We start from the raw sequence: 274,675 nt of genomic DNA on the forward strand, positions 1-274,675 counted from the left end.
TCCTACTTCCTTTTTTTTTTTTTTAATGTTTATTTATTTTTGAGAGAGAGACAGAGTACAAGCAGGGGAGGGGCAGAGAGAGAGGGAGACACAGAATCTGAAGCAGGCTCCAGGCTCTGAGCTGTCAGCACAGCACCTGATGAGGGGCTCGAACCCACAAACAATGAGATCATGACCTGAGCCGAAGTCCGACGCTTAACCGACTGAGCCACCCAGGCACCCTATTCCTACTTCCTCTTCTAGCAAATCAATCATCTCATATTCTAATACATGGCAAAAATACATGGGATCTCTCTCCATATTCCTAATCCCCAATCCATCTCCTTATCAACTTATTAGTATCAGTGTCCATCCTTGACTCTTCCCTTTCAGTCAGATAGCCATACATTTTACAGATAGTTGAGTGCCCAGTACATGCCAGGCACTGTACTCTGCTTGGCCCTGGAAAGTGTATGTGTGTTGGTAGTGACAGGTGACTGAGACTTAAAAGACAGAGGCAACAACCTGAGAAAAGGCAACATGACACTGAAGATCTGAAAGATAGTAGGCGTGGCTGGTACACCACTGCTGGGTTTTGTGGGCCAACTAAAGATTTAGTCTTTATCATAAGAATACATGGATGGATTCTAGGTAGATGACATGATCAAACGCACATTTTGAAAGATCACTCCTCTTATTAAAGCTGTACTTACCTATGTTAGTTTGTTCTCTGTCCTTCCCAGTAGCTAAAAAGATTCCAAATAGATTCCCAGGCCCTAACACAGACCTAGAGTCAGAATCTTTGGGGGCAGTCTGGAAGTCTGTCTGTTTACAAAGCTCCCAGGAGATGCTGAAGAACAGCTAAGTCTGAGATCCACTGTCTTAGAACATTAAAAAAATGAAACTTAGCATACAAATTTATTTTTCTGCTTGTATCTTGCATCTAGTCTGGGCCTATAAAAATGGGTCTTGGAAAAGACTATAAACTACCCGTCTACCATAAAACATTCTTTTTATCCTCCTTCTTTCTATTATGGGTTACCATGAATACCACTTCCTGGTCAAAATGCCAAAGGACCGAAGATATTTTTCTTAACAAATTCTTTCCCATTTACATAGGAAATAATGTTCTCTCCTCCTAAATGATTATACATCTTAACACATAAGCTAGTGTTTAAAGAGCTAGTTAAGCTCTATGGGGTGAACCCACAATTACAATTAAGCTCTACAGGGTGAACCACAATTATTCAAGTAACTGAAGATCTATAGTGCTGTGTGATTCCTAAAGTTGTTCTATTAGGGTTTTGCTTGTTTTGTTTTGTTTTGTTTTTTAGAGAGCATGAGCAGGGAAGATGGTCAGGGTTGGAGGAGAGAGAGAAAATCTCAAGCAGGCTCCATGTTGGGGCTCAATCCCATGATGCTGGGATCATGACCTGAGCCAAAATCAAGAGTCAGACACTCCACCCACTAAGCCACCCAGTAGCCCTGTGCTATTAGGTTTTTTAATGTGCATTTTTCTTTTAAAGATGTGCCCTTCCCAATTATGTTCAAACTAATCTTAGAATAAATATGCAATAAAAAAAAACATATTAGTCACATGCTACACGAGAAAAAACAGATTTGTCACAGAAAATCCACATACAGGCTGTATAGATCACTTATGCTGAGTTAAGATCATGATCAGTTCAGTTTGCATTATTTATGATTAAAAGACAAGAATAGTACAAAAAATGAAGGACAGTCCTCCAATCTGTTTGCCAAGAGTCCTCATCTTTTCCCTTTGCTCTACTTCTCTATAAAGCAGACAAAAATGCCAGAAAGTCAGATGATGCCATAACTGCTTTAACTTGGCAAAATGCCAAAGAAGGCTACAGACAGACCAAGAGGAAGAGGCAAAAAAAAAAATCAGATAAACTACCTCCTCCAAATCAACTACCGCAGACATTTTGAAGGACACAAAAAGGCATCTGTAATGCAGTTCTTCCCCAGCCTTGTAACCAAACACTTACGACAAATGTATTTCTTCTTGCTCCATCTCTTCATGCCTACTAATGATCCTTTACGGGTGTAAAATGGGGAAATGCCAACTATTTCATATGTTGGGAAGATTAAAGGACATTTATTTCACGAACGCTTATATGCTACTTACTCTGTGCCAGGCTCTTCTATTTTACAGATATTAACACATCTAATCCTCCCAACAGCCCTATAAGGTAGGTACTACTATCCTTATTTTACAAATGGAGGAACTGAGGCACACATATATAACTAAACTTGCTGGAGTTTATCAGCAAATACCTGGCAGAACCTGGATTCCAATCTAAGCGGAGTAGTCTTGAGCTCATTTTTCCTTAGCTCCCCCTTTGCTACAGGAGATAATTTAGCCCCTCGATTGAGCAGTAAGGGCTTGCTGGACGCCTCCAGGGATAGTTGCTAATATCCCCCCCTTCATCATCATTGTGGTTTCTGTTACACAAGCCATAGAAGAGTAGTACTCTTCGGAGCAGCTTTCCCCAACCAACAAACACCACTTACTACTGCCGGTGAAGTTCATTTAGGCCTCACCCTCCCGACCTCTTAGGGGCTTTCTACTCTGATCCTATGTCTGCACGCCCACGTAGCCCCAGCCTCCAGCACCAATGGCGAGGCCACGACATTTACTGACTCGGGGCCTGACTGGGTTGGTTCCTTCCCAGCATGGGGGGTGGGGAGGGTGCTCTGATAACGGTGTGGGGAATGAGATGTCCAATGCTGGCAGAGGTGTCACAGACTGAAGGGCTGGAGGGCTCAGCCCTCCAATTCCTGGCGGACCCGTGAGGTCCCGATGGGGTGCCGGATGCATACGCGTCCGCTGTATGGAGATACTTCACCTCAGGAGAAACTGAGGCAGGAGACCAGGCTTAATTCCAAATCTTAACCTATACTTCAACTACCAGCTCATTTCAAAAAAAAAAAAAAAAAAAAAAAAAAGGAGGAGGAAGAGGAAGAAGAAGGTGAAAGAGAAGGAACAGAAGAAGAAAAGAAAAACTTTGAAGGTACCGTTCCAAGACACACAGCAACTCAGTAGCCTCTGCTCTCTACCAAATCACAAGAGTAAGAGAAGGAGACCGCACCCCTCTCTCCCGGCAATGCTTCCCACTGTGCCTTCCATCCAGCCGGCAGCGGCTTCAGCCTTCCCCGCGGTTCGGCGTTCTCCCACCGGCGGATCAAGGGAAGTATCCCAGCCCACACTAAGCGGGGAACTCACGGCTAAGCAAGGGAGATATCCTGGCAGGGGCGGGGGGGGGGGTGTCGCACGGTTTTAGGGTCAGGGGAGGGGTCTGTAAATTGCTCATTGCCTTTTAGGTCCGGAACAAGAAGGGCGCCAAAAGATCTTGAATCACCAACCGCTGCCACCTGCCGGAAGCCACTGCTTGGGCGTGTTTCTCCAGCTGGAGAGAGGCATATCCCGTGAGCCCGCGAGCGCATCCCGTGAGCCCGCGGGCGTTCGAGGACTACGACTCCCGGCATGCTCCGAGGCCTCTGGGGTTAACCCTTCGGGACCCGCGGCCTCCCAGCGCCCCGCCTCCGCCCTTACCTGGATCCCGCAGGGTGAGTTTTTGGCAGCTGGGGAGGGATTCTTTCCTTTCATCTTTCCTTTCATTTAAGCTTTATTGAAGGTGTGCGTGTGTGTGTGTGTGTGTGTGTGTGTGTGTGTGTGATTGTGATGTATTCTGGAAGGGTGGAATGATTCTGATTTTTCTAAAATGGGACAATGTTCAGTAATGAGATTCAGACGCATTTTTGCAAGTGGAAGACCGGGCGCCAACTCTCTGAACCCCAGGATCTACGTGGAATCACTATCTTCCTCAGAATGCTGCCTAAATCCTTTTCTTCCTTACCCCTAGAACAAAAGTAGCTAGCAACACCTCCTGTATACCTATGGCCTCTGACTTAGACCCTACTCTAGTGTCCCCAGCAAGGTTTGGAAGCTAGCCCCAGAGTCAGGGTTTTTATTGTCCCTTTGGTTGGGAGATGAGTACCCGTGGAGCCCATAGGACCTCCCACATCCTTTCAGATTAAAGATTTTAGAATTTAGGCCCTTTGGGTCTCAGGGCCTACCCTTCCCTTCAGGTGCACCACAGAGTCCCTGTAGGTTCAGCAGGCACCCTGCCTTTGTCTGACTTGCATAACCATGAGCTTGTGGAAAAAGGTATGGGTGGTGGGCGTTAAGCCAGATCCTGGCCCCCACCCTCATCCTTAAGACAATCCTAGGAACAGGAGACAATGGGGGTGTCACACTCCTCTTTCTATTACTATTCTTTATCTATATTGTGCACAATTACAGTTCTGGGCTGGGAGGGAGGGGGACAGGGACTGTAGGTATTGGGGATTAATAGACTGTGGGGTCAACTACCCCTACTCCTCATCAGTGGTAAGAGAGGCTTTTTTCCCACCTTTTACTGCTCTTGGACCCCCCCCCCTTTTAAAGATTTTATTTTTAAGTAGTCTCTACACCTAATGTGGGACTCAAACTCACAAGCCCCAGATCAAGAGTCACATGCTCTATGGACTGAGCCAACCAGGTGCCCATCACAGACCCCACTTTAACAATTCCAGTTCATAAGGCCTCCCTCCCTGCCTCAGCCTTGAAGAGTCTAAAGCTACTAGAAAAAAGGGCTACTCTGTGCCAGGGGGTTGAGGCCTGGAATGCCTGGATTCCCTTTTTTGCTTCACCCCTGTATCAATGTCTGTCACTGGCAAGCATCCTATCCTTATCCCAGAGGTTAACTCCCCCATTCTGGGCAGTTTCTGGCTTCTGTCCCCTGCCCCCAAAGGGGCCATTGTTCTGGCCAGCATTTGGGGCTGAGTGAACAGAAAAGAGAAGACCTTGGGGCAGGAGTCCTGAACCATAGGAGTCCAGGACAGGCCAGCATATCTCTCCTCTATCTCACCCTCCCCACCGCCAACTGGCTCCCTGCCCCTGCCCCCGCCCCTTGACATCCCAGACTCCCTGGCTATTTAAACAGAGATGGGTGCCCCCATCGGCACACTGTCCTTTGGCCACCGGACATCATGCCTCCCAAGAAGGATGTTCCTATGAAGAAACCAGCAGGACCCTCTATTTCCAAGCCTGCTGCCAAACCAGCAGCAGGGGCTCCTCCAGCCAAGACCAAGGCTGAGCCAGCACCAGCACCAGCTGTCCCTCCAGCCCCTCAGAAAACCCAGGAGCCCCCCATCGATCTCTCCAAAGTGGTGGTGAGTTCCAGGAAAGTGAGGAAGGAATTTGGAAGGGGTGGTACAGGGTGGGAAACAGCCTAGGGGATTGGGGTATCTGGAAGATAGGGAGTCAGCAGCATTGGAATGATATTGAAGATTCCTCTCAGTCTCCCATTTGGAAGCATCAGGCTTATGACTCTGATGTTGTCTTTGTTGTTCTCTCCCTATAAACTATAATGTGTGTGGGTACATGCACACATGCATACACACACACTCTCTCTCTCTCTCACTGACCCCCTTGCTGGAGGCAGGGATTGTGACATGGGGAACATCTGGGTTCTGAGGACAATTTCAAGGTGAAGGGAGGGAGCTGCTGCCTGTGCCTGACTGACTGTTCAATTCTAAAAGCCACAGCTCTGAACCCCAGGAGGGAAGGCTGAAAAGGACAGACTTGTTAGACAATCACAGCTGGGGGCCAGGGGTAAATTTAGCCTTTGTTCAGCCCCCAGTTATGTGAGGGATGCAGGGCTCAGGGCACTGGAGGGAGGGGAACAGGTGGCATGGGATTAACCCTGTTCCCAGGAAACCCTCCCCCCATAATTCCTCCTCTTGGGATTCTCCCAAGGTCCAGAGCTGGGAATGGGACTGAGGTGGCTGGGCTCCCAGCCTGGTCTCTTTGGGCCCCTCCCCAGAAGTGGCTGCCAGTTGGTTGGGAGGAGTGCTGGAAACAGATTGAATGAGCCCTGTCATCCCTCCTCACCTGCTCTTTTCTTCCACAGATCGAGTTTAACAAGGACCAGCTGGAGGGTGAGGAGAAGCTGGTCCCTTAAGCCCTACTGTCTAGTCCCAAGCCCATGGTCAGATCCTTTTTCTGTTCCCCTAACTCCGGTCCCAACCTTAAAACTTTCCATGCTAGTCGTCTTTGTGTCTCCTCTTCTGCCCAGCTTTAGCACATAGTTTCTGAACCTACTTTCTGTTGGGGGGTGGGGGTGGGGGGTGGATGGGAACCTCTGGTCAACACTGACCCGCTCCTTATACTTCAGAGTTCAAGGAGGCCTTTGAGCTGTTTGATCGAGTGGGGGATGGCAAGATCCTGTATGGCCAGTGTGGGGACGTGATGAGGGCCCTGGGCCAGAACCCCACCAACGCCGAGGTGCTCAAGGTCCTGGGGAATCCCAAGAGTGATGGTGAGGGGGATGCCTGGAACAGTGCGAGTTTTCAATGTGGTGGTGGAACTGAGGAATGTTGGCAAGGTCGCAAAGGATGCTGGGGTGGGTCTCTGGACTTAAAAAACTGTCAAACACAAGATAGAAAAACATCCTGGATGTTGAACAGAATGAAAGCCTTGGTGGTGGGAATGGGAGCTGGGTCCAAGGTGACTCTACAGTGACCTCTCCCTCCCCTTTCTAACTTCCAGAGCTGAAGTCCCGGCGTGTGGACTTCGAAACTTTCTTGCCCATGCTCCAGGCGGTAGCCAAAAACCGGGGCCAAGGCACATATGAGGACTACCTGGAGGGCCTTCGGGTGTTTGACAAAGAGGGGAACGGCAAAGTCATGGGAGCAGAGCTCAGACATGTCCTCACTACCCTGGGTGAGGCAAGGACCAGAACTCCTGTGGGTTGGAGAGAAGGGGGTGGACCAAGAAGGTTAGCCAAATAGGCAGAGCCAGGGAAGAATAATGGTCCTGTAGGTCATGGGCAGAAGACTGGGAAGGTCAGAGGGGGCAGAATCTAAAGGGCTTCTTCCTGCAGAAGGTAAAGTGAGGGTAGATGCGGATGCCTCCCAAAGGACAGAGGAAAGGGGATGAGCTGATTTTCTGCTGTGAAAGAGATGCTTGTGCTCTGTGATTTGGTAGCCCCTTAACCCTCTGGAATTCAGTTTCCCTCTGTCAGGGCTCATGCAGGTGAAATGGAAAGCAAGATGGAGGAACACATTCAAGGTGTTAGCATTACAAGGAGAGGATTCCTTCGGGGTTCTGTTGCTATGAACCAAGTATTCAAGGGTGGGAGAAGAGAAGCTATCATCCAGAAGAGAGTGGCCGGGTTTGGGAGGGAGGGCAGGCACTAAAATGCTGTGTCTGTGGCTCAGGAGAGAGGATGACCGAAGAGGAGGTGGAGACTGTTCTGGCAGGACATGAGGACAGCAATGGCTGCATCAACTACGAAGGTGAGGGGACAGGGGAGAGGAGGCAGAAGGCTCGCGGTATGTGGATGGGGGGACCAAGGGCCTGGATTCTCTAAAATCAGATGGATTATCCAAGGGCCTGCTTCTGAACCCCTCTTGCTTCCTCTCTGCAGCCTTCCTGAAGCACATCCTAAGCGTCTGAGCTCTACTGGTACGGCCCTCCCACTCCGACTGGGGAGGCAAGTTTCCTATTCTTCCCTCAGTCTGGGTAGAAAAGTAGGGAAGTGCGTTTTCATGTCCTGGGGCGCGAGCGCGACAGGCCTTGGCAACTTTCATCTTTTTCCACAGATGCAGTGGGGCCAGACACTGCCCCTCCCCCCCTTCCCCGGCAGGCGGAAGCACGTTCCTGCCACTGGGAGGCCACCTATTGTTTCAAAATAAAGACACAGTTCAACCCTCCCTTGGCGTCCGACTCTTGCTTTCTTCAGAGGTGGGGAGGGAAGGGAGGGTTCTCCTCTCCCCAATCCGATATCCTCTGATCTTCCTGCTGCAAGGAGGAGCAGATTCCTTGTGCCCTACCCGATCCACTTCTGCAGTTTCTTCCCCTCAGGTAGGGCTATTCTAGAGGAAGGAGAAGCAGCGGGCCCCGCCCACCTCATTACTAATGTAGCAATATTATCTGCATAAGGCCAGACCAGGATTCTTATTGGCCGGATCAGCTGAGGGTGACGTCATTGGAACGTACGAAGACTAGGGTTGGGCCGGGAGCCGGAGCCATTACTGCAGGAAAAGGTCCCGCAGAGCAGAGCAGTCAAGATGGTGGGGCCCGGGGCCTGGAAGGATGAGCGGGATGTGGGGCAAGAGGCGGGAAGTCGGGGGTAGGGGCTTGCAAAGGGAACCTGAGGGCTTGGAAGGTCGGAGGTGGGGTTGGAAAGTTTGGGGGCCTGTCCTGCCGGGAAGTGAGTGAGTCCCCAGCATGGAACAGGAGTTAGTGGTTCAGTTTGTGGGACTGGGATAGAAGCTTGGGGGTTTGGAGTTCAGATGCTGACCGCTCCCCTCTTCTCTGAGCAGTGTGACTTCACCGAGGATCAAACTGCAGGTAGGTAATCTCTGACCCCTACTGAGGTCATGCTTAGGGATTGGGACCCCCGCCTCTAGCACCTATCCCACAACCCCACCTGTCATCTCTTCAGTACCCGTAGGGAAGTACTTCCTGGATTCCCTTCTCTTTCTGAATCCTCCATTTTCTTTTCTCACTCTTTCTTCCTCCCTCCCCTTGCACTCTAGATTCGAGCCCCAAGCCCCGGGTGAGTTTTAGGTGGTGTGGGTGTGTGAAACAACTTGGTCACCTAATGCCTGCTGTGTGTGGAGTTTGGGGAGGGTGTATTAAGTTGCCTGCACTCCTCTGTCCCTTAATCAGCTTCTGCCTCTTTTCTCCTCCTGTGATAACTCCCCTCCCCCAGCTTGGATTTGTGAAGATTGTAAAAAGCAGTGACCTGGAATTTTGTGAAACTGGGGTCGGGGAATTTGCCGAGGATACTTCATAGTTGTATCCTCCGAATGTCTCTTTCTGTACGGTAGGGGTGGGAAGTGGCAGGCTGGGATGACCCCTGTCCCAGGCTGCTGCTCCCACTTCCTTATAAGGACAGGACCCAGACAGGGCGGTGGCAAATTCCTGCCCTGAGTAGAGTTGTGAGGAGGCTGGGCAGGCTTGCTGTAGGCAGAGGGGGCGTGTAAATGGATGTTACCACTCTGCCAAGGCGGGGGAAGAAGGCTGTGTCATTATGTGGGACACCTGAGTTGGGAGACAGGGACATTAGATCCCTCTTAGCGGACTTCAGTGTACAGTGGTATAAATATCTGGTTTCCTCAGCATGATCAATGTTCACTGGGCAGAAGGGATGTCAGGGAGGTTTTGGGTTAACCCCCACATGCCCAGTGCTGATGTGTATCTGAATCTTCAGAGTTCAAGGAAGCCTTCCAGTTGTTTGACCGAACAGGGGATGGCAAGATCCTGTACAGCCAATGCGGGGACGTAATGAGGGCCCTGGGCCAGAACCCCACCAACGCCGAGGTGCTCAAGGTCCTGGGGAATCCCAAGAGTGATGGTGAGGGTCTTCAAGAACAATTTCTCAGTGTGGTAATGGGCCTACAGTTCTTCAGCTGAGAGCTTCCCTTTATCTTCGTAGGCCCAGAACTCAAGCAGGTTTGTCTCAACTAGCAAATCCCACTGATCTCTCCTGCCTTGTGTGGGAGCTGCCTGCTCACTTGTGATCCCTGTAGTCTCCTCAGTTCTGAGAACCTGTGTGACTTTCCTTCCACCTTCTTTATGGCAGAGATGAATGTGAAGGTGCTGGACTTTGAACACTTCCTGCCCATGCTGCAGACTGTGGCCAAGAACAAGGACCAGGGCACCTACGAGGACTATGTCGAAGGCCTTCGGGTGTTTGACAAGGAAGGGAATGGCACCGTCATGGGTGCTGAAATCCGGCATGTCCTTGTCACGCTGGGTAAGGCTCTGCCCTTGCTCTTTGAGCAGTGCTGCCTGATAACACACCTGCTACCCAGTTCCCAAAATGTTTTCCTTTCCCTCTGCAGGTGAGAAGATGACAGAGGAAGAAGTAGAGATGCTGGTGGCAGGACATGAGGACAGCAATGGTTGTATCAACTATGAAGGTGAGGGATGAATTGGGGCTCTTGTGGAGAAAGCAGTTGTATAAGCAGGTCACGCCCAGTATTTGGGGCTTTCTCTGTCCCTGGGCTCCAAAAAGAACGAGGCAAGGGGCAGGGCCCAGCCCAGCCCAGGAGTGGGAGGCCACAGGGGTATGACAAGAAAGGAAGGGGTAATGTGTGAAGGGTGGGGAAAGAATGGGAAGTAAAATAAAGGGAATGTCTGTTCCCCCACCACCTGACCCCTTCACCCCATGTCTGTGTCTTGTCTTCACCATTAATGTCTCTTCCTTCCTGCAGCATTTGTGAGGCATATCCTGTCGGGGTGACGGGCCCATGGGGCGGGTACGGCTCCTCCCAGCCTCCCCTTCTCTAGTTGTCCTCCCTGGTGTTTTTCTTCCCAACCTTTGCTCTCTAGCCCCTGCCCTTCCCCTACTACCATCTGACTTCCTCCTAGCATGTTTCTGCATGGAGCTGACTGGGGAGGGGAGGGGTTCCTCAAAGAGGAAGACAGCCTGGGGGTGTGGTACCTCCTTTTCTCTTAAAATGGGCTCTGAGGTTTTGCTCATAGGGCCCAGGGTGCTGGTGTCTGGGAACTCACACCAGCCTGTCTCCGTCTTGCTTCAGGGTGATCCTTTGGCCCTGGTGCACAGGTGGTTGGCATAGGGGGGTTGGTTGCCTGCCCCATTGTGCTGCTATAGCTCAATAGTCTTTTCTTTTTCCTTCTGCTGGGCAGCTTGGAGGTACCCTAACCCATACCTCTGTCTTCTCCTGCCAATGGCTGACAGTAGCTGTAGGTGTAGTTGAGAACTTTCCTGCCTCTGCTGTGTTCTTGCTGCTCGGGGAGAGGGTGGGGAAGCTAACAGCTGGTGGGAGGGAAGCTGGGGGCTGAGAGAACTGGGAAGACCCAAGGTGGCCTCTACAAACCCAAGGTTGGGTTCTGTGGGCACGTTCTTATGCTACCTTTGTGGTCTTGTGGTCTGCTGGCCCCTGGTGGACCCCTCCCCTTGCCCTACTCCCTGCCTCACCCCTCTCTTCTATCCACAGAGCTCGTCCGCATGGTGCTGAATGGCTGAGGATGTTCCTGATGTGCCCAAGCCCCATACCTTCCCCTGTGTTGATACTGTGCATGTAGCTCTAAAGGCCTCCTAGGTCCTCTTGTCACAAGCACTTTTGCTAGCTTGTCTCTCTTGGATGTTATTTGCGTTCAGCATTCACCAAATAAACTTGCTCTGTGCCCCTAAGTGCGGTTCTGCTTTCCTTCCCAAGCAGGGTGGAGGGGGAGAGAGGGTCAATAGACCAGGGGTTGGGAAAGCTGGGAAAGGGCTTGAAGGATCCATCTTTGTCATTGAAGAAATGCTGGCCCCATTCATTTATGCTACAAAGGCTACCCCTTGGGGGATTAAAGAAGCCATAAATCCCTGTAGGACCAAGACTGGCCACCCTCGTTCTATCCTATCCAGCTGAGTCCTCTCCTAGCCCTCCAGCTGGCTAAACCCAGCCTTTACCCTCCCAAGCACTGAAGTCCTTTTGTGGAGAAAGCCCAGGGAGTGTCTGAATGGAGCTAAAGCCAGGCCATATTAGCACAGCCTGAGCCTGTCCGTCACCTTGGCAGGGCTAGGGGCCAATGATAACAAGTCTGTGAGATGCCTGCCTTCTTCCCGCCTAATAAGGGAAGGAATGGAGCCATTACTTCTGAAAGGATAAGTATACAAAATCTCCAGGTTGTGAGGATGTCCTTCCAAGTCTCAAACAGCTATTTTTAGGGCAGGTGAGAGCCTCTGCCCAGCTCCCATACCAATGCACAGACCTGACCGCTGTGCTGCTTTTAGCCTGTTGTGGAGAGAGGCCCAGTATCTGTGCCTGGCTTGCTCAGTGCCTCTCCAGCCCAGGTGCGAGCCCCTGGGAAGGACTCCTGGAAGACTCCCCCCAGCCCAATCCCACTGCCTGACAGCCACAGGTAAGAACACAGAAGGCATTCACAAGATGGAACTGAAAGCAAATTAATTTATAAAAAAAAAAAAAAAAAAAAAGAAAGAAAGAAAAAAGAAAAAGAAAACAAAAGAAAAGAAAAGAAAAAAATTTACAGAAAACTTTTGAACAGAAGAAAGGTGCGAAGACGCAGAGGAAGAGAAACACGGGACGTGAGGAACAAAGCTTGGTGGGAGGGACCGGGAAGGAACTGGTGGCGAGCCTGGAGTCCCATCTGCCTTCACATCAAGGATGTGGAAGGGAGAGACGGTAGGGGAGGCAGTGGAATCCAGGGAGCAGAGCCTAGCTGCAAGCTGGCAGTAGGCACTACCCTAGGTCGGGCACCCCTCCACTGTCCCTAAATCCCAGGGAACCCCTAGCTACCAGTCAAGGTTCTGATGGTACTGGGGGAAGAGGGAAGAGGTTAGAGGGGTGACCCACCAAGTCATAAGGAGGTGCTTAAGTGCTTTTTGAAAAATTCAGGTTAACAACTCCCCATCCTCTCTAGCTCCCTTCTCCATGTCTTCTAGGAGCCCAGTGACAGGGCCCAGGGAGGAGGAAGAACAGTGCCCTTTCTTCCTCTATTACCTACCACAGGAATCCCCAAAATATGTTTCCCCACCAAATACACATACGCTGACATCAACTACGCAGGTGACTTTTAAAAACACAAAACTGACATTCAGAGGGAAAGGGGTCATTGGCTGAGCTGGGGTGGCCTAGAACAGCAACACTGAGGAAGCAGCAGGAGAGATTAGTAGGAATAAACTGGGGATGGGGCGGCTGAGGGGGGTGGGGAATTGATTCGGTCACTAACGGGGGGGGCTGGAAGAGACAGATTCGGCACCCTATTCTATCCCCAGAGCTCTCCCAGAACCTTAAATCCCCCTTTCCTGTCACCTCCCTCCTCCAAAAAATGTAAAAGTTGGGTGGGGTGGGTTTTTTTGTTTTGTTTTGTTTTGTTTTGAATGGGTGGAGGAAGCTGCAATGTGGCTTTTTTATCTCTCTACTTCCTTTAAAGGGCTTAATTTTGTTTTATCCATAAAAAATGCAGTAGCTTTGAGGGGGGTGCACCCTTAGAAGTGGTTAATTAGAACCTTGTAGAAACACTTTTCCCCAGCCCTTTCTTCAAGGGCAGCATCCCCATCCTATCCTCTCTCCCAGAAATTAGAAACATCTTTTAAACAGAAGTCCTTGAATAATCCAATATAAAAATGCATGCCCCTGACAGGCATGGCGGGGGCTTTGGAGGGGCAGGAGGAGCTTTCCTTACGTAGTGATGAACTCTCCAGGCTGGGGAAGGGTCCCAGTGGTGGGGAGAGGGCTGTTCCTGGAACCTTGATCTCCATAGGGGGTGAGGGAGAGAGATGTCTGGCTGGCTCCTCACTGTGGAGGTGGCACAGGGGTGACTGTGCCTGGGCTTGGGGCCGTGGGGTCTGGAGGCAGGGGGGTACCTGGGTCTGTGGAAAAAAGGAAGACGAATCAGCTAGGGTGAGCAGGAGAGGGATCCAGACCCAGGCCACCACAGACAAACAGAACTGGGCATGGCATGCAATGGGTGGGTAGGTGACTGAGGTACCCACAATGTACAACTTCATTTCCCAACACCCTCTCCCACCTCATAGTGGGAAAACTGAAATACCCCAAATCTTCCTGCCCCCAAGGAAACTCTCTAAATGGGGCATTCGAACGTGATGGGAACAAGCAAAGGGGATGCCAATCATCATGCAAACAGGTAGCTGTTTTTCAAGTTTACAACTGAGATGCTGTGCCTTAGGACTCCTCCGTGACCCACCAGTGAAAGGCCCCAACGTCATCCCAGAGGTGGCAGCTGCCAGGGTGGGGACTGGTGGAGGACAGCCAGAGAGGCCCTTCCCCCTGTATTCTAATTTACCAGAGCGTTCAAAAAGGATTGTGGAGTTCTCGTGCCTAAGCCCTTCCCCCTACCTGCCCCCCATCCCTCCATGTAACCCCTCTCCCTCACCCTTCTCCCCTCCAGGACCCTTCTCACCTGGCAGTGGGCTGGCACTGGGCAGGAGGTTGCCCTGAACAGCTGCCACAATGGCAGGGCTCTGGGCTGCGGCGGATCCGAGCCCCGGCCCGAGAGGCAAGGAAGATGGCATGGTGGTGGTCGCCGGCAGGTTAGGATGTAGAGGGTTCGCCATGGACACAGGCAGGTTAGGTGGGGGAAGAGTGCCCGGGGCAAACGGGAGATGGTGGTGATGCCCATGCAGGTTAGGAGGAGGGGGCAGGTTAATACTGATGGAGTCAGCTAGACTACCAAATGGGATGATGGATGGAGCGGGAGGAGGAGGAGGAGGCGGCATGCCAAAAGGCAAACCCAAAGGAGCATTACCCGCCACGCCTGGGTGCCCGCTGCCTGGCACTGCCCCTGGCATCATTGAGGGAGGAGTTTGTTGGTTGGGGAACGGTGAGGGGCCTGGAAACACAGAGGAGAGACCAAGGAGGTTAGAGGCATAAAACCTCCCTTACCAACTCACTGTCCCAGCAAGGATAACCTAGCCACTCCTCAGCACCACTTTTCCTGATACGAGAATAAGTGATAAATCCCTGGAATAAAATTCCAAAGCTCTGGGTCTGGGGCAGGATTGCTGTTGTCTCAAGGATATAACAGAGGTGAGAGAGAACCCATCTGCAGAAATTTCCAGTCCTGTCACAGATCCCTTTTGAGGTAGCCCTCTAGTCAGCAAGGGTTCCAGAACCCAGAACTTACCATGGGGTCCAGGGGGGGGTACCCCTGGCGGAACCGCCCCAGGCTGGGGGGCTCCAGCTGGCTGCTGCTGCTGCGGCCCTGCCGTTGACCCTGCGGGCCCAATCTGTTCAGAGGGGCCCATGCCTCCAGGAGGGGCCCCGCTGCCAGCAGGAGCAGGGGCCACAGAGGCCGGAGCCATGGCCAAGCTGTGAACTGCGGGTGGCCCAGCAGTGCCCGCAGGTGGGATAGGCTGGGAGCCTGGGGGCAGGGCTGGTGGTGGCTGCTGCTGCTGTTGGTGCATTTGTTGGAAGTGCTGCTGCCGGGCCCTCATCTCTGCGTACTTCAGCTGCTCCATGTGGAAGGCTTGTCTGTCGGCCAGGAGCTGCTGCCTCTGATACTCCAGCTGCCAGTGCCAATTGAGTACCGTTACCCACGTTCACAAGATCACAAAGGCAAACACCTTGCCCCCTGCTTTGTCTTCTGACAAATCCAGCCTCTCATTCTGGCAGTTCCCCACATCACATGTAAATCTTGTGCTTGGGCTTGCCCTGCCCTCCCCTGTCCTCCCCTTAAGAATTCCCATGACCATGTCTTCTGGCTGCCCACATGGCTTCTCACTGCAGTGGAGTTAATCTAGTGGGGACCCTTACTCATTTCAGCTTCAAAGCTTTGAATCTGACGTTATGTTCATTTGGAAAATGCTTCCAATTCCTCTTGTCAACTTGTGTTTTCTTCCCCCCAAATTGGCTAAAACACTCACCATTTTTAGGAAGCCATCCCAGATCAACTCATTAGCCTCTGAGCTTTGCCTTTATTTTGTTGTATCTCAGGACTTATATACGTGATTTAGAATCTTTTAATTTGAATTTGTCAGATACTTTAAGCATTCACTTTTTGATGCCTCTGTATTGAATATTGGATATCTCCAATTAAACTGCAGGTTCTCTGAGGTTAGGATCCCTGTTTTCTATTTCTTTTTATATGGTCTCAAAAACAAAATGGTTTGGGGTGCCTGACTGGCACAGTTGGTTAAGCGTCCGACTCTTGATCTCAGCTCAGGTGATGATCTCACATTTGTGAGTTCAAACCCCACATCAGGCTCTGCGCTGATGGTGCAGAGCCTGCTTGGGATTCTGTCTCTGCTTCTCTCTACCCTTCCCCTGTCTGTATGCGCTCTCTCTCTCTCTCTCTCTCTCAAAATAAATAAATTTTTTTAAAAAATGGTTTAATATATTGTCCATCCCATCCCCCTTCCAAGTTTACCTCCTGGATCTGAAGCCCCCTCCCTCTCATCATCCCTTAAACCTGCTCACTCACTCAACGATACTCACACTCTACAATGGGTAAAACACTGGTTGAGGACCTAGAAATGAGGCAATCAAAAAAATAACTAGGGGGGCGCCTGGGTGGCGCAGTCGGTTAAGCGTCCGACTTCAGCCAGGTCACGATCTCGCGGTCCGTGAGTTCAAGCCCCGCGTCAGGCTCTGGGCTGATGGCTCAGAGCCTGGAGCCTGTTTCCCATTCTGTGTCTCCCTCTCTCTCTGCCCCTCCCCTGTTCATGCTCTGTCTCTCTGTCCCAGAAAAAAAAAAAAAAAAAAAAAACGTTGAAAAAAAAAATAACTAGATGGTTAAGCATCCAACTCTTGATTTTGGCTCAGGTCATGAGCTCTGCAATGGGGTTAGAGCTGGGCATGGAGCCTGCTTAAAATTCTCTCTCCCTTTCCCTCTGTCCCTTCCCTGCTTGTGTCTTGCTCTCTCTTTCTTGCTCCCAATAAATAAATAACTAAATTTAAAAAACAAAAAAACCAGGGGGTGCCTGGGCTGGGCAGCTCAGTTGGCTGAGTGTCCCACTCTTGATTTCAGCTCAGGTCATGATCCCAGTGCCCAGGGAACAAGCCCCGAGTCAGGCTCCACGCTTAAGCCTGCTTAAGACACTCACTCTCTCTCTCTCTCTCTTTCTCTCTCTCTCTGCCCCTCTCCCTTGTTCATGCTCTCTAAAATTAAAAAAATTAAAAAACAAAAACAACTAAGATCTCTGCCCCATGATGCTAACATTCTATGGGACCTCAGGCTCCAAGCTTCACCTGTGGGTCACTTGTCCTTAACTGCCTGGAGTTAACTCCTCCTGCTCCTCTGCTGTGAAGCCCTGTTACTCTCAGGCTTTCTGCACTGTTGCTCACCCCCATCCTAAACCAAGGTATAGCTCAGAGGCAAGGTGTGGCCCCAGGTTCCACTGGCCAGCAGGGGATGCTACTCACTGCCTCTCGCTCCCGGTCCATGATCGTCTCCAACTCTTCAAAGTGCCGGAGTTTGATCTCCAACTTTTTCATCTGGGTCTCCACCAGCAGGGCCACCAGCGATTTGATCTTCCTCTCCTCCACGGCGGCCAGGTGCTAGGGAAGGCAGGGAGGGCAGCACATGAGTGGGAGGGCCCCGCAGGAGACATGCCAGGGAGAGCGTGGCAAGGTGGAGGCTGGCAGGTTTTAAGAAAGAACTTGCTGTGGTTACAACCCACAGAGTAGCAAAGCATTCATATTCTTAAAAGAATATGAAAGAAAAAAAAAAGAGTGAGTAGCAAAGGATAAGACAAAATCAAATAATTAGAGGGTAAAAACAGGCCTAATGCTAAAAAGCTTCAAGAAGCTTAGAAAAGAGATGACCAACTCTCCCTCTCAGGATCAAAATGAGAAGAAAACAGACCAGGATCATGGAAGTGAGGAGCACAGAAAGATTTCCTCCAGATGAAGGGAGATCAGAGAAGGGGGCAGCTCCGTCCCTGGGGGTCTTCTGGGTCTCTGGCCCTCACCTTGGCCTTCACAGCGGCGGCAGCCAGGGCAGCAGCAGCGGCGGTGGAGAGATTGCCCTCGCCGATGTCCCGCTCCACTTTCGTCTTCCTCTCCCCCTCTGACTCCACCACTTCCTTCAGCACCTCCTCCTGCCCCTCCTTTGGTTCCTTCTCCTTGTCGGGGTCGACTGCGTCAGAAAAAAGGTGGGGTCAGCCCTACAGCCCCACTTTTCCTTCCTGGACCCCCAACCACCATGCTGGGAAGCTCACCTATTGGGTCCCCATCGCTCTTCTCTGACTCCTTCTCGCTGTCACCTTGTTTCCCTTTCTCTTCATCCTTCTTGGGAACCTCGCTGGTTTTCTCTTTCGCTTCTTCCTCGACAGCCCCAACTCCTTCTCGGGGCTCCTGAAGTCCCAGTGAAAGAAAAGTAGACAATATCAGGGTAGCTGCTACTCACACAAAGGGTCCAGACTGGGAACTGAATTTTCACCCCGCACTTTGGAGGTACCTGGACTCCAGACAACAGCCCCACCTAAGCCCAGCACCCCCTTCCCCACCGTGCCACCCCAGCACCTCCACCCTCCCAGCCCAGCTCATTGACACTATACCTTGGGCTCCTTCTTCTCCTCTGTGGCCTGGCCCTCTGCCCGTGCCTCATCAGTCCCGCTCTCCTCTAGGCCCGTGGGAAGAGGAAATGGGAAATGTCTGATACAGAGACCGTCTCTGGGACACTTTTCCAAAAGCCCCCTCTCCTACCCAAAATCTTAGTGACAGGACTGGCAGGGAGCCACAGTCCCTAAGATGGAGTCCTGGGGAAAATAAAAACCCTGCCAATTGTCCCCATTTGACAACCTGAAGCAGGGACAGCACAAGGATATGAGGTGGCTCTGGGTCTTCGTGACAGGGGAGAACTCTGGGAACTTTCCAGGTCTTACCGATCCGCTCAGGCTCATCAGAGGTGGTTCCGGCGATACCACTGCTTTCCAGACCGAAGGCTGGGTCCGCCTTGCCTGTCACTTTGGCGGCTTCCTCCACTTTCCGAACGTGGGCCTCCACCAAGGCTGTGGGTACTTCTTCCTTCATTTTGGAGAACTCTTCTGCAAGATCCAGAGAGGACAAGGCTGGGGCAGGGGCAGGCAGGCAGTTCTAACTGTCCCTATGAAAGCGGCCTCACAAACCCATCTCTTCATCTAGACCAGCACGGAGCTAGACAGGTGCCTGAGCTGACGCCAGCAGCAGACAACGCCAGCAAGGCAGCCAAACTGGAGGGGCTTTCAAGGTCTGAGTAACCAGCCCTTCAAACCAAAGAGGCCAGGACCCCTCCACATTACCTAGGGCCGACTTCGCAGCAGCAGAGGCGACTCGAGGATCGACGACAGAGGCCAGGAAGGCAACAGTGCTCATAACAGGGTTGCCTGACTGACTGAAGGGGATAGGCTGGTAGGCCAGGGGGCCCAGGGAGGCCTCTGAGTCCTCCAGGTACGGGTCTTCAATGGGAAGACGAAGAAAATGCAAGATGCACTCATCCTGCGTGCGGCTTCCCACGTGTTCTGACACTTTGTTCCAGTCATCTTTGTACATTTCCAGTGCCTGGTGGTAGTGGTGGAGACACAACTTCCTTACTTAGCCACTTTCCTTGAAGGTCAACTCCCCCCATCCTACTAAGGGTAGCGGGCTTCAAAGATCTCTGTGTTGTGGTGTTTGTGGAGTCTGCTGGGTCCCAGGGGAATCTCCAAGTAGCACTAAGAAAGGATATGGAGTTAATGAAATGGCCCAAATGCCTGGCCTGGAGCTGTTCCCTGGGGCAGGTGCAGCAGGCAGCGGGGAGGAGACACACTGGGGACAAGATCACGCTCTCTGCACTCACAGGTGCAGCTGGCACCCTGGCCACTTCTGTTTTCATAGAACTCTCCTTTCCTTGCCCAAATTACCTCTAAGAGTAGCAGGGTCTCCTGTTCCGTCCACTCTCGAGTGGCACTGGCTGCAGCTTTACTCTGCAGGAGAAACACGCAGGTCAGAGAGAGGAGGCCATGACTTCCAGAGAGTGAAGGTGCTCCACCCCTGAAGTCGGCCCACACCCCCGTACCTTGGAGGGGACGTTCTTCTTTGTGTACATGTCTGTGCGCAGCCCGAAGTTCTGCATGTCTGTTGGTTTCTCTTTGCCTTTGTCAGGGAAGTTGAGCATTTGCTGGGAAGCAGAGGTCTGCTATTTGTGGAGGGAAAAGAAAGAGGTGAGTACAAGTGACCGCAGGAGCTAGGGGCAGACAGAGAGAGAAAACAGACAGAAGGAGTTTCCTTCCCAAAGCCAGGGACACCCCTGAGTGGGACTTCCTCCCTCACTGCTGTAGCTCCTCTGCTCTCATGTCTCTTCTTCCCCGAGCAGGGGCCCCCCAATAAAGGGGCAAATAAGAAGCCCAGCGGGGTCTACACCCCACCTACCAGCTCTGGCTTGCCCTTAGCCGTCTCTGGCACCAGGTCATCCAGCTCTTTGCCCTTTCGCCCAGCCTTGGTATCAGCATCAACCTGGCGGCCCTGGGAGACAGAGCTTGGCGTCATGGAAGCTGGGCAGGAAATGACCAGGCCAAGGCCCTGGAGGCCTCAAGACCAAATGCTGGGCGGCCCGCAAGCTCTGGGGGCACTCATGCCACTGTTCCATGTTCCCTTAATGATTAATTAGATCTGTAGTTGGCATGATACCCATTTATATTCACAAATATCTTTACAGGTTCCCTTAGGAGCTGGACAATTTAGGTTCTAATCCTAGATTTGGTACTCTGTGATCTTGGGCAAGCCACATATTCTGTCTTCTCTTAATTTTTGTAATGTATGAAATGGAAGTGGAAAAAAATGGAAGTGATCATAATTATGAGGCAAAAACGGAAAAAAAAATGTTGGAAACATGACAAAGTTAAAAAATTTCATGCAACTTCATTTTCAGCCATCTTTCTCTATCTCTTCCGTGCCCTACCCTGGCCTGTCTGCTCCTCAAGAACAAGGAGCATCTCTTCTCCCTCAGCAAGTCCTCACAGTCTTAGGTACAGAGGCTGAGAGAGGGTGCTAAACACACGGGCTGATTCCTGTGGCCCTTTGCATCCCATGGAAAAGGAAGAAGCCTCAAAACACTCCTGAACCATTACCCTATAAAACCAGAAAAAGAAAAGTCCAAAGAAGCCCAGTTTTTCCCAACCCGACCCTGCCCCACAGCCCCTCACCCTACCTGCGGTGTCTTGGGCTGCAGAGGCACCAGCCCTGACGGCGTGTCTGCTAAGACATGGAAGTGAGAGGTGGGCGGAGGCCCCATCGGGGTTGGTCGACTCTCAGCATCCACCTGGTAGTTAATAAGACCCCACTGTTCTAGGAAGGCATGGACCCTGGGAGGAGAGAGGCAGAGACAGGGTCACATGGGACAGCCAGAAAGGGGCAGAAGTGGGGCATAACACTCCCTCTCCTCAGCCCTCTTCTCTGCTCATTCTGCTCCCTGGGAGATCCCATCTCCTCCCACACCCTAAATGCCAGTGACCCCCAGGTCTACCTACATATCCAGTGGGGACCTCTCTCCATAACCACTCACCTACTAGACCTCTTCTCCTGGATAGCCAGTAAAATCGAAGCAGGATCCTTCAACTACAGACGTACTCCTTCTCCTTTTTCCCACATGCCAGAGAATGCCACTGCCATTCCCTCAAGTCACGTGTGCCCTGAATATGAACTCTGCCTTTCTCTAGAGGTGTTTTTTTTTTTTCCTTCTTATTTCCCTACGCTCCTTGCTGGCAGCCCCCCTTCTGCCAAGAGACATCTGTGGGCAGACATCCTTATGTACCCCCTTCCCCTCAGCTGCAGACCCACCTCATGATGGCACAGACGTCACCCGCCAGGTTCCTGCGGCAGGCAGTGGAGGTAAGATACTCTTGGGGGTTCAGCCGGTAAGTGTCAATCATGAAATTTCGATAAGCCAGGTAGCTTCGGAGAGAGACAGAAAGATGAACAAGAGGAAGAAAAAATAAGTCCATTGAGGACTGAAGGGTAGGAAAAGTGATAAAAGGGCTGACGATCCCTCCTGTGCGACAAAGAGGAAAGAGCAGATCATTCGCCTCGGCAAACACTGAGGGTTTACTAGATGCGAGGGCTTCAAACACTGCTACGTTTTCCTTGATGGGGGGTTTTTAGCGAAATGAATTATCTCCTTGGCTGTAGTTAGGGGAGTTTTATCCAGGCTTTAAACAAGTAATAAAAACAGAAGAAAGGTGCCTTTATTTCCAAAGACAGGTGTTAAGGGGAGGTCTATCCATGCCTCCAACTAGTCAACATGATGTGGTATAAAGAATATATGTTTTTGTTTTTTTAATTAAGCTCTACACTCAATTGAACTCACAATCCAGGGATCAAGAGTCACAGGCTCTATCTGGCTGTTGATAGAGCCTGTGACTCTTGATCTTGGGGTCATGAGCTCAAGCCCCACATTGGGTGTAGAGCTCACTAAAAAAATAAAATAAAATAAAATAATAAAAAATAATATATGTTTTGAAGGTGGAAAGATCTAAGTTCAAATCCCAGTTCTACCTGGCCTTGGGCAAGTTACTTAAGTTTTTTGAACCTCAGTCTCCTAATCTGTAAAGTGGAGTATCTGCTGAAGAATAGAAACGTCTACAGACATCTAGTACAGTGCCTGGCACATTTCAGGAGTTCAGTAAATGGTAGCTATTATGTGGTGTGCCATAAAGTTTGAGAACATGAGCCAGTATAAAGGATTCAGATCCTGGTTTTTCTACTTACTGGCTGTGTGATCTTAATCAAGTGACTTAACCTCTTTGTACCTCAGTTTCCTAATCAGTTAACTGGAGAGGATAATAGGACCTACCTCTAAAGGTAATGTGAAGATTAGTCAATGCATGTAAGACACATAGGATAGTGTCTGGGAGATAAACTTTCAATAGATACAGGTAATTATCACTATTTACTATCTTACATCAAGACCGCAAAGTGTAGAACAGTTCTAAATCCAACCCTGCCTACAGACTATGTTGAACTCATGTGACTGGGTCACCACTGCCTTTTCCTTTGGAGAAAGCAAGGCTTCGTCCTATACTGCTTTCCCCGGGAAGAGGAGAGAACCACAGGCTACAGGGAAAGAAACACAGTGGGAAGGCAAGATGGCCCCAAAGAGGGGAAGCTAAGGAACATCTGAGAAGCAGGCTCGTTCAGTTCTTAGGGGGATCAAAGCTTTCTCACCCTTCTCATCGTGGTATTTCTCCTGGAGCACCTCTAACCATAGAAGATTGTCAAGACTCATCCAAAACCAAACAGGTTTAGCCTGAGGCAACACCTTGAAGAAGATAGAGACTTCCAAGCCCCAAGCCTGCACTTTACATAACACTCTCCAGAGAGCCCTCTCCATCCCTTAATTCAAAGGCTTGGAACTTCAGAGCTCTTCCTCTTGTTTCTCTATTAAAACCTACTCTTCGAGACCAGCCTGGTAATAGTCACTTACATTTTAGTCAAAGCTATTATTTATGCTATTTGCATTTTATTATTTATTTATTTATTTATTTATTTATTTATTTAATTTTATTGAAATGTTTTATTTATTTTTGAGAGAGAGAGAAACAGACTATGAGCTGGGCAGGGGCAGAGAGAGAGGGAGGCAGAATCCACAAAGCAGACTCCAGACTCTGAGCCATCAGCACAGAGCCTGATGTGGGGCCTAAACCCGTGAACCACGAGATCATGACCTGAGCCGAAGTCAGACGCCCAACCGACTGAGCCACCCAGGCGCCCCAGTATTTGCATTTTAGACATCTTAGTAACTATGGATTGGAAGGCTCTGTATTCTGTTGAAAGAAATGGAGGCATCAGAGCAGGTACCCATTTTGTACAGAAAACCAGGCAAATCCCAGAGAGCATGCTACTGAGGCCACAGTGCTGGGCTAGGGCTTCCTGTGGGCAGAGATCGTGTCTTTGTAAGAGTACCATAGTGCCTGGCTCATAGAAGAAGCTCAAGAAATATTTGCCAAACTGGATGGTGCTAGATCAGGAAAGCTGATCAGGGACAGGAGGGAGAAAGAGAATCATGAGCTGAGATGCCCTTACATTTCTGGAGTCTTGGACTTGTTCTTGCCGTTAAAGAACTCAGGGAGAGCCCTCCGCTCAATGGCATGAACACTGTAAGAGAAAACAGAATCGATTAAGAAGACACTGGTGGAGATGAGAGCCCCAAAGAGAGGTAAAAGCTAGAAGGGAGGGAGGGAGAACACAGTTCTTCGTTCCTTGAGGAGAACTTCCCACAGGGCTATAAGACTCAAAGAGACCAGGAGCTCCCCTAAAACTGAAATATACCCCAGTCTGTCTGGCTAGTGAAGAAATAACTTATTTGGAGACAGGAAGAGAAGGCAAGGAAATAGGGAGGCATGAGAAGATGGAGAAAAGATACCTATTATAGTCAAACCAGGCAGCATAGCTGGGAATAATGATGTGGTGGGTCTGTTCAGTCACATTGTCCTCATGCAGGTCCGGGTTCTTCGTCTGCTCTCCCTTGTTCCCCGTACTGTTTTCATCCTCATCCTACAAGTATAGAGGCTGCTGGCCACACAGCATTCCCATTTTGCCCCTGGCGACCCTCTGCTTCTCCCACACCCCAGGAACGTGGGCACTGAGGATGGGTATGCAAATGAAGAATATAGGCCCAGAACTTGGAAAGGGTCAGAGTTTTGAGTTTTGAACAATAGCTAGAACTAGTCTAAGGTGGGAAAACTTGGGGTGATGGAAAGTTCTGAGTATCAGGAACTTTATAAGCACAAATCAGAATCCCATAGAGAGGTAGAGAAGGCTTCTCTAAACTGGCTGCACCTTGCCCGTGGTCTCCATGCTTTCATCCTCCTGTTCATCTGAAAGAGAGAGGCAGTAAAATAGAAGGTTGGTGTCTCCTGTGGGGCAGGAGAATCCTACTTTCTGAAAAGCCGCGGCAGGCTAGGGGAAGGTGACAGCTGCGCCCCCTCTCCTTCTTACCCAGGTCAGTCATGGTGCCTCCTTTGACTGGGGCTGACTCGGAATCCTTCTTAGTGTTTACTGCCAGGAAAGAAAGTCATTTTACCAGACAGGTTCTGCCCAAATCAAGCCCTTACCTCTCCACCTTTAACAAGTCTTAGAGATCTCGCTTTCTCCAAATACTTCTGTCCATCTAATCCCAAAAAGCAGTAACTGCCTCCAGGCACAGTCATTGTAGGGCTTGAATCTCACCCGCCACTTTCCCTCCTTCCCCCACCCAAAATTCACTTAACTGTTTACCTATAAGGAAGCATCTTTTACTCTATGGACGTGCATAAATCATTTCTGTCTTTGACAGGTCTCCTTATCTCCATCTATGTGTCTGTAAATTCTTAATGGACAGAGTCTGACCAAATCACTCTGTAGAGGAATGGTAGGATCTTCAACATTTTTTAAAGCAGAGGACTTGCCTTAACTGAATCCATACCAAATAGCTCAGGAAAAAACATGAATACAGAAGAGAGCTGCTGTGATTGATGAGGGGGTGGAAGCCAGAACTCCTCTCTCTCAGTACCCCACCCCCACCCCCACCCCCACCCCTGAAATACACTCCTGGATATTATTTGAGCTTGTCTATGGAATACAGATCATATTCCACATTTACAACTGTACAACTCTTTAGCACCACAGAGCAATGATCTCCAAGGTGGGGTTCTCACACAGGATACAAAACATGGTCCACTGGAATACAGGCAAAGAATAGTAGAACATCTCTTTACATTTGTTTTTTAATCTTATCTTTAACATTTTCCCATTTTTAGGTAACGTTTGCATGTTTTTAATAGTGTTTCTAAAGTAATGGAATAACAGTAGATATGTACAATTTATACTTGAATACTTAACTGGTGGGGGTACATGATCAAAAACAGTTTGGAGACAACTACTGTCAGGCGTAAAGCACAGTCCACAACTCAGATATGGATATGATGTCAGAGGACTGTCGGTGGTGATGAAAATAATTTTAATAACAGCTAAACTGAAGGGAGAGTTCCTTAAGACCTGGAGCTGGGCCTGGGAAATCAGCCCTCTCCAAAGGTGGGTCCCAGGGGTTTGTTGTGGCCCATACCTGTTTTAGGCAATGTCACCTCCTCTACATTGGGGACTGGTGAAGGCTCATCCATGTCCTTTGTTAGGTCTTCTTGCTCCTCCTCTCTGTGGCCACGCTTTGACTTGGTGTAAGGTGTTGAGGGACTGGGAAGGGAAGGGAGTGAAAGAGAATCCAGTCATCTTTGGACAAAGAGTCCCTGGAGGTTGAGGTTCAAGGGGAGCAAAGCAAGAGAGAATCCCAAAGATGGAACTGAGCATACCCAGAAACCCATCACTATAGAGTACTGGGAAGTACAAAGGCTTTGCACTTGAAGATTTAGCTCTCTTTGAGTCTACTAGTGGCTGCAACCAGAATAACAACCAGGCAGCTAAAGAAGACCTCATTGTCCCTCTCAGGACACGGACAGGAATATGGCCTACCCAGGTCAGGGCCAGGTGGTTATGGGAAGGAATCTGTCCTCCCTTCTTTCAACATGGTGTGGAGAGAATGGTGAAGGTGGGGGCAGGGTAGGGGATGGCATACCCTTTCTTAGCATTTTTCTTCTTAGCTTCTGGGGTTGGTGAAGGAGAGGGAGAGCGCTTCCTCTTCTTATAGTTCCCCCCTTTCTTGTCCCGTCGGTCTGAATCTGGGCTGTTCACCTGCAGGTTGCAGAATTGGAGCAAATGTCAGCCAACAAGCCCCACTGAAGACTTATTCCAAGATTAAGGGATCAAGGAAAAAAGAAGAGGAATTTTAACCTCATCTGTCAGTGTCTTGGCTGAAATCTTCTTTCGGCGGGAGACAGGGCTTTTGTCATCATTCACCTCGTAGTCTTCCTCATTCATCCATTCATTGAAAGTGTCTGTGTCCAGAATCCACTTTGCATGAACCTGAAGTACAAAGACAGACAGTGCTGGAAAGAAGCCTGAAAGCCACAGCTCTGTCTGGGGACCCCGAACAGAAAAGCTGAAAAGTACAGGAGCCTGTGCTTCATCTCCAAATGGTGGTCTGGTCCTGGTATGAACCACTTTTTTTTTTTTTTTTTAAGAATTTATTTTTGGGGCGCCTGGGTGGCTCAGTCGGTTGAGCGTCCGACTTCGCTCAGGTCACGATCTCACGGTCCGTGAGTTCGAGCCCCACATCAGGCTCTGTGCCGACAGCTCAGAGCCTGGAGCCTGCTTCAGATTCTGTGTCTCCCTCTCTCTCTGGCCCTCCCCCCATTCATGCTCTGTCTCTGTCTCAAAAATAAATAAATGTTAAAAAAAAATTTTTTTTTTAAAAAGAATTTATTTTTAAGTAGTCTCTACACCTAACATGGGGCTTGAACTTAGAATCCCGAGATCAAGAGTCACACAGTCTACCAACTGAGCCAGCCAAGCACTCTCTGGGATACTTTTTGGGGTACTTTAGGGGACAAGAAATGCTCACCTTCCTAGGTTTCTCAGGAGTTGGAGCATCTTCCACAGATGCTTCAATTTCACTGGCTGGGATCCAAGTGTCGTAACTGCCATAGGAAATTGGTGAAGTCAGATCAATGGGATGGAGTTGTGGAAAAGTAAAGTGCAAATCTTTTACCTTTCTCATTTGCAAAATAAGTATTGGGTTGTTAGGTTATTTTTTGGTATGATTATTTTTCCAATTGATATTGGGATTCTTTTCATTATAAAATAATAAAAACAATTTCAGAAATAAAAAATGAAAGAAAAGAGTCCCTTCAACACAACTGTTCAGTATATATTTTTCCCAGTAAATTTTTTCTGTACCATTTTGTTTTTACGTAACTGCAATGTCACTAGTGTTATTTTACAATCCTACTTTTTAGCATTTAATATTTATCTACAAATTATCCATGTTATTTCTATCAGTTCAATGGCTGCATAATAGTCCACTGAGTAGATAAACAAATTGCTGAAACATTTTCCCATTGTTAGACATTTAGATTGTTTCTAACATTTACTTATCATAAATTATACTGGAAGAGCCGTTTCACACATAAAGCCCCAATCTTTTTAGCCTAAGCCTCATTTAATAAATCCAAACCTCTCCCAAGACAAAATTCTCATAATAGATAGAAGAACAAATTAACAGACCTAAAAATAACCCCAAAAGAGAGCCTGCTTGCTTTGCTAGATGTTCTAGGGCTTCTCAGTCTGGCTCTCATACTTAAACCTGCCCTAAGACCCTGTCCTCACCTGTCAGGATAGTAGCCCCAGTGCAGAAGAACCTGCTTATCCCTCTTCATGACTGGTCGTACCCATTCCTCTGGGGGTAAAAACAGAACGAGGAGAGATGTAAGCTAAAGGGGTATACAGAAAATAACAGTACACAATTTGTGTTGCAGCCAGGGACCTGGAAATAGGGATATAAGGCAGTAGGAGGGCTCAGAGTTGAAAGGAAAGAGGAGGTGCCAAGGCACTGTGCGGGGGCTGAGCAGTGCCCCCACTGCTAGTCTAAGCCATTCACTGCAGTGGCCAAGAAAACCCAGGTCTCACCTTCTTCCAGGTTCCCTGGGACGGGATACACAACATGGGAGGCATTGCTCTTATCCTCAGTGACTGTTCCCTGCATGGCACAAGGAAAAGTAGGTAAATATGGTGCCCTCCGAATTACTCATGGGTATAAATAAACCAAAACAAGATTTAACCACAGACCTGCCTTCCTAATCATATTCTGCTCAAAATGGTATTAAAGTTGGCTTGCCTTTTTTAAGCACACAACAGCTGAGAGGCAGAGGGAAATGGCTGGGATTGTGCTAATAACGAAGAAAAGCAAAGAACTAAAAGTTGCTGCAGATAATCCTCTGAATAGATAATCTACACATGGGAAATGTAAAGTTGACTGTATGTCCCCAGCAGTGATATCTGCTTGTTATTATAGAGTTCCAGAGTAAAGGTTTCATTCCTCTGAAATCAGGCAATCTCTGGCTTTCCGTACCCCCAGGCCAATGCAGCCGCTAGGAACAGTGATCTAAACCTGTCAAGGCTGGGAGGTGAGAGAAGCAAACAGAGAAAAAGCAGCTCAAGGCTTTAAGCCTAGTCTTTTCCCAAGTAGGCAGAGGCACCTCTGCAGTAGAAAACATGTCACCTGAGGGCTGCTTATTGTATTGAAACAATCAGGAAGACAGTCATGGAGTTTCCAAAGCTCGCCTGACCCACCCACTCACCTGGTGCCTCTTGATAATGTCCTTTAATTTCCCTAGCAGTTTGGGTTCAATTTCTGGGCACAGAAAAATGTTAGGTCGAGACAGGCAGTTATTCTGTGGGGAGAAGAAAGAGATGGGATGGGATCATGGGAAAGGCGTGATTTGGATTTTCACTGAGGGAAAGGAGATGGACAAGGGAGGTTCTTGACTATTACCTGCACCAAGGATTTCTCAATGGTCATGAACATTTCCACGTTGCGGTCCATGCGTGATGGATTCTGGAAATCGTAACGCCGCCTTGAGAAGAGGCAATAACTTAGAGTGAGTGTTATAGATCAGGTCTGAGGATGAGGTTAGGGTATATGACTTTTCAGCATGGGAAATCAGAAAGCAGTTTTGCTCACAACAGTTGCCAAAATGGCCCGGGATCTGGGGTTCACTAAGCTCGACTCCATGAATCATTTGTACTTAGTCCAAAAGGACAAAGAAAAGCTTGAGATGCCAACCTAAGAATCCCCTTTCCTCTACAACACACACATTGATGCACACACACATACATACTCACTTGCTCTTAGACACTATTTTGGCTCTGATTCTCAGCCATTTTTCTGACCTAGCAAGTCACACCTACTGACCTAGCAAAGTAAGAGACTCGCAAGAAGGTCTACCTACGTTCTCCCATCCCAGAAAGACCCCAGGAAATCATAAAGGGGGAGTCCCTCTAAATGTAAGAAGCACAGAGAAGAAGGCATCTCACCATCCCTGGTCACTCTTGAATTTGTAGGCAGCTGCAAGTATGTGGCACAGGGAGCCTCCTGCTTTGAAATCTAGGAAACATTTGATCTACAAAATTGAAATAGGAAAAAAGTATGTGAGAGTTACATCCTAGATTCTCTTATTAACAATCCTTTCACAAAATCCCATGCAAAACTAATCTCTCTCTCCAAGCTGGACTTCTTTAACCCTTATGCCACCATATCTTGTGGCCTGGAAGAAGGGGGAGAAAGAAACCAGTATTCACAAAGCCCCACCTTGTGCCACGTACTTACTGGTTACCTCATCACCCATTACAGAACCCCTACAAGGTAGAGATATTAATCCCATCTAGAGATGAAGGGCTAGATACTCAAAAGGTTTAAATGACTTGCCCAAGATCACAGAGCACCAAGTGGCAGAGCCAGGATTTGAACACAAGCCTGTGCAAATCCAAATCTCATCCAAATCCCTTTTAACCATGCCATAAGAGGGGGCACCTGGGTGGCTCAGTCGGTTAAGCATCCGACATCAGCTCAGGTCAGGATCTCACAGTTTGTGAGTTTCAGCCCCGACGTCGGGCTCTGTGCTGACAGCTCGGAGCCTGGAGCCTGCTTCGGATTCTGTGTCTCCCTCTCTCTCTCTCTCTCTCTCTCTCTCTCTCTCTCTCTGCCCCTCCTCAGCTTGCGCTCTCTCTCTCAAAAATAAGTCAACATTAACCACGCCACGAGAGTTTCACGTATGAGCTCAGACACGCTGAGATAACCTACTGCACAAAGTATTTGTTTTTTAAGATTTTATTTTTAGGGGTGCCTATGTGGCTCAGTCGGTGAAGTGTCTGACTCCTGATCTCAGCTCAGGTCTTGATCTCAGGGTCATGAGTTCAACCCCTGTATTGGGCTCCATGCTAGCCGTGGAGCCTACATACATACATACATAAATATCAAGACTTTATTTTTAAGTAATCTCTACACCCAACGTGGGGCTTAAAGTTACAACCCCCACACGCTCCAATGACTGAGCCACCCAGGCGTGCCTTGTTGCACAAAGTATCACTAAGACAAAGAGAGCGGTAAACTGGGGACTAGGGCAAGCCAGTAATGCCCTGACCAGGGATAGGGATGATAGGAAATTACTCAAATCTCAAAAAGTATAAAACTTACAAAACCCCCACAACTCCCTCTCCAGTTTGGAGGATTCCCCATGCATTCGCACTCACCGGCAGTTTAGTGAGTGGTGCATTGCTGACATGTTTGCCAAAAACTTCTTCCTGAAACTGTAGCAGCTGTACAACCAGGCTAGACAAGGACTTGTTGGTGGGTGGTTCAGCTTGTATATACTAAGAAGACAGAGGGAAAGGTAAGAAAAGGAGACTCCAGATGAATTGTCCATTATCTCCCTTATTTCTTCCCAGGGAGCTCTAGAAACATCTGGGGTAGAAAAAATAGGCTCTTCTTCCTCCACATGTCTAGTTTCTATAAAGAAAATGGCAGAAGGGAAGCCTTCTAAGCCCCTCACCAGAAGTTGACATTCTGCTGCCCCCAGCCCAACCTGCCAGCACTGGAGGCCACGGAGACTTTCTATTCTTTCTCAGCTACACCCTGAAATTGGAGTTGAAGGACCCTGATTTCTAGATAACAACACTGAAGGTGGTAAAATTCTGAAGGTTCCTTAAGATCAGGCAATGGAAGCAACACCTTTGAGGCTCTAAGCAAGACAACAGTGTATTTCTTGGGGTAACTCTGTGGAAGGCCAAGACTCCCCCCTAGAACGCAGCTTAATACGAAAGGTGCAAGGAAGTGAGGCCAGGCAAACAGACTGAGAGCTGAGTTTGTGCATTCTGCTTCTACTAGGAACTGGGCACAAAAGTCTTCGTAGGCTCTCCTAGATGGCAAGGACCAGCTACTAAGACCCAGCCTGGTGAGAAAGAGCAAGAAAACATCTATCCTTTCGGGGGAAACTGTATCCGAGACAAGCAACCCTGGGCCTTCTTACACATTTCCATATTATGCTACCTAGTATCCTAGCCTTCTGTTCTAATTTAAATCTGAGCCAACAGGCTAACTTTCTCTTTACCTTCTGACCCCTGTTTCCTCAACCCTAATCACAGAGAAAAGTGCTCTTCTCAGTGGGAGATGTAAAGAGAGCCTTGAAGGAAAAGGTAACTGACAAAGAGCTAAGAACTTGAAAGCTGAATTTGAAAGCTCACAGGCTGTCAATCCCCCCAGGGCCAGAGACTAAGCCCCTAGACTGCTCTCCCTTCCAAAAAGGTCAAAGGAAGAGGCTGGGGAACCAGAGCCTCATGCTGGGGTACAGGCAAAAGCCACAGACCCAGCAGCTGTTTGTCAGGATTCTGACACTCAGAGAGACCTCTGAGATAGGGCCATAAGCAGGATCAGAGGGGCGTTCTCCTAAACAACCCATCACACTTCTGACAGGCTGCAAAGCTGGGCAGGAAGAACTGAGGAGCTGAAGGAAAACCAGAAACACAACCTCTAACTGGGAATAGTGAAAAGGAAGAGGCAGACTATCTCCACAGAAAAACCCTATGTATAGATGTTCCTTTAAACGAGGCCTAAAGACAAAGACACCACCAGGAAGAGGTTTGACAGAAAAGTCAGGTAAGGCTTTTTGAACCCTTTGTTCACTACCTTATTATCTCCACTTCCGAGCCGGGGGGCCAGAGATATAAAGCTGTCCTAGCCTCTGAACCCCAAACCAAAGGCAGTGCAAGGCCAGGTGGCCCGGTGACTTCATTGTGAAGCTGAGGAATGGTTTAAGAGGTCGCTGCCCAGGAACTGCTATACCCCTGCCTCCCAAGAGGTTTCCTTGCCCCTTGGATGAAAGTGGGGGACAAGCGGTAGAGACAGGTGGGCGGGGGGTGCTTCTTACGGCTGATGAGCAGCCAAGGGCCTACTCTGTGGCTGTTTACCGTCCTGCTTTCATCATCTCTCCGAACATACACAAAGCACTAGGGAGGCCTCAGCCTACCGGTACCTGGCTCCGTGGGGAGCTCTGGCGGGCACCGTGGCGGGCACGCTGGGGCGTGTGTGTGTGTGTGTAGGAGGGGGGGGGACATCAGACACCCCGTCCACCCTCGGCTGCCTCTCCCGGAAAAGCCGGGAAGGCTCTGGCCCAGGAGAGGGTGGGCGGCTGGCACCGGGACCCGCCGGGGCAGTGGAGAAAAACAAGGGGCAGAGGGCGCAGCAGGGAGGGCGGGGGCTGGAATCCCAGGCTGCGGGGGGGGGGGGGGGGGCGGCAAAAGAGGCTGGGGGGGGAGGGGCGCGGGGCGCGGGCGGGCGCGCTGGGGCTGCTCCGGAGGCCGCGGGGGAGGGGCCGCGGGCCGCCCGAGGGTGGGCAGGATCCGGGGGGAGCTGCGGGGCCTCGGTCCCTTTGTCCCGCCCCCGGCCCCCGCGCGGCCCTGCCCGCGTACCTTCTTGTAGTTCTTGCCGAGCCAGAGCCGCACGTTGTCGAACTGGGTCACGGTGTCCGCGGCCTCGTAGTACTTCACGTTGGGCCCGCCGTCCTTCTTCCGCACCGCCATCTTCTCGGGCTCGGGCCCCGCCGCCGCCGCCCGCCCCGCTCAGCTCAGCTCCCGCCTCCTCCGCCTCCTCCTCCGCCCGCCTCCCGCCGCCTCCCGCCGCCGCGGCCGCCGCCTCCCGCCGCCTGGGCCGGCCCCGGCCGGCGCAGCGCCCCCTGCCGGCCGGTCGGGCACGGCGACGGCCAAGCGCCGGGCGCGGGACCCACCCTGGCGGTCTCCCCGGCGGCGGCGGCGGCGGCGGCGGAGGCGACGGGAGCGTTGGGGAGGCAGCCGCTTCCTGGAGGGGGCGCCCACTCCCCTGAGATCGTTCTGTACCCGACGCGAAGCCTTTCCTGCCCCTTTGCCTCTCAGCCCAGGGAATGGGGAACCTTTCTATTCCTACCCCAAGGGGACGCCCCCAGCTCACAGCACATTCCCAACCCCTCATGGAGTCCTTAATTCCAAGGAACCCCAGACCCCTTTTCCCAAGAACTTCCTCTCTTTCATCCATCCCCAGGAGTTCCCCTTTTCAACTCTTCCTGAGTCTCCCTCAGCACCCCTCTCACTCCTTAACCCGAGGAGTCCTCTAGCCGCTACCCTGGGTCCCAGTCCCTTCCCTCCAACTGCTTCCTTCACAGGCCTCGCCATCGCTTTCTAAATAGCATACGCTCTTTAAGACCCCTCTTCCCTCCCTGAGTCACCCGGTCCACCCGACTGTTCCTTTGAGTGGCATAGAAGCGAGGTAAGGGGCGAAGGGCGGGGGTCCCAGGATACACATCCTGTATGTGGTCGGAGTCGGCTTCCCATTGCCACACTCCCTCCCTGGTCGCAGTGCGGACCCCTTCTGTAAGCGCGCGGCAAAACACAGTTTTGGAAGTCACGGTGGCCGAGTGGTTAAGGCGTTGGACTCGAAATCCAATGGGGTTTCCCCGCACAGGTTCGAATCCTGTTCGTGACGGCCGCTTTTTTCCCTCTCCTTCAGGATACGCAGGATTCGCACGTGTCTTTCCAGCATTTACCTTTCTGTGTCATAAATAGCTCAGAGGTCTCACCCCTGGATTGGGACGGATGGAGGTGATCATGGGGAGCTTAATTTGCACAACTGTATCGGCTGCTAGGATACTGGACACCTTCGCAGTTCTGTAACTTCAGGTTTGTTAGAGCTTTGACACACGTTTCATTCTTGGGGAAGGGAATAGCAAAGGATTTGGCTGAAGAAGGGTTAGGTTTTTGGAAATCTGAATGCCTCCTGTGCTGTAATAGTTAAAATTAGAATTTCCAGGAAGAGAGGGCATCTCTGGGTTTCATGACCAGAAGTCTGATTATAACTGAGACCCAGGAAAAAGCATACTCTCATTTGGATTTTTTTTGAGGAGGCGCATCTCAGAAATCACTGGGCTAGGAGGGAGTAGCCTGTCAAACATAACAGCTTATGTTATGAAACATAATGGCTGGAGCTGGAGTGTGGGGAGATAACACTTCTTACTGAATGCTCATTATGTGCTAAGTACTGTTCTAAATTTTCTGTGTATTAACCGGGTTAGGGAATTAATTCCTTCTCTGACCTCTAACCCTCCTGTACTCACCTTACCGGGTTCTTCCTCCCCCCACACCCCCACCCCCACCAATTTCTGATCATAGGAAATATCTGGGATACTTGTTGAGGATGTTCTTTTTGTATTTCATTTCTTGCACAGCAGCATCTTCTCCAAGATGAATCTCCCCAAGTGCAGGGAGTTCAGTAGTAATTCATAGAGCTTTCCCCACACTTACACTTTGCAGTTTCCTGCCTTCATACCCTTTTTCATGCTCTTCTCTCCGAGATCACCCTCACCACTGTACCCTTCCCTCCTTCATACCCCATCATTTATCCCTTCCCATCCTGCACATCCTTTCATCTTTCCTCCTTGAAGCTCTTGATTCCTCCAGCTGGAACCCATCATTCTACCACCACCATCCACCTGGTTGCATGCAAGGAATCTCCTTTGACACACTTCTGTAAGAATTAAAAGTTCTATTTATTCTGCTTCCTAAATGTGTCTTAAGTCTTTCCATTTTTTTCAGGGTGAGGGCAGGCTAGACCCACTACTTGCTGGGGCCTTCATGAGGAAAGTAGGGTTATGAGGACCACATGAGTTAATATATGGAAAGCTACACTAAAGCATCCAGTCGTAGCCAGAGACCTTAAACCCTTTCATGGCTGCTTTTTGGGTTTCCTGACCTGGTCCCTTTTCACTAACCATTCTTTCACATTCACTACATTCTATCCGCTGGCATTCCTGGTATAGTATTTGTCTGTGTTAATGCTGTTCTCCGCCTGAAATAATCTTGCTCATCCTCACCTTGTACTCAACCTCTACTTCAATGTCAGTTGTCCTGAGAAGTCTTCTCTAGTTACTTGTCACCTACAATACCCCAATCTTCCCCAGTAGGACGTAAATTCCTGGCACATATAAGCCACTCAATTAAAAAAAAAAAAAATCTTTGTTGAGTAAATGGATGTGTGTGTGTGTGTGTGTGTGTGTGTGTGTGTATGTCTGTGTCTGTGTGTCTGTGTTTAATGTCTATTTTGAGAGAGAGAGAGAGAGAGAGAGAGAGTGAGTGGGTGGGGAAGGGGCAGAGAGGGAGAATCCCAAGTAGGCTCCGCATTGTCAGCACAGAGCCCAATGCAGGGCTAGATCCTACCAACCATAAGATCATGACCTGAGCTGAGTGAGCCAAGATCAAGAGCTGGATACTGAGCTACCCAGGTGCCCCTCTATGTGTTTTTACAGTAGTTACGTATACATGTTTTAATCTTCATTCAGATTGGACTGTAAGCTTCTTGACAGTTTGGACTGTGTATTTTGTTTTTTTTTGTATTTCCTTTACTAGGTTTTTATACACAGATGTGAGCAAATATGTAGTGAATGAATTAATAAACTAACAGGCTCAGTACTCAAGCTTCCTACCAAATGCCATTTTGCGCATGCTCTCAGATTTAAATGTCTGGAGAGGCAAGACCAAAATTGACCAGCAGAGGGCAACCAACAACTATATTGTGAAGGGAAGAAGGCACCATGGCTTACAAAATGGAGGATCTGGACGGAAAAGCTAGCAGAGGTTGTTTGGTGTTTGGAGATCATACCTTTCGCTCTCAAATATTTTCCCTGTAACTGTCATAGGTGAGAGGCCAAGGTTTCAAACCTTCATGTACAATAGATAAATTTCTACCATCCCCACAGCCCACCTGAACTCCTCAATTCCTTCACTTTACCCCTTTTATCCCAACAAATCCTCTATCCTTATACCTTTCCTTGACTTATATCATCAGGTCCCCCCAGGCATTCTTTAGTTTCTGGCTCGGTATTTGACTTTGCTCATTTGCCCTAAAGTTACCTTCCCCACATAGGCTTGTAAAGCCCACTCATTTCAAAGTCCTAAGGAAACTTACATAAACATCCTTCCATAACACATTCAAATTGCACAGGATCAATCCATTAAATCAGAACAAAACTACACCTTTATTTGACAGTTCCAAATCATCATGTTGTTTTCTACTTCCTTCTATTTTTTCTTTAGATTATTTTATTTTATTTAAAAATTAAAAAAAAATTTAACGTTTATTCATTTTTGAGAGACAGAGAGCGAGCGGGGGAGGAGCAGAGAGAGAGGGAGACACAGAATCTGAAGCAGGTTCCAGGCTATGAGCTGGCAGCACAGAGCCCAATGCGGGTATCAAACTCACTGACCACCAGATCATGACCTGAGCCGAAGCCCAACGCCTAACCGACTGAGCCACCCAGGTGCCCCTTATTTAAAATTTTTTAATGGGGCACCTGGGTGGCTCAATTGGTTAAGCGTTGGACTTCGACTTAGGTCATGATCTCACGATTCATGAGTTCAAGACCTGAGTCTAGCTTTGTGCTGATAACTCAGAGCGTGGAGCCTGCTTCAAATTCTGCGTCTCCCTCTCTCTCTGCCCCTCCCCCACTCACACTGGGTCTCTCCCTCTCTCTCAAAAATAAACACAAAAAAGTGTTTTATTTATTTAAAAAAAATTTTTTTTAATGTTTATTTATTTTTGAGACGAGAGAGACAGAACATGAACGGGGGAGGGTCAGAGAGAGGGAGACACAGAATCTGAAACAGGCTCCAGGCTCTGAGCTGTCCGCACAGAGCCCGATGCGGGGCTCGAACTCACAGACCGCGAGATCATGACCTGAGCCGAAGTCGGCCGCCAACCGACTGAGCCACCCAGGTGCCCCAAAAATGTTTTAAATAAAATAAAAATTTTATAATGCTTATTTATCCTTTGAGAGAGACTCAGAGTGTGTGGGGGGGAGGGGCAGACAGAGAGGGAGACAAAGAATCCTAAGCAGTCTTCAGGCTCTGAGCTGTCAGCACAGAGCCTGATGCAGGGCCCAAACCCATGAATGGTGAGATCATGACCTGAGCTGAAGTCAGATGCTTAACCAACTAAGCCACCCATCTCTACACCTCCACCCATCTCTACACCTATCATGGGGCTTGAACTCACAACCTCAAGATCAAGGGTTGCATGCTCCACTAACTGAGCCAGCCAGGCATCTCTACTTCTGTTTTTTGAATAAAATGTATACTCTCTGCCTCTAGCTTCTTACTATCTTAATACTCTGTTGTGAAAACCTTTGCTAACTTTGAAAACTTCGATTTCTTTTTTTTTTAATGTTTATTTTTGAGAAAGACAGAGAGAGTGTGAAAGGGGGAGGGGCAGAGAGAGAGGGAGACACAGAGTCTGAAGCAGGCTCCAGGCTCTGGGCTGTCAGTGCAGAGCCCAACGCTGGGCTCGAACTCATAAACTGAGATCATGACCTGAGCTAAAGTTGGATTCTTTTTTTTTAATTTTTAAAAAATATTTATTTTTGAGAGAGACAGCATGAGCAGGGGAGGGGTAGAGAGAGAGGGAGACACAGAATCCGAAGCAGGCAGGCTCCAGGCGCTGAGCTGTCAGCACAGAGCCTGACGTGGAGCCTGAACCCACAGACTGTGAGATCATGATCTGAGCTGAAGTTGGATCCTCAACCAACTGAGCCACCCAGGTGCCCCTGAAACCTTCAGTTTCTTAATGTTTATTTATTTTTGAGAGGGGGGGGCAGGGGAGAGAGGGGGACAGAGAATCTGAAGCAGGCTCTGTGCTGACAGCAGTGAACCAGATGTGGGGCTTGAATTCACGAACCAAGAGATCATGACCTGAGCTGAATTCGGATGCTCAACCGACTGAGCCACCCAGGAGCCCTGAAATCATTTCTTTCTTTCTTTTCTCTTTCTTTCTTTCTTTCTTTCTTTCTTTCTTTCTTTCTTTCTTTCTTTCTTTCTTTCTTTCTTTCTTTCTTTCTTTCTTTCTTTTCTTTTTCTTTCTTTCTTTTCTTCTTTCTTCCTCTTTCTTTTTATTTTCCTTCCTTTCTTTTTTTTAAACTTTTAAAAATGTTTATTTTTGAGAGAGAGACAGAGTGCGAACAGGGAGGAGCAGAGAGAGACACACACAATCTGAAACAGGCTTCAGGCTCTGAGCTGTCAGCACAGAGCTCGACACGGGGCTCAAACTCACGAACCAAATTATGACCTGAGCCAAAATCATATCTTAACTGACTGAGCCAACCCAGGTGCCCCCGAAACTATTGATTTCTTATTGGACTTCAGAGACACTGTACTCTCTTCTCTTAGAACATAGTTTCTCCATCTAATTTGTTTTCTCCCTCCTTTTGTGGAATTCTGCCAAAAGCTCCATTCTTTTTCCTACTCCAAGACAAAAATCCCAAGCCAAACTGTGGTCCTGTACCTTCAGCTACCTATGACTTCATAGTTGACCTAATGTCACCCAAAACACAAACTGCTCCTTTCCCAAGATGACATTCTCGACGTTTCCCATTTCTGTTAATACTATTCTCTCAATTCCATCTAGTTTCCAATCTTAAGAATTAATCTGACATTTTCTTTTCTCCCATGCCCATGATTCATCAATCATTTCTTCTTCCATCACATCATCTAATTTGTTACAGTGGCCTTCCAGGTGCCCCAGTTTCACCACTATAAGAGTCACATTGATTTTGCCCTGAGGGTTCTCAGTGTTTCCATTGGTCAATTGCCAGAATTGAGAAGGAACTTGAAATGATACTGAAAGAACTGTGGGTGTTTAGCATGAAGAAGCCTTAGGAAGGACATGACAGCCAACTTTTCATCTAATTGGAAGGTTGTCACACAGAAACAGAATAACAGAAGATACTATTGGGTTTCAATAGGCTGAAACATCAGGAAGGTAGATTTTGACTCAATATCTAGTAATAGAAGGTGTCTACCATGGGACTCAGATGATGGTCGACTTTCTTAGAGACAATCAAGCAGAGGGTATATAGAATCTTGTTCATGACTTTGGTTTCATGATGGTAGTTGATCTGGATGATCTACAGTGTTCCAGGTAAATCAAAGACTCTGAGCCTCAGAGCTATTTGGAAATCTGAGGGCTCCTGAAGGGGTTGTTTTAATGTCACTCTTGGTTATATTTTGATCTGGAGGCTAACCAGACAACTCTTAAGCTTTCTTTTGTTCCATCTCATCTTGCCCTTCTTATTCTGCTCATTGGGGAACCTGAAACAAAAACTTAGTATTTGTGGGGGAAAAAAAAGTATTTGTAGAAGGGGAAGGATTAATATCGGCCCACATGTATAGAATGGAAGTGTTATACATTGAATTTTAAAATTACTGTTTTTACAAAGAAAATGGTAGGGAAGAGTTTTATTGGAAAAATTAAGATATTAGGTTTTATAAATCAGCAGTGTTGCTCAAGAGAGTAAATACTTTTTTCTGCAGTAACCACATTTAAATATCGTGAGATACATTTTTTTTTTAATGTTTATTTAGGGGCACCTGGATGGTTTAGTCGGTTAAGCTTCCAAATTTGGCTCAGGACATAATCTCATAGTTCATGGGTTGGAGCCCTTGTGTTGGGCTCTCTGCTGTCAGCATGGAGCCCGCCTCAGATCCTCTGTCCCCCTCTCTGCCCCTCCCTTGCTCTTCCTCAAAAATAAAATAAACATTAAAAAAGAATACTTTAGGGGAACCTGGGTGACTCTGTCGGTTAAGCATCCAACTTCTCAGGTCATGATCTCACGATCCTTGAGTTCCAGCCCTGCATCGGGCTCTGTGCTGACAGCTCAGAGCCTGGAGCCTGTTTCAGATTGTGTCTCCCTCTCTCTCTGCCCCTCCCCCACTCGTGCTCTGTCTCTGTCAAAAATAAACATTAAAAAAAGGTATTTTAAAACAAAAAGAGAAACATGCTTCTGTGATCAACACACCCTGCCTAAATTCAACCATTTTTTAAAAATCCTTAATTCTTCCCAGCGAGATACCCCCAATTTAATCAGGCTGAGCATCTCCATTGACAACTTAATACCTTCTCTCATGAAGTTCTTTCTCTTATAACTGAGTAGCTAATGCCTTCCCCTACTAAACTTTTCAGTGACAAATTAGGAGACCTTATCCAAAATTGCTTTTATGTGACTATGCAGTGCCATCGTTGCACAAAAACAGTTCTGGAACTCCTTCACAGCTAGTTTATGAGCCACATTTAAATGATTCATTACTTGTCAACTGTACTCAAGACGCACACACAATATAACCCTATTATCATACAAAAAAATCATTCTAAATCTTTTTTTAAGCTGCAGCAGTAGCCAACTTTATCATGCATCTATCTTCCAGGATTTATTCCAGATTACTTCTGGAATCCACCCACCCCCAGTCCCATTCTTAGCCTTCGTCCTGTCCTTTTGGTGTTGGCATTCATTCCTACAATTTCTTGACCACCTTTGGGCAGATAACTCCCAAATCCACATGGTTTTAAGCCCCAGATCCACGTTTCCATTTACTGGCTAAATACCTTTATGTGATAGTATTTTCAACCCAGTGTTCCCCACCTGAGCTCATTACTTCACCGTTGAAACCTGCTCATCCTCTCCTCCTGCCTATTCAGGTTAATAATGACCCTATCTTTCATTCTCACAGGAGAAATCTGTCTTTTATCTGTGACTCATCTTTGATTACGTGACCCTGGTTATGTGCACTGGTTAGGAACTCAAGCTCTGAAATGACTTTCTTGGTTCAAATCCCAGTTCTAATCATTAGCTATGCGAATTTTGTTGGCTATTTCCCACATAGAAAATGGAGATGGCAATGGGCACCTTTTGATAAAAACCGTTGGGATGATGAGATGTTTGATACTTACAATAGTGCCCAAATCACGATAAATGAACAATCTTCTTTCCTCACTGCCAGTATCTGATCTTGTTCAGAACTCCGTTCCAGTGATTCTTCTTTTAAAGGATTTTTTTTAAAGGTCACTTTTTAAAATGTTTGAGAAAGAGTAAGCAGGGGAGAGGCAGAGAGAGAACTTTTTTTTTTTTAATGTTTATTTATATTTGAGAGAGAGGAGGGAGGGGAAGAGAGAGAGAATCCCAAGCAGGCTCTATGCTGGGTCCAATGCTGGGCTTGAACTCATGAACCATGAGATCATGACCTGAGCCGAAATCAAGATTCAGACACTTAACTGACTGAGCCACCCAGGCACCCCTAGAGAATCTTAAGCAGGCTCCATGCCCAGGACAGAGCTGGACACAGCGCTTGATCTCATGACCATGAGATCATGACCTGGGCCAAAAGTCAAGAGTTAGACACTCAACCGATTCAGCTACCTAGGCATCCCCATCCCTAAGTGATTCTTCTGAGAAGCATCTCACCGTTGGTAGTAGGTAGTTGAATCCTTTCCTCCTATCATTCCATTGTACTTAGTCCTTATTAGCAATATATTATTTTACATTTCCTTTGTTCAAGTGTCTGTCACCTACTAAACTGCAAATTCCTTTAAGGACTTTTTTCTCAATTATTTGTGCATCTCAAATACATGTCACGTGTGGCACATGACAGGTATGCCCTAAGTGTTGGCTGAGTGAATCTAGTCAGTTACTAAGGCCTGTCAACTTTATTCCCTGTCTCTTGTCCTCTTTCCTGCTCTTTCAAGCTCTCATCCTATTGCATGATTTACTGCAAAGCTTATTTGGTATTGTCACCAATTTTTCACTGTCTTTCCATTGCCACCAGAATCATGAGTTGGAGGTTACTCCTCATCAAAAACTTACCTGAAAAATTGAAGACCAAATTCCCTGCCATGTATTCAAAGCCCCCCAAGAATTGGCCCCAAATTATTTCTAGTCTTATCTTCCACCATTTCCTTCAACAAACTCTATGCTCCAGACTGCACTGGTGTCTTCCTTCTTTAATATATCCTTCACCATAACTTGTTTTTATTCACACTACGGTCTCAACCTAAAAGCAGAGGTTGCAAACTGGTGGACCCTGTTTTTTTTGGCCCACAATTTTTTTTTTTTTAATTAAGCCAACGTTGAAAACTTGTGGCATTTAGAATAAACATTAGGATGTCCAATGGTTCTTGAGAAGCAATAAGATTTGACAATGTGGGGCCCCTGTTGCTGTATGGCAGCAACCCACCTGAACTGCACTGCCAGCTGCCCCCTTCTCAGGGCACCTGAGCAGCTCTTAAAAAACCTCTCAACCATATAAGTATACCATGAAGAGATCAGACTAATGGTGGGACAATTGGGCCTATCACCTGATGTTACACAACATAGAACAGCTCTCCTGTGATGTCTTCTATCCTCAGAACTGCTTAACTTGAATCTCTCAGGCTCTGGATCAAATTCTGTTTAGCAAAAATAGGGTAGAGGAAGTTAAAGGGCACCGCGCAGAAGCAATCAATCAAATCCAAAAAGACCACTCTCCAGGACAACTGGCCCAATCTCTTCAACAAATCAGTGTTACAAAAAAGATTGTTGCAGGAGTGCAAAAGATAGTTAATACATGGTTCCTGGATTGGATCCAGGGCTGGACAAAAATTAGCTCTAAAAGTACTTTCTTAAACCAGTTAGGGAAGTGTGAATATAGATTGTTAATTTTAAGCATGTTATGTTGGCAATGTAGGAAAATGTTCCGATTCTTCAAATTAACACACTGAAGTAAAGAATCAAAACCAACCCTCTGTATTTCCCCACCCGTTCTCCTGACTTTAAAAGTCTACAATGGGCTGACAAACTTTCTATAGGGCCAAGTAGCAAATATTTTAGGTTTTGTGGGTCATAAGTGTTGTGGCAACTACTCAGTTCTGCTGTTATAATCTAAAAGCAGCCACAGACAATACATAAACAAATGGGCATGGCTGGGTTCCAGTAAAACATTTTTACAGAATCAGGCAGCGGGATGCAATCTTTAGTTTGCCAACCTCTGATCTAGAATAAATACCACTTCTCCTAAACAAGTATTTCCTGGTACCCATCAGAATCGGTGCCTTTATCTTCCCTCTGCTCACATATTGTTTGTAGCTCTACTTACCACATTTATTATTCCTATATACTTATCTCCATTATGGAATACATCCTTTGAAAGTAGGTGCCATTGCGCTACATGACACCCATCCCCACCTGAGTTCCTTGCAGAATATTCAATGAATATTGTTTCCAAAAACCGAAATACCCTAAAAGATTGATTTGGCACCATTTGTGACATTCACAAGAATGAGCAACAGGTTCTGAAAGTAATTTTGAATAAGCTTCAGGGGAAAAATAAAGCACTCCTGGTATCACTAGACACTATATAAATATATAAAAAATATATATATATATATATAGTGTATGTATGTATGTGTTCACCAGTGTTTTATAATCAGACCTTGTGCACATGAAAGTGTAGCAGATTCAGAGCACAGGAATGTCCTTATGCCCTTTTGTTTTTTTAACCACACCAGAGTATCGAGGGTATTAATGGATTTACAGGAAGTGCATCATAAATGCTCAACAAATTGCAAATATACTACTGGGGGAAAAAGATTTTCTTTTTCTCATGGCAGGGAGAAGGTGGCAGCAGATGCCTGTGAAAGGCTTTATCAAGATTTGACAACCACACCAGGTTCCATCATTCCAGGTTCCTTTCCTCACATTTACTTCCCTGGCTAGGAGACACTGGGTAGTGGAGGCATCCCTGACTGCGATGGAATCCCAGATTCCAAAGCAAAGGTGCTTGTGGGACAATGGAGAAAGGTACATGCATCTCTTCTGTTGAAATTGTCCTAAAACCCCAGGAACACTTAGGGAAGACATGGAATTTGGGCAAAGGCAAACCCTGGAAAAAGAAAACAGTTCAGGTCACTGGAGAGAACATGTTGGCTTCTACAGAACAGGAGACAGGAGGGAAAGTGGGAGGAGAGCACACAGAGCAAAGTGAGGTGCACACTCCCAGACAGACATCCTCCTAAAACAGAGGTTAGTTCTACGACAAACGTAGGTTATAAAGCAAGAAATAAGGGGAATCAAGGTGAGAGAAAGGGCAAAGCAGAGGAGAAAGCATCACAAGAAGGGGAGTGATGTTGAATTAAGAATTGAGAGTTGAGTAAAAGGTTTATTATTAGTGCAGTCAACACCATGGAACAGCACATATAACACAACCAGCAACCCGCAGAGACACTAGTGCAAAGGGGAGGGAAGCCTTAACTGAGCTTCCTGGCTCTGTCTGAAGGTGATGACAGGAGAGTATGGGCCTCAGTAAGGCAGGCAGGGTCAGAGGGGAGTGGAAGAAATGTAGTAACCAGACTAAGTATAGCAGCGTTTTCAAATTCCTGAGCACAATGTCCTGGAGCTGGAACACAGGACTGTTCCCTGCTCCCTTCAAGCTGTATCCCTCCACCCCATTCCCAGTGGAGCCATGACCCAACTCCCCAGACCTATAGCAGGCAAACTGGCCTGGAATAAAACTCCAAAGAGAGAAGAAACTGTTATATGGCCATATGTCTTCAACCCCACTCCCACTGGTATATTAGAATAATCACACCCTCTATCCCTCCCCTTCTCTAGCTCTACTAGCCACCCTAGCTAGGGATCAATGAATGCCCGGGTGGCCTAAAATGGAGCTGAAGTTCTCAGAGGGCATGGGTAAGACAAAGCACAGCCTGTACTCAGAGACACAGAGATATCATGTCTCTCCCATCTTGCCTGGTGAAGCTTAGAATCCAACTATGTATCTCCAAGGAAACTGGGGGTTGGGGGGATGGCAATGTCTTCAAAATTAATACAGAGTTTTACAAGGAGACCCCTGGAAGGACTGGAGCAAAGTTCAGAGGGCACAGGCATTGATGTTGGACTGTCACATCCATCACTGGAATAACAAAAGAAGCGTCTCATCTCAGATGGGGTTATGGAGGGTTGGGGCAGACATAAGTTCAGCCAAGGACTCCCTTGGGCCCTTCTTATATTAAAGCCAAAGATTGTGCTGAAAAGGAAAAATATAAAACAGATCCCATCCCTGTCCCATCCCACCCTATCCAGAACCCCCACAATAGGAATATCAAAAGAAAGTTTTAAGCTTTGTTAATTTTTTTTTCTTTTTCCTTTCTTAAAAAAAAAAAAAAAAAAGTAAATAAATTAGATTGCCAACAATGTGGCTGGACTGGAAAAGTAGGGTAGCCATAACCAGGCCATTCTAAAAAAAAAAAAAAAGGAGGGGGGGAGAGAAGGAAATACAAACAATGGCCAAAGGAAATTATCAAAATAACTAGTTACAATCACAGGGCTGGAGAGGGGTCTATGGAACTATTACGGCCCATGCCAGAGGCAGTGCCTACCTGATTTCAGCAAAAGCCAGAGAGCTGCTTCTTGCTGAACACATCCACCTCAACAGACTAATCCCCTACTCCCAACCCTGTCATTCCCTAATTATGAGAAAATGTAGGAAAGAAGAGCTCATCTGGAAATTTTCGGCATCCTAACCTGCACACCTGCAGAACCAGCAGGAGCCTGCACCTGTAAGGTGGGCTGGACAGAGTATTGCTTGGCACAGAGGTCCAGTCTTTCCCTAAGGGCCAGTTACTGGCCTCATTATTTATTTCTAGGGTTTTGATTCCACCCTTACCATTTCTTCAGGATGTCTGCTCCCCAGAGCTGCCCTCTAAGTGCTGTTTAGTGTCAACAGGCCTGCCTGCTCTGATTCCCTGGTTTTGGAGGAGGGGGAACGATTAGATATTCCTCACTCCACCCTGATCCTCTAGAGAAAATTCTTTGTGCTTTCTAAAAATATCTAGAACCAGGGACCCTAGGCAGGAAAACAGATATAGAGGTGAGGACTTTTCCAAACTGACTGAAAATTTACAGACATCTTAGGGGAAGAAATTACGTAAAAGGAAGGAATCTGTGTTTCCCACCTGAAAGGCTGAGCAAAGTGCCCTGGGGCCCTTCAGTGCCAGAAGAGCAGGGAAACATGTGGCCCGTGTGTAAGCCACAGTACTATGGGTAGTAGGGAGGACTCAGGGACCAGCTGCTGGAGCGATGGGCTTTCTGACTGCCATCTCTTCCTGCTAGCCCGTCGAGATCTCCTATATCTCTTCCACACCATGCGCAAATATCATGACAAGCCCCGGCTCCTGCACCATGTCGTCACCCATATGCTGGTTCTCACAGGCCATCACGACAACAGCCTGCTTGCCAGGGATGCGCTTGGCCACGTAGTTCTCATAGTAGCGCCGGTTCATCTGTCTTGTCTCTAGTGTGGCCAGACCCTGGGGCCAGCTACGCTCGTGGGCATTTTCGATCAGCTCGTTGACGATAGAGGCAGGACAGCCACTCTCCACCAGGGAGCGCTTGATTACAGCCTGGAGTACAGCATCTGGGGTCGAGATCATCCCTCCCCAGCGGGTCACTCTTGCTGGCTGCAGGGAGTTCACCCACCTGTGTGGAGGGGGTTGAAGGTGGTCATTCCAGCTCATCCCCCTTTTCTTCGTTGGCTTTTTCTCCTAATAGGAATGACCACCCACTCAGTGCTCAGCTTAACCCTAATCTCCCATCTTCCTTTTTCCATCACTAGTTCAGAAACTCTAAATCCTTCCCTAGTTGGTCCCATGTGAGTCACCACATGTCACTCACCAGATGAAACTCAAAAGTGCAGAGTTTCTGTCATTTTTCTTAAAAATCCCAATACTAAACACACACAGTGCCTAGCACGTACTAAGTGCTCAACAAATGTTTACCGAATGAAGTGATTATTCCTCTATACTGTGTCCCATGCAGCACTGTTTACTCTCTATATATTGATTCACACTTAAGAGTTTAGTCTATGAATTGCATGGGACTCCAGCACTGAAAGGGATTCTAGACTTTGCTTGTTTATGCTGCATTTTAGATCCTTCCCCTGGATTTGCACTGACTGTCTTCTCTGGATTGTAAGCTACCTGACAACAGGGACAATGTCTATTTCTTTTTGGCCCTCCTAGCACTCCACAGCCTTTAATACAGGGCTCTGTACATGTGGGTACCCACCTAAGTCTCAATTAACTGAATACTTGGGTAAGCTTTCCCTTCCATCCACCCAATAGAATAGGAGATCCTATAGTGGGGCTGGAAGTTATCCTATTCTCCTTGGTCCCTATCCTTCATCCCAACATCTGAAAAGCAGTGGCCCCAGCCCAGCCCTTTTATTACCCGCCCTTCTGCCATCCCTTGCACTTCCTTTCAGGGCTAGGTGCCAGGATGTGGAGCAAGTGACTCCATGTCCTGAGTGACACTCACTCTAGGATCTCGTTGTATTCAATTGTTTCCTCCAGGTTCTGAAGGTTGGGGTTGACACTGCGAATTGCACGCATGTATGCCTTTAGCAGCTGGATATCTCGCTTCTGTTGGAGGGAAGGAGAACCAGGGATGATGGTTAGGGCAGACAACAGATGAAAGACAGAAGATAGTCTGAGAATGAGGGCAACTGAGAGATCTGAGGAAAAACCAGACCTATACACTTCAGGAAGACAGGGATATGACTATCTCATTCACAGCTGTATCCGTAGTGCTTAGCCGAGTACCTTCTTAGAGAAGGCATTTGATGAATGTTAGGTGAATGAATGACATTGATGGGATGAAAGAAAGGGAGACGAGCTCCAATCTGATTCCCTACCAAGCCAGAGGCAGAGTATCCACTCACCCAGGCACACAAGCACAGGCACCGAGCTGCATGCTCACACTGGTGCTTCTCACCCATGGCTCTCTGCACATATACACAGACACACGCATGCAGTTATACATAGTCACACATCTGTTATATACACATGTCTGCATATTAAGGACAGGTTCTCCCCTATGTTCTCTGGGCCTTACCTGCTCCGCCAGCTGGTGTTTGTGCTCCGCTGAGGTCTTCTCCAGCTCTGCGATGCGTGTCTGTTGCTGCTGTACCACTGAGCGCAGGTGCTTAATGCAGTTGTGGTTTGGCAGCTCATCTTTGGGCATCTCCAGGCTGCCACCCAGGGTGGGAAACAAACAGAACAGAAACGCTCAATGGGACATGTGGGCAAAGGCACAAAACTGCTGAGTGGGCTTTCTTCTACCCCAGATTTCTAACATTCAGGCCTCCCCTCTTATTTATTCCCTTCACTTCCTTCTCCACAGCTCCCCCCACATCCTTTTGCTATCTACTTTCTCTGGGCCTCTTTCCCTTTCTAAGACAGTGTTTTATCTACCACATGGCTCTCCTTTCCTTCTCACTCATTCCTTCTGAGAAGCCCTAGATTCACAGCCCTGGCTATCAGCATGTAATCAACTATTTCACACCCCAAAGAAAGAAAGGAACAGGGCAAGAGGAAATATGAGAAGGCTAGAAATTAGAGCAGTCAATCTGACAAAGAGAAAGTAGTACTGGGCTGAAAAGGAAGAATAAAGGAAATCAATCCTTAGTGTTAGCACACAGATTGGGAACTGCTGCCTCGTTTCTTTTATTAAAGCAAGAGCAAAAAGATCTTAGTTGAAAAAGCAGCACGAAGTGAGATCTTGGGGTAGAGAGCCAGGGAGGCCAAGGACACTCCTTGTGTACGTGCACAGGAAACTGCCTTAGCTGGGGAGCAAGGGATCTGGGAAAAAGGGGTGGGGGGAGAGGGGGAGTTATAAATGGGAAGGTCCTTATCTGTATGGGGCAGGGGAAGGGAAGTAATCTCACCCGCAGCCCTGTTCACAGGTCACAGGCCGTTTGGGGTTGTGCTCACAGTCGCTGAGGTGAGACATGAGGTTGTCAAGCCGGACAACAGCACTACAGCCAAATACAGCGTTGTCGCAGGCAATCTGCAGCTTTGACAACATGTTCCGCATGATCCGAGGTACTGGGCGCAGGTGGGCGACCGTCACAACGCTACGGTCCACCGGACATGTCTGCTGCTGAGAAAACCACTGGGTGATGCAGGCATTGCAGAAAGCATGCTCACAATGAGGTGCCTAGAAGGGAGAGCAGGGCAAAAGGGGCACAAGAGAATTAGCAGGAGCTAAGAGCCTGAATATGATAACTCCGCAAAGCTACTCAAGCCTCTGAGCAGCTTCCAGGGCCAGAGGTCCCTGGGGGTCACAGGGAAGGACAGATGCACTATGGGCAAGACATTGTGTAGGGACAGGCTTCAGATAGGTTTCCTGTGCTCAAGATTCCAAACGAATTGTGACATAAGACAAACAAGTAAAAAGTTATGTAACAATAAGAGGTATAAATAATATTCCAGGACAATAGGAGAGATGACACAAGGCAGTCGATTATTAATTGCCAACTGGATTACATACACAATAACTGCCAAAGAAATCCAAAGGAGGGTGAGATCTTTCTAGGCTAGGTCAATCAGGGCACGTATTTATTATGGAGGACATAATTTGACATGGGTCTTGAAGGATGAGTAGAGAGGACACAGGGAAGAGATTTACTGGCAAAAATGCAATATAAGAAAGCAAAACAAAACAAGCACCTTGAACTCCTGGTGAGAAGTTAAGAGTCCTCTCTGTGTGGGCCCAGGTTCCTATTTTATGAGGGCTGACCTGAGGCATTGCCTTGAATCCCAATGGTGAGGCCTATCCTCCCAAACAGAGCCATTTTCTCATAGAGTCACATTCTTTTCAATTTCATAAAGATCGTATTTCAGCTTACTTCTTTGATAAATCAGATAACCTCTAAAGTTTAATCCCTCAAAGTGAGAGGATTCCCTGGCCTCTGGCATGGGACAAACACAGTAGGCATTTAGTAGTTGTTGATGAATGAATGGTGTGCTATTTCCCAAACACTCTGCTAGGTGCTTACAATACAAGACAGGTTCTGCCTCCAAGGTGCACACAGGCACCAAAGACCAAAACAAAGAAAGGCTTCGTAACGGAAGGAGTCATTCACAATGTCACTAATGCAACTGTCAATAGATTTTTATTTTTCAAAGATATATTTGATTCTTTCCAAAATCTTTACAGATCCTATCTCCAAAAAACAATCCTAAATTTGTCCACTTTTCCCCATCTGTCCTGCCACTAACCCAGTTCAAACTATCATCTCTCACCTATATTATTAAATATGTCTTCTAACTGGTCTCCCTACTTCTACCTCACCCCTTTATAATTCATTCTACATTCGTCAGCCACAGTGATCACTTAAAAATGCAAACTAGATCATATCACTCCTGCTTAAAAGTTTACAATGGCTTCCCTTTGTACTTAAAATAAGTCCAAACTCCTACTCAGGACCTATACAATTCTGCTTGATCTGGCTCTGTGCCTCTGACCTCTCTTCACCACACACCATGCTCCCAGTGCTGTGTTCAGGCCAGTCTGACCTCCTTTCTGTTTTTGTCTATACCCAGCTCACTCCTGCCTCAGCATCTCCGGTTTTGCAGCTTCTCTTTGCCCGAAATGCTCTTCCTCTAAATCCTATCATGAACATCCCCTTATCATTCAGATTTCAGCCCGAAAGGTCACCTCTTTCGTGACCATTCTATCCAATCCTGCCACCCCTGCAGAAATATACAGAATGTGCTATGCTCCACGTAAGAAAGTCGGGCAAATGAACTAATAATAAAAAGAGTTAACTATGGGGAGATTATATGGGCTGGGACAAGGATGGAGTAAGAGTTCTCACGGTATACCTCTTTCTACTCTTTTGGTTTCTGAACCATATGAACTTATCACCTATTCAAAAATTAAATAAATATGATGTAGGGATATCAGCATTCCTAGCCGATGCCTTCTACCCTTGGATATGTGTCTGGTAACCTGGCATCCTGAGGTCTTCCTGGCCTACTCCCAAAAGGTGGAGGTGGGGGGGGGGCATCTCCTGACTTACAGTTATGAACCAACACTGACTTCTCCACACGTGACTCACCTCAAATGATAGTGCCAGAAAACAGACAAGGCCCTGCCAGGGGAAGGGAAGGAACTGACACACCCCATGACCTCTCGACACCACCAATAGCTTGCTCCACACCCAGCCAATAGTTCTACTGGCAGTAGGCTGCAAAGGCCCAGACAGGGTATAGGTCCAGGGCTAGCTGCCATTGGAATGCAGTTGGATTTTCAGTCAGCTCAGGCACCTTTCAGTCAGCTCAGTGCTCCTTTGACCGGTTGAACACTGAAATAAGAATATACTCAAAGGATCAAGAGGAGCCCCCACGAGCTGTATAAGCAATGAGTTGGGGAAGGGCCGTGAGACCTCACTGACTCGTGTCCTGGTTTGGAAAATGGGATTATGTCGAGCCAGCCAGGACTGCCAGAGGATTCATTGGTATTTACAGAGGGCAGGCAATAAGAACCATGCAGGATGATGTCCCATGAATGCTACTGTTAAGCCTTCATCTCACTTATTATACTTGCCTGTTAATCATGAGTTTCTCCGCATTAATTTTTAACAATTAAAAAATAAAAAAATTGTCTTTTCCATGGGGCACCTGCATGGCTCAGTCAGTTAAGTGTCTGACTTCAGCTCAGGTCATGATCTCAGGGTTCGTGAGTTCCAGTCCTGCATCAGGATCTGTGCTGATAGCTCGGTGCCTGGAGTCTGCTTGGGATTCTGTGTCTCCTCTCTACTCTCTCCCTGCTCACACTTTGTGTGTGTGTCTCTCTCTCTCAAAAACGAATAAACATTAAAAAAAAAAAAATTAAGGGGCACCTGGGTGGCTCAGTCCGTTAAGTGACTGACTGCGGCTCAGGTCATGATCTCGCAGTTTGTGAGTTTGAGCACCGCGTCGAACTCTGTGCTGACAGCTGGGAGCCTGAAGTCTCCCTTTATCTCTGCCCCTTCCCCGCTTGCACTTTCTCTCTCTCTCAAAAATAAATAAACATTTAAAAAATTTTTTTAAAGTTGTTTTTTAATTGGTTTTTCCAGCAAGTCCCAAGAAGGAAATAGGACAGTACATACAGTTCCCTACTCCCTCTTTGTTAGAGAGTAGGGCAGGATGAAAAGGCTTGCAGGCAGACTCGCTGATTAACTGAAACACTACATCATCAAAATACAGAGAAAACTTAGGAGAGTCCAGAAGTTCAAACATGGTAGGAACACGGAACCTAGTCAGAGCCCCTACAAAGGGAAGTTCCTGAGCTACTGTCAGAAGACAGAAAACAGGTGACCATTTTATAGCAGAATAAATCTCAGAGTGACCTCAGAAGAAAATCTGAAGCGCTGGACTTCTGTGGCATCCACCTCTAGACAGACTCTGAAAGGCCCTATTCCTTTTGTAGCTGCCACTGCTCCTCTGCACCAAACCTCTATTCTGTATGTGTGTGTTGCCAAGGGGGTGGGGGAAGGGGAATTGGGGGAGGGAGGCCAGAACACAGTGACTTCCCACTGGTCCCATTACTTATGAACATTTTTATTAGCTCTACTATCATCTAGTGCCCCACCAAACCTGCCACCAGACCGACTCACCTGGACTGGCTCCTCCAAGACACCACTGCAAATAGGACAGATAAGGTCTTCGTCAACATCCCCCTGGAAACGGGTTACATCATACCCCATGTCTCATCACTGAAACCCAGGTCCTAGAAGGAGCAAGAGGAAAAAGAGGCCAGTTCAGAAGGAGCCTACAAATAATGTGCCAACCTGGAACTCATGGCCAAGATCCATTCATTTGTCCAACAATTATTCATTGAAAGCCTACTATGTGCCAGTCATTTGGGAGAAAGAAATCTGACTCAAGAAACCTAATTCTAATGGTAGAAGATATTATATAACCATACACTTAAAATATGAAGTGACAGGGGTGCCTGGGTGGCTCAGTCAATTAAGTGTCCAACTCTTGGTTTCGGCTCAGGTCATGGTATCACGGTCTGTGAGTTTGAGCCCCATGCTGAGCTCTGTGCTGACAGTGTGGAGCCTGCTTAGGATTCTCTCTTTCCCTCTCTCAAAATAAACAAACTTTAAAAATTAAAAAAAAAAAAAAAAAGTGATAAATGTTTGACAGGGCATTATGAGGGCAAGAGATGTGGATACCTAACCCAGACTAAAAGGAGAGGGTAGTTTTGAGTTTTACAGGAGTAGGTGTCACCAACAGGACAAACAAGAGTAGCTAGGTATTGGGGATGGGGGCAGGGTGGGGCATTAGCATTAGGGCTTTAGGCACATGAAACAGCACATTCAAAAGCCCAGAAGAGGGCATATGATTGGTTCAGGGAACTCTACATGGTTCAGAAAAAGGTTGACCTGAAGGATCCAAAGGAGGGAGTGACTAGATACAAGGCTAGAGTGGCAAGCAAGGGCCTTGCCATGAGAAGTCTTATGTAAGGAGTTTGGGCTTCATGAGTTTCAAGCGCCACATCAGGCTTGCTGCTGTCAGCATGGAACCTGCTTCAGATCCTCTGTCCCCCTCTCTTTTTGCCCCTCCTCTGCTCATTCTCTCCCTCACTCTCTCTCAAAAAAAAAAAACAAAAAAAAAAACTTTAAAAAGTTTAGCCAAAAACTTTACTGTAAAACAATCTACACAGTATTCAAATAACAAACACTTACTGAGTGCCATCTATATACCAATAAGCCTAATGAAACCTAGTCCCCCTGAGATAAGTGATGTGGAAGAGAAAAGCACAAGGTACTAGAGGAACACAGAAGAGGGAATTCTAAACCAGACTTGGGATGGTCAGAAAGACTTCTGAGAAATGGCTCTCAAAGTACGTTTAGAACAAGTGCTCTCAATCACAGCACTGTAGTCATCTGAGCTAGAAAGTTCCTTGTTGTAGCGGTCTGGCCTGCACTGAAGAGTGTTTAGCAGCATCCCTGGCCTCTACCCACCAAAAGTTAGTAGTAGTCCTCCAGTTGTGACACCGAGCATGTCTTTACACTTTGACATATATCCTCTGGGGGACAAAATCACCCCTGGTTCAGAACCACTGGTTTAAAGAATGATGAGTTAGCATTGTGGAGCAGGGGATGGGACTTTTTTTTTTTTTTTTTTTTAACTTACATACAAATTAGTTAGCATATAGTGCAACAATGATTTCAGGAGTAGATTCCTTAGTGTCCCTTACCCATTTAGCCCATCCCTCTCCCACAACCCTGTGGGACTTCTAAGGTACATAAAATAGCATGGAGAAGCAAGAAGTCAGCTGAGAGTTTAGGCAGAGATGGGCTGGAAGATGAGTAGAGAGAGGTGGGCAGCAGCCAGCACTGAAGGCCCTGGGACACTACACTATACTTGAAATTAACCTGAAAGCTATGGAAGTACCTGAAGGATTTCTTTTGTTGACATACATTTATATATTTTTATTCTGACAACTTCAGACTTCCAGAAAAGTTGCACAAATAGTAAAAAGATCCCATTTACCCTTCATCTAGATTCCCTGAATGTTAACACCCTACCATATTTTTTATAATCTCTCTATATAAATGTGAATAGATAAAAATTTTCTGAGCTACTGGAGAATAAATTATAAACTTGTTGCCTTTACCCCTAAATAACTTTACTGTGTATTTCCTAAAAATAAGAACATTCTCTCACATAATGATAGTAAAATTATAGAAATCAGGATATTAACATTGACATAATACTATTATTTACTAACCCCTTTCCAATTTTGCCACTTGTCCCAATAATCTCCTTTAGCAAAACAATATTCAAGACTGTGTTTCACTGAATTGTGAAGCTTCTTTAAACTCTCTTAATCTGAAAAAGTTACTAACACTTTTGGGTCTTTCATTACCTTGGTATTTTAAGAATACAGGTCAGTTAAATGAGAAGGTCTCTCAGTGTGGGTTTGTCTGATGTTTCCTCATGATTAAATTCAGGTTTCATTTTGGACAAAAATGCCATGGAAGTAATACTGTGTTCTTAATACATCACATTAGAAGCATATGTTGATTTGTATCATTCCAGGTGACACTAACGCTAATCCTTTAAGAAACTGACATGATCAGGGATTCCTGGGTGGCTCAGTCAATTAAGTGTCTGACTCTTTGTTTTGGCTCATATCATGATCTCATGGTTCCTGGGTTTGAGCCCTCTATTGGGCTCTGTGCTGACAGTGCAGAGGCTGCTTCAGATTCTCCTCTCTCTCTCCCTCTGTCCTTCCCCCACTTGTGCTGTATCTCTCCCTCTCAAAATCAATAAATAAACTTAAAAAAAAAAAAAGAAATTGACATGATCGGTTTTCTGTTTGTCAGATAGTTCTGGCAGTAGTGTAGAAAAAGTAGGCGGTAGGGAAGATAAGAGTAAGAGAAAGACCTTTTTAGGAGATTACTGTAAAAATTCAGAAAAATATAAAGGCTCAACTGGGTGGCTCAGTTGGTTAAGCATTTGACTTAGGCTCAGGTCATGATCCCACAGCTTGTGGGTTCAAGTTCCATGTCGGGCTCAGAGCTGACAGCTGGGAGCTTGGAGCCCACTTCGGATTCTCTGTCTCACTCTCTCTCTGACCCTTCCCCACTTGTGCTCTCCCTCTCTCTCAAAAATAGGTAAGTAAACATTAAAAAAAATAGTATAAAGGCTCAAATAAAGGCAATTAAGAGAAAGAATCTATATTCTTTCTTCTTTTAAAAGAAGAATGTATATGACTCCTTTGTTTCTGCCTTGGATAGTTAATGGTGAATTCTTACTTACCAAAATAAGAATTTAAATAAAAAGATCAGAATTAGGGAATAAAAACAATGATCCTAGTATTGGACATGTAGAGTTGAGATTCCAAGTAGAAATCCTGAAGATGGTAGCTGACACCAGGGGTTTTGAGAGGCCACACAGGGAAAGTACACAGAATAAAAACAGAATATGAGGAAGGGTCTGAAGAATATAGAACCCTGGGGGGCACTGATTCTTTGCTTTATTTCTTACCTTCCTTTTTTCACAAGTAATACATGACTACACTCTCCATTTATTTATTTATTTATTTATTTATTTACTTATTTATTTATTAAAAAAATTTTTTTTTGTTTTAATGTTTACTTTTTGAGATAGAGAGAGAAACAGAGCACAAGCAGGGGAGGGGCAGAAAGAAAGAGACACAGAATCTAAAACAGGCTCAGCACAAAGCCCGACACGGGGCTTGAATTCACAAACCGTAAGACCATGACCTGAGCCAAAGTCAGACGCTCAACTAACTGAGCCAACCAGGAGCCCCAGTTTTTTTAATATTTAAAAAAAACTTTTGTTTATTTTTGAGAGAGACACAGAGTGCCAAGTGGGGGAGGGGTAGAGAGAGAGGGAGACACAGAATCTGGAGCAGGCTCCAGGCTCTGAGCTGTCAGCACAGAGCCCAATGTGGGACTTGAACTCATGAACTGCAAACTCATGACCTGAGCTGAAGTCGGACGATCAACCGACTGAGCCACTGAGGCGCCCCTATTTTTTTTTTTTTTAATGTTTATTTTATTTTTGAGAGAGAGAGAGTGTAAGCAAGGGAGGGGCAGAGAGAGAGGGAGGGAGGAAGACACAGAATCCAAAATAGGCTCCAGGCTCCAAGCTGTCAGGACAGAGCCTGATGTGGGTCTCGAACTCATGAACCAGATCATATCCCGAGCCAAAGTCAGCTGACAGCTCAGAGCCTGGAGACTGCTTCCGTTCTGTGTCTCCCTCTCTCTCTCTGCTCTTCCCCTACTTGCATTCTATCTCTCTCTAAATAAACATTAAAAAAAAATTTTTTTTTAATTCCAATCTACTAGTCCAAACATTGGTTACAATGTATTTTGCCATCCCCCTCAGGACTTACATTTGTCTGGTTGCCATTTTTTACCCCTGAAACAAATCATGTTGCAATTAACACTTTGGTAACATGATTTTTTTTGAGCACAAGATCAAACCTCTCTCCTAAAACAGATTCCTAGAGGAAAAACTGCTGGGTTGAATGACATGACTATGATTTATTTTCCTAGATAATATACTCCCTATCATCTGGAAAGGCCTTTTCAGTTTATACTACCACCAATAGTGCATGAGAATACTTTAATAATGACATTTAAAAGGAAAGGGAAAAAAAAGAAGCCTACAAAAAAAAAAATTTTTTTAAAGTCTGAGACTGACCAGAGATAAGAGAAAATTCTGGCAAGAAGAGGCTCATAAAAGTCAAGGGAGTTGGAGGAAGGGGAATTTTGTTTAATGTGTACAGAGTTTCAGTTTTGCAAGATAAAAAAAAGTTCTGGAGATGTTTCATAACAATGTGAGCATACTTAACATTCCTGAACCGTATACTCAAAAACAGTTAAGATGGCAAATTTTACGTTATGTGTTTTTTACCACAATAAAAAAAAAGTCAAGGAAGTGAAGTGCTTAGAGGAGGAAAGGAAGTGTCAAAAGCTGCAGTCAAGACTGATAACAATAAAAAAATCAGTATTTTCTCCTAAAGCTGTTCCCCAGGACATGGTGGCTCCTGTTACTCTGGAGGCACCCTTTGAACTATCACAGCCCCTAGTGACCGAGGGCTTTAGCCCCAGTGTCTGCAGCACTTTGGAAAGCTTCAGGGAAAAGTTCCTTTGCAAGACCCTCAAGAACCCAGTGATAACTGTAGGCTGGCTGTGCACGTCCGGCCGCCCTAACCTACAGCCTCTACTGCTTCCATCGGGGTTAGAGCCACCGTCCTCAGCTCATTATGTGCACCCAGACTGCTATGCAGGGCTTCATGGTTGTAGCCATCTTTGCTTGGTCTGGCTGCATCCGCTACGAAGTCCTGATCCTGAGCTCAAGACCTGGCCTTGATCTCCACAGAGATCAGGGCACCTGTGTGGCTCAGTCAGTTAAGCGTCCAACTTCGGCTCACGTCATGATCTTGCGGTTCCCAAGGTGTGAGCCCCACGCTGGGCTCTGCGTGGACAGCTCAGAGCCTGGAGCCTGCTACAGATTCTGTATCTCCCCCTCTCTCTGCCTGTCCTTTACTCATGCTCTGTCTCTCTCTCAAAAATAAATTTAAAAAATTAAAAAAAAAAAAAAATTCCACAGAGATCATTCCCAGCTCCATCCCAGCCCCAGGAAGCAACCACTGATCCTGTCACCTGACTTATTCCCTCATCTCCCCTGATAAGCCCCTGTGTCAACAGGGGAGAAGTGGCCAACTGTGTAACCTAAAGATGTTTTTTTAGGAATCTCAGATTTGGTTCAGTTTGGGTGTTACATACTTCTATTTGTGCCCCACTTTCTCCACTTCCTACTTAATAAACTGATCCACTTGGAAAGAAAGAAAGAGAGAAAGAGAGAAAGAGAGAAAGAGAGAAAGAGAAGAGAGAGAGAGAGAGAGAGAGAGAGAGAGAGAGAAAGAGAGAAAGAGAGAAAGAGAGAAAAGAAAGAAAGAAAGAAAGAAAGAAAGAAAGAAAGAAAGAAAGAAAGAAAGAAAGAAAGAAAGAAAGAAGGAAAGAAATGTGAGGATGTGAGGTGAGACCGGACACCAGGGCAGATAGCGGCTGCATGCAGCTGGGAGGCACTGTGAAGCGCCAATGTAGTGCAGCATGAAGTGGGAGCCAGACTGCAGTGGTTCTGAGCGAACAAGAAGGGAGGCAGAGGGGCAGGGGCTGCAGAGAACTCTGTCAAAAGCTCGATTTCAAGAGAACTACCTGGAGGATAACAGGAGGTGGAGGAAGTGGGTTGTGTGCAGGTGTTTTTCCTTCCAATGAGAAAGGCCCATGGATGTTGATGTACCAAGAGGAAAATGCTAGCGAAGAAGGGGAAGTAAGACAGGAGAGAATCTGGTCACTGAGGCAGGGGTAGGCAGGAGATCCAGAAACACATTAAACAGGAAGAGGGACACGTCTGAAGCAGGAAGGAAGAATGGCACAAAAAGCAGTCCAGATCAGTTCTCAAAAATCGTGCCAGCAAACTTTACGTGTACTTATAAATAACCCATACATTAAAAGACCAGAAAGAATCACTAAAACGTTACCAGTGGTTTTACTTGGGTGTGAGGCTAACGATGTTTTTCTTCCACTTTTAGCACCAAATACTTTAGTAGGCATTCATTTTTTTTAGTCACAATTCAATTTTAAACAGTCTCCTATATTATAAAAAATATATATACTTTTTAAATTTAGAAATTACTCGAGACTAAAATATACAGGAATGCTTTCACTTTTGAAGTACAGAAATAAAAGACAGATTTTGAGCATACCCAGAAGTTTCTCCCATGGACCTTGCTGAATTAGAATGGACTATAAGAGACCATCTGGTTTAACATCCAGGGCTGGAATCCTCTCCACAGCACCAAACAGTCAATCACCCTGTGCTTAGACGCTCCTGGGAAAGGTCAAGATAGGGTGCAGCAAGAGCACAGATAAGAAATATCCAGCCCAGACTCATTTTTGTCACACCATTCTAGAATGCCTGTCCCTCTAGAATGGGGTACCCACAGCTCCGCATGCGGATTGACCAATATGGGCTACAGAAGGGCTATTACCACCTTTCCTCTCTACTTCAATTAACACAACCTATGACTGGTTAGTCTGTCCTGAATAATAGCTACTGCCACTCTGCTAAGTCCAGACACACACACACAGAGTTGGGAGGAGGAGGAGAGGCAAGAGAAAGTCAAGAAGAGGAGGTACCTAAGGTAGCCTCTATAGGATAGGCAAAAATAAAATATCTGTAATTCATCTGTTCAACTGCTGACTTCACAATATCTAATTTAATATTTAATTAAATAAATTATAATTTGGTTTCTCTACAATAGCTATAACATTTATCAGAGGGGGGAGAAAAAGCATTGCTGCCTTTAAAATGCACCAGGTATGGAGGTGTCTGGGTGGCTCAGTCATTGAGCATCCAGCTCTTGATTTTGGCTCAGGTCATGATCCCAGGATGAGCCCCGAATCGGGCTCCATGCTGAGCACAGGATCTGCTTAAGATTCTCTCTTCCGCCCCCCCTCTGTCTCTCTCTGCTTGTCCCTCAACCCCACTTGCTTGATCACTGACTCTAAAAAAAATTTAAAAGGGGCACCTGGGTGGCTCAGTCGGTTAAGTGTCTGACTTCGACTCAGGTCATGATCTCACAGCTCATGAGTTCGAGCCCTGCATTGGACTCTGTGCAGACAGCTCAGAGCCTGGAGCTTGCTTCAGATTCTGTGTCTCCCTCTCTCTCTAGGCCCCTCCCCCACTTGTGCTCTGTCTGTCTCTCTCTCTCTCTCAAAAATAAACATTAAAAAAACTTTTTTTTAAATAATAAAAAATAAAAAAATAAAAAGCACCAGGTATGAAACAACTGCCAAGATATACCGTTAAGAGAAAAAAAAAACAGAGGCGTCTGGGTGGCTCAGTCGGTTAAGCGGCCGACTTCGGCTCAGGTCGTGATCTCGCGGTCTGTGAGTTCGAGTCCTGCGTCTGGCTTTGTGCTGACAGCTCAGAGCCTGGAGCCTGTTTCAGATTCTGTGTCTCCCTCTCTCTGACCCTCCCCCGTTCATGCTCTGTCTCTCTCTGTCTCAAAAATAAATAAACGTTAAAAAAAAAATTATTGGGGCGCCTGGGTGGCGCAGTCGGTTAAGCGTCCGACTTCAGCCAGGTCACGATCTCGCGGTCCGTGAGTTCGAGCCCCGCGTCAGGCTCTGGGCTGATGGCTCGGAGCCTGGAGCCTGTTTCCGATTCTGTGTCTCCCTCTCTCTCTGCCCCTCCCCCGTTCATGCTCTGTCTCTCTCTGTCCCAAAAATAAATAAAAAACGTTGAAAAAAAATTATTAAAAAAAAGAGAGAGAAAAAAACCAGAATAGTATATGCAAAGTATGCCATCAAGAGCACAAGAAACAGGGGCGCCTGGGTGGCTCCATCGGTTAAGCGTCCGACCTCGGCTCAGGTCATGATCTCGCGGTTCACAAGTTCGAGCCCCGCGTCGGGCTCTGTGCTGACAGCTCAGAGCCTGGAGCCTGCTGCAGATTCTGTGTCTCCTCCTCTCTCTGCCCCTCCCATGCTTATGCTCTATCTCTCAATAATAAATAAACATTAAAAAAAAAATTTTTTTTTTAAAAGAGCACAAAAAAACAACACGTATGTGTCATATGCTATGTATGTATGCATGGAACTCTCCAGAAGGATAAACAAGAAATTGCAAACAGTGCTTGCTGCTGAGAAGGGATAACTAAGGAACACGAATAGGAGGAATATACTTTAATTTCCTTAATTATCCCTTTGTACCTTTGAAAAAGATTTTCTTGGGGTACCTGGCTGGCTCTGTTGAAACAGCGTGTCACTCTTGATCTCGGGGTCATGAGTTTGAGCCCTGTGTTGGGTGTAGAAATTACTTACTTACTTACTTACTTACTTACTTACATACATACATACATACATACATAAACCTTAAAAAATAAAAGATTTTCGGGGCGCCTGGGTGGCTCAGTTGGTTAGGCGGCCGACTTCGTCTCAGGTCATGATCTCACGGTCCGTGAGTTTGAGCCCTGCGTCAGGCTCTGTGCTGACAGCTCAGAGCCTGGAGCCTGTTTCAGATTCTGTGTCTCCCTCTCTCTGACCCTCCCCCGTTCATGCTCTGTCTCTCTCTGTCTCAAAAATAAATAAACGTTAAAAAAAAAAAATTAAAAAAAATAAAAGATTTTCTCTCCGTGTGAATCCAATATTCAAATAAAGAAACAAATCTATAATTATCCTAAATTGTGAAAGAAAAGTGTTAAGGTTAAAACAAATATGTCCAAAACATTCACTAAATGAGTCATATACTATACATGTCTTAATAACATAACATACACACATATCATGTCTACACTATAATAAGGTCTGGAAAAAAGGTACTCTCGCAAGAAAAAGTAGATCAAATTGAATCACAACAAAAGAAGCAGTAAGTGGGGGTGATGGGTAAAACAGGTGAAGGAGATTAAGAGGTACAAACTTCCAATTATAAAACAAGTCATGGGGATAGAAGGATAGCACAGGGAATATAGTCAACAATATTGTAATAATGTTGCATGGGGACTACACTTACGGTGGTAAGCAATGAGTGTACAGAACTGTCAAATCACTGTTATATATCTGAAAATAATATAACATTATATGTCAACTATACTTCACTAATAAAAATGTTTTAAAGAGAACAACAACAAAAACACAGTAAATATCCCCAAAAAGTATATACCCTTTATCTAGCAATCCTACTTCTAGGAACTTAGCCTAAGGAAATAATTAGAAGGGTGCAAAAAAAAATGTACTAGGTTGTTTCAGTGTTGTTCATAACAGCAAAAAAATCAAGAACACCACAAATATACAGAATTCCTTACATCTATAAAATGCAATACCAGGAGGGGTGCCTGGGTGGCTCAGTCAGTTAAGCGACAGACCTTGGCTCAGGTCATGATCTCACAGTTTGTGGGTTCAAGCCCCATGTCGGGCTCCACGCTGACAGCTCAGAGCCTGGAGCCTGCTTCCGATTCTGTATCTCCCCCTCTCTCTGCCCCTCCCCTGCTTGCACTCAGTCTCTCTCTCGAAAATAAACAAACATTAAAAAGAAAGAGATTTTAAAAAATGCAATACCAGGAGACATTAATATGACTTAGATATATTTGTTTCTTATTAATAATTTATTTAAATTACTTAAATATACTTTGTATATACCTTGTCTTATATCTTATTATATATTTATATGACAAAATGACATATTTATGCTTGTTATATATGATATAGTACCGTTTTTGTTAAAAAGTATATGGGGCGCCTGGGTGGCGCAGTCGGTTAAGCGTCCGACTTCAGCCAGGTCACGATCTCGGGGTCCAGGAGTTCGAGCCCCGCGTCGGGCTCTGGGCTGATGGCTCAGAGCCTGGAGCCTGTTTCCAATTCTGTGTCTCCCTCTCTCTCTGCCCCTCCCCCGTTCATGCTCTGTCTCTCTCTGTCCCAAAAATAAATAAACGTTGAAAAAAAAAAAAAGTATATTATGTGTGTATGCATTTATACTGGAGAGCTTCTAGGAGGATACAGAGAAGCTGTCTCTAAGTGTACTACTTTTAGTACTTTTTTTAAAAGTTTATTTATTTTTGTAACGTGTTATTTATTTTTGAGAGAGAGAGAGAACACACACGAGCAGGGGAGGGGCAGAAAGAGACAGAGACACAGAATCTGAACAGGCTCCAGGCTCTGAGCTGTCAGCACAGAGCCCGACGCGGGGCTCGAACTTGTGAACCGCGAGATCATGACCTGAGCTGAAGTCGAATGCTTAACCGATTGAGCCACCCAGGCACCCCAGAAAAGTTTATTTATTTTGAGAGAGAGAGAGAGAGAGTGCACCCACGCGACAGAGGGACAGAGAGAGAGAGACAGAATCCCAAGCAGGCTCTGCACTACCAGCGCAGAGCCTAAGGCGGGGTTCAAACCCACAAACCAAGAGATCACAACTCCAGCCAAAACCAAGAGTGGGACACTCAACTGAGCTATCCAGGCGTCCCAGTATTTTTTTTTTAAGAATTTTTTTTTAATTTTTTTTTTTTTAATTTTTTTTCAACGTTTATTTATTTTTGGGACAGAGAGAGACAGAGCATGAACGGGGGAGGGGCAGAGAGAGAGGGAGACACAGAATCGGAAACAGGCTCCAGGCTCTGAGCCATCAGCCCAGAGCCTGACGCGGGGCTCGAACTCACGGACCGCGAGATCGTGACCTGGCTGAAGTCGGACACTTAACCGACTGCGCCACCCAGGCGCCCCAAGAATTTTATTTTTAAGGGGGCACCTGGGTGGCTCAATCGGTTGAGCATCCAACCGCGGCTTAGGTCATGATCTCACTGTTCGTGAGTTCAAGCCCCAAGTCAGGCTTTGTGCTGACCGTGTAGAGCTTACTTCGGATTCTGTGTCTTCCTCTCTATCTGCTCCTCCCCCCACTCATGTGGGCTCTCTAAGAAATAAGTAAACATTAACAAAAATTCTGTTAAAAAAAAAATTCTGTTAAATAAATGTTTATTTTTGAGAGAGAGAGCAGGCCAGTGGGCGGGGGCCAGAGGATCCAAAGTAGTAGTCTGGGGCTTGAACTCACAAACTGTGAGATCATTATTTGAGCCGAAGTTGGAAGCTTGACTGAGCCACCCAGTCTCCCCACTAGGCATTATTCCAAGCATTTCTTGAATATTAACTCATCCAATTCCTACAACTCTATGAGTTACTCTATGAGGTTGGGACCGTCATTATCCACATTTTACAGATGAGTAACAGATGCACAAAGGTTAAAAAGCTTGTCCAAAATCATACAGCTAACAAGTGGTGGAGCCAGATTCAAATCCCGGCAGACTGGCTCCAGAGCCAAGCTTTTAACCACTGCTAAGCTGCCTCCCAATTTGAAAAATTCAAGTTGCAAAATGTATGTTTTATGAATAGTATGGTCCCTTTTTTTTTTAATTTGAGAGAGAGAGAGAGCGAGCATGGGAGAGAGGGGCAGAAGGAGAGAGAGAGACAGAATCTCAAGCAGGCTCCACGCTTAGTGAGAAGCCCAACATGGGGCTAGATCCTATAACCCTGGGATCATGACCTGAGCTGAAATCAACAGTCAGATGCTCAATGACTGAGCCACCCAGGTGTCCTGGTCCCATTTATATAAAAAACAATTTAAAAAATAAAATTAGGGAGACCTGGCTCAGAAAGGACTTAAAAATCTTTAAAAAATAAAACTTAATTATGTGTATTGTACATATTTTTAAAAAATTTTTTAGTGTTTATTTTTTTTTTTTTTTTTTGAGAGAGAGAGAGAAACAGAGAGAGACAGAGCATGAGAGGCAGAAGGGCAGAGGGGGGAGACAGAATCTGAAGCAGGCTCCAGGCTCTGAGCTGTCAGCACAGAGCCCGACATGGGGCTCGAAGTCACAGAGTGCAAGATCATGACCTGAGCTGAAGTCAGAGGCTTAACTGACTGAGCCACCCAAGTGCCCTGTACATATTTTTTAAACACTTATTTTTTTAAGTTTATTTATTTATTTTGAGAGACAGTACGTGCACGTGAGTGCTTGAGCAAGGGAGGGGCAGAGAGAGAGAGAGAATCCCAAGCTGGTTCCTCATTATCAGTGCAGAGCTCGAAGTGGGGCTCGAATACACAAACCATGAGATCATGACCTGAGCTAAAATCAAAGGTTGGCTGCTTAACCAACTGAGCCACCCCGGCTCCTTTAACGTTTATTTTTGAGAGAAGCAGGCTCTGAACTGACAGTAGAGAACCTGATTCGGAAGCTGGAACTCAAGAACCACAAGATCATGACCTGAGCCAAAGTCAGACACTTAACTGACTAAGCTACCTAAGCGCCCCTATTGTATACATTAAAAAATTTAAATACTAAGAGGAGTGCCTGGGTGGTCGGGTCAGTTGAGCCTCTGACTCTTGATTTTGGCTTAGGTCATGATTTCACAGTTTCTGAGTTCGAGCCCCATGTCTGGCTCTGCACTGACGGTGTGGAGCCTGATTGGGATTTTCTCTCTCTGCCCCTCGTCCACTCATGCTCTCTCTCTCACTTCCTCTTTCTCAAAATAAATAAAAAGTTTTAAAAAAAATCTAGATGCTAAGATTTTACTTTTGTTTTTATTTTATTTTTTTTAGTTATTTTGTAAGAGAGTGTATATGCACAAGGGGAAGGGGCAGGGGGAAGAGAGAGAGAATCTCAAGTAGGCTCTGGGCCCAGTGTGGAGCCCAGTGTGGGCTCTTGGGGCTCGATCTCACAGCTGTGAGATCATGACCTGAGCCGAAATCAGAAGTCAGACGCTTAACTGACTGAGCCACCTAGGTGCCCCTGCACTTTCTCTCTTGCACTTTCTCTTTTTCTTTCCTTTCTTTCTCTCTTTCTCCCTTTCTTTTTTTTTCTTTTTTCCTTTTTCTTTCTTTCTTTCTTTCTTTCTTTCTTTCTTTCTTTCTTTCTTTCTTTCTTTCTTTCTTTTTCTTTAATTTCTTTCTTTCTTAATTTCTTTCTTCCTTCCTTCCTTCCTTCCTCCTTCCCTCCCTCTCTTTCTTTCTCTTTCTTTCTTTCTTTCTTAATTCTATTTAAATCCAAGTTAGTTAACATATAGTGTAATGGCTTCAGGAGTAGAATTTAGTGATTCATCACTTACACACAGCACCCAGTGCTCACACGAACAAGCGCCCTCCTTAATGCCCATCACTCATTTAGCCCATCCCCCCACCCAACACCCCTCCAGCAACCCTCAGTTTGTTCTCTGAATTTAAGGGTCTCTTATGGTTTGCCTCCCTGTTATCTTATTCTTCCTTCCTTTCCTCTTTTTTCATCTGTTTTGTTTCTTAAAGTCCACATGAGTGAAATCATACGATATTTATCTTTCTCTGACTGACTTATTTCGCTTAGTATCATATTCTAGCTCCATCCACGCTGTTGCCAATGGCAAGATTTCATTGTTTTTTCCCTTTTTTTAAATTTTTTTTAATGTTTACTTATTTTTTTTTTAATTTTTTTTTTCAACGTTTTATTTTATTTTTGGGACAGAGAGAGACAGAGCATGAACGGGGGAGGGGCAGAGAGAGAGGGAGACACAGAATCGGAAACAGGCTCCAGGCTCTGAGCCATCAGCCCAGAGCCTGACGCGGGGCTCGAACTCACGGACCGCGAGACCGTGACCTGGCTGAAGTCGGACACTTAACTGACTGCGCCACCCAGGCGCCCCAATGTTTACTTATTTTTTAGAGAGAGAGAGAGAGGAAGCAGTGGAGGAACAGAGAGAGAGGGAGACACAGAATCCAAAGCAGGCTCTAGGCTCTGAGCTGTCAGCAGAGTCCAATGCAGGGCTCGAACCCACAAACTGGGAGATCATGACCAGAGCCAAAGTTGGAGGCTTAACCAACTGAGCCACCTAGGCACCCCTTTAAGTTTATTTATTTATTTTGAGAGAGAAAGAAAACAGAAGCAGGGGAGGGGCAGAGAGAGAAGGGGAGAGAGAGAGAATCCCAAGCGGGCTCCACACCATCAGAGAAGTGCCCAAAGTGGGGCTCAATCCCATGACTATGAGATCATGACCTGAGCCAAAGTTGGACATTTAACTGACTGAGCCACCCAAGCATCCCAAGATTTCATCTCTTTTTGATCGCCGATTAATATTCCATTGTATATATATACCACATCTTCTTTATCCATTCATCAGGTGATGGACATTTGGGCTTTTTCCATAATTTGGCTATTGTTGATAGTGCTGCTATAAACATTGAGGTGCATGTACCCATTCGAATCAGCATTTTGTATCCTCTGAATAAATACCTAGTTGCACTTTTGTTTTATCTTTTTTTTTTTTTTTAACTCTTCTTAACGTTTATTTATTTCTGAGAGAGAGACAGAGTGTGAGCGGGAAATGGACAGAGAGAAGGGGAGACAAAGAATCTGAAGCGGGCTCCAGGTTCTGAACTGTCAGCACAGAGCCTGACAGGGGGCTCGAACCCATGAACCGTGAGATCATGACCAGAGCTGAAGTCACTTAAACCAACTAAACCACCCAGGCACCCTTGCACTTTCATTTTAAATCAATGCTAACAACATTGTCTCTTTTTTTTTTTTTTTTCCAATGTTTATTTATTTTTGGGACAGAGAGAGACAGAGCATGAACGGGGGAGGGGCAGAGAGAGAGGGAGACACAGAATCGGAAACAGGCTCCAGGCTCCGAGCCATCAGCCCAGAGCCTGACGCGGGGCTCGAACTCACGGACCGCGAGATCGTGACCTGGCTGAAGTCGGACGCTTAACCGACTGCGCCACCCAGGCGCCCCAACAACATTGTCTCAAGAAGGAATACAAATTCTGCAACTTATCTTAATGGGGTCTCAGGACATCTCCCATCCCAAAATAAACAGAACAGAACTTGCCTCTGTTAGCAAAAGATGGCCAGAGCGCATGGGAAGCCATGAGTCAGGGTTAGGAGCTACGAGGTTACCACCAAAAAGTCAGGGTTTACAAAGCTCTAGGGAGATGCTGGCCACTGTTCTTTCTAAATCAAAAGTCCCTCTATGTGCTCAGAGATTCCCGTTTTACCCACTCTTACACAATTGCATTCTTTCAGGGGTGCAGCCTCAAGAATTAAGGGGAAATTTAGATTTCTCATCTGAGTAGGGTATTCCCTATTTGTCATCTGTAGGAAACAAACGTCATATACAACCTTGGAAGCCAGCTCCTTGCCCTGCCCTCAAGCAGATAATCAAGCTGATGGGCTAGGCTCCTTGATTATTCTTTCTACTCTCTGGGACTCTGAACATGGCTATGAGGCTGTCATAGGGGCAGGCTATCATTCATTCCAAGGGGAATGCCCCACAAGAACTCAACTGCTCACTGCCCTGGAGGCAGAAACCTTAATAAAACTGAAACCACAGGGACCTCAAGAGTCACAGCCAGTGACCATAGCCACCGGAAGCACAGTTTCCTGGATATTTTCCTTGAGTTGTAGAACAAAAAAAGGCCTTGGAAGGTTTCACTCAACTGGGGAGCTGAACTAAAGTAGCACTGAGGTGTCGGTCCCTTCAGGCTTATAGGAGTTTGGCCAACCTCCCTAATTTGAACATCCTAAAGACTGCATTCCCAGCCTTCTTTTCTGTAGGCCAGAACTCAATGTTATGTTACTTTATTTCCTTACTGTTACACTGGGGTCTCTCTATATAGTTCTGGTCAGTATTACCATAAAAATGCAAGAGCTTTCTCCTATCCCTTTCTATACCCTTTTAACCTGCTGTTGCAGTTGTTTCCTCTGGTCTACCTCTGGAAAGAGCTAGGAATTCAAAACAGATTGTTCCTAAAGGAACCTGAACATTTAGCCTCCTTTATTCAGGGTTTCTTGAACCCATGAACAGATGTGCAAACCACACACACTGTCTCTTTCTGTCAGACGCACGTGAGCGCCCACACACACAAAGATAAATATCAGAGAAGCCACTCTAACTATAATTCATATTTTAGAGTAAAAAGGACATGCTGTTACCAATCCTTGGCAAAAGCATAAAGGTAAAGGCCAGGTATACGTATTGTAGACTCACTTCTATCAATTCTCCCTTCTCCTTGCCCTGACTACAACAGATGTGCAGAGGCTGAGGATTCTCTAGCCCCAATTACTACAAACCACCAGACACATAGCTAGAGGGCCCCATAACCTGCTCCAGTGTAAAGAAACAGGTAATGTCTAGGAATTTCAATCTAGTGAATAAAATTAACTGGTAAAGGGTCTCACATTTCATTACAAATCTTCCTGTCTCTTGGTGAATGGAAAAAAAGGAAACTGAGCTGGGAATACAGAAACCTGAGACCCAGTTCTAGCTCCACAACGGACCAAATGTGTGACCTTGGGCAAATTACTTAACCTCTCTGGGCCTCAGTTTCCATACTCCACAAGAAATGAAGCATCTTGGACTACATAAATTCTAAGGTGCTCTACAAATTACATGATTCTGAGATTCAGCATATAAAACAAAAATATCTAAATTAGGATGTAGGGGCGTCTGGGTGGCTCAGTCAGTTGAGCAACCAACTTTGGCTCGGGTCATGATCTCATGCTTCGTGGGTTTGAGCCCTGAGTCAGGCTCTGTGCTGACAGCTGAAAGCCTGGAGCCTGTGTTTCCTATGTAGGATTCTGTGTCTCTCTCTCTCTCTGCTCCTCCCCCACTCCTGCTCTGTCTCTCTCTCTCTCTCTGTCTCTCTCTCTCTCTCTCTTGCTCTCAAAAATATACATTTAAAAAAAGAAAAAAATATTGAAAAAATAAATTAGGGGTAATTACATTATACAAGGTGCCTTATGACTAACTGACCTTCCTCTTTTTAGGCAACTCTCTTGACTTTTTTTTTTTTTAAGTTTATTTGAGAGAGAGAGAGTATGTGACCAGGGGAGGAGCGAAAGAGAGAGAGAGAGAGAGAGAGAGAGAGAGAGAGAGAGAGAGAGAGAATCCCAAGCAGGCTCCACACTGTCAGCGCAGAGCCCAATGTGGGGCTCGAACTCATGAATGATGAGATCATGACCTGAGCCGAAATCGGAGTCAGACTGCTAAAGCAACTGAGCCACCCAGGTGCACCCAGCCCCTTTTTAAAAAATTTCTAATGTTTATTTATTTCTCCGAGGGAGAAAGAGAAAGAGACAGAGCACAAGTGGGGGAGGGGCAGAAAGAGAGACACAGAATCCGAAGCCACTCCAGGCTCTGAGCGGTTAGCACAAAGCTGGAAACAGGGCTCAAACTCGTGAACCGCTCAAACTCGTGAACCGAGAGATCATGACCTGAGCCGAAGACGGCTAAGGATACTTAACCGAATGAGTCACCCGAGTGCCCCGCCTTTTTTTTTTTTTTTTAATGTTTGTTTATTTTTGAGAAAGAGAGAGAAAGCGCATACATGGGAGGAGCACAAAGAGGGGGAGACAGAGGATATGAAGTGGACTCCACGCTGACAGCAAAGAGCCAAATACAGGACTTGAACCCACCAACCGTGACATCATGACCTAAGCCAAAGTCATACATTTAACCGACTGAGCCCACCCAGACACCTCAACTTTCTCGACTTTTTAAGTGAAAGGAAGTGGTATTTTTTTCTTTAAGCAGCAGAGTCCTTAGACTGAAGTCACTCCTCCTCTTAGAGAAATTACTTCTGAGGAACTCAATTTCCTCACTTGTGAGATGAGGGGATGGGCTACATTGTCCCAAAGGTTCTGTTTAATTCTAGAATGCTGTGATCCATACTAGATTTACCACAGTGGGGGTAGGTGGGTTGGTTGGTTGATTTATTTATTTAGTTTTTTAGTAAGCTCTATGCCCAACAGGGGGCTTGAACTCATGATCCCACAATCAAGAGTCCCCTGAGATCAAGAGTCACATGGTCTACTGACTGACTGAGCCATGCACCCCACCACAAAGGATTTCAAAATTAAAATTCCTTTAGCATATTTTAATTGGTTCAATTTACAAAAGAATCCAGAGGGCACACAATTCAAGGATGTACTTAACACTTGAAGGGAAGCCTACTAGGCCTCAAAGGGCAGCAAGGACCTCCCACTTAGTCACCAGCACCAAGCACTCTTTGTGTGGTTGCCCCAAATCTCATCTTCATCCTCTATACACAGCTCCCTTGCCAAAAGAGGCATGTAAAAGATACAGAAAACACAATCCTTGTCCTCAAACTAAGGTGTAGGCTTGAGTCCAATGAGTGAGTATATGCAAGATATAAAACACGTTAAAAAAACGTAAAATTTACTAAGCAGTTTTCCAAGTAAAGGTTACTGTAAGATATAAATAGGCAAAGAACAGACTGATGTGGATTAATCACAGAAAGCTTTATGCAGAAGAATTTCAAGAATCAGGTTTTCAAAAGCAGAAGGAACTCAGATAGGATGAGAAGAGACCTGAATTCTGGAATGGGATTCTGAATCAAGGCTCTTTACCTTCCAAGTGTTGGGGGGTAGGCTCCCTGTTCACAAGGCTCCAACCCCCTGATGCCTCCACTCAGTGCCACTCAGGAGACGCTCCCAGTAACCCATCTTGTTGGCTATTCTCCGACTGAGTCTTCCTTCCTAGTGACAAGCTCCATCGCCAAGGGGATGGATGTGATGTCACAATCAGGAGCACTCTATTAATAGGAACAAGGAAGAAAAAGGTGAGTCAGGGGAACTACCTCCACTTGGCAGTGAGACTAGACAGATTGGATCCGGCAGTTGGTTGAGGAGAAGGAGGAGACAATTCCATTAAGGCCTACAGGTTTCAGAGCTGAGGACACAGCACTAACTTCTAAGGATGGAGGTTACTGGCTAAGAAATCACACACACACACACAGTCCAAGAGATTCAAACAGAGCTGAGAGAGGCAGAGAAAGGGACAAGAATAAATATAAAGAAGAAGCACTGTTTGAGACAGAAAGATTCTCTTACTCGGTATACACAACCACAAATAATGTCAATGATTTCAGATCTGTGGCTATACAAAGCACAGATCAATGATACCTTATATGCACAGTATGATGCTTAAATGTTTCCCAAATGCTTTCACATAAATTACTGAATTCATGTAAAAAGAATTCTAATCCCACCCTCCAACTGGAAAATACTATTTCATAAGAAGATACTCAAGAATGTTCATACAGGTGTGATTCTACTTCCCAAGTCAGAAAATATTCCTGAGGGTATCAGGCTTTATTAAAAAGGTGGGGGGGGGCACAGGGGGCACTTGAGTGGCTCAGTGGGTTAAGTGTCCAACGGCTCAGGTTATGATCTCGAGGTTCATGGGTTTGAGCCCCATATCAGGCTCTGTGCTGACAGCTCAGAGCCTGGAGCCTGCTTCGGATTCTGCATCTCCCTCTCTCTCTGCCCCTCCCTTGCCCACACTCTGTCTCTCTCTCTCTCTCTCAAAAATAAATAAACACTAAATTTTTTTTTTCTTTTTTTAATGAAGAGACAGTGAAACAGGAAATTATTCCAGAGTGGGCAACTGGGAATACTAGAGGTAGCAGTATGATTAGGCAGACTAGACTCTCATTACTAAAAGAATGGAACCAAGAGGGACAAGGCTTCAGATGACGGGTGCTGAGAGATCTACTCAATACTACACAGGAGCATAGCAACTATTCCAACTCCTCTTGTCAACATCACATGGCTATCAATAGATTAAGGGCTGTATAACAAAGGAATAGGATGATAATTTTTATACATAAAACTGAGATTATTTCATCTTCTGAGCCTGGCACACACACTGATTAGTTTACTATACTCATCAGCCACGTTTTAGCGTGGCATTTTTAAACTAACAGAGAGATAAATGTGCAATGCCAGACCCACTTTCTATTTGAGGGGTTGGGGGTGGGAGTTGTTTCTCCCTCATCCATAACACAAAGGACAATATAATGCTGCTTCCATTTTGACAACACCCTATCTCCCAACAGCCTGACATATGCACCTGTACTCCACGAAATGCTTCCACAAACCACTGCTGTTGGCTATACTCAGTCTTCTACTGACAAGTTCCAGACTCAGAAAGCAAACTGTTCCCACTCTGGGGAAAAAAAAAAAAAAAACAATCTTACTCTGATGCTTCCTTAGCCAGAACAAAACAGGATTTTTCAACTGAGAGGAGGACCAGGAGTCAGGAGATGGGTTGTGGTCCCAGCTCTGCCAACTGTATGACTTTAAACAAGCCAAGTATCCCTTCTATAGTTTTTAATGTCTTCACCCGATAAGTAGGGAAGATACCTGCCTTATCTACCTAATATGTTGTACTAGAACAATCAGAGACATAATAAATATGAAAACATACTGAATACAGCTATGTCTCAGGTAAGGTTTTGTAGTAATAGAATGCAAAATAAATTTAAGAGTACCGAAGGCAGGTGAGGAAATGCTTGAAAGAAGCTTGGTTCCTTTTTAATTACTAGGAACCAGGCCCAGCCACAAAGTCGGCTGGACACACAGGGTAGTACCACTATCATATCACTCAGATTCCCTAACACTAGTCTACCCCATTCCTATCTGGAGGGAAACTATCAGCCAGCAACACTATCAGTTTCTTGTCCTATTGTCAGACTCTAAAACCACCTGTATAGGAAGTGATTAGACTGTCACTATCACAGCCCATCCCCCATGAACAGTGGCTCCTTAATAGCCACACTTGTTGTTAGGTGGAATGAAGTCAGTTTGTGAATGGGGAAGATGTCTGTCAGTCCCTCAAGCAAAACACTCTCACCTCTCTTAGTTTTCTGCTCCTTCTCCAGCCCCCTCCTTCCCACTCCCCAATTTCACAGAGTTCTGGGTTGGGGAAGGCTTTCCGGTGAGTGAAGTCTGCATAAAGGGCCTGGCTGCAAACCCAAGGAAGGGATGTAAGGAATGTGAGATTCCTTCACGGAGGGGGGGAGGGGGAGGGGGGGAAGGAATGGAGAAGGAAGACAAGGCTGCCAAAGACAAGGCACGGGAGAGGAGCCAAGCTATGGCGCTTCGAGGGCGGGGGTTCAGGTTCCGCCACCCCTGCCCAGGCTGGCCCCCAGAATATTCCCTTCCTCCCCTCTCAACCCGTCAACACTGCCCATTTAAATACCACGTTTCAACCCCAGGTCCCTTCTTTCCTGTCCTCCAGCCAGCCCAGACCCCCCTCCCGCACTTAAGGCTACCCTACTCCAATGGACCTCCCCCGCAACCCACCCTCCAGCGCCCCTTTCTCACCTCCCGACTCCTCCCTATCCCTGTTCCCTTGCTCCATTTTTCATCTTTACTCCTAACCCTTCTCCTGACCTCCAATATCTCGAACCCGTGCCCCAATCCCGGTGGGACATCGCCCCCTCCCCTCCCACACCCTCTTTTAGGTGGGAGTCGGCGCAGGCGCAGTACGCACCGCCCTGGAAGCGGTCTGGACTCTCCGTACCCCGGCCCGGCTGGAGCTGAGGCCGCAGCGGCCACGGAATAGCTCGGGTGCCGGGTCCCAGCCTTTCCTGGGAGGGGAAGGGGAAGGGGAAGGAGAGGAAAGGTTCCAACCACTCGTCGCCTTGTGAGACGGATCCCTTGCCCCGCCTACCACTGCTACGCAGCCCGGCGGAATCTCGTCACCAAACTCCGCCTCTCTGTTTAACTCGGACCTAGACTAGACGCCAAGAGCGACCAACGAGGAGGGAGGAAGGTTAGCCGGGCCCCCTCTCTACACCGGAAATCTTTATGATCCCAACGAGGACTATATAGCCATCTGGGAGGGAGAACTCTATGTTCTTCCCAGCATGAGTGTTGGGGGTGGAGCCGGAGGCTGGCTCCCGGGAGGCAGAGGCTTCGCTTTGGAGAGGTGTACGTGTCCCATCTCCTAAAGTTGATGCCACGAGATGCGAGATCGTTGCGAGGAGGCTGGCCTGCAGTGTGACCTGCCATCTCCCGTTACTAAAGTGGTGGTCAGCATCCCGGAGCCTCCCGAACCTATGACTTGTAATCACGGGAGTGAATACGGCGACCACGGGTGGAGAATTGGAGTGTCTAACCGCAAAGCTTTAATCTAAGGTGCCCAACGGGTTCCCTACCTCTCCTCGCCGCACTCCTGTTGTGTCTACGTTGGCTCTCCGGACACTCATAGAGTTCCCTGAAGCACCTAAGGGCAGGGAAGGGAGATAAAATGTCCCTCTTCCTAGGTTGTGCCTTGATTTCCTTCGGATACGACACCGTAGTTGAGGGGTGTGGGAAGGAGAGAACCTGGGATCCGAGGAAAATCAAGGCGGAGCCTAAAGCTCTCTAGAAGGTAAGGGATTAATTAAACCAAAGCATTACAACTACATGACCTCTTAAGCTAATCTGATATTAAACAGTATTTGTTATGGATATTCGCTAAACAAATGGTAGTGCTTTGTACATATGTAATTGGTTTATACACAACATTACAGAACTAGAACCTTTTGTTGATTTTCTAACAAGTCCCAAGGGGAACTAAAGGTTTGGGCCTCCTCTGTTAAATCCTCTGGGGTCTGGGAGAGGAGGCGGGCCAGACCCTGGATCTAGTGAGGTAAGTACATTAGGAAGAGGTGTCTTTCAGACTCTGGGAGAGACTAATGCAAATGCTGTTCTCTGTGCCCCGGGTTCCATTCTTTCAAAAAGGGTGTCTGCCTCTGGTGTGAAGGCCACTTTTTCCAAAACCCTGACCGCGCTGGGTCGTGCATTAAAAATGAGGACCCCAGGGGCGCCTGGGTGGCTCAGTCGGTTAAGCGGCCCACTTCGGCTCAGGTCATGATCTCACAGTCTGTGAGTTCGAGCCCCGCGTCGGGCTCTGTGCTGACAGCTCAGAGCCTGGAGCCTGTTTCAGATTCTGTGTCTCCCTCTCTCTGACCCTCCCCCGTTCATGCTCTGTCTCTCTCTGTCTCAAAAATAAATAAACTTTAAAAAAAAATTAAAAAAAAATGAGGACCCCAAATCAGGAATAGAGATAAGGATTATAGCAGTGGGAAAAGAAAGTACCTGTGTGCTAAGCACTGCCTTTTATATAACTTACGTTTTCTTGTCTGCAAAATGCAATTACATATTTAAGAATTGTCGAGAAAACAAGTGCGGAGCCTGTTTCAGACTTTTGACCACCGTGTTCCAAAACCTCTGGTCCTTTCTCCAGTGTCATGTCTTAAAGAGAAAATTTCAGAGCCTAGGTACATCCTCCCAGTAAAGGAAAGGAAAAGTGGGACTCGAGGCGCCTCCTGGTGGTCAATCTTTCTCCTGGCCAAGCCAACCACCTACCAGGCTCCTTTAATACCTAAAATCCGCCCCTTTTGCGGCGCGTGAATCTTGGATCCCGGTTGGCTGGGCGGGGTCCAGCGGCGGGCGCGGGGCGCGCCGGGACAGTGCTGATTGGTCGGAGGCGGCCAGCCGGAAACTTCCGAGAATGTCCGTACTCCCGCGTTCCACCGCGCTGCATCCGGCGGCAGCGGGGCCTGTGGCTCCCCCTGCGGGCGGCTCTGCTGCGTGCACTGTCCGGCCTGCGGGCTGGGTGGGTGGTGGGTGGTGGGTGGTGGGCTGTGGGTGGGGGAGGGGATGGACCGAGTCCTGAGTTGTCCGGATGAGGGTTCGGGAAGGTTTGGCGAGTAAGATTCCATTCCTTGGGTCTGCACCAGTTTCCCTACCCCCCCCCCCCCCCCCCCCCCGTCTCCGTCGGCTCCCCGACTTCTGGGCTTGAGACTGAAAGAGCATCCCGGGACGGGGCCTTCCAGTCCCGAAGCAGCCTATACAGAGACCCTGAAATTCTGATCTTGAAGTTGGAGGCTCCTGGGGAAGTTGGTTTATAACCTTTTAGAAGAATTAGAGGATTTGCGGCTGCCTGACCCCAGCCTAGTGTGGTAGGTAGGCCTTGGGAAATGGAGCATAAGGGCAAAGACTCCAAGCCTTGAGCCATCATTCCCCTTTCCCCTTTCTAGTGTAGTGCGGAGGCTCGGGCAGCATGACGACGGAGACCTTCGTTAAAGATATCAAGCCTGGGCTCAAGAATCTGAACCTCATCTTCATTGTGCTGGAGACAGGTGGCTATTCTGGGATGGTGGGACCCCTGCGCGGGGGTTCTCAGGGTTGGGGAGGGGGCAGGAGGGGAAGAGCATCACCTCCTCTGTTAACTAGCTACCGGGATGTCAGGGTGCACCCCAAAACGCTGCTTACGCGGAATCTCCTACACCCTGGCCTGGACAGTTGTAGTCGAGTGCAGAGTAGATGGAACTCGCCAGATCCAAGCCTCCAGCGCCACTCAGGCCTCTTTCCACTCAGTGCCTTCTCCATGGTGCTGTCCCTCCACTCCCCCTCACCCACCCATATCTAGATCTCATCCCTCTGACCCTCTTTTCACCTCCACCCCAACATTTGTCTGTTCCCTCCAGGCCGAGTGACCAAGACAAAGGACGGGCACGAGGTTCGGACCTGCAAGGTGGCCGACAAAACGGGCAGCATCAATATCTCTGTGTGGGACGACGTGGGCAACCTGATCCAGCCTGGAGACATTATTCGGCTCACCAAAGGGTAACTCCTGGTTATTCCTGGCTATCCAAGGCTAGTAACAGTCAAGGGGGTTAGAGTTAACAGTCCCTATAACTCTTCTGAGTACTCTGAGTCCTACTTTTCGTGCCCCCACAGGTACGCTTCAGTATTCAAAGGTTGTCTGACACTATACACTGGACGTGGGGGTGATCTTCAAAAGATTGGAGAGTAAGTGTTTTGGGGATTGGGATGCAGAAGCACCAGCCAGCATAAGGGCATATAGTCCATGTCTTGTATCTAGACCTTTCTCAGGCCTCCAGAGGCTGGGTCTGAGGCTTCAACTAATTTCTCCCTTTGCAGATTCTGTATGGTTTATTCTGAGGTTCCTAACTTCAGTGAGCCAAACCCAGAGTACAGTGCCCAGCAGGCACCCAATAAGACGGTGAGTCCCATGGCCTTGATATGGGGAAGGAGGGTAGGTCCAGCCAAGAAGCATGGTAGGGAACAAGGTCTGAGTATTTAATTTGTGCCTTCAGGTCCAGAACGACAGCAGCCCTACGGCTCCCCAGCCTACCACCGGACCCCCTGCCGTTTCTCCAGGTAAACCTTTCCCTTCCATCCGCTGGTTCTCTCCCTAGCATGGAAAGATGCATTGCCCTCATCCTTTTTCCCAATTTGTCTTCTTTCCATGTATCCCCTTCCACCTAATTCTCCCAGTTCTTTTGCAAGTCCTTGTGGGGAAAAGATTTGGGGACCTGCTTCTGTCACTGATAGAGCTCTGGTACTCTTTTGCCACTACCACTCAAGGACACAAATGAAAACAGTTTATCCAACAAGACTGCACTCCTTTATTCAAGCTTGTTTCTCTCTGCTTCTTCTCTGGCAGGTCCTTGCCCTTTCCCCCTTGTCCTTTTGACTCATTACATGGCTCTAACATGGATGTATATGACTTAACATGCAGTCTACACTGTACAGAGTTAGGGCACCAAGTAGTTCCCTTTGGGGAGTCACCACTCTTCTTGAAACTAAAGACCCTTCTTCTAGCCTGTGGACCTCAGGATTATGATTCTTCCATCTGATATACTCCAAGACCCTGTTTTTTGGTCTCTTGCTTTTGATTAGAATCACCCACCAACACCACCTCCTTTGTCCCCTGGCTTCTCTTTAGGAACTGGGTTTCACTGGTCTTTTTCTCCTTCTGGGTAATCTCCCGGCTGAGCCTACTACTGCCTGGGTGTTCGACTCCTCTTGCCTCTGATCTGTGTCTTAGGTTTCTCCCTGTGACACTAGGCTTCAGGCTGCTTCTACCCTTGCTCAGTCTGTGTCTACATCCCTAGTTACCATGGTTTTCAGAATTGTTTGTGTCAGAACCACTGGGATCATGGTTTTTTTGGAAACACCATGAAATAACATTTAATTCCACCATAAAAATCAGCATCCGTATTTTCACTGGAAAATATGACTGTTACATATGTCCACGTCTCCATAACTATAACTTATAAAAAGTATTTTAAATAAGGTACATTTAAGCCTGTTTGGCCCTAATGCTCATTTGCCAGATGTTTGTTCACTTTGTTATCTGCTAACAGGTGCAAAAGTCTTAATAAAAAGTATGTGTGGCGTAAGAACTTAACATTAACTCCCTATGTACTCCTAACTTTTTCTGTGAATTGAGGAAAGGCATTATTTTTCCATTCTGGCAACAGATATCTTAGTCTGGTGGAACAGCCTGGGTCCAAGCAGATATGTGGTTTAAGAATCACTAGCCTATGACTTCTACCCCTTTTAGGGCTCATAGTGCCCTCTGTATAAGAGAGGCAGGCCTCTGTCTTCATTTGACAAACATAGATGAGGAATGCCAAGGAATAAAAACACAGCACCTGCCTTTAGGAGCTTGTAGTCTATAAAGGAGATGGTCCTACAGATGACACACTGGTAGGGGCAAGGGTAGTGATGTGCACAGTTGTAGGAGCTCAAGGAAATCATCTCACACACCTGGCTCCAATCAAACATGTGAAATATACACCAAAATATTACTTATCATTTTGAGGGTGTGTGTAATATTTTTTTTCCCTATTCCTATCTTTATTTTCCAAAATGAAAATGTATGTATCATCGTGATACCCACCACACTTTCCTTTTTTAAAGCTGCTTCTTACATAACACAGAAGCTTTGGGTCCTTCCCCTTCCCATGCTTCTCCAGTTTTACAAAGACTTTTGACAAAGGGGCATTTTGTCAGAGGTCCTTAAGCCTAGAGCTAAACAGCGAATGCTAGGTCTGACCTCTATGATACAAAGGTGAATGGAAGAGAAGAATATCACACTAGGATTCACATAGCAACTTCCCAAATGATTGAGTCTTCTCAGGGCTCCATTTGTACAACCCCTGCTCTTTGCAACTGGTCCAGCTGGCCTGAATGTGCTGCTGTGCTTGATGAAGACTGTGCTACTCTCTAGGGCACAGAGGGAGGCCTTGGGGATGGACCTCTCTCCTACCTTAGTTTTCTAATTCCTGTGTTTCTTCCCCTTCTCCCACTACTAGCCTCTGAGACCCAGAACGGGAATGGACTGAGTGCCCCACCAGGTCCTGGTGGTGGCCCGCACCCGCCTCACGCACCCTCGCACCCTCCCAGCACCCGAATTACCCGAAGCCAGCCCAACCACACAGCTGCCGGCCCTCCTGGCCCCTCCAGCAACCCTGTCAGTAACGGCAAAGAGACCCGGAGGAGCAGCAAGAGATAGCAAGACGTTCTTCCTCCCTTCCCACCACCCACTATAGCCCAAGTGTCTCCTAGAACACAGCTTTTTACTAGGCTGCTGGCTTGTGGGGGGTGGGAGTGGATAGGCAGCAGTATTTTATCCACTGAATTTTACTGGAGGGGTGGTGAGCAGTTGGCCTTATCCACCCTAAGCCCATGCTCCCTGCCTTACCCAGCTAGATCTGCCTATCCCTGGGGATTCAAGGCCCTCTGCCCTCTTTCCCTTTAGAAACGACAGTCACAGTCTGTTTCTTGTGTGTGTGATGTGGAAATCAAATCGAATCTCTCCTTCCTAATAAATGTTACCACTCTGTACTGGACTCCTTTGCTTTTCGTGGGAAAACGAAGAGGTTAACAGTCAGACATGTGGGAAAGTGGGGTGTCCCTAGGAGATAGAAGGAAGACAAGTTACAGGTAAGGAAGCCTAGGCAAAGCAGGCCTGCCCCTTTAAGGTAGTGTCCCTCCCCTGCCCCCTCCCTGCAGGTGACCCTTGCCCGCTTGCCTGCCTACCCCCCCACAGCTGGAGCCAAGAAGGCTGTGTCCCCCTTCCTCTGGGCGTCCTTCCAGTCTCCTGCTGTCAGGTAACGCCAAAACCTCGGGCCCCTTGGACTAATTGCCCTAATCAGACTGTGCTCCCCTGATCTTAAGCCAGGTCAGACATCTGCAGAGAGCCCAGATATTTCTTTCCTCTTCCCACCAGGGCTTCCCCTTTCTTGATCATCTATTTCCAGAGCTCTGGCTCTTACTCTGCTGGGACAAGGAGTTGCTAAGAACGCTTTCCTCCCCATGCACCTGGGGTTGCCACTTATCTGCCTCTTCGCCTCTTTTCCAGCTAAGGGACACCCGAATCCCACTTTCCCGGGGATTGTGGGGATGGAGGTTGGAGATGGAGGAAGCCCAGTACCAGATATAAGGAGTGGAGGGTGGGGGTGAGAGTATATGCAGGGAAAGGTTAAAATGGTACCACTGGCTTAGTGGGGTGAGTTATTTAGAAGAAAAGGCCAGGCTCAGGGTTTCCTCAGCCATGTGGCTTTTCCAGGGGCAGAGGGTGGCCCCTCCCTACTCAGGGGCCCCAGCCAAGACTGACCTTTGACCCCCACCCCAGAGACCAGTGAACCATTAACTCCTCTCTGATGTGAACCTTCCCACACTGGCCCCTCCCCTCCCTGACCCCGCCCCAAAGCAGGTGGGCTGGGAGGGGGGCGGCGTTTGTCCATCCCAGCCCTCTATCTGACGTGGCCTCCGTTCCACCAGGGCACCTGGAGGCTGAGCCCCACTCCCCTCCCTGACTCAGGAACCTCTTAGTGTCCACAATAAGGCCTGACCGGGACCTGAGGTGACGACTCTCACACTGCCAATGAGGGTGAGGCCCTGTGGATTGAAGGGGGACAGAGAGGTGAGGCAGGGTTGAGGGGTGGAGTTTGGAGGACAGGATGAGAAGTCAGCTCTGGATCAGGTGAGGGAAGCATTCTGGGTCAAGGAAGGTGTTCTAGAAACTGGAAAACAGGAGGCCTGAGCTGGACAGCAGAGCAGAAGCCCAGGCCCTTTCTCCTTGTTCTTCCAGGGCACAGTCCTCAGGATGTTCCAAGGGGAATAGAAGCCAGAACCAGAGCCTCTAACCCATTGCCCCCAATAATGGGGCCCCCAATGAGTCATCTGCTGGCTGGCCTGTGTGTGTGGGTGGCCTTGGGCTTGGCAGGGGGCTCAGCCCCCAACCTGGGCCCTGCTGAGCAGGAGCAGAACCATTACTTGGCCCAGCTGTTTGGCCTGTATGGGGAGAACGGGACACTGACAGCCGGGGGCCTAGCGCGGCTTCTCCACAGCCTGGGGCTAGGCCGAGTTCAGGGACTTCGCCTAGGACACCATGGACCTCCGGTTGGTCGGGCTATACCCCCAGTTGGAGACAATTCCACATACAGGTACTACTAACCCTTCCTTCCCTTACCCCAAAATGCCACATGCCCACCTCTTCTCAGTGCTTGGATCAGTCTCCAGTTGCCAACCTCTAGCTTCCTAAAGTCAGATTTCTGGAATTACAAATGTTTCAAAATCTGACTCCTAGTATTCCTTCAAGGCCCCCTTTGCCTCTACTGCTTTCTAATTCTCTACTCTTCCAGATCCCCGGACCCTCCAATTCTTTGCTCTTAGTCCCAGTGCTCAATGTCTCCAGGCTGACTCGGCTCCCAATTTATAGCATTTTGGCTGCTCTCCCCCCAGCCCCATTTCTCTTACCCTCACACCCCTCATTCCTAGACTCTCCTATAAATTGACAATTCTCAGATCCTTCTAGAATTGACATTCCACGATTTCTGGGTCCCAGGAACTCAAGCTAGTGGCTGGTCTTCCCTTTCCCCTTAAGCACCCTAGGAACCTCAAGGGGAGTTTCTTAAAGAACATGAGTAAGTCTGGCTTGCTATCCCCTCTGCTCCAGATCACAGGACCCTGAGCTGAGTGTGGATGTCTGGGCTGGGCTGCCTCTGGGTCCCTCAGAGTGGGGTGACCCAGAGGAGCCAAAGGCCCCAGCATCGCCCCGTGGGCCAGCCCCCTCTGGCCTGGACCTCTTTCACAGACTTCTGCTGCTGGACCATTCATTGGCTGACCATCTGAATGAGGATGTGAGTCTGTTGATCTCCAGGGTGGGGGTTGGGGGGAGAAGGACTATGGGATTTAGATGGCCCGAAATTGTTTAAAGAGTAATTTAATACAGTTAATTAAAAAAAAAAAAAAAAAACCCAATCCAGATGTGATCTTAGGGTATGTTATTCCAAGAGCGAAATACGCTTCTTCTGGGCTCAGCGTACATGAACCCACACCCAAGTCTCCAAGGACAGGTTTAGGGGCCACACTTGGTGGCAAAGCAGAGAATCCAGAGAAATAGCTGAGGGTAGGATCTGGGGCTGGCTATCTGGAGAGGAAACCTGCAGGGAGTAGATGGCTGTCTTCAGCCAGAAAGGCAGTGAACGTGTTCCATGTACACCAGAGGGCAGCCAAAGCTAACTGTGAAGCAGGCCTGGTGAGGGTGGGCACCCCATCACAGGAAGCACTCAAGCCAAGCCTGGATGAACATGTAACAGGACTGCTGCGAGGAAGTTGGATGGCATTTCAGATTCTTTCCCTTCTAAGATTCTGCCATGGAGTGCTCTAGTTGTCCAACCAACTCCATCACCAAATCGTTGAAATCATCAGGAGCTTGGGAGGGAGAGAGATGGTGGCAATGTTTACTAGCACCCAACCTGCACTGAATTGAATATTTGCACTGGATTGAATATCCACTAATAATTAACACACACTGATCCTGTGGAGCCACCCCAGTCCCTGATGCACCTGCCAGCATAAGCAAAGGGGATCCTGGAGAGACCCAAGAATCCATACAATGGAAAGACAGACATTAAAGATCACAGTTCTCAGCAATGCCCCAATATATGACCTCTAACTCAACTCCCTTAGTGTCTGAATGGCTCCCAGCTGCTGGTCAACTTTGGCCTGAGCCCTGCTGCTCCTCTGACCCCTCGTCAGTTTGCTCTGCTGTGTCCAGCCCTGCTTTATCAGATTGACAGCCGTGTCTGCATCCAGGCCCCAACCCCAACCCCCTCAGGGGATCTTCTGTCTGGTCAGTGGGTGAGAGTGGGTGGCAGGGTGCCTTGAACCCTGGCAGGGAGTGGGCCCCTGGCCAAGCAAGATGGGTTTGTCGGGGTCCTGCCTCCCTTTGCAGTGTATCTCTGCCCTGCATTTCTTCTGAGGCCCTCCTTCCAACCCTAGCCTAACTTCAGTCCCTGATTCTCCCCAGCCTTGGTTCATAGCGCCCTGGCAGTCCTGCTGCTCAGCCTCCCTGCTCCCCTCTCCCTGCTGCTGCTGCGGCTCCTGGGACCTCGTCTATTACGGCCCCTGCTGGGTTTCCTGGGGGCCCTGGCCGTGGGCACTCTTTGTGGGGATGCACTGCTACACCTGCTGCCACATGTACGTGAAGCCCCTTCCTTGCTCCCTGCCCCGTGATGGGCAGCCTCCACGTACCCAAGGTGTTCCCAGTCACAGGACATCCCCTCCTCATTCCTGTCAGATTTCACGCGCCACTCCCCAACCTCAGCTTCAGCCCACAGCTGCCTTCTAGTAGCGAGTGAAGGCTTGCCACGTCCCACACAGGAGGGGGATGTTGTCGGGTGCGGGGGCTTCTGGGGTCTGCCCTGACCCCCTCTCTGTCAGGCACAAGGAGGGCAGCATGCTGGACCTAACGGACAACCAGAGGAGGACCTGGGACCAGGACTGTCGGTACTCGGAGGTCTCTTCCTGCTCTTTGTGCTGGAGAACGTGCTAGGGCTTTTGCGGCACAGAGGGCTCAGGCCAGTGAGTGATACCCTTTTCTCCTCCTCCTGCCAAAACTAGAGTCCTGGCCAAGAACTGGCCACGCAAGCCAGGAGGTGAGGGTGTGGGGTGTGTTCCTGGTGCGCTGATGTTTTCCTGAGTGTGCAGTCCTGACAACTAACAGAGAGTGGGTAGGGGGCTCCTTAGCATAGACCTGGGACTCCTGGCCAAGCGGCCTCCTCTCCCAAGTTCAAGTCAACAAGAAACAAGGAGTGCCAACCTGGGAAGAGAGCGGAAAAGCCAAAAAATATCTCCAAGTGCCAGAGGTGAACCCAGGTGTTCACTTTCCCAGCTGGTAGCCAGGCCTCTCCTTAGCCCCTGGCTCTGTTGCCTCCTCCACCAGGAGGGATACCCTCCCATTTCAGAGATGCTGCAGGCGAAAAAGACAGGATTTCAGAGCACCAGCCCTGGACCTGGAGGATGGCAGTGGGATGGCCCTTCAGCCCCTGCAGGCAGCTCCAGGTAACCAGAAGAGAAAATGAAGAGTAGGCTCCCAGCTCCCGGTTCTCACTTGCAGCCACTGGCACTGTTCTTGTCCTTCCTGCAGAGCCAGAAGCTCAGGGCTGCCATGGGGAGCAGGACAGCCAGCCCCCACCAGCCCCAGCTCCTACTGGGCACCAAGGCCACAGTCACGGGCACCAGGGTGGCGGTGATGCCAATATAACGTGGATGGTCCTCCTGGGAGACGGTCTGCACAACCTCACTGATGGGCTGGCCATAGGTGTGATGGGAGGAGAGGGCTACCAGGAAGTGGGGGAGGGAAGGGAATGCAGGCCCCTGTGCCCCTGGGGAGAGCTTTCTCCCAGGCTGATGACCTCCAATCCTGCCAACCCCAGGTGCTGCCTTCTCCGATGGCTTCTCCAGTGGCCTCAGCACCACCCTAGCAGTCTTCTGCCATGAGCTACCCCATGAACTGGGTAGGAATGGCAGAAGTGGGGTGGGGTGGACTCTAGAAAGGAGAGGCCTCCAAGGGGTGGAATTTAGGAGGCTGGCAGGTGACAGGGGTGAGGGACGGCCCTGGCTTATTATTCCCTCCCACCCTGTCGTCTCTTCCTCACAGGTGACTTTGCGATGCTGCTCCGAGCAGGGCTGCCCTTTCGGAGGCTGCTGCTGCTGAGTTTGGTGTCTGGAGCCCTGGGACTAGGGGGTGCAGCCCTGGGGGTGGGGCTCAGTTTGGGCCCTGTCCCTCTCACTTCCTGGGTGTTTGGGGTCACTGCTGGGGTCTTCCTCTATGTGGCCCTTGTGGACATGGTGAGAGGTGTGGGGTAGTGCAGGGAAAGCAAGGGAGGCAGGGAGGTGGGTTCAGCGGAGGGGGACGTATGGGTCCTTCCGCCTCCACCACTGGCTACCTGGAAAGGTGCTGGACCCAGGCTGGGTGGAGTCTGAGAAACAAGGGCCTGGAAGAGTTCAGAGAGGTTGCCAGTACTTTCTGACGCCTCCTTCTCATGCTTGACATGGGGTGGTGCAGAGACAATGCCAGGATCCTGATGCTCTTTTTTTCTTTCAGCTACCAGCCCTGCTTCGGCCTCCCGAGCCCCTCCCTACGCTCCATGTGCTACTGCAGGGGTTGGGGCTGCTGCTGGGGGGCAGCCTCATGCTCACCATAGCCATGCTGGAGGAGCAGCTATGGCCCCTGGTCTCTGATGGCTGATGGGGGCCAGTGGAAAGGCGCCAGGTTGCCCTTCCTTCCCCCCAACCACAGGAATGGAGGCGGGACACAGGGCCAGTAGGAGCAATAGGATTTTAATAAACAGAACCCATCCCAAAGCCATGACTACGACAGTTGTACTTGCACCAAAACAGCATAGAAAACCAGGATGTGGTGGGAGGAGGGCTCAAAGCAGGTCGGGGGAGGACATGAGCAGGGGCCTGGAGGGTGCAAGGTGCATCAATCTGCAGGGAGCGCATTGTGCTTTAGCCCAGGGAGGAGGGGTAGGGTGGGGCAAATGCACCGCCAGGTCCCCACATTTTCCTGCTGCCCTCAGCACCCTGGGGATACAGGCATCTGGGCGGATCTGCCCTTTATTGCTGCCCACCAGCATTAAACACCCCTGACCCCAACGCTAGCACCACAGGTGGATCCGGGGCAGGGAAAAGGGCAAGAACGGGAAAATTGCTTAGAGAAAGATTCAACTAGAATCCAGTGAATTGTGCTCAGTTCTCTTTACTTCCTACAACCGAGTACATGGGTCACAGGGTGGAGGGTGCAACAGGACATGAAACATGCCCCTCGGTGCCCCCAACACACCCCTGCACACAGGATGGTGGTGTCTGCAGCATCACAGGTCATGCAGGGCACAGGGAAGGGGAGGTTCACACACACATAGACGCCCACAGCGGGTACCAGACAGAGAACACCCCTGAATATACACAGCTGTACACAGGGAACCCCCAGGTCCCCAACCCAACCCTCTCCCCTGTCTTGCCGTCCCCCAGGCAGGAGGAACTGTATTGCTTTGAGAGAGCCACCCTGGGGGCCGCTCTGCCAGGCACCCTCCCCTCCCCTCCCCCCACCCCCATTTTGGCACATCTGCAAGACACACGGCAGCGAGAGTAGGCCCCTCCCTCCCAGGTTTCTGTGGCTTGGAGTTGAGGAAGGGGGTAGGAGACTTTGTCCTCCATCTTTCCCCTAGCCCTTCCCAAACCCCTAGCGAACCCACTCCAGCCAGAACCCACCCCCACCCCCAAAACACACACATACAAAGCTGAGCTATCCAGGAATACAGGGGAACAAGGAGATTGTCCGGGACAGGAGTGGAGGCAGTCGGGGGAGAAAGGACTGGAAGCAGAGACCCCACCCTGGTGTGGGGGTAAGACTGGCACAACAGCTACTTTAGTGCAATTGGAGAGGGTGCCCAGAGTGAGGGATGGAGATGGGAGGGGAAGGCTCTCCCCGATTTCCCTGGGGGCAAAGCCAGGCTCCCCAGGGAAAGGGCCTAGCAGGAGTAAGTGAGGGCCAAGGGCAGATGCTCTCGTCACCCGCCACCCTCTGCCCTCCCAAATGCAGTGACAGTGTCCCCCTCACACCTAAGTGGGCAACAGCAGCCTCGGAGTCAGTACCTTCAAGTAATTCATAGAGCAGACCCTCCCCACCCCAGCTTCCTCCCATCTCTGGGATTTGGTCGCTTCTCTAGGGTTGGGTCGGGAGGAGGGAGTCCCCAAGTCAGGCCCTTCCCTCTCCACCTCCCTCTTCCCAGATCACTGGGCTTGGTCCTCAAAGATTCCTTGCCTCCGCCCTTGGCCAACCTGGGTCAAGGCCACGGAGGGCTGGAGCCACCACGATTAGAGGGGAAGGGGCTGCTTTGCTCCTTATCCCTCCTTCTTAAAAGGTAGGGTTCAAACTAGGCGGGATGGGGCCCCATACTGGTTTGCCCCAGGAGGAGGGCTTCTGGGCTAGGGTCTGTAAGGCTATTTTCCTTTGCGGTGGGAAGGGGAGGTGGGGATGAACACGGGGTGTGGGGAGAGGGGGAGAAACGGTGGAGAGGGAAGGAGGAAGGGGCCTCCCTGCTGGAGCGTAGTCACTGGAGTCATTCAGACGAAGAAACACTCATGTGCACAAGATACAGAGTGTGCCTGTTCCCAGCCCCTCCAGCCAGGCCCCAGCCTCACCTCTCAGGGTCCCTTCTAAGACCCGAGAGGTTTGGGGGATACAGCTGTAGAACCGTTCACTCTGGCCCCACGCCCCCCACCCCACCCCCAGCCCCTTCTCCCCTTCTAAGGTCCAGGGAGTAAGAAGGTGCTCGGGTGGGCAGACAGCGGTGGAAACAGTATTGAGTTTTCCTTTGGTTACATATTGAAGGCAAAGGTGAGCTGGACTTACAGTCAAAACGGATAGGGATGAGGAAGGAAGAGGGGCCACGCCGGGGTTGGAGAGGGAGGTAGACCCTCCTCAGCCCCTCCACCCCAAGGAACACATGTCTAAGTGGGGTGGCAGTCCCTCAGTCTCATCTCTCCCACCCCCCACAGCACCAAACAGAAGGAGAAGCCCCCTCCCCCAGGGGCTGCTCCCCACCCCAACCTGGGCTGTACATTCAGTGGTTTTCAGCAGTCCTATGGCTCAGGGGGCCACAGTGGGGGAGGTGGCCCATCAGTCTCAGTTGGACAGTGGCAGTGACCCGGGTTTGTTGGCCCATCCTGGGACCCACAGTTTGTGCCATTTGTTTTTCTGAAGGATAGTACACAACCCTACCAAAGCCACCGCCCAATCAGAAACATCTCCCCAAAATCAGAAACTAAAAACTGGCTCTTATCTCGCCCTCTGATTCACACACCTGTTTCCCTGTCTCCTATGTAGCCCTCGCTCTGTCTCCTTTGCTGGGACCTGGGGCTGCTCCCAGGGTCCTCACTTAAAATAGGCCTTTTCTCAAAAGTGCTTATTACTTGAAGCAAGTGCTTTAGAGCTGCGGTGGGGAGAGGGGGAGGGGAGAGGGAGGGCAAAGGGAAGGAGGTGTTTCCTCCCCACCCTATCCCCTTAAGATTGGGGGGCATTCTGCCTGTTTTACTTCTCCACACCCGTTTAAGTCAAAGAGGTTTAAAAAAAAAATCTTAACATTAAAATAAATATGCAGTCGCCATGAGAATGGTCAAAACGCTTCAAAAAACACTAGGGGCTGGGGAGCCCAGGGTGGGGTGTGGGATTTCCTTTGGCATAAGGAGAGGAGGCTGCTCATCCTCCACGCCTCCTCATAGCCACATGAGGAGAGGCAGAGGACTCCCCACAACCTGCCCCAGCACTGCTGACCGTGTGCTGAAGGGGCAGCAGGGGGACAGGCAGCCACCAGAAATCTCATCTAGCAAAACAATGGGGCTCCTGACAAATACTCAGAATCTTCCTGTCATCGCCAAACATTGATAAAGGAGAACACGACTGATACCCCAAGAGTCTTCTCTGGAGAATCCATCTCTCTGCTCCCCCTGCCCCCCCCCCCCCCGTCACCTAATTCCCAGCACCAAAATGAGAGGGAGGGGGTGGAATGGGAAGATTTCAGGAGAGACAGTTAAAGTTAGGGGCAAGCTTTGCAGAACCAGCGGGGGCGGGGGGGGGGGGGGCTGCAGCCCTTAAGAGAGGTCACATTGATTGTCGTATAGGGGAGGGCAGGGTATGAAGGGAGGTGGGCAAGAGGGGCATCGCAAGGCCCTTTGGCTTTGAAAACAAAAATAAAAACTAAAAGCTGCACAATCCTTCTTACCAATAATGGTCATTTGGAAGCTTTGAAATGGTTTAGGAACTGAGGGTTAGGGGAAGCAAGACACAGACAGAGGGGATAAAAAGAGACCATGACAAAAAAAAGCCAAAAAACAAACAAACAAACAAAAAAAACAAAAAAGGACTTGGACAAACACCCCAGGCTTCAGGGAACCAGCATGAGGTATGGTTAAGGGTATCTGTTAGCGAGGCAGGGGTCCCTGGGATACCCCCTCCCCCCTCAGCCCACCCTTGGCAAGGGTGGCAAGACTTGCAGGAAAAACAACTGAAAAGTGGGTGAGGTTGTGAACAAAGCAAGCGTGAGGGGGCGTAGGAGGGGAGGAGACTGAGGAATCCCCCGGAGGAGACCCTGTACTGTGTAAACAAAGCCTGTCCAGTTCTCAGGGGACAATACTGATGGCAGCCAAACTGGGCAAGGATGCACTGTGGGGGTGGAGGGGGCATGACCTCTATTCAAGTTCTGTGTCTTGGCCCCTGGCTGAGGTATTGAGTGTGAGGAAGGGAACACTGGGCTATGGGAGCGGGTCCAACTGTCCAGGAGGCTTAGCTGGGAGATGGATGGACAGGGCGTTTGTTGGGACCAGGGCCAAATTCAATGCTACATTTAGAGAGAAAACTGCCCCCTCCTCACTCTGGCCCAGTTTGGCTTTTGGGGTGCGACTTTTAGGAATCTTCTCAGTGCAGCCCCTAGCTCAATCCCATGTTTCCCCGCTGCTGGGAGGGCAGGGATCAAGCCTCAGTGTGTATTCGTCACTACCTAGATCAGAGCTTCATCCTCACACCAGAGGGGAAGCCTGGGTCCCGAGTAGCCACGGTCCCTAGTCTGCCCTGCCCCTCCCACCATCTTTGGCTTCAGATCAGGAGTGACTGGGGGCGGTGGGTACTCTTGGACATAACGGAAGGTGGGGGTACAGAGGAACTATGGGTTTGGGGGGCACAGGAGGAAGAATATTGTCCTTCCCTCCCCACACATGCAAACACATGCCTGAAACACACAGGACATTCTAGGGCTGTGGTCTTGAAATGGGCAGGAAATTAATTTGTTTCTTCCCCTAAAGGATAAAATGCTTACTTAAAAATTCATGACAAGCCTCAAAGTTAAGGGAGAGGGGAGCCAGGGAGGGAATGGCCACAGGCTCTGCCCTCCCAAAAGAAGTTAAAAGAAAGAAGCAAGGTTAAAGTGCGTGGTTAGGGGACCAGGCCAGGAGTGGAAGGGAATCAGGGAGGAGCAGGCTGTGGGGGCAGAACCAGCCCTTGATTTGCATATGAGGAGCCAGGGGAGAGTGCAGGATTGGGGCCCAGGTACAGTAGTTGCTGCTTCAAGTGTTTTGCATTTGAACTTTAGGGGTGATGGGGTACAGAAGTGGGGGAAAAGCTCCAGGCCCCAGTGCTAAATACCCTCCCCCCTCATCCACTAGCTGCCCCTGAAGGGGGAGGGGGACGCCCCCAGAGTGCTCACACAGTACCAGAAATTAAGGCTTCTCACTGCTGCGGGGATGGAGGGGCCAGCCGAGCAGGGAGGCAGTGATGGGTATGGAAGAAGAGGAGGGATCTGCCTGGCAGTAGGGGCAGGGGCGGGGGGACACAAAGAGGAGAAACAGAGGAAAGGGTGGGGGGAGTTGGCAGCAGAAAGGGGGAACTGAGAGATGGGGTAAAAGAGAGGGTAGCCAGGCATTTAGCAATCATTTGGGGACACTTGGCAGAAGGGGTTGCCCTGGGGGTGCCAAGGGCCTGGGGTGCTCCCTGTTGGTCCCAGACCCTTGCCAGGCCAGGATGGTGTGGCAAAGGGGTGAGCAGCTGCTCCCCAGTGCATTTTTCCCCCCTCTGTCCCCCCCCACCCAGTCGTGTTCTCCTTTAAAGTGCCCTAAATGTATAGACTTTTTCTAAATAAATAGAATAAGATATCAAGCCACCGGCAGGGGGAGGGACACTGATGGGGGGCTACTCCGAATAGCAGCCGTCTAACCCAATGGCGCCGTGCCGCTCCTGACTGTAGGGGCAGGAGGCCCCATGGGGCAGGGCGCCGCAGCCACCCACCGTCTTGGCTGCTGCGATGCCGCAGTTCTTGAGCAGGCTGAAGCTGAAAGGACTGACGGCGTCCTTGGGTGGGAAAGGCTTCATGGTGGAGAGGATCAAGGCCAGGCAGTCTGCCACATCTTTGTTGGGGGCGCAGGCCAGCGCTGGGGTGTGACCTGCAGGGTGGAGGGGGAAAATTGAGGCACAGGGTCCTGTACCCCCGGGGCCCCATCCACCCTCTGCCAGGCCCTGAGCTCTCATCTGTGGAGGGTAGCCAAGGTGGGCAAGAGCCCAGCACAATCAGAATTCAAGGGCTACGAGGGCCCAGGGGCACCGACAGGCAGACTGTCAAAGCGTGGGGTAAAGGGTGGAGTGCAGGGGACAGAAGTCTGGGAGACTGAGGTGTGTGGAAGGTCTTCCTGAGGACCCTGCTGGCTCCACCTAGTTCCGTCAGATTCCCCTCAGAAATGCTAGCGTATTGGTATTGGGTCCCTGCTCTGAAGAGTTCCCCTGGGAAAAAAACCCAGTTTATAGCAAAGTTAAGAAGTCACCTCCTGAAGAATGTCCCTGACCCCAAACCCAGGAGAGGCGGGGGGCTCTGGACCCCACCCACCTTCTTCATCCACAGCCAGCACTGTGGCCCCACGACTTAGCAGGGCCTGCACCACAGAAGCTAGACCATTCCGGGCAGCAATGTGGAGTGGCCTTGGAAGAAAGGAAAAAAAGAACGAGAAATCAGTGAGATCCAAGCTGCCTTTTCACACCCAGCCAGAGTAGCAAGACTGCTGAACAGATACTGTGAGCTCTAGAGAGCCCCCAGAATGCATGTGGCTCTTTCTTACCCATCTGCCTCCCCTAGCCAGGCTCCCCCTTCCCCGGAAACTCACATTTGCAGCGCACTGTTGGTAGCATTGATAAGGCCAAGGTCTTGGGTTTCTGCCAGGATCATGAGGGCACACTTCTCATGGCCCTGAGGAAGAAGAACAGAGATGGAGTGGAGGCAGACAGGCTATAGAGCAGGAGTTGGGAAGGGTTCAGGGGACAAAAAGCTATACAGGCTGGACAATCCTGATTGCCACTCCAGTCCTCTCTCCAACTGGGCAGACCCACCCCCTTCATCAAGCCCACCCCCTTACGTGGCCCTCACCACCACCAATCCAGGCCACACCTTGCTACAAGCCAAGTGGAGGGCAGTGTTCTTGTTCTCATCCAGCACAGTAAGGTCTGCCTTCCCTCGATACAGCAGAAATTCTGCAAGAGAAAGGGGGCAAAGGAGTGATGCCTTCCCTCCAGAGCAGCAGCCCTCATGGCTCCCGGCCCTCCCATCTGCATATACTTTGCATCCCATCTGCAGAGGAGGGAAATAACCAAATACATGACTCCTGTTTCCTGAGCCCCACAGGCAGGGCTGCCCCATCTCGTAGAAACCCAAGGGGGAGCTCCTCCCTTCCACACGTGGCCCCTACACACCCACAGCAGCGGTCTGGCCGTTCTCGGCCGCCGTCATGAGCGCAGTGCGGCCAGTGTGGTCAGTGGCGTTCACCTCGGCTTGATGCTGCAGTAGCATCCGGAGCCCAGATACATTGTCCGCGAAGGCAGCGGCGTGAAGAGGGGTCCTGCAGTGTGGGGGTCAGGGCAGAATGAGAACAGAGGGCTTATTCGCCTGAGCAGAAAAAGGAGGCCAGAGGTGACCGGGGCTTCTCCCTAAGCCTTGTACCACTCACCGTCCTTTGGCATCTCGGCTGTTCACAATCTTGGCACCCAGAGCTCCCAGCAGCATCTCTGTGGTGCTGTCCTGGTTATTAATTCTGGGGGGGAAAGGAAGGGTCAACAGGAAGGACAAGAAAAATGGAATGCCTGTCCTAAGCCCAGGTCACAGAACCTCAAGCGGGGCTGAGGCACAGGAAGGGACTTACACTGCACAGTGCAAAGGAGTGAAGGGGTTTCCCTCCAGGTATGAAAACGGGCTGTGTTCAAGTAACAACTCCAGACAATCTTCATGTCCTGAGCAGGAGAAAGGAAGAGCCGTGGGGGTGGAGAGAGATGACAACAAGGTTCCCAACATCTGTCCTGTGCCATCTCTGGACACTCCATTCCACTTCCAGATCAAGATTAACCCACGTCCCCGTCCCTCCCTCAATCCACAGGTCTGTGGTCTCTGTTCTGGTCTGTCCTCCCCCATATTGCACCCCTGTTCTTATGCTGCCAGGGCCCCAGGCCCGCACCAGTGTAGGAGGCCCAGTGCATGGGCGAGTATCCACTGTAGTCCACGCCAGCATCCAGGGGGTCTGTGGAAAGGGCAGCCTGCAACAGCGTCCGCAGCACTGCAGTGTGGCCGCAGGCTGAGGCCAGATGGATGGGGGTGCGGCCCTTGAAGTCTCGGCACAGCACAAATGCATCGTGGTCCAGCAGGGCAGCCAGGCAGTCCTCACAGCCAGTCACTGCCTGTGGATGACATGATGGTGTGAGGGAGGGTGAAGGGCCACTCCCTTTCAAACAGCCAGTCACTGGAGCTGGCCCAGGCATAAGAACCACTTCCAGGGCTCCGATCGTTATTTTCACAGCAACCACTCTAAATGTTAGGACTCCTTCCTTCCTCCGTTCTCTCTATGCCAACAGACAACCAGAATGGCAAGAGTGAATTCGGGCACTCTGGAGTAGTGGGGGGACAAATTGCCAGGTAACTGCAATTGACTAAGGGATCAAAGAGTCCCCTGGGATGAAGAGGAGACGGCTTTGGGACAGGTGATCACGGAGAAGGACTGGGACAGTGGCATCATTATCCAGTGGGCCAGGACCAGAGTCTGGGTATCCTGGAGCAGAGTGTGAGTAGTGAGCATGTGGCTGTATGAGACTACAAAGCAAGGGAATCAGAGAGATCAGCTACACATGTCAGGTACTCATCCTGGAGCAAATGTAGTAAGACCCAATAAGACCCTGGGCACAAAATCCTGGCCCACCTGCTAGGCAATCTGCTGTCCTACTTCTGATGGGTCCTGTGCTCCCATGTCCAGGCCTGTCTGTGAGCAGCCCCACCCAGGAGGTCACTCACCCCACGGTGGAGGGCGGTGCGGCCCCGGAGGTCAGCAGCATCAGCTGTGGATCCTTTCTCTAGCAGCAGATGGACACAATCCACGTGGCCATTCATGATGGCCAGCATCAGTGGGGTTCTACAGAGGGGATGGGAGACAGATGAGGGCCAGCAGGGACAGGAAAACCCGCATCCTACCCCTGGTCCACACTCACTGTCCATAGGCATCCATGACATCAGTGATGTCGGCGCGTTCCCCACTGTCGATCAGCAAGTGCAGGGAGTCAGTGTGGCCAGAGGCAGCTAAGAGAAAAGGCCTGTGTCAGGGCATGGTCAAGGGGAAGGAGGCAGCCACGTCAAGCATTAAGGACTCCAGGGTGGAGATCATGGAAGGACCTGGGGCAGGCTGAAGTCTTGGGGGATAGGAAGCCACGAATCAGGACTTAAAGTTCTCCTCACCCTGCTCCACTCCCAACCCCAATCCCATTCGGGAGGGATCTGGGACCAGTCTCCAAGGCCTGGTGTGGCAAGGGGAGGTACCAGCAGCCTTAAGGGGGTACGTACCAGCAGCGTGCAGGGGTGTCCACTTGCGTTTGCGCTCCTTGATGAGAGCAGAGGCGCCGTGGGCGGTAAGCACCTCCACACACTCAGTAGAGCCTCGCTCAGTGGCCAGGAAGAGCGCGGTCCGGCCCTTGTGGTCCCTTACATCCAGATTCACCAGCGTCTCAGCCAGTGTCTTCAGGGCTTCACAGTGACCGTTGTAGGCCTGGAGGGGAGCAGGCAACCAATGGAAACAGCTTGGGACACTGCCCTCACTCTGCTCTTGGGCCCCCTGGGGAAACTCCAGGCAGCAGTCCTCCCCATGAGCTCCCTGGGTCCCTCAGACTCTTCACCTACACTACACCCAACCCTGGGCACTGCCTGCCTGCCACGTCCCCCCAAGAAAGCAGAAGCCAGGATAGATGCACAAAGGCTTGCACCTGTTTGTGGACCAAAGGGCAGGCAGGGACAAGGAAGGCAAGAGGAAAAGACCTGGGACTCACAGCTAAGTGCAAAGGGCTAACTGGAATGGTGCTCTCCACATCCTCCAGGCAGTTAAAGGACATTTCTAAGAGCTGCAACGGACAGAAGAGTAGGCGCTGAGGTTCTCAAACTCCCAAAATGTTATCCCCTGTCCCCTACCCACAGTAATGCCCTACACCCCTGGACCTAGAGACCATATCTGAGTCAACCACCCCTCGGTTTCAGAATTCACAGACACAAAGGTGACTATGAGCCCTGCCCCTGCTTCCTCTCCTCCAGGCCAGATCCCACACGTACCAGTTCGAGGTTCTGTCTGTTGCCGTAGGCGGCTGCATAGTGCACAGCTGTGTAGCCCTGCCTGTCCCGCAGGGAGGGGTCTGCACCGTTATCCAGTAAGAACTCCAGACAGCTGGGGGGCAGGGGTAGACTGTGAGGCAGGGACAGGCCCAGCTGGTGAGGGCCCAGGTGCGGGCAAAGCAGAGGAGAGGTGCAAGGGAGCTCCTCCAGGCCTAGCTGGCCAACACCCATCCGCTGCTCTAGGAAGGCTAACTCCTGCCTGTTCGACCCTTCCACTTGAGACCCACCACTTCCTTCACATCAGCTCTGAACTACTCTGGCTCCAATGCCTTTCTTTATCCTTGGAACGCTCTCCTAGAGAACCTAGAGCATAATTATGTTATCAACCTGCCAATCGACACTTCCCCCTACCTCCAGACATGCTGACCCCTTGCCTTGAATGCCTTCTCCTTCCAGCCCATCTGAAGAAGAAGTCCTACTCATTCAAACTCGGTCCCAGCATCCTCTCCTCTGTGAGGCCTTCCCTAACCTTCCCAGTGAGGTGCCTCTTCCTCTGTACTCCCTTGGTACCCTTCTCATAGCGTAGTACGACTAGCAGTAATAATAATCTAGTATTTAGCACTTACTATGTGTCAAGCACTATTCTAAGCACTTCATGTGTATGAAATCATTTAATCCTCATAATGACCCCACAAGGCAGCTACTACTCTTATTCCTTATGATGGTTAAGGAAACAGAGGCACAGAGAGGTTAAGTTGTCAAAGCTTGGATTTTCTTGGATTGTAAGTATCCTTTTTTTAAAAAAAAGTTTTATTTCACAACACTTTTAGATTTATAGACAAACTGTGAACATAGGACACAGTCCCCATTTACTCTGCATCATCTTCTCTATCATTAACATTCTACATTAGAAAGCATAAGTGCCCTTTCATTTATCTTTCCCAACAGATCATTAGCTTTCAAAGGCAGAAATTTGGGGTAATTTGTCTTTTATCCTTAGCATCTAGCACAGTACTTGGTACCTAATAAGTAAATCCTCACTTAAATCTTGTGGAATAAATAAAAGGCTTTGTGCGTTAAGTTTTTCTGATTGTCTCAAGAAGACCATCTGTTCCCTGAGGGAAGGAACTGTGTCTCATACTTTTGTTTTCACCCACAATGCTTAGTCCAGGATTAAGCTCAGATCGCTCCCAACACACTGCTGGCTGGCCAACAGCAAGCAGCAGAAATGAGGTGGCAGGACGGGGAGTGGATGGGAGAATCACGGGACCAGAGCTGGCACTGCTGGGAAAGTACATCCCAGGGGTCTTCTCGGCTACTCACAAGAAGGCCTCCTTCCTGCGGGACTCCTTCAGTGGCTCGTCCTCTTCAGCATCGTGGCTGGACGATGAGTGGGGTTCCGCTCTGGAGGACAGAGAGTGAAGTCAGGGGAGGCTCACGGAGGTGAACAGGGCTGAGAAGGCCAAAGTGAGAGTCTCACCTCCTGTAGGTGTCAGAGGCGGCAGCGTAGTGGAGGGGAGAACAGCCTTTACAGTCGGCCTCGTTGACACCCGCCCCAGCAGTCACCAGTGTGACTGCACACTGGTAGCTGCCATTGGCGGCTGCATAGTGCAGTGGGGTCCTGAGGAGAAAAGAATGAATAAAAGAATCAAGGGCAGACCCAAATGCAACCACACGAGCAGCCTAAAGCTGCTCTGCAATACTCTCCTCACTTAGTCTCCAAGTTGCTACCACTCCCTCCACCATTTATCTCTTTTAGGACACTCCCCGTGCCTACTGCTGCATATCGACACACCTTCCAAATTTGTCTCTCCTCCTCAAGTCAGCTCCACTGCTCAACAGCAAATTAAGACATTCAACATTCCTAAAAGGAAGGAGGATGAGGGTTAAGAGAACGAGAGCCTCAAAGAGGAGCCACAGGCACAGGGAGGGGCTAAGGAAGGATGGCACTGGACAGCCCTTTCTGCTGTGATTGCTCTCACTGTGACAGGCAGAGAGACCTGGGCAGCAGAGAAGGGTCCAGACCCTTGCCCAGATCTCTTCTTAGCACCTGGAAGTGAGAGAACGTACCCTCCAGAAGCAGCAGCATGAAGACAGGTGCGGCCAAGGTTGTCAGGCGTATTGATGTCAAACCCAGCTGAAAGCACATGCTCGTTGCTGAGTGAAGATACAATGCTGTACAGCTGACCTGCAGGGCCAGAACAGCACAGATCCCATCTGAGGGCACTGAACAGAGTGGGAAAAGGCCTCTACTCACCCACCCGTACCCAACCCCCCAACCAGTCAGCACATACCTGAGGAAAGAAGCTTACGACAACAGTCAGAGAATCCAAAGAGAACAGCTAAATGCAGAGGGAACATGTCGTGAATGCCGCGCCTGGAGAGAAGTTGAGGGACTCAGTCCTTAAGTCAAGGAGGGACCAGTTACAGACTTCTTTTCTGTGGCCCCCCACCAGCCTAGGAGACAGTGAGGTTCCACAAGCTTCCTTTTGCAAGCTTCTTTGTGCCTCCACGTTTGATGTGAACAGACACTACAGATCTAAGGGGCCCTGACTCACCGGGCGGTATCCGCGCCATTGGTCATGAGGGTGCTGATGAGTAGCTCGTGTCCGTAGCGAGCAGCCACGTGCAGTGGCGTGTTCCCAAATTTGTCAGCACAATCAATCTCGCTGCCTGTGAGGGGATGCACACACACAAACTCAGGCAGACCTGAGGCTCCAGACCACTCATACCAGTCAGCTACCACACAAGTGCTCGTTATGTGCCACATCCCAAGCTAAGCATTCCACATGTGTTATCTTGTCTGTAAGCCTCAGGGGATGGGGCATGCAGACCTGGGCCATTTCTACAGGTGCCTTGCTCAGAGCTCTCAGTGCTGATCCTGACTGGAAGATATAGGAGGTAGACTAAGGAAAGAAAAGGGTTTCTAGGGATGAGTTCTCCGGGGGAGGGAGGAGAAGGGAGCACAAAGTCTCCCAAGTCCATACCATTCTGGATGAGGATCTGGGAGCGGGTGAAACGACCATGGATGGCAGCCATGTGCAGAGGACTTTTCCCTTCCTTGCTCTGTGAAAACATGGCAATTTTTTTTTCAGTGCAAAGCACAGGGAATACCCTATTCCCCCCTTTGAAAGGACACATCTCTGAGGACGGAGTGGTCATATGGACATCTGCTCAGCCACACTCTCCTGGGTCCCTGACAAGGTCTGATCAACCCAGGAGGCAAGTGGACAATTCCCCAGACTTATGCAGAGGGGAAGATATGGTCAGGACCTCCAGAGCTAGGTTGCAGCCTCATCCCTTCAGGCACCTGGTAATTGACATCAGCCCCGTTATTGACCAACAGCTCCAAGCAGAGAGCGCCATTGGTAGAGACTGCAGCCACATGCAGCGGCGTGAAGCCCTTGTCATTCGGCTGGTTGACATTGGCTCCTGCATTCACCAGCTCAATAGCCACAGCATCCTGGCCCAGGTAGCAGGCGATGTGCAAAGCTGTGTTTCCAAAAGCATTGGGCTCATCGATCTGGATTTTCAGGGGTACAAGTAAAGGGATAGGGAGGTATCAGTTTAAACAAAGTGGAAGCTGGCATAGATAACCTAGAAAATCTCAGAATCCCAACAACTGCCTGAGATACCTCGTGTTCCTAACTCGATAGACTGAGGGCACTATTACTTACGGTAAGCATTATTCACCATATCTCACCATATCCTGCCCACCTCCCAAAACCACTCCAACAATCCCAGCACCCTCATGTCTCCATACACAGACTCTGACCTCCAACTCCATGCCCTTAGTGCCCAGCCCCAGTGCTCAGCACCCTGACCTCAGCCCCCATCCGGAGCAGGTACTTCACCACTTCAATCTGGCCACTGGCAGCAGCTGTGTGGAGAAGCCCATAGCCCTTGCGGTCCTTGCAGCTGAGGTCCGCTCCCCGTGCCACCAGCAGTTTCAGGACCTCCAGATGCCCTAGGAAGAGAGAAGAAGCTCTCAAGGGGGTGGAGGGTGAGCTAAGACCCTGGGCGTCTCTCTCCAAAGGCTGCAATCCCCATCCCTACCTTGGGAAATCCTAAATGTCAAATTCCTACTCTTCCCATGAACCCTTTCTCACCTAGAAAAGCTGCCCAGTGCAGAGGCTGCCGCTCCTTTTTATCACAAACATTCAGGCTGGCTCCCTTGTTCAGGAGCAGGTTCACCGTCTGTATCAGAATATGAAACACACCTGTTCATGCTTTCAGTGTACCTAAGGGCAGGTACCTAAGCCAGGTTCATGCTTTCAATGTACCTAAGGGCAGAAGCCTCAGCTCCTGAAAAGGCTGAGGCACCCAAATGTCTTTGTTCTTGAACAGAACAATCTGGAGAACTAGAGGGAACAGAGAAAGCAGAGACTAAGAAGGAGATCCCAGAGAGATTTGGAAGTTTGAGGGAAACTCAAGGGAGTGTTTTCATTTGATTTGGTGGTGGTTCTTTTTTTTTAATGTGTATTTATTTAGTTTGAGAGTGAGAAAAAGAGAGAGAGCGCACATGCACAAGCAGGGGAGGGACAGAGAGAGAATCCCAAGCAGGCTCCATGCTGTCAGCGCAGAGCCCAATGTGGCCAGAGCCCATAGTCACAAGCCGTAAGATCATGACCTGAGCTGAAATCAAGGGTTGAATGCTTAACCGACTGAGCCACTTGGGCACCCCATGAGCTGGTGGTTCTTAAATTCTTTTGAATAATCTTCAAAAACATTTTGAAAGACATGGACACTCGCTTCAGAAAAAGGCATGTATGCAAACATTTTCCATGCAACTTCAGAGTTTATCACCCTCTTGAAGACCAAGTCAAGAATTTCAATCTAACCCGACCATTAGTTTGGTGCTTGAGCCCAAGTGTTTATATAGTCATCCAGGCTGCTTTTCCTCAGACCTGATGACCCAGAAGCAGAGGAAGATGAGTGGAAAGGGAAGCAAAGACAAAGGGAAGGCACTAGACCAGGCACAGATTAGAGCGGTCCTCACCTCTAGATGCCCACTATGCACTGCATGATGCAGGGCACTGCGCCCGCTCCTGTCAGCCACATTGAGGCTGCTCAACAGGGGTGCCAGAGCCTCAGCACACTTCGTGGCCCGGTTGGCGGCAGCCACATGCAATGGTGTCTGCCACAGCTTGTCCCGGGCATTCACATCTGCTGAATGTGCCAGCAGCAATCCCAGCACCTTCTGTTAAGGAGCAGGGGATAAGAAAGAAAATACAGGGGGAGCAGGAGGTAAAACAATAGTGGAGGGAAGAATAGGTCAGCCTGGCACATGTGGCCCCATCCCCCCAGCACAGAGTGTCTTCTCATTTTTCCAACATACGTAGCCTCTCAATACCTACTTCCCATCTTCTGGATCTTTCTAGAACTTAAAATTTTCCCTACCTTGCTGAGGAAAAAATACCCCTTCCTTTTCCTCAAATCACCTGGTATCGCTCCCCAACTCAGACCCTGATCAACCATATAGCTACTACCAAGCAAATCCACAAAAGTAGAGGATGCCAATCCTTCACTATTTCTAGGAAAAATACACACTCCTGCCTTAATGCCCCGAATACCCTCCTTCAGTCCTTCCATAGGCACCAAAATCATTTCCGTTACCTCAGTAAGTGAACAGATACTGGTTCCTCTCCAAAACCCAGGCTAAAATGTCCCTCCTAATCACAACACACCCTATTCCTGTTGGCCTTAGTCCCTCCCCCTGGTGGATGGAGCCAGGGAAGTGACCATCAAACCAAGAGGGAGGTCTCCTTTTCCTCCTGCTCTTCAAGGTTGATGGACCCAATTGATGAGGCAAGTTTGACCCCTGTGCTGTCAACTTTGATGCTGCTTGAGAGGCAGGAAGGCAACACATCACTACCCCCAATCCCTCCATCACAAGGTAAGAAATCTCACTGCCCAGAGGGGGATCAGACTCCAAGGTGGCCCCCCAGGGAAGGATGAGTCACTCAGGCCTGGCAGCAGGGCCCCCTGCAGTCTGCCAGCCCAGTGTTAAGCTCTCCCCTGACGTCACATCAGCTGGCAACATTCAGCCCCCCCTTACCAGCCAGTTCTAGGGGTAGGAGGGAGGGGCCAAGGTCTAGTATCCTGACCTAGGGGTAGATCAGCTTGTAGGGCAGAGCTGAGGCTCTCCAATCCTTAACTTCCACCTTTAACCAACTCATCCTCTTTTGGAAGGGTGAAAGGACATAAGATGCCGATACCTCATTTCGGGAAGCAGCAGCACGATGAAGAGGGGTCAGCCACAGTGTGTCCTTAGCATTGACATTAGCACCTATGGGGATATAATTTCCTCTTTTGGTGGGAGGTAGAGAGCAAGTGGGGAAGGAAGCCAGTAATCAGGCCAGGGGATATGGATAGAGATGAAGCCTCTCCCAGACCAAACACCAGAGCACCAGAGAACAATTCTTAGATTAAAAAAAAAAAAAAAAAAAAAAAAAGGCTCTTTCCTCAGGTCCCCTCCCTATGTGCCACACCTTCCAGCTCCCCACTTTCACCTGACATCAGTAGCAACTGGAGGATGGGGACATCGCCTACGTAGGCAGCAGCATGCAATGGGGTCCGCCTCTCTTGGTCCTGGGAAGGCAGAAAAGAGCAGTGGCTGTGACGCTGAACTATCACAGACCCCAGCCCCGGTCTTAGAGCTCCAGGCCTTTCCCCACCTCTTCCCATAGGTTCGACAGCCTCCTAAATCCCAATCCTAAATTAAAACAAGAACCTAGGGAGGGCAGAGTCAGAGTCAGAAAGTCAGGAGTCAAGGGGTCAGGGCCAGGGGGCTGTGAGCAGTCAGTCTCCTTCTTCCAGGAGGGGTGGGGGCGCTGCAAACACTGATGGTTCAGGAGAGAACACCGTTTCTGGGCATCTTTAGCTTCACTGGTCTATGCTTCAAGCCTGACCTGTTCTCCATCTCCAAATGTAGAGCAGGCGCCCATCCCAGGGTAGAAAGTGCTGCGGCCTCATCCTAGCCAAGGAGCCACGGAGCCGCCCCACTGTTTGGGAGGGGTCCAGAACACCAGGGCCCAGATTACTGGCTCATCATTCTCCCTGATCCCAACTCACCAGTACATTGATGTTCTCCTTCTGCGAGAGGAGGGAACGCACTTCCTCCACATCTCGGCTAAAGATGGCCTGGACCAGGGGCGGCTGCAGGGAGAACCAGCGTTCAAAGAGCGGGCCGGAGCGGAACTAGGAGTGGGGGGCTGGGGTGGGGGGACACCTGGTTTGATGAGGGGCGTCGCTGGAGGGGCTCCGCTCGGGGGTCCTGGCTGCAGGGGACTCCCGCGGTGTGTTGGCCAGTCGCCAGGCCCCCAAGGACACCGGCTTGGTTGAGGGGAGCACGGCGTGGGGCGGGGCGGGAGCCGCGGGAGCCCCGGGCTCGGGCCCAGCCTAGGCCGCACATCCCCGGGCTCGCGTGGCGGCTGCGCCGGGCTCAGGAAGGAGGAAGCGGGCAAGGACAGGAGGGCTGACCTGGTCCGTGATGCTGAGGATCCCCATGGCCCGGCCCGGGCTCCGTCCGCATCGAGCTCCCGGCGGCGGCGGCGGCGGCTCCACCGGGGACACGGGGCGGCCCAGGCGGCGGCTGCGGCGGCGGCTGCGGGGAGAGCGCGGCCCCGCCTACCGGGGGGCGGGCGAGCGGGAGCCCGCAGCGCTCCCTGGCGGCCGTCCTGGGCCGGGCCGCGGGGCTCTTGCCGCGCAGACGGCTCTCGGCCTGGCGCCCTCTGCCCCGCCCTGGCGCCGGGAACGTCCCCGGCACCCTCGACTTCGCGCTCTGGTTCCCTGGCTCCCCAAGCCGCCGTGGTGTGCTCTCTGCTCCAGTCTGGAGGCCCAGGAGTTTTTCTCACAAGACCCTACCGGCAACCCGAGCCTTGGCCCTGCGGTGCCTCCCACCACAATGCCTCCGCCGGAGCTAACTCCTCCCGTCAGCGATTACATGCCCCCGAACCCCCCCCCCCCATAGACTTGGGGAAACAGGGGCGTGGAGATCTGGGGATTATATATGGCAATAGCCCCAGAGAGAAGAAAGACTCGTATCTCTACTGGCAGTGACATGAGTTGGGGAGAGAGGAAGTAGCAAAAGTGCTCAAACTGCCGAGAGAAATCTCAAAACGGACTCTCCAGCTGCAGAAAATCCCCCACAAAGAAGCTGGGACAGCCGGCAGCTGAAGAAGGCCTCCAAAGCCAACAGAAGAAGCACTTTTCGAATTCCCAATTACTCCATTGCCAGGTTAAGGTGGTAGGCCGGCTACACTTTAAAAGGCTCTACGGCTTCTCCCCAGAAAAGGGTGGGGGTGTGCTTCCCTTCCTGTATTGGAGAGGCCAGAGAACAGCCAATCAGGCAAGATCTGGATGGAGGTCCTCCCAACCCAGAAAAGGAAAAGAGGAAAGAAAAGTGATGTTGAAAAATTGGTGCCATTTAGAAAAGGTGATCCAGGGTCTTGTTCAGAGCTCAGCAACTCAATTTGTTCTAAGAGGGAATACATTTAGGAAGAAGTGTAGCAAGCTGGCCCCCTGTCAAGACAGAGATATAAAAACCCTCCTTTGCTCTCTAACAGTCTGTGCCCTTCATTGCCTTTGGTGTCTTGATTCCCAACAGAAAGATACATAAGACATTGATACCAGTGCTTTTTCCTGGAAAGAGAAACTGGGGAACAGGGAATGAGGAATGAGGGGGAAAACTACCTATTACTATACACCTTTAATAATTTAACTTTTTAGGGATGCCTGAGTGTCTCAGTCAGTTGAACCTCAGACTTTAGCCGAGGTCATGATCTCACGGTTAGTGAATTTGAGCCCCACATGAGTTCCAGCCCCCTATAGGGCTCTGTGCTGACAGCTCCAGCCTGGAGCCTGGTTCAGATTTTGTGTCTCCCTCTCTCTCTGCTCTTCCCCTGCTCACATTCTCTCTCTCAATAAATAAAGATTTTTAAAAAACTTTTTTAATAAAAATAAAATAGGGGCGCCTGGGTGGCTCAGTTGGTTGAGTGTCCAACTTCAGCTCAGGTCATGATCTCACAGCTCGTGAGTTTGAACCCCATGTCGGGCTCTGTGCTGACAGCTCAGAGCCTGGAGCCTGCTTCGGATTCTATGTCTCCCTCTCTCTCTGCCCCTAACCCACTTGCATTCTATCTCTGTCTCTGTCCTGTCAAAAATAAATAAACATTAAAATTTTTTTAATAAAATAAATTAACTTTTTATTTATTTTGAGAGAGAGAGAGCACGAGCAAGGGAGGGGCAGAGAGAGAGGGACAGAGAGAATCCCAAGCAGCTTCTGCGCTGTCAGCATAGAGCCTGACGCAGGGCTCAAACTCATGAGCCCTGGGATCATAACCTGAGCTGAAATCAAGAGTTGGACACTTAACTGACTGAGCCATCCAGGTGCCCCTAATTTTTTTAACTTTTACCATATTGAAAATAAAATTTACAATATTACTTAAAACTTACCTCTTCCAGGAAGTATTCCCCAGTTAACAGGTTCTTTCTCTTTTGTTGGGCTTCCTTAACATTTACATATTTAATTTACACTGTAGAAGTCAGGTTTAAACTGCACATCTTTGTTGCTCATTTCACCTTTTACCTTTGACATACAAATGTCCAACATTTCAGAATAGATTTTAAACTCCTTCTTAGCCAAAGCCAACACAGGACTGCATATTGCTTTGGGTTTGTTTGGTTTTCTATGAAAAAAGATTTGAAGCTCTCTAAAGGCAAGGGTATACATTATTCTTTGTAGCTCTAACAGAGCAGGAACAGGCACTTAACATTTTTTTAAAAGTTTATTTATTTATTTTGAGAGAGAGAGAGAGTGAGCAGGGAAGTTGCAGAGAGCGAGGGAGAGAGAATCCCAAGCAGACCCTCTGCACTGTCAGCACAGAGCCCTATGCAGGGCTTGATCCCACAGACTGTGAGATCATGACCTGAGCTGAAATCAAGAGTCAGATGCTTAACTGACTGAGCCTCCCAGGCACTCCTAGGCACTTGACCTTTGATGAGGAGGAGAAAGATGAGGCTGAAGCAATAGAAACTGAAAGTAGCTGGAGATCGGATGGGTATGTGTGTTGGGACATATTGACTTGACTATTAGACCCTTCCAGGAAGGGCTAAGCTAGGATATGACCCAGAGGATGGGGAGGAGGGGACTATGTGGCCTCTATTGCCTGAAATAGCTCTTGGTAACCTGAGGAATTGGAGTCAGGGGTTGAGCTGGGGTCACGTGCCTGGTTCTGGCGTGCGAGTAGAGGTGAACAAGGGAGGTTGCCAGCCGGGTTCTCTGAGCAGCTGGAAGGAGGAGGAAGGGCTACAAGAGTTATTTTTAATATTATTCAGAGCAGAGAAAGAGGATTTCCCAGTAGGGAAAAAAAGGGATATGATGTAGGTAACACAGATACGTCCAAATTTCAGGGAGATACAAAGCCCTTCTATGAAGACAGTCCTGTGATCCAACTACTGAGTTCACATTTGGGTAACTCTACGCAGATACCTGCCTGTTTTTAAGCCTCAGTTTTCATTCTTTTAACAAATGCTGATTGAGGACTCAACCATTGTTGAATACATAGTACAGCCCCATACTAACTGGTTTGGAAGTAAAACATAGAGGGGTCTATTTTTGTGGAACTTAGAAGAACATACATATACATATGAAACAACTAGAGAATATAGGATACACGCTATTTTACATGGCATTATGTGTTTGGAGTAATGTTCAGGGATGGGTTCAGTCAAAAGAGGGTCTTCTTAGAGGAGGTGTGTTTTGAGTTAGTACCTGAAGGAAGTTATCAATGTAGAATGACAGGGAAATGGCAGGAAATTGGTTGTTCAAGTACAAAGAATGAACTAGGAAAAGTTTAAATGGCAGTAATTAGCTAATCTAATTAGTAGGGGGACAATAAGCAAATTGACTTGGCAGGCCTATTGTACCTTGGGGATTCTGTGGCAGTTAACTCTAAAAGAATAGTGTTAATGAGGTCACAGTTCAGTCATGTATCCGGGTTAATTTCTGTCTTTTACCAAGCCAGATCCTTTCTCCTCACTCTATGCAGCTGTCTCACATGTGTAAGTCCTTAGTCAGAGGGAGTGGGTCGGGACAAGGAAGCAGGGCTGGAAAGAGTAAATCTGTCCCTGAAGGTCACATGGCCATCTGAAAGTGGCTCCAGATTATCATCTTTGAACTGCAAGGAGACACTGTATCCTGGTGGTGGGGGCAGGGGTGCTGAGGGTAAAAGAAATGTTAGAAGAGAAAAAGAGGCAAGATCATTCACCAATTTTGGGCTTCATGTATATATAATATAAAATGAAGATTAAAATACCTTCCTTATAAAATGTTAAATGAAAGCCAGGGTTCAAGGGATGGCTCCTGTTCCTTGAGATCCAGATAAAGTGGGCTCAAAATTTAAAGCAACCCAGAGCACCTGACTAGCTCAGTTGGTAGAGCATGTGACTCTTGATTTCAGGTTGTAAGTTTGAGCCTGATATTGGGTACAGAGATTACTTTAAAAAATAAGATCTTAGGGGTGCCTGGGTGGCTCAGTAGGTTAAGCGACCGATTTCGGCTCGGGTCATGTTCTCACGGTTCGTGGGTTCAAGCCCCGTGTCAGGCTCTGTGCTGACAGCTCGGAGCCTGGAGCCTGCTTCAGATTCTGTGTCTCCCTCTCTCTCTACTTCTCCCCTGCTGATGCTCTGTCTCTCAAAAATAAACGTTAAAAAATAAAAAAATAAAATCTAAAAAAATTTTAAATCAATCAATATCCAGTGGAAGTCCTAAAATTAATGCCAATTAATGCAATTAATGCTCCTTTCAAGAAAGATGAGGGGCGCCTGGGTGGCGCAGTCGGTTAAGCGTCCGACTTCAGCCAGGTCACGATCTCGCGGTCCGTGAGTTCGAGCCCCACATCGGGCTCTGGGCTGATGGCTCAGAGCCTGGAGCCTGTTTCTGAGTCTGTGTCTCCCTCTCTCTCTGCCCCTCCCCTGTTCATGCTCTGTCTCTCTCTGTCCCAAAAATAAATAAACATTGAAAAAAAAATTAAAAAAAAAAAAAAAAAAGATGAGGGAGATGGAGGAATTGTATCTGTTTCCAGGCCCCTGTTTCTAGGCAAGATGTTTCTCTTCCACACCAATTAGACCCCAAAGGCAACACAGTCTTTAATTACTTTATCCTTCTTCTCCCTTTCACACAAAGTTTTCCTGAATTTGGAAATGTGACCAAAGATTTAGAACAAAAGCAGAGGAAGGGCTTGCAGTGTAATAGCAAAAATATCTCTAAATGCAACAGCAGGCACCACCATTCTTTTTTTTTTTTTTTTTTTTTTTTTTTTACTTTGAGAGAGAGAGGGAATCCCAAGCAGGCTCCGCATTGTCAGGGCAGAGCCTGACGTGGAGTTCGACACCAGGATCCATCTCAGGAACCATCTCACCAACGGTGAGATCCTGACCTGAGCGAAATCAAGAGTAGGATGCTTAACGGACTGAGCCACCCAGGTGCTCCAGGCACCACCATTCTTAAAACACCATTCCTCTACAACACCGTGGGAGAATTTCAATGGCTTTTATACCCACTTAGATCCACTCTCTTTAATTTTCCTTTTGTTCTTCCCACTTTTATCAAGAGCATTTCCCCCCTACTGTATAGTATATATAGCAGTATAGTGACATTTCTTTGCCTGCGTGCCTACCCATGAAGCCTCATCCTTCATCACGTGCACACTTCCAGACAAAGGCGTTTTTCTCCCCTAAAATTAAGTCTGGTTCTTTCAACCTTGACTTCTTCCTATAAATATTAAAAGAGAAAACTATACAAAGTCTTAGCCCAGGGCTTGGAAGATTAATTTCCTTTCTCAAAGACGTACAGCATAGTACTAGGCACTAGCGGCTACAAAGATGAATAGGACTTCTAACTACGAACAAGAAAGACTATAATAAAGGCTCTAAAAGAGATGTTCAGAAGATCAACATATCTGCCATCGACACGCCTACGAAGTCGCTTCTGTGCTTATGTATTATCAGTTCCGTGACCACAGACAGACTCGCCAAGTAGTTTGCCTGACGACCTCGTTCCTCCTGGACATCTCTGCAGCTTCTCAAACACTTATCCCTGCGCCCTTTCTCGCTAGAGGTGTGAAACTACATCTCCCGAAAGGCCGCGTTGTCCCCTTCCTTCCTCCCTCTCCCGGTTCCGAGTCATGGCAACGGCGTGACGTGAGGGTACTGGGAGCTGCGGGAGCAGCGGTCGCGGCTTCAGTTCTAGCCTACCCGGCCGCCCGGGCGGGAGCAGGGGCGAGAGGAGCCGCAGCCCCGGGCAGCTCCTGCGCTCGGGGACCCTGAACCCGCCCGGCGGCCCCTTCCTGCCGCTTTTCCTCCCGAGCCAGGAAGGCGCAGCGGTTGTCAGAGCTGAGAGAATAAGGGAGGGTCGCGCGCATGGCCTCGGCGGGCGCGCGGCGGCTCCCAGCCGGGACGCGCGCGGCGGCCCAGCGCTGCTGCGGCTTCGCGCTCCTCCCAGGCGCGCTCCCGGCTCCGCCCCCCGGCCCTCCGCGACGGCCGCGACCAATGAGGTGAGAGGGAGGTGAGGGCGTCTGCGCGGGTGTAAAGAGGGTCTTGTAGGGCCCCGAATTTGCACCTTGGAGGGGTGCGCTTCTGGGATGTAGGCCTGGCGTCGGGTGGCGCGGCAGCGGTCCACCTAGGAGTCTAATGTAGAACTTTGGGGAAGGTTTTTGCAAGTTATTCGCAAAGGGGAGTCCCCGGGGCGGGTTCCCAATCACTGCTTGCCTCTCGCTCGCGCCCTGGCAACACCGGGCTTGGTGAGGCCCCGGAGACTATGATACTATGATACTTTGTGAGAGTCGTAGCTTTTAGCAGTAGCATAGCCCACGCTTAAAGGCAACTGCGCTTCGCACGCACCCCACTTTTTCCCATCTCCTCTCTCGGCACTGTCCTCAACCGCCCTCGACCTTTCGCACTCGTGACTGCCTGGCCAGAGTGCCTGGCGGGCTGCATCAGGTGCTGGGGGAAAAACTTGTCTGGACGACCTTCCTCTGGGATGCACCGCACTTCCCCTTCACCTGGGAATGGTTGAGGAACACAAAGAATCATGACGTTGTCTCCCCTTTCCTTTTATCCTTAGATTTCTGATGTCCTGCAGCCTCTTCTTGCCCCGGGCTGCCCAGGTCTTGGTGGCTGAGGCTGGCTTACCTCCCAGGCGTTCCTTCATGGGCTTTGCTGCCCCTTTCACTAACAAGCGAAAAGCTTACTCCGAGCGTAGGATCATGGGGTGAGCATCCTCCCCTGTCCAGCATCCCTCCACATTGCCTTCCCCTCCAAACAAATGATCCAGCTGGGGAGAGGGATGGCCAGGGATGAATCCTTCCCTCCCAGCCTTCCAACTTTCATTTCCCCCTTCTTGGTTGCTGGGCATGTCCATTAAGTGAAATGTGACTAGAACTGGGCAATATAAGACAACAGGGTATTATTTCTCTGCTGACCTTTTATTATTTTTTTAACTTAAAAAGTTTTTTTTATTTTGAGAGAAAGCGAGTGAGCGCGCGAATGGAGGAGGGGCAGAGAGAATCCCAAGTAGTATTCTCTTCCCTGGGCTCGATCTGTACCTAGGGCTACTTTGTTAGAAAGTTATAGAACTAGGATCTGAGTTCTTGTGGGATCACCAGTAAAATGGACAGCCAGTGTTCCCCCTAGTCTTTTTTTTTTTTTTTTTAAGATTTATTTTGAGAACAGAACAAGCTAGGGAGGGGTAGAGGGGAGAGACAGAATCCCAAGCAGGCTCTGCATCATCAGTGCAGAGTTTGATGTGGGGCTCGAACCCACAAACTGTGAGATCATGACCTGAACCAAGATCAAGAGTCGGACGCTTAGCTTACTGCACCACCCTGGTGCCTCTAGATAGTCCCTCTTAAGATCAAAATAGATAGTAAATGCAATAGCGTTCTGTGAACTACAAAATATAAGGTAACGTTAACATCATGGAAATTTGTTTGCTTTTGGGAAGTCATAAATCCAGGTTTTGGGATCTCTAGTTCCTGATGATGAATAGTTAGTGGGCAAAGGTACTGGGGGGAAGGTACCCAGGGCAGGGAGGAACTTGACCCAGCTGGCAGTTCCTTGGCCTCTCTCTGTGATTCCTTCTCCTAGGTACTCAATGCAGGAGATGTACGAAGTGGTGTCCAATGTCCAGGAGTATCGTGAGTTTGTGCCCTGGTGTAAGAAGTCTTTGGTGGTATCTAGCCGCAAAGGTCACCTGAAGGCCCAGTTAGAGGTTGGGTTTCCACCTATTGTGGAACGTTACACGTCTGCTGTTTCCATGGTCAAACCTCACATGGTCAAGGTGAGGCGCTGGGAGGAGGGATTAATCAGCAAAATTTTTGTGTTCTCTAGCATTTTTACATTTAAGGGCTATTTTGGCCCTCTTTATAATGATTTTATCTCCATGTGTCAAATACTTCCCTAATAAAACATTCGAAGGAAAGGAAAATATCTTTCATTTCTTTCTTATAGGCTCCTATACCTAGTATAGGTTTTATTCCATTTTAATATTGTTTAACTACCCGACTGTCCTTTTAGGCTGTTTGCACTGATGGCAAGCTCTTCAACCACTTAGAGACCATTTGGCGATTCAGTCCGGGTATTCCTGCCTACCCACGAACTTGCACTGTGGACTTTTCGGTGAGTCAGGAGGCTGTGTAGCATAGGGTTGTGGGAGCAGAGTGGAGGTACAATGACAGTTATCAAGTATAGCTAGCACTTAGCATTTCCTAAGTCAGTGACACTTTTCCATAGGTCTGAGCTTACATCAAACATACTCTGTGCTCAGTCGTTAAGTAAGGGCTTTTGAAGGGATCTAAGAACTAGAGGGGGAGGGGAAGAAAAGGCACTGAATAGTATCCTTGCATTTGGCCAGGGACTATCCAACATGGTCTTGAATAGTTTCTGTCTCTTACCCATTCCCAGATTTCCTTTGAATTTCGTTCTCTGCTGCACTCCCAGCTGGCCACCATGTTTTTTGATGAGGTTGTCAAACAGAATGTTGCTGCCTTCGAGCGTCGGGCAGCCACCAAGTTTGGTCCAGAAACAGCCATCCCCCGTGAACTGATGTTCCATGAGGTGCACCAGACTTGAGGCAAAGGATTGTTCTTGGCCTCTCCTCTACTCTCCCTCCCAATCCAATTCTCTTATTTATCTCATTTGGCTCCTGATCCAATCTAAGAGAAGAGTCTGTGTTTATAATGTTTTCCTTCTCAATTCCCCAGAAATTGGGCTCTAAGCTGGCTACAAATGCTGGGGCACAAAGGTAGGGGGGTACAGAAAGAAGACATGCCTAGGGGATGGTCAGGCTCATCTTGAGAGCCCCATATGCCTGATGTCTGCAGTCTTCTCATAGTGAATTATATTCAGGACTGTGTGGTTCTTTTTGGACCCTGTCAACATACCTTAGTGTCTGACCAGAGTAAGATAGCAACTTTTCTAAGGATTGTATAAACCAAGCTTTTTCCTCTGACAGAGGTACTGGGTGGTCAATAATTGTTGCCCACCTAAGATGCTTCAGGAAATGCCTGAGATCTGGCCCCAGATTGAAATCCATATGATCTCACTTTTCAAAATATTTCCATGCTGCCTGGTTAGTGGAGAGCACGAGGCTGTCTTAACATCAGTGCCACAGGGGCAAGGAGAAAAAAAGCACTGAAGAGAATTGTACTCTTGGGTTGTACCTTATTCTTCTACTTGGCCTGAGTTTTTATAAAATTTCAATAAATTAATTGTGACAGTGTGAATTTGGCTTTTTTATATCGTTTCTTGGGGGAACAGTGTGGATATAGCATAGTAGAAGAAAGTCATGGCTTCCTTCCTCAGGGGAGTAAAGGTGCAAGAAGGCCTCTTGGACATAGTGTCCCTGCTAACTATAGTAGCACATTCTACAAGCCAGGACCTAGTACCCACTCCCTTGCCTATTTATAGACTTTTTCAGAAGGTCAGTTGCAGGAGTCTCAGAACAGAATAATCTGGTCTCACATCTACCATACAGCTGATGTCCTCAGGACTGCTTATTTTGAGGACCTCCTTAAGGTCCCTGCAAAGAATAGGCATTCCACACAATACCAGAGCCCTCTAGAGGCTCAGGTCCAGAGCCAGCAGTCCTCCTCTATTTGCCCTTGGTATGGTATGTTCCTTTCGCCCAATGGGCTGGACTAGTTTCCTTGGATTAGTCGCATAAGCAGTTTTGAGGTCTCAGCTACGGTCCTTGAGTGTTTTCTCTTACAACAAAATTAAGAAGGACTTCTAATCTTGAGGAAAGACAGAAATCTCCTTTGGAAATTTCAGGTATCCTGTCTTATTATGGTAAATAAATGTCAAAACCACCTAAAGATAAAGGGATGCACAGGACAACTTAGAACACACTTAGTCCAGGATCTTGCTAGCCAGATTCCTTACTTTATAACAGAGATTCTTTCAGGTCTTATTTAATAGCAGGCTCAAGCATTGTTAATAAAAACATTTATTTTGCATTTTATACAGAACAACCTGAAGTCTGGATCATGACTTGACAGTTACCCAGGGGTTTACAGACAATGTGTCCATCTCAGCGTGGTTCTGGGGATTAGGGTTCCACACAAACACAGGCAGGAGTTGCGAGGAAGGAAGGGGGCACTGTAGGAGTGTATTTCAATCCTTTCTTAAAGAAAAGGCAGTAGAGCATTCTGAGTCACTGAAACCTGTGCAAATGGGGCTTCTAAAAAATACTGTACTGTGAGCTCTTGAGGAAGGGGCCAGATAAGGATCTTGATAAATAAAGGGATATTTTCTTGTAGCAGGGGAAGAGGGAGGCCTATTACTTTTGTTCTCAGCCCCAAGACCTGATATTCAAAGGAAACCACATCCAATCTTAAATAATTTCCCTGCTAAGAAGTACCCATATCCCTGGAACCAGACTATGAAGATAGCATGCTGGTCATTCCCAAGTCCTTATTCAATGGCCCATAGCATATTAAAATAAAGTAGAAGAAAAAGATCAAAGGGTAGTGGCTTGTGTTCCACAGGACTAAAAAGTTTAGTACATGTTAAGCACTGATAAAGCCAAATGACTGGGAAGGACCACAGCTTAGACAGTGGCATATACAACCTGCTGGAAGAGGCCTAGTAAACACCTCTAGTAAGGGGCAGGGGGGAAGGGTGGGGGGAGTCCACAGCACCCTCAGCTTGAGGTACAGCAGGTATAGAAAATCTGGAAGGAGGGGAATATTAAAGCAGTGAGTAATAGAACACTCCCAGATCTTAATTTTCATAGGATAATTTTAAAAGAGAAAAATCAAACATTGGGTGCCAGTCACAACAAATGCCATGGCCTTTATGGTCACCTGGTAGCATAAAAAAAAAATGCCAAAGAGGTCTGCCTAACCCAACAGGTCTTGCTAGAAGTGTCTGTGTGCATGGGAGAGAGCAATGAGGCTTCACAGAACTGATAATCCAACATGATTCCTATGGGAACAGAAGGGGCAGAGTCCCGATTTGCTGGCCTATGGAGGGCTGGGCTGAGTAGAACCAAAAGCTCTAAAATCACTGCAGATTCTCTGCAACCAGCTTTGACCCAGGTAAAGAAGAGTCAGATTCTCATTCTAGAGGTGGTGGTGGTGGTGGTGGTGGTGGTGGGAGGGGGGGCCCAAACCTAACCCATACCACATGCATTAGTCCTGGTCACCCTACAGTTGATGGGCAACTCACCAGGCAGGAAAAAGGAACTGATTAGGGAAGAAGGGGTTACTTTTTATCTTTTAAAGTCTTAATTTCTATTTTAACTTCAAACTTATTATCAGTGCCTCAGATACAATTTAATCTTAAATCTTAAAAAGCCCCCTGAAACAAAACAAAATTATACTTTTTTTTAAAGCTCCCTCACTTTCTGGTAGTTAGTTTCCCCCCAGTCTCCAGTTTTACCCTGACTTAGAGTCCACAAACTTCATCAGACCATCCGTGCTCATTGACTTGGGCCTCTCTAGTGGGAAGCCTAGGGCTCGGCTCCAAATGAGCTGTGCCAGTACCCCCAGTGCCCGTGACACCCCAAACAGGACTGTGTAGTAATTCATCTCTGTCATGCCGTAGTACTGTAAGATAAAAGAGAAATAAGTTTTGTTAAAGGCGCTGAGGTAATAGCATGCATAAGTCCAGGGGCAGAGACCTTAACTGAGTCAGCCTCAAATAGAAATGACACTAGGAGGGGTGTCCAGGTGGCTCAGTCAGTTAAGCATCCAACTCTTGGTTTCAGCTCAGGTCACAATCTCACAGTTGTAAGTTCGAGTCCCACATCAGCTTCTCTGCAGAGCCCGCTTCGGATCCTGTCTCCCTCTCTCTCTGCCCCTCCCTGGCTCGCTTGCTCTCTTTTTCAAAAATAAACAAACATTAAGAAAAACTTTAAGAAAATAAAGAAATGCACCAGGAAAAGTACAGTAATTGGGATTTTGAAAAGACAGCACCCCTTTCCTTCTGCCTGTACCTGCCCTCTGCCACAGGCAACTTTATCAAAAGGGTAAAGAAGGAGGTATGAGTTGCTCTGACTAGGAAGTTGATTTTTTGCATGGCAGAGAACATTAGGGTTTGGCACAAATTAAAGGGAGAGCAGAGAAGGGAAGACTCACCTGGAGCAGCACCCCACTGTGAGCATCTACATTGGGCCAAGGATTTTTGGCCTTGCCCTGCTCTAACAGGACATTGGGCACAATCTTGTACAGCTGAGCAACAAGCTTAAACATGGAGTCATGAGGCAGGTGTTTAAGAGCAAACTCTCGCTGACAGGTATATCGTGGATCAGTCTTCCTTAGTACTGCATGGCCATAGCCTGGGACAACCTGTAAAGAGGGAGGGTAAAAAAGCCAGCTGTATTCTCAAGTAGAAATTCTTCTTTTCTAAATTCTTTAGGCTAGACAAACAGAGGATGGGGCAGGGAGAGAATTTCCTTCTCTAACACAGGGACCTCTCTCATTCTATTCTCTTTAATTCTTCTAAATTGCACAACTTGGGTCTTGGCTTCTTTCCTAGTTGCTAAGCATCTCTGCTTACCCGTCCTGAGTTGAGTGTGTTCCATATGTAGTCTCGTAACTTCTCATCTGACACATCTTTGCCAACTTCTTTTTGTAGTTGTGTCAGCCAAACAAGTACTTCCTATGGGTAAGGTTTGGGGAATAAGATAGTGTCAACACATATGCTAGGAGGGAAAGGCAAGATCAGAAGAAAAGCATGAGAATAAGAAAAACATGAAGCAGGAAAAGAAAAGGAATAGTCTTACCTGATTTGCCAAACCATGTAGGGGCCCTGCTAGCCCGTTCATGGCTGCTGCAAAGGACAGGTAGGGGTCTGAAAGGGCACTGCCCACCAAGTGGCTGGTATGGGCACTTACGTTGCCTCCCTCATGGTCACTGTGGGGAAGTAAGAAAGGAGAATCAAGGCCAAGAGAGGAGAAAAAGGGGCAGACTATGAAAACACAGACCTTGCTGTTCTCTTATCACATGCTAGCCTAGTTATGGGCTCACACTAGCCTATGGCCAGTTATACATAAGCTCTTGTAAGAGATGTCCCAATCTCATTACCAGCCTTTGTTCACTAATCCACAGGGCTGGAGAGGTTACTGGTTGATGATGCCTGTCTATGTGCCAAGCTCCTGGACGCTCACTCCAGCTTTAATAGGAATGGCCAGAAGAGGGAGCTCCTGGAAAGCTGAAAGATCACCTACTGTGAGCAATTAGTACTTTTCCCCAGCTTCTTAGAAACATTACTTTGTTCTTAGAAAGGTTATGATTATTTCCCCATACCTCTGGATTTCCTTTACTAGATTCCTCTCGTCTTGTGTGCCATGTTTCCATTTCCTTGTTGCCTACTGCCTGTTCCCAGAAGAGATTGTTCAGGAGCTTTTCTTAAAATTTTCTACCAATCCAGGCAAGGAGCTATGGTTGCTGGGTCTAGCTTACCTGTGGATGGTGAGGTACAAGCGCATGAGCTCAGTGAACTGAGCATCAGTATAGCCTAACATGTTGGTGAAATTATGGGACCAGTCCAGCTTAGAGTCAATGGCCCCGATACTGCTTCCCTCCCGATAGAGATTCCGGTAGATCTTTGCTGCAACACAAGGTAGCTTTGCGATAAGATCCATACAATCTTCATAAATCAACTGATAAGAGGAAAATGGAGAGAAAAAAAAAGAAAGAAAAAGATTTATCAACAAAGAAGAATTAGGCAAGGATGCTGTTTGTCGTCCATGGATTGGGCTATTTGGTTGATGCTCAGTGGTTATATATGGAGGTTAACAACAATAACCATTTAACTAAATAACTTTTATGACCCAGGCTCTGCACTAAGTGATTTACACATAATATCTTGTGTATATTAAAACATTTTTGGGGTGCGTGGGTGGCAAAATCAGTTAAGCATCTGACTTGATTTCAGCTCAGGTCATGGTCCCAGGGTCATGGGATCAAGTCCCAAATCAGGCTCCTCGTAAGTATGGAGCCTGCTTGAGATTCTCTCTCTCTACCCCTCTCCCCCACTCACACACACTCTAAAACAAAACAAAACAAAATGTTATTTCTAATTTTTGCCACTCTACCAAGTACGTAATGACCTCCATTTTATAGGTGAGTAAACAAGCTCAGAGCATTCAGTTAAATGCCAAAGTCAGATTTTGAACGCTTTTATGTTTAACCATGATCTTTCCCACTACCTGACTTTGCACTCAATGAATGTGCTAAGATACTAGGTTTTAGAAATTAATTCTGTTCCATCTTTCAAAGAAAATTCACCATATATGCTAAGGGTCAAAGAGTAGCATTCAATTGTTAGGTAATAACAAAGGCTTCCATTTTTAAGCACTTACTAACAGGCACTGTGATATATTATTTGCATTTTTTTTTACCCTCACAATAGTCCCGTAAGGTAATATATCCCTCATTTTATAAATCAAGAAATTGGGGCTTGGCCAGGTTAAGTTACATGCACAAAGTTACCCACTTAGCTAATAAGCATCATGCAGCTTAAACAATTATTAATTCATGGACACTCTTGTTTCATCTACACCCTTACTTTCTCCTCTCACCTCCCAAGTTATTTTGAATGAATTCCAGACATATATTCCAACATGTAAACGTTTAAGCATATATCTCTAAAAGATAAAGGCTGTTGATAAAAACAAAATCACAAAACCATTATCCCAAAGGGAAAAAAATTAATAAATCCTCAATATCATTAAATATCTACTCAGTATTCAAATTTCCCTGATAATAAAGCCCCCCCACCTCATGTGTTTGATTCAGGACAGAAAAACCCACGTTGCAATTGTTTGTCTCTGAAGTCTCTTTTTTTTTTTTTTTTTTAAACATTTATTTATTTTTGAGACGGAGAGAGACACAGCATGAACGGGGGAGGGGCAGAGAGAGAGGGAAACACAGAATCGGAAGCAGGCTCCAGGCTCTGAGCCATCAGCCCAGAGCCCGACGCGGGGCTCGAACTCGCAGACTGCGAGATCGTGACCTGAGCCGAAGTCGGACGCTCAACCGACTGAGCCACCCAGGCGCCCCTGAAGTCTCTTTTAATCAACGTTAAGTTCCCTGTCATGCTTTCCTTTTTTAAAAAAATCTTTTTTTATATTTTATTTTTTAGAGAGAGAGCAAGTGGGGGACAGGGGGAGGAGGGAAAGAAAGAAAATCTTAAGCAGGCTCCATGATCAGCGCGGAGCCTACCACAGGACTTGATCCCACAATGCTGGGATCATGACCTGAGAGAAAACAAGAGTTGGACGTACCACCTAGGTGTAGTGTACCCCCCGCCTTTTTCACTTTGCAATTTATTTGTGGAAAATCGGATCACTTCTTTTGGAGAATTTCCCGGTTTAGATTTCGCTGGTTATATACCTGTGATGTCATTTAACATGTTCCTCTGTCGATTGTATTTTGTATAAAACTGATGGATCTAAAGGCTTGAGTAGATTCCAGTTCAAATTTTTTTTTTTTAGCAAGACTACTCAAGTGAGCACCAGGTGACGTATGGAAGTGTTGAATCACTATATTGTAATCTGAAACTAATATTACACTGCATGTTAACTAACTGAAATTTAAACTAAAAAAAAAAAAAAAAAAAAAAGACTACCTGATAAATAGTGTTGTGTTCATTTATTAAGAGAAACACAGAAGAAGGAAAAAAAAAAAAAAAGAAACACAGGGGGTGCCTGGCTGGCTCACTGGGTAGAGCATAAGACTCTTGATCTTGGGGTTATTAAGTTCAAGACCCATGTTGGATACAGAAATTACTTAAAAATAAAATCTTAAAAAAGAAAGAGAAACATAATCTGGTTGCCTCTTTTTGTGATGTTAATAGCTTGCTCAACTCTTCTGTATTATTTCAAAAAAATGTTTATTTATTTTGAGAGAGAGGAAAAAGAGAGAGCACATGGGGGAAAGACACTGAAAGAGAGAGAGAGAACCCCAAGCAGGCTCTGCACTGTCAGCACAGACAAGGAGCTCCAAGTCACAAACCATGAGATCATGACCTGAGCCAAAATCAAAAGTCTGGATGCTTTACCAACTGAGCCATTCAGGCACCTTTCTTGTGTGTCAATTTTATCTTCTCAAAGGGAATTTTAAGTTCCTTAGAGATAAGACAGGGTTTTGGTATTTTGTTTTCTTTTTTTAAATAACTTAAAGGGGCGCCTGGGTGGCTCAGTCGGTTGGACGTCCAACTTTGGCTCAGGTCATGATTTCACAGCTTGTGAGTTCGAGCCCTGCATCGGGCTTGTGCTGACAGCTCAGAGCCTGGAGCCTGCTTCAATTCTGTGTTTCCCTCTCTCTCTGCCCCTACGCTGCTTGTGCTCTCTGTCTCTCATAAATGAATAAATGTTAAAAAAAAAAAAATTAAAATTAAATAAATAAATAAATAACTTAAAAAAAAAAAAAAAGCTGCTTTCATCCACAGTTCCAGGTACATAGAAAGCATGGACTAAATACTTATTGGTTGATATTGTTACATGGTGCTAATATACAAGTTAACTAGCTAAATGCTCCTGCAGGAAGTCATAAGGTTTCAGTAGTTTTCTTCAAAGAGCAAAATCTATAATAACTAGCCTAAATGAATTAATCTCTATAGTGTCATGTATTATTCAGGTATCAAATATCAAGTAAACTAAAATATATGCACGTACACACACACACACACACATTCAGTGAATTTTGTAAATGCTACCAGATTCAATAAGAATACTGCCAAAATTAGGGGCACCTGGTAGCTCAGTTTGTGAAGCATCTGACTCTTGATTTTGGCTCAGGTCATGATCTCATGGTTCATGAGTTCGAACCCCGCATCAGACTCTGTGCTGACAGTGTGGAGCCTGCTTGGGATTCTCTGTCTCCCCCTCGCTGCCCCTCCCCTGCTCGCTCGCTCTCTCTCTCTCTCTCAAAAATAAACATTAAAAAAATGTATTACAAAAAGAAAACTGCCAAAATTAAAAAGCTACTTGAAACAAGAAACACTCAGCTAACAATTGCAAATTCTCAAGAGGTTACTTACATGATAATCATATGATTAACCATACTTCCATGCAGATTTACATTCCCCCAAGGAAGTAAGTTGCTTCCAGAAGCCTGCATCAAGCATATGCAGTTTTAAGAGACTTGGACTGATTAGCAGAATGCCAAGAACAGGATTCTGGGCTAGATAAACTATTATCTGTGGTGTGTATACTAACTTGCAAAACTATTTGGAAAGTATGAATGGTGTCTTCTTCTACTACTGAGAATGGAGTTTATAAAGCAACCTGTAACAGACCAGGCATGACAATATGGGATCCTTACCCTGCTTTTTATAGTGGTCAATGCTGTACAGTCAAGAAGAGATCAAAACAAAACAAAACAAAAACTTACAGAGAACTCCTGTTATTTTTCCTTTAATAAGCTAAGATTGAGGTGCTATTTAGGTATTTGTACCAACACATTCTTCATTGATAAAGCCTTGGAAAAAAGATGTTAAAATATGCCAACATCACAACTATCTGGAATAAAGGTTATAAAAATGACCATCATCATCATCATGAGCCAGCATCTCTATGGCTAGTAAAATCCTGGTCAGGTAGTTAGCAAACAATCATCATCATCATCATCATTATTTTTTTTTTAAGTTTATTTATTTATTTTGAGTGACAGAGAGAGAGAGAGAGAGGGAGAGAGAGAGAGATAGCAGGAGTGGGGGAGGGGTGTGCAGAGAGAGGGAGAGGGAGAGGGAGAGGAGAGGGAGAGGGAGAGGGAGAGGGAGAGAGAGAGAGAGAGAGAGAGAGAGAGAATCTTAAGCAGGCTCTGCACTCAGTGCAGAGCCCAATTCAGGACTCAATCTCATGAACGAGGTGTCAGGACCTGAGCCAAAATCAAGAGTCGGACGCTTAACTGAGCCACTCAGGTGCCCCAGCAATCAATCATTATTGAGATGACACAGAAAAAGAAGAGAGCCAGTATTTATGGTGAAGAGCCCCTAGACTGAAGCAAACTCCAGTTTGAATCTGGTCTCTATCACTTATTAACTGCATGACGTGGGGTAAGCTACTTCATAGCTTTAATCCTCAGTTTTTCCATTCAGTAAAATGAGAGTAACAAATAATATCTACCTCATAGGGCTGTTCTGAGGATTAAATCAGATAATGAATGTAAAGCATTTAAGCACACTACTTGGTATGTTTTCAAGAGTTATTAGGTGTTCAGATGATTTTATCATAAAAGCTTCAAAACCTATGTATACCACTTATAGGCTTTACAGAAGGTGGCATTACTAGCAAAATTTGATGGGTCAACTACTTTGCAAATTTTACCTAATACAACATCTTAAGACTACTTAACAATTAAATAGCTGGTTGCATCACAGTAATTTCCTGGTCATGAATGAAGTGAAGTCACTCAGAAAAAGACCTAACTTTTTCAATTCAATAGATTATACTATTTATCTCTGTTACGGAAGAAATGTTGCAGGCAGTAGATCATCCACTTGAGGTATATGTTAAAAAACAAAAAAATAGTATGAACTGATGGTTCTAGTAAAAACTCAGATCATACAAAAACAACATAAATTTTTTAATCTTTGGAGCGCCTGGGTGGCTCAGTCGGTTAAGCGGCAGACTTCGGCCCAGGTCATGATCTCGTGGTCCATGAGTTTGAGCCCCGCGTCGGGCTCTGTGCTGACGGCTCAGAGCCTGGAGCCTGTTTCAGGTTCTGTGTCTCCCTCTCTCTGCCCCTCCCCTGTTCATGCTCTGTCTCTCCCTGTCTCAAAAATAAATAAAATGTTAAAAAAAAAAATTAAAAAAAGAAAAAAAAAATTTTTTTAATCTTTATTTTTGAGAGAAAGAGAGAGAGACAGAGAGAGACAGAGTGTGAGCAGGGTAGGGGCAGAGAGAGAGAGAGAGAGAGACACAGAATCTGAGGTAGGCTCCAGGCTCCAAGCTATCAGCACAGAGCCTATGCGGGGCTCAACTTGTGAACCACGAGATCGTGACCTGAGCTGAAGTCGGATGCTTAACCGACTGAGCCACCTAGGTGCCCCTCAACATAAATTTTTAAACAGAAATAACCAGTTGAATGATGCTGTGCATTTCTACTTAAGTAGACTATGGTTAAATTAACCAAGACAGAGAACTGAATAGAAATAGTGTGTCTGACTTTTGAGAGAGATACAAGATCCAACAGCAAAAGAGCATGAAGCTCTACTAAACTCATTACTGATGCTAATTTTTGTGCAGTGTGAACTTACCAGACACACATCCTAAGGGTGACAAATATATCAGTATTGCTTATAAATATTCTCCCAAAGATTGGCAGAGTCCTGAAATATAACATGTTTACCTCAAGATAGCCACCCTCAGATGACAATCTCAAAGAAATTATGGCAGAACAGTCAATCAATGGCTACATGTTGAAAAGGAGGCAACAGCAAGCAGAGGAATACAAGATTCATTTTAATGATTCAATAACGGACAGTATGAAACAATGAAGCATGTTTGGATGTACCAGAAATATCTTATAGGCATCTATTGCAAAGCATGAAGAAGCTATTTTCTCCCCTTCTCATTACAGTCAAGACAACAGCACTGTAAACAGTAACGGGCACATCTGAGCAGTCAATTTCTAAAAGACAAGCTATTTTTTTGATAGCAGGCTCCCTGCTGGCAGTGCAGAGCCCAACGTGGGGCTCAAACTCACAAAACTGCGAGATCATGACCTGAGTCAAAATCAAGAGTCAGATGCTTAACCAACTGAGCCACCCAGGCACCCCTAAAAGATAAATTTTAAAGTAGAAGAACTGCTGGTCTTGATTTAACCTTTTCTGTTATGATGACCCACACAAATAACAATTACTTGAAAAGCATTTAAAACAGAAAATGGAGGGGTGCCTGGGTGGCTCAGTTGGTTAAGCATCCGACTCTTGATTTTGGCTCAGATCATGATCTCATGGTTCGTGAGTTTGAGACCCGCATTGGGCTCTGCGCTGACATTCTGCTTGGAATTCTCTCTTCCTATCTCTCTCCAAATAAATAAATAAACATTAAAATATACATATATACACATACATGAAAATGGAAAGCAATATATTCAGATTACACAACATTCTGAACTTGCTGATATATGGATTTATAAATGTTTTAAGTGCTAGTGAATGTGTATATTTTCCATCATTCCTATACCTTCCTTCTCAATGCTAACCAGACTAATTTAAAATTCTCCTTCCCCCTTTCCCCTAATAACAAACAATTCTTTATACGCAATTGGCATTGAGTAAATATTGACCAACCAAATGAAGCAGGATTTGCCAAAACCCCAAGAGAATTGCATCAGACCAGTGGACCATGCTATTCTGCAAAAAGGAACTGTTCCTATAATACCTGTCTCCAAATAAAAGAAAATGAGATGTCCCACTGTAAACTTAGCCAGATAACTTGTACTTTACCCGGTTTTTCTGAGTACTCTGTGGGGTATTGGAAAGAGGATGGAAGGAATTAGGTACTATGTGTTGGGACAAGGCACAACAGTCTTCTTATACTCCAACTAGTTCAAACTATTAGGGTCACATTTCATTTTCAGAATATAAAGCACATCTGTTTCTGGATCCTACTTCCAGGATACTAACGACCCTTCTGCTCCTGACAGGTATCTTGAGTGGGACAGTACAGAACAGTGGCTGATTGGCACTGTCCTCCTAGACTCTAGAACTGCCTTAGTTTCCATTCACCTAACTTCTCAAGGTTCTCCTTATTTGAAGTTAAAAACAAGAAGGGACTTTTTGTGGCTAGGGTAAGACTACTCTGAAATCTTGTCAGGGATCCTGCAATTAAGTCACATCCTTTTCAGTGTTCCAACAGCCCTGTGTAATCTCTCCATTACAGCAAGATTACTGAATTGTAGTTTTTGTTTTTGTTTTAAGCAGACTTCATGCCCAGCACAGAGCCCAACGTGGGATTTGAACTCACGACCCCAAGATCAAGACCTGAACTGAGATTAAGAGTCAGACACCACCCAAGTGCCTCCTGAATTGTAGTTTTTTTTACATGTATATGACCTTAACCAAACCAACAACCTTGGTGACACAAAGCATGTTCCATTTACCTTTGCGATCCCAAGGACTGGAAAAAACAAACAAACAAACAAACAAACAAACAAACAAACAAACAAAAAACAAGCTTAAATAAAAATTTATTAAAGGAGTTTCTGGCGTAACTCAGAAGTAATTCTCCTAAACATTCCTTTTTCTTCCTTCATATTTAAGTCCTTTCAATCCCCATCACACATCAATCATTGCATCAGAATTTCCTACCTCCCAGTACTTGGTTCGGTTGATACCCTCTGCATATGCTCGGGCAAAGTTGCTTTCACTGTTGAGGGCTGTAATGGCTGCACTGAGCTGAGACATGGGATGTAGATTGGTGGGAAAGTTGTCTAGCATGGTGACCACATGGGAAGGTAAAGCTGCCCTCTTTGCCCACTCTTTTGAAAGCCAAGACACCTGTGATAAGGGAGACACTGGTCAGAACACTATGCGAGGAAAAAGAAGAGAAATAAAAAGACAGTGACATCTGAGTAAAGAAAATCCAAGAGAATACAACCCAATCCACTTATACAGCAGAAGTCTGATCTGATTCCTTCCCCTCACTACACATCCCTAAAAAATACCACCCAGAGTCAGATCAGGATTAAGTGTCTGAGATTAGAGAAAGGCAAAGAAGGAGAAGAATGAGAAGGGCTAACATCCTTCTGTTTTACCTGTTCTTCTGTTGGGATTTGTCCAGTTACCAGCAACCAAAATAAGCCCTCTGGCAGGGGTTCTTCACCCCCTTTAGCCTTGGGCAGCAGTTTCTGGCATTCAGGGATACTGTAACCTCGGAAACGGATGCCCTGGAGGGAGAAGAGTAAGAGGTACAAATCGTAAGTTTATTACCCTAGAAGTCACATAATTGACTAGTCCCACTCTTATCAGATCTTTCAACAAGTTAGAAAGGCTCCATGGCCAATGTGGGGCTTGAACTCACGACTGTGAGACTGAGTTGGAAACTCTTCTGACTGAACTACTCAGACAGCCCTAGAATAGAATTTTTAAAGCTTAGATCTCCACATAACTTAATTCTGCTTGGTACTTTTAGTTTTACTCGTTGATATATTAAATAGGTATACTTGTTCTTCAGTTATCCCATATGAACCTATTTTCCATCTTCCAAAACATGAAGACGATGCTTTATTTTGTTTTCCTTACCCTCACTGGTCTAATCCATGCTGTGCACAATAGTCAGTAAATTCAGTGATTATTACTGATTGACATGAGGGTCTCTTACCTCATCAGGATCAAGAACTGATGTTTCATATACCAATCCCTTCATGCCTCTCATGCCACCATACATCTAAAGAAAAAGACAGATGTAACCAGTAATCAGAATAATTCAAGCTAGAGTTTGTTAGTGCTTCATGGAATCTGAAAGAGGAAATTTATTCTCTGATTTGCAAGACTTGGTCTGTGGAAAGAAGATTCCTGAGGAGGCAGCATACTATAGAATGGGACTTTGCAAGGAAGACTGCTAACATTAGAAATGAAATTCTTAAGTCGAAAAATTGCTATCTTTATTTAATGTGTCTGCCTCTGTTTGTTTCCTTTTCTTCTTGTATTTTTCTTTTACCTACTCTTACTCCCTCGTTCTCACCAACCAAAGTAAACAGAATGAGTTCTATAACAGGGAAAGGAGATAGAGACCAAAGGCTAAACACTGCTGTGGAATTATCATTTGAGCTGCTCAGACTCTTAGGGCTGGAGAAGCCATCCTAAAGTTGCTCTAGAGAGCCTGTTAGAGCTGTCGTATAATTGGATGGTCAGGATGGCATTAACTGTAACTTTTAAATTTTTGTTTGTTTATTTACTTATTTAATATAATTTGTCAAACTGGCTTACATACAACATCCAGTGCTTATCCCAACAAGTGCCCTCTTCAATGCCCATCACCCACTTTTCCCTCTCCCCCACCCTCCTTAAATTTTTTTTTAATGTTTATTTATATTTGAGAGAGAGAGAGCACACTCAGGAGCACAAGCAGGGAGGGGCAGAGAGAGAGAGAGATGGAGACAGAATATGAAGCAGGTTTCAGGCTCTGAGCTGTCAGCACAGAGCCCAATGTGGGGCTCAAACTCATGAGCTGTGAGATCATGACCTGAGCTGAAGCTGGACACTCAACCGACTGAACCACCTAGGCACCCCATGGACAGCATTAGCTCTAACAGAGAGCTCTTGCTCCAAAAGCTGAGGGGTTGGGAAAAGGAACAGAAACTTCATTCATCCCTCTCATAGGTAAATTAGGTTAAGCTATTAAGTTTATAGAAAAGAAGAGTCTGATTTTTTTTTAATTTATTTTTGAGAGAGAGAGAGAGAGTGCGAGCTGGAGAGGGGCAGAGAGAGAGACACACAGAATCCAAAGTAGGCTCCAGACTCTGAGCTGTCAGCACAGAGCCTGATGCGGGGCTCAAACTCACAAACCGTGAGATCATGACCTGAGCCGGAGTTGGACGCTCAACCGACTGAGCCACTCAGGCGCTCCCCCCCCAACTTTTTTTTAAGAGAGAAAGAATGAGCATGAGCGGGGGAGAGGGAGAGGAGAGGCAGAGAGGAAGAAAAAGACAGAATCTTAATCAGGGTCCATGCTCAGTGCAGAGCCCAACATGGGGTTTGATCCCATGACCCTAGGATCATGATCTGAGCCAAAATCAAGAGTCAAGACACTCAACCGACTAAGCCACTGTTCTGAGGCACCCCAGAACAGTCTAATTTCTAATGAACATCATAAGCTCCAACATTTCCATGTGTGGGACAGAATGCTTCTGAATAGTCAGTGAAGAGAATGGTATTTTCGTTGAAGCATATTACAGAGCTACTTTTCCAGCCCAAACCCCACAATCCTTACCATGTCCACAGTGATTTGACCCACTACTGTCTTGCCATGTTGCTGCCTGAAGGTCTTTACTCTGGCTTGCTCCTTGGGTATCAGATCTGCCAATATGTCTTTCAAATTCTAAAAAGAGAAGTAGAAAGGCTAAGTGATGGTCAAAATATTGATTAGATTTCCTACAAAATAGGTATGTTAAGACATTTTTTTAGAATTTGGCTTTCTTTATCGGCCAGGGAAATCTGGCCAACTACTCGGCACAGATGAAAAAGAATTAAGCAGAAAGGGAGGGAATGAGGAGTTTACTATTGGGTCATAGTTTCAATTTGGGAAGGTGCAAAAGTTCTGGAGATGGACAGTAGTAATAGTTGTACTTAATGCCACTAACCTATACGCTTAAAAATCATTAAAATGGAAATTTTTGTTATATATATTTTACCACAACTAAAAAAAGAAATTAGGCAAAGATATTTGATATCCCACCTCGCTATACTATTGAATAAATTATTTCTTAAAATAGTAGTAATAATAATAGTTACAACAATAGTAACAACGGACACCTCTCAGAGAACTCAGGATATGATGAGAGGCTAGGTGGCAACCAACGGTTGCTTACTGTCCCCTCAATCCCAGGATCAGATTGCCTCAGTGATTCTCAGTCTTCTTTTCCAAACCTTACCGTAGGGGACGCACTGGCATGCCGAGCAGCAAGAACAAGACAGGATGCATTCTGTAAAGAAAACACAAAACCTTATGCAACAGTTATTCCTCCTTCCTATGTATTAACAAGAAGGAGTTATAGTGACTCATCCTCTCTCTCTGTGTCTCCATCTTAGCCTCTAAGGACAGTCTGACATAAATTTAAAAAATTAAAAAAAAAAAAAAAAGTTGTAAAAGGCCCTGCACAGCTTTGAAAGAGTTCCTAGTCTGGAGGCAGTAGCAGATTTAACTCTGCTTCTTGCATCCATAGCTTTAATAGCATTCCCTGGGGAGAGGCTCTTTCCCATTATCTGGGTTTCAGGGCTTGGCTTGGTTAGGCACAGAAAAGGTCAGAGAGGCAGTTGTTGAGTACCCAGGCCATCCCAATCTAGCTGTCAATAGTTCTGAGTGGCCCTGAGAAAAGCAAATGAGGAAACTGATCAACTACTTAATCCTGCTGGTAAGATCTGTCCAGCACCTAGTCTTTTGGAAGCACTTCAACCTCTCCAGTCTAGGAGAGCCCACAGGCAGAAGGAGCCTTTCACCACACTACTTCAAAGGTTCCTGGAAAAAGCACACAGAAGACAGAATATCTACAATGTAACAACAGACTACTCAACAACAGCATTGGGAAACTAGAAAACTGGAAAATTCCCTTCTAAATGTTGAGAGAAAATAATTATTAAGCTAGAGTTTTATATCTAGGTGAGAAAAAAAATCTTAAAAAAGGGGGTGAAATAAAGACATTTCAGATAAACAAAAGCTGAGTTTATCACCTAAATACCTGTACTAAAGGAATTTTTAAAGATATACTTTAGAACCATATAGACAGGTCTGAGATTCAAGACTATCCCTCACTACAAAGGTAAATAGTATAGCTGGCCTGTTTTCATTGTTTAGAGATATTTTTTTTCTCCCCAAAAGAAAAACTACTTTCTATAACATTGCTGAGTTGCAACATAAAGTTCAATGCTGCCTTCGAAAAAAGAAAACCAATTACACTACTAAGTACCTATGAAGTTTGACAAGATTAGTTTTTCTGCACATTATTTTGAAGATAAAACAAGATACGTAAGCCTCATTTCCCTCATCTATAAAACTGGTGTTAAATACTCACCATACAATCTCACATAATTACAATGATATTACAAAGAAAGCACTTTCCAAACTAAAAAGATTACATGTACACATAAACTAATCCAGGAGCAAGATCACACCTTTCCTCCTTTTGCCAAAAGGCCAGATACACTTTTAACTATTGCATTGCTGATTGTGCTAAAAATCATTTTAAGCAACCGTACTGTACAAATTCCAAAACACTACATGCCTAAGTGAGAGTTCACTAGGACTGGAGCTCTGTTTTTAGAATTTAGTACCCTTCTTTCTGTTGGGGCATAAGGGAGGACTGAAAAGGGAAGAGATCCTTCAGTAAAGGTTATTTTCAAAAGAATCAACTCATTAAAAAAGAAAAAAAATCAATCCAAGGGGCGCCTGGGTGGCGCAGTTGGTTAAGCGTCCGACTTCAGCCAGGTCACGATCTCGCGGTCCGTGAGTTCGAGCCCCGCGTCAGGCTCTGGGCTGATGGCTCGGAGCCTGGAGCCTGTTTCCGAGTCTGTGTCTCCCTCTCTCTCTGCCCTTCCCCCGTTCATGCTCTGTCTCTCTCTGTCCCAAAAATAAATAAAAACATTGAAGAAAAAAAAAATTAAAAAAAAAAAAAAGAAAAAAAAAAAAGAAAAAAAATCAATCCAAAGCTAAATTCAGACTACAAGGTAAGCTATGTTCCTAAAACAAAGGGGGAGTGGGGCACCTGGGTGGCTTAGTCGGTTAAGCGTCTGACTTCAGCTCAGGTCATGATCTCACGGTTCCTGAGTTCGAGCCCCGCATTGGGCTCTGTGCCTACAGTTTGGAGCCTGGAGCTTGCTTCGAATTCTGTATCTCCCTCTCTCTCTGCCCCTCCTCCACTCACACTCTGTCTCTCTCTCAAAAATAAACATTAAATAAGTAAAACAGAGGGGGACTGCTCAGCTTGTTAAACAGGACTGTCCTTAACTCCTTTCATTAACTTCCTAAAGAGTCTCCTCTGGCTCACTGTGGACCATTTGGGCAAGAAGTAGGCAGCACAAACAGGCCTTTAGCCTCTTCATCCAACATAGGACAAATGGGAACTTGACCTAGCACCTAAGAAATGCTTTTACTTTTTCTTAGTAGTCACCAAAAAGTGAACAAAGGAAAACACGTGAATAAGTTCTATTCCATGCTCCATGGTCCCACAGAATCCCTGTTAAAGAAGTTCTGGGCTACCTCCCAGACACTACATCAGCCCTGTAGCAGACCTTTTAATTGCGGTTGGTTGGTTGTTGTTGTGGTTTCATTTGGTTTCTTTAATATAGTTTTTTAATTTTTTTTTTTTTCAACGTTTATTTATTTTTGGGACAGAGAGAGACAGAGCATGAACGGGGGAGGGGCAGAGAGAGAGGGAGACACAGAATCAGAAACAGGCTCCAGGCTCTGAGCCATCAGCCCAGAGCCTGACGCGGGGCTCGAACTCCTGGACCGCAAGATCGTGATCTGGCTGAAGTCGGACGCTTAACCGACTGCGCCACCCAGGCGCCCCTCGTTTGGTTTCTAAAAAGGTTACAGGGGAATGTATCATCTGAGAGAAGAAAGAAGTTGAAATGTCTCCATAATGGTAATTTTTCCACTTTCAAACCATCTTTAAGTTTCTATATGGCAGGCTCAGTCAGAAGAGCATGCGACTCTTATCTCGGGGTTGGGAGTTTGAGCCCCACGCTGGGTGTAGAGATTACTTAAAAATAAAATCTTTGGGACACCTGAATGGCTCTTTCAGTTGAGTGTCCAACTCCTGATTTCAGCTGAAGTCATGATCCCAGGTTGGTGGGATCGAGTCCCACATTGGGCTCTGTGCTGGGTGTGGAACTTGCTTAAGATTCTCTCTCTCCTTCCCTCTCTGTCCCTCTCCCCCATTCTATCTCTCAAACTAAAAATAAACAAACAAGCTTCTTTCTATCCAAGCTCTACAAAGAGTGAGTGTCCAGATCTTAAGATGAAAATGGAATTCCCCCAGGTTGGAGGCCTTTCTTCTAGGAACATGAACATAAAACAAAACAGCCTTTTCCCCCTTGTGAGTGGGAACTGCTTCAATCAATGAGCTGCCCTCTTCTTTTACTTTAAGATAAAACAAACAAAAAACAACAAAAAAGAGGAAATCACAAAGAAAAGGATGGAAGATCACCTAAAAAGGCTGTGAGAATGCAACATCATTTAAAAGACTCAGCTGGGGGGCGCCTGGGTGGCTCAGCATCCAACTTCGGCTCAGGTCATGATCTCACGGTCCGTGAGTTCGAGCCCCACATCGGGCTCTGTGCTGACCGCTCAGAGCCTGGAGCCTGTTTCAGATTCTGTGTCTCCCTCTCTCTCTGCCCCTCCCCTGTTCATGCTCTGTCTCTCTCTGTCTCAAAAATAAATAAACGTAAAAAAAAAAAAAAAAAAAAAGACTCAGCTGGGTCATCACTGCTGCTTTGCTAGTCATTTTGCAGATCTATTTATATGAATGCTACTTTAAAAGCATGCATAGGAAAAGAAACTTATAACTATCATTCCACTTTCAACATCATCAAAGTCTTAATTTCCTTTGTGGTGAGTGTCTTTGCCATTTAATGTGAGGAGTCTCAGGAGTAACTTAGAGGGCTGATTTTAACTGTCCCTAATCTCTATCAGCAACACTTGGCCAGATCTCTGATTTGCAAAGCAACATTAGTATATGGATAGCTTGGCTATGTAGTTATGGAATAAAGGTAGTATACTCTGTTTCTACTGCCCTTCTCTGCCACTTATTAGCTGTGTGACCCTAGCCAAGTCATTTAACCTTTCTGTGCCTCAGTTTCCTTATCAGTAAAATGGGAACAATAATAGTACCTATCTCAAAGGATTGCTGTGGGGATTAATTAAGTTAACATTTATAAAGCACTTGAAACCACTTCTGGCCTATGGCAAGTGCCTTGCATTTGTTATATAAATAAGTACATAAAATTAAACATTTTGGCCATTTTCTCATGCCCTTCAGCATCAGGATGAGTCATATTTTTAGCTAACCCCGCAGCTTAAAGAAAACTAAAGAAATCAGAAGGATTTTAAAGGCAGCAATTCAGTGCTATAACCACTCAAAAAGCTAGATAGGAAAAATTCAAATTAGAACAATTTTACCTAATGATGCAGAAAACAGAGCACATGATTTGGAATTAGGAAAGAAAATTTGGGTTCTAGCCCCACCTACATTACTAAATTAACAGACATCCAAAGCAAAACAACTAACTATAGTTGATCCTTGAACAACACAGGACTTAGGGATACAGATCCCCCATGCAGTTGAAAACCTGGGTATAGCTTTCGGCTTCCGTAAGACTATACTACTAACAGCCTACTGTTGATTGGAACCCTTACTGATAACATAGTCTATTAATACCTATTTTGTATGTTATATATTTTACCTACTGTATTCTTACAAAAAAGCTAAAGAAAATGTTACTACAAAATCATAAGGAAGAGATAACACATTTGCAGTACTGCACTGTAAAAATTCACATATAAATGGACCAGCACAGTTCAAACTGTGTTGCTAAAGGCTCAGCCGTATTGTTTCCCTTTCCTTCTCCACATTTAGGATAACACTCAAGCTACTTAGCTCAAAGTCTGAGTTAAGGCTCTAAGAAGGACATATACAAAGGTACTCAAAAGCCTTGCTATTTAAAATATGACTGCCTACGGGCACCTGGATAGCTCAGTAGGTTAGGCATCCGAAAATTGGTTTCAGCTCAAATCATGATCTCACAGTTCATGAGTTCAAATCCCTGCACTGGGCATCAAGCTGTCAGCACAGGATTCTCTCTCTCTCCCTCTCTCTCTGCCCTTCCCCTGCTTGTGCATGTGCACTCTCTCTCAAAATAAATAAACGTTAAAATTTTTTTTTTAAATAAAACATGACTGCCTAGCCAGCAGCACTAGCATTACTTAGAGCTTGTGAGAAACACAGACTCTTGGGCCTCACTTCAGACCTACTGCATCCAAATCTGATTCATATGAACAATAAAGTCTGAGATGTATACATAGCCTAAAGTGTTAAGCAAGGGAGCAAAAGGGTAGAATGTAGACTCTGGGATGTACAGTTATTACAATCAAGTTTTATTTTATTTTATTTAAAAAAAAATTTTTTTTAACATTTATTTATTTTTGAGACAGAGACAGAGCATGAACGGGGGAGGGGCAGAGAGAGAGGGAGACACAGAATCCAAAGCAGGCTCCAGGCTCTGAGCCATCAGCCCAGAGCCCGACGCGGGGCTCGAACTCATGGACCGCGAGATTGTGACTTGAGCTGAAGTCGGACGCTTAACCGACTGAGCCACCCAGGCGCCCCTACAATCAAGTTTTAAATCCAGGTTCTGTTATTATCATGCTGTGTTACCTTGGCTATATGGCCTAACTTTCCTAAGTCACAGTTTTCATATCTCTAAATTGGCAATAATAGAGCCAATTTCAAGGTAGAGGAGTAGACTGTACAAAATAATCCGCATGAAAGCATCCAGAACAGTGCTTTCTGCATAAGTGAGTTCAATAAACATGTGTTTCTTAGAAATGTGTTGGCCTATTACCTAACACCTCAAGTGTCACTACTCTCTCCCAGAGTTGGATTCCAGGAAAGAGGCAGTCAGGCCTGAGGAAGGGGTGAATGGATAATTCCCTCTACCTGTAGAATAGGAAATAAAGCCCTAATTTCCTTTTTAAGAACCTTACAAACCTACTGATGAAGAGGGGAGGAGTCTCAAGAAGTTGAAACAAATTTAACTACCCAGCTGAAAAAATGACTAGAAAGGAGATGCTGGAGGACTGTCACACCCAAGGCTACACACCTCATTTCATCTACCACCTAGCTGCCAAAGAGACCAGCTCAATAGCTCTGTATAGTACATGCAGGCTATACTCACTGATGGGACAGGTTACAAACCTCTGAGTCATCCCTGAACTTTCACCTACCAGCTCCTCCCCTAATTCCGGAGGTGTGGCAACTAGGCTTTCGACTTCTGGTAGCATGCCACGTGTAGAGTCACCCTACTGGAACAGCTGTCAGGTGAATCAGGGAGTCACCTCATTCAATAGGTCAGCTCCTTCATGGGGAGAGAGAGAGTGAGCTGTTTTCAAAGACAAGGGCCTGGCTTAGATGTCTGACAGCCATGTTTCTCTACAGGGTGGGGTGGGGTGGGGGTATTACAATCACTAAGAGGTTTTTTTCAAACCTCAAAACACTGCCATCTCTTGCAAGAACTCTTCTAGAGAGTTTGCTACTATTGATGGAAGTGAGCTGTGACTCTCAAATGTACTAGAACAGAAAAATATAACTAAAAGAACCTCTAGCTTAAAGGGCCAAGGGAGGAAAAGGACTACTAGTACATGCAAGAAATTCTGCCAAAGACTTGCCTACCATACTTAGGGTATTTCTGGAATAAGGTATGCGCAAAATCGCCAAAAAATCATCAGAAACTCCTGTATCCTCCCTCAAATTCTCAGAACAACAGAATCCTATTTTTTGTTTTTTGTAAGATTTTATTTTCAAGCAATCTCTACATCCAATGTGGGGCTTGAACTCACAACCTCAAGATCAAGAGTCACATGCTCCAGGAGCATCTGGGTGGCTCAGTTGGTTAAGTCACTGACTCTTGATTTTGGGTCAGGTCATGATCTCATGGTTAATGAGATTGAGCCCCACATGGGGTTCTGTGCTGACACCACAAAGTCTGCTTGGGATTCTCTCTCTCCCCCACTTCTCTCTCACAAAAATAAATAAATATTATAAAAAAAATAGAGCTGCACACTCCACTGACTGAAGCCAGCCAGTGCCCTCAGAATCCTATTTGAATAAGCACTTAATAAATTGGTTATTTCCCTCTTACTCACTCCTCTTAGCCTGTTATCATCATTGGTCCACACCTAGGACCTTTATTCCACAGGAGAAAAGCCAAATTTTCTTTGATCCTCCATCCTAGACACATTTAGAACATGTCTTACAACATATGCAAGAGCTCCAGCATTACAAGCTTGAGAGAGATGCTCTTGATTTTAATGGAGCCCTTGTCCTTCATCAGAAAAAAGATCAGAGCTTGGGGTGCCTGGGTGGCTCAGTCAGTTGAGCGACCAACTTCGGCTCAGGTCATGATCTCACAGTTTGTGAGTTTGAGCCCTGCATCGGGCTCTGTGCTGACAGCTCGGAGCCTAGAGCCTGCTTGGGATTCTGTGTCTCCCTCTCTCTCTGCCCCTCCCCCACTCATGCTCTGTCTCTCTCTGTCTCAGAAATAAATAAACATTAAAAAAAAAAAAAAAAAAAAGATCAGAGCTTGCCAAGCCAGCAGAACGGGCTTAGCTGATGAAGCAAACATAATGCACTAATAACTGGTAGGAAAAATCTTGTGCTGCAAAGGCTTGCAATGCAGAAGGAACAACTTGCATTAAGGGAGAAAGAACACACATAGGACAAAGGCTCCTCTCTCCCCAGAACCAGGTCAGAGAACTAAAGCCATTTAACATCTGTGTTTCACAATGGTGATATTGGAAGTCGGCCTGCACTACTTGGTCAGGCCACTTAATAGTGTGAGCACAGTAATATTCAGATTTCATACTTTGACCTCCATACTCATAGGAGTTCCTTAATAATTCTACCTAATTGTCATTTTCTAACAGAGTCTTCCCTAAAGATTCACTCCAAGGAAGACCACGAAGGACAGGAATTCAACCTCAGAAAAGAATCAAGAGCCCTAATTTTGCTTTCAGTAGAAATCCTAACTGTTCTTTAACAAATATTTTCTAAACACCTACTTATTCTAAATACACTAAGTATATGCTAGTGAATAAAGTATATAGATAGGATCTGCCCTCCTCCTACTTTCTTGGGAACTAGAAACTGCTCTCACTTCCAATAGGAGTTCTTTTGTAGTTTCAGCACCTAACACTTTGGTCCAGAAATTTACAAGATACTTCTGAAAGCATTTGAAAAAAAAGCCTAGAAAGACAAATCTAGAGAAAGTAGCCTAAACGGACTATTGCCTAGAATAGTTATTTTTGAAGTCAAAATTTTGAAGTCATATTTTTTAAAAATGTTTAATTTTTTTTTTAATGTTTATTTATTTTTGAGACAGAGAGAGACAGAGCATGAACGGGGGAGGGTCAGAGAGAGAGGGAGACACAGAATCTGAAACAGGCTCCAGGCTCTGAGCTGTCAGCACAGAGCCTGACACAAGGCTCGAACTCATGGACTGCGAGATCACGACCTGAGCCCAAGTCGGACACTTAATCGACTGAGCCACCCAGGCACCCCAAAATGTTTATTTATTTTTAAGAGGGGGGCGGAATGAGAATGAGCGGGGGGAGGGGCAGAGAGAGAGGGGAACAGAGGATCTGAAATGAGCTCAGTGCTGACAGCAGGGAGCCTGATGCGGGGCTCAAACCCATGAACCCTGAGATCATGACCTGAGCTGAAGTCAGACTCAACTGACTGAGCCACCCAGGTGCCCTTGAAATTAATTTCCAAAATAATCACTAATTCCAAAAAAATAAAAAAGCCCAAATACACAAAGTTTCATATATACATTCAATAAAGTTGCAAACAAGAGAGACCTGTACGTGGCTTTACTGGCCCACCAGGTCAGTCAACAGAAGTGCTTGAAAAAATACAAGTTTCCAGATCCCATCCTACCTTTGCTGAATCAGAATCTGAAGACAGGATTAATGAATGTGCAATATGAACAAGCAACCCAGGTGATAATGCCCACTGTGAACTTACAGAGCTTTTAAAATGGTAACATGTAAAAAGAAATACAGGAACCTAGGGGTGCCTAGCTGACTCATTTGGAGGAGCATGTGACTCCTGATTTCAGGGTCATGACTTTGAGCCCCACATTGGGTGCAGAAATCATTTAAATAAATAAACCTTAAAAAAAAAAAAAAACACAGGGACCTAAAGAATTTGGGCAACTGAGGGAAAAACTGAAAGAGTCATATGTTAAGAAAGCTCTATCGCTAAGGCTGCCACACTACTGTTTTAAATTTCACATCCTACTATATCACATAAAGCACTGAACTAGGTCAAAAATAATTACTATGTAGCTCTAGAGATCCACCACATCTGGCTTCCTACCTTCTGCCCATCTGAACTAGGAATGCCAGCCTTCTCTTCTAATGATTTACTTCAGCAATGCTCACCTCACTGCTTCTCCATATCCACGCACTCATCCATTACTAATCTAAAGGCCACTAGGAAGAACAAATGCAGTCATCCCACCATTAGCACACGATGAGGCTTTTTACTCTCCATTTTTCATCTTTAGCCCATCTAGTAAGCATCAAGGAACTGCCATCACACTTTGGGTAGTCTGAGATTTGGGCACTTGCCTTTAAAAGTTCTAGGCTATAGGAGTGCCTGGGTGGCTCCATCAGTTAAGCGGCCAACTCTTGGTTTTGGCTCAGGTCATGATCTCATGGTTCATGAGATCGAGCCTCACATTGGGCTCTATGCTGACAGTGCAGAGCCTGCTTGGGAGTCTCTTCCTCTCTCCCTCGGGGCCCTCTCCTCTGCTCATTCTCTTTCTCTCTCTCTCTCTTACACACACACATACACTCCCCTGCTCTTTCTCTTTCTCTCTCTCACACACACACACATTTTTTTAAAAAGTTCTAGGCTATAAGGGGCATCTGGTTGGCTCAGTTGGAAGAGCATGCAACTCTTGATCTTGGGGTCGTGAGTTCAAGCCCCATGTTGGGTGTAGAGATTACTTAAACTTAAAAAAATGTTTTTTAAAAACTAAAGTTCAGGGCTGTAAGCCTAACTACCATTTCACAGAAAAAAACTTTATCTAGTTTTGTTGAACCCAATTTCAGACTAGGATTTATACTGGAGATGTTCAGTAGTATAGATCTACTGTAAAGGAATCATGGGTTTCAATTTAAGTGTCTTGAAAAGGTCTAGAAATCATATAAAAACACTTTTGGCTTGATTTTCTCAAAGTTATCGAACACCCTAGCCTGGAGGAGCAATTCTCGACGGTACAAGATGTAACTGGGGTTTGTTGGGGTGCTTGGGTTGCTCGGTGGGTTAAGTGTCTGACTTCAGCTCAGGTCATGATCTCTTGGTTCGTCAGTTCGAGCCCTGCATCAAGCTCTCTGCTGTCAGTGGAAAGCCTGCTTCAGATCCTGTCTCCCACTTTCTGCCCCTCCTCCACTCATACTGGCTAATTCTCAAAAATGAATAAACATTAAAAAAAAAAAAAAAAGTAGGGTTTGTTAAGTAACCCTAGGTTACTTGGTGTTAAAAGAGTCCAGAGATGAATTAGTGGCCATACTCTAATTTCCAGCCCAAATCCAGGCCTGGGTCACTTCTGAAAAGATAGTACCACAAAGAGAAGGCACCCAGAGCTAATACTAAGGCCACTGCTTACTATGAATTCATTTGGATAAATAAGTCAAAGAATCTCAAGGTTCTGAATTAGTCTATCTCTCCAACTCAGGTGTTCATTAAATTACCTGAAAGTGAGTATGGTAGAACAGTACAATGACTGGCATTTATGTCACCTAGCATAGTTAAAAAAATCTCTTCTCAGGGGCACCTGGGTGGCTCAGTAGGTTAAAAGTCTGACTCTTGGGGTGCCTCGCCTGGGTGGCTCAGTTGGTTAAGTGGCTGACTTCAGCTCAGGTCATGATTTCGTGGTTTGTGAGTTCGAGCCCTGCAGTTGAGCCTGCTTTGGATTCTGTGTCTCCTCTCTCTGTCCCTGTCCTGCTCACACTCTGTCTCTCTCTCTCAAAAATAAATAAACATTAAAAAAAATAATAAAATAAAAGTTCGACTCTTGATTTCAGCTCAGGTCATAATCTCGAGATTTGTGAGATCGGGCCCTGCACCAGGCTCCAGGCTGGGCTTAGAGCCTGCTTGGGATTCTGTCCCTCCCTCTCCCTCTGCCCTTCCCTAGCTTGTGCATGCTCTTGAATGCGCACGTGCTCTAAACAAAAAAAACAAAAAAACAAAAAAAACAAAAAAAAAACAAACCAACAACAACACCTCTTCTCAGAAAAGTGGAACTACATCTGACCTTGAGAATCAAAGTAGTAGGGGTCAGTTTTTCTCAAATCAGAAAGTATTTATTTTTGCCCTTTAAAGCCTACCTTAATAGCAAAAGTAAAACTGAGTTCCAGTTAACTTGCAGGCTAAGCTGGAAAACTCAGGCAGGTGCTAGCAATGCTGACAAAATGAAAGGCTTCTTGGTATCCTGGTCATTCTGCTTAGATCTCAGGAAATTTCCACTCCTGTGTTTTTTGAGCTTTGCTAATTTTAAGAGTCAAGAGCCTTCAAATGGCTTCCAATTTACAGGTTTCTGGGATCCTCAGGTTCATCCCTAACAGGAAAGTAAACAAAACAATAATGATTCTACAATTATATAGCACTGTCATCCCAAAAGCGTTCTGAGCTTCCCTAGAGGCTTAAAGGACAAAATAAATTCAAAAGGTAAATTCTAAAGGTTTTTCAAATTCGTTTAAGGGTTAGATTAACTGGTCTGGGTTAGCAACTCTGAAATGAGCTAATTATAGTGTCGTGTCCCCTATTCTGCCAAAACACTATCTAGAACTTGCTTCATTTCCCAAGAGACTTCCTTACCCTGTTCCCTGGCAGCAGAAGAAGCAACAGTCAAGTAAGACAAGTATCTCCCAAATGATCAGCCTCCACCTTGCTGCTGGGTACCTGGAAGAACCCCAGTGTAAATTCTACAGGCTTCACCTTATCTGTCAACCATGCAAGATAACACACAGCAAGTCAAAACCATTCTAAGACTTTCCTTTCCTTCAGGTGCTGGCAGGTTTAATCTGCAGAAGAGAAAGTATAAGTTCTTTGCAGAAGTCAAGGTCACTTGTGGGACTGTCCCTACTTGGATTAGAAGACTGGGACTACCCCCCCTCAACACAGCAGTTTCTCTACTTAAAGGGCTAAGCTACCCAGAGACAAAAGTACTGGCAATTTGAAGTTGAAAGTACCAAGCAATAATATTCATATAATACAAAGGCAACAAAATTCGAGTAAATTAGGGCCTCAAAGAATGAGAGGAATCTCTCTCCTGGGTAGAGTAGACTTAAGAGCAATGGCTAAACCTGAGTGAGAGAGTAGTAAGATTGGTCATGTGACTTCAGCAGTACTATCTCCTGCCCAGTTATCTTCACTTACTGGCCTGCAGTTTGGAGGAACAATCTTTCTGGTTCTTTCTCCAATCACATATGATAATCATGCAGAAGGTTTTACAGAAGAGCTCCACCCCATCCAAGCTCCTCCTATATGAAGAGTAAGTGCAAGAGTCCCAAGGACAAAAAGGACCTGAGTTCCACTCCACCAGAGGAACTGCTAAAGCTTGGTCATTAAAAGCTTCAAAATTTGGGTTGGAGAAATAAAAAAGGCAGTTTGGGAACTGACAAGGCCTTCCCTACAAAGCAGAAGCTGAAATCAGCCACCGCTCCAGCTCTGGTCCAGGGACAGTGGGCACATCTCTTCATCCCTGCCACTTCTACCCCCTCACCCCCTCCTCCAAACAGGCCCTTTCCCTAACTCCAATAGAACACAACACCTATGTTCTCCACTGGCAGCTCCTTTGCCCAGAGCTCTTCCACGCTAGACATGCAGGGTGACAGCAGAGGCCGGGCTCTCCACCCGCCCAAGACCGCATGCCGGGGGCGGGCAGCTCTCTCTTCACCCGGAGGGGCAGAAGGCCAACGTAGCACATGGCCCTGAGTGCTCCACAGAAGGCTGGCGGCCAGCCAGGCGCAGGGCCCCTTTAAGGAGCGCTGGGGTGCGTATGGGTAGGGGAGGGAGACCCTGGCGCTGAAGGGCCTGCAGTCGTCTGAGCCCCACCCTTGGGCCGCGCGCTCCCTCCCTTAGTTGCTCACCTTGGCTCCGAAGAGCCGGGCGGCCGCAGTGAGTAAAGCCATGACGGGCGAACTCGGGGATCTGGTGGGGAGGGAAGGAGGGGACAGAGCTGCGGCAGGAACGGGAGCCGCCGCCGCTGCAGCAAAGGCCGCGCCGACGGGTGGACAAGGTTGAAAGGAGGTGGCTGAGGGAAAGGGTAGACAAACCGGCGGCGGCGCCCAGCCCGGGGTCCTCAGCGAGGCCCCGCCTACTGCCCGAACCCGCTCCCGCCCCTCTCAGGGGACTCGCCTCCGGATCGGCCATTGGTCCGGCGTGTGTGTGGGCGGGACCTGAGCCATAGACAGCAGTTGTTGCGGGCAGGATTGGACCGCCTGGGTTAGGCTAATTAAGGATGGGCGCGGGGGAGGGGGGGCGGGGGGCGTGTAGGTGACTAAGTATGTGCCTGATAACTCAGTTAACTTCCTTCTTAGGCTTCCCTCTTGCCCTTAAAACATTTGGGGTTAGTTCTCAAGTTAATATGAGAGAAAAAGTCCCAAGAACTCCGACCTTGGAAGGTCCTCGGAAGCCAGTCCTTTAATATACTATCACAGCTACTGATCATTGCCGGCACCTCCTACCCCACTGGCATACTTTCTTAATGTCTTTGGTCAATGACTTAATGGCCATAGAGGTGCCGTCACGTGGACAGAGGCTATGATGCCAGAGTTAGCTGCTTGATGACCATTTGAGGTCAGCAGAGGCCATAGTATTATAGATAGTAAAAGACCCCAATATATGGAGAGGGAAAGCAAAGGCAGGAGCCTGAATATATCCAGTGTATTTATGGGCTGTCAGTTCTGCGTCTGGTGCCAGGAAATCCAAACCTTACAGATGCCCCCATAATATGAAGGCTTCCAAGGGTGACAGGCTCAGTTGGTGAAGCATGCCACTCTTGATCTCAGGGTTATAGGTTTGAGCCCCACATTGGGTATAGACATTACTAACATAAATAAAATCTTTAAAAAAAAAAAAAAAAAAAAAAGGAAGGCTTCCAGCACAGGCCAAAACCTCTGGGCCCTGGGCATTAGTCTCACTGCCATTCCAGTCACATAACCCCAGGCAGGCAGCCCACCCCACATCTAGCCATAAGATCAAAAGCTGCAGACTAGCCCCTCATCTAAAATTAGGCATTAAGCATCCTCCCTATTTGTCATACCGCTTCCTTCACTCCATCACTCCCATAGAGCCTCTGGACCCCTTCTCCTACATGGCTGTCTTGTATACACTTATCCCATGCTTCCCAGAGACCATTAAATGAACCTCAGTACTAAATTGATCTTCTACATTGCTTTTCACTAACTCATCTAGGTAGACAAGACCTCAGGACCTTTCTACCTCCTAAACCCATCACTGTCATTGACCTAGGTGCAGAAGGAAAGTGACCCAAGGACCAGGACACCTAATCTACAAACCCCAAGCTCCAAATGAATAGTCCTTTTATCTCCTCACATAGCAATAACAAGGTTCAGAAGTCTCAGTACCATCAAACCAGGTTTAGATAGACCTACTTTATAAAGAAACTAGTTTATAGCTTGGACTTGGGGAAAGAGAAGGAGAAACCACCATTTTCTCTTCCCAATTTTCTTTGTACCTAGCTTCACAACTTACCAACCAACACTCCTCTGATTCGGAAATCAGATTGGTAGGTCTTAGTAAAGAACTACATGAAGAGAAGCCAAGCAGTGCCCCAAAGGAACACTGACCTCAACTACCTTCTCGGTGACTTCAAAGCTCCAATGATCAATATTTGCTCCCAATTTAGCATCTCACAGAGGATTTCCTCCTAACCCTAGAATAGTCTGGCCTGGTTTCTGCTCTCTGGTTAATTATCCACAGAGACTAACCAGAGGTCTGAACTCCAGTACCCCAAAATACAAGAGGAATTTTCAGGGTGAGGCTACCAAAGAGTAATTATTGAGTGGCCATAAGGGTAATCTATTTTGGAGCTTTAGTCACTGGCGGGAGGGTGGGAAACAGCAAAGCTCTAAGCCTCTTGACACCATGTCCTGGAGCCTAGTGTTATGACTACTTTATGGACTTGTTTTGAAGTTGTTTAGTCCTGACATCCGTCCTATAACGCCAGTGAGAAAGCCCAGGGATCAGGACTAAATGTGATCTCCCAGAAGCTAGCTTAGAATCTCTTCCTAAACGTGAATGGGACCTGGGGAGGAGAGAAGAAAGTTAAGGGAGGATTGGCATGAATAAAGCAGCCAAATGAGCTTTAGGTCTAAATACAACTAAGTGCCTGAGAACTAGTGGGGCAGTGGAGAGAAGGCTGCGCAATGAGGTCATCTTGACCTTGGGAGGACCTCTTTAAAATGGACAGAGGTGATGGTGCCCCCTGGTGGCTAAGGGTAAGTGGGAAAATGCAGCCTAGGCTTCAACTGAAAAGGCCTGCATCAGTAGATCAAACTCCTGTATTTAATGGGTAACTAAAATTTATTGAATACTCATAACTTCCAGGTAGTATCTAAATGTGGTACATGCACTATCTTAATTAATCCTCACAAAAACTCTAAAGGACGTAGGTAATGTTAGTATCTCTAACATTAGTTAGTATACAGAGGGGGAAAACCAAGGTTTAGATAAAGTATTCTGCTCAGGACCATAGCTTGTAATTACCCAGAAGCTGTACCTTAACTACTAAGCTGTACTGTTTATATGGTGATGACTATGAATTATCAGCTGTAACTCAGGAAGGGGACTTCTGAATCACTGTTAATGGTCTTCTGGGCACATCAACTCAGTGTGTTCTGTATTTTAAATATTTTCTAAAATAAGGAATAATCTTACTCAACTATAAAATGTTTGTACATCCATACCTGAAATACATGATAAATTGGTGACCCTCCCAGAATATATAAAGGTAGGAGAGACAAACACTTAACACCTAAAATGACTGGTGGGGTAGAATGGGTTTCTTATTACAATCAGTCTGGAAAAATATAATCAGTCTGAAAGGAGGATATAATGCTTTTTCACTCCCTCCTCCCCGCCCAGTGCTTTTTCATTATTGATTATTAGAGTCAGAGGGCATGGTAGTTTTGAAGCAAAAGTACTAGTGTACACAGCCACTAGGAACTACATGGAGACTCCACTATAGGAATGAGATAGATAGACCCATTGGCCTAGGGATAAGACAATTGCTAAGGTTGAAGTCTTGATTCCCTAAGACACAATCTCTTTGAACTTAGTTTCTTCATCTGTAAAAATGGGAGCAACATCTATTTCTTAGAATTGTAGAGATTGAGGTGTATGTGCTTGTTATAGGAGTATTCAACATAAACTAGTTCCTTTGCCCTTGCTATTCATCCCTGTCCTGTATTTAAAGGATTCTTGTCCTTGCTCTGAATCCTTTTTAACAGCATAAAAATTCTCTAAAATTTATTTTTTAATTTTTTTTTTAATGTTTATTTATTTTTGAGACAGAGAGAGACAGAGCATGAACGGGGGAGGGTCAGAGAGAGAGGGAGACATAGAATCCGAAGCAGGCTCCAGGCTCTGAGCTGTCAGCACAGAGCCCGACGCGGGGCTCGAACTCACGGACCGTGAGATCGTGACCTGAGCCAAAGTTGGACGCTTAACCGACTGAGCCACCCAAGAGCCCCTCTAAAATTTATTTTTAAAGGACTGGGTTTTCACATGATAAATCTCCTACTCACATCCAGATATTATTGAACACTGTATTCGAGAATGTTTCTTTCAGTTCTAACATTTTACTGATAAACTCATTTAGAAGGCATCTAGAGCTTAAGGTGTAACCAGATATGCAAGGTTAGCATTTGATCTACCAAAATACTGGGCTAGAATCATTGGTTGTAGGGAGCCTCCAGAAACATTCAGATAAATTCATGGATTCCTTGTGGTAACTCATGACATGAATAAAGAGATGTGCAAAGAGTATCCTCCTAACCTTCTGAGGATCAAGTCAAGGAGGATAATGTCCACTCTTCCCTATGTAGGACACACCCCTGTGTAGCAATGGCAAAGACTGTTGAGCTGGAGAGTTCTTAACAGCTGTACCTTGACAGACTAGTGAGGTGTATCACAAGTAATTTATTACCAACTAACATTACTTTATTAAAGCTTGTGAATTATTTGCTATTTTGTACGTTAAAACAATTTTGAGTTCCCTATAGAGTACTTCCGCACTTGTGATAAGCTCTCTGATGGAAGAGTTAAGTTTTTAGACAGGAAGCAGGCAATGGACAGAATCCTGGGTATACTCACAGGGGTATGAAGAATGTGAACATTATTCATGTGCATCACAGAAGAAAAAATAGTAACAGCTGGTCTGGAAAACAGACTTGACAGGATACCGCATTTCTTATGGCTGATGAGAGAAGAAGGAATTAACACTAGAACCTGAGTTGTCAACTAATATCAGGATACTTGCTCTGAACTAGTTCATGTGTTAGATTTCTCAGGGATTTGTGACATGAAAGCCTTGTTGAACACATTTGCTTTGTGTGTACAGGGTATTAAGAGAAAAAAAAGACTTAAAACAGAAGCTACTTTACAGCTATATTAGATCATATTGACAGTACGGAACATTAGCCTCTTGATCCAATTTTGCCACTAAATACAGACCTTCAGGACCTGTGGTATCTCTAGGCCTCAGTTTCTTCATCTGTAAAATGGGCAGAGATGAACTATATGACCTCCAAGTTCCCTTTAGATTCTAAAATGCTTAATTTAAAAAGTCTTCAAAATGTTTATTCAGTTATTCTTTCCCTGAGGTATTCCTGGGATAGAAGTGTTCCATTCCAAACCCTGAGATAGACATACCTCTGGATCAAGGTGTTTAAGAAGCTCCTCAAAGAAGGTATCCTTTAGGTTTCCATCCCTATGCCCCAATACAGAATCTCTACACATAGAAAGTGGGGACAGACTTACAGTCCAGACTGACAGATGGAGATGAAAAAGGTATACTTTAGTGCTACAGGTTCAAATCTAAAAGCTTAGACCAGCAAGCAAGGGCCTTCATCAAATAACATCCCTTACCTCATCTCTCCCTATCTTATAAAGCCTTTACTTTTCAGATGAGTTGACCCCATCTATTTCCACTTCCTCTCTGCTGTTGCTGATCCCTCCATCTGGAAGGGCAGGGAGGGAAGAATAATGCATATCCATGATTTCCTTCAAGACCAAGCTGTCTTAAACTTTATGTTTCATCAGTATAAATACAAGTCATTTTTAGAATCCCATACTACCACACACTTACCTATGTTCCCTTGCTTATTCACAGAGGTTCCTCTTCTCTCCACAATTAGACTCTAAACACATGGTATTGAGTAGGCACCGAAAAAATGTTTATCTAGTTTTGAGTCCAGCAGGAATCTCAGATGGCAAAAGAATGAAAGCCTCAGGCTCCTCCTACCTTCATGCTACACCATTTCCAAAGCACTTCCTTCCCTTTTCTTTCCTGTCTGGAATCCCCTATCTTCAAGCTTAATGTAAGGGTTGATTCTGGATATGAAAAGACAACACAGTTCATACTTTTGGTTTCACAATTTTTCAGTTCATTTCAATAAAAACATAATATAAAAGGCATTGCCACCCTCTTCCCCTCCTGGGGGTGATCCATCAAGCCTGTCAGTCTGGGCCGCTCCAGTGGTTCATAGCTCATCATGCGATATGTGCAGGGCATGGTCACATAGATCTGCAAATAGCACATAAAAATTTGAAGGAAAATGCCACTCTCATATTGATATATGTCACTATCAAGAAAATGCCCCAAACCAAACTGGCACACACACCAACCACCATTTTTTAGAGCATATCCTTTTAGATGACAAAACATTCCCACTATCCTTTCACTAGGATCTCAGGTGAGGGAGCCACAAATTCTGAAAGCTGACAGGAAGAGAATAGAGAGGAACAACCCAAATCTCTAAGTCATAGGTAATGGAAGTTAATTCTTGAGCTAGTATCAGAGGATGGGGGATAGGAGGTAGAGGAACATGCTAAGGAATGTGCCAGGTTCTAACGGGCTGTCAGGACAGGCAGTAAAGTGGGATTAGTTTACCTGTTCGCTTACTACAAAGTTTGTCTTTAACATTGTCAGCCTCTCGGGAAAAGAATTCAATGAGTTCATCCTCATATTCCTCCACAATGCTCTCACACTGTCAACCCAAGGGAGAAATGAATGAGAGAGGGCAGCAAGAAGAGGCCTTTTGCCTCCACCTCCAGAGAGGAGAAGGACATTAACATAGCTTTCCACTTGGGCTGTCCAATAACTCCCCTAATTTTCAAAAACCAGCTACCCATTCCCAAAGCTCACCGCAAACTTGAGAGTGCCACTGATGTCTGAATCAATTCGGATGCCCTGTAGGTCCAGTTCATTGGATTCTCCATTCCGGCCCACTACACGTACGTAGTTCTTGCGGTGGGTGGAAGGGTCAATTTGTTCCCCATACTCCTTCATCCGGTCACATACCTCCTCTAGCAGCTCTGTGAGGTGGGCCTCTGAGCGAGCATAAGGCACCTAGAAATGTCCTCAGCCTTGGTTCATATTCTTCCACCTCTGTACATTAGTAATTTATATCCTTACTCTTCCTTCCAAATCTAGTTCAACTAACTTATTCGAAAAAGCCCTCCCTACTTAAAAACAGTACAGTTTATTCGTATGGTTCCAAAGTGCTTTCAAGTATATGATCTTATTTTACCTCACTTCACATTTCTAAGAAATAAAACAGGTGTCATTACCTCCAAATTATAAACAGAGACCTCTTTGATAAATCCTAGTTAACTATGTGTTCCTTTCCTTTGAACTCCCTTAATTCTTATGGGTGTAAGCTAATGATTTTATTTATTTGTATTAAATGAGATTAATACCTGTCCTCAATAGGAGCATAAGAGAGGTAGTGTAGGCTTTGAGGATAATAATTATAAAGCATCTCACAAACATCATAACCTTAACTTTTCTTTGTATACTCTCCACTAGATATAGCTTTGCGTATATGTTATGTTTTCTACTAAAGTATAAATTTCCTACATACAGGGATATGGCCTTCTTTTTCTCTTTTGTATGTATATAATTATGCCATAGTGAAAACATGAGTGACATGAATTATGGATGTGGAGGAGGGGGCTGATCAGGGTTCCCTGTCTACTAATAACTACAGCAGAAATAATATTAAGGTTTGGAGCCAGGAAGCGCATAGGGTATAAGCCTCCAGCCTCTTACAAATGTGATAGCCCAATATTTTAGATACCTTTCTGGGTCAATATCTATTAAACCAAGGTCCTTCTTAATCAGTTGAGTTCTCATTGAAATTCAGAGTGAGCTACTTTATTTGGGGGAACAGTAACAGTTACCTCCACCACTGACTGGCTGCCATCTGGATTGATTCGGAAAGAGCCCATCTGAATGGTCTTCTTGGGATCCACCTGGGCGATTTCCCACTCTAGTTCATCCACCAGAGCCCTGCAAGCTGGTGTGAGGGGAGAGGAAGGAGGAAGAAGGGGAGAAAGAAAATCAACCCAGGGATTTCCATTCATTCTTCTCCCAGACCCTGTATCTCATGCTCTCCCAAGGCTCTGTCTTCCCGACCCTCCTTCCTCTCATTTCTCTTTGTGCTCTTACCTCCACAATGTAGATCCTGGCTCCTCCGAGCCCAGGCAGTTCCCAGCAGGGCCCCCAGAAGCAGGGCCAGCCAACCCCAGCCTTTCATCTTTAGAGTAATGGGGTTGCTCCACCTGAGTTAAGGGTGGAATAAGAGCATAGGTGTGAGGATTCGGCTCCATTACCCCCACCCCGAATCCTACATTACCCCCACCCCACCCTACAAAGGCCTCAGTGTGACTCTGGCTCTACTTTTCAGGAAATGGCCAGGACACAAAGGAGCTCCTCTGTTCCAGCGCTTGAGGACCCGGATTCCGCCCCCAACCTTCCCCCCCCCCCCCTGCGGTGAGTGAGAGCGCGAGCGAGGGACTTGGGGCTCAGTCCCAGAGACTACGTCGACAGGTGAGGCCCCAGATGTTGGTACTTAAGCGTTGGCTGCCTAGGGCTCACAGGGCTATGTGGCAGCTGCGGAACGGAGGTTGGCGATTAAGTGAGGACGGAAGGCACAGAGAAGCTGCCGGCAAGGCAAGCAGCTGATTCAGGCCAGGAGGCAGAAAGGTGGTGGGCAGAAGAACACTCTATACCTGGGGCCTATTTGGATCCACCACCTTCGATTACTGCATCCCCACCTCCAGCCTATAGCTTTCCCGTGCGGACCAGCCCCCTTTCTGAGGACGCCGCCATTGCCTTCGCTCCAGTCCATTCCAGACCCTCAGTGCCACTCGCATCCGTCCCACCTCTGCTCCCAGGGCCGCCGCCGTGGCCCAGGCGCTCGAAGACGGCCGGACTCTCACTTTACTCCCGACCGTAGCACCTGGCTGCGGGGGAGCGAGGCTGTCCAGGCTTCTCCAGAGCGCTCCGCCACTTTCCAGGCAAGGGTGACCCAGCGACTGCCTGACCCAGCTCCCCGCACTCTAAGTGGCCGTCTACGCACGGCTCCGAAGCGCTGCCGTGCGAGCCCTACACCGGAGACCGACCCCAAACCCGCCCCTCCAAACTCTCGCGCGAACAGGCAGCTCCGGAGCGGCTTCTAGGCTGCGAGGACCCCGGTGGATCGCAGAAGGACCCAGACTTGCGTGGCGAGTAGCTCCACGTGACCACCAGGGGTCAGCCGAAGAATAGGAGTGGCCCTAGCAAAGTGAGGACAGAGCCGTTTGGCATAAGGAGGCACGTGGGTGTGCCAGTCTAGGTGGGCTAGGACCTTCCAAAAGAAAGGTACCCTGCTAGCCTGTGAGAAGCCCTGGTTTCAATACCCCGCAAACTACATCTCCCAGGAAGCACCGCAGCACTTCACAGATCCTGTTAGTAGCTACAAGTCTTCAGATAACCTAAGACCTGCAGTTTGTCAGTTTCCCCAAACTTTCCTTTTCCGAGGAAACCATACTGTGCATCTTAAAAGAATCTGGTCTTAAGGTAGTAGGCAGCCATAGCAAAGAGCTAAAAATAACTGTCCAGCAAAGACATAACTATATTCCTCCAATAACCTTAACTTTGGACTCCAGAGCTTCACCTTCATTTCTAGGTGGAAATTTGAACGCTTGTTTTTTTCCAGTTGTTATAGAAAGCCAACACAAAGAAAGGAGAGGAGAGCTTAAGTCAGAGCATCCCACACTTGCAGGTCTCTAGTGACATAGATGACAAGCCAGTAATACTTTTTTTTTAATTTTTATTTTATAAAACATGCATTTTAAAACAAAACTTTAAAAAATAACAAAACTTGGGACAGGAGAGTGGATGGAAGACAGATGCTTCTCAGCTGTCAGCAGGAGTGAAGACAGCAGTCAAGCTGTATCTAGGACCCAAAGGCCCTTTTGGCAATGATGGTGTTGGCAACACTGGTTTGCTAGGGCCACCAATATTCGATGTCCTGGTCCATCCAGGCATCTCTCAAGCAGTCAGAGACTTGAGCTCTCTTAAGCTACTGTTGTATCCTATCACTTACCAGGACTTCAGTCCTTAGCCAACTAGGAACTGAGAGTACTGGTTCCAGGAGCGTTTTTTTGCCTGGATATTAATTACCCAGGATATTTATTGAGAATATCAATTTCTTTCCATTTGGGTCAATTCTAGACTCTGTTCCTGGCCCGCTATTTTGCAAAGAATGAAAAAGGAATCTGGCACCTCTTCCCTTTACAGCAACTCTGCTGCATTCCAGTTCTATTAATAGCACCATCTGTAGACCCTGAGCAGGTCCAATTCTGGAAGCGGGCGAGGACTAGCCAAGTTGGGAAGCCATCTCCCAGTTCTGGGGCACAGAACACTGAGGGGAGAGGAGTAGTTCACTGGGAGAGGATGAGGTCAGAGCGCCAACACTGAGGAGAAGACAGCTGCATCTGTCAGAGACAAAATCAAGAGCATTGACTCTTAAGGTGAGTGGAGAAAAAGTGCCTGGAATACTTCTTATGAAGGAAAAGAGGGCAAACCTGCCCCAAACATTTTAGAATTAGGCAGGAGGAGGTTAGGATCAGTGCAGACTTTCAAGAATACAATCTATTTCACTGAATGTTGGGAGGATTAAATGCTTTGCAAACCACTGAGTGCTTTACAAATGTAAGGTAGAGTTGGTACAATTGTTAACATCACCATCATCATTATTATTATCATGAGTATAATCTTCACATATGCAATCAAAACCCACCCTGTCCACTCTCCCTTGTCCCATCCCAGGCCTTACTCTTGGGACTCGTCTGACCCTCAGGCTCAGGAACCTTCCAGTCCATCTTTCGGCCCTTCTCATAAAGACCCTTGAGCACTTTGTGGAAGGATTCAGGCTCCGTGCCATTTTTGCTTAGCTCCAGATACTTTCGGTAGAGCTGAAGGGCTGTACGGGCATCCTCAATACTGTCATGGGTTTCCCCTTGAATCTTCAGGTCTGAGGGAATTAGAGGTGGAATAGTTTGGAACCTAGCAAAGGAAGGTAAGAATACGTCCCATACTCACATCCCCTACTCCCAATAACCAATAAAAAAAAAAATTGACTACCCGTAAGGGAAAAAGCCAAACACCATTCCTAGTGCAGCGGGATACTGAAGTTACTTAAATCCATTCATAACTCTCACCACTAAGGGTCCTCCCTACTCCCTTCATTCCAACACTTTTTCCTGCTCTTAATGAGCACCATAACGGCCTACAAGGTACACCAACTCACCTAGGAAGTACCAAGCAAGGAACCGCAGGGAAATCATTCGTTTTCGGGGCATATGAAAGAGATAGACAGTGTCAAGGACTTGGTCCTTGGGCACCTGGCAGAGATAAAAGAGTGGGAGACTGAAGGTAGGTGATCCATAACTTCTCATTCTCCAAAAGCACAATGTATACCCTAAAGGGCCCATATTCAAAGGAAACTCTTAAAAACAGCCCTGCCCGAACCATGAGGTTGATGACCCGGAAGTCCTTCTGCAGACCATGACCCACAAACTTGACTCCAATGTCTATAAGAAAACGAAGCTTTAAGTAGGTAGACTTGAGAGTTGTAAGGTGCTTAGAGGAAATCTTGGCATCTAGGTCTCCTGGCTTAATCCCCGAGTACTGAGTCAAGTAATCCACCACCTAGGCATAGAGAAAAGGAGAAGTTGCTCATGAAGTGAGGTGCAGAGTCTCTCCCTGCTACTCTTCCCTGGGTTCTAGAGCACTCTACATAAGCACAAGGTCTGTCTCACTTGTACCTCCTAGTACAAGATATCCTAGTACCTGCTCCTGGGTAGAGATGTAGTCATCAATGAAGGGGATACCCTCATTGGGTCCCTGGCCTCGAACACAAGTAATCCTTGCTACTGACATCTGGCTTGGTTTGATGGTAGACTTGGTGCCATCACTGCGTAACTCCGCTTCCTCCTACAGGAGAAGAGTTGATAAGGAAATCAGAGAATAGCTTGTGATGCCTGATATCTCCAGAGTTCTGTGCCAACACCACACCCTTTTGGTCTTGGTTACCTCATTAAGAGTGACAAACTCAGCATCCAGGCCCACCAGGTCCCCAACCTGCGGCATCTCACTCAGCATCAGTGGAATAAAGGTGGTATGTGTTTTCCGCTGCTTCCGTGCTAGCGAGGCTTCAGCCAGCAGGACACTTGCCTCAATAGGGTTCTTGACTGGAAGGGAAAATCCAGAAGACAGATGGCTAGTGATAAGGAAGTAACCAGGGGAGGGAAACCCAGGATGGCTGACCAGAGACTGGGTCTACACTGTGATCTCTCAATAATCAAAGCATGTGAATAAGAAGATTGTGTCTGCTGAACAGACAGATGGAATAGGTCAAATCAGAAAACTACTAAGAAATATGCTAAGAGAAACAAAAAAGCAGAGAGGAAAGAATAAGACTTTGACTTTTTTGGACTTCAGCTTAGAAAATCCAGAAAAACAAAGTTACAGGGAAACTATGGGTTTAAAGGCACCAAAAAGGGACCTAATAAGTCCATCTGCAAAAGAAGAAAGTTTCACTTAGGAAGAATGATTAGACTCAAAATCAAAACCTTAGCCCTTTTGATCAGATTCCCCCCATCACCTCTTCCCCTCTACACTCTCAGGATCTCCAGGTTCTAAATTTAGAGCCTGATGAAACAGGAATCTCTTTAGTATCACCCCTGGAAATAATAACACTGGCTACCTATCCTAATCTTAACAAGATCTCTTCCAAAAGACCAATTTAAACTGCCACACCCTTCTGTCTACTCTGTACCACTTACTGTTCAGGTTGTATTTGGAATTAAGATTCCTTTTGACGTAATAAAGGATAGCAGGCACTTTCCAATTCATGTCAAACTGCACAGCTTCATGCTATAAAAGAAAAAGCACTTCATGGTCTATATATAGATGCCCCCTTTTCCTTTTTCCCAAGCCAGACAAAAGACAACTCAGGTGCTATTTTTAGTTCTGCTAACACTTTTTATTCTTGAGGACCCATCCCTCCCTCCTGAATCTGCCTGGCATTCTGGAGCACTGAGGATGAGAATTCTAGGAAAGGGGGAGATGAAAGGGGGAATGGAATGTGTTACAACTAACCTTATCAATAGGTTCAATAAGAAAATCATTGAAGAGATACCACTGCTGGTGGGTAACACCCTGTGGAAATACAGAAAAAGATGATAAAGTGATAGCTGGACCACTCTGACTCAGAGTCAAGATAAGGACAGACCTGGGACTCCATTGTGGCTACCACCAGGGGTGTCCCTGCCTTGTAGTATCTCACTCACCTCCTTGCGCTGGTGGTAGGTCTCTCCAACTTTGATGTGAGCCACCAGGCTGCCCCCTGTGCGTGAGTCCAGGATGTGTACCACAGTAGCCATCAGGTCATACACAAAGACACCATGCTCCTCCTCTGCCCTGGCTGGGCCCCACTGTGAGGGGGGTACCCAGGCTGCTAAGCTAAGTTTAAGGATGGGGAAGGAAGGGGAATGGGGATAGAGGATAGGGAGTTTGGGGGACGGGGATGGGGGACCAGGGTGGGTTATCTCCATCCTAGCCCATCTATGACTCAATACTGAACTGAGTCACTCTGGAAAAGCCCACAACTGGTAAATAACTTGGCTTTATTCCCTTCCTTTTCCCTATACTAAGTTCCATCTTCCCCTTGCCCTGCTTCTGCCCCAACCTTCTCTCCCTTATTCCCCCTTCTCTTCCCAGTTGTTCAACAACCTGTATCTCATCCCCATCAGTCCAATTGCAAACATCCAGCCCTTTATTCTTGGTCATCTTCATGCGAATGGAGAAAGGAAGCCAGACATTCTTCAACTCCTCAATGGAGGAACACATCAGCACGCCCTCTGGACTCCCTAGTTCCTTCCTATCAGGATAAGAGAATTAGAAATTCATTCTGAGATCTAGCCAGTGACCAGAGGAGCCACTGGGTAGCTCAATCCTTTGACTAACCCCCCAGACAGTACCTACCAATCAGCCAAAGCAAACTCTTTATTCTTAGAGATTTCCCCACCATGCTTTTTTATTGCCATCTTGAAGGCAACCTGAACACAAAGGAAAAAATATCTGATTGCCCAGGAACATTAATCATATATTGAGCAGAGAAGGGAGAGAAAATTAAGAAGTACACCTAAAACCCTGCTTCCAGACCTGGTCCTTACCTCAGCCTGCATTCTCCAGAAATCAGCTTCTTTCAAGCTGTTCACCTCACAGTTGATAACAAGAATATCTGGCAGATGGCGGATGTTGCGGGTCTGAATCTGAGAGGAAAAAACAAACAAGGAATGGCAATGAGCCTATGGGAAAGAAACCTGGATGGGAACAGTAAAACCTGGACCTGCATTTTCAAACTGAGGTTCCTCCCACTCCCTATAGATCCGTGGATGGTGGTGCTGACATAGCTAGTCCCAGATGAAACCACACCAAGTCCCCAACATGGGAGGACTTACCGTGGGCTGGTACTTCTCGCAATTGTCGCACCAGGCCTGTGTATTCTGCTCCAGGCAGATGCTTCGCTTCAGCACCTGAGCAAAGTCACAGTTCTTCCCGGTTTTATCTGAGGGGAAACTGGATGCTTCACTCTAGGTTCTCCCTTCTACCCATTATTAGCCTCCCAACACCCTCTCCTTGATGTTATGGGACACGTGAGGGAGCCTTCCCAACCCAGCTGCAGGGTATACCACTGTTGCTACCCTCGGGGTAGGAGAGCGTGAAGAGCAGGGTGGAAGAGGCTCGCACGGTCTCACTGCCGCAGCGGCAGAGGCTGCAATTCTCCATCTCACAGCTGAACAGCTGCCCAATGACAGAGTCCCCCGATGAACAAAAGCTGCTAAGGGCAGGGAAGGCAATACATGCACATGGAGACAGTTAGGACACCTTCTAAGTCACAGAGGGGACTGTCATGGTGGCTTTAAATATTCATGTTCCGATTTCATACCTGCCTCCAGCACCTCGATAAGCCTGGGGTACTTCTAGCTCCTGCATATCCTGATGCAGTTGAGTGAGAATGAAGCGATTCCACCTCTGAATAAGCCTGGCCAGATTGCCTTTGCCTGAAGCCTCATCTGAGTCAGCCAGGATCAGACCAAGGGCCGAGGCCTCAGGAATGGTGCGGAATGCCCGAAGAAAATTACTGCCCTGGAATCCAGGAAGTGTGTTGGTAGAATGGGGCAATTTTCTCTTTTGTGGCCATTTGCACAGCAGTGTCCCTGCCTACTGTCTACCTCCCTTCCCCTTTTATTGTCCCAGGTCTACAGACACTGACCTGACAAGGGTCACCTCGAGAAAGATCCAACATGTGGAAGAGGAAACCCAGCTCACATGCCAGACAGAACTCCTTCTGGCAAAGATGGTTCTGGATAAGACAGCGAACGGGCTCCAGAAAATAGAGCACCTGGAGGGGGGAAGAGCAGGAGAACTGATACAGGCAACTAGTATGGAGAAGAGAGATGGGATGGTTAAGAGAGCCGATAAAGAATACAAATCAGGAGTCTACTGAAGAATGGAGCACACAGAAGAGACTTGAAGGCTGTGAAGCAAGAAAGAATGGTAGTGGAGGCCATGGCAAAGTGGGCTTGGTTGGAGAGACCTGGAAAAAGAGCAGGGAGTATGGGGCCACAGAGAAGAAAGGCAGTAGCCATGTTCAGGTTGCAGGAATATCCTTACCTGGATCATGCAGTTACAGTAGGCATTGGGGATGTGAGGCTCTAATCCAGCAAACAGGGTCTTATTGTAGTGTTTGAAGTCAAAGTCCTCCAGCCCTAGCTTGGAGTATTTGATGGTTACCTGAGGCAGAAATAGTCTGAGCAAAATGAACGTATCCTCAGAGTCCCCTAAATCCTTTGCAGTGGTCATAACCTTCCCCAAAACCTCCCTCCTGAGTCCAGGTGGTAGATGAAGACTTCTCAACTGAGTCCTTTGATCCTTTCTAGTATGACCCCCTTTTCCCAGGGAACCTTTCCCCACATCCCACAGGACTCCTTCCTTGGTAACCCCCAGCACCTTGCGGTATTTCTTAGAGACCATGTGGAGATGTAGCTCCTCTTCCCGCCCTATCGGTGACTCAGTGACCTGGCTGAAGCTGTCAAATTCACTGTCTGACTCCTTGAGTCGATAAGGAATCTAGAATTTTTAAAAAGAGGTAATTTTGTTGGATGTCTTAATTATCTTTGGTTTCCCCCCACCTTTATCCCAACACTGAACCTTCTACTTTCTTGAAGTTTCAGCATCTACCGCATCCTTTCTATTCCCACTGCCATCACCCTACCACACCACAGCTCGACAACTGTGATGGCTTCCACGCGTGGCTCCACACACACTCTGTTTGGCATCCCGCTACCAAACAAACTCTCCCAAAATGCCTATTTCAGTGTGTCACTTCTCTCCCTAAACACTGGTATTAAGGCTTCACAACCGGGCCCTTTCCAACCTCAATGTCTTACTATTTCCCAGTACTCACACCACTCCAGCCAGACTGGTCCAATCACAGTCCCGGTCAGACACACCTTTTGCAGTTATGCTTCTTGAGACCTTTGCTAACACTGATCTCTCATCTTGAATATGCTTCCATGTTACTTTGTATTTACCTATTTTTAACCAGCTCAATATCCACCTTTTTCAGTATGTCTTCCCTGACCACTCTGGCCCAGAGTAACATTTCCCCTCCAAACAGCCCTGGCAGTGAATGCTTGTAACATTCCTTTAGCATTTAACAATAGAACAAATAATTTGTTACAGACAGGTCTTATCTTCACTAACCAAATACTAAACTTCTTAATAGCAAAGACTCTATCTTCTACTCTGAATTCTCCCTAACACCTACCATGGTACCTTTCATTCATTAGACCTCAAAAATCCTTTACTGACTAACTAAAAGCAAAAAATGCTGAGAACTAGTAAAGAAACAAGACAGGAGAAATCCCAGAGGGCTGGGCTGGGGGCTGACCTTCTCACCTCTGAACATACCTGATTGCGCAGCCTGGTGCGGGGGTTGGGTGCATAGCCAATGAAGCCCACCTTCTTCATGGTGCGTAGAATCTCTGCATCCACAGGGGGTGCTCGCCTATAATGCAGTACAGTTCTAGGGCTTGAAGTTTGTGGTGTCTGCCTATCTAATACCCAACCCCCAAGGAGCCAGAAAAGAAAGTACTGAAGGCACACAAAAATCAGGAAAGGAGACTACTACAGGGCTTACAGAGAATCCTAGTATCTTGGCCCTTTCCCCCTCCCTCCTTTTGACCCAGATGTAAGGTACAACCTGGGAGCTGGAGCGGAGTTGGCAGCAGGCCAGTCAGAGAGAAGCGTGTCAGTGGTGAGCGGGACAGGGATGAGGGAAAGAGGCAGCAGGTCCTGGCTCCAGTCCAGAGGAGGCAGTGAGTCCACGAGACAGGGCAAAGCAAACTCCGTCTCACGGGAGTAAGGGTTGAAGGAAGGCTCAGGGGAATCAGTCCAGAGGTGTACACAGCCCTCAGAATCCCCAAAGGCCAGGGCCTGCTTGCTGGCTGATACGTCAAATGTCATTAGCAGAGGCCCCACAGGATTCACATGAAAGATGTCTGCTGGGTTGGCCAGGCCTGTGGGCTCACAAAACTGGCACTGCCCTAGAAGAGAGGAGGAAGCATTATGACACTCCTTTTCCCTCGTATCAGGGAAAGACTGGGCCTAAATTCATGCCTAGAGATACAAATAATACCATCTGATGCCTTCCCATAAGCCACAGGCAGTTTTGTTACCCAGTAAAGTTATTCTGCCTGCTCCACCTTTATCTTTTTCTGTGTTCTTCACACTCAGGGAGAAAATAAAAGCACTAATCTCTGACCAAACCTAAGTGAGACCCTGATAGCCCACTGCAAGTTTACTATTTCCTCCAACAAAGAGGTTCCTAGGAGTATACTCTTAGTGCTACTTCTCCTTTGGTCATCAACCCCTCCTACCCCTTCCTACCTGACTGGGAGATGATAGCAAGTCGAGAAGTATATGTAGGGATGAAGCGCAAGAAGGCAGGATCCACATGTACTTGAAGTGGTGTGATGGCACGCATCATGCGTAGATCATACACCTTGAGGAAACGGTCACAGGCCAGGCCAGTGAGGCGGCTGGAGAAGCCACAGGCGGCCAGCAGGTTGCCATGCACATCAAAATCTGACAGACTTCCTGAGAAAGCATCAAACTCATGCTCCACCTTAAAAGAACGGAGGTCTCGCAGGGAAACCTGAAGAAGAGATAACTCAGTTATCTGCCAACACTGTTATCAGGAAAAGTACCCACCACCTACCTAATCCTGTGAGGCCCCTGCCAAGAGAACTAAGGCTCTAGGATATGGGCAATTAAAGCACAGAACAGGCAAAAAGAGAGGCCAAGAGCTGGAAGGGACTCCAAAGAGAACTCTTGTTTACTCTCTTGCCTCAAAGATATCTAGTTACAATAGAAGGCATCAGCCTGAAAGACAATCTAGTATAACGTGGCTGAGTAGGAACTCAGATCACTCCTCCTGTGCCTCCAACTATAGTCCCAGAATTGAGGGAAAGAAAGAGCTCAAGCACATGTCTGATGAAACAGGGCCATGTGGTAGGAGGAAACATGGAACCGAGCCACCTTGCCAGATGTGTGGCCACAGAAGAAGAAGCGATTTGTCTGTCTCATAATGGTGACTCCAGGCGTCTCGACTGCATACTGGGGGACAAAGCAGAAAAACCAGTGAGAATAATTCTTCCCACAGACCAAAGGAACAGAAAGACTGCACATACATCTTAGTCATGTTCCCAGTCTGGGCATATCCCTGACCCCCCAAAAACCTCAGGTCCTGCCTGGGTTTTTCTTTCCCCAGTCTTATACCTTCTGAGTCTCCTGGACAGTATTAAGGTCAATTTCCAATATGTGGTTCTGCAGCCCACCAACAAGCAGAGTGCTGTTGTCAGTCAGTAGGAGACTGTGCATATCCTCACTCTCATCCAGCCTGTAGGGGAAAGGAAAGGCTAAGGGACCAAGGTCTCAAAAGTTTCCAATCCTTTAGACTTCCCATTTTAGGAGGGACTCTCTTTCCCAGTCCAGAGCTGAGAAGCCACTTACAGGTAATCAAATATAATGAGGCCCCCACGGGCCATATACTTGAGGTTGTTCTTGGTGAGAAATAGGATACCATTTTCCAGGCTCTGGATCTGTCGAATGTCATCACTGCCATTGACCTGAAAGGATGAGTAACGCTCCAAGGCGGGGCCAAAAAATGAAGTGGCATGGCCCTGTGGGGGACAAAAAAGATGAGACACACCCTGAGTGGAGGGGCAGGGCCACCCCAGATACAGGTCAGGGACTGGAGACATTGCTCAACTTTTCTCCATTCTTGCTTGGCCTTTCTGGCTAACAGCAACTAAGGCATACGGCTAGGGACCAATCTAAGTGACAAAGACATTGATAATAAATACTATCTTATGTTTAATGCTTCACAAAGTACTTTTGTAAACTCTACCTCATTTTGCCCTCACAATGACCTTGCTGAATAGATAATGGTTCAGTTGGTTAGAACAGTTTCGGGTCAGGGATGTGAGTCCGATCCTCCACTGGCCAGCTGGTTTTCTTATGTTCCATATTCAAGTCTTAATCTCTACCAGCCACCATCTGGGAAATGTGCACTGTGGGTCACAGGCTGGAATAGAGAGAATGTGAAACTCATTCCCCCCTTGGCTCCTATGACATCATTCACTACTGGTTTCGCTCCTGACTCTTACCTCATACCTCCTCTTTATGTGCTTCCCTTCAGACCACTCTTGAACCATGGCTATTCCCAGTCCACTATTTTCTCACTAGCCATTTTAGGTAATCTCATCCGCTCTCAAGGTTTTAACCATCAGTCTTCTAACTGATGGATCCTAACTCCCTCTTCTAGCCCAGACCACTGCCTCAAGCTTCACACTTACATATCCAAATATCTACTAAACATCTCTTTAGATATTCCACGAAAACCCAAACTCATTACATTCTAAATTAAATTTGTCATTTTACCTCATTTCAATTCTTCTTCTAACTGTATTCTTTATGGAACCATGATCTATCCAAAGGACTAAGTCACTGGTAGTAACTTGTCTTGTTTACTTCCTAAGTATTTCCCAAATCTGTTCTACATGTCTACAGTGCTTCATTCAGGCTTTCATATTCTATGTGAACTGCTACAATAACCTACAATCTAAGCCGATCCCACTGAGTCCTGCCATGTTCCCCCTTAAATGAAACTCTATACTGCTACTTCAGCATTCTAAGATGCAAACCTAACCTTATCATTCTGGATAAAAACTGTCAGTGGTGTGAAAGATCAAGTCCAAGCTCTTTTAACATAGCATATGAGGTTTTCTAGAATGTTCTCCTCCCAGATATCTGCATGGCTTCCTCTCTCCCTTCTAGACGACTTAGAATGGACATCCTGGTCTGCATCCAAGTCTCTACTCAAGTGTGACATTATCAGAGAGACTTTCCCTGACCAATTATCTAAAACAGCAACACCTCCCACCCTTCATTACCTTAACCCCCTTACTCCACTTTATTTTCCTTAAGGATACTAAACACCTAATATATTATAAATGTATTTTTGTTGCCTTTTTAAATGCTTATTCCCAATCTAGACCGTAGAGCAAGGTGTGGCACCTAACAGGTGCTCAAAAAACACTAGTTGAATGAAGTAATGTCTAACTTTTCAGACTTATCTTCCAGAGCAGTAAACCCTAATTGCTTGTAGTTCCTGTAATCTGTAATCACACTGTATGGTATCTTGGAAATCTTTATCCTGTTGCTTTTGCCAAGACAGCATTTTCCCCTCTTCTTCACCTGACTCCTACTCACCTCTCAAGAACTCACTTCAGGTGTCACTTCCTTCTGGAGGGCCTCTAACCCTTCTGCACCCAGTAAATATTTTTACACTGGCACTTAGTAGTTTATATCTTAAACTCATAATTAGTTTATATCTTAAATTCATAATTAATAAGTAAAACAGTTTAGTTTCTTCTAAAGTACCATGAAGTTATCTGTTCATATATATATATATATATATATATATATATATTTTTTTTTTTTTTTTTTTTCTCATTGTTCTGTAAATTCCTTGAGGGCAAGAATTATGTTTTATTCAGTTTTATTCCCTGGGCCTACCATAGCAGTAGACCCTACCTACTGAAATGAATGTATTATCAAAAAAGTACATTCTTTCTAATGAAAAAAGCACAATTCATGCCCTATGGAAGGAAAATTAGTAAACCAAGAATGTTATTTCTTACAAAATCTTTGAGCTCTCTAGCATACTGGCAATATAGATACACATTAAAAAACATTAATATTGGGGTGCTTGAATGGCTCAATCAGTTGAGCATCTGACTCTTGATTTTGGCTCAGGTCATGATCCCAGGGTTGTGGGATCAAGCCCATGTCGGGCTCTGTGCTGAGCATGGAGACTGCTTAAGATCTCTCTCCCTCTGCCCCTCTCACCTGCTTATGCGCTCTAAAATAAAAATAAAAAAGAGTTAACACTGACAACTGCTCTCAGAGAGATTAAAATCAGCCAAAGAAGACAGAATGATTCCATGTAAGATATGCAGAAACATGTGTTAAACATTCTATAGTTATAAAAATGGAAACAGAAGAAGGGCATTAGAGATTGGATTTGGACACTACAGACTAACTGATGGGTACAGTTATCAAGGTTAATCAAAGCTTAGAATGGGCAAATTGTGGTAGAAATGGGATGACTTCTGAAAAAGAACACGTATGTAACTTCTTCCTGGATCATATGGATCCTTCCACTCCCTTCCTACTGATTTGACAGAGACCTAACTAACTCTCACCACCTCAACTCAGTTCTGGCTCCCAGTAAAGCAGCTGCCCTTGGGCTAAAACCAGATAAAATACCTCCAACATCTCCTTTCAGCCCTTACAAAGGGGTACAGTTCTTACCCCGTGGCTTCCCACCCACAGCATCTCCTCGTGCAAGTCAAAGTGGGAGACGGAGACAGGCACACCCACTTCAGCCACCACACTGTGCAATTCAGAGTAGACACCTTCCATTATGTGCACTGACTCCTGGACAGGAAGAGCCTCCAAGGCCACCCCCTCCGGATCCAGCTCCACATTCTGTAGCAGACTTGGGTTCAGGTGGGCATCCAGGACAGGGTCCAGGGCAGAATGCATGGCCGGGGCATACTCTGCCAGTCCAGGGTCCAGACCCTCGAAGTTCATGACGACGACGGCAGATTAGACCCGTGTCACACCCTCCCTTGCAACGGCCCTTTAAGATGTCTGACCCAGCCTTCAGCAGGATAGCACCAGTGGGCCTAGAATGGACATCCTGGCCTGCAAAGGGAAAGAGGTAGCTGAGTCAGTGATAGGTAGGCCCAGGTACTTGTATTTAGTGTGTTCTAGATTATATGTGCAGAAGGGAAATGAGGCAGGGAGATGTGAGAATGCCAGGCAGGAGATGAAGCAGGCAGGAAGGGGATACGCAGTAGGGTAGAGGCGGAAGTGTTGTCCCTTTTTCTCCTCTAGGCCCTCTGTCTCCCCACCACCCCACTATCTAACCTAAAACATGACTTCCTTTTCATCTCCCTTCAGGCCTGCCCACTTGCCTGGTTCACCCCAGAACCATCAGTGAAAAGAGCAGCGACTGTGGGACAGGAGTTAAGGAAAGGGGCTAAGATGCTTGTTTCCCAAAATTAAGGATGGGGGGAGGCGAAGTGGGAGGTGAGAGTAAGAAGTCGTTTCCCAGAATCCCCTGCAATGTTACCCAGGATTCTCCAGGGAAAAATAATAATGTCCAGCTACCCACAATTGGGGCGGGAATGGGGGGACATGATGAAAATGGCTAGTTACCCACAATTCTCTAGGGGAACCAGAGAAATCAATTACCCAGAATTCTCCCCCGGCGGAGGGGAGGGGAGGGCTTAGGGCAGGGGTCAGATGTGTTCTTGGGATGCTTATGGGGATTGGGTCATTACCAAGATTTCTCCATGGCGGATATTTTGGAGCGCGTGGAATTAAAACGAGTAGGGGGAGAGCAAGCGCCGTCAGCTCCGCGGGAAATTCCAGTTTCCCCAATTCTCCCCCGCGCCTGAAGCTCAACCAAACCCTACGGCGGAAAGGACGGCGGGCTCCCAGTCAGAGCTTCCAATCAGGAAGGGTTTGGAGCTCACCTAAGCCAATCAGAAGGAGCCAGGTACAGACGGCTCCGCGAGAAGACGCGTGACGCGGGTATTGGGCAAAAATAAGGTTACGGGCCGCCAATGGGGACAAACGGTGTCAGATCCTGGCCGCATTTGGTGTCGTGGAACGTAACTCCTTCTCTTTTAAGCTTTCTCTGAACAAAACTGGAGAAGTCGCTTGGAAACCGAACTTTAATGCTCTCTGTAACTTTAGAAGTTCTAGAATAAGGGATGCCCAAGGTAAAGCACTGGGAATCGATTGCTGGGTATTCCCAGCCTATTCCAGTCCACCCCCTCCACCTGCGGTGCTCTTGTGAGCCACTCCGCCACCTCTCACCCTGTTGCCCCCGAAACTCGCCGGCATTTCCTATCATTTCCAGGCATGGGAGAGAAAAAAGGAAGCGGGAGCCACGTTCCAAACACGGCCCAACTAGCTGCCTCTTCTACGATTCTGTAGGCATCCATCTGAAACTCCCATCTGTGATTATCTACTCCCCAGATGCTCCGGTAATAGTCCCGTGGAGCGAGACCCCTCAGCTATCAAATTCCCCTAGCTCTTGAAGCTCGACGTTATCCCTCAGAAGGGAATGAGCACGGCAAATTGGGACATTTGCTTACCCCCAAACTCTTACAGATTTAGCGTCAACAGTTATTTTTAGCGATTCTTGGGGTCTGATTGTTTTGGAATGGGGCCAGGTTGCGAGATGTCACCAGGGCAATTAGCTCAGTTTCTAACGGCCATACAGAGGGCCTTTTTGATGGCAGGAATTTCTCACGGAGGATACAGTGTTAAAGCATTTCTCTCTGCCTCAATAAAGCCTGCTGAATAACACTGTAATAAAAGGACTCCAGAATTTAGACTTACAGGACTCACAGGGGTCCTGGAGTCCACCAGAAGTCAAACGGAGAGAAAAACACCGTAACTCAGTGGGTCTCTCAAATTGATCTGACTTCACAGGTCCCTAGATTTAAAATCCTGGGAAAAGATGGGTGCTGAGAGACTAGACAGTTTGTAAACTTTGAGAAATTTCCATATTGAGGTTGAGAAAGACTTCACAGACCTATGAGAATTACTGGGCCTGAGATACCTGGGCTAAATCAGCTACTTTATAGATAGTTTGTGTCCTGTCCAATATAATGGAATGATTGAGAAAGCAGGATCTGGGGGTGCCTGGGTGGCTCAGTTGGTTAAGTGTCATCAGGCTTCCACTCAGGTCATGATCTCCCTGTTGGTAAGTTCAAGCCCCGTGTTTGGCTCTGTGCTGACAGCTCTGAGCCTGGGGTCTGCTTCAGCTTCTGTGTCTCCCTCTCTCTCTGCCCCTCTCCCCCCTCTAAAAAATAAACATTTAAAAAAAATAATAAAATAAAAGAGAGAAAGAGAGAGAGAAAGCAGGATCTGAAGCCAGATTTTCTGTCCTGGAATTCTGGCCATTCAGTTCTGTGATCTTGGGTAAGTTACTTAGCTCTGTTTCCTCATCTGTAGTATAGGGATAATAACAACTCACAACCAACTCACTGGGTTGTTGTGAGAATTAAATGGGTTAATACATAAAAAGTGCTTAGACCAAGTACTTGGCATAAAGTGAGAGTTGGATATATGTTAGCCATCATTATTAACTATGTAAGGGAATTTCAACTGGATTTGGAGTCTGGGCATCCAACTGGAAAGGCCTGCTTAGGAGTGTCTTGTGAATGTGATTTGCATAACGGTTGAGGCCCTGTTGACGTCAAGGGGTCACTGCAGTTCCAGGTCAGATCTAGTCCTGGAAGTAGTTCCTGCCACAGAACAGTCCCACAATCACCCCACCAACCTTGCTTCCTACCCAACTCTCGAAGCACCAGGAAGTGAAACAAAGCAGCAGAGCCCCGTGCCTCCAACTCACCCTTGTCTCTCTCATCCCATCCCCCAACACTCCACTTCCTTCTTCTTTTACCTTTCATCTCCTATCCTTTAGGCCCCCAGAATGAGGCCAGAGATGGAAAAGCACAACAGACATTAAACACAAGTGAGGTGAGCTCCCCTCCTTCCTTCTTCCATTTGTGTACACCATATGTAGAGAGAGGCAAACCATTTCCCACTCAGACTGAGATAACCTATCCGATGCTGGAAACATTTTATCCAAAGGTAGATTTACCACAGAGTCATAATATTTGAATCAAAAGTTTCACTGGGAAGTTTTGAATAGTTCTAAGGGAAGGGAGGCCTCTATCAAGGGTAAGTTTCTCAGAGAAGAAGAGTCAACCTCTTGGGAAGGCTTTAAGGACCATCTGTGTGGTCAGCCATGTCCTCATTCTGACGTCCAAATTGTTCTGGGACCCTCCACTGGGGTTGGGGCAGTCCCAGATTTGGACCACCCCCCACTCCCACGCCCAACCTCACAGTCTCAGCTGTCTCACTGAATGTTGCATCAGGGAGAGTGATGAAATCAGTGTCAGCGGATTTTACCCATGGATGCAACAGGCTGAAGGACTGGTCAGGGTCATTGACACAGTGCACCTTCAACTCCCCAGAATTCCTGGACTTCCTAGCTGTGGGGTAGGGACTGGGTGCTGGAATATCTAAATTTGACTTGTAGTCCTTGCTTAAACTTGTATCCCAAAAGAACCACCACCTGAACCCCACAGATCCTATGAAACGTTGGGCCACTAAGGTTGAGGAATTAGATGATTCTTAGCAGCAAATCTCTCCCTCCAAGAACCCTTCTAGCCTCCACAGTGAGGTCTGAAGTGGGAGCAGTAATACTTTATACGGCATTATATGGCTTCCTAGTTCACAAAGTGCCTTCGCATCCATTCTTTCCCAGTGAAAATAATTGTTGCCAAGGGAGAAAAAAGAAGCCCCCTTGTTCTTAGATAGAGGGCCCCAGAAGGGAACCAAACTTCATTCCAAACTGAATGGAATCTCGCTATCCTATTGGGAAATAAAATGAATGGTTGCATTTTGGCTTTTCCTCAGGCAGGAAAAGGTAAGGAAGTTAGGTGGGGTGTGGAGGGAATTAAGCTTTGAGAGGCCAAAAAGTGAGGGAAAGATTGAACAGGAAGAAACTTGAGACTAGATTCATTTAAATATTCATTCCTCCCACCCCCACCCCCTCTACAGCCATTTCGATTCATGGAGAGCATTACACATATGCCCCATCCCAGGCCTCCAGCCACAGCAACCACACGTCTCATTTCCCTTGGAACTGAGGCTGCATACCTGGGCTCTCCACAGAGGGGGATGATGCAGGGAGGGGAATCCCACCTGCTGTGAGTCACCTGCTAGTATAAAGGGCGGGCCTTACAATGCAAGGACCTTAAAAAGAGACTCAGACAAGGGGAGAAAAACAGCAGGAAGCAGCTCAGAAACTCAGTGAACAACAGAAGGAAGCAACAAAGAACGCAGAGCATCAGGCTCAGAGCAAAGGGAAGTGGGCAGAGATTCCACAGGGACTGGTGTGAGGCACAGGGCCAGCCAGATTTGAGAAGCAGGCGACAAGATGCTGGGGAGCAGCAGGGCTATGCTGCTGCTGCTGCTGCTCCTGCTGCCACCGCTGCCCTGGACTGCTCAGACCCGGGCTGTGCCTGAGGGCAGTAGCCCTGCCTGGGCTCTGGGCCAGCAGCTCTCACAGAAGCTCTGCACGCTGGCCTGGAGTGCACATCCTCCAACGGGACATGTGGTAAGTAGCAGGCTCTGGCACCAAAAGGGAGCCTGTCCAAGGTCTCCAAGGCTGCAGAGGAAGACTCTGGCTTTGGATAGAAGCTGGAGGGTTGAAGGTCCTCAAAGAGTGGACCTTAAAGAGGACAGGGAGTGGGGTTCCTAGGAGAGTCATGGGCCTGGGGTACTGGTGGAGTTTGAAAGTGCTTCTCTTATCTCTTCACTCTTCCCACCCCTTCCTCCATTCCAGGACCTACCAAGAGAACAGGGAGATGACGAGACTACAGATGACGTCCCCCACATCCAGTGTGGAGATGGCTGTGATCCCCAAGGACTCAGAGACAACAGTCAGGTAGTAAGATGAGGCTGGACTACAAGGAAGAGGGACTGGGACATTGTTGGGTACCATGGAGAATTAGTAAAAGTTGTATCTGTCCTTGTCCATTTGGCTTGTTATAACAAATACCATAGATTGGGTGACTTATAAACATCAAAAATTTAGTTCTCACTGTTCTGGAGTCTGGAAGTTGGATATCAGGGTGTCAGTATGGTCAGGTGAGGGTCCTCTTCCAGGTTGCAGGCTTCTCATTGTTACCTTTATATGGCAGAAGGGCCTTGGGAGTTCATGGGTCTCTTTTAGAAGTTCCTGAAGGCTCCGCCCTCATGACATCATCACCTTGTGAAGGCCCTACCTCTTGGTACAATCACATTGGAGGGTTAGGATTCAACATATGGATTTTGTGAGGACACAAACATTCAGACCATGGCAGTGTCTAAGAATGTCAAAGAACCGGGTGGGTCTTTGGTAATGGAATAGGAGGGTATTGGTTAGCTCTCACTGCTTTCTTTTCCCCCAGTTCTGCTTACAAAGGATCCACCAGGGCCTGGTTTTTTATGAGAAGCTGCTGGGCTCAGACATTTTCACAGGGGAGCCCTCTCTACTCCCTGATAGCCCAGTGGGCCAGCTTCACGCCTCCCTCCTGGGCCTTAGGCAACTCTTACAGGTATGAACAAGGGGCCTGAAGAATGGGGGCTTGCAGGTATCAGAGACAGGAACTTGAGGGTAAAGGTTCTAGAGTCTCTCTGATTGTGTCCTATGTCCTTTCAGCCTGACGGTCAACACTGGGAGACTGAGCAAACTCCAAACCCCAGTCCTAACCAGCCATGGCAACGCCTCCTTCTCCGCTTCAAGATCCTCCGCAGCCTTCAGGCCTTTGTGGCTGTAGCTGCCAGGGTCTTTGCCCATGGAGCAGCAACCCTGAGCCCCTAAAGCCAAAAGCTTAAGCATGGCACCCAGATCTCCATGGCTCAGCAGTGCAAAAATGAATCAGCCCAGGAACCTGTGAGCCAACAAGTGAATTAGTCCATTAATTCTAATGGAACTTGAAAATGTTGAAAAATTACCAACACTGACTAATTTATGATACTGACCTAGGACAAAGTTGAGTATTTATTAACTAGAAAGGGAACACTTGAGATTATTTATCCTCATGGCAGCAGTTTGGGGAGGATTATTTATTATATTTATACTGAATTATGTACTTTTTTCAATAAAGACTTATTTATGTGAATGATTTCTAGGCTTGGTTGGAAAAAAAGCAATATAGGGCTAAAGGACTACAATTTGCATCCTTCTACTCTGCAGGGCTCCAGTGGAGAGGGATATTTCCTCATGCGCCCCTAGTGTATAGATAGAGTAACTAGGATCTTTTTGGTCTGGATCCCTGTATCGCTAAACAAGCTGAATGGATTACAAAGGATTGAAATTAGGAAGTTGGGCCCCTAAATGTGGCTCCTTTTACTGCCTGACCTTATTACTCCTTACTTTCTTGGCCAAGAATATATTTGGCCAAAGACAGGAGTCCCAATCACTGCAGGATCAAAAGTCAGAGCTGCTTTGACCAGGAAAGGCATTCCGGGAAGATGGCAGTAAATCCCCTAAATTAATGGGATTCTCCCTTTATGGACATCTGTGGACCCCATCAGAGGGTTTGACTACCCAAGGGGAGATAAACTACTTTTGAAACAAAGAGAAGGGGAAGGGGTTAATATGATCACTTCTCTTCCTTTTCTCCATAGTCACAACGTTAAAAAGGTATGGGTTTTGGAGTCAAACAGACCCAGGTTTATATATTGGCTTTGTCACCAATCAGCTAAGTGACAATGGGCTAGTTACAGAACTGCTCACCACACCCCCCAACTCATATATAGCTCACAGCCCCCCTGGAAGAATCTAAGGGACAGGAAAGGCTGTTCTAAACATGGAGGTAAGAAGTAAAACATGACAGAAGGGGCCTACTGGGGTGGGTGGAAGACAGGCCATGATTTGCTGATCTTGGTCCTACATGGCCTGCTGGTGTCTCCAAGGACATCAGTCTTTGTGAGCAGAAAAGAAAAGAAGCTCAGAGACAAAACACTTCCAAGTCAGCACAAAGTTTATTAGCCACTTCTGCTCAGAAGGGCCTCTTTCTAAACAAGACTATTCCTCTAAAATATAAGCCAGAAAACAGCTACATGTACAGGGCCTCACTTTCATTACATCTCAAGTTATTCTGGAAACACATTTTAGAGCAATGGGGTTCCCTGAGAATAACTATGGCGTGAGGTTGTCTGGAGCCCCGTGATAAATATTCAAGGTTCTAAGTCCCAGGAACCCAGTTTTTGCCCAGGTCTACACCCAAGGAATAGAAACTCTCAGATCAACAATATATTGTACAAAAAGAAGGGATGGTTATCTTAATAGAGAAATATCTAAGATATTTCTAAATATCTAAATATCCAGGGCATCTCTTCCTCTGTAAAAATACCAGACTCTATGTAACACTATAAAAAGTGATTCCTAAATTCCCAGCAACTCTACCATCCCTGGCCTCCAAAAGTGATTTGTCTCCTAAGCAGTGAGGAAGTGGAGACCGGACAGAGTAAAATGATTGTGCAAAGCTTCACAGGCGTATTAGATTGGCAGGATCATTTTAAGGGGAGGAACGGGTGGGGCAGCTTGGGGGTACAGGAGAGGAGACCGGTAAGAAAATGAGGTCTACCTCCTATTCCTTTCTTCACATGGTGGGCTAATGCAGAAAGGTCTCAGTCTCTGCAGGAAACAAAGGAATTTAGGACTTAAATCAGGAATGAAAGGAAGAAGGAAGGAAAAGGTTATTTTAGACATGAGGAAACCAGAAGAGAGAAATGGAATCCTATCACCTGTCTCTGTTCCCTACTGATGGCCAATGCTAGTGGGCACCACCACATTAGTCTTACCAACTATTCAAATGTTGACATCCTTCCATACTGGAAAGCAGCCATTCCAAGTGTCTTGCCCTCCAAGTACCTCCTAAATGTCCTGCCCTACCCTCAGAACCCCTATACCTCCCAAAACAGCAGATGGCCTCAAAGATCCTAGTTAGAGCTATGGCCAACATCTATTCTGACTCATTAGTGCCCCTTCCTTACCCACAGTATGCTTTTACTTCCCACTCCAAAACCCAGGGTTAACTTAACCAGCTAAGAACGGGTACATGCTTGATTTTCCATCCTTGGAGAGCACAGCATGATGTGAGGGGTAGGAGGGACAAAAGATACAGGAAGAACAGAGGAAATGTAATTCCTAGTAGTCAGAAGGAATTAAGGGCCCATCCGTGTAGAAATGGCTGGGGTGGAAGACGTAAGCCTCATCCACAGTGTTCTGGCCAGCCAACAGCGGGTCACCATTTGGCATGATTTCTTCGATCTTCATACTGTTCCTGAAAACTAGGTAGTCCAGAGAAAGAAGTCAGGCCCTGCTCTTAGGTAAGGAGTTCCTGACCCAGCAGGGAATATGAGGGAGGATGGCTGCGCAGACCTGGTAGGGCCTGAGAGGGCACTTAGGTGGGGTAAGGGAGAGGCAGGTACATTTCCTAATAAAAGGAATCACAAATGAGTGTCCCTCCAGTGAGAAGCTTAGAGCTTAGCCTTTTCTATACTGGGTAAGGGAGGGCAGTTGGTAAAGGGAATGTGTCCCGTCTTCCCCAACCCCATCTCATCACTTACTTTCCATTTCCTCGGTGTTCAAGTGTCTCAGATCATGGGGCAAATCCGGCTCTGGCTCTGTCACTGCCTGTGATACAGGGTCTGGAATAGGCTCCAGCTTCAGTTCTGGTCCCAAGTTTGGCTCTGACACTCTTTGTGATACCACATCTAGTGTGGGCTCTAGCATGGGCTCCAGAGTAGACTCTGGCATGGGCTCCAGGGTTGGACCCAGATCCAGCCCTGCTGCCAGCAGCGGCTCTAACTCCAGGCATGGCTCTAGCTGTGGCACTGGGGCCAATCCTGGCTCTAGCTCCAGTGACTCCACTTCTGGCTCCAGTTTCAGCTCCAGTGGCTGTTGCAGCTCATCCACCTGTCTGGATACCACAGCACAGACAAAGGGTAGGGCTTGATTACTTAGGTGAAGTGGGGAATGGCAGAGCAAGCAGAGACTGTCTCTAGTCTAAGAAGTCTAGTCCAACAGAGCAGAGGGCTTAAGAGCACAGGCTTTGGAGTCAGGCTTGCCAGAGTTTGAATCCTATCATTTATTAGATGGGTAGATCTTCACCTCTCTGAGCTGCAGATTTATCATCTGTAAAATGGGAACAATACCACCTCTAACACTTGAGAGGAAGTTGGATCGTTAATAAGCAGGACTTTGGAATCTGACAGACCTAATCATTTATTAGCCATGTACCTTAGTCATGCCACTCTACCACACTAAACCTGTTTCTTGGCTGAAAAGAGTAGTACCCCTGTCTACCTCACAGGACTATTATGAAGATTCAATAAATAAGAAACGTTTAAACACAAAACATTTAGCCTAGTACCTGGCATTTAATACACTTTCATTAAGTGTGGCTGTCATTACCTGCTTGGATGGGTACTCATAAAAATTAAAATGAGAAAACTGTTCTTATAAAAAAAAACCTAGTACCATGCTTCAAGTAGAAGCCCATTGACATCAGTGATTATGACTATTATTATCAGGGAAGCCCTGTGGAAACAATCTAAGGATAGCAGCAGAAAAACAGAGAGGAAAGAGGCCAAGCAGAACAAGAAAAAATCTAGAGGCTGGAGAGTGTGGGTCAGTAGGAGGGGTCAGAGAGGCGAACTGAGCAGGTTTGGGTCACTCTATCAGCTGAAAAATGTTACGGACGATGGGCCAAAAGTTCATATCTCACCTGTTAGAGACCACAATGAGCCTATGTTTCAGGTACTTCCTCCGTTCTTGGAGATTAACTGTGGGGGACATACACAGGAAGCCAGGGAGGTCAGTGGATTGGACACATAGCCTAAGGACCCCTATTGCAAACGGTCTTGAGAGTCATATCTCCCTACTAACTAACAGTGTCCCCGGGACAAACCCTTTGACTTCTCTGGATATCAGTTTTTCCATGTCTGGAAGAAACGAGTAGAATTTGTAGATGCCTGAGAATCCCTACAATATTCCAGTGACATATGTCAGTGATTCTCACCTTTCTCCTGGTAGTAACACCCAAAAGCTTCATCCCGGGGTATTCGGGGGTAGAGGAAGCGCAGTGGGTTCTCGGGTATGTTCTCCTCAGTGAGTAGCTGGTAGTCGCGAATGATTTTGGTTAGTGGGAGAGACTGTAGCACTTCCTTGGTGAAGGGCTGCACAGAGTAGATGAGCACCTTATCTGTAGAATGGATGTAGGAATGGGCAGGCCTGAAGGAAAAGGTTGGGCCTGGGAGCTCCCCACCCTGGCTGTCCAACCCCAAACCTGCTGAGAGATTCAGGACACAGCCAGAGAAACCAAGGGCTGATTGAGGGGAGAAGGGACAGGCTGTGGGACCATCAGGGCAAAGCAGCTGACCATCATCCTGGTGTTCCACCCAGGAGCAGGTAATGCCCCCTTCTGATGTTTCACTGAAGCGCAGCAGAAAGGTGCCTGAGATGGTCTTCTTCAGCAGCCGGCGTTCCTGGCTCCGGCTCACAAAGCCCATGATGTGTCTGAAACACAGAAAGCTGCTGTGAGGCCCTCCTGCCTCCTTGCTCTCCTCTCCTTGTAGAGGGAGAGAGCGCCAGGTTTTGGCCCTCGCTCTGCCATTACAAACTATTCCATCTTGGCCGAGTCACTTCACCTTACTGACAATATCCACCTTCTAGGGTTGTAAGAGGTATGAGGATTCAGTGAGGCCACGTAGATGAAAAGCACCTTGTAAAAGGCAAAGTGCTGTAAAGATGGGCAGGCAGTATGGTGGAAAGACCATAAGCTTGTGGTCTGATAGGCAGGCCTGAGTTTGAATCCCAACTATACCCATTGGGTAAATTCTTTAACTTCTCTGAGACTCAGCATTGTTGTAAGGATTACATGCGAGAATTCATAAAGAGCACCCAGCAGGCTCTGGAGCACAACAGATGCTGGAAAAACACTGGCTAGGACTATTATTGCCAAGTGTGAGGGTGTGATCTTGCACCAGTTTTTGCTCTCTCTCCCTATTTGCCACATGAGGGCGCACAGAGTCCACTCTCAAGCTAGAAAGGCAGAAAGGTGGGGGTGGGGAGAGGGAGGCGGACCAAGGCCTTACCCATCATTCCAGAGATCCTTCAGGTGGTCATGAACCAGCTCCAAGATTTTGTCTAACCATGTCCAGAATGGTAGCTTGCCAGGAGGGCTCTCTCGCTGAAGGAGGAATAGAAAGGCAGGAAGAGATGAAGAGTTGCCCCCCCCCCGCCCAGTGACGGGAAGGAATTAGGGGGGAAGGGCTAGTGTTTGCACTAGGGCCTAGATCTAGCAGCACAGAATGCAGCGAGTTACCTTAGTGAAGTCAGCCCAGGATAACCATGCACCCTCAGTCCTGGAGTTCTGCCCTGTGGGCAACAGACAGTTCAGATAATGGAAGGAGACAAGGCCAGGGTCCCTGGAACAGAAAGGACACAGGGCTGGGGAGACTAAGGCTGGGGAAAGGCTGAGAAAAAAGGAGGTCTGTACCAAACAGCTTGTTCCTCAGCATGTTCAGCTGGTCCGAGTCAAGGCCTCGGCCAACATAGGAAGAGAACTGCCAACTGAGAGCAGGGCCCAGCAAGCTCCAGGAGGCCTTGGGGGGGCTGGAGAAGAACTGCTGATTCTGCAAGGGCAGGAGGAAGACAGAATGACTTAGAAGCAGAGCCCTCACACCAAGCTTCCACACCCCTCCTTGCCACCCATTACTTCTTGGCCCCACCTCCTACCTGTGGGTTTGAGCTAAGCAGATTGAACCAAAGAACAGAGGCCCAGGCAATTGAGAGTTGGTTCATGTTAGAAATAATCACCACAGGGAGGGTGTCTGTCTGAAGAGAAGACAGGAGTTAGAGGAAGGATATGATGTTTCTAGCTTTGGCAGGGGCAAGGAGAGGATTTCCCACCCTGAAAGGCTTCTATTTAACCCCTGCTTAATGCCTTCTGCCAAATTGGCTTCATCTCTCCTTGCCCTCCATCTTCACTCACTGTCAGCTCCTGCTTCAGACCCTGGTAGGCGTATTTGACTGTAATGCTGATAATGTGTAGTTCCTCTGTCACACCCAGCATTCCCTAGGATAGCCAAGGACATAATGATCAGAGGGCCCTTCGGGAAGTTCCTCCTCCCGTCCCCCAATCCTCTGCCCAAGCCTCACCTTATTGCAGCTCTTTCCTGAACCACCTGAACGTTGCTCCGAGAGAGTCTGTGAATTGAGAGGAAGGAGAGAAAATGCCACAGTGGGGACCCCAGGGTCCCTGGAACCCGTTTTGCCTCAAGACTTCCAAAGGCCGGGAACTTCCCTTAGCATGTTCCACTGGACTAGAAACTCAAGCAACTAGCCCTTCTTACCAGGTAGCCGAAGTCCCAAATCAAGCCCTGACTCTGCCCCTTCTCGGGGGTCAAAGTTTTCTGGTTTGAGGTCATAATGTTGAACTTCCGGAAGCTATTCCAGGAGGAAGATATATGGAGGAGAGGAGGAGTTATTCTAAAAACTCAGCAGGAATACAACAAAAATTCGACTTCATTTCAGACCTCCCCTTCTCCTTTTGTCCATATCCCACCCAAATCAATCTCCTTCTTGTCTCTGCCCCCATGTGGTTGCGTAGGTCATGCAGTGCACAAATGTTTACAGCATCCTTGTCAGGCACCTACCCTTGTGATTGAGGAGGATTCCTAAAAAAGAAAAAAAAAAAAAAAGTAACTAGGAAGCAAAACAGTGTAGAAGTTAGGAATTTAGACTTTAGGATCAGACAGACCTGGGTTCAAACCCCGATCTGTGCTCACTAACCATATGACCTTGCACAAGTGACAGAATCTCTCTGGCCTTGTTTCTTCATTTAAATGGTGCATTGATAATACCTAACTCATGGGCTTCCTATGACAGATGAGTACTTGACAAGTTACATGTCACATGGTGCTCAACAAAAGCTAGGAGTTATTGTCTCTGAGGTAGGAATGGATTGGGTAAGAACACAGGCCCAAGACCCTATTGTGTGTGTCTCCTCTGGCCCACCAGCCCATGTCCTGGCCACCCCTTGGTCCCTCCTATGTGCCCCAACTTACCTGTCAATGGAGACTTCTGCAGTCAGTAACTCGTTGCCTTCCTGGAGTCTTACCAGCAATCTAGAGGGAAGAGAGAAGGATGGGGGAAAGTAGTCAACCTCAACCTTCTGGATAGATCAGATATTTGAAAAAAATAAGGTAAGAGATTAGAAGAGATAGATAGATTGAAGAGAAAAGAGAGAAGATGATAAGAGTGGGAAGATCTATAAAGCCAGAAAGGAAACAGTGCCAGGGCTGGAAAAAGGAAGCAGGAATGAGTTCTGAAATACCAACCTTGTTTGGACAGTGAACTTGCTCCCTGTCTTGAGGATAAGGGGTCGATGGGGAGTTTGGGGCATGCAGGGCTGGGTTTCTACCACAAAGGCTCTAGGGAGAGAGATCCAAAGAGAATATATAACTCAGTATCTGTAAGAATGGCTCCTCTTGTTCTTTCCTTCTGCCCTCCCTAGAGGTCCCTCCCTGGCAGCTAGACCTGTGCAGCAGGCGCTGTAGCAACTCCGTGACCTGGGCCTTTCGCAAGTCCACCCCTTTGGTCAGAGGATCATCCTGATAGCTAACCAGGTGCCTCAATCCCTCCAGCTCCTTCAGCAGCTGCCACAGGTGAAACAACAGCTTTGCTCCAGCTGTGAACCTGGGTGATAGAATTCAAGAGAGAGTGAAAATTGCTGAGTTTCCTGGTCCCCCCCCACAGGCTCCAGAAGCTCCCCTTGAACTATGTGGAGAATCAGAAACTAATTGGGACAGGGGCACTTAGGTGGCTCAGTTGGTTAAGCGTCTGACTTTGGCTCAGGTCATGATCTCGTGGTTTGTGAGTTCAAGCCCCGCATGGGACTTTGCGCTGACAGTGTGAAGCCTGCTTAGGATTCTCTCTCTCCCTCTCTCTGCCCCTCCCCTGCTCATGCTCTCTTTCTCAAAATAAATAAACTTTAAATAAACAAACAAACAAACTGGGACAAAAAAGGAATCCAAAAGCATATAAAAGATTATGCAACATGATTCATAATCCAAGAAATGAAAATCAAAATCACTTTCACATATAAATCTAGTGAAAGATTTACTTATATAATGAAGTTACTTTTCATATGTCGCTTGAAATGTACTATATATTCTAAGTGCTTAATGTATTTAATCCTTATAACAACCCTATGAGGTAGCTATTATTATTATCCCCATTTTATAGATAATTAAACTCAAGTACAGAAAGGTTAAATGACTTGCTCAAGGTCATAGAACTAATATGGAATGAATTGTATGTGACAACTCAGGCAATCAACCTTCACAATCAGTACTACTTTTTTTTTTAAATAGGCTCCACACCCAAAGTGGGGCTCAAACTCACGACTCTGAGATCAAGAGTCACATGCTCACTGACTTAGGCAGCCAGGTGCCCCCACAATCCATACTTTTAACTTCTATACTTTACTGTCTATATAACAAAAAATAATAATAGGGAATGTGGTGACAGGAAACCAATCATATACTACATATTAACAAACAGACTGGTATAGCAATTTAGAATTTTTTTTCAATATATGAAATTTATTGTCAAATTGGTTTCCATACAACACCCAGTGCTCATCCCAAAAGGTGTAGAATTTTTTTTTAATGTGCATTTATTTTTGAGAGAGAGAGACATAGAGTGTGAGCGGGGGAGGGGCAGAGAGAAAGGGAGGCACAGAATCTGAAGCAGGCTCCAGGCTCTGAGCTGTCAGCACAGAGCCCAATGCAGGGCTCGAACTCACAAACCATGAGATCATGACCTGAGCCCAAGTTGGACGCTTAACCAACTGAGCCACGCTGGCGTCCCTGGAACTATTTTTTCAAAAGCCTTAAAAAATGTACACACAATTTGGAGTATTCTAAGATATTAGTATTAGTATTTCTAAGTTATATCCTAAGGAAATAATCAGACAAATGTGTGAGGAAGTTCATAGCTTTGTTATCTGTAAAATATTTTCTATTGAAAAATTAGAAAAATTGCTATTGGGTATATAAATTATGGCATATTCACACCATAGAATACCATATGACTATTAAAAATAATCATATAGCAGGGGCACCTGGCTGAGCTCCACATTGGGTGCAGTGCCTACTACTTAAAAACAACAACAACAACAAATAAATAAATAAATACATAAATAAATATAATCATATAGGCTCAAAAAAAATTTTTTAAAGATTATTCAAATCATCTCTATACCAACATGGGGCTCAAACAACCTGAGATGAAGCGTCACATGCTCTTCCAACTGAGCCAGTCAGGCACCCCTAGGCTCAAATTTTTAATATGGAAAAATACCCCAAAACATTAAATTTTATTTTCTTACTTTTTATTTTTTTTAAGAAGGCTTCATGCCTAGTGCCAAGCCCAATGCAGGGCTTGAACTCAACCGTGAGATTAAGACCTGAACTGAGGGGGCACCTGGGTGGCGCAGTCGGTTAAGCGTCCGACTTCAGCCAGGTCACGATCTCGCGGTCCGTGAGTTCGAGCCCCGCGTCACGCTCTGGGCTGATGGCTCGGAGCCTGGAGCCTGTTTCCGATTCTGTGTCTCCCTCTCTCTCTCTGCCCCTCCCCCGTTCATGCTCTGTCTCTCTGTCCCAAAAATAAATAAACGTTGAAAAAAAAATTAAAAAAAATAAAAAAAAATAAAATTAAATTAAATTTAAAAAAAAAAAAAAAAAAAAAAAAAAGACCTGAACTGAGGTGCACCTGGGTGGCTCAGTTGGTTAAGTGTCTGACTTTGGCTCAGGTCACAATCTCAAGGTTTGTGGGTTAGAGCCCTATGTCACGTTCTCTGCTGTCAGTGCAGAGCCCACTTTAGATCCTCTGTTTTCCTCTCTGCCCCTCCCCTGCTCATGCTCTCTCTCTCTCTCTCAAATAAATAAACATTAAAAAAAAGATCTGAGCGGAGATCAAGATTCAGATGCTTAGCCGACTGAGCCACCCAGGCGCCTCCCAAAATACTAAATTTTTAAAAAATCACAAGATAGTGCATATTTGATATGACCTGACTTCTGCTTAAAATAGATATATATTTGGGGCACCGGCCTGGCTCAGTCAGTGGAGATGAAACTCTTAATCTCAGGGTTGTGAGTTCGAGCCTCATGATGGGTGTAGAGATTACTTAAAATCTTTAAAACAGAACTACATTATGTATATGCATAGAGAAAATCTATGAAAATATATTCAAAAGCCCTAACAATGAGTAACTCTGCATCATCAGATTATGCAGATGGGTAGTTATTACTTTCTTTTCTAAGTTGTCTGAATTTTTTTCAATTGGCACACATATTTATAATCAGAAAAATCAATAAAGCTCTATTAAAGACAATGAAACAAAGGATCAACACAATAACAGTAACACTACCAAAAAGAAAAGATATATACTTCAACCCAAGAATACCACTTCTGGGAATTTATATTACAGATACAATTAGGGATATAAATAAAGATCTAGCTATGAGGATACTTATTGTAGCACTGTTTAAAATAGCAAGAAATCAAAAACTTAAAAAAAAATTTTTGTTGAACATATGCAATGGAATATGACTCATCCATAAAAAAGAATGAAATCTTGTCATTTGCAACGATGTGGATGGAGCTAAGAGAGTTTTGCTAACTGAAGTAAGTCAAAGACAAATACCATATGATTTCACTCATATGTGGAATCTAAGAAATGAAACAGATGAATATAGGGTAAAAAAAAAAAAAGAGAGAGATGCAAAGCAGAAAACAGACTCTTAAGTGAGGGTTGTGGCAGGTGGGGGGTGCTGAGGGGGTGGTTGGGGGGATGGGTTAAATGGGTGATGGGCATTAAGGAGGATGGACACTTGTGATGAGAGGAGCATTAGGTGTTGTATGAAAGTGATGCATCACTAAATTTACACCTGAAACTAATACTACACTAGCTGGAATTTAAACAAAAACTCGGGGAAAAAATTGAAAAGAAAAAAGCAAGAAATACTAGATCATAGTTTGCCAACCTCTATACAAATGATGGATATGTTTGCAACTATAATTCAAATAGTGATTCTGTACACTAAGCCCCATATACCTGTTTTCAATTTACCTGAACATCATTGTGATTCATTCTTAATAGTTTACTTTTTAAAAATATTATTTAATTAATTTTTTAAAAATAAACTGTATCCCCCAACTGGGGCTTGAATTCATGACCCCCAAATCAAGAGTCACATGCTCTACCCACTGAACCAGCCAGGTACCCCTATTTTTAGTAAATTATAATGAATTTTCTTATTAGAAAATATTTAAGGAACATCTGGGTGGCTCAGTCAGTTAAGTGTCCCACTCTTGATCGCAGCTCAGGTCATGATCTCACTGTTCATGAGATTGAGCCCTGAGTCGGGCTCCGTGCTGACAGTGTGGAACCTGCTTGATTCTGTCCCCTCCCCCGCCAAATAAACATTTTTTAAAAAGAAAATATTTAGGGGCGCCTGGGTGGCTCAGTTGGTTGAGCGTCTGACTTCGGCTCAGGTCATGATCTCACAGTTCGTACGGGGTTCGAGCCCCGCATCGGGCTCTGTGCTGACAGCTCAGAGCCCAGAGCCTGCTTCCGATTCTGTGTCTCCCTCTCTCTCTGCCCCTCCCCCACTCACACTCTGTCTCTCCCTCCTTCAAAAATAAATAAACATTAAAAAAAAAAAATTTAAAAAAAAAGAAAATATTTAAAACAATAGGCACTCTAAGTATCTTGAAGGACAAAGCAATTATTTTTTCAACATCACAAAAAAAATAATATAAAAAAGGGCCTACTAAAAAAAAAAAGCAAGAAATTAAAAAAACACCTAAATGTCCCAAAATAGGAGTTCATTAATTAAATTATGTTACCTCTATATAGGGAACTATGAGGCAACCATTAAAAATAACATGGGTAGGGGGGCACCTGGGTGGCTCAGTTGGTTAAGCGTCCAACTTTGGCTCAGGTCATGATCTCACAGTCTGTGAGTTTGAGCCCCGTGTCAGGCTCTGTGCTGACAGCTCAGAGCCTGGAGCCTGCTTCAGATTCTGTGTCTCCCTCTCTCTCTGCCCCTCCCCTGCTCATGCTCTGTCTCTGTCTCATAAATAAATAAAAACATTAAAAAAAATTAAAAAGAAAATAAATAACATGGGTAGGGGCACCTGGCTGGTTCACTTGGTTTACTGAGCATGCACCTCTTAATCTCAGGGTGTTAAGTTCAAGCCCCACTTTGGGTGGAGTTTACTTAAGCAAACAAATAAATAAGTAAATAAAATCTTATAAAAAATATATATCAGCCTGTCTCATTAAAAAAATAAACAAATAACGGATAAATATTGTAATATACTGCTAAGTTTAAAAAAACAGTGCTTGGGGCACCTGGGTGGCTCAGTCGGTTAAGCGTCCGACTTCAGCTCAGGTCATGATCTCATGGTTGGTGAGTTCGAGCCCTGCATCAGGAACTGTGCTGACAGCTCGGAGCATGGAGCCTGCTTCGGATTCTGTGTTTCCTTCTCTCTCTGCCCCTCCCCTGCCCGTGCTCTGTCTCTTTCTCTCTCAAAAAAAATAAACATTGGGGCGCCTGGGTGGCGCAGTCGGTTAAGCGTCCGACTTCAGCCAGGTCACGATCTCGCGGTCCGTGAGTTCGAGCCCCGCGTCGGGCTCTGGGCTGATGGCTCAGAGCCTGGAGCCTGTTTCCGATTCTGTGTCTCCCTCTCTCTCTGCCCCTCGCCCGTTCATGCTCTGTCTCTCTGTCCCAAAAATAAATAAACGTTGAAAAAAAAAAATTAAAAAAAAAAATAATAAACATTAAAAAACTTTTTTTAATTAAGAAAAAACAGCTCTCAAAATAGTATGAAAAATGATTCAATCTTTGTGGGTTTGTTTTTTTATCTTAGAGAGATTTATTTTATTTATTTTATTATTTATTTATTTATTTATTTATTTTTTATTTTTAAATGTTTATTTATTTTTGAGACAGAAAGAGACAGAGCGCAAGCAGGGGAGGAGCAGAGAGAGAGAGAGAGTCAGAATCTGAAGCAGGCTCCAGGCTCTAAGCTGTCAGCACAGAGCCCAATGCAGGGCTCGAACCCACAAACTGTGAGATCATGACCTGAGCTGAAGTCGGATGCTTAACCGACTGAGCCACTCAGGCACCCCTATTTATTTTATTTTAGAGCACAAGTGGGGAAGAGGGACAGAGGGAGAGAGAGAGACAATCTTTAATATTTTTTTTAAAGTTTATTTATTTGGAGAGAGAGAGAGAGAGAAAGCACACATAGGCATGCGAGCTGGGGAGGGGCAGAGAGAAAGGGAGAGAATCCCAAACAGGATCCACTATGTGATCATGGAGCCCAATGTGGGGGCTCAATCTCACAAACCTTGAAATCACGACCTGAGCTGAAATCAAGAGTCAGATGCTCAACCAACTGAGCCACCTAGGCACCCCTCAATTTTTGTATAATAATATTACAGTAGTTATATCTGGATAGTAGACAATAGGTAATTTTCTTTCCTTTTTTTCAGCATTAATAGTCATTGTGGCTAAATTAAAAAAAGGGTAGAAAATATATTTTTTGGGTGATTAAAAAGGAAGGAGAAACCAGCTTGTGGTTTAATCCATTACTTCCGCCAAAACAAAGACTGGGCTCTGGGCTCCCTGGGTGGTGAGAATGAAGAGAGGGTCACTGCAGTCAGACAAGGGAGCTGGGATCATTTGGAAAAGCAGAGAGTAAGAAGAGCAATAGCTCTTGCCTAAGTAGGCAATTCATTACATGAATGAGAAAATTCATTACAATTCACAATTTACAGTTTACAAAGCACAGCGGTATGGCTGGGACAGGGGCTGGGTAGGAGACGCCTCTCACCACTTCTCTAGTTGTTCCAATCCTCCATTCAGAGGGGCTCCAATGCAGGCTTTCTGCTGCTGGATTTTCCATTCCTCCAACCTGGGCAGCAGTAGCTCAACGAGGGTAGTTAATCGGCCTAGCAATGCTTTGATGGCATCCAGTACCTCCTAAGAAAGCCATAAAGTGAGTGGTGAGCACTTCTTACCATCACCCTCTACCATCCACCTGGGGATGAAGAGACAAAGAAGCCAAAGCTAAGACACCAGGCCTCCCATATGCCTCATTTGCCCCAATGCCCTGCTACCCACTCCCTCTGTCTGCCTCCCACCTTTCTCCTTTTGTCCAGTTCATTAAGAGTTTCCTGCAGAAGCTGCTGCTGCCTGGTCTGATGGGGGTCCAAACAGGGTGTCTTCACTGAATGGCAGGAGCAGGAGGGAGACAGATGCTCAGACCTAGGGCTCCTTCCCCTCCCCATCCAGACTAGGACCTCAGTCAGAGTCAGGTGGGGAGGGGGGGAATTTTGAAGGGAGAAAAGGGGGAACCAAGCAAAGCACAGGCACCTCTGAGCCCTCAGGCAAATTCTGAATGGTCACACTTGAACCAAAAGCCCACTCAACCTGCTAAGGCAGTTTTCCATGCATCTCCCCCAACATTCACTAGCTGTCCCTCAGCCACACCTTCAGCCCAACCTCTATAACATATCCTAGCACTTTTAGCTTTGCATGGCAGCAGGACTGTAGCCAGTGACGTGTAGTAGCCGGGGGAGATTATTGCTTACTGGGGCTTTTCTCTTCTCCTCTCTTGGCCCCCAAGCAGGCACCTGTCTTTCGCCCACCCCTCAGTGTGCTGCCTACCTTGGGCCTGGATCTTATATCGGAAGCAGAAGACATCCTGCTGGTCTTTCAGCTGGCAGATGCATTTCACCAGCTTCTGTAGAGGGGATAAGACCCAGATGAGGCTGCTTCTGTGGGAGGAGTCAGGCCGAGCCCTACCCACCCTGACTCTTGCTGCATCTACTAACCTCCATCATAACTGTTAATTCCAGGATCCTGGATTCAATCTCATGCTGCTGGCTCTCTGCAGGTGCTTCGAGGGCTGGCTCTTCCTGTTCCTGAAATAAGAGACTCTGAGCACATTTCAATTCTGACATTTCATCTCTTAAATCCAGGCCTTCAATTATACCACAGGGAGGAAGGTGGGGGAGGGCGGCAGGAGGGGGGAGCGGATCTTGTTCTGAGACAAATTTCCTGAGTCCTTTCCATGGTCACTCTCTACTCTGGGAGCTTTCAAAATCACTACAAATCGTTCTTACCGATTGAGCCCTCTGAGCCTGGATCAGAATTCTTTTTTCTTCCAGAAGGAGATTAAAGATCATCTCAGACAACTGGGTAGGGCCCTGGGGAAAGGCCTGCAGTAGGAAGAGAAAGAATTGAACTCAACTGTCTTCAATGATCTACCCCTCCAGACCTTCCCCACCAGTGACCCCAGTACTTCCCCCTCCTCAGGGTCCCTAGTCTTTCCCCTTTTCACCACTAGTCCCCCAAAACCCAGCCTCTTCCTAACAGGGTCTTCTAGACTCTGCCCTTTTTTTCTGCCAGTGATCCCCCAAGTCCACACCTTGTCCTCTCTTTCCCCAGATCTGCCCCCATCCCTTTACATCTTTAGGTCCTGTTCTGTACCCTAAATCATACTTCTCTACACTCAGTTCCCTTTCAATTTGGCTTTTTGGCTCTTCCTGGTTCCTCCAAGCACCTGAATGTCCCGATAGAATTTTCTCAAGTTGTGCCGTAGTAACAAGCACTCAGTGTTCTGGCTGCAGCGGCCACACTCATAATTCAGTTGGTCCAAGAAATGGAAGAACAGCATGTTAGCCTTGGAATCATCACTGCCAAATGCAGCATCCTGCCTGGGGACAGAGAATGACAAGGATTGGAATCTTGGGGGCTGCCTGGTTTCAGTCGGTTAAACGTCCAATTCTTAATTTTGGCTCAGGTCATGATCACAGGATTCGTGAGATAAAGCCCAGCATCAGGCTCTGCACTTATAGCATGGAGCCTGCTTGGGATTCTCTCTTTCCCTCCTCCTCTGCCTCTCCCCTGCTCACTTCCCTTGCACTCTCTTTCTCTCAAAACAAATAAATAACTAAAAAAAAAAAAAAAAAAAAAGCCTCTCTGCAGGGTTGCTACTATCTTTTGAAGCCTTCCAACCCCTTCCTGCCCTTGGTGTCTACAAGATCCTGGGGACTCAGAAGAAGGAAACCACTTTCCTCATCCACCTGTACCCAACTTCCTGAAGTCCTTACCAGTTTTGGTCTTCAATCCAGACAGCTAAGCATTGTCGAATGTCCATTGGCAGGAGGCTATTTGAGTAGAGCTGGTGTAGCTGATCCTGAAAAGGGTTGTCGAGATTCTGTAGCATCTCCCACTGCGCCATTTGGGATCTGAGTCTGAAGGATGCAGGTTCCCAACTGGAAATTTTGCTGAACTAAATCATCCACAGTCTCATGATTGCTTATTACTACAAATTTAAAATTATACAGGTAAGAAAAAATAAAAATTAAAGCTACATTGACCATACTTCCAATCTTGGTCCCTTCCCTTTCTCTCCATAGGTAACCAATATTATCAGTTTGGTGCATATTCTTCCAGAAAGTACCATTCAAGGGCTCCAATATGTAGGCCTTTTTGTTTTAATAATTTTCAAACACACACCAAAGCAGAGTGAATAGTACAGGAATCATCAGCTTCACCAACATTAATGATATTTCTACCACCTTTATTTATTTCATCTATCGTCCCCAATGAATTTATTTTAGATTTATTTGTTTGTGTTTGTGTTCACTTATGCTGGAGCATTTAACCATCAATTTGAGTCAGAAGTATTTATTTTAGGGGTGCCTGGGTGGCTCAGTCAGCTAAGCATCTGAATCTTGGTTCTGGCTCAGGTCATGATCTCACAGTTCATGGGTTTGAGCCTACTCAGTGAGAAGCCTGGTTGGGATTCTCTCTCTCCCTCTCTCTGCCTCTCTCCCACTCTCACTTGCGCGCACTCTCTCTCAAAATAAATAAACTTAAATTTTTTTTTAATCTTTAAGAAATGTTTATTTCAGCATAATCCCTGCTGGCTCCAAAGCTTTATCAGAGGTTGACACCTCTTAAGAGACAGGTATACCCTATAATCTGCTCTCCATGTAGGAAGGAAGAACTCCATTCCAAATGTTTAAATACTGTGAAAGGGGTCACTCAATCCCTAAGACTGTGATACTTTTATGACTCTTATTAACCTCCAATTTTTCGTGTAGATTATCAACTCTGCGAGAGACCCAGAAAAAAAATTTTTTTTTTATTTCCCACCAGGGTGGGCTGGACATAGAAAGCAAAGGTTTTTGTTTGTTTGCTTTTTCACCGAGAAATTTCCCTCAAAACTAGTTTTTGTCTGTCACCAAGCAGGCTGAAGTAAGAATCTTTCTTCCTATCTTTCCCTGCCCACTGCCATCTGTCTGCTTAGGAACCAAAACTTATTCTTGCTGCAGCCTGAGCCTAACAGATGTATGTGTGTTTACATACATCTGTGTTCTAAAAAAGGTCACATGATTTTATTACAAATGAAAGAAAAATGTTTGGGGTGGGAGAAATTCTCTCCCCCCCCCCCAGTATGAATAATCATGAGATGCTTTTCCACCTCTTTGAAGTAAAACATGGAGAGGAAATGATTGACCAGGGGCTCCTATTTTTTGTTTTAATCCTTTTACTAGTGCTTGCCTTTTTAAACTGCATACCTGTACTGCTTTAAAAAAACAAAGGAGGGGCACCTGGGTGGCTCAGTCAGTTAAGTGTCCAGTTCTTGATCTCAGGCTCAGGTCTTGATCTCAGGACTGTGAGTTGAAGCCCTGCACTAGGCTGGCCATGAAGCCTACTGAACTTAACAAAAGAAAAAAAAAAAATGGAGAAACCCCAGTTCTCAAGGAACTAATCTCAGCTGGTACTAAAAGAGCAAGGTGTCAAGTAAACCCTGAGGTTTAAATATTAAACAACAACAACAAAACCCATAGTCTTCCCAAATAAATCACAAATACAAAGGTTAAAATCTGTAACACTTAGTTTTTTTTCCAATTATCCCTCATTCTCTTAGGTACATATTTTGTGCTCAATCAGCTTTTCAGAAAAGAATTGCATTTTGTATGTAAGCTTAGGCAAATCGTTTCGTTTTTCCGTCCCTTTTTTTGTTTTTGATCTGTTTTTAATGTTTATTCATATTGAGAGAAAGAGAGCACAAGGACGGGAGGGGACAGAAAGAGAGGGAGAGAGAATCCCAAGTAGGCGCTGGTCTTGACAGCCTGGGGTTCGATTCCACAGACCCTGAGATCATGATCTGAGTCTAAATCAAGAGAATCAAGGTGGGTTGTTAAACCGAATGGGGCGCCCCTGTCCCTTATACTTAGCAAAGAAAGATGTTAAATCATATCTACCTTTGGACATTTTTTTTTTTTTTTTTTTTTTTTTTTTTTACAGTGAGCATCAAAACTAACACAGACCGGAAGGTAAAATCGTTGGCTAAGGCACTGAACAAGTGCAACACGGGTATCGGAGGCTGCAGGGGAGTCTGAGGAGGTGGGTGTTAAGAGTTGGGAAGCTGTGGGGCGCCTGGGGGGCTCAGTTGCTTGAGCGTCCAACTTCGACTCAGGTCATGATCTCCCAGTATGTGGGTTCGAGCCCCGCGTCGGGCTCTGTGCTGACAGCTCACAGCCTGGAGCCTGCCTCGGATTCTGTGTCTCCCCCTCTCTCTGCCCTTCCCCTGCTTGTGCTCTGTGTCTCTCAAAAATAAATAAATGTTAAAAAAAAAAAAAAAAAAGAGTTCGGAAGCTGGGCTGGACAGGATGGGGAGATTCAGCATGCAGCACAGGACAGCTATTTCAACCCCGGAATGAAGACTTACCACTCCAGGACGTACCGCCGGGGCCTGCCGCCCTTCCCAGAGAGGAACTCGCGCCTGCACTCCGACCCCCGCGCGCCCACTCTGGGCCTGTACCTAGCGAGGGTCTCAGCCCCTGCTCTCTCCAGCGGTTCAGGGCAAGGCTTCCGGTCCCAAGGAGTTCGGGCACCAACAATCGCGCCCCGCCCTCATTCTTCGGCCCGCCCCTCGGATTCGCCCCCTCGTAGCAGGCTGGCGCGAGTGGCCGGCTGAACACAGCCTGGCAACCCCGACGCTAACTGCCATTCAGCCCAACTTTTCCAAGTTCATTGGCGGTGCCACAACTCCTCCCCCCGGTGGGGCGGGACAAGCGGCCCCGAAATCACACTTCCAGCTCCAGGGATTGATGGGATAGCTCAAGTACGCCCTGCCCCGCGGAGGGAGGAGTCCAATTAACGGAATAGCCCAGCACTGAAACAGCTGATTTCCGAGAACTTGCGCCAAGCCGGCGAAACCGAGACTAGCCCTGGGCACTACAGGCTCTGTTCCATAAGAGGCGGGACCGGAATCTCGACACTTTGGGCTAGGAAGGGAGGAGCTGTAGTAATAAATATTTATTACTGGTACCTTGCTAAGCACTTGAGGTTCATTGTATCATTTTCAATTTCCACAAAAAGCCATCCAGGTGAAAATGATTATCACCACTTTAGACATTTTAAAAACTGAACTTGGAGAAAAGTTAAGTTACTGGTCAGGGATCATTGAGGCTCTTACAAGTAGAGGCTGGATTGAAATCCAAATCCTCTGACTCCAAACCCCAAACTTTAAATTTTTTTTTTTCAACGTTTATTTATTTTTTGGGACAGAGAGACAGAGCATGAACGGGGGAGGGGCAGAGAGAGAGGGAGACACAGAATCGGAAACAGGCTCCAGGCTCTGAGCCATCAGCCCAGAGCCCGACGCGGGGCTCAAACTCACGGACCGCGAGATCGTGACCTGGCTGAAGTCGGACGCTTAACCGACTGCGCCACCCAGGCGCCCCCCAAACCCCAAACTTTAAAATTCTTGCATTTTGGGGCGCTTGGGTGGCTCAGTCCGTCAAGCGACTTAGGTTCAGGTCATGATCTCTCAGGTCATGAGTTAGAGTCCTGCCTCAGGCTCTGTGCTGACAGTTCAGATTCTGGACCCTGGTTTAGATTGTGTCTCCCCCTCTCTCTGCCCCTCCCCTGCTTGTGCTCGCTCTCTCTCTCTCTCTCTCTCTCTCTCTCTCTCTCTCTCTCTCTCTCTCAAAAATAAACAAACATTAAAAAAATTAAATTATTTTTAATGTTTATTTATTATTTTTGAGAGATAGACAAAGCACAAGCAGGGCAGGGGCAGAGAAAGAGGGAGACACAGAATCTGAAGCAGGTTCCAGGCTCCGAGCTGTCAGCACAGAGCCTGACGGGTTTGAACTCACAAACTGTGAGATCATGACCTGAGCCAAAGCCAGACACTCAACCGACTGAGCCACCCAGGTGCCCCAAACATTAAACAATTTTTTGATAAAAAATAAAATACCTGTACTTGGGGGAGCCTGGGTGGCTCAGTAGGCAACGGACTCTTGGTTTCGGCTCATGTCATGATCTCACGGTTCATGAGTTTGAGCCCTGCATCCATCTCTCTGCTGTCAGGGCAGAGAGCTGCTTCGGATCCTGTCTCCTTCTCTCTGCCCCTCCCCTGGACGTGCACATGCTTGCACGCTCTCTCTGTCTCTCTCTAAAAATAAATAGACATTAAAAAAGAAAAAAACTCTGCATTTTACAGCACTGCCTTCCTCATTGATAACAAACCAGAGATTTGGATTTTGAAGAAACACACATTACACCTTGTCAAAATATTAGATTTGTTCATTCTGTTAGGACCACCTTTTACATCCCAAGACCGCCATCTCAAGATGGCATAAGTCATAGCTATTAAATAAGCCCTGAATTAATAATGGTGCGACACTAAGGTCAAAGGGCCTTGGAAGTTGTTTCTTCCAGGTCACTCACATTTAAAGCCCTCCCCCAGGTCTCCTCGCTGATCTCTGGCAGAGGGGTGTTTGCCTCATTCACATAGTAATACTGGATCAACTGTTGAATCCCAGCCTTCACTGCAGGTTTAAGTGCAGCGCTGATTAGTAGTCCTGTGGGTCCCCCAGATAACCCAACCATGGTCATCAGAAAGTCATAACCCATATCTATGACCCCATCTTGGCCTCGTTCCTTGGCCTTGTCTGAGCAGTTCTGAGCAGCATAATACAGAGCTGTGCCCAGGTTGTAGTAGGTTCCCACTCCTGGCAACAGCTGGACTATATCGTGCACACCCTGCTCCTGCTCCTGTTCACAGTCATTGATGGGTAGGGATCGTTGGGCTCGTTGTGGGCCCCGCTGCTCCCTGGTCAACAGCTGTAGAGCAGAGGCCAGGGCATCCACTGAAACTGCCCTCCCTGTGCTTCTGCTTTTCTGGAGCCCTTGAAGATGCCGGATGAGGATCTGTGTAGCTTTCACACCCCCCTGATGATACAACTGAAGTTGCAGGGCCCAGGTATCAGCCTGGCAGCCAGCTTTCTCCAGGGTGATCAGCAGTGGCAAGCCTACCAAGAACTTGAGTAGAGGGGCCACGTGGGTGAAGCCAGGCAGGGACTTTGGGAGCAGGGTCTGGCAGAACAAAGGGTCTGAGGAAGGTGGCCAGGACCTCAAGGATGAGGGAAGGTGCATCAGAATATTTGTCTGGTTTCCATATGAAATGGCATCCACAGGGTGCAGCAGGAGGTAGCAAAAAAGCAGCTCAACTTGTATCGTGATGAATCTGAGGCCACACATGTCTGAAACAGTACACTGGAGAGGCGACAAACCAGAAAAATACAAACCAGTTCCCTAAGGGTTGTGGTCTGAAAGGAGCCCAGGACTTGGGGCACACCTCCAGCCATCATCTCCAAGCTTCCGTTATTTTTAGGTAAAGGCCCCAGAAATAGGAAATGCAGCCCAATTGTTCCCATCTGGCCTTCCCCATCTTCAAGTCACCAGAGACTTCCTCTGCTTTATTACCATCCGTTTAGAGGGGACCCCAAATTACCATACAGTCCAGGCGAGAAGTGAGTTTGTCTTGGTAGGTTTGGTTGCTCCTCAATCCAGTTCTGCCCACTTCTCTGCCCCATGAAGAAAGGAAAGATTTGCTTTCCCCCGTAACCGGTAAGAGATGTAACCTCTGCAAATAGTTGTCCTTTGTATTGGCTGCTCAAACCCTGTCCCTTTGTTACACTCTCGACCTCAATACCTAAGACCCCATTTTATTTTGTCTCTCTTTTCAGTTAAGAATTAAATTAGTGAGCTACAGCCTCTATCTAGCTGGGGATTTAGTACAGGGTGGATGAATGAGAAAAAGGTTAAAATACTTCTCATGCTTAGTACATATTACATGCACAGTATACGATGACTGAAGAAAAAGAAAAGGAAAGCAAAATGGAATAACAACTAGAGGCTGGGACTTTCTAAGCGGGGAGGGGCAAGGCTAACACCAGTCACATGTGTTTTAGCATTGGCATGAAATAAAGAGCATACGTCTGTCCTGAGCGATCTGCTACATTTCTAACTACTTACCATGCCCCATCTTTGAACATAGTCCTGAGAAAAGACACTTGTTTCTTAGTTGGCATTGAATATCTGAAGTAAACCTAGACAAATTCCTGAATCAATTTCTCCATAAAGCACTTCCAAATAACTGTGGAACGTTTGATAAATTATATTGTCATCATCCATAGACATTGAGAGGTCCTTTCTTACCTTAGGGGTTGCTTCAGCTTTTTGCCCAATCCTTCCCCATGTTCCCAAGACTTATTCCTGCAGTTCTAGGGGATATTGACAGCAAATTCTTTGAACTGTGTTGGCAACATGGGAGATGGCTGGTAGACCTACCTCACCAGTGGGTGTATTTGCCACCATCAATACATCCCTGAGGGTAAATAGCTGAGTGTTGGATTTATCCAAGTTTCCCTCCAGATCCCCCAGATCCCTCAGGATAAACTTTGTATTGCCAATGCCTTCCTCTGCTTTTTTACTCTCATGGATGAGGGTTTCAGTTGATGTCCTTTCCTCCCATCCTAACAAGCTGAAGCTGCAGAATGTGAGCCTTAGTTGGGCAGCCAACCTCCTCCAGGGACATCCCCACAGTTAAGTAGGATAGGTACTCAGGCAGAGTGGCTATGGAGTGGGTAGCATGCAAGAGATCCTGGAAGGTCTTGAGATATGGGAGAGGGATCTGGATGGAGAGTGTTTTCAGAGAATGCCCAGTTTTTGTCAAAGATGGCTAGAAGTTCAGGGCCCCTTTCTGGACATTTCTTGGAAAGACTGCCAACGAGGACAGCAAAACACAGCAAAGGGGTGCCTGGCTGGCTCAGTTGGTAGAGCATGTGACTCTTGATCTCGGGGCTAGGGTTTGAGCCCCATGTTGGGTAGATTACTTAAAAATAAAATCTTAAAGGGTGCCTGGGTGGCTCAATCGGTTGAGCATCCAACTTCAACTCAGGTCATGATCTCATGGTTTGTGGGTTCGAGCCCCACGTCGGGCTCTGTGCTGACAGCTTGCTCAGAGCCCAGAGCCTGCTTCAGATTCTAATTCTCCTTCTCTCTCTGCCTCTCCCCCCACTCACTATCTCTTTCTGTCTCTCAAGAATAAATGTATAAAAAATTTAAAAATAAATTAAAAAATTAAATCTTAAAAAAAAAAAAAAAGACACAGCAAAGGAGCAGCACAACCTGGATCATGGTGGGTCAGCAGGAACAGCCCTGCTGGAAAGAAGTGCTCGGGTTGGGAAGTAGGGAAGGCTTGGGACAAAGAGACACCAAGACCGGTCAGAGCTTGGAAGTGGCCCTGCCCTTGGAAACTTTAATTACAACTTTGGACACAACTTTGCCCCCACCCTTACAAACTGTGGGCAGTCCTCACCTGCTCCAGAAACAAGCCAGAGGAATAAGATGGTCCGAACACGTCCTTTCCTCGGTGCTTCTCTAATCTGAATGACAGCTTTCTAGAACTCACCTCTTCATTCCAGCCAAAAAAAAGTTGGCCCTTCTGAAAACAGTGAAGGACATATGTTCACAAATATTTATCCACCTCCTCCTGGCTCAGGCTTTTCCTCCTCACCTTTGCCCCATGCTGACAAAAAGGCCATCGCCCTTTGTGGCTACTGCTTTTCCTGCCCTGTATCCCTGTTACCCTAAGATTTCTCTAGGCCTAAACCTAGATCGGGAAAAATTCCTGTCTCTTCTGGGGAAGCAGGGAGGCAAAAGGCAGGGACACCAATGATTTCTGGGCAGGAGATCCCAAAATAGTTCTTACTCAATGGGCTTACCAGGTAGAAAAATGAGAAAATAGAACCTATTGGCAAGCCAGACCAAATTAGAGCAACTTTTGTTTTTACCGCGTCATTCTTGCGCAATACCCTACTTAAACACATTTATTACCCTGGTAGTACTTTTTTTTTCAACTTCATTTTTTTATTTTATTTTAGAGCACATGAGCAACAGAGAGAGGGGCAGAGGAAGAGAGAGGGAATCTTAAGCAAGCTTCACACTCCTCACAGAGTCTGACGTGGGACTTGATTCCACGACCTTGGGATCATGACCTGAGCCGAAGTGAAGTTAGATGTTCAACTGAACCGAGCCACCCAGGTGCCCCCAGAAATTCAATTTTCAAAAATGTATTTCTCTATCTTCTTATGAAATTACATAATTCATCATCTATGTATACTACCTGCTTTTGATCTGTGTACAGATAAGAGTAAGTACTTAGTTATCTCTCAAACTTTGTGCATTTACTGAGCAATTTCTTGGTCACTATGTGTGTGAAAAGCAGTCTCCTCACTGAGTAATGAAGAAAAAAATATATTGCTCTTTTCACCAGTGCATTCCTGTGAGAGTGAATGGGGTTAAGGGAAAAACATACAAATGAATACTTTTCTAAATGAAGTATTTTAAATACCCCCCAAACTGGAGGATTAAATGTGTGCTCTGGCTCATAATACTCAACATACACATTATTTTGATTTCTTTATGAACACTAGCAATACAAAGGGAAGTGATCAGCCCCAAAATACACAAAACAAGGGAAAAAAATCTTTTTATTACTTTTTATAATTTTTAAAAATAATTTACAACCAGGTTAGTTAGCACATGGTACAACAATGATTTCAGGAATAGATTCCTTAAGCCCCTTACCCATTTAGCCCATCCTCCCTCCCACAACCCCTCCAGTAACCCTGTTTGTTCTGTATATTTAAGAGTCTGTTTTTCCCCCTCCCTGTTTTTATATTATTTTTGCTTCCCTTCCCTTGTGTTCATCTGTTTTGTATCTTAAAAGTCCTCATATGAGTGAAATCATATGATATTTGTCTTTCTCTGTCTAATTTCACTTAGCCTAATACCCTCTAGGTCCATCCACGTAGTTGCAAATGGCAAGATTTCATTCTTTTTGATTGCCAAGTAATACTCCATTGTATAGATAGATAGATAGACCACATCTTCTTTATCCATTCATCCATCGATGGACATTTGGGCTCTTTCCATACTTTGGGTATTGTTGATAGCACTGCTGTTAACATTGGGATGCCTGTGTCCCTGTCAAAGAGTATACCTGTAACCCTTGGATAAATACCTGGTAGTGCAATTGCTGGGTTGTAGGGTAGTTTATTTTTAATTTTTTGAGGAACCTCCATACTGTTTTCCATAGTGGCTGCACCAGTTTGCATTCCCACTAGCAGTGCAAAAGAGATCCTCTCTCTGCATCCTCACCAACATCTGTTGTTGCCTTACCCTGATAGTACTTCTTTTTTTTTATCTGTGATTTTGTTTTTAATTATCTTAAGCATTATCACATAATTTACAAATTTGTGCTGATGCTATATCTCCTCTACTTTAACCCTTCTAACGAGTTAACAAAAGCACCGTTACCAATCATACATTGTGGTAATTCCACAGTTGTATTTTTGAATAGCTATGTAGAAAGCAATCCTGAATTATAACTTAGTAAAGAATTCACAAGCCAAATCTGCCGCTATAACTTATCACACTGAATTTTATTAAAAAAAATTTTTTTTAATGTTTATTCATTTTTGAGACAGAGGGAGGCAGAGCATGAATGGGGGAAGGTCATAGAGAGAGGGAGACACAGAATCTGAAACAGGCTGCAGGCTCTGAGCTGTCAGCACAGAGTCCGACACGGTGTTCGAACTCACAGACCGCGAGATCATGACCTGAGCTGAAGTCGGATGCCCAACCAACTGAGCCACCCAGGCACCCCAATCATGCTGACTTTTAAAAGCATCTGACCTTACAGATCATCTATAAAATGTGAGAAGTGTTAATATTCTTTATTTAAAATTATACATAGACCACACTAAAATGCCTTTCATTAAGCAAAAGGCAACATTTTAAATGCAGGGAATTTTAATTAAATTGGCATATTTAAGACTAAAAAGATAAAGTGGACATTGCCAGCTTATCTTCAGCCCTTGCCTTTAACAGGCTAACAAACACAACTTGAAACACAGCTGAGTCTTGCTGTTCTGATACAGTGAAGGGATTTCCTCAGTATTTAAATATATTAACATAACCAGTTACATAAATCTAAATATAAAACCAATCTCCTGTAAGTTTAGAGATGTCATTTACCATCTCTGTGAAAAGCTCAACATCTAATCAAACCCAATCATATTTTTCAAAGGGGAAAACAGTGACAGCACTTGCTGAACTAGAATTACTATCAAAGGTCAAAAAGCGAATCATATTCATTTAACCACAAGCCAATCTTATTTAAATAAGGACTGTCCAAAAGAAATATTCTATCAGCCATTCATGATGTGAATTCTGGTGTATGAGATCAATTTAAACATGGTACACATTAAAAAAGTCATGAGTCGGGGCGCCTGGCTGGCGCAGTCGGTTAAGCGTCCGACTTCAGCCAGGTCACGATCTCGCGGTCCGTGAGTTCGAGCCCCGCGTCAGGCTCTGGGCTGATGGCTCGGAGCCTGGAGCCTGTTTCCGATTCTGTGTCTCCCTCTCTCTCTGCCCCTCCCCCGTTCATGCTCTGTCTCTCTCTGTCCCAAAAATAAAATAAAAACGTTGAAAAAAAAATTAAAAAAAAAAAGTCATGAGACATTTTTGTTTTGTAATAAATAAGGCAACGGCCAACTATTATTCCTTAGTAGCTTTTTTGAGATAAGCTATCAAGTTCGCTCTTTCCCCTGCCTTCTTAATGCCAGCGAAGATCATTTTTGTTCCAGGGACGTACTTCTTGGGATTCTCCTAATACTCCATCAATGTCTCCTCTCCCCAGGTGATGCCTTTGTTCTTGTTGGCATCTGTGTAAGACAATCCAGGGGCTTGACCTGTTTTTCGCCCAAATAAACCATGGAGATTTGGTCCAGTCTTGTGCTTGCCTCCCTTTTCCACAGTATGGCACTGGGCACACTTCTGAACAAAAATCTTCTTGCCCTTCTCAACATCACCCATTTTTAAATCACTCTTTGGTTGCGTGTGAAACGAAGGTGCCTGCTCCCAAGCCGGATGTCCAGCTCTCCACCCCGATAGTACTTCTAAGCCTATGTAGGCATTGAGCTTCATTTCTCATTTCTAGGGGTCTAGATGAGAAACTGTAGTCTGGAAATAGGGAACGATGACATGTGGTGCTTCCTAAAACTGGTACAGAAGTCGCCACATTGTTTTGCCATACAGGTTCCTCTCTGGTGCTATAACCTACCTCTGGCACACAGCCAAGGCATTAGGCTAATGAACAAATGCCTGGTCCCTCCTCCAATTTTACTCCTCTCAGTCCCAGGAGGGGCCCCTAATGAGCAAAAAGAAATCAGAAGGAAAAAGAAAAAAGTTTTCTAGAAGAAGAGGAGTAAGTCTTCAGGGAGCTACCGGGACACAATCCTAAAATTGGGAGGAGGAACTGGATTTAGAGGCATCCAACACTGTCGCCTGAAATTCCTGGACCCTAAATCCATGGAGCACCTCAAGAGTCTGCTGCTTCTGTACAGCCCAGGGGGTTTTTGGATCCTGTCAGATTCTCCCATTCCTGACTTGAGTTCACTCTCTATAACTGGCCCTATCTCCACGTTTAGTCAGCATCACCATCCTCCTCAATGTGAAAATGACTTTTTGTTGAAATTACCCAAATTTCTAACTCTCATGCCTTGGGAGTGACAGGGGAGACAGATTGAATGTGTAAATACGGTAGGGGGAGGAAAAGTGGTGAGGAGTTTGTCTCCAGGACCAAGGAGAAAAATGACAGAAGGATGAAGACACAAGCAGGTCCCCCCAGACTTCCTACCTTTGCGCCTTTCCTTGTCTTCCACCTGTTCCTCATCAAATCCCAACAGGTGTCAGCTGAGATTTTTTTGGTGGTGGTTTTAATTAGTAGAGCTTTTTAAAAAAATCTTTTTATTGTTTATTTTCGAGAGACAGAGACAGAGCGCAAGCAGGGGAGAGGCAGAGAGAGAGGGACACCCAGAATCCGAAACAGACTCCAGGCTCTGAGCTGTCAGCACAGCACAGAGCCCAACGCCGGGCTCGAACTCACAAACACAAGATCATGACCCGAGCCAAAGTCGAATGCTCAACTGACTGAGCCACCCAGGCGCCCCTAGAGTTTATTTCTTAGAGTAGTTTTAGGTTTGTAGAAAAATTAAGCAGTAAGTACAGAGTCCCCAAATATTCCCTCTTCCTTGACCCCTCAGTTTCCTGTATTAACATATATTGGTGTGGTACATTTGTTACAGTTGATTATTATTTTTAAAGTTATTTATTTTGTTATGATGTATTATTATTACCTAAGTCCACAGTTCACATCAGGGTTCAGTTCTTTGCATCATATAGCTCTTTTAAGTTTATTATTATTATTTTTTTAAGAGATAGAGAGCAAGCAGGGGAGGGGCAGAGAGAGAGGGAGACAGAGAATCCCAAGCAGGCTCCGCACTGCCATCACAGAGCCCGATGCAGGGCTCAAACTCATGAACCATGAGATCATGTCCTGAGCTGAAATCAAGAGTCAGATGCTTAACCAACTGAGCCATCCAGAAGCACCTGCATCATATAGTTCTATGGGTTTTACCAAATGCATAATGACATATATCTACCTTTACAGTACCATACAGAACACTTTTCACTACCCTAAAAATCTTGGTTGCTGTTTTAGCTGCCTGGTCTCCCAATGAAATAGGAGGCATCAAAATTAACTCCATCAGCCCCTAGACCAATGTGGCTGGTACATAAGTGCTCAATAGACAGCAGTCCTATTATCCCGTAGGGAGACCAGGACTGCTCTCCTTTTGCTGGCTTACAGGAGGGCCCTCAGGGTTTGTGCTTAGCACTTCTCATCAGGGCCTTGCTCTCCAGCGAGTTCAGATTCCAGCTCTGGCTGAAGCTTTCCTCTGAATGACTTTAAGAATCATCTAACTTGCTGGGGTGCCTGGGTGGCTCAGACGGTTAAGCATCCAACTTTGGCTGAGGTCATGATCTCAGTTTGTGAGCTCAAGCCCCATGTCGGGCTCTGTGCTGATAGCTCAGGGTCTGGAGCCTGCTTCAGATTCTGGGTCCCCTCCTCTCTCTTTTCCCCTCCCATGCTCAAGCTCTGCCTCTCTCTGTCCCTCAATAATAAATAAACATTAAAAAAAAATCATCTAACTTGGGGTGCCTGGCTGGCTCAGTCAGTAAAGCATGCAACTCTTTTTTTTTTTTTTTTAACCTTTATTTATTTTTGAGACAGAGAGAGACTGAGCATGAATGGGGGAGGGTCAGAGAGAGGGAGACACAGAATCTGAAACAGGCTCCAGGCTCCGAGCTGTCAGCACAGAGCCTGACGCGGGGCTCGAACTCACAGACCATGAGATCATGACCTGAGCCGAAGTTGGACGCCTAACCGACTGAGCCACCCAGGCGCCCCAAGCATGCAACTCTTGATCTTGGGGTTGTGAGTTCGAGCCCCTTGTTGGGTGTAGAGAGTACTTAAAATCTTAGGGACCCTTGGGTGGTCTAGTCTGTTAAGCGTCCAAATTCGGTGCAGGTCACGATTTCATGGTTCGTGGGTTCAAGCCCCCTGTCAGACTCTGCGCTAGTAGTCTGAAGCTCCTTGAGCTTCTCGCTCTCCCTCTTTTTCTGCCCATCCCCTGCTCATGCTCTCTCTCTCAAAATAAATAAACATAAACAACAACAAAAAAACTTCCTAAAAAATATTGCTTTGGGGGATCTGGGTGGCTCAGTTGGTTAAGCATCTGACTCCAGCTCAGGTCATGATCTCATGGTTTGTGGGTTCAAGTGCCACATCAGGCTCTGTGCTGACAGCTCAGAGCCTGGAGCCTGCTTCAGACTCTGTGTCTCCCTCTCTCTCTGCCTCTCCCCACTCATGCTCTGTCTCTCTCAAAAATGAATAAACATTAAAAAAATTAAAAAATAAATAAATTAAATATTGCTTTATTCACCTACATATACCTAGTTTTTGGTAATCACTCCCAATTGACACCCAATGCCCACAATGGTGACTCTTATTATTTTTTTTTTCAGGCCTGTACAACACTTTATTGAACTTTGAATAACAAGCATGTAACAAAATTTAGAGCATGATTAGGATAAAATATCTCAAATATGTTCCTTACAAAGGCAGTAAGTACAGTACACAAAGACTAGTGTTTTAAAGTCTGCTAAAAATATCAAGACATACTAGAATCTGTGGAGTTACCTTTCTTCTCAACTAGAGCAATGGTGACTCTTATATAGGAGGCACTGAATACATATATGTATTAATTGGATATATTAATAAATGCATCTTTGGGACCTAAAGATGAGTAAAAAACAATCCTTCAAGGTGCTCACAGTCTAATGGGAAAAAGAACAAACAAGATGAAACACTTAAGACTGGCCCTTTATCAGGGGAATGAACAAATCCCAGCGGGAAGGGTGACTGCTTGTGGTCGGGGGTTCAAAAGAGTGACAAAAGCTGTGTGACAAAAGAAAGCACATTTGAGCTGATTCTAGAAGGATGAGATAGGAGTTGGATAGAGCTCGCCAATAGAGGAACAGTGATAATCAACAGTTTGGTATATGAAAAGGCCTGCTCTGTGAGGCTGATTAAAAATACTGAAGGGTTGGGGTGCCTGGGTGGCTCGGTTGGTTAAACGTCTGACTGGCTCAGGTCATGATCTTAGGGTTCACGGGTTCAAGCCCCACATCGGATTCTGTGCTGACAGTTTGGAGTCTGGAGCCTGCTTTAGATTCTGTGTCTCCTTCTCTCTCTGCCCCTCCCCCACTCACACTGTGTGTGTGTGTGTGTGTGTGTGTGTGTGTGTGTGTGTGTCTCTCTCTCTCTCTCTCTCTCTCCCTCTCTCTCAAAAATAAACAAACATTAAAAAAAAAAAAAACCCTGAGGGGCTGGGATGCCTGACTGGCTCAGTCTGTAAAGTATGTGACTCTTAATCTTGGGGTTGTAAGTTCAAGCCCCACACTGGGCATAGAGATTACTCAAAAACAAACAAACAAACAAATAAATAAATAAAATCTTAAAAAAAATTAGCGGCAAGGGGCAACAGTTTAAAATATGGGCATAGTCAGACATGGTGGTGAGGATGCAGAGACTTGCTCAGATCAAGTATGCTATTCTGGGTCCAGACTCTGTCCTGAAAGAAATGGGAAACCATGAAGTGCTCTTGAGCAAAGTAAAGTCATGACGACAACCATGTTTTAAAAGGAATTCTGCAGGCAGAAAGGGAAATGAATAACAGGGAAAAGGAGACTGAGACGAGGAGCCTTAGAGGGTCAGATACTGTAGGAGTCAAGGTCAGAAATAAGGAGGGGTATACTCTGGGGGTGGAACCAATGTAGTGTATGGCTCATTCTCTTAAGTTCCTTCACCAACAGCTGCCACCCAGGTGCCTCTAAAATGTTTAAAATGATGAAGTGTTATGTGAATTTTACCTTAAAATCACATTCTTTTCAAGCACCTATAGAACACTCACCAAGATATACCACAACCAAGATATACATAGGTGGCTCAGCTGGTTAAGTGTCTAACTCTTGGTTTCGGCTCAGGTCATGCTCTCATGGTTCAGGAGTTCGAGCCCCGCGTCAGGCTCTGCAATGACAGTGTGGAGCCTGCTTGGGATGGATTCTCTCTCTCTCTCTGCCCCTCCCCTGCTTGTGCGTGCTCTCTCTCTCAAAATAAATACTTAAAAAAAATATATATATATATACACACACACACACACACACACACACACACCACACATCTGGGCCATGAAACAAAACTGTTAGACAAATTTAAATTAGCATGCTTTTTACCTACTGTATATTTCATCACTGTATATCCTATAGGTATCAGAGCTAATGTTTATTTTGGATTTTGAATGCCACACAGCTTATCAAAAAATTAGAATTCATTCCTTCTATGCCTATCTAGTTTTCTTCTAGCACAAAACTCCCAGTCCCAGGCTCTAAGTTATAGCGCTTAAACAAGACCCATCACCAGCAGAGAGCTCAACTTACTACCTCTGACACCTGCCCCTTTGAGGTCATGGTAGTTGTTTCTTCCAGGTCACTCACATCCAAGGTTCCCCTAAGCTCTGCTCCCTTGTCTCTGGAAGAGGCTGTTTCTCATAGTAACACTGGAGCTAAACCTCAGCCCTTACCACAGGCTTAAATGCAGAGCTGACCAACAACTGCATCGGTCCTAACCATCACAATTATCAGAAGGTCATAATCCAGGCCTATGGCCTCATCTCAGTCATCTATCGGCCTCTGAGCAGTTCTAAGCAGTATAGTATAAAGCTGTGCAGTTTATAGTAGGGTTCCACTCCTGTCAACGACGGGACCTCATTGTGCTCAGGCTGCTCCAGCTCCCAGTCCTCAGTGGGGCAGACACATGTGGCCTTCCCTGAGTCCAACACCTGCAGAACAGGGGCCAAGGTACCACACAATACTCTCCCCGCTGTGCTCTGCTATTCCAGAGTCCTTAGAGCTAGTGGGTGTGGGTCTATGTACTTTTACACATCCCAGACTATAGAGCTAAAGCTGTGGGTCCAGGCATCAGTTTGGTAAAGTCAGCTTGCTCCAGGGCTTCCCTGGTGCCAGGCCTATTAGATCTTGGGTAGAGAGGCCATGTGGATAAGGCCAGGCAGGAACATTAGGGGCCAAGTCTAACAGAATCAGGGGTGTGCAGAGGGTGGCTGGGATCCTGGGGATGAAGGAAAGGACATCAGGACCTTTGTCTGGGTTCCATATGAAATGGCAGCTATAGAGTGTTAACATGTAGCAATGAACGATCAAACTATTGCTGAAGTGGGAGCTAGAAAATAAAGTTTCACTTATGCATCAACCCTAGGCTGTACCTTTTAGGTTAGGGTCCGTGGAATGGGAAATGGAATCCAATTGATCTCACTTGGCCTCTCTTATTCCTAGGTCACCAGGGACTTCTGTTTCATTTTCTACTTAAATGCAAGAGCCCCAAATTACCCTTTCGTGAGATGTGTGCCTTTCCAGTAGGTTGCTCCACTCCCAGTACTATCTTGTAGGAGGGGAACAAAGGGAATGGCTGCTTGCCTCAGTGATCAGTGGGAGACACGACTGTGCCAAGTGTTTGCACGTTTGTACTGCAACGTTCTGTTCAGAGCTCCCTTCAAAAGAACATGCAGTAAAGAGTCTATTCGGCTAACATCTTAAGTTTTGACTCCTTAGGATTTTCTGCAGTCATACCCACATCATTCTCTCCAGGCTGCTCAGAGCCAATAACTGGTGGAGGGTGCTAGGGCTAGCCCGTGTCTGCCAGATATGGGGCTCCTCAACCAGGTAATCTCTGCTTGGGGCTCCCCAACAGTCGGACAAGATTTTCTGAGTAACACTGCAATTTTCCCCTTTCTCCTCTCACAGGCATCTGACCACCATCATGGGCTATAGGCTCTCCCAATCTACACTGCTCTATCTCCCCTTTATCCTTCAAAAACATTTCCCCAATAAATCTCTTGCATTTCTAATTCCACCTACGCCTCTTCTTCCTGGAAGATCTGAACTGCACATGTATTGACTGACTGGAGTTTGTCCAGGTCTCAGACACTCCCCAGTAACCTGAAATTTCTGTTAGCAGTATCTGCCTCTCCCTCCCACATTCCCACTCTAGTTCAACACAGAGATCCAGGGAGATCTAGAGTGAGAATCAGATGGCTATGACTCAAATATGTAAAAGTAGCTTTTTATTCCTCTTTTCATTTAAAAATTTCAAAACTACAGGGTAAATAAATGGAAAAGGATAGCAATACTTTTGTGCCCAATCACAGCAAATGGTCTATACTTGATAAGAGAAACCAGTAAAAGAAATTGGGGCTAGAAGTTTCAAAGAAGCTTGGCAGGTCAGAGCCCCTTTGGGGGCATTTCTTGGAAAGACAGCCAATGTGGACAGCAAGACACAACAAGGGAGCCGGAACGGCCCTGCTGAAGTGCTCAGGTTGGGAAGTAGGGAAAGGCTTGGGATAAAGATACACCAAGACCAGACCAAGCTAGGAAATGTCTTAGCCCTTGGAAACTTCAATTACCCAGAGGTAGCTTCACTCCTATCTTTAGAGGCTGTGGGAGGAAAAAAACCAAGTCAGAAGAACAAGACAATCCAAATGCATCCTTTACCTAGGGCTATCCCTGATCTCAATAGCTATTTTTGGAATGTCTCCTTCATCCCACATTAGCTAGAAACACGGGGAGCCAGAAAGCTGATGGTTTCCAAGAACAGGAAAAGACACGGCATTTGCAGTATTTATTCATCTCTTTCTTGCCCAGACTTTATCCTCCACTCTGCAACATGCTGGAAAACTGGCTCTTGCACCCTTTGTGGCTCCTGCTTCTTCCTGCTGTATACACTTGTCATCCTGAAGATTTATCCTAGACAAAGGATCTTGAGGTGAGAATGTTTTCATGTCTTCTGTAGGGAAAGCAGGAGAAAAGGGAAGGGTGATGGCCTCTTTTAACCCTAAAAGTTAAAGGCTCTTCTTCCAAGAACATAGCAGGTGGAAGGCTGGGAGACTTAGACAGATTGGCACATCACATCAACATTGGCAACTTTTAACTTTACACATTGAATGTAATACCAAACACAAACCAAACACGTTCATCATCTCGAGAGTACTGCATCCCAACCCTACCTAAACCACGGGAATTGGGTTCGATCTGGTGCCTGGGAGTGATCACAGGAAAGAAAATGAGGATGGGAGCATCTGGTGCTTTTTTAAAATGGTGCAACACCCCCACCCATCATGTCACAAAGCTCCCCATCTGGTGCTGTGACCCACCTCTGGCAGAAAGCCAAACAGGGTCCCAGGTGCCTTCTCTATCTCACTCACTCCTCCGATTTTCTAAGGGGTGCTACTAACCCAAAGAAACAGATCCTAGAAAAAGAGAGGTTAAGTCTCTGGAGAGCTACTGAGGCATACTGCTAAAACTGGGAGACGCAAGAAGTGACTGCAGAGTTGTCCCAACACTGTTGCCGGAAATTCCCAGATCCCAAATCCCTGGGGAAGCCCAGGTCTCTACTGCTTCTGTCTACTAAGAGCAGTTTCTGGGTCCTGTTTCTGAAGTCTGACTGAAATTCACCACCTAAAAATGATCTACCTCTACCCCAAAGCTTCTGGCTCTTCAGTCATTCTCATCTTCATCCTCAATTTGAAACCGTTTCTTCTTTTGGATTCCTGGAGCTCTGGACTCTGGTGCTATGGGAATGAAAGGGGTGAGAAGAGAGAGAGAATCTAAATATGTTATGGGGAAAGAAGGACAGTAGCACTGATCTTCGGGATTGAAAGGAAGAGTGCTAGAGGTCAGAAGAAAAAGCAGGTCCCTGTCAGACTCCCTACCTTTGTTCCTGCCCTCATCCTCCTCCTGTTCTTCATCGCTGTCCAGCAGTTGTCGCTTCCTGGGTACCATTTGCAGCTGTTCTTTCTCACCAGTGGTCCCTTCCCCTGAAATGACCATGAGAGGCATGGAATTAGAGAACTGGGCCCTCATCTTCTCAAAATACCCTATCAGCCCTCTAGATCAACATGGCTAGCCCATAGTTAGTACCCAACAGGTAAGTGGTCTTACCGCTGGGGGACACCGGGCCAGCTTTCTTTTTCCGGGCCAACTGGAGGGCCCTCAGGGCTTGTGCTCGCTGTTCCTTTTGGTGCTCCTCCTCAGGGTTTTGCTCTCCAGGGACTTTCGGTTCCAGTCCTGGCCGAAGTTTTTGCTCCTCCTCTGGCTGACTCAAAGAAGCTGCTATCCTCCGGAGCTGGGAAGGACTCAGCTTGGCTGGAATCCTCCAGAAGGTTTCCTACAGGTGTAAACAAGTTGAAAATGAAAGCAGTAGGAAAGGAGCAGACTCTACTTCACCCGATCTTGATAATATTCATTGAAAAAATATGATTCATTGAATAAACTCTACTTATTGCTTATTTATCCAGTATATGCACAATGTCTAGTACAGTGCCTCATACATCACAAAGCTCCCAGTAAATTCAGTTGTTAATTAAATAAATGAATGAATGGGGGTGCCTGGGTGGCTCAGTTGGTTGAGCATCAGACTTCAGCTCAGGTCATGATCTCACAGTTCATGGGTTCAAGCCCTGAGTCAGGCTCTGTGCTAAGAGCTCAGAACATGGAGCCTGCTTCAGATTCTGTCTCCTCCTCTCTCTGCCCTACCCCTGCTCTGTCTCTCTCTCTCAAAAATAAACATTAAAACAATTTTTTAAAATAATAAAATAAATGAATGAATGGATATTGGGGATGCAAAGATAAATCAGATATGATCCCTGCTTTCAAGGAACCCACAATCTAATGGGAGAAAGAACCAACACACTGTAATCTCACAGGATGGGGGCTACATCAAGGGAATGAATAAATCCCAGCTACCAAAGTTATTACTTTCACTTTAGAGATTGAAGGAGTGGTAGGGACTGCTTCTCTGAGGAGGTAAGAACTGAATAGACTCTTGAAGGTCGAGCGGAGGGTCGTCAGGAAGATGGGTGATGTGTGTGTCACCTTGTATGTGTGGCTGGAGCCGTCCAATGGAGGGACTGGCACGATCAACTGTGTGGATATATGAGAAGCCTACTGTTTGGAGAATAGAAAGTAGTCCAGGAGGAGGATGGGGAAACACAGGTGGGTGGGTGGCGTGGCCATGAGGCTACAAAGGCTGGTCAAGGCCAAGCATGCCACTCAGAGGTCAAGGACTCTGTCCTGCCAACAGTGCAGAACCATCCAGTTGGTTGGTTCAGGAGAGTAATATAATCTCTTCTGGAGACAAAGGGAAGTAATGGACAGGGAGTAATACAATCAAAATTCCACTTTAGAAAGGTAACTTGTGGGGTGCCTAGGTGGCTCAGGTGGTTAGGTCTTGATCTCAGGGTTGCGAGTTTGAGCCCCACACTGGGCTCTACACTGGGCATGGAGCCTACTTAATAAGGGAAAAACAAAAAGAAAATAAAAAGGGAAGGAAGGAAGGGAGAAAGGGATGAGGGAAACTCAGGACAACATGGAAGATGGACTAGGGGAAGGCGAGATTAGAGAAGATGAACAGGACGGCTGCCGCAGGAGTCTCGGTCAAAGTTGAGAGGAAATGAGGTCAGAGATGGCAATTGCAATGAGGAGAAAGAGATGTACGTATTTTAAAATACCAGTAATATGCCATAGCTGATACCGTAACTGGCATACTTACCTGCCCAGAGGAAGGAGGCCGAACTCCTAGCTTGCGCAACAGCCGTTGAAACTGTTCATTTTCCATTGCTTCCTCATTTTCTTCTGTCAATGGCACCAAAGGCACTGCCTGCGAGCAGCCTAGAATAGGGCCAGTAGTCATGTGGTGAAGTTTTGAAGAAAGAACTGGTCATCCATCCCACGGCCAGCTCTCCAGCAGCCTCCAGTACCCCAGCCCCGAAAACCATCATTTATCCACTCACCATCCTCTTCTCGATCATCTGCTACTCGAATCAGGCAGTTCTGGAGCCACAGAAGGGGAGCAGAAAAGCCTAAGGGAAGGAGGGAAACTTAGAATTGGCTCATACTACCAACCCCTCCACCTGAGACATCTCTCGTAGGCCAAGTCCTCACCTTCCTGATACAGGCTTTGCCCAAGGTTTTCAGTTGAAAGCACTGAGCTACCCTGGGCTTGCTCTGCTTCTGAGTCCTCCTCTTTCTCTTCATCTTCTTCACTCTCTTCCTCTGGCAGGATTTCCTCTTCTTCCAGATCTTCCTGGCAAAAATCTTTCAGGGACTCCTCTCCATTAGGCTAAAAAGGAAACAAGATGAAGAACTGAGTGGAGTCCGTTGGTTCTTGACCACTCCTGGAAACTGGTGGGGTGTGTGTGTGTGTGGAGGGGAAGACACCTAGCCAGAGAGCTTAAGGCAGGAAGAATCTGGGTGAGCTACCTCTGAGGGGCACTTCAGGGGGAGTGGGCCCAGCCTGCAGAGCCAGGGAAAGACTGTTACCGAGCTCGAGGGTGCCAGCTTCTTCCGGCGTTTCTTATATAGCTCCCGCCGCTCAGCCACCAGCCCCAGAGCCAGCAGCTTATCCACTATTCGGGCCCGTGAGCGTTTGGCTGTGATATTCTTCATGATATGACCTAGCACATCTACAAAGAGAGAAAGTGTAAGTTCCCTAAAGCAACAGGGGAAACAGAGGAGTGAAAGGCAGCAGAGGTCTTTGGAAAGAGGCTAATTCAATTCACTCACAAATGACACCCCAGGTATGGTAAGTGGAAAGAAGGAATGAGATAAGCCTTCCTTGGGAACAGGAGGCAGGGGGAAGCAATGGCCAGCTCGGCTCTCTCATCTCCAAGGTTCCCTGAGCTTCCACTCACCATCTGAGTCCTGGAACTCCTCAAAAAGCCGCTGCAGCTCTAGCTCCTGATCTTCTGTCCACAGTACAATATGGGTTCCTTTCCTGCTTAAGGAGACGTCAGTGGAAGAGGGGGCCCAGGGAGCAAACTGAGGACCGAGGACTCCCAATTTCAATGCCCTCCAGAACATGTGCCTCTACCTTTGGAAGCCCTTGACACTGTCAGCCAGTCCCAGCCGTACCAGATGGTGGATAACTTGCTTGCGTGTCCGAGGGGTTTTCAGGTGCACCAAGATGGTGTCTACCACATCCTGACCTAACGTGGAGGGGGAGTGAGGCAGTAAAGAGGGGTCCTGGAGCTCAGGCTGCCTGCTTCAAAAATCTTCAGATCTCAAGGACTCATACCTTCCACATCCTTATGGGTGAGGTACAGTTCCTGAAGCTGGGCCTCCTCCTCTGGGCTCCACACCGGGGGTCTGCGACTGGAAGATCTAAATGGGGAAAGGAGGGGTGCCTGGGTGGCTCAATTAGTTAAGTATCACACACTTTGATTTCGGCTCAGATCGTGATCTCATGGGTTTTCGAGTTTGAGCCCCGCATCAGGCTGCTTGCACTGACAGTGCAGAGCCTGCTTAGAAGTCTCTCTCTCCCTCTCTCTCTGCTCCTCCTATGCACAAACTCTCTCTCAAAATAAATAAATAAATAAATAAATAAATAAATAAATAAATAAGTAAATAAGTAAATAAGTAAGTAAGTAAGTAAGTAAATAAATAAATAAATAAATAAACTTAAATAAAATAAAATAAAAATAGGGGTGCTTGGGTGGCTCAGTCAGTTAAGCATCTGACTTCGGCTCAGGTCACGATCTCATGGTCTGTGAGTTACAGCCTCGTGTCAGGCTCTGTGCTGACAGCTTAGAGCCTGAAACCTGCTTTGGATTCTGTGCCCCTCTCTCTCTCCGCCCCTCCCCTGCTCATGCTCTCTGTCTCAAAAATAAATAAATGTTAAAAAAATAAATGAATAAAAATAAAAATAAATTGACAAATGGGGAAAGGAGAAAGGGAACATGTAGGATGTTGGCCCCAAAGAGGAGACCAAAGGCCCTCTTTGGTCAGCTCCAAAAGGAACAAGAAGGACAACGCAGGTGACCGAAAGGAGCCACTAGCAGTGGCCTAAGGTGTGCTTCCTTTCTTTCATTCTCCTTCCACTTATGAACCCAAAAGCCAAATGAAGGGATTTTCTGGGTTGGGCCTACGGAAGCGGACACTGCAGGGGCTGAGCAGATTATGGGGAAAGGAGAGGAGCTGAGCTACAGGGAAAGAGGGCAAACATTTCCATGAATCTTTATGGTTTCCCAGCACATTTTGGGACAGGGCACCTTTGGGACAAGGGCCACCCCACTGCCAACTGACCATCCCCACAAAGGCTGGTGAAGGAAGGAAACTAGAGCAGACAGGAGATAGGCTCCAGACCCACTTCCTCTCTTGGGTGATCTCAGGGAAAGCAATTCACCTTGGGAGCTTATTTTTTCACCTATTAAAGAGGAAGAAAGTCAGACTAGCTGATCTGCAAGCTCTTCCAGCTTTGACACTCTGTGACTGTGTCACCCACCATTACTGCCCATCCTTTCCCATCCTGAAGCTCACCCGCCATCCAGAGAGCCATAGCCCTCGGCCATCTCTCGAACCACAGCTGTGTTCTTCCAGAACAGCAGCTCCACAAAGGCTTTTTGGTTGACTGCAGCCAACGCAAAGAACTTGCCCAGGATGTACTTGGCAAAAGTCACTAGCTCCTGTGGGATGAGGAAGCTGCTGTGAAACCTCCAGCCTAAATGGACATATAAACCAGGCCCTCCAGCCATTTTCTACCTATTCCCATCTGTGTCTCCTCACTCAGACTCCCCTACCCTGCCCCTCCAGCTCCGTCCACCTGCCTGCCTACTTCCTCACCGATCTCTCCTCTCTTAGCCCTTGACATCACTCAGCACCCTTTATCTCTTGCAGACTACCCTTCATTACCCCCGGACCCCCCTATGCCTCTCCATCCCTTGGTATGCCCTCACTTTATAGGCCCCAGCAGCCGGGTCACTAAGCAGACGGTTGAAGAGGCAGAAGAGGGAGAGCTGGAAAAGGAGGGCTTCCATTTTGAGGTCATGGGCCAGCCGGTGCAGCATCTTGACAATGCAGTGGTTAGTGTGGGCACTGTTCTGTCGGTAGCTCCGCAGCAGCAGCACATAGGCTCGCACAACAGTTGAGCTTGCAAAACTGCACCAAGACACAGAGAAAGAGGCTGTCAGCATGAGAAAGACAGTGATGGCCCTCCCAGCTCTGTAGTCGCCAACCTGGGACCAACTCAGTCTGCTCAGCCCGCACCGTTTCAGGTAGTCCAGAAAATTAAATTCTTTTTCTGACACCTGGACCGCTTGCAACTCTTCCTCCTCCTCCTCCTCCTCCTCTTCCTCTTCTTCCTCTGCCCCTTGTTCCTCTGGCCCCTGCTGCCCTATAGGAAGAGTGAGAATTAGGGGCGCCTGGGCGGCTCAGTCAGTTAAGTACTTGACTCTTGGTTTTGGCTGAAGTCATGATCTCCTGTTTCATGGGTTCGAGCCCCACATCGGGCTCTGCGCTGACAGTGCAGAGACTGCTTGGGATGCTTTCTCTCCCTCTTACTCTGCCCCTCCCCCGCTTGTTCTCTGTCTCTCTCAAAATGAATACATAAACTTTAAAAAATTTAAAAAAAACCCAACAGAAAACAAAAAAGAAAGACCGAGGATTATTGGATCTCGGTGATGCTGGTTCTAGAAAAGAACTGGAAGGACAGAGATGTGAAGGAAATGGAGACTCACGGGGAAGCGGGGCACAGAGAATCTGTTTCAGCAATTGGATCTCTTCCTCTGCAGAAATGTCTTGAGAGCCAAACACATCTCCCTCTGGCCACACCTCCCTGAAGCCCAGAGTGAAAAAAGACTTTAACCAGGGAGAATATGAGTTATAATTTGAAGTGAGAAGTGAGAGAAGGAATTTCATTTGCAGCCAGAAAGAGAATGCAAACTGTCACTCAAAGATAAAGACTCTGGGGAAATTTTCTCTCATAAGCCACATTGCAACGAGGGGCACCTGGGTGGCTCAGTTGGTTAAGCGTCTGACTTTGGCTCAGGTCATGATCTTAACGGTTCGTGGGTTTGAGCCCCGCGTTGGGCTCTGTGCCAACAGCTTGGAGCCTGGAGCCAGCTTTAGATTCTATGTCTCCCTCTCTCTCTCTCCCCCTCCCCCACTTATGCTCTCTCTCTCTCTCTCTCTCTCTCTCTCTCTCTCTCTCAAAAATAAAGAAACATTAAAAAAAATTTTAGGGGGCCTGGGTGGCTCAGTCAGTTAAGTGTCCAACTTCAGCTGAGATCATGATCTTGCGGTTTGTGAGTTTGGGCCCTGCATGGGGCTCTGTGCTGACAGTTCAGAGCCTGGAGCCTGCTTTGGATTCTGTGTCTCCTCCTCTCTCTGCCCCTTCTATGCTCATGCTCTATCTCTGTCTCTCAATAATAATAAATAAATATTAAGAAAAAAAATTTTAATAAAAAGAAGCCACATTGCAATGAATATCACCATGCAAACAATGTAAATGTCTGACATTTGGTTGAACAAATGTACATTTCATGATGCCATTAACAATTATGGCAATATATCTTGTATCTCTTAAGAAATCCTCACAATATATTAAGAAGTAAAAAAATACTATAAAACAGCATATACAATGTTTCACTTTTGTAAAAGAAGCTGTATAGATCTATATACAACACAGAAGATTAAAAAGCCTGGAAGATTACTCATCAAAATGTTAATGATGATTATCTTCAGCCAATAGAATTATCTATATTTCCCCCCCAATTAATTGTGCTTTCTGATAGTTCTCAAAAATAAAATAAAAACAAACAGCAGGGGGGTGTGGGTGGCTCACTCAGTTAAGTGTCGGACTCTTGATTTCGGCTCAAGTCATAATCTCACAGTTTGTGGGTTTGAGCTTCATGTCGGGCTCTGAGCTGACAGAATGGAGCCTGCTTGGGATTCTGTCTCCCTCTCTCTGCCCCTCCCCTGTTCACACACTCTCTCCAAAAATAAATAAATAAACATTTAAAAACAAACAACAAAAACCCCACAAAGCCAATCCAAGCTCCCCAGGACTCAGTGCTCAGTACAGAGCCCCCATGCTTCTGATGGGACTTCTCTCAATTGAAGGCAAAGAACCTTGTACCACAGTGAATGCCTCCCCCATCCCCGAAATCCAGGAGCTGAATCCAGGAGAAGGGATAAGCAGGGTTCTTACCGGGCAGACCTAAGGAGGGTTAGGGCCTGTGGGGCCTGGCCAGTCAGGAGACAGTCTTGGATCCGCACCATGGCTTCTGCCCGCTGCTCTTCCACTGGCACCTCTGAGGCCGCATCAAAGGGAACCATGGAGTCCAAACTGAGCTCAGGATCCTAGAGAGGGATTAAGGCTATGGGAACAGAGGAGGGAAACCCAGACAGCCTATCGGTGCACTACCCTTGAGAAAGATAGACTTTCTGCAACTACCTACCTGGGCATAGCACTGTAGCTGCTCGGCCAGGGATGGCCACATAGCTTCTAGTTCCCCTGTGCTATAGGAGACATTACCAGAAGCAACAGGCTGATCTTGGACCTTCTTTTTCTTCTTTCTTTTCTTTCGTTTGTTCTATGGAGAAAGAACCATTGTTAGGATGACAGAAAAGCTAAGAGGACTTTTTCCCATCAATGTCTTCTCTATTAATTCATTCACCAGAGGTCTGAATTAATTAATAATCAATAGTCACGGAATGACAACTGTGTGCTATTCATAAGCAATAGGGATGCAACAGTGAACACTGTATTTCCTTGCCCTTGAGGAGCATACAATCTAGTGGAATCTTGAGACAGGTGGATAGATAGGTAAATTATAGTACAGTATGGGTAAGACCTAGAATATGGCTGAGCATAAAATGCCATGGCAAAACTTAAGAGTAGTATTTAACTTATTTCTTGGGATCAGAGATTTCCCAAAAGCAGTTCTAGCTTAACCAAGCCTATAAAATGAACAGATTTACAATGAGGATAAGAAATTCTACCCAAAAAAGGGGCACCTTGGTGGCTAACTTGGTTTAAGCATCCAACTCTTGATTTTGGCTCAGGTCATGATCTCACCTTTCATGAGTTCAAGCCCTGAGCCAGGCTCTATGCTGATAGAGAGCCTGCTTGGGACTCTCTTTCTCTCCTCCTCTCTCTGCCCCTCCCCAACGTGGTCTTGCACGTCTTTAATCTTTTATTTCATTTCATGCTCATATTACAATCCCACGTTTAGGGATCTGGGGACCCATATGAGCAGGTTGAGTTATTCTAACGGTAACCAATATAGGATGAGATCCCAGACCTTCTGGCTTTTAATTTAGGGTTCTTTCCATCTCACTACAATGCTTCTGAAGTATAACCAAGAAGGATCACAGCATAATTACTAAACTCTAAAACTGTGAATCCCCATAGTTTATGTGCTTAGCACACAGTAGGTATTTAATAAACGCTTCCTAAATGAATTAAAATATTTATGTTACACTGGAAATAAATCTAAATGAAAAAAGGAAATTATAGTAGACTCACATCAGCAACACCAACAAACCCTTTGCCCTCCTTAGTTCAGAGTAGTTCTAACAGGTGAGCTTAAGCTGCAGAAATATGAGGAGAGTTCCCTGTTCTCTGACCCTTCCCTCATGGCTCTTTCCAACTGTCCACATGCCGGGGCTGCCCAGTACCTGCACCACCAGGTTCCCACGGCTCCGACAGAACCGCTCCAACATCTTGAGGAAGAGGTGAGTGGTTTCTACCAGGTCACGAAGGAAAGAGCGTGGCTGACATCTCTCATCAAACTTTCGAAAGAGTGCCAGGAACAGCTCTCGGTACTCCATCACATAGAAAATGTTGTCTAGGAATGGAGAAGAGAAAGGAATGGATGGATTGGTCTGGAAACTTTGGTAAAGGGAGAGATGGATGAAGTTGGGACTGCAAAGAGTGAGACTGTGGTCAAGAGATAGGAAAGGCCAGGGTCAGAGACCAGGCCAGGGTCTCACTCTTGATGATGCGGCTGCTCTCCCTCACAGCCTCATCTGGGGACATGTCCATCTCATTCACTGTGGCCAGCAGCTCCTGATAGGCCTTCAGGGCCAGGTGCATCCTGTGAGATGAGGAAAAGAGGAGAAATGGAGGACAACTTAGGAAATTGGCTCATGGAAAACGTACCACTTCTAAACCTTCCCTAAAAAAGGTGCCATCAAAAAGAATGACCCAGCCAGTCCCTGCTCCCCATCCTTACCACCTTAATCCTGAAACAGGAAGAAAGTACCACCTGGAATTCAGGAACTCAGATTCCCAACCTAGCTGAGATGCCCACTCTGACCCCAGTTCTCATCCCACTCACCGACGTGCCCAGGAGGCAGCTTCCTTGCGGTCCGTCAGCATCATTTCATAGTAGTTGGTGAGGTTCTGCTCAATGAAGTGGAAGGTACGGACACTGAGGGTCTCAGAAACCAGGCCTGGCCGGAAGGAGGCAGCTCGGTTGAAGGCCATGAAGAAAGCCAAGGCCCACATGTAGTAGGTCTCATCATGCTGCTGAGCCTTCTCTCGCAGCAGGTGATCCTAATGTCGAGGAGAAAAAGACCACCCTGTGACCCCAGGGCTTCCAACTTTCTCCTTGTCCTATGACGATGGGATAAACCCTAGACACCATTATAACCACATTCTAGGACCAGAATTTCCACCCTCTCTTGTTCTCCCCTGGTCTCTCCACATTCCTTTCCCCTTCCTCTGGGGCAATTTCTCTACGCTTTTTTAAAACTGTCCCAATTGTCCCACTCCTTCCTAACATCCTCACCATCTCTCAAGGGTGCCCTATACCTTGCCCAACTTCTAGGCCACACTCTGGGGTCAGCCTCCTTCAGGCTCCTCCCCAGCTGCCCTTCTTACCCACCACTGGTCCCATCACCTCCCTATCCCATCCTCCCTAGGTTCTCACCTTCACTGAGCCCATGAGCCGGTTATAACAGTTCTCCAGGAACTCAGAGCAGAAGTCTCTGAGGAAGAGTCTCACATTGAGGGCGGAGCGGCGCTGAATGGACAGCTCCTGGGCAGCCTGCCGACGTTTAGGCACCCTTCGGGGCTGCTTTCCCAAATCTGAACTGTAGTTTTGGAGCTGGGGGTGTACGTTGGGGGATCAAAATTACTCCTCATTACCACCCTCCCCTTGCAGCTCTTTCCACATCCCTAGTGCAAACTCTTAGAAGGTTCTCTCCCCCGGTACTAAATGAAGATACAGGTAAAGACAATAATGCCAGAAGCTCTATTTCTCCTACAGTCTCCAACTTACTTCCTTCCTTTCCTTCCTTCCTTCCTTCCTCCCTCCCTCCTTCCCTCCCTCCTTCCTTCCTTCCTTCCTTCCTTCCTTCCTTCCTTCCTTCCTTCCTTCCTTCCTTCCTTCCTTCCTTCCTTCCAGAGTATTCTTTTGGGCCTCCTGGGTGGCTCAGTTGGTTAAGCGTCTGACTTCGGCTCAGGTCATGATCTCACAGTTGGTGGGTATGAGCCCCACTCAGGCTCTGTGCTGACAGCCCGGAGCCTGCTTCAGATTGTGTCTCCCTCTCTCTCTTCCCCTCCCTTGCTCACACTCTCTCAAAAATAAACATTAAAAAAAAAAAAAATGAGTATTCTTTTCTTTTAAGTTTATTTATTTTTGAGGAAGAGAGAGAGAGCACGAGAAGGGGAGGGGTGGAGAGAGAGGGAGAGGATCCCAAGCTGGCTTGGCACTGTGAGCACTGAGCCTCACATAGGTCTCAAACCAATGAACCGTGAGATCACGACCTGAGCCAAAATCAAGAGTTGGACGCTCAACTCACTGAGCCACCCAGGGGCCCCTCCTATGGTCTCCAACTTTCTAAGCCCAGGAACAGAGATGCTTTACTTCCAGAGAGGCTTATTTACCTTTCTTTCTCTTTTTTTCCTTTTATGATTTTAAGTAATCCCTACACCCAACATGGGGCTTGAACTCACAACCCTGAGATGAAGAGTCACATGCTCCACTGACTGAGCCAGCCAGCTGCCCCACTTGCTTACCTTTCTTAGGTACCTTTAACTCCACAATGTTCTCACCCAAGATAGGAGCATACTCACATTGTGGAGACCTTTATGAAAGATGAGGTCCCTCTCCCCAATGGATTTCAACCCCTGGACAATGTAGGAGCCCCCAAATCGAGAATGTCTGCAGTAAAAAAAAAAAAAAAAAGAAAAAAAAAAGAAAAGTCCAGGGTGATTCCTCAAATTCTCTGGAAGCTTTATCCCCATTCTCTTTCATCAGCACATCAGAGCCTGCTGTAATTGCAAAGTGTTATCTGATCACCACTATCTTAGCCTTTGGCCTTAGCATTCCATACTGATGGGATGGAACATGGGTAGGGCAGATCCCTGCCACTCACCTGTTGCTTCGCTGAAGGGCTCGAGCCTTCTTTTCTGCCATTTCCCTCTGGCGCAACACCTCCAGTTCTGCCACATCTGTGCTCCGCTCCTGAGCTAAGCGCCCCTGTCCTACTCCCGCCAGCTGTTCAGGGTTCTAGATTTGGAATAAGGAGGAAAGAGTCAGAAGGACTGTCATTCCTTATTGTAGGTTCAGTCCTAGTGAGGACAGAAAAGGTGAATTAAATAGGACTGTTGAATGTACCCCATATTCAAGAGGTAGCTACTCTGTTCCCCATCTGCCACCAGATAATTCGGCCATTATTACAAGAGTAATTCTGGGTATATAGCAGAAAAGTACATGGATGAAGGGACTGGGGAAATAGGCCAGGTACTCACCTGGTCACGAAACATAAGGGAGACAATCTCTAGCACATGCAGGCTCCACTGTTGCTCAGCAGGTGAGCTGGCCAGAAAGAGAAGCAGGTCATCCAGGCCACTGAGGTGAATTGCCCAGAGAAGCTGGTCATGGACACTGGCGTCATCATCGATCCTCTGAGCAGTGAGTGTGATAAGGGGAGGAAGAGCGGTCATTCAGTTTCACTGCCCTGCCTTGAGGTTCTCCAACTCATCTCTTTTTTTTTTTATTTTTTTATTTTTTTAATTAAAAAAATTTTTTTTGTTTAATGTTTATTTATTTTTGAGACAGAGAGAGACAGAGCATGAATGGGGGAGGGTCAGAGAGAGGGAGACACAGAATTTGAAACAGGCTCCAGGCTCTGAGCTGTCAGCACAGAGCCCGACGCGGGGCTTGAACTCACGGACCGTGAGATCATGACCTGAGCTGAAGTCGGCCGCTCAACCGACTGAGCCACCCAGGCGCCCCTCTCCAACTCATCTCTTGAGCAAGGTTCCCCCTGACCTGTCAGAGGGCAGAAAAGCAAAAACAGGCACCTCATCCTAACCAAGCATAAGAAAGCAGACAACCTCTCACCTTTTCCTGATCAAGGTCGGCTGGAACATGGAGAATATTTCTGACCAGCAGCAGGATCCGTTCAATCAGCAAGTTGTCTTCCTCTTGTCGTTCCTCCCAGCCCTAGTCAGAAGGACAGTTAGAGGAAGACACTCCCTGTGGAAGGCAGGCAGCATCTACCCAGGCTGGGGGACGTAGGCTGAGAAGAGAACCAGGATTAAGAAGGAAGAAAAGAGGGGCGCCTGGGTGGCTCAGGGTTAAGTGTCTGACTTTGGCTCAATTCATGATCTTGTGGTTCATGACCTCGAGCCCAGCATGGGGTTCTGTGCTGACAGCTCAGAGCCTGGAGCCTGCTTCAGATTCTATGTGTCCCTCTCTTTCTGCCCCTCCCCTGCTCGCACTCTGTCTCTGTCTCTCTCTCTCTCAAAAATAAACACTTAAAAAAAAAAAAAAGAAGGAAGGAAGGAAAGAGTTCAAGCACTCTGGAGGCAGCCAGAGACAATGGATGGGACTATACATCTGCAAGGACTGGGGCCATATCTCCAAACTGTGCTGTCCTGACAATGCCCAGCCTGGCGCCCTGCCCAGAGGAGGAGCAAGACACTGATGGCCCCCTGGGATCCTGGAAGGTGGAGACCCACTCACCAGCTGTAGCAGCTCATACAAAGTTTCACTGAGGACTCCAAAAGCCTTCTCACTGGCAAAGGCCTGTAAGATAGGGGAATGGACCTTAAGTGGCACCCACCTTCTCCTTCCCTACTGCCCCCAACTTCTGCCCCAGGGACTCTGAAGGAAAACCTCACCTCTTTATAGGCCTGCAAGTAGGCTAGCACCTGCAGAAAATGGTGACGAAAGCTAGGTTCTTTGGGCACACTGCCAAAACAGAGCAAAGCTGGTTGTGTCAAGTTCACCATCAGCCTGGGGAAACAATGAAAGAGGGAGATGTTCTTACATTTCCCCACCAGAGTCAAACACCAAAATCTACCAGTTCATGGAGTGCCTGGGTGGCTCAGTCAGTTAAGTGTATGACTTCAGCTCAGGTCATGATCTTGCGGTCCATGAGTTCGAGCCCCACATCAGGCTCTGTTCTGACAGCGCAGAGCTTGCTTCAGATTCTGTGTCTCCCTCTGTCTCTGCCCCTTCCCCACTCACATTCTGTCTCTGTCTCTCAAAAATGAATAAATGTTGGGGCGCCTGGGTGGCACAGTCGGTTAAGCGTCCGACTTCAGCCAGGTCACGATCTCGCGGTCTGTGAGTTCGAGCCCCGCGTCGGGTTCTGGGCTGATGGCTCAGAGCCTGGAGCCTGTTTCCGATTCTGTGTCTCCCTCTCTCTCTGCCCCTCGCCCGTTCATGCTCTGTCTCTCTCTGTCCCAAAAATAAATAAACGTTGGAAAAAAAAAAATTAAAAAAAAAAAATGAATAAATGTTAAAAAAAAATTTAAAAACGGGGTGCCTGGGTGGCTCAGTCAGTTAAACGTCCAACTTGGGCTCAGGTCATGATCTTGTGATTCGTGAGTTTGAACCCCGCATTGGGTTGTCTGCTGTCAGCACAGAGCCCACTTCAGATCCTCTGTTCCCCTCTCTCTGCCCCTCCACTGCTCACATGCTCTCTCCTTCTCTTTTGAAAACAAATAAACATAAAAATATATATATATTAAAAAAATTAAAAAACAAAAGCAAAGATATTTGCAAACGACATATCAGATAAAGGGTTAGTATCCAAAATCTATAAACAACTTATCAAACTCAACACCCAAAAACAAATAATCCAGTGAAGAAATGGGCAAAAGACATGAATAGACACTTCTCCAAAGAAGACATCCAGATGGCCAACCGACACATGAAAAAATGCTCAACATTACTCATCATCAGGGAAATACAAATCAAAACCACAATGAGATACCACCTTACACCTGTCAGAATGGCTAACATTAACAACTCAGGCAACAACAGATGTTGGCGAGGATGCGGAGAAAGAGGATCTCTTTCGCATTGTTGGTGGGAATGCAAGCTGGTGCAGCCACTCTGGAAAACAGTATGGAGGCTCCTCAAAAAACTAAAAATAGGGGCGCCTGGGTGGCGCAGTCGGTTAAGCATCCGACTTCAGCCAGGTCACGATCTCGCGGTCCGTGAGTTTGAGCCCCGCGTCGGGCTCTGGGCTGACGGCTCAGAGCCTGGAGCCTGTTTCCGATTCTGTGTCTCCCTCTCTCTCTGCCCCTCCCCCGTTCATGCTCTGTCTCTCTCTGTCCCAAAAATAAATAAACGTTGAAAAAAAAAATTAAAAAAAAAACAAAACACCTAAAAATAGAACTACCCTATGACCCAGCAATTGCACTATTAGGTATTTATCCAAGGGATACAGGTGTGCAGTTTCGAAGGGACACATGCACCCCCATGTTTATAGCAGCACTATCAACAATAGCCAAAGTACGGAAAGAGGCCAAATGTCCATCGATGGATGAATATTTAAAGAAGATGGAGTATTATATATATATATATATATATGTATGTATATATACTTATATATATATATACACACACACATACGTATATACATATGTATACAATGGAGTATTACTACAATGGAGTATATATATATATATATACTCCATATATATATATATGTATATATACATATATATATACATATACGTATATATACACACGATGGTGTATTACTTAGCAATCAAGAAGAATGAAATCTTGCCACTTGCAACTACGTGGATGGAACTGGAGGATATTATGCTAAGTGAAATTAGTCAGTCAGAGAAAGACAAATATCATATGACTGAGGTCACATGAGGACTTTAAGAGACAAAACAGATGAACGTAAGGGAAGGGAAACAAAAATAATATAAAAACAGGGAGGGGGACACAACATAAGAGACTCATAAATATGGAGAACAAACTGAGGGTTACTGGAGGGGTTGTGGGAGGGGGGATGGGCTAAATGGGTAAGGGGCACTAAGGAATCTACTCCTGAAATCATTGTCGCACTATATGCTAACTAATTTGGATGTAAATTTAAAAAAAAATTAAAATTAAAGGGAAAAAACCAAAAAACTTACTAGAAAAAAAAAAGCAAAAACAAAACAAAAACAAACCCCACCAAAACCTATCAGCTCAAACACCAAGGGCTGGTGCATGGTAAAAGTTAAAACGCTGGGGAACCAACCTGATAACAGCATCGAAGAGAGGCTTGTCCTGGCGGTGTTGGGTAAGGATGGGTAGAAGGTCACTCTGCAGGATCTGGGCTGCCCCCAACTGTTGCCGCACATCGCGAGTGTCATCCTCATGCCTCAAGTAGCGGATCAAATCCTTTACACTCTCTTTAGGGACAGAATAAACACTTACAAGAAACCCTGGAAGAAGCTCCACCTTGGCCCATGTGCTATTCATACCCAGGACTTGAGAAATTCTACAGATCTCCTCGATTCAAGCAAGTTTTGTACCTGTTTTCTCCAAAAGGTACTCACCTAAGCAATCTGGTTCTTTGTGGTAAGTGTCTCCCTCTAAGTACCCAAGGGCACTACATGTGGCTAGAAGTTCACAATTCATCATGTACAAGTCCACACACCAGTGGACCGACCACGAGAGATATAAGATATGTAGAAGCAGGACACAGAAATGATGAGGCCTGTAGAGACAGGGAAAGAAAACAAATGTAGGGTTCTCTCCATGAAAGGGAGAGGGGAACAGAACAGGACCCTAATGTTCTGAGTATTCTGAACAAGGTCCTCAAATGCTTCGCTTTTTTCAGAACCAAAAGTGCTAATCCTAGTTCCAGGAAAAGCTTAAATTAAGGCTTCTACCTAACCAAAACCAAGGAGGTGGAGCACCTGGGGGGCTCAGTCAGTTAAGTTCTGACTTCAGCTCAGGTCATGATCTCCAGTTCCTGAGTTTGAGGCCCAATATCGAGCTCTCTGCTATTAGCGCAGAGACCCCTTCAGAAACCCCCTCTTTCTGCCCCTTCTCCCACTCATGCATGTTCTCTCTCAAAAATATATAAACATTGAAAAAACAAAAAGAAAACAAAAAAACAAGGAGGCTCCAAGCCTAAGAATTAAGTACCTGCCCCATACTCTAATAACTTAGAACTGAAACTATGAAAACAGTCTGTTTCAGAGTCAAGATAATGCATAGAAAGGTTGGTTAGAGAAAGGCATCAATTCTGAAACTTTCACCCTCAGAGAGCTCTGTAGCCTTTTAGAGGAGGGGGGGAATGAGCTCCCCTCTCCTTTACAGCTCCCTCCACCTCCCATAGCCCTTCCACACACCCTGTTACAGCTCTATGTACAAGGGCTCAAAAACCCAACTTTGACCATACAGTGATGCTACGTAGGCTCTAACACTTCTAGGAGCCCTGAGGCATCCGAGGCACTGGAGATGCATGGAGAAAGTTCCTTCACTCTCCTCCCCAATGTTACTCTTAAATTTTGGGAATCTTAGTAGAAGCTAGTGTCTAACAGAATGGGTGAGGAAAAGAATTAAACTGATTAAACTCCCCATCTTTCTCTAGAGAAGAATCATCTTCCTTTTCTAAAGCACGTCTCTTTTGATTAAAATCCTTACACCCTCATCGGACAATCAAGTAGGCAGAGATTCAGAATCTTGGATGTTTCAGAACCTGACATTGATTAACACAGACACACACAAACACATTGCATTTACTAACCTGTTCCTGTGGAAAATCGGGAATATCTGTTAATCCTGTCCCCTCAGCACATTCAGCTACACTGCTCTCAGCCCTTGGTAGCTTCCTCTAAAAAGACCTTTCCCTGTTCCATACCTACCTCCAGCCTGACTCCACCCCTGTTCCCCCAGAGGAAATGGATAGTATCCAAGACACTGAGGTTTAATGCTTGATGTTATCTCCTTGCATTTATGTAACTGGTCTACTTCTCCAGGCTACCTGCTATCCTCTACCCCCTCCTAGTGCTAATCTACTTTCTGAACGCTCAGCCCAGCAAGAGTGAGCCTGTAAAACATTCACTGAATGACCAACTATAAAGTGTGAAGGGAGACTTCTCTTGAATGCCCTTTCTCATAGGACCTGTAGACCCTGAGACCTGGGGTTCAGTGTGGTAGGTATAGTGTGTGAGATCTCTGATTATCTCCTTAGCTACACCCAGCTTTTTCTTTTTCTTTTTTTTTAAGTAGGCTCCACAGTGTGGAGCCCAATGTGGGGCTTTAACTCGCAACTCTTAGATCAAGACCTGAGCTGAAATCAAGAGTCGGATGCTTAACTGACTGAGCCACCCAGGCGCCCCTTCCAGCTTTTCCAGACAGATCACTGGTGTGCTTACCTATGTGCACACACGCACACACACCCAGACTGAAGGGCTTCCCTGTCTGCTCTCTCCAAGTGGCAGCCTAGGAAGCTGACAACAGAACGGTCCATAAAGATGCTGAACTAGCACATCCTCCTCAAAATAAGACACAGCATCCCACTCTGGCACTAAAAGGTGTGAAATGATAAAGTCTTCTAACAAGAGAGACAAAGCCATGTCTGCAAGGCTCTAATAAGAAAGATAACCTCATACAGTCCCATCTCTCCTTCCCCTATATCTTGCCTCCTCCACTGTAGATCAATTCTATATAAAGACTCAGTATGTGTAAAATTGGCCCAGCAGAGTACTCAAACATCTGCTTTCAACACATCACCACTTTACCTGAAAGGCAAAATTAACAGAGGTAGTAAGAGCTACCTGTTACCTGACTACCTATTACCTGGCAACCAAACTAAGATAGGGGAGGGGAAAGGAGATAGCAAAGGAGAAGCCCTTGCAGACATGAGAAGGGAAGATATTATGTAAGAGACGCAGGACCTCAGGTTGTAATCCCCTGCAGTTTTGACAAAACCAGAAAGACACAGGCAAAGTAGAAGAAGAAACGGGTCAGAAGACCTATTATAAAGCTTTCAGGTTATGAAGCAAGCTGGCAGTCTTGGGCCTATTCATTAGAACTGGAATAACAGGGGCGCCTAGGTGGCTCAGTCGGTTGAGCGTCCCACTTCGGCTCAGGTCATGATCTCTCGGTCTGTGGGTTTGAGCCCCGCACCGGGCTCTGTGCTGACAGCTCAGAGCCTGGAATCTGCTTCAGATTCTGTCTCCCTCTCTCTCTGCCCCTCCCCCACTCATGCTCTGTCTCTCTGTCAAAAAATAAATAAACATTAAAAAAAAAAAAGAACTGGAATAACAGAGCTCTCACAGGTGTTTCAGCTGTGGAACACACTATTTAAAAAATCAGCCAGGGACAGAAAACTTACAGTTCACTCTTTTCATTCATTTAACTAGAAGCTACTCAGTCTGGTCTCATCTTCCTCTCCCAGACCACTTACAATCTGATTGTCTTATTCTCCTCTACTAAATGTTGTCCTATGCATTTCTGAATGCACTCAATTCTTTCATAGGAGAATCATTCAGTAGAAACAAACACAAAGAACAATACAATGGGCAGAGGTGGGATCAGAGTCCTAGCTTCACTGCCTCCTTCCTATTCTTCACCAAGTCAGTCAGTCACAGAAAGGATGCTGTGGCAGCCACAGAGGTGCCCGTTCAGAGATTTTTCTTCAAGAAAGAGCTTATGGGGGCGCCTGGGTGGCTCAGTTGGTTAAGCACCCAGCTCTTGATTTTGGCTCAGGTCATGATCTCACACTCATGACATCAAACCCTGCATCAGGCTCTTTGGGGCTCCATGAAGCCTGCTTAAGATTCTCCCTCTCGAAAGAAAGAAAGGAAAAGAAAAAAGAAAAGGAAAGGAAAGGAAAGGAAAGGAAAGGAAAGGAAAGGAAAGGAAAGAAAAGAAAAGAAAAGAAAAGAAAAGAAAAGAAAAGAAAAGAAAAGAAAAGAACTTGTCATTCAGCTGCAAAGAATGCAGCTAGCTGACAGCTCCTCCAGGATCCACCTCAGTCCCATCCTTCCTGGGCAGTCCCCCAGCTAATGATAAGCATAGGGGTCCTGGGGCCTAGCCATTTCTGTCCAACAAGGATTCCTCTATTAGGCAATCTTTGCTTCTGAGTTTCTCACTGGCTCAGCTGAGACTCTCACCGCCCCCAACTTTGTTAGCCCCTTGATCTATCACAGGCACTCCTAACTCTATCTCAGTGTCTGCTCCCCAGAGGTCCTCAACTGACAGATCCCTACCCCACTTCCATTATATGGTTATTGTATTATGAAAATCCAGTTAAGTTACATCACAACACATTGCAAACTCAGATGGATAATATAAAGTTAAAATGAAAATCAGTGGTTTTCATGCTTTATGATTTCATGTACCATTATATATCCCCCAAGCTGGAGAAGCGATCTTGACTGGTAAGGATATTAAAAATAGGAACATTAAAAATAAACTTTTTAAAAACCCCATGAACATCTATTAACACCAATGTTTCATAAAAGGAAAAGCTTAACACACATATACAAAAAGTAGCTATTATATAATCTCAGCTATGTCCTTTCCCTTAAGGTACATAAAAAAGTCTTTATCAAGAGTCACATGCTCTACTGACTGATCCATCCAGGTGCCTCTGAAAGAATTAATTTTGAATTAATGGATTATCCTGGGTTACAACCTTTGAACCAATGAGCTCATTTTGGAGATTACAACCCAACAAAACAATTCAAAAAAGAGAAGTAATCACTGATACAAAACCAAAAACAATACCTCTTCCTAATACATTCTAGTTTATAAAATGTTTTCATAGCTTTAACTTCACTTTGAACCTCACAACAGACCTAAGTGATAAATACAATCATTTCCATTTCACAGGTAAAGAAACAGTCTCAGAGAGAATAGAGAATATACACTTCAGTAAGATGTTTATAGATGAGTTATCTTTAATGGCAAAGCATTGGAAACAAGTCAGATATCCCAAGTCTGGGAACAGTGAGGAAAACTCTGGAATGTTAATAAACAATATATCATATAAAAACTAACTAACTGCAGGGCACCTGGGTGCCTCAGTTGGTTGAATATCCGGCTCTTGGTTTTGGCTCAAGTCATGGTCTTGGGTTTGGGCCCTGCTTGGGATTCTTTCTCTCTCTTCCTCTCTTTGCCCCTCCCCTGCTCTCTCTCTCTTAAAATGGATAAATATCAAAAGCAAAAACAAAAAACAAAAAAACACTGCACACTAAAATTCAAAAGCTTAGGGGCACCTGGATGGCTCAGTCATTTAAGCTTCTGACTTCAGCTCAGGTCATGATCTCTTTTATTTAAAAAAAAATTTTTTTGGGGTGCCTGGGTGGCGCAGTCGGTTAAGCGTCCGACTTCAGCCAGGTCACGATCTCGCGGTCCGTGAGTTCGAGCCCTGCGTCGGGCTCTGGGCTGATGGCTCAGAGCCTGGAGCCTGTTTCCGATTCTGTGTCTCCCTCTCTCTCTGCCCCTCCCCCGTTCATACTCTGTCTCTCTCTGTCCCAAAAACAAATAAAATAAACGTTGAAAAAAAAAAAACTAAAAAAAATTTTTTTTTAATGTTTATTTACTTTTGAGGGAGAGAGAGACAGAGTGAAAGCAGGAAAGGGGCAGAGAGAGATGGAGACACAGAATCTGAAGCAGACTCCAGGCTCTGAGCTGTCAGCATAGAGCCTGATGAGGGCTCGAACCCATGAACTGTGAGATCATGATGTGAGCCGAAGTCAGACATTCAACTGACTGAGCCACACACGTGTCCCAGGTCATGATCTCTTGGTTTGTGAATTAGAGCCCTGCATCTGGCTCTCTGCTGTCAACCCAAAGCTTGCTTCAGATCCTCTGGCCACCCCCCTCTGCCCTTCCCCTGTTCAGGCACGTGCATGCATGCACATGCTCTCTCACTCTCAAAAATGAATAAACATTTAAAAAAAGGATTAAAAAATGAACAAACATTATAAAAACAGGCGTTTAAAATAAATAAAAATTCAAAGGCTTACATTTTTAAAAAGGCACATAAAGTAGAATGTTCACAATAACAACCACATAAAAATGTGAATGCTCCGGAGGTATCTGGGTGGCTCAGTCAATTAAGCATCTGGCTTCAGCTCAGGCCATGAGCTCACAATGCGTGGGCTCGAGCCCCACATCGGGCTCTATGCTGACAGCTTGCCCTGCGTCAGGGTTCTGTGCTGACAGCTTGGAGCCTGGAGCCTGCTTCAGATTCTGTGTCTCCCTCTCTCTCTGCCCCTCCCCTACTTGCACTTTGTCTCTCTCAAAAATAAGTAAATGTTAAAAAAGTAAATAAATAAAATAAAGATATTCAGGGCACCTGGGTGGCTCAGTCGGGTTAAGCGTTGAACTTTTGATTTTGACTGAGGTCGTGATCTTGAGGTTCATGAGATTGAGCCCTGCACCAAGCTCTGTGCGGACAGTGCAGAGCCTGCTTGGGATTCTCTCTCTCCTCTCTCTTCCCCTCCCCCACTGGCACGTGCACTCTCTCTCAATCAAAGAAACTTAAAAATAAATAAATAAAGGTATCCTGGGGTGACTGGGTGGCTCAGTCGGTTAAGCGGCCGACTTTGGCTCAGGTCATGATCTCACAGTTTGTCAGTATGAGCCCCACATCAGGCTCTGCTGTCAGCACAGAGCCTGCTTCAGATTCTTTGTACCCCTCTCTCTCTCTGCCCTTACCCCACTCATGTTCTTGTTCTCTCTCTCTCTCTCAAAATTAAACATTAAAATTTTTTTAATATAAATAAATAAATAAAGGTATTCACTGTTTTCAATTCTTGTAGCAAAATGGTACTTTTCAATAAAAACAGCAAAGGTAGCCATTGCTGTGCTCACAGGTTTTCCCTCCCATTCCCACTCTCCTAGCCCAAAGGTCTCCTTCTAACAGTTCAGAAGGAATGGGGACAGCTGGGCTGGCTGACTGAGAGTTATTGTCCATTCACTGTTTCCACCCACAGGGATGCAGGAACCTCGTGTCTTCTCCCAAAGTCTCCTCTGGTCTCTTTCAGCAGCCCTCCCTCTTTGCGTTTTATTTTATTATTATTTTTTTTTTATTTTAAACAGTAAATGAGTTCTGAAGCAGCCCAAACTCTTGTGTTGCTGTGAACATGAAAGGTTAATCCTGACGCACAGACAAGAGAGTGGGGTTTCACGATAGTTAGCTCCACTAAATCCTTTCCTCCTGCAAAGAGGGAAAAGGAGAAGCCGTACACACTATTTCCAGTCATGGGACAAACAGATAAACACAAGTCTGTAATTTCTCTGTTCTAATCAGAGCACTTTATTACACTTCCTGAATTTTCTGTTTTGGAAACAACTTCCTCCATGCTGCCTCTTTCACTCATAACAGAGGCAAAACAGAAAAACCAGCACCATCCTGGCTTGCCAAAGAATCAATGGAAAAGAGGGAAATTCTCTTTTTTTTCAATAATAAACTCCTGGATAGATTTTTTGGATTTTTTGGTTTGCTTTGTGAAAGCAATGGCCTCCAAAGTTCTGGATTTCATAGATAGATCTTTAATTTTTTATTTTTTTAATTTAGGGAGACTAACATAAGGTTGCCAACTTTAAATTTTGTAACTTAAGGATACTTAGGAACACACACACCCCTCATATACTGCTGTTTATAAATATTTCAGCTGCTGTGGAAAATAGGCAATTCCTCAAAATGTTGAACACAGAGTTATCGTAAGACCCAGCAATTCCACTCTTAGATATTTATCTGAGAGAAATAAAAAGTATGTGCTCACAAAAACTTGTACACGAATGTTCATAGCATTATTTATAATAGTCACAATGTGGAAAAAACCCCAAATGTCCATCAACCGATGAACAGATATAAACAAAAATGGAATGGAATAAAAAAAAAATGGAATATTTAACAATAAAAAGGAATGAAGTACTGATACATGCTCCAATATGGATGAAACTTGAAAACGTTATTTTCAGTGAAAGAAGCCAAACACAAAAGGTTGCATACTGTTTGCTTCCATTTATATGAAATGTCCACAGAATAGGCAAATCCATACAGACACAAAGTAGATTAGCAGTTGCCAGAATGGGGGGGGGGGGGGGGGGGGGGGAGAGGGGAAGGGAGGGAGGAGAGGTGGAGTACTGTTAGTAGGTACCTACAGAGTTTCTTTTGGGGGTGATGAAAATATCCTAATGTTAGATAGTGGTAATGGTTTTCCAGCTCTGTGGACTGTACACTTTAAAAGGGTGAATTTTATGGTATGTAAATTATATCTTAATAAAGCTGTTTACAAAAAAAACTTCCCACACAATTACTATATATTCTATTTTCACTATTTAAACACCAAAAAAAAAAAAAAAAAAAAAAAAAAAAAAGAACCCCAAACAAAACAGCAAAGCGGGCGCATGGGTGGCTTGGTAGGTTAAGTGTCCCACTCCTGATTTTGGCTCAGGTCATGATCTCAAGGTCATGATCAAGCCCCGCATTGGCCTCTGTGCCAACAGCATGAGCCTGCTTGGGGTTCTCTCTCTTTCTGTGCCCCTCCCCAATGTGTGCATGCATGTACACTCACTCTATCGCTCTCAAAATAAATAAATAAACATTTCAAAAAAACTACAAATAAAATCTCAGGACAAAGTACAGTCCATTAAATTTTATAAACTTGAATTTATGAAAAAAACTAACTCTGTTTTACTTTCACATTTTATCACAGACAGCTGGGAACCTTGTCAAACATCTTACAGCCAGCAGACCTTGACATTTAAAGGGATGTTAGTTACTTTTGTCACTCAACTAAGTACCAAGTGGTTCAGACAAAGCAATATTCCTCTGAAATTAATATTTGTAGGCCTCAAAATGCAAGAACCAAACAAAAACAAAGGATAAAATATTAAATACACTTGGTATTGAAATTAGAAAATTAACTCACTTCTTGAAAACAAAATAAAACCAAACAAAAACTCTGCCCCAAATCAACTCTAAGAACCAGCTTTGAGAATCATTAGTATGAACAGAATGACTTTTGGCATTTGGATTCTAGTTCTGTCCAGTACCAAATTGGTGATCTTGGGTATGTGGCTTAACCTAAACCTCAGTTTCCTTGTCAGTATAGTAAGAAAATAAACGGGGAAGTTTGAATCAGATCATGCATGGAAAGCGGTGCTACTCAAAGCATGGCATGCAGACCACTGTTGGTCCACAAACTGTTAGCAGTCTGCATACAGTACAGACACAAAGCGTACACATTTAGAATGTCTTACGGCAGGTGAGAGTTAATGTTTGTTGAATCTAATAATTTTTAAAAGTCTACACTCTGTAGTTTTTTCATGTTATTTTTCTAGTAATTCAATTTAGTTCAGGTCCTGACTATCTCTAGAGTACTCAACTGCTTCCTAACCTCTATCCCTGCTTCCAGTCTTAAGTCTATTCATAACATGGTTACCAGATTTTGACCATATAACCACCCTACTTAAAACCTTTCAATGGCTATGTAAGAAACTTCATAGTGATTGTCTCTGGGGAGAACGGGGGAGGAGGAGTCTAGGGTAGGAGAAACATTTATCTTTCACTCTAGTACTACTTGAATTATCATTAGTAATCAAACAGTCCCAGTATTTTGCAAAAAAAGTGTTTTTAGAAAAGTATGTTATAGGTCAACTGTAACTCAGTAAACCTGGGGGGAAAAAGAAAGAAAGAAAAGTACTGATGTGTAACAGCTTGGGGGGAGAAACCTACCTTGTCCTTTATCAACATAATTTGAGAAGCACTGATACCAGGCACTTTACTGAATGCTAAGCACAAAGTAAGGACTCTCAAAATATTAACTTCCTCTCCATCTACTGGATTCTATAGTCAATCACTAAATGCTTACGTAGAGCCCCCAAGGTGAAAAGACAAATGTTGTGTGGGTGCTAAAGCAATTTAAGAAATTTAGTTGCAGAAATAAAGCCCACCCGATATAGAACAAACAACATAAAAGACAAATCAGTACAAGCTCTAATTAAGTGATATTGAAAAAAATTTCTGAAAAACTAGGGCTCTTTTCAGGTTAAAGTGGTCAAGAAGGTTTTTGTCAGAGGAAGTGTGATTAGACCCAGGCCTTCAAAGGTTGCATAGGATTCAGGCAGCTGAGAGGCAGAAGAGTATTTAGACAGAGAACTGCCAGAGCAAAAGCAGGGAGGGAGCTACTCCGGGCAGGTGAGACTAACAGGAAAGCAGTAGAAATGAGGGGTTGGAACTGACTTTATGGGACAACCTTGTCTTTGTCTACCAATTCAAGGATTTAGAACAAAAGCCAGAAGTCAGTCCTTGAAGATTTTTGAGCTGAAAAGCAAATGATCAAACTGGGGTGGCACAAGCAGTATCCCGTAACCTACTATTGGATCACTCTCTGTGAGGTGTGTCAATCTTTTTCCTTTCCCTGCTTTCACCATACAAAAGATCCCAACCTCAGATCAATCCAACCATCTACTTTCTAGACTCGAACTTAAATCATGATTCAGATTTGCTGAAGAAAACCAAACAACCGTGCAGAATGGTACATAACCACTGTGTAGGCTCCAACCTCAGCGTGGCCCAGCAAATCTTTTTTAGTGTTCCTAGTTCACTTCCTATTCTCATTCCCAAGGAACAACTGTTACTAGCTTTCACTGTTATCCTCAAGCCCCTCAACTGCACTGCTTCCTGGACCTCTCATTTGGTGTCTCTGCCCCTTTCCTCTAGGGAACAACTGAGGTCATCAGACAAGGAAGAACTCTCTCAACTTTCTCTGCCCAAGCCTAAAAATGTACATATTTCAAGTCCCACCCAGACTTCTTTGCTTCTAATTTAAGCCCTCCATTTGTGATTAATCAATCACTTCCTGTCCCTTAATTGACTGTTCCTCTTTTTTTAAGATTTTATTTTTCTTAAATAATCTCTATACCCAATGTGGGACTCAAACTTACAACCCCAAGATTAAGAGTCATATGCTCCATTGACTGAGTCAGCCAGGCACCCTGGTTGTTCCTCATTTCTCATGTTTCCAGTCTTCTCTTTATATTGGCCCATCCCCATGTAAGTTGCTTAAAGCTCTTCCATCTCAGGGAGGAGAAAATCCAACATAAAACAATACCTTTCCTTGACCCCATATTGGCTTCTCCTTCTCTCCTCCTTAAGCACAGATGTTCATAGGCCTTTGTCTTCATTTCTCTTCCAGTCTTACACTACACAGCTTCCTTGGGCAAACTCCTCCATTCCCATGGCTTCAACCACCATCTCTGTCATTAGCCAGCAAACCTATACCCTTGCCATACTGAGCTCTCATGGTGCCGATCTCCTATTTCACTAATGAATAGCATTCTCCATCTTTATGCCTCATAGATACCTCACATTCAACATGTCCAAAATGGAATACCTTCCCCCCAAATGTGTCTCTACTTCTAGTTTGGATCTCTTTAGGGACTGACACTATCTACTCAGTCATTCACATAGGAAAGCTAGGCGTCATCCTAGATACCTCAAGTCATTAACTCGGGCTAATTCTACTTCCTTAAGCTCTCCTATCCAGCCCCTATAAATCCCCATTGGTACTGCCTTAGTTCAGACCCTGAGTATCTCTAGCTTAGATTACTCAACCACTTCCTAACTTCTTTTCCTGCCTCATCTTGTTCTCTTAAGTATTCACAAAATGGTTACTAGATTTGGCCATATAACCACCCTGCTTAAAACCCTTCAATGGATGGAGTACCTGGGTGGCTCAGTCAGGTAAGCGCCCAAATTCTGATTTCAGCTCTGGTCATGATTTCCCAGTTTCTTGAGTTCAAGCCCTGTGTCAGGCTCTGAGCTGATCCTGTGAAGCCTGCTTGGGAGACTCACTCTCTCCCTGCCCCTCCCCTCCTCACACTCTGTCTCTCTCAAAATAAATAAACTTAAAACAAAACAAAACCTTTCAATGAATACATAAGAAACTCCATGGTGACTGTCTCTGGGGAGAATGGGGGGAGCTACAATAAAAGAAATATTTACCTTTCACTTTAGTACTATTTGAATTTTTACCACAACATGCACTACTGTAATACAAAACTAAAGTTTCAGCAGCTGCAAATGTCTACGTACAAAGTCCTTCATAATCTCCCTGATCACTTTTTAAGCTACTCTCTCAAGACAATCTTCCTGAATGCCCTAAAGTCTATCCTTTTATCTTTCAAGGCTCTGCCCAAATGGTACCTCCTCCTGACTTTTCCATGCAGGAGACCTCTCTCTCCTTTGTGTCTACTTTGTGCCATAAATATACTTCCATCATGGCATTTACAGACCATGTTGTAATACTTAAACATTGTTTGAAATTTCCTCCCTTAGGAGGAGGGCATATTCCCTGAGGGCATAAAGTATTTCTTTTTCACCTTTGAATTGTCAGTCTAGTTACCAAAATCAAAATTTATAATGGGTGGGGCTTGGACCAGAGTGCTTTGAAAATGTTCACCTGCTGATGCTAACTCAAGCCACTGCTAACAACTGCACTAAATTATAAACTCCTTGAGATCAGGAATCATTGTGACCAGCACAATGTAAATGATCAATAAACAGTTTCTAAACTGGAACTGAAGTAGAGGGAGGAAAAGTTGGAGCTGGAGATTTGGAGGCATCAGGATACAACGTGTGTGAAACTGTGGCAGTAAGTAAGCTTGCTCAAGAGAGTATAAAGTGAGAGGAGTAAGAAAGCCAGGGCAGACTTGTCACCCAGTAACTGCAGAGGGCTCATTTACATGAGTTTTTCCATACAGACTGAGTTCCTTAAGGTCAGGAACTCTGTCCTATTCATCTCTGTCTGTCCACCTGTCACAGAGCACAGTGCATGGTCCCTGTTAGGAGCTCAGGAACCTTTTACTGGGTTGTATCAGCGACACTGATAATAGAGGGAGGTACAAAACTTCAAGAACACAAAGAAAGAAGTGACTACTTTGGCCAAGGTCGGGGGGGGGGCGGGGGGGGGGGGACTGGAAACACGTTTTTCAGAGGGACAAGTGAGCTCAGTCCTGAAAGAGAAGTTCATTTGGCAAAGACATGGCCAGAACTTCAAGTAGAGGGAACAGCAGGGCACAGGTACCAAGGCATGAAACAGCACAATGCATACACCCTTTCCATGTGACAGAGTCAAGTGCATGATACAGAAAAAATGTTAGGGAACTTTAGAAAATGAACCTGAGAGGATCTGACTGTGAAGGGCCATGGATGCCGACTAAGGATTTAAGCCTAACTGTGGGTGGCCAATGAGGAGTTTTAAATATAATCTGAAATTACCAGATTGATTTTTTATAGAGTAACTCTGGTAGCAGCTCGAAGGGCAAAGAATTGAGACTCAAGGGAAGGAGCTTAATTAGTGGCTGACAGTCCAGCTAACAAACCCCAGCAAAAACTGTATCCTCCTTAAGTCTTATACCAGAGAGAAAGGAGGGAAGGGAATGAGAAATCCATGCCGTAAAATCCCAAGATTCAAGTCAAGCGACCTGCTGATCGCTAAGCTGCGCTTGTTTGGGGTCTGAACTGGATGGGAAGGAAGTTCCGAAGTGAAAATGCCCTGGACCTTTCGGTTCTACCTCAAGAGTTCCAAGCCCCTTCCCATCACGACCCCACCCCTGCGCGAAGACCAACTGTACTGAGGGACGCGGGGAGAACAAAGGAGCATTTCGGGCAAACGGGGAACACTGCGGCACCTACTTCGGACTCGGGGTGAAGAATTGCGCGTGCGCACCTAAAGCGCGTGCCCCGCCCCCTGTCTTTAAACCTGGCGGCGGGAAAGGGGACTCCGCACTTGCCAAGAGTGCACCCGCGGCTCCGAAAGGACGCCATCCGCTAGAGCCCTCTCTCCCACACACTCACCCGCTCCCCGCCGGTCCTCAGGATCCCCGCGGAGCCAACGGCCCGCAGGCCCCCGGCCGCAGCCTTTCCCGCCACCCGGCTCAGCGAGACCAATCCCCGCCTGCGTGGGGAGCGGGGCGGGGCGAACTGGGCTGGTGCATATGACCCCAAGCGAGCAGGGGGTGGTGGTGATGAAGTAAGGAAAAGGGAAGCGAGTACACGTACTGTTTTATCTGAGTCCATTCCCTATATTGAGCTAAGAACCACAGCGCTATGAATTTTCTGCCAACTTAAAATAATAGAAATCAAAATCCGATTAGAGGTAAATTTACAAACATTCTCTTCCCCTTCTCCTAGTCAAGTGGATTATTCCAAAGTCCCGCTGGTTAGTTAGAAAAATTAGGCTTTATTTGGGAGGAAGTGGAGTTGAGCTAAGGGCTAGAGTGGTCTTTTGTGGGCGGGGTGCCTTTCACGCTAGAGAGATAGGCTTAAAGCTTGCGAAGCTTGCAGACGCCTAAAAGGAAGAGAACAACAGTAAATATACATTGGTAAGTTGAGAATCTCCTCTGGACTCTGCTGGGTGTATTTTGCCCTCCTCTGATGGGTGTATTTTGCCCATGACAAAAGAAGATAGGGCTCAAACGAATAATTATCTCATGAAATATTAATCATTTGAATAGAACGAATGGATTTCTAGGATATGAAGAGAGAATTGCTGAAGATGAAAGGACACATGAGAAAAAAGTGAAAAGACGCACACACAAAAAAAGGAAAATAAAGAAGACTATAAAACTAGGGGTAAAAGATACCATTTGAAGGGTGTTTTGAGTTCCTCTAACTAAATTAAAACTCTGAGGGTCAAAGACTCTTCCCTCCTACTGCCGCCCTCCCCCCCACCCCTCGTGATTTGCTCCCCTGCCTCATGATTTGCTCCAGGCATCAGACTTCCTGTTTTGACTTTAGGGAACCCTTCTGTGGCTTAAGTACCTTCTGCCTGAAGGCCCTTTTGGGAATGTCTGGCAGAACAGCTAAACTAGTTACTTTTTCTAGATTCTAGGCTCACCCTACCCCTTGTTTAGGTTGGGAGCTCACTGGCCCAGGGCCTCCAAAGAGATCCATCATACCAGAATGAACACAAAACCCAGCCAGTGGATGTAGACAAGTTTATGTGGCTTTACAGAACAGTTCAAACCCCAGTGTTCACTTTTCTCAGAGCTACTTCCCCACCCAAGTCCTTGGGGCAAGCATCCCTGAGATAAGTAGACTACACTCTTCGATTAACTTCCCCAAAACTTTCTGGTATAATTGCAACCTGATCTGGGGCTAATAACGCCATTTCCTCTCTCCCTGCCTCCAGCCCCTTCCTCCCAACCCTTGAAATGCCTTGTCTCCATCTGCCTCCTGTGAAGAGTACTCCCTGCTTCCCTGCTCCTGCAGAAACCTAGGGTCATAAACTTGACTTGGCAGCAAGGTAAAGGCCGAAGCTTAAAGGTCTTGGTTCCTGTGCTCACCACACTGGGTTGGGAGAGGAAGGTAAAGGATGACACCTTTTTTCCCTTCCCTACCTCTTCTGCTGTGCCCCAAAACTTAGACACAGCCACATTCACTCACATTCATACGCACAATCATGCACACACAGCGGCGAAGAGAGGTGGGATGGAGAGGAAGGGAAGTTTGCACAAACCAGCTCATGAATGCAACTTGAAAGATTTCACACGGCAAAAGGCAAAACACACACACACACACACACACACACACACACACACACACACACATAAATTAAAAAATAAAGAAATACATGTCCCTCCCCCAGTCTCTTTCTTCATCCAGGGGCTGGCTCAGCCCCTCTGAATAAACCCAGAAGCTTCCTACTCCCTCTGGCCAAGTGGAGCTTTCACAGGGCCTGGGTCTTCAGTTCAACAGGTTCCCCTGTGCCCTCTGGTTGTCCATTGGAGTCACTGGGCCTGGCACCCTTGAGAATAGACAGTCTCTCAGAAACACTCTTAAGCCGGGGGAAGAGGAGAAAGTCGTAGAGGAGACTGCCTAGTCCTCCTCCAATGATTGGGCCCACCCAGTATACCTGTAGGAAAAGGAGAGGAATAATCAGACTTGGGGAAGGGATCAAGAGCAAGTGGGGTGCCTGGGTGGCTCAGTTGGTTAAATGTCTGACTTGGCTCAGGTCATGATCTCACAGTTCGTGGATTCGAGCCCCATGTCAGGCTCTGTGCTGATAGCTAGGAGCCTGGAGCCTGCTTCAGAGTCTGTGTTTCCCTCTCTCTCTGCCTCTCCCCCGCTCATGCTCTGTCTACCCTTTCTCTCAAAAATAAACATTGAAAAAAATTAAAAGAAAAAAAATTAAACAACAACAAAAAAGAGCAAGGCTATTCTTTTTCCAACTCTATGGGTGGAAAACAGACATCTGCACTTGGCACATACAACTGGGAACTATTTAAGCAGAAATCAGTGTTTGTTTGTTTGTTTTTAAATTCTAAACTGCTTCAGTGCCTCAAAACTTACCATTTCTTTTCTGACTCACCAAACTACTCCTTTATCCCACATCTCAGCACATATATATTCTATTTTTTATCAATTTGCACTAGTTTATATATTGCTTTGAAAAAATTTTTACTCGTGGTAAAACACATAAAATGTATCATCTTAATCATTTCTTTTTTTTTTAAGTTTATTTATTTATTTTGAGAGAGAGAGAGACTGAGAGCACAAGCAGTGTGAGGGGCAGAGGGAGAGAGAGAATCCCAAGCAGGCTCCACACTGTTAGCACAGAGCCCGATGCAGGGCTTCCACTCATGAACCGTGAAATCATGACCTGAGTCGAAACCAAGAGTCAGATGCTTAGCCAACTGAGCCAGCCAGGTGCCCCTCATGTTAACCATTTTTAAGTGTACAGTTCAGTAGTGTTACGTATGTTCACATTGTTGTACAACAAATCTCCAGAACTTGTTCATCTAGCAAACCTGAAACTCTATACACATTAAATAATAGCTCCCCATTGCTCCCTCTTCCCAACCCCTGTCAACTATTGTTTTGCTTTGTTTCAATGAATTTGACTATGCTAGATACTTCACATAAGCGGAATTATACAGTGACTGGTGTATTTCATGTAGCATAACGTCCTCAAGGTTTATCCAGGTTGTAGCATGAGTAAGACTTTGCTTTTTTTAAGGCTGTATATTATTCCAGTGTATGTACATATTGCATTTTGTTTATCCATTCATTTACAAGGGTCACTGGGTTGCTTCCACCTTTTGGCTATTGTGAATAATGATGCCATGAAAATAAGGATACAGCTTTTAATTTTTTAAAAATTATTTCTGTATGTTTGTCTGGCATTTGGCCAAACAACACAAGCATAACCAATTTTTATTAAGGACTTATTCCATGCCAGATTTTGTGCTAAATGTTTCACACATATAACTTTCATACTTATTTTTCATAACACCTCATTTTATGTTAAGGAAACCGGGGTGCAGAATGACTGAACCATTTGACATGGTCACACACAAGGCCAATAATGTGCCAGAACTGGAATGAGGCCCAGGCCTATCTCTACTTACATATATCCTGAGCTCTGAGAGTAGAAGTTTCTGACTTCCTGTTTAGTTGTCTGTCCTCACAGTGCTAGGTTTAGAATCCCGTGGATACTTAGTAAAAATCCCTTGACCAACCAGTGAAGGAACAATATGAACAAGAACCTCTCTTTCTAGCAAAATAATGAATCCTGCTCCCATAGGCATGCCAAACTGTGACAGCCCCTTTAGCTAAGTGCTGGTAAAGCAGTTAACACATCCAGATGAAAGGTAGGAGCCGAACATGGAACCTGCAGCCCACACCCATCCAGGAGGGCTTCAGGATCTTGTCCCTCTCCCCTCACTTACCCAGTGGTTGGTGAAGTTTCTGGTGAGAATGGCAGGAGCAAAGGAGCGGGCAGGGTTCATGCCTGCACCAGTATAATACATCTGCAAAAGACACAGTCATAATTGAGACACTTTCCCCTACTCCACCCCAGCTTCTCTCCCCACAACCCACATGTCCTTGAGGGCTGGCACCTTGCCTCCAGTCAGCAGCAAGTAGGGAAGGACAGGCTTCATGGGGGTTCCACAATGGAATGAAGGCACTGATGCCTCATCGGGGACAGACTATAGATCCATAGGCAAAACCCACATCTCCCCATGATGCATACATTTCTACTTTGGGGGCAAGAATGACCAGATATAGTGGTCACAAAAGAGGAATAGAACAATGTTGATTCCTCTGTGCTGACTGATAGAGTCAGGTGGATTATGTTCATGTTTGACAGTGAGGTGGGCAGAAAGAAATTTAAAAGTTAGGAAAGGTTTAGGGGCCCTGGAATCCTTAAACAAGAAGTTGATTCTTTTTCTTGCTTACCCCAAAGAGGTGACCCAAGGTGAGGGAGAAGCCAACAGCCAGGGCCACAGATCCCAGGCGGCCATTCCGCCTCTCGTCGTATGTGGCAAAGATGCAGAGCACAAACTGGAGTGTCAGGAAGATCTCCACCGTGGTGGCCTGGCCCACACTTACCCCAGGGTGCAACTGGGCAAAGGAAGAAGAAAGGAGGCAGTTCATTAGGGTTGTCACAATGTCACCTCCTCAAGGCTTCCCATACAGGAACCCCCTTATGGCATCAGTTGACTGGAGAGGAAGGATAATACAACCACCTTCACAGTAATTGTTTCTGTATTCTTCACAGTATTTGTTTCTTATTTTTTCCTAATAATACTCCTTCATGGTGGAAATAACTATACCCATTTATACAGATAAGGAAACTGGCACCCTATAAGGTAAAATAAGTTTCCTTAAGAACCTGCAAGGAGTTGAAGAAAAGTTGAGATCAGAACTCAGGTTTCTTGAGACAGTCGAGGGCTTTTTGCCTTCCTTACTCCTTCCTTAGTCCTGCAAACTACCTTTGAAAGACACACACACACACACACACACACACACACACACACACACACGTCCCAGCCCCCTGAGGAACCAATCGGCCACCACCAGGCAGGGAATCAGTGTACCAGGTTCCTCCAGCCCCACTTAGCTGACCATTACCGTATTAAGTGCTAGGTTTCCTCGAACGGCAGGCGGGGTAACACTATACAGCACGGCAGCTCCAGCCACGGCTCCCAGGAGTTGGGCTGCCATATAGCAGAAGGCACGGAGCAGCGACATCTGGGAACCCACAAGAAAGGCAAAAGTGACTGCAGGATTGACATGGGCTCCACTGATGTGGCCCACAGCCTGCACCAGCGTAGCCAGGGCCAGGCCAAAGGCCAGAGCCACCTGCAGAACATGCAGGGGTCCAGGGGTCCAACGCAGTGAAGCCCCTAGTCCAAAAAAGACATAGAAGAGGGTGGCAAAGAACTCAGCAAATATGGACCTCCAGAAGGAGGCTGACCGCAGTTCCCACATGGCAGGGGGGATGGGCACAATGCCTGGGTCCCTGATACCCCCCTGGCCTGATCTGGGTGGACAGTCCCCTTTATAGAGGACTCTTAATCCCTGGGAGGGGCAGGCTGAAGTGGCTGGTCCAGCCTCTTAACCCCTTCACAGCTGTGGAGGGCTGGGCCCACACTTACGCATCTGTTAAAGCTGTTCGATTTTCCCTCCCTCTTCCACTGGGAGATGAGCAGAGTCATAGGTGTTAGGGTGGGGGTAGTGTCAGGGCTGGAGAGGCTCTGGGAGGAAGGGACCAAGAATAGGGGGACTATAAAAGTCTGTCCTTCCCTTTGTGTCAAAGTTGGGGTTCATGGTCCTGACTGTCATCTGTATTAGAACATTCCTCAATTCTGCTTGGAAGGTCAGTCAGACTGAGTTCACTTCATGGGGTATGAGACTGTGCTCCTGAGGACCTTCAGTCTCCTCTGAGTCGGGCAGGGGTAAGGGTGGGGGTGGGGGTCAGGAGTGGGGTCCAGCAGGGAAGTTGGATAACTGAAGAGAATTCTTTAGTTCTCTGGGATTAGAGGGCCTTTGCCCATTGGTTGGTTTGGTCTGGAATCTGTGGACCCTGCAGCTCTGGGACAGAATAGTTCTGCTGTGTCTGGTTTTCTCGAAGCCCGGGTTCCCTACCCCCAATCCATGCCAGCACCTTCCTTTCCAAACCCTCAGCCTGGCCTTGTAAACCACAAAGACAGTTAGGAGGAAGAAGCTATCTTCCATGGATAGGCTGGGGGTATGGGCCTGAGGAGGGGGAAAAGGGTTAGTAGTTAAATTTCAGAATCAGCTTATACTTCATCTTTCCCAACTTACAAGGTCCTGGCAAGAAGTACTAAAAAGAAAGAAACTGAGTCATGACTATGAACAAGTGGGAGGGTCTAATGCCTCCTAATATGGTCGTAATCAGGACATTAGGGTCTTAAATCTTAATCCCTAGGCAAAAATCTGAGGATGGGGGTGTCTGGAGAGAGAAAAGGATAAAATGGGAAAGGAGAGCATGGGGAATGAGGTTCAGTTGTGCTCAAGTTTGGTGATGAACTTGGGACCTAGAGATGAGTGCTGGGAGATGGTAGAGAAGGCACAATGGGACATACTGGTAGGCTCCAGCATCTCTATACTGTGGCAAGTCATATAGGCCACAGACTTTTCCCATGAAGCCCCAGAAGAGAGCAGAAATTTGAAGGAGAGGTCTGCAGTATTGGTCACTAGCATTGGTCCCATCCAGTACACTTGTGGGGAGAGAGGAGGAACACAGATAATGGCCTATGCTCGTCTCTTCGTCCAATATCTAGCTTGGGGATAAATAGGAACAGTTACAGCAAAGGCAGAGAGTGCAACTAACCCACCCATATGTAGGAAGAGTTGCTGAGAACAGGTCAGAGGAGACTGAAGCTCCCAAATTCATGGAAGAAGAACAATCCATTAGAGATCTATGGAGTCTCTTGGGTTCTAGAAGCCCCACCAATCTCCTCACTTCAGGCCCTGTAACCCTTGTTGCACTTGACTCAGAGATGCTCCCAGTTCCCAGTCACCTCTGTTAGTGAATATGCAGTGTTCACACTGCTTGTGGGAAAGGACCCCTGGACAGGACAGAAGGTAGTCCTTTAACCATCATGGTGTTAAGAGCAGAGAATTTGGCAACAGATACTTTGGTTCAGATGTGGATGGGAATACAAAGTGACAGAACTAGTTATGACTCCTGGTGGGGTGTAAATTAGAATAATCACTTGGGAACACAGTATAACACCATCTTATAAGGATGAACAAACAAGGGTGCCCGGGTGGCTCAGTCAATTAAGCATCCAACTTTGGCTGAGGTCATGATCTCACAGTTGGTGAGTTTGAGTCCCACATTGGGCTCTCTGCTGTCAGTGTGGAGCCTGCTTCAGATCCTCTGTCTCCCTCTCTCTGCCTCTCCCCTGTGCACATGCTCTCTCTCTCTCTCAAATAAATAAACATTAAAAAAAGATGAATAAACATACTTTCTGACCCAGGAATTTAGCTTCTCATGTATATACCCAAGAGGAACTTTTCTATACCTGCACCAGCAGACATGTACAAGAATACTGAGAGCAGCACTATTCACAATAGCAAAAAAAACTTGAAGCAACCCAAATACCCATCGATGGGAGAATGGATGTATAGACAGTGATCTCTCTCTCTCTCTCTCTCTCTCTCTCTCTCTCTCTTTCTCTCTCTCTCTCCCCCTTTAGGTATGTATATATACACACATATATTTCACACAATGGAAAATTATTCAGCAGTCAAAATGAGTGAACTATTGCAGTGATACTCAATAATAGGGATGTATTTTAGCAATACAATATCAAGTAAAAAAAAAAAGTCCCTGATGATGATACATGGCATAACCTTTTTGTAAAGTTAAAAAAAATCAGGGCACCTGTCTGGCTCAGTTGGTAGAGCATGCAACTCTAGATCTTGGGGTTGTGCATTTGGGCCCCACATTGGATTGCAGAGATTACTTAAAAAAAACTTAGGAGGGGCACCTGGGTGGCTCAGTTGGTTGGGTGACCGACTTCAGCTCAGGTCATGATGTCACAGTTCGTGAGTTCAAGCCCCATGTCAGGCTCTGTGCTAACAGCTAAGGGCCTGGAACCTGCTTCAGATTCTGTGGCTTCCTCTCTTTCTCTACCCCTTCCCTGCTCATGCTCTGTGTCTCTCTGTCTCTCAATAATAAATACACATTAAAAAAAATAAAGAAAAAAAACAAAAAACAAAACAAAACAAAACAAAACAAAACAAAAAAACTTAGGATCTGGGGCGCCTGGGTGGCTCAGTCGGTTAAGCATCCAACTTCGGCTCAGGTCACGATCTTGCAGTCTGTGAGTTCGAGCCCCACGTCGGGCTCTGTGCTGACTGCTCAGAGCCTGGAGCCTGTTTCAGATTCTGTGTCTCCCTCTCTCTCTGACCCTCCCCTGTTCATGCTCTGTCTCTCTGTCTCAAAAGTAAATAAACGTTAAAAAAAAATTAAAAAAAACCCAACAACTTAGGGATGCCTGGGTGGTTCAGTCAGTTAAGTGTGTGACTCTTGATCTCAGCTCAGGTCTTGATATCAGGGTTGTAAGTTCAAGCCCTGCATTGGGCTCCACACTGGGTATGAAGCTTACTTTAAAAAAAAAAAAAAAAAAAAAAAAAAAAAATATATATATATATATATATATATATATATATAAATATATATATATAAATAAAGTTAAGGGGTACCTGGTTATATATATATATATATATATATATATATATATATATATATATATATATAAAGTTAAGGGGTACCTGGGTGGCTCAGTCGGTTGAGTGTCTGACTCTTGATTTCAGCTCAAGTCATGATCCCAGGATCATTGGATCAAGCCCTGCATTGGGCTCCACATTCAGTGTGGAGATATTCTCCTCTCTCTCTCTCTCCCCCTCCCTCCCTCTGCCCTGCTTCCCCATTCACACACTCTCTCTCTAAAATAAAATAAAATTAAAAATTAAATTAAAAAAAAAGAATAACATTTAAAAAAAAATGGGGCACCTGGGTGGCTCAGTCAGTTAAGTGTCCGACTTCAGCTCAGGTCATAATCTCATGGTTCATGGGTTTGAGCCCCACGTTGGGCTCTGTGCTGACAGCTCAGAGCCTAGAGCCTGCTTCAGATTCTGTGTCCCCCTCTCTCTCTGCCCCTCACCTGCTCACACTCTGTTTCTCTCTCAGAAAGAGAGAAAGAAAGAAAGAAAGAAAGAAAGAAAGAAAGAAAGAAAGAAAGAAAGAAAGAGTAAAGTTAAAAAAATCTAAAATAAAAATATGCTTTCAGAACACATATAGATGAAATGAAACTACTACAAAAAAACCCACAAAGAATGATGAACACAGGCTTCAGGATGGTGTTTACTTCAAGTGTGTGGGAGGAGGGGATGAACTGGAATATTTACATACATACATGTAGATTTCTGTGATTTCAAAAAGGTTCCAGTTTTTCTGTTACATGGTTGGTTAGTAATGGTGCTTAATTGGAGTGCCTGGCTGGCTTAGTCAGTGGAACATGAGGTTCCTGATCTTGAGGTCATGAGTTCAAGCCCCACATTGGATATAGAAATTACTTAAAAAAATAATGGTGCTTAGTTTATTATTTAAAAACAAACAAACAAACTGAGGTATTCACCTTCCAATGCCCCTTCTCGGTAAAAGGAGCTTTCCTACTACTCTTCCTTTCTTATACTCTAATAAACTTTGGCCTGTTGCTTAAAAAAAAAAAAAAAAATTATGGGGAGGCAAATATAAGCCAATGAGGAGGGGATGTAATAAACAAAGGAATATTGCATGCACTTGAAATCCATAACAAACAACAGCAACAACAAACATCCTGGCTAAAGTTATCCCCATTAAATATAAATTCCAAGAGGGCAGGGATGCGTCTGATTTGTTCACCACTACAAACCCCATGCTTGACACACAGGAGACAGTAAATAAATCTTTGTTGAATAAATTAATGTAAGCTCTCCGAGCCTCAGTTTCCTCTGGATCAAATAACATAACATAGGTAAAGTCTTAATATGCTGCCTGGTACAGAATAAAGCACTTAATAAATGGAGACATTTGATGAGGGTTTTATTAACAGCAAGAACTTATCCCTAACCACCAACCCTACAGCCTCTTATAAGAAAGAACAGAAGGGCAAAGTGCAGTTAATTTGGTGCCCTTATAGACAGCAAATACAATGGTTACATTTCCTTTTTGAAGCTATCAACTTCTTTCTTTCTTTCCTTCTCCTTCTTTCCCTATCTCTGCCCAACGTGGAGCTCAAACTCATGACCCCAAGAACAAGAGTCACATGCTCCACTGACTGAGTCAGATAGGTGCCCCAACTTCTACTCTTTATTCCTCATCAGATATTGATAAGAATCTCATGGAGAACTGAACCCTGGTCCATTTCCTTTCATATTGGTCACTTAGCTGAATGCCAAGCTTTCAAATTCAATATGAGCTCTCAAAAACTCATTGGAGTTTTTGCATAGATTTACGTATAACTAGAATACCTACTGTTTTCTATTAACCTATCTTTAAAAACAAAACAAAACAAACAAAACAAAAACAAAAAACCCCAGCTGTGTCTCCCTTGAGGAGTGGAATCCAGCCTTCCCTACGTTCCTGCTTGGTATGGGTTGGGTTCTTACCAATACCAGTGCTCCAGCAGTCACTGAGAAACCCACTGCCAGACTGCCTGGCCCACCTGCATCCAATCACTGCTGGTGAGCCACAGCACACATGGTGAGTACCTGCTGGATAGTGGAGAAAAACTCCAAGCTCAGACCCTGGCCTATGACCCTTCCCGCTCATAGATGAGACCAGAGATGCTAGGACCAGGGTGAGAGAACACAAACATCTCCCCATCTGCTCCCCCCTAGGCCCTACCATCTATCCACCAAGGAAGCTTTAAGCAAAGGATCTGCAGCAAGTCACCGAAATTCTTGAGTTGCTTGAGCCTAACTCATTGACCTATTTGCGTCATACTGAAGGTGGCTAAATGAGAGGATGCGCAGAGCACGGGTGCCCCCTCTTTTGTTCATTCCTTAAAGTCTTATCAGCCATCCACCCTTATTACCTACCTAGTGTCACCCTATTCAGGAAGGTGGAGGCTGCTGCTTACCTGGATGGCTAGCTGGGCTATAGCCACCTGGGGCAGTGCTAGGTAGAAAAGGACAGATGTCAACATGGCTGCTGTGCTCTGGGACAGGACATAGGACACCCCCCTAGAGGGGGCAAGCCAATTGGTACAGAACAGTACCAGAGTGAGGGCAGGATTTGAGTGTGGGCCCACATCAAAAATCTGCGCCATGCTCACCACCACCAGTTCTTCAGGCAAGGTTGAGGGACTGTGCCTAGCACAGAGCTACCACTGGGGCACGAGGCCCTAAGAACAGCCCCTACAAAGACCTTCAGCCTGCACATCTCTCCCAAACCCTTGGCTCTATAGGTCTTGGGGGTACGTAGGGGAGGGAAGGCAAGATCAGGCTGGCTGTCTGCTCCACTTTTCTCCCCCCTGGTCTCTCATATCTCTCCTTCTCCACCTCTCTCTGTCCCCCACCCCCTCAAAAAACTCTCCCAACCAGGCCTCCACCACTTCATCCTGCACTGCCCCTCCCCCAGCACCTGTTGTACAAGGAAGGAAGGACTAAAAGACAGAATAAGGGAGTGGTCAGAAAACAGACCCCCACTGGCTTAGACTGGAATTTAACAACAGAGAAGAGGAAAGTTCTGTTTCCTCAGAAGCTTCTCAGAAGGAAGGAGTCTATGGAAAAAGATGGTGGTTTCTCCTCTCTGCAAGAATCTTATCTCCTAGATCATAGTTTTGCCAGTCAGGCTCAGAGTCTCTGTTTGGTGTCCTGCTCCAGTTTGGAGACTGCTTTTCTAGGTCTAAGTGAGTGGAGTTGGGATGAGGAGCAAGTGTTTCAGGTGCTTTTTCTGGAGGAAGAGGCAGCCAGAGAGGTGAGAGCTCTACTCTTGTGATTAAAGAACATCTCATGTCCTCCCTTCAGCCAATAGAGAGGAACCTCATCCCTCAACCTGCTACCCCTACCCAGTCAGTGGTCTCCATAAGGGAGCCTTAGACTTTTATACTCACACCTAAGCATCCACTATCCCCAGCTTTAGCCCTTCTCTCTCCTTATACTAAGCTCTTTCTTCCTTTTTAGCCCTCTGACCCAAACTCACTAAGTGAGCAAGAGCTTATAATGGCTTCTGTCCACCAGAGGTGCTTACAGTGAAGGTAGAGACTCATCCTTCCACTTCCTAATCATCTTTATAAACCTGGGTTTCGGGAGCCAGAGAGGTAAAGAGGAAAGCTAAACTGAGGATCTGGAAGACAATAAGAATTCTAGGGAAGGCAAGGTAAGAATATTTCCATTCCTCACCAGAAACAGAGCAAGCCAGCAAGAAAGTATCAAGGCTGAATTGGCAATCAGGCCATTGGAATCTGCAAAAGAAAGTTCCTTTGAGGAAAACTGCCTGGGAGTGGAGGGGATTCCTGGAGTCTAACACTCTTGGGATCACCCAGGACAGACCCTAATTTGTCTTCGTCTTCTTTTCTGGTTAGCTTGTTCGCTTTTTGTGTTATCACTCTACTTCATTCTTGTATTTGGGGCTCTTTTCAGGGGTTGCCAGAATTTTTAATTCTAGATTCTCTGACTTCTCTCATCTGGCCTTAAATAAGCATACAAAATTTTTGAATTTTTTTTCCTACTAAGAACTATGAAAGTGGAGAAATAGGATTTGTAAAATAACAAACTTGGAGTAATTACAAAGTTATTTTGTAACTTGTAGTAGTGATCATCCTAGAGTCTCAAATATCTCTACAGTAGACTGAATTATCTCTGGGTTACTAACAATCAGCCTTCCAACCTCTTTATATTCCTGGGGCTAGGGATCCTAAGTTCACTATACCCTCTTCCATAAAGAAGGCTCCATTTCTCAGTCTCCTAGAGGTGCTATACGAAGTATAATCCATAATATTAGGTAGTGAGTGCATCTATAAATCTCAGAGAATCTGCAGGCAGAGCTGTTTGTCTTGTTTCATTTCTCCACAGGGGTTTCATGTAATTACCATACCCACCTCTGAGGTTATCCAGGACCAGTTTACTACCTCTCTGAAGTTGCTCCCTGGCCAGTCCATATCATCATGACCTAAAGAATAACCTAGGTCTGAGTTTCATAAAAATATCTAACCTGCTGGGGTACCTGGGTGGCTCAGTCAGTTAAGCATCTAACTTTGGGTTTCAGCTCAGGTCATGATCTGTTTGTGAGTTTAAGCCCCACGCTGGGCTCCATGCTGACAGTGCAGAGCCTGCTTGGGATTCTCTCTCCGCCCCTCCCCCACTTGCTCAGTCTCTCTCTCAAAAATAAATAAACAAACTTAAAAAAATATATATCTAACCTGCTGACCTAACAGGATTGTATCAGGATCAAATGAGATATACCCTGGCAATATACACATTAAGTTAGCTGCCTTAAAATGTAAATGAACTGATTCATGAGTTAATCATATATATACATAATTTATGATTATCAAGTATGAACATCCTCTCTGGAAATTACAATGTGGGTGAATCGAGATATGGTCCTGAGGGGTTGGGTGAACTTCCATCTCTCCATCTACCATGTGGAATCTCTATCCCAGCCCCATATTCAGAATGCCAGATCAGCATGTAACCCAGCTCCATTGTGTGGACAGTTTCATAGGACAAAGGCCCCAGCATAGCACAAGCCAGCCTAGCAGCCCCTTTGGCTAGCTCCTGAGGGCCCCCCTTCTCTCTCTTTCTCTGGTTATGCTTTGCTGACTGCTGACTCCTGGCAAAGTCCAGAACAATCACCAAGCTCTGTGCATCATCCCTCTCCCATCCATAGTTAAGGGCTCCAATTAGCACTTGGATCAGGTGAGAGCTCCCACATATTAGAAATGGGCTAATTCAAGAAACAGAATGAAAATAGACTGAAACATCCTGTACTTGGCTCCTTCTCCCCTTCTTTTCATAGGGAGTCAGATACAACTCTAAGCCAGGGAGACCAGTGCTCACTATGGTTAGGTTCTGTTCTAAGTAGTTAATAGTATGTGTGTTATCTCACGTACTGGTTTTCCCTAGGACTGCACAGTTTATTCCCTACTTATTCTATTGACATCCTATCCTTGGATGACTTCACCTATGTCTGCTCTCCCTCAAAAATTATTTTTTTAATTAAAAAATTTTTTTTCAAAGTTTATTTATTTTGAGAGAGAGAGAGAGAGAGAGAGAGAGAGAGAGAGAGAGAGAGAATGCCCACAAGCTGGGAGGGGCAGAGAGAAGGAGAGAACAGAATCCCAAGCAGGCTCCGCATCATCCATGCAGAGCCTGATGCAGGGCTTGAACTCATGAACTGCGAGATCATGACCTAGCCGAAATCAAGAGCTGGATGCTTAACTAACTGTGCTACCCAGGCACCCCTCTCCCTCAAAATTTATATCTATATATTTACAGAAAATTTTCAGCTGGGTGTCCTATGGACACCTCAAATACAGCCTGTCTGAAACAGAATGGATTATCTTCCCCCCATTCAAACATGCTTTTCTTCTGTATCCAATCATTAAATCAGAAACCTATGAATCAACTTTGATTCCTTCCCCTATCCTCCCATTTTCACCTAACCAGTCACCACCAGAACTCTACCAATTCTGTCTTTTAGATGACTTAACCCACACCATGTCCCACCTGAGAACTCTATATCCTGTTTGACCCTGTTTCTGGTCTCATTCCCTCTCCAATTCATTCTCTATGTTGCTGTCAGCTTTATCTTTATAAAAACACCTGTAATTTGTCATTTCCCTGGGTCCCTTCAACAGCTCCTGAACATCTGAAAGACATTACTATGGGGTGCCTGGGTAGCTCAGTCAGTTAAGTATTTGAGGTTAAGCGCCTGACTCTTAATTCTGGCTCAGGTCATGATCTTACAGTTCCTGGGATCAAGCCCTGAGTCAGGCTCTGCACTGCCATTGCAGTTGGAATTGCAGTTGGGATTCTTTCTCTCCCTTTCTCTCAAAATAAATAAATAAACATCAAATTAAAATACATTACTATAAATACAGGACTCCTCATAATTTACCCTCAACTTTTCCAACTGTTCTCCATATCTCTGCAGCATGAGGCCCTGGCAATTTTGTACTTCTTGTGGCTTCTCAAATACTTCATTCTGTTTCATTACCCAGTGCTTTAGCAGAAGCTGTTCCCTACACCTTGAATGTCTTTTTCCCTTTCATATGTCAAGTGAAACCCTATCATTTCTTAATTATTATGCATGGAAACGTTAAGAATTAATTACTTGTACATTAGCAACGAGGTAGGTAAATCATCTCAATGACGAAGGTGAGTTTTTATCAGATAGATGGTCAGTCTGTGAAAGTAAAATAATACAACACATGACAGGCAAGAAGCTATTTCCTCAGCAGGGAATAAAGTAACAGAGGTGTATCTAAGTGACAGTGTGAGAAATCTGCAATGATTGCTTCAGCTCTCACACCTAGGATGGAAACAAAGGAGAAAAGCTACAGAAACAGAACTCAGGAACTTTCTTCTCATTACCCCCAAAATACAAAGTACTGAGAGAGCAGGACTTTTCAGAAGGAATGCTCTCCTCCATGCCTTCGCTCCTAGGCTTAGGAGGAACATAAACCACTCTTCTCAGACACATTAGGCAGGATGTGTGAAGGCTGGACCAGGCTGACCCCTGGTGGAGAGAATGAACCAGTCATTGCACTCCAAGAATGTGATCGCAACACTTTCTCCCTTTATCCTCGTTCATTTACTAATTCAAAAACAACAGTACTTACCCTGTGTTTAGGGTAAAACCGAGGCCTTAGGTCACAGAGAACAAAGGGCTTAATCGCCATTCCTAAGATTTCTTAAGAAACCATTCTTAATTCCCATTCTTAAGAATCTAATGGGTGAGATAAGTAGCTGCCCCTTTAAATGTTCTCTTCTCGGCAGCCCTAGGGAGAGTGGGAGTCGTTAGGCGGCTAATGCAGTTAAGTAGTCCAGGGGAGAAATGTGATGGGGATTGAACGACCATCAGATATATGTGAGGGAGACAAATCCAAGGGCTTCCAGGTTTCTGGCTTGGGCAACTGGTTGGTTATGGGTTGCAGTTCACAGGGTCAGGGAACCTACGCGGAGGAGGAATGGTGTGTAAGAAGACGAAGTAAGTTTTAGACACGTTAAGTTTGAGGTCACGGGAGGGATGGGAGTGGGCTACATTCAGGTAGAAATCTCTAATAGGTTGTTGGGATATACAAATGGGATATACAAATCAGGAAAGAAATATGGGGTAGGGATTTAAAGTCCTTCTCCAGTAACTCTGAACATATAAAAACCAACGTTTACAGTATTTACACATTATTATAAAACAGCCTGCTACTTAACCTAGTGGTTATTTGTCAAGTTGTATTCTAGGTTATGCTCTCGTTTAATTTTTGTCAAGGTCTAAAGGGTTATTTTTTACAAATGAGAACACTTAAGGATCAGATTAAGTGATTTGCCCAAGGTCACACAGAGGAGCTAGGTTTGAATCCGATTACTGTTTAATTCTAAAATCTATACTTTCTGACGTCTTGCTACACCGTCTTTCTAAAGGTCCTACTTGGTAAAAACGTGAGCAGCACTGCCGGAAAAAAAACGAAATAAACCGTACCAAGCGCATGCGGACCAAGAACACATTTCACTAAGATGGCGGCTCCCCTGCTGGACGCAGGCTCCCTTACGTCATCACACTGCGCGGCCGCCTTTCGCGCACCACGTCGGAAAGTAGCAGGCGGGCAGATGGCCAGGTCCCAGGCCAGAGGGCGTGCCCTATTCATCCCTGGCGCAAGATGGCGCTGCCTTTTGCACGTTCGCTGTTCTTGTGCCGCTGGGGAGCTAAACGATTGGGGGTAGCCGTCGCGGAAGCCCGCAGAGGTAGGATTATCTCTTTTACTCTCTTTTATCTCCAAAATGGTTTCCGTTATTCCCGAGAGTCCCCTTGGGTCTCTCCCTGATCTGCTTTGGTCTTGAGAGTCCAAACCTGGGACACAAGCTGGCTTTTTTTTTTTTTTTTTTATCCCGAGGCTTTTCCAGTCTGAAAGCCCATATTGAAGCGCCTCACTCTTGCCCGCGTGACATTTTTTCTGTTTCCTCGTGAGCGCATGACTGTTTCAGATCGTAATACGTATATATCACTAGATTTAGGGGTTTAGCGCTCGTCATCATCTAATCTCTTTGCTCTGCTCACAGGCATCAGTTTCAAACTGGAAGAAAAAACCGCCCACAGCAGCCTGGCGCTCTTCAAAGGTGACACAGGTGTCAAGTATGGCATAGTAGGATTGGAGCCCACCAAGTTGGCCCTGAATGTGGAGCGCTTCCGGGAATGGGCCGTAGTGCTGGCAGACACAGCAGTCACCAGTGGCAGGCACTACTGGGAAGTGACAGTGAAGCGCTCCCACCAATTCCGAATAGGAGTGGCAGATGTGGATATGTCCCGGGATAGCTGCATCGGTGTTGACGATCGTTCCTGGGTGTTCACGTATGCCCAGCGCAAGTGGCACACCATGTTGGCCAACGAAAAAGCCCCTATTGAGGGCATGGGGCAGCCAGAGAAGGTGGGGCTGTTGCTGGAGTATGAGGCCCAAAAGCTGAGCCTGGTGGATGTGAGCAGGGTTGCTGTGGTCCACACGCTACAGACAGATTTCCGAGGTCCAGTGGTACCTGCCTTTGCCCTATGGGATGGAGAGCTGCTGACCCACTCAGGGCTTGAAGTGCCTAAAGGCCTCTAGTATGTGTTTCATTGGAGTGCCCAATCAAGCTCTAACTTGGGTAGCCTCCTGGTGAAACTGTCTGAAGCCTTTTAATTTTGCCGCTAAGCAACCTCCAACTCCTGCAATTCAGTGTTAGGCCCTCTGTGCAATATCTTAGTCTTTTTCCTTTCCCCTACCCTGTGAAAACTAGGCACACAGCCACCCTCTCCCCTCCCCCAATCTACTGCCAGTTTCCTAGGCTACCCTGCGTGTACTTAATGTGACTGGCTTCCTTCGGTCCCTCTGCCTCCCTGTGCCCAGACCTCAGACTGCATTCAGTCCCGGGGTCTTAGCTTTCAACTTTGAATTGATTCATCACTGTGATACCTCTGCCTCCCTCTGCCCCCATGTGATTCCCCCCTCCCCCCACCTTGGGGCTCTACAGAATCTCTCCAGAGTAAATCCTTTCTACCTCTGGCTGGAGGAGTGGTACAATGACTTGGCCCTTTCCCTGTAGCACATGCAGAGTTGACTCTGGCTCCCCAGGAAGTTCTTTACTGTCTCTGAATGAAACAGAGCCCTTCTTTCCTAGTACCTCAGTGCCAGACTCTCAGCCCCACACTGCTGCAGCTATCACCACCCAGAGTCCATCTGCCTTAATCTGCACATCCCTGACATCTGGTCAATCCATTATAATCATTGGGCCAGTTACAACCATGATCAAAGGAGACCAGATACTTGTGCCACAGTTGGAACTTCCAGAGGGAGGTGGGAGGCCTGAGGTCTTGCACAATCCCTTTTTGAGCCTGCTCAGACCCAAGCCCTATTACCACCCACTCTCCCCTCCACCCCCTCCAGCAGTTGCTGTATCCTAGCAACTCTAGGATACAGTTAACCTAGAGTAGTATTTAGGGTTGACGAAAACGTGGTGGGATGAGTATGTATGTGAAATATGTATTGTTTGGGCTCTGTCTGACCTTGTGGTTCCCTCTTATTCTACCTTTATGATGGTGACACAGCTGGATGCCCCTGTGGGAGAGAGAGAAGGAGTGGGCTTAACAATTATAATTTGTGTAATTAAAGTTTATTTGAGCACAAAATACTTTCTCTGTCTAAAAAATTAGCAGTAGCAGCAGTACTTCCTGGCTAAGGAGGGCAGACCTCTCCAGACTATTAAAGTCTGGTGCATAGCTGTCCCACTTCCTTTGTGGATACATACCTGTACATGGTGGCTAGGGCCCCTTTACCAGAGCATCTCTGTCTCTCTCTTGATGTTTTTTAAAGAAAGGGAGAGGGGACCTGGGTGAAGACCTGGGATGATTTTGAGTGGGCTAAACCATTAGGCTGTACCTCGAAGAAAGTCAGAGTCTCCATGGATTGCTCTACTGCATGGGTCCACCAAGGCACTTCTCTATACTCTGTCTGCCAAGGGAATGGGGTATTTTCACTCTCACAGAAAGCAGTAGCCTAAGTCTTGGTCCCCACTGAAGCAGTGCGGCTCTCCATAGCATGTTTGGTGGTTATGGGTTAAGTGTGTGGCCAGTCATGCTATTTCTTGAGCAGGTACTGTATGTGCACCCCATGCTCACACCATGCTCTCTAAGTTCTCCTTGGACAGGGCCTCGGCCGCTGCTTCGGCCTGAGTCTCAGATGGTGTATAGGAGTCCTGGTAATCCTGAAGCAGTTTCACCACCTCCAGGTGGTTGAACTGCACAGCATCATCCAGGGGAATGTTGCCCCACCTGAAAGGAACAAAGCCCATGATCAGGCAAAGAAGACATTGAGAACGCTATGGTTAAATAGTGACTGTGGTGGCTGGAGGGCAGTGGGAGAAAAGCTGCTGCTCAGCCGTCCTTTTACCTTAATCCTACTCACCTGTCCTTAACAAAAGGATTCACTTTGCAAGCCTCAATCAGGAATTTAACAACTTCGATGTGTCCTAGGAATATGGGCAGAAGGAAAATGAGATGGCACAGATCCTGAACCTTTTGGTGTTAACATTAGTATAGACTTTTGGCAGCTGGAGTCTGAACCAAAATGGGAAAGGCCTCTTCCCATTTTGCTCCCTGAAGCACCCAATAATAGTTGGCCTGCAAACTGCAGGGCATCTGGACAAAACCAGTTCCTTCCCTTGTAACCTTAAGGGCACATGCGATAGGGATTACTCTTGTTAGAAAAGAAAGGCTCTTAGGGGGTGCCTAGCTGGCTCAGTCAGTAGAGTATGCAACTCTTGATCTCAAGGTTGTGAGTTTGAGCCCCATGTTGGGAGTAGTTTACTTTAAAAAAAAAAAAAAAAGAATAAAATATAAAAAAAGAAAGGGTCTTCCCCTTTTATTTAACCTTTAGATACCTTCAGCTGCAGCAACATGCAAGGCTGTGCGGGAGTCATAATCTTTCTGTTCCATGTCCATGGCTGACAAGGCAAACCTGAGGGTGGTGGAAAATAGCTAGAGTTACCCAGATCAGCCTAGAATCACTAGTGTCTTTTCTGAAGTGGGGTCAGACTGGATGGATTCCAGAAAAAGTAAAACAGAGCTTATGGTAAGATCTGTAGACTCTGAGTAATCATGTTCTATACCCAGATGAGACTGTTACTCCTGAATCAGACGGGTGTGATGCTTCCAGAAACATCACTACCTACATGTTTGCTGATGTTGGTGATCTACTTGAGGCAAGGTCCTTAATTACTTCCAAGGATTCTGCTCTTAACACCCAGGTTAATCCTAACAGTGACTACTGTTAATTAAATTCTTATCACATGGCAGTCACTGTACTTAAAATAATCTCCTTAAAAATTTTTTTTCTTTAGTGTTTTTATTTTTGAGAGAGACAGAGCATAAACGGGGGAGGGGCAGAGAGAGGGAGACACAATCTGAAGCAGGCTCCAGGCTCCAAGCTGTCAGCACAGGGCCTGATGCGGGGCTTGAATTCACAAACCGCAAGATCATGACCTGAATGGAAGTCGGATACTTAACCAACTAAGCCACCCAAGGGCCCCTAAAATAATCTCATTTAAATGCAATCTGTGCTATTTTATCTGGCTCTAAAGCTGAAGCACTTAACTATTTTGCTGTGTTGACTCCTAATGAGATCTCTGACCAGGAGTATTTTAGTGTGTTTATTTAGTACCTTCGAAGAGCTGAGACATCTCCACTATAGGCAGCAAATAATAGGTTCACCACAGTCTTGTTCTGGAAAACAAATTATACCCACCTTAGATTAACTGTGACTTTGAGCTCACCCATGCCCAGCTCTACCCTGTGACCCTTCTACAAAGATGCTTAGCCAAGGGTATTGCTAAAGCATTATGGAATGTTATATTCTGAAATATTCTTATAAGCCACCTTGGGTTTTCCTTACCCGAACTTCTCCCCCTTCACGCCGTGGGTCTAACTTCCGAGCACAATGCCTCAGGTTGTCATAGTTGTGGAAATTGAAGAGAGACACCAACTTCTAGAATCATAAGCCAAAGAGATTGTTTACTTACTCCCTGCACTTCGTAGAAGCTCAAAATTGTTTCATTTACTCATTCAAAAACATTAAGTCCTACATGCAAAGTAACTCACCTGGCAGAAGCTGATGCCCCTGTGGCTGTTCCCTAGCTTGTCCAGTGGAGGTGACAGACACATCATTCCCATGACATTAGGTACTACTAGGAGGATGGCTCCTGACACAGCTGACTTGGCTGGCAGGCCCACCTTGGGGACAAAGTTGAAACTGAGGATAAGCTAGAGGTGCCCCCAAGTCCAGATTAATAAGTTAGTCTATCCCAAATGACTGCATAGGCAAAGCCATATCCATCTCAACCTTTTGGCTTGTTCATTAGCTTCTTTTCTTACTAATCTCCTGCCCTCTCTCCCTTAAATTAATGGCTTCAGTAAGGAAATATTTGTTGAGTGTCTATGCTGTGCCTGATGCTGCCCTAGAACTAGGACAGTATCATTTGACTTCATTCTGGTGGTAGGAGATACATCATCAACAGAGAAAAATAACCACAGCTTGTGGGAAAACACAGGAGAAATGAAGTAGGGTGCAGGGATAGAGAATGAAATGGGAGGGGGGCCTACTGGAGACAGGATGGTCAGAAAAGCCTCTCTGAGGAAGTGGCATCTAAACTGAGACCTAGAGAAGTGCCAGGCACGTGAAGAGCAGCAGCAGAGTGGCTTAGAAGCTGCAGCATCATGTATTGATGTGTTTGAGGGATTTGGTGTGTTTGACAAACTCCCCTAAGGATTCTCAGCCTAACTGCCTGGCTGGAAGCTACTGAATGACAGGCAGGAACAAGCTTCCATCCTCAACTTTGAGAGACTCCGTGTCCTCATGTCTCGGCTCTGGACTGGTGGCAAATGGATGGCAGGGCCAGCAGCACTCACATGGAAGGCAAACTGGCCTGAGAAGTCGTACATGCCGCAGGAATGCATGAGGCTGAGGGTGTTGCGCACTGCTTCAGCGCTCAGCACGCTCTCTCCTGTGATGGGGCAGATCCCGCCATTGGCCAGGGTGGCTGCCATGACACTGCCTGACTCACAGGTCACCTCCACGGAGCACAGCTATGGAGACAAGGCAGAGGTGAGGGTGCAGTGTGGATGTGAACACTGTGCTCTTGGGTCTAGAGCAATGTTCTTGGCATCCTGATCTTTCAAAAAGTTCCCCTGGTGTTTCTGAAGGACACCAGAACCACTGAAAAGGAGCATCCCTCTTGTGGGTGAGAGCAAGGATGGCAGTCTGTCCTGTTCCTTTGGCCCGGAGCTAAACAGAAGTGTTTCCTCACCTGGAAATAGAGATCAAGGGCAGCCATCATGTCCACCCCCTTAGGAAAGCACTGTAAGAAAGAAGAAGGGAGAGCATTTCTTTTCAGGCCATCAGCAGATCCTGTCACATTGCCAGGATCTCAAGCAAAGTCCCCAGCCCCAGTTGCCCTTCCACCAGCTGCAGAATTCCCGGGGACTTGATATGCCGGCCTCTCCCAATTACCTTCTTTTCCTTTAGATAGTAGCCAATGGCATAATTCCGATCCCCTGTTTCCTTCTCTGACTGGAATCTGAAGCAAACACTGAATTTAGTACTTGATGTTTGAGGGAGGGTGTAAGGAGAGGGGAAAAATACCTTCCTTGAGAGAGACAGAACTAGATCACATATGTCAAACTAAATCAGCCCCTCTATAAATTCTCACAGTAATACTGGAGGAAACTTCTGACCCTGAGGAAACACTGGGCTAAACTTTATTGTAAAGCATAAAAAAACAAACCAAACCCAAAATGGGTCATCTAGTTTGGGAAAACTGATGAGCATTTTGGACTTGAGGGACTTGTCAAGAAAGGGTTTAAGAATAAGCCCTCATACTGCCTCTCTTAAGTACTAAGTAGAAATGGAGGGATGCCTGGGTGGCTCAGTTGGTTAAGTGTCAGACTCTTGATTTTGGCTGAGGTCATGATCTCATGATTCATGGATTCAAGCCCCACGTCTGGCTCTGTGCTGACAGTGCAGAGCCTGCCTGGATTCTCTCTCTCTTCTCTGCCCCTCTCCTGTTCACGCTTGCGCACACACGCACCCTCTCAAAATAAATAAAAACTTAAGAAATGGAACAAGTTTTTTTACAAAGTAAACATGTCAATGAAGGGACTCTGAGGAAGCTATGTGGCCAAAATTCCCCTGGATTTCTTGCTCTTAAGATTTATCACCACCCCACCTTCTCTATCACACACATGCACACACAAACACACCCCACAATGTATTCATCCAATCCTATGAACAGAGCCTTACGTAGCATTGCTGAAACCCATGTATTCGTTCCCAGCCATTTTGTTCAGATACTGTAATACCTAAAAGAGAAAAAGGAGCATGGAAGGCACCACATGAGAGAGAACCTCTACTAAACACATACTAGCCTGCCTAACTTTTTTGAACTCCTCAGTCCTTATCATAGCAGGGACTCAAGAGGCTTTTTCCCTCTGAGGCCACAGATCTCCACACCTCTGGAAATAAAGCTTCTAGTATGGGCTGGTGCATTATCAAAGTGGGGTTAGAGCCACGCACTGGGACACCTGGAAAGGATAACATGCCATCGAGAAAAGCAGCCAGGAGCTGAGTAGCAAGGGAACTTACAAAATCAAACTTCTCTGCTTTGTTACAGTCCATCTGCAAAGAAAGAGAGAGAGAGAGAGAGAGATCAGCATTCCAAACCTAGGAGGATGACAGGAGTGCCAGGAGGACCTAGTGGAGTTAAGGTCTTAGACTGGTTTTGCTAGTGACTTTTTTTTTTTTTTTTTTTTTTTTTTTTTTTTACAACTGAGTCTTTTTGTATACCTGCATATCATATCCAATGATCTTAAAAACCAAACCATTTAGATTTTAGTATCAAACAATGAGTACAAATAACCTCACCCCATCTGTGAGTTTTACTCATCCCTGAGCCTCACTTCCATTTCCATTCTCAATCCCAGCCCTCATCTGACTCTCACTTTCCTTCTCCTGATTCCAGTCCTGTCCCCAAACCCCATTCCTATTCCTGATCCCCATCCTCATCCCTTAGGCCCAAGCTAGAACCATACTCTATCCCTATCCCTGACTCCCATAGCTATCTCTAACTGGAGTGACAGGAATGGGATCAGGAGGTGTGTTGCATTTAATACTCAATTACATCAATTATATTGATAACTGAAATAAAGCTGAAGATTTTAGCCGAGTGTCAGGTCCAATAGGCCCACTTAGATGGGAATGGAATGAGGCAGGTGCCAGTTACAGGGCTGTAGACAGAGCTATCCCAGGGCAAGGGGAGAGCCTGAGCCTGGTCTGGTCTCCCATTCCACCCCCACCACACTCCATTGCTTCCTGTACATGTCAACTATAGTGTCAACACCATAGGGACTCTGACACCTGAGTCCCAGGGGGGAGGGTTCCTAACACCACCTTCCCCAGGAGGGGCTGTGATTGGCTCTGGAGTGTTGCGGCCCACACTGTTCTCAGGTTCTTGCTCAAGCCCTGGGAGACCTACAGCTGACAGACCAGCCTGATACCCTTGCTCAAGGCCAACTCACAGTTTCAGGTGACGTGAATAGCTGCCCTGGCCTGGCCATTCACCCTTCTTTCTGTGTCCCTCACCCAGAAGTGGCCAATCAGTACCCAACGGTGCTGTCCTCCCCCTGTGTCTGGCATTTGGCCCTTGGTCCTAGGCAGGGGTCAAGACCTGAAGACCTGCTCACTTCTCTAAGGGCCAGGAAGCTCTGGGCTCCAGACTCAGGGTTGGGGGCAGAGGTACAGCTCCTTTTACTAACATCTTCGACATATGTGGGTCCTTGCTGTGCCCTCACTACTTCCTGGGGACCCTCATAGGAACCAAGGCCCAGCAGTCTCCTGGAGAACTGGGCAGATATGTGGGATATAGGAACAAGGGGGTTTAGAGAACAGTACCTTCCAGATGGCTAGGATGGCACTGACCTTGATCAGGGAGCTCACAACAATGGCACCAGCATTGACCATGGGGTTATGGGGGATTCCTGGAGAAATACAAACCACCCAGAGTTTTATTAGCTGCTGAGCAAAGCCTCCTTTACAGCTGGCCTACTCTGCAGGCTAGACAAGAAAAATTTCTTTGCTGGGGAGGATGAAATGACAGAGCTAATCAGCAAAGTCAGAGAAATAAACAAACAAGGCTGGAGGGATAGGTGGGAATAAGAAGAGGGACATCTATGAGTCTGCCCTGAGCCCTGGTAGTGCTCACCTTCCTCATTGAGAGAGAGCTTGTTGTAACGTAGGCCACTGGGCTCCTTGCCCACAAACTTGTGCACGTAGTCAGTGCCTAGGGTGCTTATGGAGATGGCATAGGTGAGGGGCTTCACACAAGACTGCAGGCAGAAGGGGATCTTTGTGTGGCCCACGGAGTGCCTGGGGGCAGATAGGTGCCATGAAAGGGATCAGCCTATGTTCTGCACCCGTGCTCTGCCTCCCCTTCCTCTCACCCAGCATCTTACCGCTGACCATCCACAGTGCACAGGGAGACACCCCACAGGTCTGGATTGGATTTGGCCAGCTGAGGGATGTAGGCCGCCACCTGGGCATGAGTGGGGAGACAAAACAGACAGAATGGAGATATGGATGTAGAGGGGGAACAGAGATAATCAGAGTCAGGATAAAGGTGAAAATTCTGTCTTCTGAAGGGCAATAGGGTTCCCTCCTGCCTATTGTTCTCAGGGACACCCAAGCCTTAAGTCCAAGAAGGCCTTAGCTTTCTGTAGCTCTATTCCTATAGAGATGGCTGTAAAGCCTACGGAAAGTAAAAAGAGAAAAATTCTGGGTTTTGGTTCTCAGGCTCAATTACCCTATAGGTCTCTTTCAAAGTTCGATTGAATCCTTTATGCCACTTGTCCCCTAAGAAACTTCAGATTCCTTCACCTGCTCTAGAAATCACATGTATAGAAATACATAAAGCATTTGTCCCCATTTTTAGAGGTTCTGCTTATCTCTCATCCATGGATTCCCAGCCCCAAGAAATTTCCAAGAAGCAAGGTATATCTGGCCCAGAGCCCTTGCCCCTCCCTTAGTCCCCTGGCCCTCACTTTGCCTCCAGTGAGCTCTTTGGCATCCTCAAAGATGCGATCCACATGGCTCGTGAACTCCTCAAAATCAGGAATGACAAACTTCTTTCGGAATGCCTGGGTCAGGAGCACAATGTTGCTGCTCACACACCTGGATCCCAGACACGATTGGGTTAGGGGGCTGGAGAGATGCAGCTGTGACTCACTCTGGAGCCATGGAAGTTGGGAATAAAGAAGGCGTGAGTGGTCATGAAGTTTGGGACCAACAGCTCTATAACCTTTGGCATGTCACTTTATCTTTCTGGGTCTTAAGTTTCTTTTGCCTCTAAAATGAGGGGTTGTTGTAATGATGTGGAAAGATACCCCAAGACAGTGTCTTGGGATATAAGAAAAAAATACCCATATAATATGCATAGTGGGCCACCTTTATATTTTAAGAATCCTAAGTCATATAAGTATATTTATATATATTCCTGTATGTATGTAAATGCATAGGACGTTATCTAGAAGATACCCACTAATCTGTTAACAATGTTTACTTCTGGGAAAGGGGACTGGGATTGGGGAGAGAGGGAAAGGAGAACATGTATTTCTATATTGTTTGAACTTATTATATATAATGAGTATATGCATGTTCATATGTTACTTGTGTAATAAGTAATAAAACGAAGGGTCAAACTATCCAATCCCCAAGAGCCCTCCCTGCTATTATAGTCTATGTCCACATCAGTTTTGAGAGTGGGTGCCCTTGTTTCTGGGGCCCTCACTTTTGGAAGAGATCTCGGTCCAAGAGGCCACCACTGCTGGACTCTCGAACCATGCGGCGCATCTGGCTCATGCAGTCCCGAAGCCGGGGATCTGATGTCTGCAGTCCAGTGGCCTTCAGTGCCTTTAGGGAAAAGAAGAAGCCTGGTAAGGTCAACTACAAGGACAGCAATGCAATCCTAATATTCTTTCCCAATGGATAACAACTAGCTCAATCCCAACTACTGTAATAGGTGGAACAAATGGGTTTGCAGACTAAGAAAGGAGAGAATTGTGCAGCTATGGAGACTGATAAAGGTTTCCTGCCCTTTTTTATCAAGGAAGCTGGTTCCTGAACCCTTGGGGTCAAAGTCTCAAACCAAGAAGAATGGCTGAATCAGAGGGTTTCATCTTCCTACCCTGGTCCAGAGACTGGACTGCCTTATGAATCTAGACATCTACTACCATATTGCTACCATGGCCCGTTAGCCATCCCCCCACTTCCCAGAGATCCTGAAGATTCAGTGTTCTGAGCAGGTAGAGAGGAACTTACAGTAGTGAACTTGTGGATAGGGATTCGTTCCTGTCCCTCAGCAATAGTGTAGAAGAGCAGATCACCCAGGCGCGACAGCATGCCACTCTCTGATGAATCACTGTTTGGGGGCAGAGATAGGGGAGGAGGATAGGAACGTGAGAACTGCTCCCTGCTTCTCCTCCTAGAACATGGCCTTATAAGTAGATAGGTGTCCTCACTCTATGCCTCCTCCCTGAACCAGCTGATCTAGCCCTATAATTCCAACTTTCACATCTGTCCTGAGAAGTCAAATCTTACTGTCTAGCTTTCTTTTGTTCCTAACCTTCAGACCTTTATTTCTAGCTGCTTTCTAGACATTTCCATTTCTAGATGTCCCATAGGGCACTGCCAAACTCAAAATGTCCAAGTGTCCAAATGTCATTTCCCCTCCCTCCCTCTGCTCCTCTTCTGTGCTTCCCATTTGGGTTAATAGCCGTATCACTCACCCAGGTGCCAACCCAGAAATGTGGAATCATTTGGATAATTCCCATACCTTATATCCATGTTCAGTTGGTAACCCACACTATGTCTCTCAAATCCACCCTGTTTTCTTCCTTTGTGCCAGCATGGCACAGTATAAAGAACAAGAGTTTGCCCCTTAATAGCTGTGTGACCTTAATATAGATAGGAAATCAGGTTATTTAATAATGCTGAACATGCTTCCTCATCTGTAAAATAAGGGTAGTAATATGTGCTTTACATGGATGAAGTAGGCTTAATTAACAAAACATTTAGTGGAAAATGGTCTTTTATAAAGTAAATGCTCAGTAAACCATGCTTCATCATCAGCTCCATATTGTCTGTTCCCTAACTGCTACCACCCTCCCTTGACTTCCAACCCATCTTCCACAATGTGCCAGTTAACTTTCTAAAAGTCAAATATCATTTCTCTACTCAAAAACCTTTGATAGCTCTCCAGTGCCTACACATAAATTATTTCTTGGTATGGCATTCAAGGCTCTTAAAACCTACCAACATTCTTTTTCTATTCTCCACCATGTCCCAACACTTCAGTTACGCCAGATAACAGGTAGGTCCTTGTGGACCAGACATGGTTAGGCTTCCTGGCCTTTGCTTATGCTGCAGCTTCTGCATGAAATTACCTTTTTCTCCCTTCACTTGGAAAAGTCCTGCTCATCCTTCAAGGTCCAGATCAAATGTTACTAATTCTATAAAGGCTTCCTCAAACCTCCCAATATTGTTTATGCTGCTGGTATGACACAACACACCATCTTACTGACAGAAGACTCCATTGCTCCACTGTTGTGTGTGTGTGTGTGTGTGTGTGTGTGTGTGTGTGTGTGTGTTTAGCATCAACATTCTTTATTTTTATTAAATTAGAAGTACAAGAGTGCCTGGGTGACTCAGTTGGTTAAGCATCCGACTGTTGATCTTAGCTCAGGTCTTTATCTCAGGATTACGAGTTCAAGCCCCATGTTGGGCTCTACGCCCAGCATGGAGCCTATTAAAAAAAAAAAAAAAGAAGTACATTGCAAAATCATAAACAGGTACGATAATATTTTGGATTACAGATTAAATTCAAAATAAAAAGATGTAGGGGTACCTGGGTGGCTCACTGGTTGTGTCCAACTTCGGCTCAGGTCATGATCTCACAGTTCATGAGTTTGAGCCCCACGTGGGTCTCTCTGCTGTCAGTGAGGAGCCTGCTTCAGATCCTCTCTCCCCTTCTCTCTGCCTTTGCCCCACCCTCATGCACTCTCTTTCTCAAAAAATAAATAAATAAATAAATAAATAAATAAATAAATAAATAAATAAAATTAAAAAAATAAAATGACGTAAAATTTTTAAAAAATATTTTAAGTAATCTCTACACCCAATGTGGGGCTCGAACTCACAACCTCAAGATCAAGAGGTGCATGCTCCACTGACTGAGCCAACCAGGTGCCCCAAGATGTAAAAATTTCTAATTCCAATTTTTCTGATTTGAAATTAGAAAACACCTTAAAAAAAAAATCTCCTACCCCCCCTTACCCATTTTGCACATCCTACCATCCCCTCTCTCCAGGTCTTTGTGTTTTGGATACCTAGGTCTTCCTAACATTGAGCGAAGTCCCTAGCACACAGTGGGTCTTCAATAAAGAATTACCAAGTTACGTTTCTAGGAAGGTCCCTATTGCCCAAAATATCTCTCTTGCTGGCTTATAATGCTTAACATTCCAGGTATTAAAAACTTCTTGGTCTTCAAGAGTTCTATTAATATGTTAACAGATTTAGAGAAATTATTTTATCAGATCATTCCAAATATGACAGCTATTTGAGATTAAGACCCTTTAATATCTTTGATCCAACAATTTGACTTCCAGGTATTTATCTCGTAAGTGTACTTACATACCTACAAAATAACATATTCCCATTTATTGCATTGTTAGTAATAGTAGTACTAGAAACAATGTAAATGTGCATCAACAGGGAACTGCTTAAATTATGGTACATTCATGTAATGGAATATTATGCAGTATAAAAAAGAAGAGATGAGAGAATTCTTTAAGTACTGATATGGAATGATCCCTAACATGTCATATTAACTAAAATAAGCCATCTGTAAAACTGTTCATAGTATGGTACTATTTATGTTTAAAAGGAAAAAATATGTTTGCCTTTACAAGCACAAAATATTTCTGGAAGGATATATATGAAACCTGTTAAAAAATAAAAAGAAACCTGTAAGCCTGATTTACCTTCCTCTAGGGTGATGAAGCAAGTGCTGGGCAAAAGGAGTGGGAGGGATACTTCCCACTATATATCTTTTTGCATATTTTGAGCCATATGAATATGTATATATTATTTATTGAATATGGACATATTATCTATTGAAACAAGGCATTAAAAAATTAAAAGTCTCTCAAGAAGCTTGGCATAGACCAGGCATGTGTGTGTTTAGGGTCAGGGGTCAGAAAGAATACCAGGAGAGGGGTGTTTTCTTGTTTCTGAGGAAATCCAACTGTCACAATGAGGCTAGTGCCTATAAGGAGGACAGAGTCCATCTGGTGATAGAAGAAGGGAGGAGGAAAAAGCTATATGAGGAATAACGCAAGAAGGAAATTATGTAGGAACATTTAGAGGGCAAGTCTCTGTGCCTGGAAGCTGAGGGAAGACAGGAAATAATGCCATACCACTGAAGTATAACAAGCCTTAAGAAAATTGCAAACCCTTTGGCCCAGATAAGGATTGATCTATGATATAATGTTGAGGGGCAAAAAAGCAAGGTGCAGAACAATGTGTATACCATGATACCATTTTCATAAAAAAGAAAGGAAAAAAATATCAACATGTATTTGCTGATATATGCATACAATATCTTTAGAAGGTTATACAAGATATCGATGACAGGATGACAGGTGTCCCTGGGGAGCAAAATTTCCTAGGAATTTACTCTAAGAAATAATTGAACCGGTCCACAAGAATATGTAGTAACCAGATTGAAGACTAGTTAAATAAATTATGATACCTCACACAATGGAATCTTAAAATGGCTAAATAGCAGCCACTAAAATGACAATAATATCACACACACACATTCAATGGTATTAAAAGCTGTTTATAAATGAAAAAGGTTACCAAGGAATATGAAGACTGTAATCCTATTTTTGTTAAAATTTTATATATACGTATATAGGGTATGTCTGGATATACACCACAATATTAATGGTTACCTCTAATTTGGGATCTTTATTTTCTTCTTGATACTCTATCTTATTTTTCTTTTATAATCAGGAATAACAAAGCTAAATATTAAAAAAACAAACAAGAACCTGAATACCAGGGCATTTTCTCTTTTCTGCCTTCCTTCTCCCCCACCCCCCAAACACAAGAAACCCTCCCCATCATGGTGTCACACTCCAGAGCCAATCCCCCTCCAGTGCTCTCAATTCCTTTTGCTTAAGGGAGAACCAGATCAAGGCTCCTACTAAGAATTGCCTGGGAGCAAAGGCAGCCATAGGCAGGAGGATCAAGGTTCCCCAAAACACTTCCATCACCAGACACCAGTGGGTAAGGAAGTATGTGTAGAAGGAACCAGGGATACTACTTGCTTCCCAGGAGGTTTAAAGGTGAGGGAGATTAAGGCTTTGCTCTATCCCACCATTTCTCCCATGGTGATTATTTGGGGAAAGTTGGAATGGAGAGTAGAATGAGACAGAGAGAGGGCTTATTCTTTAAAATTTAAATGTTCCATGTTTCCTTGAGAAGCAGCTGATGGAAAAGGACAGCCTAATAAATAATGATAAATAAATTATACCTTACTGGTCTGTTACCTGTCAGGACAGGGGCTCCAGTGGTGGTGAGGCAGTGCTGTGTCTATCTGGCTACTTTAATTATGATATGCATGTCTTTCTGAATGTCATCAGTACATGTCAATGACAGGAGAGATGGTCCATTTTCTGGTCCTGCTATGATAGTGCAGGGACTACTTGGACAGTGTCTATGTTGCCTGCTGGAAAGGACAAAATTCCCTGCTCAGCTCCGTCTGTGTCTCGGAGAAAAGAGGCTCAGCCACCAAGTTTTCCTGGGTGGAGGAGAGAGGTGCAGCCTCTGGGGCAGAATAATAAATAGCCCAAGGGATGAGAACCCTTCAAATCAGGGAGCCTGAGCAGCACAAATAACGGCTGACTGGTTCTGGTTTGGGAAATCTGAGCCTTGTAATTTTTTACCCAATTATAACGATTTTCCTCATTTAACAACCAACTGGAAAACCACTCTCATTCTACAGATTAGGAGCCCCGATAACGCACACATCCAACACATATGCAAACGACACACCACGTACCTGCGCACTAATACACGCGCATCACACATTACACGCCGAGGACATGCCAAAACACAGACACACCATACAGATGGACAGACACAAGTACACCAAGACTCGAGGAGGAGGCTGTTCCATACCCACTCATCCCCTAAAATACATCCGAGGACCTAGGAGAGGGAAGGTGAGGATGCGCGTTGCGCACACGGCCCTGCACTCAGACACGTGCACCAACCAACACGCCGCGCTTGTCTGCGTTCCCAGTTAAGTACGCACCTTGGACAGGCACCATCCCGAGGACCGACCTGCCCAAACGCCCTCCCGGGCGGACGGCATGTTACCGCCCGAGCGCGGCGGACCCAAAACCCCAGATCTAAAAGAAAAGGCATCGCAGGCTAGTGAGCGAGAAGAGAAGGGGAGATGAGGTGCGCTCTCGGGGTAAGGGTACTCCGAGCTGGCGACAACGACAGTGGGAGTGGGAGCGAGCCTGTTCCCCTGCCCCTGTCCCGCAAGCCTTACTGATCCCGGTGCTGCGGCTGGTGGCTGTGCGGCGTCTCTCTGCCCAGCGCCGCGGCCTCACTGAGGTGGTGCCGGACGCCCCCGCCAAGAAGAGGGCTCCGGCTCAGGTGACCCCAGCCTCCCAGCCAGCAGTGACTGCCGGCCCCGCTCAGCGCATTCTGCAGAGCCCTCATAGAGCGCATCCCCCCAGCGCGCCGCCAGCTCTGCCCGAGCGACCTAGGAGTCTGAGCCGTGGCTGGAGGGAGGGGCGGAGGAATCGCGAACGCCGCGAGGTGGAAGGAGCTCTATGTTGGAGTGCGGCGCCCCGGCTGTGGAGGGGAGGAGGGGCCCAGTGGGTGGGGTTGGAGCAGGAGGAGGGGCCCTAAATGTCTCCGGGTCTCTAAATGTCTCCGGCCCCTGCCAGGTGCACTCAATCCCCACCTAGAGAGGGGATGGGCGAGGAGTGCAAGGTATCTAAGGAGAGAAAGCTGCGGAGGATAATTAGCGGGTGGAACCAGAGAGCCGTGCCCGAAGTTGGGATGGACAATGCCCAGGTCCAATCATTGGGGAAGCAAAGACCTTGGGGGCGGAGAAAAGATGAAGTTACCCAATTGAGAGCAAGGCAGTGGGTCGTCCGCAAAAGCCTTGCGGATTCTTTAGTGCCTTGACACCCTGCGGCAGCCTTGCGTACAGACGTTGAGGGCGGGAAAGCCGAGGCTTGGCGATTGCGAAGCTCCCGGAGGACGCGGCGGCTTCAGAACCATGGAATTCTCGGAGAGAGAGGAGAGCGGTACCTCTCTGCACTCAGATAAGAGTGAGCCCTTTTCAAGAGGCCACCTAGTGACCTTCAACATTCCAAGGCCGGAACCGGCCACGGTAACCCGCCGCGTAGACCGGCACGGAGGTCCAACGAACGCGTGGTCTCCGGCACGCGGTATGGGTGAGTGAGGAGTCAGATGGCCGGAAAATACCCTGGCAAGAAACAGCCCCTGCGCACTTTAGGGAGTTCCTGAGGTGGTGAAAAGGTCACCCTGGTGGTTATTAGATTGCCTACGTTCACGTGCTATCTCTACCAATTATTTGGTGGCTGTATAGGGCGTGCCTGTTCTCGATAGAGCCTTTATACATTTTATAAGCCGTTAAGTGCTCCCAAAATTTTAGTTATTTGAACTACCACACCCTGTATTCCTCACGTAAAAGAAGTGATATAGAAAAGTAGTGGGTTTTTTTTTTTCTAAAGATTTTATTTTTGAGTAATCCCTGCATTCAACATGGAGCTCGAACTTAAAGCCCCAAGATCAAGATTCACACGCTCCACAGACTGAGCCGACCAGGCGCCCCTAGGAGACGAATTTTGAAAGCTAAACACATTCAGGAATTTTATAATTTGCAATTAGGAAAACACTCGTCTGTATCTTCACAGTGCCTAACATAGTATCTATATTGAGTAGAAACTCATGTAAATATTAGGTATCATCTAATGCTTGTGGTGTGCCAGCTATTTTATATAGTCCATCTCTCCCTCTTACCAGAGACCTACAAAGTAGTTATTATTAGTCCCATTTTGAAGATGAGGAAACTAAGACTCGGAAATAGGGCTTCTTTGAATAAGGTAACCCAGTTGTTATCTAATACCAGAGCTCAGAATCGGACTCAAATCTCTGACTACAAGGCTTTCTCCATCAATGCAGCTCTTCCCAAAATTAACTGTTGACTCAGATTATCCCAGGAAATGACACCATCCCTAAAGGAAGCATTTTATGTGGAAGCATTATGATACAGTACTGGGAGTTGTCTAAGGTTGGCTGTATCACAAACCAGCACCTTTTTTTTTTTTTTAAGATTTTTAATTTTTTTGTTTTTTAAGTAATCTCTACTCCCAATGTGGGGGTTCGATCTTACAACCCCGAGATCAAAAGTTGCACACTCTACCGTCACTTTACAGTTTTGGATTAGCGTGAACATCAGGGGTAACTGTGGGAGAAAAAATATCAAAACCATATTCTGGTGTGTTTTGTGGAAAGGCAGTTCTCCTTTGCGTTGATTAGGGCTGGAGGATTTATTTGGTTTGAAACCAGATAGAGTGACTTTTTTGTTTTTCCCTCCTGCAGTCATTCCCTATCTGCCCTATCTCACCTATTCAGACTGTCTCTCTAATTGAGGAACCCAGGCTTCCCCTGGGCTGCCTCTTGCATGGCTTCCCCATGACTTTAAGAAAGTTCTAGTAGTATAAACTAGAGCTAACGTTAGTTTTTCCAAATGTAACAGGCTAATCTTATCCTTGTTTGACTCAGGAATGTTATTTCTTTGAAGCTTTTTAAGCCGTGGAGAGACAGGTACCATATGTTAGGGATTTCTAAACATTACCTAGAAGTCATTTGCTTCCTTTTATTTCCTACCCCTGCTTTTATGAATTAGCCTTAATTATAATCAGTGAGTGATGAGTTCCCCACTCTCTTTCTTTCCAGTTGTCTCTGATAGTAGGAACTGGTTGGTCAGTGAATAAAATCTGCCTGTAGAAGGGGAGGTTCTTTGCTTGGAGAACTAGCCCCTAGCTGCCCTTTGACTTTTGTAGTGACTCTTCTTCCACTACAATATTGCTGCCTTTGTATGAGGAAGGAGCATGAACGAGTGACTTGGGAGGCTCACAGTTTTGTGTAAAGTATAAAATATTCAAGAAGAACAAGCTTGTCGTCCCAGGTAATTAAAGCTTGGCAGTGTCCGATCCTTTTTTTTGTTTCAAATTTGAAAAGGACCCATCTAGTTAAATCTGTGCAAAAGTATTAGACAACTGTGACATGGCCAGCTAGAAATGAGTTTTTAATAAGTTAAAGAAATCTCTGTCATGTCTAATAGTAGGTTTTTAGGTCAGCCCTGGATGTGCCAGAGTTTTGTGGTATATGAGGGAGGATTGGTCTTAATGATTTTGAAACCTAAATCAGAAAAGCCAAATCCTCTGGGACAAAATTGGAAACTTGATGTTTAAGGAATGTTTATTATGATTTAGAGATTCTCATTTGTTCTCTTTAGATTGTAGCTAGAATGTTGATTAGTGCAAGTGACAGATTATTTCACCTTAAGGTTTTTTTCATTAATTTTTGTTCTGCTAATGTTACTATTGGTGCACATGCCTTCCTGCCTTAGTTTCTCCATTTGCAAAAGATAATCTTGTATAATTATATAAGTACTAGGAGCTCTGACATAGTCATCTTCCATTCATTCAGTGAGTATTTATTCATTGGCCTGTGGTGTGCCAGGCCTGGATCTAGGGAATCCAGAAATTAAGCAAAAACAACACCAGTTTCTGACTATTGGAAGAAATGAGAATGCAGTGTTTAAAATTAAGAAAAATGCCGAGACGAGAGATGTAGAAGGAAGTATAAACAAGAGGCCCCTGGGGCCCCTGGGTGGCTCAGTTGGTTAAGTGTCCAACTTTGGCTGAGGTCATGATCTCATGGTTTGTGAGTTCAAGCCCCGCATCGAATTTTCTGCTGTAAGTGTGGAGCTTGCTTGGGATCCTCTGCCCGCCCCCCTCTCTCTCCCTCGCTCCCTCACTCTCTCTCAAAAATAAATAAACATTAAAAAAAAGGGGTGAGGCACCTAACCAGGGTCAGGTAAAAGGTAGCTGAGATACAGGGGAAGGAACCTCAAGAAATGTTGGGTGATGGGAGCCAACTCTTAAAGGATGAGAAGTGTTTCCCTGGATGGAGATGAGGAAAAAGGTATTCTAGACAGAGCTCTTCCATAACATAGCATGAGAGGAACATTTGAGGGACTCTAGGTCAGTTGGTTGGAGTGAAAGTTTGGTTGGGTGTGAGAATGTGTGGATCAGTGAAGCTGAGTATATAGGTGGCGTCTCATCATAAACAGTATGTACGTATGTACGTATCTGAGTAGGCTCCATGCCCAGCATGGGGCTTGAAGGATCTCCTTCTCTATTGACTGAGCCAGCCAGGCACCCCTGCATTATGAAGAGTTAAACACTATGTTAAGAATATTTACATCCCAAAGGCAATTCCTTGTCAACCTTCTTCTTCTTTTTTAATTTAATTTAATTTTTTAATTTACATCCATGTTAGCATATAGTGCAACAATGATTTCAGGAGTAGATCCCATAATGCCCCATCCCCCCTCCCACAACCCCTCCAGTAACCCTCTGTTTGTTCTCCATATTTAAGTCTCTTACGTTTTGTCCCCCTCCCTGTTTTTATATTATTTTTGCTTCCCTTCCTATGTGTTCATCTGTTCTGTGTCTTAAAGTCCTCATATGAGTGAAATCATATGATATTTGTCTTTCTCTAATTTCGCTTGCACAATACTCTTCAGTTCCATCCACGTAGTTGCAAATGGCAAGATTTCATTCTTTTTGATTGCCGAGTAATACTCCATTGTGTATATATACCACATCTTCTTTATCAATTCACCCATCAGTGGACATTTGGGCTCTTTCCATACTTTGGCTATTATTGATAGTGCTGCTATAAACATTGGGGTGCATATGCCCCTTCGAAATAGCATACCTGTATCCCTTGGATAAATACCTAGTAGTGCAATTGCTGGGTCGTAGGGTAGTTCTATTTTTAGTTTTTTGAGGAACCTCCATACTGTTTTCCAGAGTGGCTGCACCAGTTTGCATTCCCACCAGCAGTATAAAAGAGATCCTCTTTCTCTGCATCTTCGCCAACATCTGTTTTTGCCTGAGTTGTGAATGTTAGTCATTCTGACAAGTGTAAGGTGGTATCTCATTGTGGTTTTGATTTGTATTTCCTGATGATGAGTGAAGTTGAGCATTTTTTCATGTGTCGGTTGGCCATCTGGATGTCGTCTTTGGAGAAGTGCCTATTCATGTCTTTTGCCCATTTCTTCACTGGATTATTTGTTTTTTGGGTGTTGAGTTTGATAAGTTGTTTATAGATTTTGGATACTAACCCTTTATCTGATATGTCGTTCGCAAATATCTTCTCCCATTCCATTGCTTGCCTTTTAATTTTGCTGATTGTTTCCTTCGCCGTGCAGAAGCTTTTTATTTTGATGGGGTCACAATAACTCATTTTTGCTTTTGTTTCCTTTGCCTCTGGAGATGTGTTGAGTAAGAAGTTGCTGTGGCCAAGGTCAAAGAGGTTTTTGCCTGCTTTCTCCTCTAGGATTTTGATGGCTTCCTGTCTTACATTTAGGTCTTTCATCCATTTTGAGTTTATTTTGTGTATGGTGTAAGAAAGTGGTCTAGTTTCAATCTTCTGCATGTCACTGTCCAGTTTTCCTAGCACCACTTGCTGAAGAGACTGTCTTTATTCCATTGGATATTCTTTCCTGCTTTGTCAAAGATTAGTTGGCCATATGTTTGTGGGTCCATTTCTGGCTTTTCTCTTCGGTTCCATTGATCTGAGTGTCTATTTTTGTGCCAGTACCATACTGTCTTGATGATTACAGCTTTGTAATACAGCTTGAAGTCCATTGTCAACCTTCTTTCAAAGATTCTCTACTTCACTTGAACTCGCCACCCTACTGCTTCACAAAGAAATCCTCAATTTCCTGCCATTACACTTATATTCTGTGTTTATCCCTCCAGATACTATTGAAGAGGAAACCTTCCATCATTCTTGGTTAATCTCTCCACTTACTTTGCGGTATTTTTCGAATTATTTCTCTGTAATGAGTCTATCTTTCACCATTTGAATATGCTCAAGTCTTTCCATCTGCAGAAACAGTCACTGAGTATGTTTTGACTCTGTGTTTAATTAAAATATATTTCAGTTAAGCAGCTTTATGCAATTCAGATTTTCCATCAGTATTACTCTTTTTTTTTAAATTCTTTTTTTAAAAATTGAGGGGTACCTGGGTGGCTCAGTTGATTAAGCACTGACTTTGGCTCAGGTCATGATCTCACGGTCAGTGAGTTTAACCCCCGAGTTGGGCTTTGTGCTGACAGGGCAGAGCCTGGAGCCTGCTTCGGATTTTGTATCTCCCACTCTCTCTGCCCCTCCCCTACTGGAGCTCTCTTTCTTACCTGTTTTCATTCCGCCAAGTTTTTTGAAGAGCCATTACACTTAACCACTTATCATCACTTCTCATTCTGTCTGTGATAGTGGTGAACTAAGCTGCTGCCACTGTTGTGTTACTTTGAGTTCATGGGCTTAAGGGATTCATTGGCTTTGAAAGTTTAAATAATATTATTAATCAAGGCCACTAGATCAGTTAATGTATTTAAATATTGCTAAGTCTTCATTAGTAAGCACATGTATTTGAATAGGATTTAGATTCTGGCTAGAGTAGCACTATGGTGGGTGCACATGTTTTAACTTGATTTTATCGACTAGACCTTCACAGAGTGAATGAAATTTTGTATAAATTCAGATGTGTCTATGATCTATCCAAATGTGCTTTTCTAATTCCTATTTAGTTTTGCAGTTACAAAACTAAATTTTGTAGGACTGAAAAAGTACAGACATGAGCATGTAAAAAAAATCACAATATATCATCATACTGGTCAAATTTATAATGCCCAATATACATTTTCTCTATTTTGCCAAATCTCTCCTGTAAATTGGTTTCTCTGGTGGCCACATGAATAGATTATAGCAAGTCTGAATCATTATAATGTGTTAAGAGAATGTAGATTTTGCCGGGGTACCTAAAAAAGATTTTAGTGCTAATTTGAAAGAATTTGAAACAGCAAAAAGAAAAAACCTTTTGCGTGTGGTTATTGTTGATAGCATTTTAATACTTTTTTTAAGCTAAAAAACATGAAAAGTGTTTTCAGAATCTTGTGTTATCATATAGTAAACAAAACCATTCTGTAAAAAACTAAGTAAAACTAATTTTAACCACATTCTTCTACTTGAACACTCTATAAACCTTAATTTCTCAAGATTTTACATAATTTGAACATTTTTATACATCACCCAATTTTGCCTGTCAATTTGCTAAAGGCTACTGTTCCAACCCTCTGATCTTTGGGAAATTTTTAGAGAAAACAATTTTATTTTTTACTTTTTTCAAGTTCTTATTTAAATTCCAGTTAGTTAGCATAGAGTGTAATATTAGTTTCAAGTATAGAATTTAGTGATTGACCACTTACATACAACACCCACTGCTCATCTCAACAGGTGCCCTTCTTAATACCCATCACCCACTTAACCCATCTCCCTGCCTAAATCCCCTAGATAAAACAATTTTAGATTATCAGGTAATATGTACAGTAAGAAAATTTCAAGGTTAAGTATATTTACTTACATGCATTTACTATTCCAGTTTAACTTAGATGAAAAAAATCACAGTAAAAAGTACAGAAAGTGCCAAATAAATTTATGATGTATGAACATGGTTAATATAATTGCTGTTTTGTGAGAATTACTAAGTACAGAAATTGGAAAAAAGTAATATGTACATATTTCTGTGATAGTTATTGACAGTACTGGCACTTGATTTGAAATTTTTCTTTTTTTTTCTTTTCATATTTATTTTTGGGAAAGAGAGAACATGTGCACTCAAGTGGGGGACTTGCAGGAAGAGGGAAACAATCCCTATGCTGCCCCACCGAGTGGGGCTTGAACACACCCACTGTGAGCTCCTTTCCTGAGCTTAGTCAGTCGTGATCAAGAGTCAGACACTTAACCAACTGAGCCACTCAGTGCCCCTAAATTTTTTATTAAGTATTAGTTTTGTGCAATTCTCATTCACATATTTATAGTAGAATTAAAATGATTTAAAACTAGGGAAGTGTCTAGGATCACAATGTTTAACAGAATTATTTTTATAATTTTATTTTAAAAGTTTATTTATTTTGAGGGGCGCCTGGGTGGCGCAGTCGGTTAAGCGTCCGACTTCAGCCAGGTCACAATCTCGTGGTCCGTGAGTTCGAGCCCCGCA

At 46.1% G+C, this 274,675-nt stretch overlaps 18 protein-coding genes, 1 long non-coding RNA gene, 1 other non-coding gene and 2 pseudogenes across 63 annotated transcripts; 10 read left to right on the forward strand and 12 right to left on the reverse strand.

Annotated features, from left to right (window-relative positions):
* Positions 1 to 3,413: 3,413 nt before the first annotated feature.
* On the forward strand, positions 3,414 to 7,761 carry MYL6B (myosin light chain 6B). 2 transcript variants are annotated; one of them, XM_006933807.5, is made up of 8 exons: positions 3,414 to 3,570; positions 4,989 to 5,217; positions 5,958 to 5,985; positions 6,222 to 6,365; positions 6,596 to 6,769; positions 7,267 to 7,344; positions 7,476 to 7,541; positions 7,651 to 7,761. In XM_006933807.5, the coding sequence occupies exons 2-7, from the start codon at positions 5,035 to 5,037 to the stop codon at positions 7,502 to 7,504; spliced, it is 636 nt and encodes a 211-aa protein (XP_006933869.1). In that variant the 5' UTR covers positions 3,414 to 3,570; positions 4,989 to 5,034; the 3' UTR covers positions 7,505 to 7,541; positions 7,651 to 7,761. The 2 variants fall into 2 exon arrangements, with proteins under 2 accessions (XP_006933869.1, XP_019690634.1); XM_019835075.3 differs by lacking the exon at positions 3,414 to 3,570 and having other exon boundaries at positions 4,977 to 5,217.
* A 226-nt stretch (positions 7,762 to 7,987) lies between these two features.
* On the forward strand, positions 7,988 to 11,216 carry MYL6 (myosin light chain 6). 2 transcript variants are annotated; one of them, XM_003988881.4, is made up of 7 exons: positions 7,988 to 8,121; positions 8,374 to 8,401; positions 9,267 to 9,410; positions 9,639 to 9,812; positions 9,901 to 9,978; positions 10,273 to 10,317; positions 11,020 to 11,216. In XM_003988881.4, the coding sequence occupies exons 1-6, from the start codon at positions 8,119 to 8,121 to the stop codon at positions 10,299 to 10,301; spliced, it is 456 nt and encodes a 151-aa protein (XP_003988930.1). In that variant the 5' UTR covers positions 7,988 to 8,118; the 3' UTR covers positions 10,302 to 10,317; positions 11,020 to 11,216. The 2 variants fall into 2 exon arrangements, with proteins under 2 accessions (XP_003988930.1, XP_023112911.1); XM_023257143.2 differs by lacking the exon at positions 10,273 to 10,317.
* A 1,369-nt stretch (positions 11,217 to 12,585) lies between these two features.
* SMARCC2 (SWI/SNF related, matrix associated, actin dependent regulator of chromatin subfamily c member 2) lies at positions 12,586 to 33,006 on the reverse strand. Of its 8 annotated transcripts, none has more exons than XM_023257136.2 (30): positions 32,839 to 33,006; positions 30,625 to 30,744; positions 29,410 to 29,495; positions 28,868 to 28,949; positions 28,674 to 28,766; positions 28,003 to 28,072; positions 27,703 to 27,772; positions 26,939 to 27,014; positions 26,269 to 26,400; positions 26,054 to 26,169; positions 25,550 to 25,674; positions 24,445 to 24,504; positions 24,286 to 24,323; positions 23,870 to 24,000; positions 23,530 to 23,601; positions 21,289 to 21,402; positions 20,660 to 20,813; positions 19,882 to 19,974; positions 19,529 to 19,645; positions 19,374 to 19,436; positions 18,774 to 19,032; positions 18,378 to 18,539; positions 18,051 to 18,115; positions 17,712 to 17,847; positions 17,463 to 17,629; positions 16,915 to 17,049; positions 14,678 to 15,059; positions 14,300 to 14,383; positions 13,955 to 14,020; positions 12,586 to 13,403 (listed from the first exon to the last, which is right to left on the reverse strand). In XM_023257136.2, exons 1-30 carry the CDS (start codon positions 32,947 to 32,949, stop codon positions 13,327 to 13,329), a joined length of 3,456 nt encoding a protein of 1,151 aa, XP_023112904.1. In that variant the 5' UTR covers positions 32,950 to 33,006; the 3' UTR covers positions 12,586 to 13,326. The 8 variants fall into 8 exon arrangements, with proteins under 8 accessions (XP_023112904.1, XP_023112903.1, XP_044917867.1 ...); XM_023257135.2 differs by having other exon boundaries at positions 19,529 to 19,648; positions 32,839 to 33,005; XM_045061932.1 differs by having other exon boundaries at positions 13,955 to 14,383.
* Positions 33,007 to 33,801: 795 nt separating this feature from the next.
* On the forward strand, positions 33,802 to 33,883 carry TRNAS-CGA. Its single transcript has one exon. It is a non-coding gene; the product is annotated as a tRNA-Ser (tRNA).
* An 8,852-nt stretch (positions 33,884 to 42,735) lies between these two features.
* On the reverse strand, positions 42,736 to 74,737 carry RNF41 (ring finger protein 41). 6 transcript variants are annotated; one of them, XM_045061939.1, is made up of 8 exons: positions 74,440 to 74,611; positions 71,511 to 71,695; positions 61,365 to 61,423; positions 52,687 to 52,799; positions 48,970 to 49,241; positions 48,138 to 48,273; positions 47,562 to 47,665; positions 42,736 to 46,724 (listed from the first exon to the last, which is right to left on the reverse strand). In XM_045061939.1, exons 4-8 carry the CDS (start codon positions 52,774 to 52,776, stop codon positions 46,373 to 46,375), a joined length of 954 nt encoding a protein of 317 aa, XP_044917874.1. In that variant the 5' UTR covers positions 52,777 to 52,799; positions 61,365 to 61,423; positions 71,511 to 71,695; positions 74,440 to 74,611; the 3' UTR covers positions 42,736 to 46,372. The 6 variants fall into 6 exon arrangements, with proteins under 6 accessions (XP_044917874.1, XP_019690630.1, XP_019690631.1 ...); XM_019835071.3 differs by lacking the exon at positions 61,365 to 61,423 and adding an exon at positions 73,798 to 73,909; XM_019835072.3 differs by lacking the exons at positions 61,365 to 61,423; positions 74,440 to 74,611 and adding an exon at positions 74,620 to 74,737.
* Positions 56,830 to 57,906, forward strand: LOC111561375 (annotated as a pseudogene).
* A 383-nt stretch (positions 74,738 to 75,120) lies between the features above and the next one.
* NABP2 (nucleic acid binding protein 2) lies at positions 75,121 to 80,595 on the forward strand. Of its 4 annotated transcripts, none has more exons than XM_006933812.5 (7): positions 75,121 to 75,321; positions 76,976 to 77,077; positions 77,426 to 77,564; positions 77,679 to 77,750; positions 77,883 to 77,964; positions 78,059 to 78,122; positions 80,066 to 80,595. In XM_006933812.5, the coding sequence occupies exons 2-7, from the start codon at positions 76,999 to 77,001 to the stop codon at positions 80,263 to 80,265; spliced, it is 636 nt and encodes a 211-aa protein (XP_006933874.1). In that variant the 5' UTR covers positions 75,121 to 75,321; positions 76,976 to 76,998; the 3' UTR covers positions 80,266 to 80,595. The 4 variants fall into 4 exon arrangements, with proteins under 4 accessions (XP_006933874.1, XP_006933875.1, XP_023112909.1 ...); XM_006933813.5 differs by lacking the exon at positions 75,121 to 75,321 and adding an exon at positions 76,425 to 76,551; XM_023257141.2 differs by lacking the exon at positions 75,121 to 75,321 and adding an exon at positions 76,602 to 76,645.
* Positions 80,596 to 80,720: 125 nt separating this feature from the next.
* On the forward strand, positions 80,721 to 86,415 carry SLC39A5 (solute carrier family 39 member 5). Its single transcript, XM_019835070.3, has 12 exons — positions 80,721 to 80,863; positions 81,537 to 81,645; positions 81,847 to 82,201; positions 82,714 to 82,897; positions 83,730 to 83,892; positions 84,070 to 84,239; positions 84,483 to 84,623; positions 85,007 to 85,103; positions 85,189 to 85,362; positions 85,478 to 85,558; positions 85,702 to 85,892; positions 86,149 to 86,415. The coding sequence occupies exons 3-12, from the start codon at positions 81,918 to 81,920 to the stop codon at positions 86,290 to 86,292; spliced, it is 1,629 nt and encodes a 542-aa protein (XP_019690629.1). The 5' UTR covers positions 80,721 to 80,863; positions 81,537 to 81,645; positions 81,847 to 81,917; the 3' UTR covers positions 86,293 to 86,415.
* On the reverse strand, positions 86,369 to 104,164 carry ANKRD52 (ankyrin repeat domain 52). Of its 5 annotated transcripts, none has more exons than XM_045061936.1 (28): positions 103,697 to 104,164; positions 103,289 to 103,372; positions 102,727 to 102,805; positions 102,433 to 102,503; positions 101,214 to 101,414; positions 100,324 to 100,411; positions 100,069 to 100,181; positions 99,525 to 99,737; positions 99,202 to 99,280; positions 98,773 to 98,887; positions 98,509 to 98,591; positions 98,285 to 98,402; positions 98,010 to 98,078; positions 97,695 to 97,835; positions 97,538 to 97,618; positions 96,215 to 96,344; positions 95,938 to 96,009; positions 95,459 to 95,660; positions 95,110 to 95,197; positions 94,916 to 95,033; positions 94,089 to 94,308; positions 93,780 to 93,867; positions 93,588 to 93,671; positions 93,334 to 93,479; positions 93,032 to 93,114; positions 92,751 to 92,833; positions 92,477 to 92,568; positions 86,369 to 92,039 (listed from the first exon to the last, which is right to left on the reverse strand). In XM_045061936.1, exons 1-28 carry the CDS (start codon positions 103,721 to 103,723, stop codon positions 91,789 to 91,791), a joined length of 3,219 nt encoding a protein of 1,072 aa, XP_044917871.1. In that variant the 5' UTR covers positions 103,724 to 104,164; the 3' UTR covers positions 86,369 to 91,788. The 5 variants fall into 5 exon arrangements, with proteins under 5 accessions (XP_044917871.1, XP_044917870.1, XP_023112908.1 ...); XM_045061935.1 differs by having other exon boundaries at positions 100,039 to 100,181; positions 103,697 to 104,162; XM_023257140.2 differs by having other exon boundaries at positions 96,215 to 96,326; positions 100,039 to 100,181; positions 103,697 to 104,161.
* A 5,231-nt stretch (positions 104,165 to 109,395) lies between these two features.
* COQ10A (coenzyme Q10A) lies at positions 109,396 to 124,932 on the forward strand. Of its 7 annotated transcripts, none has more exons than XM_045061941.1 (6): positions 109,396 to 109,770; positions 110,340 to 110,486; positions 111,362 to 111,554; positions 111,791 to 111,892; positions 116,827 to 116,946; positions 124,652 to 124,932. In XM_045061941.1, the coding sequence occupies exons 1-6, from the start codon at positions 109,637 to 109,639 to the stop codon at positions 124,721 to 124,723; spliced, it is 768 nt and encodes a 255-aa protein (XP_044917876.1). In that variant the 5' UTR covers positions 109,396 to 109,636; the 3' UTR covers positions 124,724 to 124,932. The 7 variants fall into 7 exon arrangements, with proteins under 7 accessions (XP_044917876.1, XP_019690642.1, XP_006933876.1 ...); XM_019835083.3 differs by having other exon boundaries at positions 124,655 to 124,932; XM_045061942.1 differs by lacking the exon at positions 109,396 to 109,770 and adding an exon at positions 109,807 to 110,016.
* CS (citrate synthase) lies at positions 113,703 to 145,620 on the reverse strand. 2 transcript variants are annotated; one of them, XM_019835081.3, is made up of 11 exons: positions 145,576 to 145,620; positions 128,326 to 128,376; positions 127,665 to 127,772; positions 126,054 to 126,119; positions 125,488 to 125,619; positions 125,042 to 125,230; positions 117,181 to 117,380; positions 116,502 to 116,631; positions 116,276 to 116,377; positions 115,855 to 116,064; positions 113,703 to 115,323 (listed from the first exon to the last, which is right to left on the reverse strand). In XM_019835081.3, the coding sequence occupies exons 1-11, from the start codon at positions 145,609 to 145,611 to the stop codon at positions 115,153 to 115,155; spliced, it is 1,395 nt and encodes a 464-aa protein (XP_019690640.1). In that variant the 5' UTR covers positions 145,612 to 145,620; the 3' UTR covers positions 113,703 to 115,152. The 2 variants fall into 2 exon arrangements, with proteins under 2 accessions (XP_019690640.1, XP_003988937.1); XM_003988888.5 differs by lacking the exon at positions 145,576 to 145,620 and adding an exon at positions 141,327 to 141,546.
* Positions 145,621 to 145,751: 131 nt separating this feature from the next.
* Positions 145,752 to 151,445, forward strand: LOC123386614. The gene is made up of 2 exons (XR_006600791.1): positions 145,752 to 146,170; positions 149,172 to 151,445. It is a non-coding gene; the product is annotated as an uncharacterized LOC123386614 (long non-coding RNA).
* Positions 146,842 to 149,785, reverse strand: CNPY2 (canopy FGF signaling regulator 2). The gene is made up of 6 exons (XM_003988889.6): positions 149,650 to 149,785; positions 148,934 to 149,046; positions 148,666 to 148,781; positions 147,629 to 147,832; positions 147,374 to 147,470; positions 146,842 to 147,007 (listed from the first exon to the last, which is right to left on the reverse strand). Exons 2-6 carry the CDS (start codon positions 149,019 to 149,021, stop codon positions 146,964 to 146,966), a joined length of 549 nt encoding a protein of 182 aa, XP_003988938.1. The 5' UTR covers positions 149,022 to 149,046; positions 149,650 to 149,785; the 3' UTR covers positions 146,842 to 146,963.
* PAN2 (poly(A) specific ribonuclease subunit PAN2) lies at positions 150,562 to 163,042 on the reverse strand. Of its 7 annotated transcripts, XM_045061940.1 has the most exons (26): positions 162,761 to 162,861; positions 160,293 to 160,469; positions 159,896 to 160,065; positions 159,662 to 159,782; positions 159,422 to 159,499; positions 158,771 to 159,038; positions 158,085 to 158,427; positions 157,793 to 157,889; positions 156,830 to 156,949; positions 156,494 to 156,613; positions 156,093 to 156,221; positions 155,766 to 155,965; positions 155,509 to 155,657; positions 155,278 to 155,384; positions 154,990 to 155,088; positions 154,799 to 154,872; positions 154,547 to 154,694; positions 154,105 to 154,248; positions 153,914 to 153,973; positions 153,598 to 153,688; positions 152,846 to 153,003; positions 152,603 to 152,746; positions 152,282 to 152,461; positions 152,061 to 152,154; positions 151,587 to 151,784; positions 150,562 to 151,245 (listed from the first exon to the last, which is right to left on the reverse strand). In XM_045061940.1, the coding sequence occupies exons 3-26, from the start codon at positions 159,928 to 159,930 to the stop codon at positions 151,211 to 151,213; spliced, it is 3,192 nt and encodes a 1,063-aa protein (XP_044917875.1). In that variant the 5' UTR covers positions 159,931 to 160,065; positions 160,293 to 160,469; positions 162,761 to 162,861; the 3' UTR covers positions 150,562 to 151,210. The 7 variants fall into 7 exon arrangements, with proteins under 7 accessions (XP_044917875.1, XP_006933879.1, XP_019690636.1 ...); XM_006933817.4 differs by lacking the exon at positions 160,293 to 160,469 and having other exon boundaries at positions 155,521 to 155,654; positions 162,761 to 163,042; XM_019835077.3 differs by lacking the exon at positions 160,293 to 160,469 and having other exon boundaries at positions 155,509 to 155,654; positions 162,761 to 163,042.
* Positions 163,043 to 163,153: 111 nt separating this feature from the next.
* On the forward strand, positions 163,154 to 169,212 carry IL23A (interleukin 23 subunit alpha). 3 transcript variants are annotated; one of them, XM_045061946.1, is made up of 4 exons: positions 163,154 to 164,015; positions 167,889 to 167,990; positions 168,496 to 168,642; positions 168,747 to 169,212. In XM_045061946.1, the coding sequence occupies exons 1-4, from the start codon at positions 163,773 to 163,775 to the stop codon at positions 168,906 to 168,908; spliced, it is 654 nt and encodes a 217-aa protein (XP_044917881.1). In that variant the 5' UTR covers positions 163,154 to 163,772; the 3' UTR covers positions 168,909 to 169,212. The 3 variants fall into 3 exon arrangements, with proteins under 3 accessions (XP_044917881.1, XP_044917879.1, XP_003988941.1); XM_045061944.1 differs by lacking the exon at positions 163,154 to 164,015 and adding an exon at positions 164,037 to 164,508; XM_003988892.4 differs by lacking the exon at positions 163,154 to 164,015 and adding an exon at positions 166,033 to 167,660.
* Positions 169,213 to 170,055: 843 nt separating this feature from the next.
* Positions 170,056 to 188,184, reverse strand: STAT2 (signal transducer and activator of transcription 2). Of its 2 annotated transcripts, XM_003988893.6 has the most exons (24): positions 187,929 to 188,184; positions 185,296 to 185,510; positions 184,746 to 184,899; positions 184,306 to 184,401; positions 184,015 to 184,104; positions 183,848 to 183,923; positions 183,322 to 183,407; positions 183,012 to 183,160; positions 176,640 to 176,798; positions 176,441 to 176,533; positions 176,168 to 176,227; positions 175,757 to 175,777; positions 175,454 to 175,547; positions 175,260 to 175,307; positions 175,093 to 175,176; positions 174,837 to 174,935; positions 174,598 to 174,733; positions 174,424 to 174,476; positions 174,194 to 174,288; positions 173,479 to 173,615; positions 173,119 to 173,301; positions 172,825 to 172,882; positions 171,665 to 172,017; positions 170,056 to 171,385 (listed from the first exon to the last, which is right to left on the reverse strand). In XM_003988893.6, exons 2-24 carry the CDS (start codon positions 185,424 to 185,426, stop codon positions 171,243 to 171,245), a joined length of 2,598 nt encoding a protein of 865 aa, XP_003988942.1. In that variant the 5' UTR covers positions 185,427 to 185,510; positions 187,929 to 188,184; the 3' UTR covers positions 170,056 to 171,242. The 2 variants fall into 2 exon arrangements, with proteins under 2 accessions (XP_003988942.1, XP_019690639.1); XM_019835080.2 differs by lacking the exons at positions 184,746 to 184,899; positions 187,929 to 188,184 and having other exon boundaries at positions 185,296 to 185,437.
* Positions 188,185 to 189,770: 1,586 nt separating this feature from the next.
* Positions 189,771 to 193,021, reverse strand: APOF (apolipoprotein F). 2 transcript variants are annotated; one of them, XM_019835086.2, is made up of 3 exons: positions 192,873 to 192,998; positions 191,004 to 191,076; positions 189,771 to 190,765 (listed from the first exon to the last, which is right to left on the reverse strand). In XM_019835086.2, exons 2-3 carry the CDS (start codon positions 191,004 to 191,006, stop codon positions 189,899 to 189,901), a joined length of 870 nt encoding a protein of 289 aa, XP_019690645.1. In that variant the 5' UTR covers positions 191,007 to 191,076; positions 192,873 to 192,998; the 3' UTR covers positions 189,771 to 189,898. The 2 variants fall into 2 exon arrangements, with proteins under 2 accessions (XP_019690645.1, XP_006933888.1); XM_006933826.3 differs by lacking the exon at positions 191,004 to 191,076 and having other exon boundaries at positions 192,873 to 193,021.
* Positions 193,022 to 196,020: 2,999 nt separating this feature from the next.
* Positions 196,021 to 197,378, reverse strand: LOC109501971 (annotated as a pseudogene).
* Positions 197,379 to 203,143: 5,765 nt separating this feature from the next.
* TIMELESS (timeless circadian regulator) lies at positions 203,144 to 234,806 on the reverse strand. Of its 3 annotated transcripts, none has more exons than XM_019835088.3 (30): positions 233,960 to 234,806; positions 220,680 to 220,840; positions 220,379 to 220,532; positions 218,007 to 218,121; positions 217,849 to 217,911; positions 217,225 to 217,326; positions 216,630 to 216,785; positions 216,254 to 216,387; positions 215,952 to 216,039; positions 214,804 to 214,980; positions 214,210 to 214,427; positions 213,863 to 213,966; positions 213,548 to 213,717; positions 212,326 to 212,460; positions 212,076 to 212,227; positions 210,604 to 210,701; positions 210,134 to 210,260; positions 209,824 to 210,025; positions 209,408 to 209,553; positions 208,167 to 208,252; positions 207,963 to 208,077; positions 207,784 to 207,866; positions 207,413 to 207,555; positions 207,035 to 207,212; positions 206,884 to 206,952; positions 206,643 to 206,761; positions 205,034 to 205,259; positions 204,805 to 204,909; positions 204,566 to 204,663; positions 203,144 to 203,839 (listed from the first exon to the last, which is right to left on the reverse strand). In XM_019835088.3, the coding sequence occupies exons 2-29, from the start codon at positions 220,762 to 220,764 to the stop codon at positions 204,590 to 204,592; spliced, it is 3,624 nt and encodes a 1,207-aa protein (XP_019690647.1). In that variant the 5' UTR covers positions 220,765 to 220,840; positions 233,960 to 234,806; the 3' UTR covers positions 203,144 to 203,839; positions 204,566 to 204,589. The 3 variants fall into 3 exon arrangements, with proteins under 3 accessions (XP_019690647.1, XP_006933881.1, XP_019690646.1); XM_006933819.4 differs by having other exon boundaries at positions 203,144 to 203,879; XM_019835087.3 differs by lacking the exon at positions 233,960 to 234,806 and adding an exon at positions 221,879 to 221,899 and having other exon boundaries at positions 203,144 to 203,879.
* A 281-nt stretch (positions 234,807 to 235,087) lies between these two features.
* Positions 235,088 to 239,439, reverse strand: MIP (major intrinsic protein of lens fiber). The gene is made up of 4 exons (XM_003988894.5): positions 239,021 to 239,439; positions 238,346 to 238,510; positions 237,835 to 237,915; positions 235,088 to 236,018 (listed from the first exon to the last, which is right to left on the reverse strand). Exons 1-4 carry the CDS (start codon positions 239,378 to 239,380, stop codon positions 235,833 to 235,835), a joined length of 792 nt encoding a protein of 263 aa, XP_003988943.1. The 5' UTR covers positions 239,381 to 239,439; the 3' UTR covers positions 235,088 to 235,832.
* A 10,466-nt stretch (positions 239,440 to 249,905) lies between these two features.
* Positions 249,906 to 252,791, forward strand: SPRYD4 (SPRY domain containing 4). Its single transcript, XM_003988895.6, has 3 exons — positions 249,906 to 250,124; positions 250,556 to 250,876; positions 251,192 to 252,791. The coding sequence occupies exons 2-3, from the start codon at positions 250,792 to 250,794 to the stop codon at positions 251,728 to 251,730; spliced, it is 624 nt and encodes a 207-aa protein (XP_003988944.1). The 5' UTR covers positions 249,906 to 250,124; positions 250,556 to 250,791; the 3' UTR covers positions 251,731 to 252,791.
* GLS2 (glutaminase 2) lies at positions 252,760 to 267,155 on the reverse strand. Of its 4 annotated transcripts, XM_019835094.2 has the most exons (19): positions 266,828 to 266,969; positions 266,585 to 266,681; positions 261,523 to 261,622; positions 260,993 to 261,114; positions 260,247 to 260,376; positions 259,662 to 259,741; positions 259,412 to 259,575; positions 259,129 to 259,187; positions 257,797 to 257,829; positions 257,455 to 257,513; positions 256,666 to 256,732; positions 256,463 to 256,513; positions 256,065 to 256,241; positions 255,258 to 255,389; positions 255,052 to 255,144; positions 254,821 to 254,882; positions 254,042 to 254,118; positions 253,567 to 253,630; positions 252,760 to 253,433 (listed from the first exon to the last, which is right to left on the reverse strand). In XM_019835094.2, the coding sequence occupies exons 3-19, from the start codon at positions 261,601 to 261,603 to the stop codon at positions 253,277 to 253,279; spliced, it is 1,608 nt and encodes a 535-aa protein (XP_019690653.1). In that variant the 5' UTR covers positions 261,604 to 261,622; positions 266,585 to 266,681; positions 266,828 to 266,969; the 3' UTR covers positions 252,760 to 253,276. The 4 variants fall into 4 exon arrangements, with proteins under 4 accessions (XP_019690653.1, XP_003988945.1, XP_011282406.1 ...); XM_003988896.6 differs by lacking the exon at positions 266,585 to 266,681 and having other exon boundaries at positions 266,828 to 267,155; XM_011284104.4 differs by lacking the exon at positions 266,828 to 266,969 and having other exon boundaries at positions 266,585 to 266,712.
* Between the last annotated feature and the right edge of the window lie 7,520 nt (positions 267,156 to 274,675).

The sequence above is a fragment of the Felis catus genome, chromosome B4, assembly GCF_018350175.1.
Source record: "Felis catus isolate Fca126 chromosome B4, F.catus_Fca126_mat1.0, whole genome shotgun sequence".
Classification (NCBI taxonomy): domain Eukaryota; kingdom Metazoa; phylum Chordata; class Mammalia; order Carnivora; family Felidae; genus Felis; species Felis catus.

Excerpts from the sequence above, each read along its gene's own strand:
- MYL6B (XM_006933807.5), top strand. The coding sequence starts at position 5,035 with ATGCCTCCCAAGAAGGATGTTCCTATGAAGAAACCAGCAGGACCCTCT. Across the intron at positions 5,986-6,221 it reads TAACAAGGACCAGCTGGAGG|AGTTCAAGGAGGCCTTTGAG; the intron begins GTGAGGAGAAGC and ends CTTATACTTCAG. Across the intron at positions 6,366-6,595 it reads GGGGAATCCCAAGAGTGATG|AGCTGAAGTCCCGGCGTGTG; the intron begins GTGAGGGGGATG and ends TCTAACTTCCAG.
- MYL6 (XM_003988881.4), top strand. Across the intron at positions 8,402-9,266 it reads CACCGAGGATCAAACTGCAG|AGTTCAAGGAAGCCTTCCAG; the intron begins GTAGGTAATCTC and ends CTGAATCTTCAG. Across the intron at positions 9,813-9,900 it reads GCATGTCCTTGTCACGCTGG|GTGAGAAGATGACAGAGGAA; the intron begins GTAAGGCTCTGC and ends TTCCCTCTGCAG.
- SMARCC2 (XM_045061931.1), bottom strand. The coding sequence starts at position 32,949 with ATGGCGGTGCGGAAGAAGGACGGCGGGCCCAACGTGAAGTACTACGAG. Across the intron at positions 20,814-21,288 it reads GACGTCTGTGCCATCATGAG|GGTCCATGCCTTCCTAGAAC; the intron begins GTGGGTCTGCAG and ends CTCTCCTCCCAG. Across the intron at positions 13,404-13,954 it reads CAGTGCCAGCCCACTGCCAG|ACCCAGGTACCCCCCTGCCT; the intron begins GTGAGAAGGGTC and ends TTTTTTCCACAG.
- RNF41 (XM_019835072.3), bottom strand. The coding sequence starts at position 52,776 with ATGGGGTATGATGTAACCCGTTTCCAGGGGGATGTTGACGAAGACCTT. Across the intron at positions 47,666-48,137 it reads AACACCAGCTGGCGGAGCAG|AAGCGAGATATCCAGCTGCT; the intron begins GTAAGGCCCAGA and ends TCCCTCCAACAG. Across the intron at positions 46,725-47,561 it reads GAATACAACGAGATCCTAGA|GTGGGTGAACTCCCTGCAGC; the intron begins GTGAGTGTCACT and ends CCCTCCACACAG.
- NABP2 (XM_006933812.5), top strand. The coding sequence starts at position 76,999 with ATGACGACGGAGACCTTCGTTAAAGATATCAAGCCTGGGCTCAAGAAT. Across the intron at positions 77,078-77,425 it reads CTTCATTGTGCTGGAGACAG|GCCGAGTGACCAAGACAAAG; the intron begins GTGGCTATTCTG and ends TGTTCCCTCCAG. Across the intron at positions 77,965-78,058 it reads AGCAGGCACCCAATAAGACG|GTCCAGAACGACAGCAGCCC; the intron begins GTGAGTCCCATG and ends TTGTGCCTTCAG.
- SLC39A5 (XM_019835070.3), top strand. The coding sequence starts at position 81,918 with ATGGGGCCCCCAATGAGTCATCTGCTGGCTGGCCTGTGTGTGTGGGTG. Across the intron at positions 83,893-84,069 it reads CTCAGGGGATCTTCTGTCTG|CCTTGGTTCATAGCGCCCTG; the intron begins GTCAGTGGGTGA and ends GATTCTCCCCAG. Across the intron at positions 85,893-86,148 it reads ATGTGGCCCTTGTGGACATG|CTACCAGCCCTGCTTCGGCC; the intron begins GTGAGAGGTGTG and ends TTTTTCTTTCAG.
- ANKRD52 (XM_045061935.1), bottom strand. The coding sequence starts at position 103,723 with ATGGGGATCCTCAGCATCACGGACCAG. Across the intron at positions 97,836-98,009 it reads AGGAGAGACAAATTTGGAAG|GACCCCACTGCACTATGCAG; the intron begins GTGTGTCGATAT and ends TTTTCTCCTCAG. Across the intron at positions 92,834-93,031 it reads TCCACTTGGCTTGTAGCAAG|GGCCATGAGAAGTGTGCCCT; the intron begins GTGTGGCCTGGA and ends CTTCTTCCTCAG.
- COQ10A (XM_045061941.1), top strand. The coding sequence starts at position 109,637 with ATGGCCTCGGCGGGCGCGCGGCGGCTCCCAGCCGGGACGCGCGCGGCG. Across the intron at positions 111,555-111,790 it reads TCAAACCTCACATGGTCAAG|GCTGTTTGCACTGATGGCAA; the intron begins GTGAGGCGCTGG and ends CTGTCCTTTTAG. Across the intron at positions 111,893-116,826 it reads CTTGCACTGTGGACTTTTCG|GGCTGGAGAGGTTACTGGTT; the intron begins GTGAGTCAGGAG and ends ACTAATCCACAG.
- CS (XM_003988888.5), bottom strand. The coding sequence starts at position 141,368 with ATGGCTTTACTCACTGCGGCCGCCCGGCTCTTCGGAGCCAAG. Across the intron at positions 125,231-125,487 it reads AAATCCCAACAGAAGAACAG|GTGTCTTGGCTTTCAAAAGA; the intron begins GTAAAACAGAAG and ends CCCTTATCACAG. Across the intron at positions 116,378-116,501 it reads TACATGGTTTGGCAAATCAG|GAAGTACTTGTTTGGCTGAC; the intron begins GTAAGACTATTC and ends CCTTACCCATAG.
- CNPY2 (XM_003988889.6), bottom strand. The coding sequence starts at position 149,021 with ATGAAAGGCTGGGGTTGGCTGGCCCTGCTTCTGGGGGCCCTGCTGGGA. Across the intron at positions 148,782-148,933 it reads CCAGGATCTACATTGTGGAG|CTTGCAGGGCTCTGGTGGAT; the intron begins GTAAGAGCACAA and ends CCCTCACACCAG. Across the intron at positions 147,008-147,373 it reads ACTTTGTAGTAAGCGAACAG|ATCTATGTGACCATGCCCTG; the intron begins GTAAACTAATCC and ends TGCTATTTGCAG.
- PAN2 (XM_019835076.3), bottom strand. The coding sequence starts at position 163,042 with ATGAACTTCGAGGGTCTGGACCCTGGACTGGCAGAGTATGCCCCGGCC. Across the intron at positions 160,066-162,760 it reads TGTGGGTGGGAAGCCACGGG|GGCCATGCCACTTCATTTTT; the intron begins GTAAGAACTGTA and ends TGTCCCCCACAG. Across the intron at positions 159,783-159,895 it reads CTCATTATATTTGATTACCT|GCTGGATGAGAGTGAGGATA; the intron begins GTAAGTGGCTTC and ends TTTCCCCTACAG.
- IL23A (XM_045061944.1), top strand. The coding sequence starts at position 164,233 with ATGCCCAAGGTAAAGCACTGGGAATCGATTGCTGGGTATTCCCAGCCT. Across the intron at positions 167,991-168,495 it reads GACTCAGAGACAACAGTCAG|TTCTGCTTACAAAGGATCCA; the intron begins GTAGTAAGATGA and ends CTTTTCCCCCAG. Across the intron at positions 168,643-168,746 it reads GCCTTAGGCAACTCTTACAG|CCTGACGGTCAACACTGGGA; the intron begins GTATGAACAAGG and ends ATGTCCTTTCAG.
- STAT2 (XM_003988893.6), bottom strand. The coding sequence starts at position 185,426 with ATGGCGCAGTGGGAGATGCTACAGAATCTCGACAACCCTTTTCAGGAT. Across the intron at positions 184,105-184,305 it reads AGGCTCAGAGGGCTCAATCG|GAACAGGAAGAGCCAGCCCT; the intron begins GTAAGAACGATT and ends CTCTTATTTCAG. Across the intron at positions 175,177-175,259 it reads CAGGAAAGAGCTGCAATAAG|GGAATGCTGGGTGTGACAGA; the intron begins GTGAGGCTTGGG and ends TGGCTATCCTAG.
- TIMELESS (XM_019835088.3), bottom strand. The coding sequence starts at position 220,764 with ATGATGAATTGTGAACTTCTAGCCACATGTAGTGCCCTTGGGTACTTA. Across the intron at positions 212,461-213,547 it reads GTGGGAACCTGGTGGTGCAG|AACAAACGAAAGAAAAGAAA; the intron begins GTACTGGGCAGC and ends CTTTCTCCATAG. Across the intron at positions 208,078-208,166 it reads CACCCATAAGGATGTGGAAG|GTCAGGATGTGGTAGACACC; the intron begins GTATGAGTCCTT and ends CCTCCACGTTAG.
- MIP (XM_003988894.5), bottom strand. The coding sequence starts at position 239,380 with ATGTGGGAACTGCGGTCAGCCTCCTTCTGGAGGTCCATATTTGCTGAG. Across the intron at positions 238,511-239,020 it reads GAAACCTAGCACTTAATACG|TTGCACCCTGGGGTAAGTGT; the intron begins GTAATGGTCAGC and ends TCCTTTGCCCAG. Across the intron at positions 236,019-237,834 it reads GAAACTTCACCAACCACTGG|GTATACTGGGTGGGCCCAAT; the intron begins GTAAGTGAGGGG and ends CTTTTCCTACAG.
- SPRYD4 (XM_003988895.6), top strand. The coding sequence starts at position 250,792 with ATGGCGCTGCCTTTTGCACGTTCGCTGTTCTTGTGCCGCTGGGGAGCT. Across the intron at positions 250,877-251,191 it reads CGTCGCGGAAGCCCGCAGAG|GCATCAGTTTCAAACTGGAA; the intron begins GTAGGATTATCT and ends CTCTGCTCACAG.
- GLS2 (XM_003988896.6), bottom strand. The coding sequence starts at position 267,009 with ATGCGCTCTATGAGGGCTCTGCAGAATGCGCTGAGCGGGGCCGGCAGT. Across the intron at positions 256,242-256,462 it reads CCCTTGATCTCTATTTCCAG|CTGTGCTCCGTGGAGGTGAC; the intron begins GTGAGGAAACAC and ends TTGTCTCCATAG. Across the intron at positions 255,390-256,064 it reads CAGGCCAGTTTGCCTTCCAT|GTGGGCCTGCCAGCCAAGTC; the intron begins GTGAGTGCTGCT and ends TTTGTCCCCAAG.